This window comes from Pongo abelii, chromosome 8 (assembly GCF_028885655.2).
Source record: "Pongo abelii isolate AG06213 chromosome 8, NHGRI_mPonAbe1-v2.0_pri, whole genome shotgun sequence".
Taxonomy (NCBI): Eukaryota; Metazoa; Chordata; class Mammalia; order Primates; family Hominidae; genus Pongo; species Pongo abelii.
Window position 1 is genome coordinate 140479846 of NC_071993.2, and position 257413 is coordinate 140737258.

Below are 257413 nucleotides of genomic sequence, written 5' to 3' on the forward strand. Positions count from 1 at the left end.
GCCTGTGTCCTGCAGCACCCACACACAGTGCTCAGAGAGCCTGTGGGTGCCAACGGGTGCCAGCGACTCCACAGGCCTCCAGGCTGTCTCAGATCTCTGGAGGGGCCCGAGGGCAAGGATGAACCTTCCCCCCAGGGAGGAGGACTCGGGCTGCCGACCTGCCCGTTTCCATCTCCTCCATTCTTCCGATCATCTGATCGCATCTAACTGGGGAGCAGGAAGGGCCTCCCAGAGGCTGTTCACCTCCCAAGAACTGGAAACTCCCTGGTATCCGAGAGCAGAGGGCAGGGACCCAGCACGCAATGGGCAGGGTTTCAGAGACCACCAACCCCAAGACCCTTTGCTCCCGTTAAACACAATAGTGGACGTGTCTCCATGACCACATCTCCAACCTGGAGAGGCAGCAGGGGAGCAGCCAGCCCCCATCTGCCCAGGAAACTGGCGGGAAGCAACCCGGCCTCCAGCCTGAAGCTCCTCAGCACACCCCAGCCCAAGTCCCTCCAGGAGCAGGGGTGGGATCCAGGGTCAGCAGCCCCATGTCCTCCCCCAGGCAGGAGACGGGTGCCCTCAGCCCACACCCCTGCACTCCAGGCCCCAGCTTCGCTGCCCTCCCTTCCCTCCTTGGGTAAATAGTGGGGGTGGGTAGCCCCACAGGTGAGTCCCAGGAACCCAGGGCGCCTCGCGCAGCAGGTGAAGCGTCCTGCTTGGCCTGGCCCCGACCCCACTAACAAGCTCAGAGGCGGGACTTCCCTCTCACAGTTCACCTTTGAAGGTTCCCTCCGACCTCCCCAGCCTCCCCGGCCCGGGGCTCTCCACCCAGAGACCACTGTGCACCTGACGGCCCGCTCCCAGGGACCAGCCCGAAGCCGGGCCAGGGTGCGGGGCGCGGGCAGGCCAGGGGCTCGGGGCCCGCGTCACGCCCTGCAGGGAGAGCCACCCTGCCCCGCGCCGCGCCCGGGACGGTTCCCTGGAACCACTCACCAGGCAGCATCATCGTGCCCAGCAGCCAGAGTCCGAGGCCGCGCATGGCCGGGTCGGGGCGCGGAGGCGGAGGTGACAGCCCCGCGGGACACGGTCTAGTTACTGCGCTCCTGGCCGGAGGCTCTTTTCCGCTCGCCCCGCCCCGGCGCCCCGGCGCCCCGCAGCCAATGGGCCCCTCGGCCGGTGGGAGGGGCGGGGCGCGCGGCACCTGGGGCGGGGTCCGTTTCCCCTCCCCCCACAATCCAGCCTCCTCCCTTGCACAGGTGAGGAAACTGAGCCACAGCCTGTCCCAAGTCCGGCCAGCGCCCTGAGAGGGGGCCTCTCGGCGGACCGGGCGGCTGGAAGGAGGTGGCGCCAGGCAGGTCCTGGAGGGGAAGGGACTTGTGAGGGCCGCCTGGCGGTTTCAGGAGACGGGGGCTCTGACTTCCTGGGGAACAGAAAGCCCCAGGCAGGGGCAAGTCATGGCTTTATGGGCATAGGTTCAGCCCTGTGGGAAGCTCTGCCACCCGCCCCCCCAAGCCTGCGCCCTGTCCACCAGGCTGAGGCCTCACTGGAGTGGGAGAGGCATGGGCCCGCAGGTGTCCAAGTCGGGAGGGGGAGCCCTAGGTGGGGGGCCCAGCCCAGGTGATGGCAGGTGCAGGGGCCATCCCCAGCCTAAGATCCCCAGACAGCAGCTGACGCTGGCTGACGTGGACCAAAGCCTGCAGCAGCCCACCGTGGCTTGGCTCCGGCTTCTCCAGGCCTGCGGCCAAGCGTGCTTGCCCTTGGTAGCCACATTCCCCGTGGTGGGCTCAGCCTCGAGGGTGCAGGTTCAGGCTGACCCCACAGCTCCACAGACGGTCCACCCAGGACCCCTCCCTGGGGCTTTCACAGCCAGGCTTCCCTCCTGGGGTGGGAACAGTGGTGGTGGCAGGAATGGCAGCTCAGATGACCACACGAGGCGCTGCTCGACAGATCACATGGTGGTGGGGCCCTCAGGGCCTCCCTGGGGAGAGGCAGGGCAGGGCCAGCAAGGGGCTGGAGGGAGTCCTGCCTGGAGAGAGGGCACCGGGGCAGGGCAAGTCAGGCACCTGCACAGGCCTAAGGGCAGAGGACAGAGGTCAAGGGGCAGTGGCAAGAAGAGGCCGGGGCCTCAGAGGTTATCCTGGGAGGACAGGGAACCCTGAGGATCTAAGCTGGCCTGAGTGATGCTGTCACATTTTGTCTCAAAGCCATTCTTACCCTAATGTGAATGGCATGAAACGCAAGAAAGCAGGGGCTGGCACTGGGCCACAGGTGACTTCTGCTACCTGGGGGTGTGTCCGCTTGCCTGTGTGGTACAGGACGAGGCCCCCCAGGCTGCTGAGAGGCTCCCAGGTAGGGCTGGGGATGCTGGCCTGTGCCTGAGCTCATGCAGGTGACCCCGTTATTATAGAACAATGGCCAGCCAGCAATCACCCTTCCGTTCCTTGACCTTGTGGTACAAGTTACTCAACAGCAAAGTGCAAAGGCGGCATGCCGGTCACATCAGAGGCACAGCAAGGCCCCTGCCGATGCTGAGCTACCAGGGATTTATTCCTAAAAAGACAGGACCAGCTCGGGCCAGAACAGACTCCTCCCACGCTGAGGAAGTTCCACCCAGTCCCACAGAACACAGCTCTCGTCTCCAGCAGGCGCCGGGGGGGTCTGGGAGCCTGAACCCCACAGCCCTGGAGGCTTCCCTCCCCTCCTCCTGTCACCACCTGCAAACCCCACTTCTCAAGGCCCAGGGCTTCCCAGAGCCCAGGACACAAGACCAGAGGTTTCTGGGCCTCAGGGCCAGGCAGGAAAGCTAGCAGGCTCCTCTGCTCACGGGTCTGGCATTTGCACAACACTGAGACTATGACAATTTGGGTTGCTGATAAATGTGTTTACTCACAGGCCAAACCTGCACAGGCTGCAGACAAGGAGGAAGCAGTTTGTGGCTGGAGAGTTGGACACCCCCACACCCCCGCTCTGCGGTGCTCTCAGCGAGGCAGCCCCGGGCGAGAGCAGCCCACACCCTTGTTCCCGACAGGATCCTGTTCTAGCTATCCTTCCTCCCAACCTCGCCTCCAGGGCCCTTCCTCACTGCCCAAAGGGGCCGAAGTGCTGAGAGCTGAAGGTGACAATACACATGCAGGTCGGCAGGAAGGGGCAGCTTGGCCAGAATGTAGTCAGAGCAGACCAACCTGGCCGGGGCAGCCCTGAGGCTCCCAGGGCCCTGTCACACTGGGGATGGCTGTGCTGCCCACTGTAGCCCTGGAGGTGGGAAGACAGAGGGCAGACGATCGCCCGAGGGGGACTGGGTAGGGTGTCAGTCTGCTGAGTAACTTCTACGTAACAAGGCGGTACCGGATAGGGCGGGGTGGGGGTTAGCCAGCAGCAGAGCCTGCCCCTCAACCACTCTTCAGTGGGTGCGTCCCACGGAGTGGGAGGTGTGGGCTCCCAGGGAGCCTGAGGGCTCTGTCTGTGGCCTCCTGCCCCGGACCAGTTGGAGCAGCAGCAGGAGGAGGGGTGTGGAGGCGGGTGAGTCCTCAGGAGAAGGAACGGGGCTGCCTCTGGGGCCGAAGCAAACCTGACACCCGATGCCCGGTGGGTTTCTGCAACTCCCTGACCGTTTCCAGAGGCTTGTCCCGGTTCCAACAGACCTCAGGGAGCCCGGCCCCAGCTCACCTGGAAGGATGTGGACACCAGGCCTGGATCTTACCCCGCATGCATCTTTGCTTGCTCCTGGCTTAAACACCATGTATTTCTACTTTGAGGCCAAAAACACCCAAAAAGGTGATAGTGTAATTTCAAAAAGAAAACAGATTAGCAAATCCAGGGAGACATCCACCCTGCCTGGGCAGCTTCTATAAAACAAAACCCAGCGCCTTGAGAAACAAAATGAGCTGAGGCGGTCATTCCTGCTTTATATTTAAACTGCAAAGACAGAACACAGAGCATTCGATTTGAAAATTCTGGACCCATTTGCACCAGTCCCTGCTGACCCCACACCCTTACTTCCTGTCGCAGCCAGGGCTCACTGTGCGGTGACTGCGACCCTGGGTGCAGGAGCCGGGGGCCCCCGCAGGACAGGCACTTGGGGGGCGGCCTTCTGGCTCCTCTCTGCAGACAGGCGCTCCAGGCGCTCCGTGTAGAAACCATTGAAGTCAAGCCTGTGAGGAAAGACAGTGGAGCTGTGCTGGGCAGCAGGGGTGTGGAAGGACGGTGCAGCTGGGGTGTACACCCCTTCTGCGGGTGCATCCTGAGCAGCCCTGCTCCTACCATGGGGAAGTGTTCAGCTACAAAGACCATAAGAGGCCCTGCAGGGGTGAGGGTGAGGCACGCTCCTAACTAATGTTTCCACAGGAAGGTTTTCAGTCCTGTTCCGTCCTGCTCAAAGGCACAAACACAGGTTTCTTCTCTCCTGGCCCCAGAAAGTTGGGGCTCCCGTCACCCCAGCAGGGCCTGGCAATGGGGTCTGAGGTGTCAGGGGCTTGGAGAACCAAGCAGTGGTTCTCAATGCAGGGTGGCCTCAGAAACCCCTGCTCAGAAAATCAGAACATTTGTGGGGGGCACAGGGCACAGGGTGGTCCAAAAGCACAAATAGGCACCTTCCCAAGGACAGCACCCCTCAGACAGCACCCCCAAGGGCACCACCCCTTCCAGGATGGCAGCTTGGCCACCTGGCCCTTTCCCCCAGGCTAGGTGTTAGTGCAGCATGAGGGAAGCTGACCCAGGCCTGACCAGCCCCACAGGACACACACAGCCGCAGGGTTGCCAATGGGGCAGCCCAGTTGCACAGAATGTCACACCCCAGGGAGAGCCGCGCTAGCCTGACTTCAGGGAGTGGCACATGACCAGCACTAGCACCAGGACACAGACCTGCCCCACCTTCCGAAGGAGGCTACACCAGGTGGACCAGGGGAGGGTGCAGGGCAGATGAGGCCTGGATGCAGGGGCAGGTGCTGAGCTGGGGTGGCGCTGGGCTGGGGCAGGTGCTGGGTTGGGGCAGGTGCTCGGCTGAGCTGGGGGAAGGCTGAGCCGGGGCAGGCGCTGGGCCGGGGTGGTGCCCACCCACCTGGAGATGACGCTGGCCATGCCGTGCTCACAGTCACTGGTGCTATAGATGCTCAGCCGCGCCAGGAGGTCCAGCAGGTGGGCTGAGAAGTTCTTGTCAAACTTGTTGATGGTGGCCTCGAAGCCAGACACCAGCTGCGCAGCGTCCGCGTGCTCAGCCAGGTGCTGGAAAGCAAGCCGGGGCGCGTGAGCCATGCCCATCCCCACCGCGGGCCTTCCTGGCTCCACACCGTTCCCAGCAGGCCGGTGTCCTTTCCCTTCCTCTTTTCTTAAATAGAGAACATGGGTTCCATGATGTTTTCAGGGGACTCAAGGTAAAAAAGACATCAAAAAACATTCCTGAGAACCCAGCACTCAGAGAAAACACTCCAGGTCTCGTGGGATGAGGTGGTCAAGGCTCAGACCCCACAGGGCTGTGCCTCGAGCTCTCCTTTGGGGTCAGATCTACAAGCAAAGCACAAGCTTTCCCAGCCGCTTCTCAGCAAGGAGGTCGGGGCACCTCTCAGTGTCCCTCACCTGCAGCCCCCACATGCTTCCAAACCCAACTCCTCTCTGCCAGCTCCAGCTCCAGCGTGTGAACACGGGACTGCCCACCCCACCACGCCACCCCGGAGCCGGTGCCGCAGGGCCATGCCTCCGAGGACATGCGGCCTGTCCGTGCCTGCTGAGAGCCTGACGGTTCTAACTCAGGACCGCACTCAGCAGGGACAGTGGGTGTGGTCCCTGCCCTCACCCGGGGGTCCCTGCACAGCACTCTCTCTGAAGATCTGTGGGGGTTCCCTCGAGCCCGACTGGCTGAAGTGGGGACCAGAGAGCTGAGAAGGTTGTGAGAGGCTCTTGTGCTTGTGCTTGGAAGCTAATTTTAAGTCTTCTTCAATCCGAGGGGAGATGTAAATAAAAGGGGGGAGGTTTGTTCTCCCTGCATCAGGACGCTCAGGCTGCCGCCCCAGCCGGGAGGAAGCATCTCTCTCTGGCCAACTCTGGAGGCCACGCACCTTCCTGGCGAGCTCCTTCCGGGCCCGGTCCTCGGCCCCTGCGGGCAGCCCCGGGACGGTGCCATGCTCCAGCGTCTGCCCGCCCAGCTCACCGTCTAATTTCATGCTCTGTGTAAATTTCTAGGGGGTGGAGAGTCGCAAGGAAATGCTTCCGTTAGTTACAACCACAACGCTTTGCAGAAAAAACAAGTCCTGCAGGTACGTCACCCTCTGCACCTCTGTTGTAGCCTGCGGCTGGAGGAACACACAAGCATTTCTGAGGCTGCAGGGGAAATGACTTATCTGTGCCGACAGAATTCCTGGGTCTGCCTTCCACGGTAACCAACTGATTTTCCTGAGAACAGTTATTTTGGTGTTTCCCTATTTGGGACCCCGAAGTGGCTCTTACGTGTCAGCAATGGCTTGCAATAGCTCGCAGTGCCCGTGCCCTCCTCCACCTCCCCACTCGCCCTCCTCCGGACCCTCCCCATGGCACTGCCTGGAAAGCCTGATTCTCAGACCCCTGCTTCTGCCACTAGACGCTCAGGTTCTGCACCATCGCCAGTCGGCAGCTGCTTGTGACTAGTGCCTGCAGGTCCTTAAGGGAATCAAATTACTCAAGTGCTGACGAAAAGAGCGTGCAAGGGCCACGAGCAAAGGCCCCGGACAGAGACCAGCACCACAGAGGCTGAGGGATGGTTCGGGAGGAACACAGCCCTACCCACGCTGCCAGGGCAGGGGCTCCAGGAGAGAACCACCCGGCCAGGAAGACCAGGAGTTCTGGAAACACTCATCCCAGCGGCTCCTCCACGAACATGAGGGCAGGAAAAGGCGAGCAGGCTGCGTGCGGCCACGGTCGGGACACGGTCTGCCCACCCACGCCTGCCCACTCGATGGTGCTACCCACACCGCGCACCTGCATGCAGTTGGTGAACATGACGCACACGGACATGAGCTTGGAGAAGACCTTCAGCAGCTCGGGGTTGGTGAGCATGCAGTCCTTCAGGCAGGTGTCCAGGAAGCCCGTGTGGTAGCCAAGGACGTCGTCAATGTTGGAGGCCTGCGGGGAACAGGCCGAGCCCCTTCTCAGAAAGACGTGGCCGACAGACGGGCCCTGCGTGTGCACGTGCTCAGTCTGGCTTTGCGCATTCCTGTTTACACACTTCCACCTCTTAAACGGGCCTTGGGCTTTTAGGGGAAAACTTCCAAATATCACTAAAAAAATGATGGGCACACCCCGAAGGGGTTTCAGTTTTTAAGGCACGAGACAGGAAGGGAGGCTGCGGCTGCTTCTGGAATTTGGTACTAACAGATTCTGCCTTCAGGCCCCTCAGCCTCAGATGCGCAATGTGGGAGGGACAACCTGGGGGGAAAGATGGCTCAGAGTCTCCAGAGGACGGCAGGCAGCAGGGCGTCCCGTGTGTGGCCAGCAATGTGGGTGCAGCCCCGCCCTGGGGGGATCCCTGCCTCTCCCCTCGCCCTGCCTCTCCCGCACCTCCCGCCTCTCCCCTCGCCCTGCCTCTCCCACACTCCCCGCCTCCCACACTCCCCGCCTCCCTGTGAAAGGAAAGTGGCTTTCAAACGTTATGATCTGTGGAGCTAAAACTCACGGATTTCAGGTTTTTCTCCAGGATGTGCCAGGTCGGTTCCATCACTTCGAACATCATGTAGTATTGAATATTCTGGACGAAGTTGAGCATTCGCTGCCGCAGAGTGAAAGCCCCAGCAAACCTGAGTGACACAGAGGACGGAGGACAGCCATGGAGGACGCAGCCCCGATGGCACCGAGTGACACAGAGGACGGAGGACAGCCATGGAGGACGCGGCCCCGACGGCACCGAGTGACACAGAGGACAGAGGACAGCCATGGAGGGCATTCTCTGGACGTGGCTATTTCCTCTGCAGAGCAGGCGCCCCTCCCAGCACACCAGACACTCACGGCTGCTGCTCCTGCATCTGCCCAGCACAAGCTGTCACCGTCTACCAACCTATGCCCTGCAGGGACACCCCCAGCCAGGTGGACGGTGGAGACTGGGACGTGGGCTCCTTGGTGGATGGACCCCTCGGAGCCCCAGGAGCCCACGCCAGGAAGGTGCCACACAACAGACGCATATTTGTGCTTCATCATCGAGATGAGTTCTTTTTCTTCTAATTTCTTTTTTTTTTTCGAGAGACAGGGTCTTGCCGTCGCTCAGGCTGTAGTGCAGTGGCACGATCTTGGCTCACTGCAGCCTTGATCTCCTGGGCTCAAGCAACCCTCCCACCTCAGCCTCCTGAGTTGCTGGAACTACAGGCATTCCCGGCTAATTAAAATAATTTTCTTTTTTTTTTTTTAAGAGATGAGCTCTTGTTACATTGTCCAGGCGGGTCTCGAACTTGTGGGCTCAAGCAGTCCTCCCACCTCGGCTTCCCAAAGTGCTGAGATTACAGGCATGAGCCACCGCACCCGACTGGACAAATTCTTAAGAAGCTCTGCCATCGACCCCTTTTTTCAACACCCTAGAGCCACAGACCGGCTGCAAAGCACCTCTGGTTCCAGCAAGATGTGGCTGCCTGCTCTCGGGAGGAGCTCGTGTCCTGCACACTGACCTGGGCAGTCTCCATGCCCGTGCAGTCACCACAAGGCTCCAGAGAGGGCTGAGGGACAGAGCCAGCATCCCCTGTGGGGTGGACGGCAGCGCCGCGCAGCTCCAAGACAGGAAAATGAAGCATTATAGATCTAAAGCTACCAACATGCACTTCTAGATGACACTTCCAGAAGCCTAGAAAGCTATCTACCAGGAGGGCACACGGGGGGGCGCTGCACCACTGGGCGGAGTGCAGCCAGTGCTGCTTCAGGAGGGCACACGGGGGGCGCTGCACCACTGGGCGGAGTGCAGCCAGTGCTGCTTCAGGAGGGCACACGGGGATGGGGGGGCGCTGCACCACTGGGCGGAGTGCAGCGAGTGCTGCTTCAGGAGGGCACACGGGGGGCGCTGCACCACTGGGCGGAGTGCAGCGAGTGCTGCTTCAGGAGGGCACACGGGGGGGCGCTGCACCACTGGGCGGAGTGCAGCCAGTGCTGCTTCAGGAGGGCACACGGGGGGGCGCTGCACCACTGGGCGGAGTGCAGCCAGTGCTGCTTCAGGAGGGCACACGGGGGGCGCTGCACCACTGGGCGGAGTGCAGCGAGTGCTGCTTCAGGAGAGCACACGGGGGGGCACTGCACCACTGGGCGGAGTGCAGCGAGTGCTGCTTCAGGAGGGCACACGGGGGCAGGGGAAGAACGCACCACTGGGCGGAGGGCAGCGAGTGCTGCTTGGCGGTTTTGTTGCTGATCCAGACGCTGCAGAGCTGCCGCTCCACATGCTTGCAGTAGAACATGTGCCTGAAGAGCATCTGGTAACGAGTGAGGGCTTTCCTGCAAGAGAGGTGGCGGCACCTCAGGCGGGCCTCCGTGACCAGCGGCGTCGTGGACGTGGCGTCCGTACTCCACAGTCTGCACGGTGGCCCCCGGACAGCCCGTGAATCCCCCGGACACTGAAGGCCGGGGAGAGCCGCCTTGGGTCCTCTGTGGGACAAGATGGCCACTGCATGGCACAGTTCTCGCTTCTGCCAAACCTGAGTGAAGATCTAGCAAGTGCCCGAGCAGCCGACCCGCACCTGTTGATGATAAGCGAAAGGGGCCACTTGACGATGTAGTCGAAAGAGAAGGCCTCCAGGCCGCTCAGCGTCAGCTCCGTGGGGTCGGCGTGGGCCATCGCCTTCTCCTGCTTGGTCTCGATGGCCAGAACGCGCAAGAGCTGAGTGATGAGGTCATGGGGCATCAGGTCGATCTTAGAGGGAAGGAAATGAAACAAAGCATCCAGTTTTAAGGAAAAGACCCGAAGTCCCGTCCTGATCGCCATCCTCGCTCACATACCCAGCACTGACGTTAAGGTTCCCTACATTCCGATTATAAATATCAGAGGCTTTTCGAAAACCCAAACATCTACTGATAAATTCAAAACTGAACCACTTCCCATCAGAACAAAACAAGAAAAATTCAGATGAATTACTTTGTAAATACCCACTGCTGTGGGTGGTATAAGGGAAAAACCACTAGGGACGGTGAAAGAAACGTGATTCCTTAGGACGAAAACCTTTGTACCATGATAAGCACCAGGCCCAGGTTGAAAAATAAAGCGTATTTGATGAGGGACATAACAGTTATTATAAGCAAGTAATACTGTCCTCACATTAATCATTCAAGTATTTGCTAAGTTCCAACCACTCGCGACAGAGTTCCTATAAAACCATCGCACAACGACAGGACAGAAAATGAAGGGCAGAGGATAAAGCAAGAAGAAACAAGCAGCGGACAGACGAAATAGTGACAGTCACGAACGCAGAAATGAGCCCCTGACATCACTTCTCCATCGAGTAGCCAAGATGGGAGCTTTCGCAGGTGTGCAGACAGCAGCGTCCTGAGACTGGACTCCACCAACTCCAGCAAGGTCAGCCTAGTCATACAAGGGCCATGTATTGTGACCCAACAATTTCACTACCAGGAATTTTTCCTACGAAAATATTCCTGCTCCTAACAAGAGACCCCAAAATATCTGAATCAAGAATAGACAGAATGACAAGGAGAAAAGCAGTTCTTCAGTGACAGGGAGACTCGGTGCCCTACTTCTAACCACGGAGAGAACCGCCGGACAGATCAGTGAGGAAAGACAGGGCCTCAGGACCTACCTGCAGAACACCACCCCAACAGCACTGAGGGCGCGTCCTCCTCCCGCGCGCACGGAACCGAGGGCGCGTCCTCCTCCCGCGCGCACGGAACCGAGGGCGCGTCCTCCTCCCGCGCGCACGGAACCGAGGGCGCGTCCTCCTCCCGTGCGCACGGAACACTCTCCAGGATGGATGTGGGGCCACTACACAAATCAATACATTTCACAAAACTGAAATCACAAAAAGTCTGTTCTCTAAGAAGGAGATAAAGTTAGAAACAAGCAACAGAAGGAAAACCAGAAACTTCACAAACATGTGGAAGTTAAACATAAACCACCCACGGCTCCAACAAGAAATCAGAGGGAATCAGAAACACCTCCAGACAAACAGAAATGACGACGCTGGGGGATCAGCAAAGGCTGCGCTCGGAGGGATGTTTACAGCTATAAACTAACTTTGCAAATTAAGAAACTAGAAAAAAGAAGACCACACTGAACCCCTAAGCAGCAGACAGGAGTAACAAAGATGACAGAAGAGAGAAACAAAACAGACAAATACAGTCAACAAACCCAACAGTTGGTTCTTTGAAAAGATCAATGAAATCAACAAATTTCTAGCTACATCAGCTAAGAAAAGATGAAAGAAGATTCAAATTACTAAAATCAGAAAAAGAAGGGCTATAACTACTAATCTTACAGAAATAAAAAGCAGATACTAGAAACCCATGAACTGTGCACTAGACAAGATGCAAGAAGGACGGCCGACCAAGAGGAAAGGGACTGAGCAGACCTGTGGCCAGCAAGGGGCCAAGTCCCCCTCAAAAGTCTCCAACAAAGACAAGCTCAGGGCCCAAGAGCTCCCGGGCAAACCCTGCCAAACATCTGAAGAATCAACACCCTCCTGGGGATGCGCAGGCGAAGGCTCACTTGAGCCCAGGGGTTCAACCAGCCTGGGCAACATAGTGAGACCCCCATCTCTATTAAAAATAACAAGTAAAAAACAGACAAAATATATATATATTTTAAAAAACGGCTGGGCACGGTGGCTCATGCCTGTAATCCCACCCAGCACTTTGGGAGGCCAAGGGGGGGTGGATCACCTGAGGTCAGGAGTTCAAGACCAGCCTGGGAAACATGGTGAAACTCCATCTCTACTAAAAATACAAAAATTAGCTGGGCATGGTGGTGCACACCTGTAATCCCAGCTACTCGGGAGGCTGAGGCAGGAGCATCACTTGAACCCAGGAGGCGGAGGCTGCAGTGAGCCGAGATCATGCCACTGCACTCCAACCTGGGCGACAAGAGTGAAACTCCGTCTCAAAAAAATAAACAACAACAACAACAAAACAACAACAACAAAAAGGCAAAAACAAGAAGAATTAACACCACTCCTGAAACCCTTTCAAAAGACCTGAAACCCTTTCAAAAGACAGGTGGAGAGACACGTAAAAACAATTCCACGAGGCCAGCATGACCTGAAAGCCAGGCCGGACGAGGGCACTGTGGGTCTCGGACGAGGGACCCGAGACCCGCGCCCCTCCTGAGCACAGGCGCAAAGACCCCCGATCCCGGCAAGCCGGCCCCCATAGCTGAGAGTGAAGGAAACAGACCCTGCGGTCGCCTCACCGGGGCGGGGAGTGGGGGACAGGGCTGGCCTCTGCTGTGCTCTCCTCCCAGCCCCTCCGAGGCCCCTGGCACCCCCGCCCACCTTGAGGTCGTCCTTGAAGGGGTCAGTGTTGGCCGTGCTCATGCGCAGCGCCAGCTCCAGGAGCGCCTCCAGGCGGGGGGGCGTGATGTCCTCCACCGGCTTCCGGAGCTCCTCCTCCGCGAGGTCCATGAAGTGCACGAAGAAGTCGCCCTGGTCCATGAGGAAGTAGCGCTTGATAGACCTGCGCCAGGGAGCGGGCATGAGCAGGTGCCCACCCGCAGGTGCTCGCCACAGCCAGGGAGCAGGCGTGAGCACGTGCCCACCCACAGATGCTCGCCATAGCCATCACCCTAAAACACACTACAACAGGCTAAGCGCTTGGCTCTCAGGCAGGGGCTGCGCGACCACCACGCAGGCTGTGGCAGGAGGAGCCAAGAAGGGGCTGGTGGGCCCTGGGCAAGAAGGGGAGCTGGGGCCCCTGGGCAAGGTGACCCGGGGCCTACACCACCCACTGTGAGTGCCAGGTCCTTGAGCTAGAGACCATCCGGCAGTGCCCACTTTCAAAAAGACAAGGCGGAGCTGCCAGAAGAAACCCAGCGATCTCAGCCCCACGTCCCACAACCTCCGGTTACAGAGGGAGGCGAGCGCCCGCACAGGGACAGGGCACGGAATCACCTGCTGCGGTTTCAGAGGGAGGCGAGCGCCCGCACAGGGACAGGGCACGGAATCACCTGCTGCGGTTTCAGAGGGAGGTGAGCGCCCGCACAGGGACAGGGCACGGAATCACCTGCTGCGGTTTCAGAGGGAGACGAGTGCCTGCACAGGGACAGGGCACGGAATCACCTGAGGTGAGCCACCAGCTCCTTTTCCTCCATCAGGAAGTCCAGCAGCACCTTGCTGGCATAGTTAAACGCCTTCTCGATCTGCTCCACATACGCCCGCTCTTTTAACGTGTAGATGATCTCTTTAGCCACCGGGCAGGTGACGTCATGGCCACACTCTCTGACCACATTTAGATATTTTCCTGAAAACAGATATTCAAAATTTTATTCTCCACATGGTCGATCTCAGGCCCCAGCTGTCTTTGTCTACACAGGAGGCAGTGGAATGGAAACTGGGCTGCATGAGGCGGCTCCACACCCTTGCTCCTTCCCGGTAAATCACTGTCAGCGGCTACAGACTGAGCTGGTGGTGGCAGGGCTTTGCCGTGGCTCTGCACATCTGGAATTTTCTAACCAAGGGCACAGACGTAATTTCGAACAGGCATTATGAGAACCGGATGGCTAATCGCTTCCCAACCCTTTCGTGACGGCCCCGATGTGCCGAGTCCAAGTCCCCGCACCACTGCCCCGGGTCCAGGTCAGGCCCTAATCTCTGTGGTCAGAGATTGGAAACACTGCCGGCCGGCAGGCGTGTGTCTTTGCTGGTTTTTCCTGTCATGCTAGCGGAGTTTTAGAAATCAGAAACAGAAATAGAGAAGGCACCTGTGAGAGAGCCTCGCAGGGTCAGAGACAAAGTCCTGGCGATGGAAGCCTGATGGAACCTGGCAACAGAGACCATCTCAAGGCCTAACTCAGCGCCACAGCCCAGCCCATGGACCAGTCCTGACCTCGGCCCCGCATTCACGGACACCCGGGCTCAGGGCGCCCACAGGGTGAGGCGCAGGCTCCCGGCGGGAGGGCCTGGGCTGCAGGAGACTCTCCAGGCAGAGCTGCGCTGCGGTCCCCACTTCCCCACCGTGTGCGCCGCACCTGTGCTGAGGATCTTGTCCGCCATTTTCTGCAGGAAGGACGGGATCTGCTGCTGGACGATGGTGTACCGCTGGTCCCAGTACTTGTCGTTGTAATCCTCCTGGATCCTCTCCTTCCGCAGCTCGTGCTCCTCGACCATAAACTCACTACAACCACAGGGAGCGCTTCGGTCACAAGCAAAGCAAGGGCCCCTGTGAGGCAGGCGACACACTTCTCCAGGCCGGCAGCGCGGAGGGACATTGACAGAGGCCAGCACACTGCCAAGTAACGTTCCCCAAGGGCCTAATCTACCAGTTACTTCCAGTTACTTCTCAACTGTGGGCTAAAACGAACCTAGGGGCCGGGCGCGGTGGCTCACGCCTGTAACCGCAGCACTTTGGGAGGCGGAGGTGGGCAGATCACGAAGTCAAGAGATCAAGACCATCCTAGCCAACATAGTGAAACCCCGTCTCTACTAAAATACAAAAAATCAGCTGGCGTGGTGGTATGCACCTGTAGTCCCAGCTACTTGGGAGGTTGAGGCAGGGGAATCTCTTGAACCTGGGAGGTGGAGGTTGCAACGAGCCGAGATCATGCCATTGCACTCCAGCCTGGCAACGGAGCGAGACTCCGCCTCAAAAAAAAAGAAAACCAACAAACCTACAAACCTCACTCTGGAACAGAGTATTTAACCTGAGCTCAGGGAGAATGTACGGTCCGCAGAGCTATAGGTGGGAAACTGATTTGTCTTTATCTGCACCCGCCTCTTTTTGGAATTTAGCATTTCCTTCCATGATGAGCTCAGGCGACAAAATGATGCTCATGTGGGATGCGTGGGGCCCTGACACCCAAAATGATGCTCGTGTGGGGTAGGCGGGGCCAACATTGACAGAAACCAGACATCTCCATGTCATCTGAACAACCTCAAACATCATTTACACACTTCAAGTGTGAAGGTGCTTTCTTTAAAGGTGCCCATTATACCAGATTTTATTTGGTCCATTAGTAAAGAAATAATATTTCCACATCACAAATGTATTTTTTGAAAATATTTCAACAACGGTATCTTGACATAATAGAAATAATACAATTCTTTGAGAACTAACATATTTTTATGCATTTAAATATATCTCACTGAAGAGAAGCCAACAGACCCTACCAGATCAGGAAATCCAAGCACCAAAGAGGCTGAAGGACCTAATTGGAGGCAATTTAATGTCCTGGACACAAAAGAATAAGGCCATAAGCAGCTGGGCCATTCCTGCCCTGGGCCGCATGGGCAGCAGGCGGACATCTGCCCGGTGTGTGCTTTCCTGAGACCACAAGCAAAGGAAGGCCAGAGCCCCCAGAGAGGGCAGCACGCACCCTCCATGTCCCTGTGTCCCGGGGAGCCCTACCTGTATGGGAGAGGGCAGCACGCGCCCTCCGTGTCCCCGTGTCCCGGGGAGCCCTACCTATATGGGAGAGAGCAGCATGCACCCTCCGTGTCCCCCGTGTCCCGGGGAGCCCTACCTGTACGGGTCGTGGATGATGCCCCTGTAGATCCACTTCTCCAGAACCTCGAAGTAGGGAGCGCTGGCCGCCTTGGTCAGATACAGGCATAGTTCCTGCGCCTGGCTGTCCCCTGTGTAGCTGAAGCTCCTGTCGTGGAGCAGGCTCAGCGTGGACCCCCCAAGACACTCGCCTTTGTCCACCGAGGTGGCTGCAGGGAGAAAGGAGGGCTCACTGCCGAGAAGAAAGCGCACGCCCAGCCTGCCAACAACACCGCTGGGGCCCCTCATGCTTCTCCAACCTTCTTCCTGGGACGGTGCTGCTTCTTTGGGATACGTATGAACTGTAAGGTTGTAGTTGCTGATTTAAGCTGACCAGTAAGAGCTTCCAGGGCTTTCCTCTTGCAAGTTAATAGCACATGGAGCAACATGGGCTTTGGCTGCACGCCCCTGCCCTGGGCAGCTGCTCCACGGCCCCTGCAGAGTCTCTCCTCACACTGGGGCTATGTTCAACACCTGCCACCCAGTGCCCCATGCCCCCCAGGCGGGCACGCACCGAGGGAGGCCAGGATGTCCATGGTGCGCATGGCCGGTTGGATGTAGAACCAGAGCTTCTGCAGCGAAAGGAGGCCCTGCCTGTGCAGCTGCTCCAGCTGTGACACCAGAATCAGGTGCTCCTTCACCAGGGTACGCATGGCAGCCGCCAGGGCGTGGTTCACCTGCCCGTACTCGAAAGAAGACTTCTCTTCAATAAACCTATGAGAAAAGCTGTCAGACTTCCTCAAAAAGACAAGCTGCAGGCACATACAACGTCCAATATTCTGAGTCTCATCCCAAACAGGAAGCAAATGACTCACTCGAACCCCACATCCCAGAGGGGAACTTTTGCCCCAGGAGATGAGTCAGGACCCTGGACGGTGACTCACAGACCCTCCAAAACTGAGTCGGGCACGGAGTTGTCACCAAGGCGGGCGCTCTCTTTAGAAGCGATGCAGATGTCCCCATGGTCATCAGGATGGGACCTAACCCCTCCCCACAACAGTGCAGGCCCCCAGGGACCGTGCCCGGTACCCACCTGGTCACAGTGGAGTAGCTGGCAGCCACCGGGAGGATCCTGTTCACCAGCTCCCTGATGGACAGGTCCAGGTTGGGGTCCACGAGGAAGGTCCGGCTCTGCCTCCCAGCCAGGGGCTGAGCAGTGACGTACCTCCCGTCCACGCCCACCAGCACGTACAGCAGGTCCTCCACCACGGCCGACTCCTGCGAGGCCAGGGGCAGCGTGCCTGCGGGCACAGACAGCGCTGTGGCTCTGCCGCCCCCATTCCCACGCCCCCACAGCCACGTGCCCTCATTCGAGGGTGAGTCTCACTCTTGCTCATCTTTGTTTATGGGTATAAAAGGTCAGCCACTGCACTTGGCTTTGACCGACCCCACTGGGGAGCCACAGGCTGAGTTCCGACCGCTGCAGGACGGGGCCGGCCTGGGAGGCGCAGTGGCTCGTGTCAAGATCTCACCACACTGGGCTCCGCAATGCTCAGATACATGGCTGACATTTGAAAAGATGAAGTTAGAAGTTGAAAAGGCGACTCCAGCAGAAGCTGCACTTTCAACATTGGTAAGTACAACTTGGTAAGTCTGGGTTACTCTGGGACAAAAAACCTTGTCTTTAAAAAGCTATCACTTAAACGTTAAGAAACTCTGATAATTTCTATCCAGAGAGTATGAGACAGCTGCAGGACACACAGCTAAGATTCCTCAAGAGGACGGCCACAGGCCATCACCTACCAAACCCCTCACATCCCAGGACCAAGTTCTGTCCACAGCCTCAGGCGGGCCATGCCCGGGGGAACAGGAGGAGCACCAGAGGAAAGCAGGATGTTGAAACTGTCCCCACGAGGGCCTGACAGAGCCCCATGCCAGCCAGACCACACCCAAACCAGGCCCTGGCAGCTCAGGAAGGCTCCGTACAATACGCTTGCGGTTTACAAAGTCACTCTTTGTCAGCCTCACACATCTGCTGGGAAGTGTCCTGTGACTGCAGGCCTCAAGACTCTGAGTGCAGCTGCAATCCGTCACCAACGCAAGCCCTTCAGCAAAAGCCTCAATCCTGATGCAGATCCACACTGTCCTTGTTTTTTTTTTCCTTTTTTTATTTTTGAGACAAATCTCGCTCTGTCACCCAGTCTGGAGTGCAGTGGTGCGATCTCAGCTCACTGCAGCCTTGAGCACCCAGGCTCAAACGATCCTGCACTCTTAGCCTCCCTCGGAGCTGGGAGCACAGGCATGTGCCACCATTCCTGGCTAATTTTTAAATTTTTTGTAAAGGTGGGGACTTGCCGTGTTGCCCAGGCTGGCAGATCTACACTTTTCAACTTCAAGTTCCATTTCTTTCTATTACTCCAGTGGCCTTCTCAGGATGACCAATAAAACCGACACCCCGATGTCTGGCATTCCTAAAGCAGTGGGTGTGGCTTGGCGTTTCGAGAACAGCAAGTGCATCTTCCAGGAACTGCCTCTGACTGTGCATCACTTACTTTCCACCATGTTGGCCTCATTCATCCACAGCCACGAAGCCTCGGCCAATGTCCTTGTGGGGAGAAGCCTCATGGTGGGGTGGGGGTGCCGTGGGGTGGGGGTTAGTGTGGATCCAGCCACCTGACTGTGGAGGGACCTCAAGGGTTGCTTCAGGCCGGGCACGGTGGCTCACACCTGTAATCCCATCACTTCAGGAGGCCAAGGTGGACAGATCACTTGACTCCAGGAGTTCAAGACCAGCCCGGGCAACACGGCGAATCCCCATCTCTACTAAAAATACAGAAATCAGCTGCGTGTGATGGTGCACGCCTGCAGTCCCAGCTACTCGGAAGGCTGAGGTGGGAGAATCACCTGAGCTTGGGAGGTTGAGGCTGCAGTGAGCTGAGATTGTGCGACTGTATTCCAGCCTAGGCAATGAAATGAGACCCTGTCTCAAGAAAAAAAAAAGTCAGTTGCTTCACCTCCCCAATATTCAACAACCTCAGTGTCATCTCAACACCTGCAACGTCGCCTGCAAATCACCACGTCTGAACGACCACCGACCAAGTGGCTCCTCCGTGCCGGTGTGGGGAAAAGGCAGGACGCGGGCAGGGAAACACCTTCGCATGCTGCACAGAAGCGGCGAGAGGGAGGGGCACTGCTGAGGCGGCGCTGGCCAGGTGGATGCCCACACGGTGTGGAGAGGCATGGCGGGAACATGGAGTGCTGGCAGCCGTCTCATGCTCACAAGATCCCGATGCTTTCCAAGGCACCTATCCTCATCACACCACTCCAGGGGTGTTTTCCAGAGGACGCTGGCCTGAGGTCACACAAGGTCCCGTGGTGCGGCACTGGTCAAATCGTGGGGTGAGGGGCTAGACAGGCCCCGGCACGAACACCACAGTGAGCTCCATTCTCGAGTCTGCACAGGCGGCACGAGGGGACAGGGACAGTGCGGACAAAGGGAGGCGAGGCAGCCTCGATGCCGGAGGCACCCCTGGGACCTGTGGCATGTGGCCGTGGGAGGGAGGTGGGGTGAGGCCGCCCCTTTCCTGGGATGCTGAGTGTGCTGAGGGCACTTGCACCCTGACCTGAGAGCCGGCTGCAGGGTTCACAGCCGAGTCTCACATACTTGCTGCCAATCACCGCCACGCTCAGAGCTGCCCACGGTGCCGCAGCGTTATTGGACAGTGTGTTCCTCTTTTGTACAACCCCTTCCCTGAATGGGGAAACATGGGGGAAAAACGTGAACACCCCCTCAGTGCTTCCTGCTCCAAAAAGCCGGCTCCACTGCTGGGATCCCAAGCACCAGGGCCCCGCGCTTCCTTCTCTGAAGCCTGCCTGGGCATCATCAGGAGCTCTCAGATGCCCACCGCCGCCCCGGCCGCCCGCTGAATACCTGCTAAGGGAGCGGCTCTCTCTCCCTAAGTCTTCACAGTTGGGTTTTCACAGTTGGATTATTACTGAAAACACACTGCACAAAGCAGTTTTGTTTGTTTGTTTTTGAAACAGGGTTTCGCTCAGTTGCCCAGGCTGGAGTGCAGTGGCACGATCACAGCTCATTGCGGCCCCGACCTCTGAGGCTCAAGTGATCCTCCCACCTCAGCCTCCTGAGTAGCTGGGATTACCGGTGCACGCTACCACACTCGGCTGATTTTTATATTTTTTGTAGAGGCTAGTCTCATCCTGTTGCTCAGGCTGGTCTCAAATTCCTGGGCTCAAGTGATCTACCCACCTCACCCTCCCTAAGTGCTGGGATTACAGGTGTGAGCCACCATGCCTGGCCAAAGTAGACTGTTTTCTATACTTTTCATTAACTTACAGCAGGGTTCTGTTTGCTTGGGGATGAGGAAAACAGGTGGATTTCACGTCACCGTTCTCCAGGGTTTCTGGCAAAGGCAAGGGTTGGCCTCTTGGTGCCCACTGCCTCTTGAGTTTGGACTAACGGGGATGGGGCAAGATAAGCAGGTATGCTCTGTCCTTAGTTTGTGAAATCTCATTTTTCAATCTAAAAATGTACTTGACTAGGCGTGGCAGCTCACGCCTGTAATCCCAGCACTTTGGGAGGCCAAGGCGGGCAGATCACCAGAGGTCAGGAGTTTGAGACCAGTCTGGCCAACATGGCAAAACCCCGTCTCTACTAAAAATATAAAAATTAGCCGGGCGTGGTGGTGCCTGCAGTCCCAGCTACTTGGGAGGCTGAGGCAGGAGAATCGCTTGAACCTGGGAGGTGGAGGTTGCAGTGTGCTGAGATCGCACCACTGCACTCCAGCCTGGGCGACAGAGCGAGATTCCATCTCAAAAGAATTGAAAATAAAAATAAAAATGTACCCATGAACTGTGACAGATGAACACATCCCAGGTCCCCAATAACAACGTCTTGAAATGACTGTGTGGTCTCACCCGCATCTCGTTTACACGGACACTACTTAAGAGGCCTCTGAGAACACTGCTGTAACAGAATCTGTGGGAGTTATGAATCGTTGTTCAGAAATAAGTGCTGCACACAATTCTGGTGCCTGCAGGTCTGCACCAGGGCACCAGGATGCCAGCTGGGGAGGGGCCTGCTGCAGGCTGGCAGAAGGGACAGGAGAAGAACCCTCAAGGACCCGGGTGAGCCGCTCTCTGCTGCCACCCTGGGATGGGAATATGGAGGCGGCAGCCAGTCAGCATTGAGCCTCACAACCTGAGGAAGGACAGGCCCAGGGAAGGGCTGGGCCTGCAAAGTGTCCTGCCCAGAGGCCAGAAATAAACACATGACATACCTATCAGCAGAGCCCGGAAATCAACGCATCACGTTCCTAGCGGCAGAGCCCGGAAATCAACGCATCACGTACCTATCGGCAAAGCGGTGTCTGTGCTGATGCCAGCACCAATCAGGAAATCCCCGATCAGGGCAGGTCTCTCATACACCCACGCTGGGAAGATGGGGAGGTGCTGGCCTGAATTTTTTTTGTTCTGCTTGTCTCGAAGCATCTTTCTTTTAAGTTCCAGAGACTAGCAAGGACATTTTAAAAAACAAAACCAGAAAAATACACTTTAGCACAAACATTCAAGACACGCATAGGACCTAGCATCTACAGCAAAGATATTAGTCAATTCAACACCCACAAAGAGTCAACCACATAGAAATGAAATATGCCTCGACATCCCTGCCTGCCACAATGTGAGGGGCTGGGGAGAACAGGGCAGATGGGGAGCCCTAGCCCCTCTTCTCAGGAGTCCAGGTCCAGCAAGGGCCCCCCGGGAAAACATGAGCACCAGCAGTGGGGACCACGGGAGAGGGTGCACCTAGGCACAGAGTCGCTGTTTCAAAGGAGGGCACCCCGTGAACAAGCTGAATTGCTTCTTCCTGGCAGTGACTAGGTCTGAACACCACTTGCTGGGTGAAGACAGGCTTCAGCAACAGATATGCATCCTCACCCTGCCGGAAAAGGGCCCCAGCACGACAGGATGGCTCCCGACGTGGTCAAGAGAGCCTGCCATCCTGCACCAGTGGCCGCCAGAGGCTGATGGGGTTGACCTGGGCTGGCCCAGCTTTCGGAAGCACTGACTCCCACTCAGGGCTGGGCAGGGACAGGGGCAGGTGCAAACTGTCTCTGCACATGGCAGTAAGACCCAGTCTCCTGCCAGGGCCGAGGGAGACGTGGACAGAGGCCTAGCACCATGTCCAGCACAGAATGTGCCCAGCAAGAACCGGCCAAGTCCTTGGGAGCCGCTGCACTCAACACGCACCCACGAGGCTAGGACGCCTCAGGGACACAACTCCAAAGGGAGTTTAAAGGGCACAGAGGCAGGAACGTGGCAGCTCTAATGAGAGAGACTGGGAGATGACTTACATCAAAAGACCAGGGTAGGACATAAAATCAAAACCAACAGCAAGTAGCAAATACAGAAGGAATAATAAAAATTACTGTATTTTCAAGAATCTTGAAAATATAATAATCTGAAAGCATTCCCTCAAAATTGTCAAAAATTAGAGGAGGGAAATGGGGAGTCAGGATTGGGTAGGCTCAGAGTCACATGGCCACCTGGCAGCACAACTCCCACGTGGGTCAGAATCTTGTTGCTATTAATTCTTGTGATCCAGAATTCTTGGTTAAAAAAAAAAAAACTAAACATATAGAGCTAGGTCATGATCAAGCGTTAAGCTTTGGCCTCTCTAAGGGATTCATTTTCAATAAATGACAGAGACATGTCCTTCCAGCAGGGGCCCGGCACAGCACTGAGTGTGGGTGCCTGTGGACAGCCACAGACACGGTACCTGCTGCAGCGTGGAGCCCGTGGACAGCCACGGACGCAGTACCTGCTGCAGCGTGGATCCTGTGGATAGCCATGCACATAGTACCTGCTGCAGAGTGGAGCCTGTGGCCACGCTGCCAAGCTGCTTCCTCAGCTCCTCAAGCTCCTGCATGGAGATCTTGGAGGCCGCAGCAGGGACGTTGACGCTGGTGGTACTACTGCCCACAGCAGCAGCTGCAAGCTCAGCTCTTTCTTTTGCATTCTGTTGTAAGTACTGCAGAGTCTGAAGACATGTAAAACTGTGTGTTCACACTGGGCCAGCACCTCTTTGGCCATGGGGGAGGGTAGGGACAACACCACCAGTATGGCTCCTCCACCCTGACAGGCACCCTGTTAACAGCAAAGCGACGTGTGCAACAGGCAGGAACTGATCGTGACACATGCGGGAAGCTCAAAGTGCCCCAGAGGCTGCTTCTCACGTTTACATCCATCATAGGGGAAGCTCAAAGTGCCCCCAGCCCCGGAGGCTGCTTCTCATGTTTACACCCAACATGGGTTATCTTTCATTCTGATTCACCAAAAATGTCCTACATGGCCTAGAAGCGTTACTGGTGTGAGGGAGGAAGAGCTGACGGGAAGGTGGCGTGGAGTGAGCAGGAGACGTGACCCCACTCCCAACACGGGCCGTACGGGCACGGTGTGGCACGCGGCATGGGCACCTACCTCTTTGTCTTCCGTGAGCTTTGACAACAGGTATACCAGCGGGTCAAGGTTCCTTGTATTTTTAGATTTCAGTTCATCATATTTCTTTAGAAAGTCTTCCGGAGTACGAGAAAACTCTGCAATTTTAACCTCAAAAGCACAAACATGAGTGATTTAATGACAGTAATTAATAAAGCACTGTAAAAAAAAACCTTTAAGAAAATAAACATAATAAGCCAATAGAGTTATATTGGGTAGGTTAAATAATCATCCCTCTGAAATAAACTAAGAAAACTCATCTCCATATTGTGCTAAACTTATCCATATTTTGAGCTAGGCAGTGGCTCACGCCTGTAATCCCAGCACTTTGGGAGGCCGAGGCAGGTAGATTGCTTGAGTCCAGGAGTTCAAGACCAACCTGGCCAAAATAACAAAACCCCATTTCTACAAAAAGATTCAAAAATTAGCGAGGCGTGGTGGCACTCGCCTGCGGTCACTACTCGGGAAGCTGAGATGGGAGGATCACATCAGCCTGGGAGGTTGAGACTGCAATAAGACAAGATCGTGCCATATGCATTCCAGCCTGGGTGACAGAGTGAGACTCTGTCTCAAAACAAAACAAAACAAACCTTATCCGTATTTCCCATTATGGTTCCTTTCCTTTTGTGCTTCTTCGTATTATTTTAATTTTTTGTAGAGACAGGATTTCACCATGTTGCCCAGACAGCTCTCAAACTCCCGGGCTCAAGCCATCCATCTGCCTCGGCCTCCCAAAGTGCTGGCATTACAGGTGTGAGCCCCTGCGCCCGGCCCTTTTATGCTTTTTCAGGTTTGTACTGGAGAGTGGTGACTTACATTTCCTCCCAGTAGTTTATGCGTTCGTTGTATACATTTCACTGTATTCCCTCTGGAATTTATTATTATGCGCAAGCCTAGGGGTTGTGCTTTTTCTTTTGGACGGAGTTTCGCTCTCGTTCCCCAGGCTGGAGTGCAATGGCGCGACCTAGGCTCACCGCAACCTCCACCTCCCTGGTTCAAGTGATTCTCCTGCCTCAGCCTCCCGAGTAGCTGCATTACTGGCACGCACCACCATGCCCTGATAATTTTTGTATTTTTAGTAGCGATGGGGTTTCTCCATGTTGGCCAGGCTGGTCTCGAACTCCCAACCTCAGGTGATCCACCCGCCTTGGCCTCCCAAAGGGCTGGGATTACAGGTGTCAGCCACCGCGCCCGGCAGGGGTTATGTTTTACTCAGTGATTTACAATGCTTCCCTCAGAATGAACTAAACATGGGTATCCCTAAGCTCTCTATTCCACTTGGCTAATTTGCCTAATTATCCTTGTGCCATTGTTAACCTGTTTAAATAACTGAAGCTTCATAATGTATTTTAAAAAATAGACTTCAAATTCAAAATCATTTTTTACTGAAAATCTATAATTCTGAATTACATATTATTTGAATAAAGAAATAATACTTTAAAGGGATTTCAACATGGTTAATACCAGTCCCTCCCTTTTTTCTTTTCTTTTTTTTGTTTTTGAGATGGAGTCTCACTCCGTCGCCCAGGCTGGAGTGCAGTGGCGCGATCTCGGCTCACTGCAAGCTCTGCCTCCCGGGTTCACGCCATTCTCCTGCCTCAGCCTCCTGAGTAGCTGTGACTACAGGTGCCCGCCACCACACCCGGCTAATTTTTTGTATTTTTTAGTAGAGACGGGGTTTCACTGTGTTAGCCAGGATGGTCTCGATCTCCTGACCTCGTGATCCACCTGCCTCAGCCTCCCAAAGTGCTGGGATTACAGGTGTGAGCCACCGTGCCTGGCCCAGTCCCTCCCTTTCTGTCCACAGGAATGCACATGTCAGGACTCTCCTGCCTCATGGCTGCAGGGGACAGAGTGGGGAAGAGGTAAGGTTCTAGGCCCAGCTTTCTCCACAGGCCTCCATTTACTCATCTGCAGAGTGGGGTGAATCACAGGAGCTGCTGGGAGGAGTCAGCAGAATCAGAGCTGAACACACACACAGACCAAGTGCTCTCTGCCACCATTGCCAGTACCATTGACGCCACCCAGGAATGGGCACTCACCCTGCATCTTGCACAGCACACAGCCCTGCACAGGGGTGGCGCTCACCCTGCACCATCCTGACCCCAGGGTGGCGCTCACCCTCCACCCTGCACAGCCCTGGACCAGAGGCGCTCACCCTGCACCATCCTGACCCTGGGGCGGCACTCACCCTGCACCCTGCACCAGGGGTGGCGCTCACCCTGCACCCTGCACAGCCCTGTGCCAGAGGTGGTGCTCACCCTGCACCCTGCAGCAGAGGCGGCGCTCACCCTGCACCCTGACCCAGGGGCGGTGCTCATCATGTACCCTGACCCAGGGGTGGGCTCACCCTACACCCTGACCCAGGGACGGGGCTCACCCTGCACCTGGACCGAGGGGTGGGTTCACCCCGCACCATCCTGACCCAGGAACAGTGTTCATCCTGCACCCTGACCCAGGAACAGTGTTCATCCTGCACCCTGACCCAGGAATGGCACTCACCCTGCACCACCCTGACCCAGGAACGGCGCTCATCCTGCACCCTGACCCAGGGGTGCGCTCACCCTGCACCACCCTGACCCAGGAACGGCGCTCATCCTGCACCCTGACCCAGGAACGGCGCTCATCCTGCACCCTGACCCAGGAACGGCGCTCACCCTGCACAGCGCTACACCCAGGGCAGTGCTCACCTTGGCACTGTGAGCAGAGACAGTGGTAGTGACGTACGGGGTCCTGTTCTTTTGAAGCAGGTCAATGTAGACCTCAGCCCCATCTCCTCCGTGGACACGCAGCAGGCTAAGCAGTTCATTGACGTCATGGTGAATCCGAAATTCACTCATAGTTTTAGCTCTGAGGCACCAACATCACAATATGTTCTCCTATAGGTAAGAGGGCAGCTATTCATAAAATTTAAACTGTAGAAATAAACAAAAAAATTTAAACACTCAAGACTGGCCAATGTCAGGCCTTTGACAAACCAAGTTATCACCCGGCCTGCCTGGCCTAGGGCCCCTCCCCCGACACCCCAGCAGCCTCTTAGAGGGTCCTCTGGACAGGACTGGGATTAGGGCCCCTCCCCAACACCCCAGCAGCCTCTCAGAGGGTCCTCTGGATGGGACTGGGATTAGGGCCCCTCCCCAACACCCCAGCAGCCTCTCAGAGGGTACTCTGGACGGGACTGGGATTAGGGCCCCTCCCCAACACCCCAGCAACCTCTCAGAGGGTACTCTGGACGGGACTGGGATTAGGGCCCCTCCCCAACACCCCAGCAGCCTCTCAGAGGGTCCTCTGCATGGGTCTGGGATTAGGGCCCCTCCCCGACACTCCAGCAGCCTCTCAGAGGGTCCTTTGGATGGGACTGGGATTAGGGCCCCTCCCTGACACTCCAGCAGCCACTCAGAGGGTCCCCTGCATGGGTCTGGGATTAGGGCCCCTCCTCGACACTCCAGCAGCCTCTCAGAGGGTCCTCTGCATGAGCCTGGGATTCACCTGCCTCCAGCTTCCAGGCAGCCTCCACAGCTCCGGGAGCCAGCCCTGTGGGCAGCATGAATGGGGCCTGAGACCCGGGTTCTCTTTCCCCTGCACCTCCCTCCACACATGGGTTTGGGCCCGCAGGGAATGCTCTGCTGCTCGCCTCGGCTGGTGGGCAGAGCTTTCTGGTCCCAGGTGTGCAGACGTGAGGCCGTGCCTGTGGAGCTACACAGGTAAGGCCATGCCTGCAGTCTACACAGGTGAGGCCGTGCCTGTGGAGTCTACACAGGGACCTCTGCACAGGTCTGAGCCACTGACATTGTGCCAGCTCCCGGCACACACAGTAACATCCCAGCTTCCACCCGAGAGGCCCACACTGGTTCTCAGACCCCTCGGTGCTCAGCCGCAGCTCCATTCACTTGGCCGGCTCTGCGTTCCTTCTTCACCCTGGTACCCGTGACATCTCCTTTTCTTGCCCAAGCATGGCTACCGACAGAGATGCTTCTGGTAGGATTTCTACACGTTCCCTACATGTTTGAGCTAGGTGAGGTTCCGCTGCAGCTCCAGCTGCCCCAGGGGCTCACCAGGAGACACACAACACATACGAGATCGAAGCCATCACAGACACACCCAAGCGGGCAGTAGAACACTGCGTGGGGTCAGGGTGCAGGGTGAGTGCCGCCCCTACTCTCCCACCAGTGGCTGGCCGTTAGCCTCTGTCATCGAGAGTTCTGATACAAAGCCATTAAGACAAACACATGGCTGTGTGCAGTGGCTCTCGCCTGGAATCCCAGCATTTTGGGAAGCTGAGTCAGGTGAGTCGCTCAAGGCCAAGAGTCAAGACAGCCTGGGCAACATAGTGAGACTCTGTCTCTACAAAAAATACAAAAATTAACTGGGCATGGTAGCATATGCCTGTAGTCTCAGCTACTCGGGAGGCTGAGGTGGGAGGATCGCTTGAGCCACTCCAGCCTGGGCGACAGAGGGAGACCCTGTCTCAACAAAAAACAAAACAAAACAAAAAACACACACAGGCAAGGCAACTGGCTATAGATTACAAAACAAATACAAGCAAACTTTACACACTTCACAAACATTTCAATTCATCTACACAAGGGTTCTTAAGCTGGTATCCATGAGTAATCAATAACAGATGAGCCCTTGAAAGTTATGGGCAAAATAATTTGTGAATTTTCTGAGGAGATGGTCATTCAACAAATTCTCAAAGGCTCTATGACCCAAAAAGATAAACAACCACTCTGCTGACAGCTTCAGGGAGACAAGGATGAGTTCAACAAAACATCGAGTGTGGGCAGCAAGCCACCCAGGTGCCGAGACAAGAGACGGAGGGCACGAGCTGTTCCATTGTAATAAAATATATAAAACAACAAGAGTTATGCTGGATCTAGATCATAGATATGATCATATATGAATATCATTAATCATTAGTTTGTAGCAATTACTCTTTATTCCAATATTATAATAATCCTTGCTCTACAATTACAACCTAGGAAAAACCAGGCCATACAGAGATGGGAGCTGAAGGGACACAGTGAGAAGTGACCAGAAGACAAGAGTGTGAGCTTTCTGTTATGCCTCGACAGGGCCACTAGAGGGCTCCTTGGTCCAGCTGTAACACCAGCGTCTGGGAAGACGCCCGTTGCCAAGCGGACCGTGGTCTAGCGGTAGTGTCAGTGTCAAGGAAAAACACCCGCTACTTAGCAGACCGGGAAAGGGGGTCTCCCTTTCCCTGGGGGAGTTCAAAGAAGACTCTACTCCTCCACCTTTTGTGGAGGGCCTGACATCAGTCAGGGCTGCCCACAGTTACCCGGAGGCCTAACTGTCTCTCTGTGATGCTGTGCTTCAGTGGTCACACTCCTGGTCTGCTCTCAAGTTCCACTCCGTACACCTGGCTCCGCCCTCTAGAGAGCAGTAGCAAATTAGTGAAAGTATTAAAGTCTTTGATATTTCTGAAAAGAGCATAAAAGAAATAATGACATAAGCTGTCTCTCTCTCCGCCTCGGCTACCTAACAGGGAAGGGCCCCCTGTCCGGTGGACACGTGACTCATGTGACCTTATCAATCACTGGAGACGACTCACTCTTTACCCTGCCCCTTTTACTTTGTATTCAATAAATAACAGCACAGCCAGGCATTCGGGGCCACTACCGGTCTCTGCGTCTTGGTGGTAGCGGTCCCCCGGGCCCAGCTGTCTTTTATCTCTTTGACTTGCGTCTTTATTTTTACAATCTCTCGTCTCTGCACACAAGGAGAAAAACCCACTGACCCTGTGGGGCTGGTCCCTACAATAGAGTACAGAAGACTCGGCACACACTCCCACAATATGCTAATTCACTAATGACTATTAGCACGGGACATGACACCGAGATTCTAATCCTGTGTGATGGAAGACAGTTTATCTGTAGATGAACATCAAATACTGGTCACAGACAGAGGGTATCTCCAAAAATTGAGGGAGAGCGATAATGAGTCATGGTGCTGAGTTGCTCACACACATGCTTTTGACTCAGGAGGCGCTCACAGTAACTACAGTTCAAGCACAAGGCCAGTAGGGCATGCGCCATGGAGCCTCATGCAGTCTGGACACTGACGTGGCTACTTCTAGGCCGTGGGACCCTGAACAAGGACACGTCCTCTCCACGCTTCTTCTGAAAAGGGGAAGCCCTAGGTCCTGCCTAGAGCTGTGATGGAGAGAAGTGAAATCATCCTGAGAAAGCACAGAAGGGCCTATACGTGGTAAGTTCTTACACTGTTGTTACCAGGAAAGCAGAAACAAACACACGGCACCGTTACTACCTGGAGGTGTTAACTCTGTTATCTGGGAAATGGTTAGGTTTACAAAGGAAAATTGGGTCCCAATCACTGACAACATCTTAAACTACCAGATGCTTTTTTAACAGTCATGGGAGCCCTGGATGAGGCCCTGCAAACTACTTGCCAGGCAGAAAAGACAGCCCAAAACTTCCCGGCCAGTGGCCCCTTCGAATCCAAGGGCAGCCTGTTTCACCCACATTCTACTCGGCTCCCCGAGGACTGCAGGTTGTCTTGTAACTGCTGGACTGAGAAACACTTTGGTCATGCTAGGTGGCAAGAAAACCATTTGCCACCAAAACAAAGCACTCCCCCACCAGACACAAGTCAGGAGACAAAGCTACCTCTAAAGAAAAATCATCTGGGTATTTATTTAAAAACTACATGCCGGGTGCGGTGGCTCACGCCTGTAATCCCAGCACTTTGGGAGGCCGAGGCAGGCGGATCACGAGGTCAGGAGACCGAGACCATCCTGGCTAACATGGTGAAACCCCATCTCTACTAAAAATACAAAAAATTAGCCAGGTGTGGTGGCGGGCGCCTGTAGTCCCAGCTCCTCCGGAGGCTGGGGAAAGAGAATGGCATGAACCCGAGAGGCGGAGCTTGCAGTGAGCCAAGATCACGCCACTGCATTCCAGCCTGGGCAACAGAGCGAGACTCTGTCTCAAAAAATAATAATAATAAAAACAAAAACTACCTTCAGGAAACTTCATATCTCTTCTAGAAATAGAAGCACAGATGCCCGCACGTCATGAGTGTTCATCCTGTGAGGAGCCTGCTGCTCTCCCTGAATGTGGGGACCAGGCCTCCAAAACGGCAGCCTGCATCCGCACAGAGTCCCTCCCCCCAGGAGACCTTTGGAAAAGTCCTAGGGCAACTCTGGGGTGTCACGGTCACAGAAGGGTGCTCTTGGTACTTAAAGAGCAAAGGGCCAGGGACGCTAATCATCAACAGAGCTGTCCCGCCAGGAACGTGCAGTGTCCCACTGAAAGCATAGCTCTGAGGAACATTTAGCCGTGGCAGCTTACTTGGTCTTCTTGATGCTCCTGAATTCTTAATATTAATCACACAAACTGACAGGCCCAGCGTCTGTGACTGGGCGGGACTGAAGTCCTCCTCACAGAGGCTGTGAGCTACTGCAGGCACGCATGCTGAGAAAGCAAGGCACGCATATCACACTCCACCACGGACAAGCGGGGCACACACTCCTAGTGAGCAAGTGATTAAAGCACAGAGGGACGTGAAAAAGAGCCTCTGTTGAGAGCTCAAAGCTAACTGTACAAATTGGTTTGAAAAATGTTATTTTACAACTTGTGGAAAATGTCAAGAGCCCAAAGGCTTTTACAGAAACAGAAAGTACAGTCATGCATCACTCAACATTCTGAGAAATGCCTGGCCAACATGGTGAAAACCAGTCTCTACCAAAAATACAAAAATTGGCCAAGCCTGGTGGCGCACGCTTGTAATCGCAGCTACCTGGGAAGCTGAGGCACGAGAATTGCTTGAACCCAGGAGGCAGAGGTTGCAGTAAGCCCAGATCGCGCCACTGCACTCCAGTCTGGGCGACAGAGAGAGACACTATCTCCAAAAGAAAAAAAGAGAAACGTATGGTTACATGATTTCTTTCTGTGCGATCATCACAGTCACTCGCAGACCTAGATGGTGTACGGCCTGCGATGCACCTAAACCACCTAGTGGAGTCTCTTGCTCGTGGGCTACAAACCCGCCCAGCAGGTGGCTGTGCTGAACACTAGACAACTGTAGCACAGAGGTATTTGTGTATCTAAACATGGAAAAAGTACGGGGCAGGCATGGTGGCTCACGCCTGCAGTTCCAGCTCTTTGGAAGGTTGAGGCAGGAGGACCACTTGAGCCCAAGAGTTTGAGGCCGCGGCGATCTATGAGCTATGATCGCACCATTGCACTCCAGCCTGGGTGACAGACGAGAAAGCTAAAGCCTCTATCCGCCACCGGGCCCATTCTCTGCAGTAGATCTGAAGCGTCCACTGCTTCCCGCGTGTGTTGTCAATCACCATTTTAATCAGGTGACTCTACTCTGACGTCTATCTCTCCTACTAGGCTGCCGCGCTCTCCTGTGATGCCTTGCCCCACACGCCCTGAGCACCTAGCACAGGTCCTGTGTTTCACCGGAGCTGCGGGGACTGGAGAGGTCGACAAGACCCCGACAAACCAGGAAAGGGCCTTTGAACTAAAGTAACGGGAAATCACCCAAGGGCTTTAAGTTAAAAACGGTTACAATAAAACCGGAGCCACTTTGGCTCCAGTTCGCGACTGGTTTAAAGGGAACAAGATCCAGGGGCTGCAGCGGTCCGACAGGCGAGAGACTACAGCCGGGACAAGACGGACGGGAGAGGGCGTGCGAGAGGGGGACCTGCGACCCGGCTTCCCAGGGCTGGGACACCAGGGACGACCGGGAGGCCCGCTCCGCCCCGCCCGAGAGTCGGGCCGCGGGGCAAGACGCTGGCCTGGCCGGTGCAGGCCCGAAGGGCTTCGGCCCAGAGTTCGGGGACCGCGGCACAGCCAGAGGGAGCGCGCGGGAAGAGCCGCGTCCTGCCAGCCCCGTCGCCTCGTGGGCCCCCGGGCCCGGCAGTCCCCTAACCCCTTCATCACGCCAGCGCCCGCGCTCGGCCGGGACTCACCGCAGTCCCGGAGCCACAGCGCCCGCGCAGCCCCCGACGACGGCGGAAGTGCGTGTGACGTCACGTCCGGCTCGGATCGCGGACGGTGGCCGACAGGCTGCGCCCGCCCGCGCCCGGGGTGATGCAGCTACCCCCCACGCTGTGCGCCCGCCTCGCTGCGGGGCCTGGGGCGGCGGAGCCACTGCCTGTAGAGCGGGACCCCGCGGCTGGGGCCGCGCCGTTTCGCTTCGTTGCGCGCCCCGTGCGCTTCCCGCGGGAGCACGAGTTCTTCGAGGTGCGTGAGCAAAAGAGGGAAAAAGTAGTTGTAGGATCCAGCGAGGCCTACAGCTGCGGGGCGGGGCCAGAGCCTGGAGTGGGCGGAGCCTGAGGCTGCAGGGCGGTGCCGGAAGCTGGGGCAGGCGGGGCCGGAGCCTGGAGTGGGCGGGGCCGGAACGGGGAGTGGGTGGGGCTTGAGGCTGCCGGGCGGAGCCAAAGCCTGGGACAGGCGGGGCCTATGATTGTGGGGCGGGGCCGAGCCGGGAGGGTGGAGCCTACGGCTGTGGGGCTGGACCGGAGCTCGGGATGACTGGGGCCACGGGTGTGGGCGAGGCCTGACACGGTGGGCGTGCCGCGAGTCACCTGGCCCCGCTCACGGCGCACTTTTCCTGCAGGATGGGGACGTGCAGCGCCACCTCTACCTCCAGGACGTGCTCATGCAGGTGGCCGACGCGCCTGAGAAGCCCAGGTAAGCGGATGGGCAGTGCCTAGCCAGTGCTACTCCTGCGCCGCCTCCCTGACCGGTGCCTGGTCCCTGGGGCTGTGCTGCCGCCCCTTCCTGTGCGGCCGCCCCACCAAGGCACTGTGCCTGTCCAGCTTTGGCGTGGCCAACTTTTCCACCACCTAGCCTGTTTGTGAAACTTAATTCGTAAAAAGAGGGTTTGGGATTGCAAAAGATGCATGGGGGCTTTATTGGAGGTCTCAAAGGGAAACTGTGCAGAAAGTCCAGCTTGGTTCCTCGCACTGGAGGAAGGGCCCCTGAAGCAGGTCTCCTTGGCAGGGTGCCTGCGTTTGCCTGCCAAGTGGCCGGCTGCTGCCAGGTGTTCGATGTCCTGGACGACTACGAGCACCACTACCACACGCTGCACGGAAATGTTTGCTCCTTTTGCAAGCGGGCCTTCCCTTCCGGACACCTGCTGGATGCCCACATCCTGGAGTGGCACGATTCGCTCTTCCAGATCCTGTCTGAGAGGCAGGACATGGTGGGTGACGTCTGCACAGCCACCGAGGCCACCCCCCAGTGGTGATGGGCTCAGAGTGCTGCCCCCAGCTCTCGGGTGCACAGGCAAGGCCGGGGACACCTTTCTGTCCTTGGCAGCCCTGCTAGGGGGGCATGGCGGTGGGGGAGGGCCAGGGGTCAGAGGGAGGTGACTCGGTCTCCATTTCAGTATCAGTGCTTGGTAGAAGGCTGCACAGAGAAGTTCAAGACCAGCAGAGACCGGAAGGATCACATGGTGAGGATGCACCTGTACCCCGCGGACTTCCGGTTTGATAAGCCAAAGAAAAGCAGAAGGTAGGGAGCCGCCACGCTCAGCACGTGTCTGCTTTTGATTTTAAGAAAAGGCTTCCAACTAGCCAGAATGCATAGATGGTCAGACTTATTAAGCACTTGTGTGTCACCTAATGGGGTGTTCACCTGCAGGTACCTGAAGCCCTGGCAGCACAGCTACAGGTGGTTGTGCCAGCGGCCACCCTGCCGAAGGGAGGCTGGAGGGGAGCCCCTGGCTGCCCAGCTCTGTGCCGGTGGAGGCAGCAGAGGGGGTGTGGGAATGAGCAGACACAGCGCCTCCGCACTCACACCCCTCGGGGCCATGCCTGTACCTCCTGCAACAGTCGGCCGTGTGCTCACACATCATGCAGCCCTGGCTTTCCCTTTGTCCTGGTTGGTTGTGCGCATATGAACTTGATGACAACGCCATTGATTAACATGTTCCTGCCTAGAGTGCACTCTGGGAAATACTTCTAGGAACAATCTTTTTTTTTTGAGACAGGGTCTTGCTCTGACACCCAGGCTGGAGTGGAGTGGTGTGATCTAGGTTCACTGCAACCTCCACTTCTCAGGCTCAAGCGATTCTCCCACTTCAGCCTCCTAAAGTGCTAGGACTACCAACACGCATCACGACACTCGGCAAAATTTTCTATTTTTTTTTAGAGACAGGATCTTGCTATGTTGCCCAGTCTGGTCGTGAACTCCTGGGCTCAAGCAATCCACCTGCCTCAGCCTCCCAAAGTGCTGAGATTACAGGTATGAGCTACCACGTCCAGCCGGAACAATTTTTAAATTGTGTTGTATTTCTTCTTTTTTTAACTGATTATTTTAGGTGAACCTTCATAATCATCTAAAATTTTATTGATCAAAGTTTTTCAGACTACATTTTCTCAAGTAGTAATTTGCTCTTTAAAATAAAATAATTGGGACAACCCACTGCAACATGGGAGGCTTTACAAAGACTTACGTGTAAAGTAATTGTCTCCTTTCCGAGGGATCATTTTAAGGAGAAAAACCGTGCAATGCTGGATTGAGACATTCGTATTATGGAAGAGACTAGTTTATAGTCTCTGGTTAACTTTAGCAAATTTCTCACACTCATAAAAAGACCCGTGGCACCGTTGGCACCATAAAAATACTGTTTTCAAAAAAAAAGTATGATTGTTACCGTTAAGTTTATGAGATGCAGGCTCTATTATATAAACAGTGACCTTGCTGTAATCATTCTCCTTTTCTCAGTATCCTGAAAACCATGCTATAAAATTAGACTATGCCAAAATAGTAAGAAAATATGCTACTTGCAAGGAAATCCATAGTTTCTTTCTTGCACATTCATTTCTGGGGAACACGGGGGCTGTAGGAGCCATGCAGGGCTGCTGCTCACTGCTCTGTCCCGGCAGCCCAGCCTCAGCGGAAGCCCCAGGGGACAGTGGAGAGCGGTCAGAAGGGGAGGCCATGGAAATCTGCTCCGAGCCTGTGGCAGCCTCCCCTGCACCGGCGGGTGAGAGGCGGATCTACAGTCATAGGTCAGTGTCTGAGCTCTTTCTGAAACCCGTTCTCAACGTGTGTTCAGTGCTGAGGATTCTGGGCTGCACCTGGGCCCAGTATTTCTCATACTGAATTCAGAAAGGTAATGCTGGGTAAGAAAATCGGCTTCCGCCGGAGAAGAAAGTCCATATATTTCAGGTCCTGTGAATAACTTAGTTTCTCTCGCATACTCTGTTTTTGAGCCGCTGAAGCGCAGGAATGCCAAGCACCACTCACTTTTCCTCATTGTCTGAGTGGGATGGAAAGAGTCTCACTTGTAGTTGCTTCAGTCACAACCCAGGTGTCTGCCTTTCTAGCATCACCTGTGCCGTCTGCGCCATCTGCCTTTCTAGTGTCGCCTGTGCCGTCTGCTTTTCTAGCATCACCTGTACCGTCTGCCTTTCTAGCATCACCTGTGCCGTCTGCCTTTCTAGCATCACCTGTACCGTCTGCCTTTCTAGCATCACCTGTGCCGTCTGCCTTTGTAGCATCACCTGTACCGTCTGCCTTTGTAGCATCACCTGTACCGTCTGCCTTTCTAGCATCACCTGTACCGTCTGCCTTTCTAGCATCACCTGTACCGTCTGCCTTTCTAGCATCACCTGTGCCGTCTGCCTTTCTAGCATCACCTGTACCGTCTGCCTTTGTAGCATCACCTGTGCCGTCTGCACCATCTGCCTTTCTAGTGTCGCCTGTGCCGTCTGCCTTTGTAGCATCACCTGTGCCGTCTGCCTTTGTAGCATCACCTGTGCCGTCTGCCTTTGTAGCGTCACCTGTGCCGTCTGCCTTTGTAGCGTCACCTGTGCCGTCTGCCTTTGTAGCGTCACCTGTGCCGTCTGCCTTTGTAGCGTCACCTGTGCCGTCTGCCTTTGTAGCGTCACCTGTGCCGTCTGCCTTTGTAGCGTCACCTGTGCCGTCTGCCTTTGTAGCGTCACCTGTGCCGTCTGCCTTTCTAGCGTCACCTGTGCCGTCTGCCTTTCTAGCGTCACCTGTGCCGTCTGCCTTTCTAGCGTCACCTGTGCCGTCTGCCTTTCTAGCGTCACCTGTGCCGTCTGCCTTTCTAGCGTCACCTGTGCCGTCTGCTTTTGTAGCGTCACCTGTGCCGTCTGCCTTTCTAGCGTCACCTGTGCCGTCTGCCTTTCTAGTTAAAGTTGATTTTAAATTAATTTGGGGAAAACAGTGAACAATTGGGGAAAAACATCACCAAAGACTCCAAACAGGTGGAACGATGAACTTAACGTTCCCTGTACCCTCCTTACAGATGCCTGGACTTTGGCCTGTGAATGAGCCCCGGGGGGCTGGGACAGTAGGGGTTTTCATGGGACGGACATGGGGTAGCAGGAAGTCTCAGCCCCAGAGGGCTTGGCAGGAGCCACCCTCTCCACTGAGTTCTTCCCAGCGGGTGTGCGTTGGTGGCTGGCGGGGATCTCCCACAGGAAGTAGGTCTCAGGCTGTGGAAAGGGAGCCGCCCCAGGGCCCAGGAGGGCCGGCTCTGCATCCCACATGTTCCCAGAGTGAAAGAGAATGAGAAGGAGACACACGACTGCTGTTATGACTTGGGTTGTTGGTTGGCAAATACAGCGTCTAATAGAAACTTTCTTCCATCCCAGAATACCCTCTACCATCTGCTTTGGTCAGGGTGCCGCTCGAGGATTTAAAAGCAACAAGAAGAAAACCAAACAGTGCTGATAGACTCAGAAAAGGAGTGGGGGGCAGTCGCCACTGCTGGGAGTGGCATCCGCTGTGGGCCTTTCTCTGACCTTCTGGTGTGGCCGCCCTGGGGCCAGGCCCTCGCCATCCTCCCAATCCTTGTCCCTCAGCAGATGGCATCAGCAGCTGTCATCAGAAGCTGTGAGGGACCCACAGATTTTGGAAACGACCTGGACACACTATTGGGAAGGAGATGTGGACAGCATGTCTCCTCCTGCAGGGCCCACCCTAAGAATGTATTTTTAAATACATGAAATAAGTATTTTTCACTGATGGTCTTGAGTCTTCATTTCTGTGTTGAGTCAGGTGCAGAGTGGTTATTGTTACCCATGGGTATTCTGTTTTCCACCCTTGGTTTTCAGGAAGATTTATAAAGTCCTGGCACCCCTCAGAGGTGGGTGATGGGGTAGGATACAGCACTCCACCTCATCCCAGACCTCCGGGCTTTGGGAGCCACACCCAGTTTTCCCTGCCACACCACTCAGGGAGTAGACCTGGTGGGGGTAGGATCTGATGCCCACAGGGAGGGGCACAGTGGCTGTGGGGGTGTGGGGTGCTGGGGGTGTGTGGGGTGCTGGGGGTGTGTGGGGTGCTGGGGGAGTGTGGGGTGCTGCCCCAGAGGGTGCAGGATCCATCACTAGTGCCAGCCGGGACCACAGAGCCTGCATCAGGAAATGCAGGCCAGGAGATTGGGGCTGGCATTGGATTGCAGAGATACACTGGGGGCAGTGTGTCCTGGAGAAATCACTCTGTTTTGATAAAATTAGGGCTCTCAGGGACTCCCGACCACGTCTTCCTCCAGCGGCCCTGTTCCCACAGCATGTGATATGGACAGCAAGCCACCCAGGTGCCAAGGCAAGAGAACGAGGGCACGAGCTGTTCCAGTATAATAAAATATATAAAATAACGAGTTCTACTAGATATACATCATAGATATGATTATATATGTATCACTAATCATTAGTTTGTAGTAATTACTCTTTATTCCAATATTATAATAATTCTCGCTCTACAATCATAACCTAGGAAAAACCAGGCCATACAGAGATAGGAACTGAAGGGACATGGTGAGAAGTGACCAGAAGACGAGTGTGAGCCTTCTGTCATGCCCGGACAGGCCACCAGGGGGCTCCTTGGTCTAGCGGTAACGCCAGCGTCTGGGAAGACGCTCGTTGCCAAGCGGACAGTGGTCTAGTGGTAGCGTCAGTGCCAAGGAAAAGCACCTGCTACATAGCAGACCCGGAAAGGGAGTCTCCCTTTCCCTGGGGGAGTTTAGAGAAGACTCTACTCCTCCACCTCTTGTGGAGGGCCTGACTGATGGAGGGCCTGACGTTAGTCAGGCTTGCCCGCAGCCATCTGGAGGCCTAACGGTCTCCCTGTGATGCTGTGCTTCAGTGGTCACACTCCTAGTCTGCTTTCATGTTCCATCCTGTACACCTGGCTCTGCCTTCTAGATAGCAGTAGCAAATTAGTGAAAGTACTAAAAGTCTCTGACATGCAGAAATAATGGCGTAAGCTGTCTCCTCTCTCTCCTTGCCTTGGCTGCCAAATGGGGAAGGGCCCCCTGTCCAGTGGACACATGACCCACGTGACCTTACCTATCACTGGAGATGGCCCACACTCCTTACCCTGCCCCCTTGTCTTGTATCCAATAAACATCAGCGCAGCCAGGCATTTGGGGCTGCTACCGGTCTCCACGTCTTGGTGGTAGTGGTCCCTCGGGCCCAGCTGTCTTTTCTTTTATCTCTTTGTCTTGCGTCTTTATTTCTACGATCTCTTGTCTCTGCACACAGGGAGAAAAACCCACAGACCCTGGGGGGCTGGTCCCTTCATGTGACTGGGGTGCTCCTGGCCCCCCGCCCCTGGCATTGCCTCACAGCCCACTCCTTTTGGGGCTCTGGGTCTGGCTGGAGGCAGTGGGTGGTCATCTGCAGCTGCTGCCCGGCTCCACAGGGTGATGCTGAGAGCTCTCCAGCGACCTGGAGTCAGGGAATCTCAAGGGCCTCAGGTTCAGAGCTGACATCGCACAGTGCTTCCTGCTCTGAAAACTAAAGGCAGGTTCCCAAGTACTCAAGGGAAGACACTAAAGCCTGAAGCCCAGGCCTGGATGCATCGGTGAAGAGAGGTTTAACACGCACATGTGTGGGGTGGGAGATGCACACTGGCCGAGGGTAGCTTTGGTGGGGCTGCCCAGGGCCTGTCTGCTGCTTGAGAAAGCACAACACAAGAAAAATGCAAACACGCACATTTACTGCTGGTTCTCCATCTCCCTGAGGAGATCCTGCTCCAGCCCGTTGAGTCCTCTGGCTCCTGCGTGAGCTTGCTGCACAAGGCCGGCAGCACAGCCCTGGCGGCAGCGCTCCACGGGATGTATTAGCCCTTTCCACAACAGCAGATTCTGCTAAAACTCTTTTGTTCACAGCAGGACTGTTTTATACTCTTTGGGGACTGTTGGTCCTGGGTTCCAATCCTGGCTTCATCTCTGCCTGGAAGCTATTTGTTTGTTCTGTCTCAGTTTTTCTTCTGACAAGTGAGGAGTGTAAAACTTCAGTATGAAGAATGTTACTGATTTTTTTTGAAAGCCAGCATCATAACTGTACGTGGGCTGCATCCATTTCTAAGAAGGTGCTCATGTTTCTTTTCTTTCTTTTTTTTCTTTTTTTTTGAGACAGGCTCGCTCTTCTTGCCCAGGCTGGAGTGCAGTGGCATCATCCTGGCTCACTACAACCTCTTCCCCCCGAGTTCAAGGGATTCTCCTGCCTCAGCCTCCTGAGTAGCTGGAATTACAGATGCACACCACTGTACCCGGCTACTTTTTGTATTTTTTGTAGATACAGGGTTTCACTATGTTGGCCAGGCTGGTCTCGAACTCCTGACCTAAGGTGATCCAACTGCCTCGGCCTCCCAAAGTGCTGGGATTACAGTCATGAGCCACCATGCCCGGCAGAGATGCTCATCTTTCTGCTGCAAGACCTGTGAGAGCTGAAGCCAGCTGGACTTCCTGGGTCTAGTGGGGACTTGGAGAACTTTTGTGTAGCTAGCTAGAGGTTTGTAAAATGCACCAATCAGGGCTCTGTTAAAATGCACCAATCAATGCTCTGTAGCTAGCTAGAAGTTTTTAAAATGGGCCAATCAGCACCCTGTAAAATGGACCAATCAACACCCTGTAAAATGGACCAATCAGCAGGACATGGGAGGGGACAAATAAGGGAATAAAAGCTGCCCCCCCTCAACACACACACACACAACCCCCTCCCCCGCCCAGCCAGCAGTGGCAACCCTCTGCTGTTCACAATAACTCTTGCTGCTGCTCACTCTTTGGGTCCATGCCATCTTTAAAAGCTGTAACACTCTCCATGAAGATCCACAGCTCCATTCTTGAAGAGACTACAAACCCCCTGGAAGGAACCAACTCCAGACACACCTGGACGTGGCTTCCAGATTGCAGCTGTCAAGGGAAGACTCAGACAAGACACAGGATGGAACAACCACACCCCCTGGACACAGATGGAAAGGCTGCACCCCCATTCAAGACACAGAGATGGAGGGGCTGCACCCCCCAGACACAGAGATGGAAAGGCCACACACCCCCAAGACATAGAGATGGAAAGGTCGCACCCCCCTCCCTGGACACAGAGATGGAAAGGTCGCACCCTCCTACCAAACACAGAGATAGAAAGGCCACACCCCCGCTTAGGACACAGAGATAGGAAGGCCGCAGCCCCCCTAACACAGAGATGGAAAGACCGCACCCCTCCCCGAGACACAGAGATTGAAAAACCACACCCCACCCAGGACACAGAGATGGAAAGACCGCACCCCCGGGAACACGCACAGGTGGAGAGGCCAGGGCCCAACTGTGCATGGACCACTCCGGGCTGAAGTGCAGCCGTGGGTGCCAGTGCGGGTCTCCGTCCTCCCTCACAGGAAACAGGGAGGCTGGGGCCGCCAACCCCGGTCCCTTCATCCTCTGGCCCCTGCGCCCGCTCCTCACACGGACAGGCTGTGCCTGTGTCTGCTCCACTGGCAGCCGGTCGATAGCCCCGGGCGTGCGGAGACGAAGACCTCAGGCGACCGACCGCCGTCCTCCCCTTTCCCCGCGGCCCGGGTCGGCGTGTCTGGCTGCAGCGCCACCTCCTGGAGGCGTCCGCACCCCTCCCCGCTGGGTGTCAGTTCGGACACTGTGGAGGGGCGCGCTTGGAGGATGTGGGCGGCCCCGCGGGGAGCGGCGCAGAATCGGCGGTTGCGGTGGTCCTGGCCCAGCATCCAGGCCTCCCATTGCCAGGCGCAGGCAGCTGGGAGCCTGTGAGAGGAGGTGTGGGAGCAGGCAGGGGTCCCCAGAGATCCTCCCGGTTCCAGCCACCCTGCGCGAAGGTAAGGCCTCTGCTGCGGGCCTCAGTTTACCCGTCTGTAGATGAGCAGGTGACGGGTGAGCTCCAAGAATTAGCCAGATTTGAAGCCCAGTGCTGGGAACACGGTGGACACATTCCTTGACTCCTACTGTCCCCCTTGCCCCTCTCTGCCTCTCACGCTCATACACGTGCACACTCAGACGATCCACTCCCCCTCTTTGTATGTGCGTCCCTGCTCACACACACACGCTCACACTCATACAATCCACGCCCCTCCTCTCTGTATGTGCGTCCGTGCTCACACTCGCACTCACATGCTCACACTAGCACTCTCACACACACACTCCACACCCCTCTTCTCTGTGTGTGCGTCCGTGCTCACACACACACGCTCACACTCACACAATCCACTCCCCTTCTGTCTGTATGTGCATCTGTGCTCACACTCACACACTTATACGCTCACACACACACAATCCATGCACCACCTCTATGTGCGTCGGTACTCACGCTCACACTAACACAATCCACACCCCTTCTCTTTGTGTATGCATCTGTGCTCACACCCTCACACTAACACACACACACACAATCCACACCCTCTCCTCTCTGTGCGTCTGTGCTCACACACTCACATGCTCACACTAACACACGCTAACACACAATGCACACCCCCTCCTGTCTGTGTGTCCGTGCTCACACGCTCACACACATAATCCACACTCCCTCCTCTCTGTACGTCTGTGCTCATACACTCACACGCTCACACTAACACACGCACTCTCACACACACAATCCATGCCTCCTCCTCTCTGTACGTGCGTCCGTGCTCGCACACAGGGAAGCCAGAGGCCCCTCCACCCGCATCCTGTTGGCTCTCATGTGGGCTGTGTGGATCTGCAAACCTAAATTCCTGATTTTGATCATTGCATGAAGGTTGCGTAAGAAGACGCCCTTGTTTGCGGGGAATCCACACTCAAGTATTTACGGATAAAGAGGTCACTTCCTCTGAATCCAAGGAGTTGCCAGGCCAGGTGGGGAGGGTGGGACTTACGGCAGCTCCAGGAGCCCCTGGGCACTTCTCATCTCCCATCTGGCTCCAGGGAAATGGGAGATGCCCGTCCCCGGGGCAGAGCTCACCCCTCCTCAGGCCCCACTCCCCACTCAGATGCCCCATTCACTCATTGGCTCAGAAAAAAAGGTAGGTAGGTAGCAGCTAAAGAGATGACAGATTATTGATAGATGATAGATAATAGACGATAGGTGATAGATGATCGATAATAGATAATAGACTATAGACAGTGGGTGATAGATAATAGACGATAGGTGATAGATGATAGATAATAGACAATAGATAGTAGGTGATAGATAGTGGACGACAGGTGATAGATGATAGATGATAGATAATAGACAATAGACAGTAGGTGATAGATAGTAGACCATAGGTGATAGATGATAGATAATAGATAATAGACAATAGATAGTAGGTGATCGATAGTAGACGATAGGTGAAAGATGATAGATAATAGACAATAGACAGTTGGTGATAGATAATAGACAATAGGTGATAGGTGAAAGATAATAGATAATAGACAATAGACAGTAGGTGATAGATAATATTCGATAGGTGATAGGTGATAGATAATAGATAATAGACAATAGACAGTAGGTGATAGATAGTGGACGATAGGTGATAGATGATAGATAATAGGTAATAGACAATAGATAGTAGGTGATTGATAGTAGACGATAGGTGAAAGATGATAGATAATAGACAATAGACAGTTGGTGATAGATAATAGACAATAGGTGATAGGTGAAAGATGATAGATAATAGACAATAGACAGTTGGTGATAGATAATAGACAATAGGTGATAGGTGAAAGATAATAGATAATAGACAATAGACAGTGGGTGATAGATAGTGGACGATAGGTGATAGATGATAGATAATAGATAATAGACAATAGATAGTAGGTGATAGATAATAGACGATAGGTGATAGATGATAGAGGATAATAGGTGATAGACAATAGATGATAGATTATAGACAATAGGTGATCAATGATAGATAATAGGCCATAGACAGTAGGTGACAGATGATTGATAGGCTGGTAGGTGCATAGACGAGGTGGTGGAATGTGATAGAGCGGATGGGATGGAATGCCAACTGCTGGAGTTGGGATGTTAACATTTGATCCCCAGGGTTCGAGGTGGGGCCTGATGGGAGGTGGTTGGGTCATGGGGCAGATCATGAATGGCTTGGTGCCACCCTCAAGGTAATGAGTGAGTTCTTGCTTGATTACTTCCTGTGAGGAATTTTTTTTTTTTTTTTGAGTCTCACTCTGTCGCCCAGGCAGGAGTGCAGTGGCACAATCTTGGCTCACTGCAAGCTTTGCCTCCCGGGTTCACGCTGTTCTCCTGCCTCAGCCTCCTGAGTAGCTGGGACTACAGGCACCCACCACCACACCTGGCTAATTTTTGTATTTTTAGTAGAGACGGTGTGTAGTGTGTCTGGAGTTGGTTCCTTCTGGTGGGTTCATGGTCTCGCTGACTTCAAGAATGAAGCTGCGAAACTTTGCGGCGAGTGTTACAGCTCTTAAATGTGGCATGGACCCAAAGTGTGTGTAGCTGCAAGATTTATTGTGAAGTGTGAAAGAACAAAGCTTCCACACTGTGGAAGGGGACCCAAGCGGGTTGCCGCTGCTGGCTGGGGGTATGGGGGGCGGGTGGCCAGCTTTTATTCCCTTGTTTGTCCCTGCCCATGTCCTGCTGATTGGTCCATTTTACAGAGCACTGATTGGTGTATTTTACAAACCTCTAGCTAGTGACACAGTGCTGATTGGTGCATTTTTACAGAGCACTGATTGGTGCATTTTACAAACCTCTAGCTAGCTACAGAGCGCTGATTGGTGCATTTTTACAGAGCACTGATTGGTGCATTTTACAAATCTCTAGCTAGCTACAGAGCACTGATCTATGTGTTTTTACAGAGCACTGATTGGTGCATTTTACAAACCTCTAGCTAGCTACAGAGTGCTGATTGGTGCATTTTACAATCCTCTTGTAAGACAGAAAAGTTCTCCAAGTCCCCACTCAACCCAGGAAGTCCAACTGGCTTCATCTCTCAAAGGGGTTTCACCATATTAGCCAGGATGATCTTCTTTGCCTGACCGCGTGATCCGCCCATCTTGGCCTCCCAAAGTGCTGGGATTACAGACGTGAGACACCGCACCTGGCCCGAGAATTGATTTTTTTTTTGACAAGAGTCTTGCTCTGTCGCCCAGGCTGGAGTATAGCCACGCGATCTCGGCTCACTGCAAGCTCTGCCTCCCGGGTTCATGCCATTCTCCTGCCTCAGCCTCCTGAGTAGCTGGGACTATAGGCGCCCACTAATTTTTTGTATTTTTTTTTAGTAGAGACAGGGTTTCACTGTGTTAGCCAGGATGGTCTCGATCTCCTGACCTTCTGATCTGTGGGCAAAGGATTACCCAGGTGCCGAGGCAAGAGACTGAAGGCACAAACTGTAGCAGTATAATAAAGAAAATAGTTAGAATAAAGAATAGTTATAATACAAATTAGATATAGAGATGATCATGGACATTATCAATCATTAGTATAAACATTATTAATCATTAGCTTTTAATATTACTCTTTGTTGTATTACTAATATAACCAAGAAATAACTGGCGAGTATAGGGTCAGGTGCTGAAGGGACATTGTGAGAAGTGAATAGAAGGCAAGATGTGAGCCCTCTGTCATGCCCACATAAGGGCTGCTTGAGGGCTCCTTGGTCAAGCGGTAACGCCAGTGTCTGGGAAGGTACCCGTTACTTAGCAGACCGCGAAAGGAAGTCTCCTTTCCTTGGAGGAGTCAGGGAACGCTCTGCTCCAGCAGCTTCTTGTGGGAAGCGGGATGTTATCCAGGCCTGCCCGCAGTCATCCGGAGGCCTAACCCCCTCCCTGTGGTGCTTCAATGATCACGCTCCTTGTCCACTTTCATGCTCCTCCCGTACTCCTGGTTCCTCTTTGAAGTTCGTAGCAGATAGCGGAAGAAGAAATAGTGAAAGTCTTAAAGTCTTTGATCTTTCTTGTAAGTTCATAGAAGAAAATGCTGACGTATGCTGCCTTCTCTCTCTGCTTCCGCTACCTAAGAGGGAAGGGCCCCATCCCATGATCACGTGACTTGCTTCACCTTGTCAATCACTTGGATGACTCGCTCTCCTTACCCTGCCCGCTTTGTCTTGTATGCAATAAATATCAGCGCGCCCAGCCATTCGGGGCCACTACCAGTCTCCGCCTCTTGATGGTAGTGGTCCCCCGGGCCCAGCTGTTTTCTCTTTCTTTGTCTTCTGTCTTTATTTCTTACAATCTCTCATCTCCGCACATTGGGAGAACACCCGCTAAGGCCCGTAGGACTGGACCCTACAGTGACCTGCCCACCTTGGCCTCCCAAAGTGCTGGGATGACAGGCGTGAGCCATCGCGCCCAGCTGAGAATTGATTGTTAAAAAGAGTCTGGTATGGCCAGGTGCAATGGCTCACACCTGTCATCCCAGCACTTTGGGAGGCCAAGGCAGGTGGATCACTTGAGTTCAAGACCAGCCTGGGCAACATTTCAAAACCCTGTCTCTACAAAAGAGATGATATGATGAATGTCTGTAACCCCAGCTACTCAGGAGGCTGAGGTGGGAGGATCACTTGAGCCCAAGAGGTGGAGGCTACAGCAAGCTGTGATTATGCCACTGCACTCCAGCCTGGGCAACAGAGCATACCCTGTCTCAAAAAAATAAAAAGAACCTAGCACCTCCCTCCATCCTTTTCCTGCTTCCTCTCTGGCCCTGTGGTCTCCACACACCAGGCCCACTTCCCCATCCAGCATATGTGGATGCAGCCTGAGGCCCCACCAAAAGCAGATGCTGATGCCATGCTTCTTGTACAGCCTCCAGAACTGTGAGCCAAATAAACCTCCTTTTTTTACAGCAACACTAAAGGGATTAGGGCATCAGCCACTGGGGAATCTCAGTAAAGGATGCGTGAGAGTTCTTTACATTATCACAGTTGTTCTCCAAATCTGAAATTATCTCAAAATGAAATGTTAAAAAATAAAATACAGGCCAGGCACGGTGGCTCACGCCTGTAATCCCAGTACTTTGGGAGGCCGACGCGGGCGGATCACGAGGTCAGGAGATCGAGACCATCCTGGCTATCATGGTGAAACCCCATCTCTACTAAAAATACAAAAAATTAGCCGGTCGCGATGGCGGGTGCCTGTAGTCCCAGCTACGCAGGAGGCTGAGGCAGGAGAATGGTGTGAACTCGGGAGGCAGAGCTTGCAGTGAGCCGAGACCGTGCCACTGCACTCCAGCCTGGGCGACAGAGTGAGACTCCGTCTCAAAATAATAATAATAATAATAAGGCTGGGCGCGGTGGCTCACATCTGTAATCCCAGCACTTTGGGAGGCCGACGCGGGTGGATCACGAGGTCAAGAGATGGAGACCATCCTGGCTAACATGGTGAAACCCCGTCTCTACTAAAAACACAAAAAATTAGCTGGGCGTAGTGGTGGGCGCCTGTAAGTCCCAGATACTCGGGAAGCTGAGGCAGGAGAAGGGCGGGAACCCGGGAGGCAGAGCTTGCAGTGAGCCGAGACCGCGTCACTGCGCTCCAGTCTGGGCAACAGAGCTAGACTCCATCTCAAAATAATAATAATAATAATAATAATATACAGGGGGAAAGCTGTATTTTAATTCAAACAGCCATGTAGAGACTCCCTGCCCCCATATATCCCAGCTGACGCCCCAGGCCCCGGGCCCCCCGCCCTTGCAGGCCATCAGTGCCAATTCAGTTCTGTGTGTGCCTGTTTATCTGGCCAATGCCCTTAGAAGCCCAGCAGTGAAGTGTGTGGTGTGCATGGCCCTGCCTTCCCTGACCCCACCAGTTCACAGGCTTCCTCGGCACTGCCTGCTGTTCCAAAGCAGGCCAGTCCCACTGAGCTGGGAAGCTGCCTAGACCCGCACCTTGCCAGCAGGCCTGGGAGCCAATGGTGGGGGGCTTCCGTCCACCCTTGGTCTGAGCATCTAGCCCTGTGTTCACAACCAGGACCCCAGTGACCATCCAGTCCCCTAGCCCAGTGTCCAGGAACAGGTTAGATCCACTGACGCTGGCATTGGCAGCTCCCTGGATGCTGCAGAGGCTGCCCTGGGCTGTTCTCCAAGTCACTGGGCTCCATGCTGGGATCAAGGGAGGGCTTCCCAAGGGGATCCCACCTGTGTGTGAGGCCCCCACCCTCCACCACGCAGTGCAGGAAATGCCGGCCCCTCCTGCCTGAAGCTGCTTCCAGTGGCTCGCAGGGCCACCTAGGCTCTGTTGCTGTCCCTCACCCCCAAGCCCTTAGTCCCAAGGCCCGAACTCCCCTCCCACCAGATGGGGCGTCTGGGCCCCAGGCGAAAGGGATCCGAGGAGGACAGGTGCTGGGGTGGGCAGGGCTGCAGAGCTGCAACTGGCTGGGGTCGGGGGGGCTGCAGAGCTGCTGCTGGCTGGGGTGGGGGGGGTGCTTCAGAGCTGCAGCTGGCTGGGATGGGTGGGGCTGCAGAGCTGCAACTGGCTGGGGTGGGGGGAGCTGCAGAGCTGCAGCTGGCTGAGGTGGGCGGGGCTGCAGAGCTGCTGCTGGCTGGAGTGGGCGGGGCTGCAGAGCTGCAGCTGGCTGGGGTGGGCGGGGCTGCAGAGCTGCAGCTGGCTGGGGTGGGCGGGGCTGCAGAGCTGCAGCTGGCTGGGGTGGGCGGGGCTGCAGAGCTGCATCTGGCTGGGGTGGGGGGAGCTGCAGAGCTGCAGCTGGCTGGAGTGGGTGGGGCTGCAGAGCTGCAGCTGGCTGGGGTGGTGCAGGTGGTGGGTGAGATCTGCCGAAGTCCATTCCCTGTAGTGTTCAGTGCTGGGAGTTGGCTCGGGCTGTGGTGGGGATGCTGGGGTTGGGGTAGGGATGCTGGGGCTGGGGTTGGGATGCTGGAGTTGGGGTGGGGATGCTGGGGTTGGGGTAGGGATGCTGGGGCTGGGGTTGGGATGCTGGGGGAGACTCATGGCAGCTCCAGGCTCCCCTGGCCTTTCAGCCTTACCATCTTTCATCTGGCTCCAGGGACACGGGAGACCCCAGCCCCCAAGTAGCCAGAGCTCACCCCTCCTCAGGCCCCACTCCCCACTCAGACGCCCCCATTCGCTCTTTTCTTCACTTGGTCATTTATGCCTGTGGGCCACACATCTAGGAGGCAGGAGCTGCTCATGGGTGCCGCCCAGAACCAGGGGTCACCGGGGAGGGAGACACTCCTGTCAGAGGGGGGACGCCCGGGGCCCAGCCCCAGCACCAGGTAGATGGGGGCGGGGGGGCGGGGAACCAGCAGGACAAGGGGCTGGGCAGCGGTTAGGGATGGACCCGAGGCTCCCCTGGGTGGGGACCGGAGCCCCGCCATTAAGGCACATCACGGTGGGGCTTGGACAAGGCCCGGACCACTCAGCGCGAGGATGCGCGTGCTCCGCCTGGGCGCGCCGCGGCTTCCTGGGAGCTGCCCCCTACGGAGTCTCTCCTGGGTCCTTCGGGGGTCCCTGGGGGGAGCACAATGCCGGCGTGACTCACAACTGGCGGGGTGGGGGGCGGGAGAAAGGCCAGCCGGGCAGAGGACGCGCAGGAGAGATGGAAGACTCCGGTGGACGTGAAATCTTTACTTAGAGAAAAGCGACAGAGTCAGAGACCCACGCGGGCGGGGCTGCAGCGAGGGCGCCTGGGGACACGAACAAGGCGGAGAGCATCGGGCGACGCGCTGGTCACAGGAGCTGGCGGGGGACGCTGCGGAGACAGAGCCCGAGGGTTGAGAGCGGCGACGCGGCCAGGGGCTCCCCGCGGACCCCGCGACCCCGGCGGGCTCGGATTCGCACCCCCCACCCCTGAGGTTCTGGCGGGCCGGGTCGGAGGGAAGAGAAAGGGAGGGGTGGCGGGGGTCTCTGGCTCAGAAGCGGTGGCGGGAGGCCAGAAAGAGACCTGGGCAGAGTCGGCTGGAGCCCCGCGGCGCGCACCTACCCCGGGCCGGGCTGCGGGGCCGGAGACCGTCACTGCGCGAGCGGGGGCGCCGCGCTCCCGGCTGCCTTCCGCGCCGCCTCCTTCTCCGCCTTGGCCGACGGCTTCCCGGGGGGTTCGGTGGCCGTCGCCGCCCCAGCCTGGGTGGGCCCCTTGCGTTCTTCCTTGGCTGCGCGGTAGCCGTCCCCCCAGACCGCCGGCGTCTCCGTGCCGTGCTTGCGGCTCAGCGGGTAGGCCCCGATGGCCGCCAGGATGCTGCGGTGGCGCTCGGGGTCCATCTCCGTGTAGTACATCTCCAGGGTCAGCGGCGTGCAGATCTTGTGCTGCGGGAGGGGCCGGGTCAGGGTCGGCGGGGCTGAGCCCTCCTGTGCGCCCCGGGCCAGGGCCCTCCCGCTTCTGCGGTTGGGGACACTGCGGACAGTTTGTAATGGAGCCATGGTTTCAGGACACCGAAGATCAGCCTCCGGTTCAGAACTCAGGGCCCTGGAGGGGCACGGAGCCAGGAGGTCGTGGGTTGTAAAGGCAGGGACCACCCAGGGAGAGGGGCGTAGGTAGACACCAGTGGACCTGCCCAGCGCAGCAAGGCCTCTGCGGAGTGCGCTCCAGAGCATAAACCATGGAGTTAAGGAGAAAAGGAGCAGATTTTACTTCTGATAAATAAAAGGCCTTCTAAAAACACACTAAAAGCTATAACCATTATTGGCAAAGAGATTTTAAAAAAAAAGATGGAAGAAAATATTTGCCAAATAGGTAGGGAACATTAATATCATGTTATATAAAAATAAAACCTCACACATGTCACGCAGGAGGGCAGATGACCCCTAGAAAGGCGGCTGGAGGGCGACATTTTCTACCTCATCTTTTACTTATTTTTTAAATTACAAGAAGAGAAACCCATCACTAACACATCTTTTCTTTTAAATTTTCAAAAGATAAGATCTCATGTTCTAAAGAAGTAACAGGAACATGGCTTTGGAGACCACGTTCCCCCAGCAGCAGGAGACACACCTGCCACCCCCTCCCCGGAGGCTATGGGAGGAGGGGCGGCTCTACGCCCCCCACCAGACCCCTGGCCCCCTTACCCGCAGCAGGAAGCCGTCGGGGCAGGTGAACTGGTCGTACCAGATGGCCTTGTACATGATCAGCACGCAGCCCAGCAGCGCCATGGCGAAGGCGATCATCCGCGCGGTGGGCAGCTGGCAAGAGGGCAGAGAGGGGCTCAGCCACACCAGGCAGGGGCGGTCTTTGTGGGGAGCTCCTCAAGGGCTGGGCTGGCACAGGACCATCTCCACCCTCCAGTCCTGATGCCCCACCCCCACCCTGGGCAGCCAGTGGCTTTTCCGACTTTTCCGAGGGTCAAGTGTGCAGGCGTCACTGCACACTTGCTGCCTGCCTTGCTGGCAGCCCCTCCACTGGGGTTCTGGAAACATCTGCCACCAGGTAAAGTGATGTGGCCTTTGACCCAGGTGGGTCTTGCAGGAATTTGCAGTTTCCCTGCGGTGTGGGCTCCCCAGGGGATGGGGGCCACAGCCTCAGGTGAGTCGGAGGCTGCACTCACCAGGCCTCCAAGGTGACTGCCCACGGTGGGTGCATGTGCGGTGACAAGAGCTGCAGACTGGAACATGAGGCCGGGGTGGGGAGCCCTAGCAGATCTGACTATTGGAGAATGGAAGGCTTTGGAAACAGTCCACTAAAAATGACTAAAGCTATCATTAGTAACATTGACAGATTTAAACAAGAGGATGAGAGAAGATATTTGCCAGATATACTGCAGAAAGGAAGTATTACATAGAAAGCCCGTAAGTCACTGAAGATGAGACAATGACCCACTGGGCAAACAAGCAAGCAGCACTCCTGGGCACTTCCCAGAAACAGAAACATCTCAGGAGCGCCACTGTTTGGCCAGTCTGCACCTGCAGCCTCGGGAGGGGGCCTGGTGGGTGCAGGGCAGCCGGTGGGGCCAGCTCTGGGCAGGATGACTCACTGCCATCCTCTCCTCCCTGAGAGCGAGGGGACCCCAGACTGGCCTGGACGGAGCCCAGGCACCCCCAGCTGCCTTCCACCTTCTCCCCCTGTCCTGAGTCCCCCCAGTGGGTTGGGTGGGTGTGGTTACCCTGCGCCCTTCCTCTGGGTGGCTGCAGTTCAGCCTCTGGCCCTCCAGGTCAGGGAACTTCTTCTGCTGGTCTGGGGAGGACAGCTGGTATTCTGTCTGCGTTTTGATGACCACCTGTGAAAAGAGATGGCCATGGCCTCAGTGGGCAGCTGGCAGGGACCCAAGAGAGCCCTGAACTGAGAGGGGAGGGAGCCAGGGTCAGCTTCGTGGCATTGGTGTTGACGCTGACCCATCTCCCAGGACTGTCTGGTGGATGGCAGGGCTCCAGCAGCCACAAAGTGAGGCCAAAGGGAGGTGAATGCTGAAAGTCTGCTGGGCGCATGGCAGCTCTGGGCCTGGCCGGGCTGCTGACAGAGCCTCTCACTCTGCCTGCTGCCTTCAACTCAGGGTGCTGGAGAATTGCCGTTGGCCAGCAGGGGTGGTCCTCCTGCCCCGGGTCCCCAGCATAGATGCTGCCCCCACCTCCAGCAGGGACAACTCGGGGTGCCCTTCATGCTGCATGACTCCCTGGGAGGTCAAACTGGGCTGGGCTCAAGCTGAGCTCTTTGCTTCTCCCCATTTTCTGCTATAAGCAACCCCAGTGGTCACTTGCCCAAGGACCCCCAGATCTCAGGCTCAACCCAGGACAGGGCCATGCCCCGAGGGGAAGGGTGGGAAGCGTTGCCTGCTGAGTGCCCTATGGACAGCACGTGGACGGGGTGCTGTCTAGGAGTCAGTGCGTGAATTCTCGGTTACCCACTGGCCAGTTTGCCCAGCTCTGGCATATGGGGGAACTGACCAGGAGGTCACACAGAGTGCCCATGGCCAGCTGGGGCTTTGGCCCCCATGGCCCTTCGTCTGCTTGCTCTACTGCACCTGGGAAGAGGCCACATCTAGATGAATCCCACCCCACACCCCTTTGTTCCCAAGGGAGCCTGAGAAGGGCCCCCACGCTGACCCAGGCCCTCACCTGGTCCGGGAGTGGCGGCTGGAGCTGGCTGACGTCCAAGGGGCTGATCAGAGGCACACTGTCCATGGCAGCCCCATCCTGGTCCCCAGGGTCTTTACCTGGCTTCCCAGAGAAGCTGCAGCCCAGCTTCACCATGGTGGATGGCAGTCCTTGTCCTGTCCAAAGACAGACAGGGTCACTGCCCACAGGCTGCCCCCTGGATGCCCATGCCAGCTGGCTCTGAAGCCAGAGGACCCTGAGCTGGTCCTAATGCTCCTCACACCAGAGCCGGGGACAGGCTGTAAGTGGTCAGGCCAGCCTCCTTGGACAAACCGGTCAAATCCAGCCAGATGCTCGGTGCTGTACCTTTTTGACCCCCACAGCCCCTCTGGACCCCACAGCACTGCAGAGTACAGCGCCCCAACCAGTGACTGTCCATGAAGCCAGGGGAGACGTCCAACGGCAGCTGCTCTAGACAACCTCCTCTTTCTTCTTCTTCTTCTTCTTTTGAGACAGGATCTTGTTTTGTGGCCCAGGTGAGAGTGCAGTGGTGTGATCTTGGCTTACTGCAGCCTTTGCCTCCTGAGCTTCAGCAGTCCTACCATCTCAGCCTCCTGAGTACCTGGGACCACAGGTGCACCCCACCACGCCTGGCTAATTTTTAAAATTTTTGTAGAGACGGGGTTTCGCCAGATTGCCTAGGCTGGTCTCAAGCGATCTGCTTGCCTAGGCCTCCTACAGTGCTGGAATTACAGGAATGAACCACCGCGCCTGACTCTAGACAACCTCCTAAAGCCGACAATCCCGGACATCCAGTATGGAGAGTTGGGTGCCAGACTCAGCAAATAAAAATGCTGGAGACCCAGCTAAATTTGAATTTCAAATAAGCAACGAGCTCATTTTTAATATAAGAGCATCCCACGCAATACGCGGTATGGGACGTGCTTATCCTGAAGTCAGTTCTCATTCTGTCTGGCGACTCTGCCGGAGACGCACGAAGTGAGAAAGAGCGGCCACAAGAGGGCACCCGCGAGTCAGCCCAGCTGCGAGTCCGGCGCTAAAGGCCGCGGAGAGCGGGTCTCCTGCGGAGCTGAAAGCCACAGCAGGGCCCCGCGGGGCTGGGAGAGGGCGGGCCCCACTAACCGGGAGAAGCCAAGGGTGCCCGGCTTCGCCTCCAGGCGGACCTCCTAGAGAAAAGGAATGCAGCGGATGACCTCCGAGCTGATGGATGGAAAAAGCAGAAAAAGAAAATGTATTCAATCAAAGGAAGAAAGAAAGGTCCTGTGTGCAGTAGACACGGAACCTGTGGCCCAATGCGATGGCGGCGCCTGTGGTCCCAGCTACTCGGGAGGCTGAGGCGGGAGAATCGCTTGAACCCGGGAGGCGGAGGTTGCAATGAGCCGAGATCACGCCACTGCACTCCAGCCTGAGTGACAGAACGAAACTCCGCCAAAAAAAAAAAAAAAAAAAAGGCCGGGCGCGGTGGCTCACGCCTGTAATCCCAGCAGTTTGGGAGGCCGAGGCGGGCGGGTCAGGAGGTCAGGAGATCAACACCATTCTGGCTAACACGGTGAAACCCCGTCTCTACTAAAAAACACAAAAAATTAGCCCGGCGTGGTGGTGGGCGCCTGTAGTCCCAGCTACTTGGGAGGCTGAGGCAGGAGAATGGCGTGAACCCGGGAGGCGGAGCTTGCAGTGAGCCGAGATCGCGCCACTGCATTCCAGCCTGGGCGATGGAGCGAAACTCCGTCTTAAAAAAAGAAACAAAATAAAAAACGGAATCTGTCATTACAACCTTCTCACAAGAACTCCAAGTGCAGACAGCATCACCACAGCATTGTACCAACCATTTACAGGGAAAATAACGCACGTCCACAAAACTCTTCCAGAAAGACAAGGGAGCACTCACCAGCTCCTGAGGCCAACGTAGCTTCAGTCCCCTAACCCAGCAAGGACAGCAGCGGAGAGGAGCTCACAGGCCAGCCCTCCCCCCCCAACACGCACATACCACTGCGAGGCCCCAAAGCTCAAGCAGCGTGAATCCAGCGAATACAAGGTAACATGTCATGACAGGTTGGGTGTATTCTGGAAATGAAGTTTGGCTTAACATTTGACAAGCAATCGTATTTTTCACCATATTAACAGAATAATGAAAAAGCGTTACCTGATCAATTGCTAGAGGAGCTGAAGTAACTCTGGGTAAGACTCAGGGCTCATTTACTATTCGGACCCATTAGTGCACTAAGGCAGGAGGCGAGTGCTGTAACCCGGTAACAGTGAGCCACTAAATCCCCACAGCAAACCTCACTGAATGTGAATCCTGAAAGTGCCTTGATCTGCGGTTCTACAAGTTATGGTGGTGGTCTCAGCCAATGCTGCAGGGCAGGACAAAGAAATGAGCTCTAGTGCCAGATAAGAATAAGTGAAACTCTGATTATTCACCCATGAAACAGTGTCTGTGTTTAGAAACCCCAAAAGAATCTATAGACAAATCATAAGGATCAAAAAGTGAGTTTGGCAAGGTTGTTGGATTTAAGGTATTCAGAAATCAGTTACTTTCCTATATGTCAGTGGCAAAAATAAATAAATAAATAATTTATTGAAGTACTCAATTTAAATAATATCAAAACTATCAAATCCTTAGGAATAGGTGTAAAAAGAGCTGAGGAGCAGGGACAGGGCAGGGCCTCCACATGGAATCCAGGAAACACTGTGGACACAGACCAAGAAAAGCTAAATTCCCCAAGTAAAGGGAAGGCTGTGGCTATGGATTTTGGGAGTTTCTATGTTTAAACAAATTACCCACCCCCCAATCTGTAGATGCAGTAAATCTTAAGCAAAATCCCAACAGAGTTTTAAAAGTGAACTTGACAAGCACTGTCATTTTATATGGAAAGCAGAGGGGCAGGAACACATCAAGTATCTTGGAAAAGAACATGGATTGTCAGGCGCAGTGGCTCACGCCTGTAATCCCAGCACTTTGGGAGGCAGAGGTGGGTGGATCGCAAGATCAGGAGTTTGAGACCAGCCTGGCCAACATGGTGAAACCCTGTCTCGACTAAAAATACAAAAACTAGCCAGGCATGGTGGCACATGCCTATAATCCCAGAAACTCAGGAGGCTGAGGCAGGAGAATCGCTTGAACCCGGGAAGCAGAGGTTGCAGTGAGCCAAGATTACACTACCACACTCCAGCCTGGGCAACAAGAGCAAAACTCCGTCTGGAAAAAAAAAAAAAAAAAAAAAAAAGAACATGGAGGAGGTCTCATCTGCCAGGGTCTGGCTTGTTGCACAGCATTGGAAATGGAGAGATGTGGGGCTACTGCGTGGTGGAAAAAAAGTCCCACGTGACACACTTTGCACACACAGGCCCTGATTTGCAGCATGGCTTCCTCTCAGTAAAACGCTGTCCACATCAAGAGCAGTGAGCCTGATCCCTACCTCACATTACACAGAGAAGTCTACTCCAGGTGGATAAACCTAAACTGGAAAAGCAAAACAATAAAGCATCTCAAAGATAATACAGGAGAAGATTTTTCTGGTCTCAGGGACGGAAAGGTTTCTTCATTAGGACAATAGGTACTAACCATAAAAGGAAATATTGATAAAATGACTTCATTAAAACTATGAACTTCTGCTTATCAAACAGCCTTCAAAAAATGGAAGCAGAAACCAAGACTGGGAGAAGACAGTTGCAACCCACAAATGATGAGGGTGCATTGTGGGTTGAATGATGTTCCCTCAAAAATACGTCCAAGTCCTAGGATCTGCATGAGGGGTGCCTTTGAATGGGACCTTATTTGAAAATAGGGTCTTCGCAGATGTAATCAAGCTAAAATAAACTCGTCCTGAATCAGGGTGGGCCTTGACCCAAAACTGGTATCGTTATTAAAACAGGGAAATTAGACATAGGAGAGTGTTATGTGTAGACGGAGCAGAGATCGGAACGATGCAGCTGAAACCCAAGGATTGCTTGGGCCACCAGAAGCTGGAGGAAGCAAGGAAGAAGCTCCCCTAGAGGCTTTGGAGGGAGCATGGCCCCGCGAACACCTTCATTTTGGACTTCTTGACTCTAGAACTGTGAAAGAATTTGTTATTTTAAGTCACCTGCTTGTAATTTGTGACAGCAGTGCTAGGATGTCCAATTAACTGCCTGAGCCAGCAGTGACCACTCTTTCTCGCCCTGCAGTGGCCAGGCTCCGCTGTGGGTTCCAGGTGTGGGTAAGCACCACAGGAACAGGAGCAAGGGACCCGCGGTCACAGAGCTTCTGCCCAGCTGCTGCCACTCAAGTACAGATAATGTGGAGGCATCTGCGTGGAGAAGAATCTAAGGGTGGAAGGAGCTGAGGATGGAATGATTGCAAGGTGGAAGGATCCGAGGAGAAAGGATTGAGGGGGTGGGTGGGGAAGGATCCGAGGGGTGAGGGATCCAACGGGGAAGGATTGCGCGGGTGGGGCTGGGGTGGAGGGGAGGGATCCTAGCTGAGGGGTCCGAGGGTGGAACGATCTGAAGGGGAGGGACCCCAACGGGGTACGGGGAGGGATCCTAGGGGGTAAGGATCCGACGCGGGGGGAGGGATCCGACGCAGGGAGAGGGATCCGAGGGTGGAAGGATCTGAGGGGGAAGACTCCGACTTGGGGAAGAATCCAAGTGGGGTAGGATCCCAGGTGGGAAGGGTCGGGGGGCAGAGGTATCTGAGAGGGAAGGCTCTGAGGGAGAAAGATCTGAGAGTGGAAGGCTCTGAGGAGAAATAGGATCTGTGGGCGAAGGATCTGAGGGTGAAAGGATCTGAAAGGGGAAGGATCTGAGGGGAAAGCGTCTAAGGAAGGACGGACCTGAGGGGGAAAAATCTGAGGGCGGAATGATCTGAGAGTGGAAAGCTCTGAGCGGGGAAGGATCTGAAGGGGAAGGACCTGAAGAGGAAGGATCAGAAGGGTAAGGATCTGATGGTGGAAGGATCTGAGGGGGAAGGACCTGAAGAGGAATGATTGAGGGGGAAGGACCTGAGGGCAGAAAGATAAGAGGGTGGCAGCTTTTGCCTGAGGAAGAATCTGAAGGTGGAAGGATCTGATGGGGAAGGGACCTGAGAGCAGAATGATCTGAGTGGAAGGCTCTGAGGCGGGAAGGATGTGAAGGGGAAGGGCCTGAGGGGGAAAGAATCTGAGAGTGGGGGAAGGACCTGAGGGGGAAGGATCTGAGAGCGGAATGATCTGAGAGGGGAAGGCTCTGAGAGAGGAAGGCTCTGAAAGGGAAAGATCTGAGGGAGGAAGGATCTGAAGGGGAGGCTCTGAGGGGGAAGGATCTGAGGGGGAAGGATCTGAGGGCGGAATGATCTGAGAGGGGAAGGCTCTGAGAGGGGAAGGCTCTGAAGGGGAACGATCTGAGGGAGGAAGGATCTGAAGGGGAGGCTCTGAGGGGGGAAGGATCTGAAGGGGAAAGAGGGGAAGGCTCTGAGAGAGGAAGGCTCTGAAGGGGAAAGATCTGAGGGAGGAAGGATCTGAAGGGGAGGTTCTGAGGCGGAAGGACATGAGGGGGAAGAATCTGAGGGGCGAAGGATCTGAGGGGGAAGGATCTGACGGGCGAAGGATCTGAGAGGAGAAGGACCTGAGGGGGGGAAAGACCTGAAGGGGAATGACTTGAGGGGGAAGGACCTGAGGGGGGAAGGACCTGAGGGGGGGAAGGACCTGAAGGGGAATGACTTCAGGGGGAAGGACCTGAGGGGGGAAGGACCTGAGGGGGGAAGGACCTGAGGGGGGGAAGGACCTGAAGGGGAATGACTTCAGGGGGAAGGATCTGAGGGGGGAAGGATCTGAGGGGGAAGGATCAGAGAAGGAAGGATTTGGAGGTGGCAGCTTCTGCGTGGGGAAAGAACTGAGGGGAAAGGATCTGCGTGAGAGAGAGTGAGGCTGGTGCACGAGGGCGGGGTAGCGGATGGGGGAGGCCACTCTGAGCCGGAAGGAGCTGGGCGAGGGGAGACAGGGCCCCTAGTCCTGGACCTGGCCACGCGCTTTGGGGCCCTAACCCGTGCCCCTCGTTGTGTGTTCATCGCAGGCGACCCTGTGCCTGCCGGGCCTTTCCGGAAGAGGCCGTGCAGTGTCCCCCCGACCACCCACCCCGGGCTGGAGACTCTTCCTGAGGTGGGTCCCCACGTGGCCCGGGCAGGGGCAATGGGCACTCGGCGGGCGAGGTTTCACGGTGCAGCCAGCGTCCATGTGTGTGCAGGCGGAGACGGACGAGGCGCTACGGGGCTCAAATACAAGAGCGATCCGTGGAAGCGATGTCCGAGCAGCGGAGGGCCGAGAAGCCGGGGAATGACGTGGTTGTGGGGCGAGGGCAGCCAGCGCTGGGGCTTGAGGTGGAGCTTGGCCCGCGGGGGTGGGGGTGCCAGCGAGGAGGAGTCGGGGGTCTCCCCGGAGCGGATGCCCAGAGCAAGCCCAGCCTCTCTACAGACGGGAGAGGGGGAGGCGGAGAGGGGGGCGCAGTCCCGCCCCAGGGCCCGCGGCGCCATAGGGTAGGGCCACGCCCCGGAGGGCCCGCGCCAGGGGTCTCCGCCCGAACCCCCGCTCGGGCAGGACCCCCGCCAGGAGGAGCTGCGCTTGAGGGGTCCCCTTCGAGCCAAACTTCAACTCCAAGTCCTCGGGCGGCCAAGTTACGTCATCGCGGGTTTCCATTGCAACGGAGACAGGCCCGAGACGCCTCTTCAGGAAGAAAAAGCCATTGGGGGCCCACTGGAGCCTCGCTTCTGGTTCCAGGCCCAGCGCCCCGGGCGGAATGCGAGGCTGGAAAGGGGGGGCTGGCCTGTGTGTGGGGTCCAATCCCCCCACCCCGCACCCCAGACCGTCCCTTTGCACTGCTGCGTCATGGGGGCCTCCTCCCACGGAAGACACGCGGCTCGTGGAACTGGGGGCCGCCTCTGCTCCTCCTCCCGGCCCCTCCCTGCACCTGCGCTATCGCGGCATCTTCTGCGGGTCCCCTGCGCCCCACCCGCCGCGCTCTGGCAGGGAGGCAGTGCCCGGCTCCTGTCTCTGGGGCGGGGGAGGTGTGGGATGCTGATGGCAGATGGGTGGGGGCGCGGGTGAGTGAGGCCGTGCAGATGGACAGATGGATGGCGGGGGCGGGGGTGCAGGCTCTCAGTCGAAAGTCCACGGAAGCTCGGCTGGAGGTCACGTCACAGACTCGCTTTCGCATGTGCCCCCCCCAACCCTGGAATGCTGCGTCACGCTGGGGGGTGCGCGCAGGTGGGCTTGTGCGGGCCGGGCACAAGCGCGTGTGACTGCGGATCTCTGAGGGTCCCGCCCAGCCCCCACGGGCGCCACCGCAGCCTCCCGCCCCAGGCGCTGCAGGGGGCTGTGGCTGCCCCGCTTATTAAAAGGCAGCTGCACTGCGGGGTCGGCGCAGCCCCGCGGAGGGGAGTGGGCGCGCAGCTGCTCCCGCTTTCAGCGCAGCCACCTGTGGCCCCGCACCCGAGCCTGCTGCAGGTGGTTCCGGAGCCGCGCCCCTCCCGGCCTCCTGGCCGCCTCTTGCCTGTCACGCAGACGCCCCCATCAAGCCCACCCCCGACCCCCAACCCCCGTGCGGGCAGCGGCTCCTCGGTGCTCTGGTCCGACGCCCCTTCTGTCGCCCGCCCCACCCCGCCTCCGGCAGACAGAGCTGGGCAAGAGCTGGGACTGGTACCCCCCTCCCCACCTCGGAGACACCCTGAACTCCAGGCTGCGATCCTCGTGCCGGGGCCCCGCCGTCACGGGAAGCCTGGAGACCATCGCCCTCGGGTCCGCGGGGTCGGACTGGCCTGCCTGGGGCAGCCAGAGGAGGCCCGAGGGAGGAGGCCGGCCGTGCAGCGCGCCCTGCACACTGGCACCCGGACACGCACCTCGCACACACGCACACTCACACCCTCATCCGCACGCGCGCCACGCACAAGCGCACTCGCGAGCACACGCACCTCGCACATACACCCGCACACGCGCCTCGCACCCCCGCACCCCTTCGGGCCCCCCGCCCCCATTCTGCAAGAAATGTGGAAATAGCTCACAGGCGGCTCCACTGGCAGCTGCTGCAGGACGCGGTCGGGGAGGATGACGATGCGGATGTGGATGCGGAGGATGCGGTTCCAGACGCTTCGCAGCCGGGCGGGGCGGGGGCTGCAGCTGCGAGACCGAGGCTGTGGTCGCCATGGAAACGCGGCTGGAGGCGGGGCCTCGACTCTGGTCCCGCACCCTCTACCCCCACCCACCGCCCCGCTGGGGAGCCGCGCATGCGCCCCTCAGACCCTGCTCGGGCCTCACCACACACCTCACACACACCTGATGCACACACACCTGACACATCCCCAGAAACCACACCTCGAACACCAGACACATTCAAACACACACCACACACACATCCCAGACACACACCTCAAACACCCCACACACACACCTCACAAACACCCCACAAACACCCCAAACACCTGACACACACACACCCCAGAATCACACATCTCGAACACCAGACACATCCAAACACACACCCCAGACACACACCCCACACACACCCCACACACACCCACCTCACACACACCCCAAACACGTGACACACACCCCCCAGAATCACACATCTCGAACACTAGACACATCCAAACACACACCCCAGACACACACACCCCAGACACACACCTGACACACACCCGACACACACACACCTCACACACACCACAGACACACACACCTGACACACCCCCAGAATCACACACCTCAAACACCCCATTCAAACACACACCTCACACACACCTGACACACACACCTGACACGCCCCCAGAAACATACACCTGATACACAGGTGTATGTAAACATACACCTGATACACATGCACCTGATACACACCTCACACACACCTGACACGCCCCCAGAAACATACACCTGATACACAGGTGTATGTAAACATACACCTGATACACATGCACCTGATACACACCTCACACACACCCAACAACACATACACCTGATACACACCCCAGGCACACATTTGACACACACACCCCACACACCTGACACACATACCCCAGAAACACCTCAAACAACAGATACATCCAAACACACACCTCACACACACCTGACACATACACACCTGACATACACACCCTAGTAATACACACGTCAAATACCAGACATCCAAACACACATCTCTCACACACCTCAGACACACGCACAGCTGACACACACCTGAGAACCTCTAGAAACACACATTTCAAACACCAGACACATCCAGACACACACCTCACACACACCCCAGACACACACCTCACACACACCCCAGACACACACACCTGAGCCGCACCCCACACACCTGACCCACACCCCAGAAACACACACCTGACGAACACACCCCAGACACACACACACCTGACACCCTCCCCAGAAACACCTCAAACACCAAATACATCTAAACACTCAACTCACACACACCCCAGACACACCTCACACACACACCTGACATATACCCCAGAAACACACCTCACACACCAGACACACCCCTGACACCCACCCCGGAAACACACACCTCACACACCAGACACCCAAACACACCTCACACACCCCTGACACACCCCACACCTGACACACACCTGATCCACACCCCAGAAACACACCTTAAACAGCAGACACACCCAAACATACCCCACACACACCTAACACACCTGATACCCACCTGACACATACCCCAGAAACACACACCACACACCCAAACACACTCACCTCAAACACATCCCTGGCACACACACACCACACACCTGATATACACACACCTGACCCACACCCCAGACACACACCTGACACACATCCCAGAAATACACACCTCACACACCAGACACACCCAAACACGCACCTCACACACACGCCACACACCCCTCAGACACACGCCTCACACACCAGCCATACACACATCACACACACATCTCTCACACACACCCCAACACACACCTCACACACACCTCACACACGCTCTTGACCCATACAGTTCACACACACCAGACACACCCAAACACACACACCTCACACACCCCAGACACACCCACACACGCCCCAACACACACCTGACACCAGTCACCCAGGAAACACATACGCTTCACACACACCACACATCCAAACACACACCACACACACCCCAAACACCAGACACACAACCACACATACACCCAAACACCCTAGACACACAAACACCCCAGACACACATACCTCACATCAGACACCCAGACACCACATACCCAACACACCTCACATATACCCTAGACACACCAGAAACACACACCTACCACACACACACCAGACACACCCCCCGCAGACCTGACACACCACACCTGACACAAACCCCAGACACACCTCACACACCAAAACACCCTAGACACACATCCCAAACACTGGACACACACCTCACACACAGACACTAGACACACCCCCATACACACCTCACAGACACCCCAGACACAGGCCACACATACCTCACACCACATACCTGACACATACATGATACACACCCAACACACATAGACACACCCTAGACTCACACCCCGGATGCACACCACAAACACCCCCCAGACACTCACACCTCACAAATGCACCCCACATACCCCTTACACACCAGACACACCTCCCACACACCTGACATGCACACCCCAAACACCTCACACATCCCAGACACACACACACCTCACACACATGCCTGAAACACACACCAGATACACACCCCAGACACACACACCCCATGCACACCTCACACATGCATCAGACACACACACCCCAGATACACACCTCACAAACGCACCAGACACACACCCCCAGACCTACACACCTGAAACAACCCTCACACACCTAACACACACCCTCACACACCTAACACACACACCCCTCACACATCCCAGACACACACACCTCACACAAACACTCCACATACCTCAGGCAAACACACCCCAGACACACGCATGCTGGACACATGCATCTCACATGCACATACACCCTCACACACCTCACACACACACCAGCCACACATGCCTGACATATACTCGACACACACATCCCTTACACGCTCCAGACACACACACCTGATGTACAACTCACACACACTTCACACATGCACACCTGACACATGTATCCCTGACCTGCGCACACACCCTTCACACATACACCCTAGACACACCCTGGATCCACACACTCTTGACACACACCCTAGACACTGACACTCCCACACACAAACCCCTGACACACAACCCAGACACCTCCAAACACTCCCCTCACACATATATCCCAGATGCACACACACTCCTGACACATGCACCTGATGCACCCTCCCACACAGGTGGCACACATTCCTCACACACACCTGACACACACCTGACAGACATACCTGTCACCCCAGCAGACACCTGACACACTCAAAACACCTCTCACACCTGACACACATCACACAAACATTTCACATACCTCACACACCTGACACACAGCCCTCACGCACACCTCACACATACCTCACACATATATACACACCACAAAACATTTCATACTTCACACACACCTGACACACCTCATAACACACACCTGACATGCACACCTCACAACTCACATATCTGACACACACGTGACACATACATCACACACACCTGACATGCACTCACAAACACATCACACACCCACACACTTTACACACATCTCACACACCTGACATACACATGTGACACACACATCTCACACATACACATCCTCACGCACACGCACACACGCTCGCCGCCTCACTGTGCAGGGGGAGGTGCCCTGGCCAGCTCAACCCTGTCTGCTCCTTGGTCTGGGGACCCCCAGGGTCTCCAGGTGGATCTTGGGTGGGTGCTTAGACTCCCCCGTCCCCTCCGCCTTTGTGCTGGGTCAGACCCAGCTGGGTTTGGCTCCCACTCACCCTGAGGATGGCCCTGGCGCCTGTATGGTGCCCAGCACACAGAAGGCGCTCCATAGGCGTTTGCCTGAGTGCGGCTCCCAGCTGTGGGTGGTCAGCAGTAACAGGAGCATGCTTTGGTGGTGCCTTCGTTTTCATTGCTAAACCGTAACCCATCGTTCCCGCTGTTAACTCATGGACACACCGCGTTTCCTCCACGCTGAACGGTAACACATTGCTACCTCTGTTACCGCGTTTCATCCACGCTGAACGGTAACATGTTGCTACCTCTGTTACCACGTTTCATCCACGCTGAACGGTAACCCGTTGTTACTGCTGTCTTTTTGTTTTGTTGTGTTTTGTTTTGTTTTTTTGAGACGGAGCCTCAGTCTGTCGCCCAGGCTGGAGGGCAGTGGCGCAATCTTGGCTCACTGCAAGCTCCGCCTCCTGGGTTCATGCCTTTCTCCTGCCTCAGCCTCCCGAGTAGCTGGGACTACAGGCACCCGCCACCAAGCCCGGCTAAACTTTTTTTTGTATTTTTAGTAGAGAGGGGTTTCACCATGTTAGCCAGGATGGTCTCGATCTCCTGACCTCGTGATCCGCCTGCCTCGGCCTCCCAAAGTGCTGAGATTATAGGCGTGAGCCACCGTGCCTGGCCTGTTTTGTTTTGTTTTTTTTAACAGGAGTTTTGCTCTTGTTGCCCAGGCTGGAGTGCAATGGCACGTTCTCGGCTCACCGCAACCTCTGCCTCCGGGGTTCAAGCGATTCTCCTGCCTGAGCCTCCTGAGTAGCTGAGATTATGGGCGTGTGCCATCACACCTGGCTAATTTTTGTATCTTTAGTAGAGACAGGGTTTCACCATGTTGGCCAGGCTGGTCTCAGACTCCTGACCTCAGGTGATCCGCCTGCCTTGGCCTCCCAAAGTGCTGTGATTACAGACGTGAGCCACCATGCCCGGCCATTATTGCTGTTAACCCATGGATTCTCCAGGTTTCATCCATTCATCCGTATGAACTGTCTCCAGTTTGTCAGCTGCTTATAATGTTGTGATGAACGTTCTTATTCCAATCTTGGTGGACGCGTGCTTTCATTTCTCTTGGGTAGATACTGAAGAGTGGAATTGCCAAATTTGATGGAAAGTTGACATTTAACTTTTAAAGAAAATGCTAAAATGTGTTTTTCCAAAGTGGCCACACCATGTGACATTCCCACCAGCAGTATAAGAGGGTTCCAGTTTTTCCACATCCTCACCAACTCTTGATTTTTTTTTTTTTTTTTTTTTGAGACAGTCTCCCTCTGTCGCCAGGCTGGAGTGCAGTGGCGCGATCTTGGCTCACTGCAACCTCCACCTCCCGGGTTCAAACAATTCTCCTGCCTCAGGCACCCAAGTGGCTGGGACTATAGGCTCGTGCCACCATGCCTGGCTAATTTTTGTATTTTTGGTAAAGATGGGGTTTCACCATGTTGGCCGGGATGGTCTCAACCCACCTCGGCCTCCTAAAGTGCTGGGATGACAGGCGTGAGCCACCATGCCCAGCAACCAACTCTTGATCCTTGATTTTGTCTTTTTTGTGCTAGCCATCTGTCTTAGCTGAGGCTGCCATAACAAATTGCCCGAGACTGGGCAGCTTCAACAATGGAAATTCATGTTCTCACAGCAATGGTGGCTGAAGTCTGAGATGGAGCTGTCGGCAGGGTTGGAGGTGTCGGCAGGGATGGAGCTGTCAGCAGGGATGGAGCTGTCGGCAGGGTTGGCTCCTCCTGAGGCTGCTCCCTTGGTTTGTGGGTGGCCACACCTCCCCATGTCCTTACATGGTCTTCCCTTTGGCGTATCTGTGTGTCCTCATCTCTCCTTATAAGGACACCAGTCCTGTTGAATTAGGGTCCACCCTAATAACCTTGCTTTACCTTACTTACATCTTTAAAAACCCATCTCCAAATATCGTCACATTCTGAGGGGTTAGGACATCAAAGTATGAATTTAGGGGGCACACAGCCCATAACACCGTCCTATAGGAGTGTAGCTGTGGCTTGAGTCCACGTCACCCTAATGATGTCAATGTATGAATTTAGAGGGGACACATAATGCCGTCCTATGGGACTGTAGCTGTGGCTTGAGTCCACATCACGCTAATGATGTCAACGTATGAATTTAGAGGGGACACAGCCCGTAACACCGTCCTATAGGAGTGTAGCTGTGGCTTGAGTCCACGTCACCCTAGTGACAAGTGGTGCTGAACATCTTCTCAGGGTGGAGTCACCATTTGTAAATCATCTATAGTGAAATGTCTGTGCAAATGTTTTGAATATTTTTCAGTTGGGTTGTTTGTCTTTTTATTGCTGAGTTGTAAGGGTTCTTTTTATATTCTGGGTATAAGTCCTTTTCTTTCTTTCTTTTTTTTTTAGTTTTATTATTATTTTTTTGAGATGGAGTCTCGCTCTGTCAACCAGGCTGGAGTGCAGTGGTGTAGTCTCATCTCATTGCAACCTCTGCCTCCCGGGTTCAAGCGATTCTCCTGCCTCAGCCTCCCTAGTAGCTGGGGCTATAGGCACCTGCCACCACACCCAGCTAATTTTTGTATTTTTAGTAGAGATGGGGTTTCACTATTTTGGCCAGGCTGGTCTCGAACTCCTGACCTCGAGTGATCCGCCCACCTCGGCTTCCCAAAGTGCTGGAATTACAGGCGTGAGCCACTGCACCGGCCCTTTATTTTTAATTTTTAAAAAGTTTTAATTATTATGGGTACATAATAGGTATATATATCTATGGTGTACATGAATGCCACGTGTAATGATCAAACCAGGATAATTGGGGTATCCATAACCCCAAGAATGCATCATTTCTTTGTGCTAACATTCGAATTCCACTCTTTTTGTTAATTTAAAACATACAACAGGCTAGTCACAGCGGCTCACACCTGTGGTCCCAGCACTTTGGGAGGCCTGAGTGGGAGAATTGCTTGAGCCCAGGAGTTCGAGACCAGCCTGGGGACCTCGTCTCATTTTACTAAAGACTAGATGTTTTAGATAATATATTGCAAGCATTTTGAGTTCTGATATTTTCTCCCAAGAGTTGTTGTTGCTGTTTTGTTGAAATCTGTGGACTTTGTTTCCCTTGTAGCACGTGGCCTGGTATCTCTGCCCAGTTTTTTTAAGCCTATCTTCCTTGAGTCACACTGGACTGTGTAGTTGGAGGCTGTGATCACAGACCTCAGGCTGCGGGACCCACTCTGCTGGTATCTCAAGGGTGGGCCGGGGACCACGCTCTGTGTGGATGCAGTTTTTAAGGCGCCCGGCCCTTACTTCCCACCGGGTGTCTCCCGTCTCCTGAGTGTGAATGCACAGACTTGTGTTGGGCCTGAGGGATGGGGAGGTCAGCTGGGACCGTGTGGGAACCTGAGGAGGTTTCCTATGCCTTTCTCAATCCAGACCTGATCTCCCCATTCAATTTGGGCTGGCCTGCCAATCACTGCTCATAATTTCCTTGGGGACCCCAGTTCCCTGAGCCACTGGCCTTCTGCTGCCTCCCCTGTGGAGCCACTTGGCCACTGAGGGGTGGGTGGGGGTGTAACTGCCCAACAGGCTCATTCTGCTTTTGCTGCCCAGAGAGAGCCGATTTATCAAGACAGAGAGAAATTGCAACAGAGAGAGTTTAATTCACGCAGAGCCGGCTGAATGGGAGGCTGGAGTTTTATTACTACTCAAATTTTAAAGGATAATTTGGTGGGTAGGGGTTGGGAAGCAGGGAGTGCTGATCGGTTGGGTTGCAGATGAAATCACAGGGAGTCGAATCTGTCCTCTTGCGCTGAGTTGCTTCCTGAGTGGGGGCCACAAGAACAGGTGAGCCAGTTCATGGATCTGGGTGGCACCAGCTGTTCCACCAAGTTCAGAGTCCGAAGAATGTCTCGAGCACCAATCTTAGGATTTACAATAGTGATGTTTTCCCTAAGAATAATTGGGGAGGCTTAGAATCTTGTGGCCTCCAGCTGCCTGACTCCTAAACCATAATTTCTTTTTTATTTTTATTTTTCATGAAAGCCGCTGACTTTCTTGATCTAAAAAACTTTACAAGGACAGTGACTGTTCTGCCAAAAAAGGAGCCAAATAGTATCAAATGGACTGAAAGTGAGGGTAGGGGTGAGGGACGGGCCAGAAATCCATTCAGGAAAGCTGGAAGTGAGGGTGGGGGTGAGGGACGGGCCAGGAATCCATTCAGGAAAGCTGGAAGTGAGGGTGGGGGTGAGGGACGGGCCAGGAATCCATTCAGGAAAGCTGGTAACCGTCACCAGGGAACTGGCAAGTGAAAAAGGAAGGGGGAGGCATACGAGTGAGAGTCCAAAAAAGCGGAAATGGTTAGGGGAGAAAACTCCCAAAAGACCCGGAGTGCGTCAGAGGCGAGTACGACGATAGCAATCTTCTCCTTTGTAGAGGACCGGGGAGGAGTCCCGACTCGGCTGCAAATTCTGGATGAGGGCTGGGGATTGAGAACTTCCCGGACAGCATCACAAGAAGGCATCTCATGCTCTCGAAGGCATCCAAAGTCCCGGGACTGCTTAGCGTTGGCACCACGAGTCCTTTGGCCATTGCTGGAACAGGTCTTCATCTTTCCTCAGCACCAGAAACTGGCCAAGGACAGCATAGGCCTTGTCAAAGCCCCTTTCCTCCAGTTTCTTGCCCAGGACTTCACCAATCTTGGCCAGACTCCCCCCGGCTTTTCCCCGATGGGCTCTGCCCTGAAGTCTCGGTGCTTTTGGGAGGTTGGCATCTTGATCAGGCTTAATCGGCAACTTCAGTTCCCGTAACGGTTCCTTCCACCACCAGGCCGCTCCTGCCGATACCTCAAGCCACTAGAAGTTTCCTAAACCATAATTTCTAATTTTGTGGCTAATTTGTTAGTTTTGCAAAGGGAGTCTGGTCCCTAGGCAAGAAGGGGGTTTGTTCAGGAAGGGGCTGTTTTCATGTTTGTCTCAACATTAAACTATAAACTCAGATCCTCCCAAAGTTGGTGCGACCTACACCCAGGAATGAACAAGGACAGGTTGGAGGTTAGAAGCAAGGTGGAGTCGGTCAGGTCAGATTCACTATCATAGTTTTCGCAAAGGTGGTTTCAGGAGCAGCCCCAGGCAAGAAGGCCACAGGAACATCTGTTCTCATCCAAGCCCAGCGGCTTCTTCAGGTGACTGACTACTCCTCAATAGCTCAGACGCTGTGGGTCACGTTGGAAATTGCTGAGTTGGCCTTTCTTGAGGGCCCTCACTCCACCCCCTTGGAAGCACTGCCTCCACTTGTGTCTGAGCATGCAGCTCCGAGAGGAACCATACCCTGCAGGCCAGCGGGCTCAGAGCCCCCAACAGTAGTTGCCCACTGGGGGTTGTTGAGGAAAAGAGTAAAACCCTGTAAAATACTTGGAGAGTGATTCTGAGCCAAATATGAGTGACGGAAGGCCCAAGATGCCATCCCAGGAGATCCTGAGAACATGTGTGGCCCGAGGGGGTTGGGGTGCAGCTGGTTTGATACATGCTTGGGACACAAGACATCACTCAGTACATGGGAGATGTATGTGGGTTTGGTCCAGAAAGGCAGCGGGTGTCCAGGTCATTGGCGGATTCAGTAGTTTTCCAACTGACAATTGGTCAAAAGAGTTAAGTTATTGTCTAAAGACCTAGAATCAATAGAAGGGAAAGTCAGGGTTAAGGTAAGGCGTTGTGGAGACCAAGTTCATGCAGATAAAATCAATAAAAGGGATTATTTCTTGTCAGACTTAAAGAGTCTGTTCTATCAGTCTTAAGGTCTCTGTTTTAATGTTAAAGCTGGTCAGTTTTGCCTGATTTCCAAAAGAAGGTGGGTACAATGAGGCCTGTCTGACCCCCACTTCCCACTATGGCCTGAACTAGTTTTCAGGTTAACGGTGGAATGCCCTGGGCCTAGAGAGGGTCCATTAGTCGGGTGGGGTCAGGTGGAGATTGGAATTGTGTTTTTGTTTTACAGGGTGTGCCAGGGACGGCTAAAGAAGGTGGTCAGGGCCGGGCGCGGTGGCTCGTGCCTGTAATTCCAGCACTTTGGGAGCCCGAGGCAGGCGGATCACTTAGGTCAGGAGTTCGAGACCAGCCTGGGCAACATGGCGAAACTCGTCTCTATTAAAAATACAAAAATTAGCTGGGCGTGGTGGTGCACACCTGTAGTCCCAGCTACTCAGGAGGCTGAGGCAGGAGAATCACTTGAACCTGGGAGGCGGAGCTTGCAGTGAGCCGAGATCGCACCACTGCACTCCAGCCTGGGTGACAGAGTGAGACTCTGTCTCAAAAAAAATTAAAAAATAAAAAAGGCAATCAGGGCACTGGGCCCTGTGGAGCAGGCCCTGGCCACACAGCGTGCAAGACTCCTCAGGCTGGTGTGCCCAGTAAGGAAGGACCGGAGGGAGCGCCTGGCAGGGGTGGGGAAGGTGGTGGGATTGGGGGTGAGGGTTCCACAGTGGTGGAGCTGAGCTGGCCCGGAGGCGCCACTGCAGGTGGTGGGCAGGGGCAGGTGTGACAGGCAGGTGGGGTGGGGCTGGATGAGGGATTTGTCACGCCCACCTGAGGAAGGAGGTGCTTCAGCTGAGCTGGGGACAGCCGCCCAAGCTGCCTTGGCTGTGAGCGCGGTTCTGCCCTCCTTACAAGCAGGTTTTTTGTTGTTGTTTTGTTTTGTTTTTTGATAGAGTTTCTCTCTTTGTTGCCCAGGCTGGACTGCAGTGGCGCAGTCTTGGCTCACTGCAACCTCTGCCTCCCAGGTTCAAGTGATTCTCCTGCCTCAGCCTCCTGAGTAGCTGGAATTACAGGAGCCCACCACCACGCCTAGTGAATTTTTTTTATTTTTAGTAGAGACGGAGTTTCACTATGTTGGCCAGGCTGGTCTCAATCTCCTGACTTCAGGTGATTCACCTGCCTCAGCCTCCCAAAGTGCTGGGATTACAGGTGTGAGCCACCCCGCCCGGCCAACAAGCAGGTTTTTAAAGGCAAATTTCTTCTTCAGTCAGGTGTGGCAGGCCCTGAGCGGGCAGCTGGGTGTCCCCACTCAGATCCAGGCCCGAGTGGGCTGGGCGGCTGCAGAGCCAGTCACCTGAGCTACCCAGGGTGGGATCCCTGGCCCTGACCTCTGTCCTGACACACCCCAGGCGGCAGCAATAAAGCCCCAAGCAGCCTGGGCCTGGGCATGAGGAGCTGGGCCAGGTGCCAGATACTGGGATCAGCCACTGCAGCTCCCTGAGCACTCTCTACACAGAGACGCGGACCCCAGACATGAGGAGGTAATGCCACCATCCCTGAGCCCCAATCCCCACCCCACCCAAACCTGGAGGCCTGGCCCTTAGCCAGAGGGGGCCCAGCTCTGCTGCGCTCCAGGGGGCCTGGTTCAGGGGAGTGTGAGGGTGGGAGGGAGAAGGAGGGGCCCTCCGAGGGTCTGGGGTCTCCAGCAGGCTCCACCTCCTCTGTGGCCCCGCGTGCACGAGACCGTGCCTTGCCCCTTGGTTCCCCTGGCCTGGTGGAGAATCACCCAGGGACCCCCACCCGGAACAAGGAAGGGGGAGGTGCCAGGCTGAAACCAGCAGGCCTGTGACTGCCCAAAAGGAAGGGGGCTGGGGGCAGGGAGGGGCTGGGGCGCAAGAGCCAGGGGCTGCCCTGACGTGGTGTCACCCTGGGAGCTGTGATTTGGAGCTCAGGGAAACACCCGGGCTCCCGCTGGACCCTGGAATCAGAGGCTGCCTTCCTTCTGTGGGGGTGTCCGTCTTCCCCCTCCTTGTGTGGGGGACCCCTCTCCCCCCTTCTATGGAGGTGTCCTCCTCCTCTTCTCCCTCCTCTAAGCCAGGGCCCTCCCTGCCCCCCTCTCCTGGTGTTTCTCCCTTGTAAAGAGGTGGCCTCTGGGTGGCTTGGGGACCCTTTGGTGCCCAGAGCTGTTTGCCTGGAGAGGGGACCCACAGGGATCCCACAGCCAGGCTGCTTGGCAGTCACCACCGACCACCTTTCTAGGAGCTACCGTGGCCCGAATCCCGGGCCCCAGGCTGTGTGTCATGGGGGGTGGGCTCCAGGGGTGGCCCAGGCAGCACGGCAGCGAGAGTGGGGTCCAATACCCGGACAAGAGCCCCTGCCCAGCATCAGAACCAGCTGGGGGTCCTGAGGACAAGCAGGGCCCCCAAACCAGACCAGGCCAGGCCCCGGCCCCCGGCTGTCCGGGGCACCCCCCTGCCCTTTGACCTCCCACTGTGGCTGAGTCACCCAGAGAAGGGGCAAAGGTCCCTGTGGAGCTGCAATCCAGGCCTGCAGGGCATCCCAGACACTGATTCTTCTACCTCAGCAGGAGTAGCTGCAATTACAGGTGTGTGACACCACCCCCAGCTAAGTTTTTTTGTTTTTTTGTTTTTTTTTTTTTGAGACAGAGTGTCTCGCTCTGTCGCCCAGCCTGGAGTGCAATGGCGCCATCTTGGCTCACTGCAACCTCCACCTCCCAAGTAGCTGGGATTACAGGCACCTGCCACCATGCCCGGCTAATTTTTTTTTTTTTTTGTATTTTTAGTAGAAACAAGGTTTCACCATATTGGCCGGGCTGGTTTCGAATGCCTAACCTCAAGTGATTCGTTGCCTCAGCCTCCCAAAGTGCTGGGATTACAGGTGTGAGTCACCGCGCCCAGGCAGTTTCATATTTTTAGTAGAGACGGAGTTTTGCCATGTTGGCCAGGCTGGTCTCAAACTCCTGACCTCAGGTGATCTGCCCACCTTGGCCTCCCAAAGTGCTGGGATTATGGGTGTGAACCACCGCACCCAGCCCCAGACACCCTTGACCGTAGCCCTGCTGAGCCCTGTGCAGACCCAGAGCCCCGCCCCACCCCAAGACCACCCCACCCTGACAGATGGAAGCCTCCCCTGCAGGGCCCTGAAGAGACAAATCTGCACCACACCACACATGCATGCACACACACACTCCCAAACCCTTACACTCTACACCACACACACACCCGCAAACCCTTATGCTCCACCCCACACACAACATACATACACATCCAACACATACACACATGCACACACACACATGCACACAGCACACACCCACCCCCAAACCCTCACACTCCACACCAGACAACGTATGCATCCAACACACATGCACACACCCACAGGCATGCACACAGCACACACCCACCCCCAAACCCTCACATTCCACACAACACAAAACATACACACGTATCCAACACAAACACATGCACACGCACGCACACACACACACGCACAAAGCACACACCCACCCCCAAACCCTCATGCTCCACCCCACACACAACATACATATGCATCCAACACACACACGCACACACACAAACACATGCACATAGCTCACACCCACCCCCAAACCCTCACACTCCACCCCACCCACAACATACCCATCCAACACACACACACATGCACACACACACGCACACGTACACATGCACACACATATACGCATGCACACAGCACACACCCATCCCCAAACCCTCACATTCTACACAACACCAAACATACACACGCGTCCAACACAAACACCTGCACACACATGCACACACACACGCATGCACACAGCACACACCCACCCCCAAACCCTCACACTCCACACAACACACAACATACACACACATCCAACACACACACATGCACACACACGAACACGCATGCGCACAGCAAACACACACCCCTAAACCCTCACACTCCATGCCACACAACATACGCATCCAACACACACACAAGCACAAGCACGCACACACATGCACACACATACACGCATGCACACAGCACACACATCCCCAAACCCTCACACTCCACACCACACAAAACATACACCTTCATCCACTACACACACACACCACACACTCCCCAAACACAGAGAAGATACATGTGTATCTACCATGCACACTAATGCACACAGCACACACACACCCAAGCCTACACAATCCACACCACACACAGCATATGCATCCACCACACACACTCACAAACAACACACATAACATACACACACACACCCCCAAGCCCACACACTCCACACTCCACACAACATACACATCCGCTGCACACAAACACACATAACATACACACGCAGCACACACACACACTCAAGCCCACACACTCCACACCACACACAACGTACACACACATCCACCACACACACAAACACACATAACATACACAGCACATGCACCCCCAAACCCACACACTCCACACCACGCACAACATACACATCCACCACATACACTCAAGCACACAGTGCACACACACCCGAACACGACACCACCCACAGCATACATGCACACCCACCGTGCACATGGTCCACACCCACAAAACACACGTGCACAGACAACATATGCACACCCCCACCACATACACAAACACACACGTCCCGTGTCCAAACTGACCTGACACCCTGCCTGCCTGCCTAATGGTGCTGCCATTCACCCCTGAGCCCTCCAGCCGTGGCCCCGCAGCTCTGGGACACAGCAGGTGCCCTGCCTGCAGCAGTGTGCAACCTCGGGGCTCTGTGGGTGTGGGGCTGTGGGCCCCCGCTGCTCCATACCCACCCGTACCCACACCTGTGTGCAAGTATGTTCATGTGTGTCCCCACGTGGAGGGCGGCACAAAGGTGTGGCAGAACCTCTGGAGTTTCTGAGCCAACCACCAGTGCCTGCCACAGTGGGGTCTGCCCAGACTGTGGGGAGCAGAGTCTGGGGCTGGGGCTGTGGGCTCTGGCCTGAGGGGGGCTGGAGGCAGGTGGGCCTGGGGCTTCTCCCCGCTTTGTGCCTGCGTGTCTTGGCCCACGTGAGCAGAGTCCAGTAAAACTACCTGCGATCCCAAAGGAGGAACCCAGCCCGGGCCTCCCAGCTGCCCATCGGGGTGCTGCCTGGCGTTCAGGGGAGGCAGGACTGATGGCCGGGGTTGGCCCCTTCCCCTACCTCACACTTCCCTCTCTGGCCCCCCTCAGGCTCCTCATGGTCACCAGCCTGGTGGCTGTGCTGCTGTGGGAGGCAGGTGCGGCCCCAGCACCCAAGGTAGGTGTGAGATCCTCCCATCTGGCCAGCAACTCCAGTTGTCACCTTCTGCCCCTACAGCAGGGGATGTGGACAAAGGGCCCCTCTTCTGGCTTCAAATCCCAAGCTGGCCTAGGAGAGAGGCATGGGTACGCTCAGGACTCTTGATGCCTGTGCAGGCATGAGGAGGGGGCAGGCTTCCCTTCACTGGGGTCAGATGGACAGGCCTCAAGACACCCAGGTGGTCCGAGGTGGAGAAGATGCGGCCAGATGACACCCACGTGGTCCCAGGTGGAGAAGATGGGGCCAGATGACACCCACGTGGTCCCAGGTGGAGGAGGTGGGTCCAGATGAACCCACGTGACCCAGGCGGGTTGGATAATACCCGGATGATACCCCTTGATACTCACCTAGGCCTTGAAGGCCAGGTGTGCTAGTATCTCAGCTGCACCGTCTGTGCCGACATTGGTGTCCTCAGCCGGGACTATGCCTGGGGACGTGGCCTGTTCCCTGGCCCATGTCAAGGCCACACAGTCTTGCACACCTGGGATGGATCAGAGGAAGGAGGCCCACGCCTTCCTTGACCGGAGAGGCAGGAGCATGGGTACAGCCCCCAACGGTGCTGGTCCTCCCCTGGGGCCACCTGCTTTGCTCTCCTGTCTGTCCTTTGCCCTACTGAGGATGGCTGGGCTCAGAGCAGCTGACAACTAAGGTTAGCTGGGCTCAGAGTGGCTGACTGCCTTCTCTCGGCACCAGCCAGGAAGGGGTGGTGCAGACACAGCCCCAGCCAGTCACCGCGGAAACCAGCCAGTGCGCTGACGGCCGGAGTGGGGAGTGCTAGGTCAGGGATATGGTGCCAGGTTACATCCCAGTCCTGTGCCGCCCCAGACCTGGCCAGAATTCCAGGCCAGCTGGTCATCTGGGCACAGGCTGGCAGCCTGTCTCCTGGCTTGCGATCCCGACACCCGAGAGCGGCTCGCCCACTAGAGATGCTGGAGCTGCGCTGAGCTGGCCCTGCCCCCACTCCCTGCAGCCCCAGGTGGGCCTCGGAGCAACCTCTCCCCAGGTGTCCACCCGCATGGACTGTGGCCGAGCCCACACCTGTGATTCTCCCCCAGGTCCCTATCAAGATGCAAGTCAAACACCGGCTCTCAGAGCAGGACACAGAGAAGTAAGTTCCCCCAACCCCACCTCCCCACCACCCCCATTCCCTGAAGCTACAGCCCGTTCTGCTGGGCCCTTCCTGAACCTGGAGGGCACGGGGCGGATGCAGAGGGGAGCCCTGTCCAGCAGCTTTCGGAAGGAGGCGGCACTCCAGCCTCATGGGGATCTGTCGACAGTGCCCCATGCAGGGAGAAGAGAGCACAGCCTGAGGGCTTGGGGCTCCAGCGCGTCCCCCTACTCAGCCTCCCCACAGCCTCCAGGGCAGCTTGTGCTCCACAGCTGGTGGCTGCAGCTGGGGTGGCTCAGTCTTGGATCCTGAGGTTTCCCCACATCCTTGCCCTTGGGACGCTGCTCAACCAAGGCTCTGACCACTGCCCCCCACGCAGCAGCCCAGGGACATGGTGTGGAAGCCTGGCTGGGAGCACTGGGGGCCACTCATCACTGTGGCTCTTGAGAGAGAAGCTTGTCCTGGGGCTGCTGGTGGTGGGGGCTGGAGTGGCTGCCCTGGGATGGTGGGCACCCTCCTGCGGGGGTTCTGTCCACCTCCCCCACCTGCATGTGGACCTGACCAAACTGTGCCAGCAGGGCCTGGGGCGCCCGTGTGGTGGAGCCTCCGGAGAAGGACGCCCAGCTGGTGGTGCTGTTCCCCGTCCAGAAGCCGAAACTCTTGACCACTGAGAAGAAGCCACCAGTTCAGGGCAGGGGTCCCATCCTTCCAGGTGGGCACAAGGTCACAGCAGCAGAGTCCGCTCGTGGGGTTGACTTGGACAGACCAAGGGTCTTGGGAGAGAAACTGAGGCTATACTTTCATCTGCTTGTCCCTAGGCACCAAGGCCTGGGTGAAGACCGAGGACACCCTGGGCCGTGTCCTGAGTCCTGAGCCCGACCATGACAGCCTGCACCACCCTCCGCCTGAGGACCAGGGCGAGGAGAAGCCCCGGTTGTGGGTGATGCCAAATCGCCAGGTGCTGCTGGGACCGGAGGAAGACCAAGACCACATCTACCACCCCCAGTAGGGCTCCAGGGGCCATCACTGCCCCCACCCTGTCCCAAGGCCCAGGCTGTTGGGACTGGGACCCTCCCCACCCTGCCCCAGCTAGACAAATAAACCCCAGCAGGCCAGGCTCGGTGGCTCACGTCTGTAATCCCAGCACTTTTGGAGGCCGAGGCAGGTGGATCACCTGAAATCAGGAGTTCCAGACCAGCCTGGGCAACATGGTGAAACCCCGTCTCTACTAAGAATACAAAAATTAGCCGGGTATGGTGCCAGGTGCCTGTAATCCCAGCTACTTGGGAGGCTGAGGCAGGAGAATCGCTTGAGTCTGGGAGGTGGAGGTTGCATTGAGCTGAGATTGCGCCATTGCACTCCAGGCTGGGTGACAGAGCAAGACTCCGTCTCAATCAATCAATAAACCCCTGCAAACAGGTGGGAGGCCACATGCCCTGGAAGACTGGTGACCAGGGCCCAGCCTGCCCTGCCTAGGAGAATCAAGGGCTGCACAAGGCCCAGGTGACCCTTGGCTCCCAGAAGGTTGCCCTACCCCCAGGCCCTCCTCCTTGTATACCGGGATGGTGAGGGGTGTGGCAGCAGTTAGGGGATGGGACCAGAGGGCACCCTGGGCTCCCTACAGCAGGGGCCTGAGACAGGGCCAGGGAGGAGGGAGGCCGAGTGCCTGGGGCTCAGGGCCCAGCTGGATGGATGTGCGTGTGCTCAGGTGGAAAGTGCACAGGTCTCAGGTGAGCGGGGGTAGACCCAGGCCCAGGACATGGCCTTTCTGCCGTCCTGACGTTCTGTGCAGCTCCCACTCTGGGTGCCCATTGCTGCAGCGCAGATCCAGGCTGCTAGAGTCACTCACACACCGCATGTGTCCTGGGCACATGCAAATGTGGGCGGGGTTCCTGTGTGGCAGTCTCATCCCTATGGTGAGAGAGAAGCACCTGGTGCCAAGCCTGGGGCTGAGCCACACACATTTGCCAGCTCCAGCAGCTAAGACAGAATGGAGCAAGGGAGAGAGACCACCGATCCCTCCATCCTGCCGTGTTCAGCCCCTGTGTGGCCACTCAGGGGGCCGAGGGTTTGCCCAGGTGTGGAAGAGCTCCCTGCACCGCCGGCAAGTCTCTGCTCTCCCAGGACACCAACGGCTGAGAGTAACTGCCCGAGGGTGCCCATGGCGTCACACAATGTAAGAGCTGCTACCCTAGCTTACGGATGAGCTGGAGAGGCCAGTGACCTTTGAGGTTCTGTCCTAAAAAGGCCAGAGCTGGGCTCCCAGTTTCCCCCTTAGCAGCCTCCCCTGGAGAGGCCAGTGACTTTTGAGGTTCTGTCCTAAAAGGGCCAGAGATGGGCTGTCAGTTTCCCCCTTGGCAGCCTCCCCTGTCATCCTGATAAGAACATGGGGTGGGAGGGCATTGAGGGATCAACACGCTCAGGGCTGAGATTTGGGCAACTCCTTCCCCGCTCCCTGGGCCCCAGGCAGGTAGAAGACCCTGGATCTCTGGGGTTGCAGGAGGGTCTGGCCCTAGGCAGCCCAAGCTGGTGTTTGTGGCTTTTTTTTTTTTTTTTAAGCTATCTTGATTTTATTTTGTTTTGCCCATTACTTTGTTTTTTCTCATGATTTTACTTACTTTGCTCATATATGGCTTCATTTATACAAAATGCTAGAGGGGGCACACTAACCCCAGAGGCTCATCTGTGGGGCTGAGCCTGGGGATGGGCGAGGGTTGTGTGCAATCAGCTCGTACACTGCCGATGTCAGGCCACAACGTGGCCATCGGGTCTAGAGACGAGCAGTGATTGGCCAGGCAAGTGCGAGGCCCCTGGGGCCAAGGCTGACCACTAGTGAGCATGGAGAAGGCCTTGGCTGCCATCTGGGAGCAGCAGGTGGACAGGACCCCAAAGTCTGCACCAAGCCCAGACAGGGTCCCTTCCCCAGACTTGGAGCCAGATCTCAGCCGGGGTGGGCTTGCCTGTGCCCCCAAGGTTCTCCTGTGGTCCGGAGCGTGGGTCTGGGACCCTGGGACTTGCCCCCTGGGGACACCAGCCCCAGGCCCTGGGGAACCCCTGTCATCCCCACTCCTGCCCTTGGTCCCTCAAACTCCAGCCCTGCCCCATCTTCTTCCTGTACCTGTGTCACTGCAGCAAGTTCTGGGGAGCAGGGGGAGGGTCCTGGGGAGAGGCCCAGGGTCTGAACAGTGGCTGGTGGTTATTCTTCCCCATCCTTGGGGACCAGTCCAAGCATCCCAGGGCAAGCCTCCCAGGCACCCCCTTTCAGGAACTCCCTGCATCCCACCTCTGCCTGGCACTGGGCTCCAAATGACCTCGTGTCCTTTACCTCCCCTGCCTGCCAGGGCAAGAGAGGCTTTCAGTGGGAGGCCACCTACTGCCACAGGCACAAGGCATGGCCCACACCCAGGCCTCTCCAGCCGGCACCTCCCTCAACACAGCTCCCACAGTTCCTCCCGAAGCGTCCAGGCTAGCCCCTGCCACCTGCCCTCCTGCTGGGTGGAAGGAATGGACCCCGGTGAAGAACCCCCTTTATGTCCACAGCCCGGGGACTATGGCAGAAGTCCCCACCCCTCTCAAGGCCTCCAGGACAGCCACTGCTCCCACTCCAGCCCTTGGTGTCCCCAGGGCCCCAGGCACCCCGCCCAGCCCCCAGGGCCCCAGGCCTGATTTCCCACTCAAGGTTTCGTCAAGGGTACGTGGGGGCCGCTCTGGAGCCGGCAGCCTCCCTTGAGCTCAGCACCAAACAAGGCTGAGTGAGAACAGAGCTGGGATTGGAACCTTGAGACTGAACGTTGATTGGCGACTACGTTTTTCCATCATTTTCACAAATCAGGGACACTCATCCCAATTGGTAGGGCCCACCCCAAGACTGCCGGCCCCCTAGAGCCCTGGCCAGGGCCCAGGTCTGGGAGCTGTCACTGGGAGGCCTGTTGTGAGTGGTGGTACTGGAGCTCAGGGTGCCCCCAATTCCTCTTCCGGCCCAGGTGGTCTTCACCAGGCCTACAGCAGGGGGTTGAGGGCAAGCACCCCCTTCTTGAGGATGAGGTTTCCGTAGAGGGCCGTCTCCCTGCAGAGGAGCCAAGCCCAGCACTGAGCTGGGCTGCAGGGCCAGGGTGCCCAGACCCTGCTCCAGCATCTGAGGGACAGAGCAGACCCCGTCCACCTTCACCCACTTGATGCTCAGGCAAATGGGGGCCCTGCCCCCCTGAAATTCCTCCCTGTCTCTCCACTCTGTGGGACATCTAGCCTCAGCCAGGCAGAAGCTGAGAAGAGGGTAGGGGCAGCTTCTGAGGTCCCGGTGGGGATGGGGGCAGCTCCTGAGGCCCCGGTGGGGATGGGGGCAGGTCTGAGCCAACTGGAACTCACCCTGTTGCCACAACAGCAAAAGCCTTCTTAGCCCGCTCATAAAACTCAAACCTCTCTATCTTTGCCAGGGCTCTCTGGAAGACAAAATGGCAGGGTTGGAGGGAACCCTGCCCAGAAACCCTCATGGGCCAGCCCTGGACTCCCCAGGGCCCTAAGCAGGGAGGGCACCAGGAAGTGGGGTTCCATTTCTTGGACTCTCCCCCTGCAAGGGCCCCACGGTCACTCAGCCTCTGGCTCCCAAGGCCTAGGACAGAGAGTCCCAGGACATGGTGGACGAGGAACCTGCCATGCTTGGGTCTCTGCCTGGCCTGGGGCCACCCAGACAGCTCAGTAGACTGTCGAGCCCCTGCCAGCTGTCCTGGGGGGGTCCCCTACCCAGGACGAGAGCCCCTGGCCTCCCCTTATGGAGGCCCTGCTCAAGACCTGCCAGTGGGTTGCCCAGGAAAATGGGCCTGTCCCCTTGCAGGGCAAGGTGTGGAGGGGGCTGAGTGAGACACAGCACCCAGCTAAGCCTCTGACCAACCATAGCCAGGATGGGGCGAGAGACCTGGGACCAGGGGGCACCCTTGCAGGGGAGATTGAGGTATGGAGGCCAGGCATCCTGAGTCCCCAGGCTCCACTCACAGGCTGTGGTGGGTGACGACCCCCCTGGCAGGTCAGGATCCTGGGCGGGGCAGGGCAGATGGAAAGCTCAGGGGCAGAGGAGGAGGGGCCACACTGCCCAGGTGCACCTCTTCCACCCGGCTGGTGAGGGAGTGCCAGTGGTCTGGGGTTCTCAGGGTGATGGGTGGGAGACTGCTTGAGGACAGAGCTTGGGACCCTCTGTCTTTGGCTCCTCCTGAGCCTCCAGGAGACAGAGGGTCCCTGGCCCTTTCCCCACAATTGGGGCTGCAGGCTTACCGTGCAGCCGGCCCCACGTAGGATGGACTCGTACTCCGTCCACACCGGGGTCTGCAGGCCCCTCTCCTTGTCGCTGGGCACCAGCTCCATGACTGCAGCCTAGAGGGAGGGGTCAGTTCTGGGGCCCTGGGCACTGCCAGCCTTCCTGGTCGGGTGACCATTCCGGACTCCCCTGGTGAGGGTCAGGGCCCCTTTGGGGACACATGGCTTCCCCCCCACTCCAAGGCAGGTGGGCCCTATGAAGCCTGCAAAAGGGGAAACCGAGGCACGGAGCAGCAGGGTGCAGGGGCGACTCAGTCCTCACCGGATTCTCCACATAGGTGTCCAGGGGCAGCAGTTTCAGCACCGCCTCCAGGAGCTGCGGAATGCCCAGGCCTGGAGGGCAGAGAAGGCCGGCACTCAGTCTCCAGCCCGCCCGCCTTCCTGTCTGCACCCTTCACACTGCAAGCATGGACTTGGGGCCACGACAGGCCACAGAGGAGCCTCAGAGCCAGGAGCACTGCTCACCCGCCCGCCCTGCCCCGGGGGACCTGGGGCTCGCTCACCGTCTGCACGGATCTCCATGGGCCCACACTGGCAGATGGAGGAGGCCGGGAAGTTCAAGTCCGCAAGAACTAAAGAGCCGGGAGGACAGCCCGTGGTCAGCACCTATCCCTGCCCTCGGGGTCGGCGCCGCCCACCCTCCCACCCAGTCATGGCGGCAGATCATGGGTCACAAGGGGTCTCAGGTCAGCCGGTTGGGCGCTCCCACCGCCGACCGGCCGCAGTCAGATCTGCAGGGCTGGAAGCCAGGCGGGGAAGTTGGGAGGGCAAGGTCCCTGTCTGGGAGGCGGAGAGGCGTCAACAGCTGCCCGCGAGGCTGTCGGGTGCTGACCAGGCCAGGGGGCCGACCCGGACCCAGCCGCCTCCCCAGGGGCCAGAGGACGCGCGGCTGCCCGCGATGCCCGGACCAAGCCCCCGGCCACCCAACCCCTGCCCCGGGACCCCAGGCCCCAGGAGAAGAAAAAGCGCCGAACCCTCGGGGTCAGCCCAGACGCGAGGGCTCTCGGGCCGTCTGGGGAGGGACTCCGGGAGAAGCTCGGGCCGGCCCCGCCCAGAGCCCCACGAGGTCTCAGTTCCCTAAAGAATGAGGGGGAGGGGGCTTCCTCCCCGGAAGCCAGGGAGGCCCGAGCAACGCCCCCACCCCAGGACCCGGCCCTTCCCGGCCCGGGGGTCCCCGCGCAAGCCTCGCCCTCCTGCCTGCCCCGGGGTGCTCCCCGAGGCCCCGGCCCGCTGCGCTCACCGATCTCGTCCCCGTGCCCCATCCGCGCCAGCGCGTAGAGCAGCTCGGGGGACAGCAGTGCGGGGACACCCTTCAGCGCCACCATGGCCCGGCAGACGGGGCAGGCGGGGCCTGGGGGCGGGGCTTGGGGGCCGGGGTGGGGCCTTACGGGGAGGGCGGGGCTTAGGGGCCGAGGCGGGGCTTTACGGGGAGGGCGGGGCTTTACGGGGGGCGGGGCTTTAGGGTCCCGGGCTTGGGGCTTGGGGACCGGCAGGGCCTAGGGTTCAGCGGGCTGGGGTCCGCTTGCGGCTCAAGGAAGGACGGGGAGCCCCAGGAACTGGGGACGCGCGGGCTGAGTCGTGCGTGAGGGCAACACCCAGCCAGCCCACGGACCCCTCGCCAGGTCCGAGACTCGGGTGCCCTTGCGTTGTGGCCGGGGGCTCCCCAGTGTCCCTACCCTAGCCTCACATCCCGAGCTCCCTCAGGCCTAAGGGGTTCAACCGCCGCGGCCTCCCCTCATGAGGGTCTCTGCCCTCTGACCACGTCGTGCTGCCCTTAGGCCTGGCAGAATGCCCTGAGTGCACCGGGTCCCTGGGATCACCATGGTGGGTAGCTGGACCCAGGCCTTCAGCCCACGCTCCTGAGGGGCCGGGAGCAAGGGACACGGGAGCCGGGACTTCGGACCCCCTGGGGGGGGGGGTGTCCAGGAGGGCAGCCAGGCCCAGGTTCCAGGCTCAGCTGCGAAGTGCCAGGACACCTAAGGATCCTCCGTCATCCCCCGGTGTCAGCGGCCTGCAACCCCCTGCCCAGGATGGCGGCGTCCTGACCTTTGGCTGGGCTCAGGCTGGCCAGGCCCTCCTTCTGCGGAGCCACCTTCTTCTACATGATTCCCAGCGGGACACCAGCTGTGGGGCCAGCACTGCGGCCCTGGCCCTAAGCCTTGAGGTGACACAAATGCTCCGAGGCCTGGTGGCTCCTAAAAAGTTCTGAAAATCAATCTGTATGTGAAAAATGACAAAGCCGTGTCAGAAAACCCGGAGGAAACAGACATCTCCATGTTGAACTGCTTGGCCCTAGGAGCCCGTCCCCATGGGAAGTGGCCTGGGCTGTGTCGGAAAAGCCTGGTGGGGCCACCCAGACTGACACCCAGCAGCACCTGAACAGCTGGCCCTGGGCTGGCCACTCGGGCAGAGAGAAGACCGGGGCTGCCCAGGGCCTGCCAATGAGGGGTGGCTTTGCACTGAGGCCACCGGATTTTGGAGCTGTACCTGGGCAGTTTCTACTCCAACCTGTAAGTGGAGAGTCACCGTTTACCCAAATATACAAGGGCAAACCGACTTTACAGAGATGGGCAAGAAAGTTTTCAGCTTCAAAACCAAATCAGGCTGGGCGCGGTGGCTCACACCTATAATCCCAGCACTTTGGGAGGCTGAGGCGAGCGGATCACTTGAGGTCAGGGGTTGGAGACCAGCGTGGCCAACATGGTGAAAACCTGTCTCTTCAAAATATACAAAAATTAGCCGGGCATGGTGACTGGCGCCTGTAATCCTAGCTACTTGGGAGGCTGAGGCATGAGAATCGCTTGAACCCGGGAGGCAGAGGCTGCAGTGAGCCGAGATCACTCCACTGCTGTCCAGCCTGGGTGACAGAGAGTGACTCCGTCTCAAAGAAAAACAAAACCAACAAACAAAAAACACCTAATCAAACCCCAAACAATAATGGGGCCAGAGGTCAACTAGCTCAGGAGTGAGTGGAAGCCTCACTCTGAGTCTGGGGTTCCCCTGCCCCGGACAGTGGCATCCCTCCCTCCAGGCTCCCTGAGGCCAGCATGAAGAGAAAGTCCATTCCCCAGCCTAAGGATTGGGTGTCTGTCCCTGCCAAGCTCTGGAACCAGATAACTAGATGCAACCCTCTGAGATGCGGCTTCCATGCTGGGCCCTTTCTTGGCTTCCAGCCAAGTGTGGCTGACACAGGTATGAACACGAAGCTGCAGCCGGCCCTACGGATCTCTGGGGTTCCATTGCTTGAACTCAAATTATGGAGGTTGACTCCAGTGCACATGAAAAATTAAACGGAGTGGATTTTCTCAATGTTCAGGCTTCCTCCCTTGCATACTTGAAGATTTGGTGCCTATCTATCTCTGCATGTTTACTCCAGGCTCCAGGGCCAGTGGTTCATGACCCACACGGACCTCCCATGTGCTCCACTCCAGTAAGTGAGCAGGTTCCAGGTTCCCTACCCCAAGGGAAGAGCCTGTTACGCCCTGTTGGACCCGAATCAAACTCCCTTTGTACCTGTTTCAGTATTTGTCAAACAGTCCCAGATCCCAAGGCTTATCTGAGGCTTATCTGAAAAGGACATGAGAACTCCCACGTGGCCTGGCAGAGGTGAGATAAACCTGCTCCACCCTGAAGCCGGCTCTGAACTAGTGGACTCCAATCACGGCACACAGGAGGACAGACGGGGTGGGTGGGAGTACAGAGCCAATGCCTGCAAGGCGAGCGGTCGCAGAGCACGCGTGTGCCCACTTTGCATATACATGTAACCAGACACATGGGCGTGGCACCTGCAGCGTTCAGGGAGCCAGAGCTCAGCAAAGGTCACTGTTTTTCTTTCTTGATGCAGGTGAACCTGTCGTTGGTATTCAGCCCAAGTCCTCAGGGGTGGGGGCTCACACACTCTGCCCACCCAACCCAAGGCCATGACCACAGTCTAGACCACCTACCCACACCGAGCTGCGGGGCCAAGTGGAGGAGACACCTGCAAACGCTCTCTGGCGTCTGCACGGAGCTAGGGCGCAGGTGGGCTTCCCTGGGGGAAATATCTAGAACCACGGGCATGATGACATGTCCATAGTATGAAACGTCAGGGCCACTAAAAAGAATGTCATAGGACCGTCATTTAGTGAAAAAATCAAATGGTGAAACATGCCACAACAGGCACAAACCTTCTGGACAGTATGTGCCTTAGCTTGGGCTGCTATGATGCAGTGGCATGGTCTGGGTGGCTGATAAACACTGACTTTCCACAGTTCTGGAGGCCACGGCTCCAGGCAGGTTTGGTGTGTGATGAGGCCCACCCTGGTTCACAGACAGCATCTTCCCACAGAGCACTCACATGGTGGGAGGGGCAAAAGAGTGCCCTCAGGGCTCTCCTAAGGGCAGTCATCCCACTCGAGGAGCTCCGCCCCCTCACAGGGCACTAATCCCACTGGAAGCGCTCTGCCCCCTCACAGGGCACTAATCCCACTGGAGGAGCTCCGCCCTCTCATAGAGCACTAATCCCACTCGAAGAGCTCCATCCTCTCATAGAGCACTAATCCCACTGGAGGAGCTCCGCCCTCTCACAGGGCACTAATCCCACTGGAGGAGCTCCGCCCTCTCATAGGGCACTAATCCCACTCGAAGAGCTCCGCCCCCTCATAGGGCACTAATCCCACTGGAGGAGCTCCGCCCCCTCATAGGGCACTAATCCCACTGGAGGAGCTCCGCCCCCTCATAGGGCACTAATCCCACTGGAGGAGCTCCGCCCCCTCATAGGGCACTAATCCCGCTGGAGGAGCTCCGCCCCCTCATAGGGCACTAATCCCACTGGAGGAGCTCCGCCCCCTCATAGGGCACTAATCCCACTGGAGGAGCTCCGCCCCCTCATAGGGCACTAATCCCACTGGAGGAGCTCCGCCCCCTCATAGGGCACTAATCCCACTGGAGGAGCTCCGCCCCCTCATAGGGCACTAATCCCACTGGAGGAGCTCCGCCCCCTCATAGGGCACTAATCCCACTGGAGGAGCTCCGCCCCCTCATAGGGCACTAATCCCACTGGAGGAGCTCCGCCCCCTCATAGGGCACTAATCCCACTGGAGGAGCTCCGCCCCCTCATAGGGCACTAATCCCACTGGAGGAGCTCCGCCCTCTCATAGGGCACTAATCCCACTGGAGGAGCTCCGCCCTCTCATAGGGCACTAATCCCACTGGAGGAGCTCCGCCCTCTCATAGGGCACTAATCCCACTGGAGGAGCTCTGCCCTCTCATAGGGCACTAATCCCACTGGAGGAGCTCTGCCCTCTCATAGGGCACTAATCCCACTCAAAGAGCTCCGCCCTCTCATAGGGCACTAATCCCACTCGAAGAGCTCTGCCCTCATAGGGTACTAATCCCACTGGAAGAGCTCCACCCTCTCTCTCATAGGACACTAATCCCACTCGAAGAGCTCCGCCCTTGTGACTAGTCACTGCCCAAAGTCCCCCCTCCTGATGCAGTCACGGTAGGGGTTAGGATTTCAACCTAGGGATTTGGGGTGGGGCTGAGTGAAATGAGCCTGACCCAAAGGGACAAATGGAGGTCCCTCCATAGAGACAGGAAGTAGAAGCGTGGGTGCCAGGAGCTGGAGGGAAGCAGAAAAGGGGTTATTGTTTAGTGGGGACAGTTTCCGTTTGGGAAAATGAAAGCTTTCTTGGATAGTAATGGCTGCACAACGAGAACGTACTTAATGCCACTGAAATGTGCACTTAAAATGATTCAGACCAGCCTGGGCAACACAGGGAGACCCCGTCTCTACAAAAGATAAATTTAAAAAGTTAGCTGGGTGTGGTAGTGCACCCCTGTGGTCCCAGCTACTTGGGAGGGGGGAGGATCACTTGAACCCAGGAGATTCAGGCTGCAGTAAGCTGTGATTGAGCCACGGCACTCCAGCCCCGTCTCTAAAAAACAATGGTTAAGATGATCAAGTTTACATTGTGTGCTACCACAATAGAGAAGAATGCAGTAAACTGAACAGACAGCTCCTTATGAAAGAAGTACAAAGAAAATAGGGTGGGCTCTCGTGAGGAAAGGGCTCTACGTAAGTGGGCGTGGAAGAAAACCACAGACCATGCCTGTGCACGTGTGCAGGGGTGTGTGCGTGTGTGCACAGAAGTCTCTAGGAAGCCACAAGCCCAGCTGTTCACAGTGGCTACCCTGAAGTATGATGTGAGGCAACTTACTATACAAACTTGTTTTGTTTGAATGTTGTTCCTTACAGTGAAAAAACAAAAAAGTTTAAAAAAAACAACTAACATGACAGAATACTCATTCTAGACATGACTACAAGGCATGGTGTAATCTGAATCGCTATCACTTTAATCAGCAGAGCATCTGTGTGAAGGCAGCAGACAGCGTTTCCCTCAGAGCAGCCCCATTCTTCAGCAGCAGGGACACAAGGACCTGCAGGCCCTGCTTTCCTTCTGAGCACAGCATGCCCAGAGGGACCAGTGGGGGCTCCTCAGCAGAATCTTAGATTTAGAAGAAGGTGCTCCAGTCAGGACACAAACACGGACCCTCACAGGCTGGGTGAAGAAGGCTGTCATGCCGTGAGGTCGGGCCATGACCACGCAGCAATTGGAGAGAAACTGCACACCACGGACACTGCTCTTGAAAAGAGGATGATTTACTTGCTTCTAAAACTGACAGGCTGCACTTGTCCTCTCCAAGCAGAGGTGTGAGGCAGGGGCAGCTGGTTCTCACTGGTCTTTGAAGTTGGCCTTTCTCTTTTCCACAAATGCGGTCATCCCTTCTTTCCGGTCATTCTGGTAGGAAAAGGAACAGAAACAGAGCTGGACACGCAGTCTCCTCACAGAGCCTGATGCCAATGTCCGCCCGTGTCTCCCTGGCCCTGCCTCACTCCTCATGCTCACAGGGGCCCAGGGGGCTGGGGAGGGAACTCAGCAGCAGGAACACCTGCCCAATCAGAGCTGGGCCTGGGCGAGGGGATTTTCACCGCCTCTCTCTACCAGTCTAGGTGACAGTCATTCAGGAGCCACTGTGTATGTCCAACAAGCTCACATCTAAAGAGCCTCAGATGCACCCATCTTGGTCACTCACCAAGTCATCAACTGGATGATGGGTGACCTGTATCAGGGGCTACTCTGTGTTGGAGTAGGACATAGTAGGACATGAGAACTCAACTCTGCATCTGCTTTTCTTACACTGTGTGCACGTGTGTCCCCAGGTATGCGTGCACACACACACATGCATCTGTACCCCTTCCTCAGGTGCCCAAACCACTTTTAATTTTATAGAACAATGAAAACACCGAAGTATGACTTTCTCCCAGTGAAAGACATGAATTAAAATGGTAATCTGGCCAGGTGCAGTGGCTCATGCCTATAATCCCAGCACTGTGGGAGGCCGAGGCAGGCAGATCACTTGAGGTCAGGAGTTCAAGACCAGCCTGGCCAACATGGTGAAACTCTGCCTCTACTAAAAATACAAAAATTATCCAGGTGTGGTGGCGGGCACCTGTAATCACAGCTACTTGGGAGGCTGAAGCAGGAGAATCACTTGAACCCAGGAGGCAGAGGCTGCAATGAGCTGAGATCTCACCGCTGCACTCCAGCCTGGACGACAGAGCAAGACTCTGCCTCAAAGGGAAAAAAATAAAAATTATGATGGTAATTAGAGGAATTACTTTAAGTTACTAGCAGAAATCTTATAAAATATTGCTCTAAAGCTTCAGCTTATCTTATTAGAATACATTTGAGCCTATTCCAAATAATTGGAATGATCTAAAAAAATCATGGGTAAAATGAATTACATTTTTTTTTTCAGACAGTCTCACTCTGTTGCCCAGGCTGGAGTGCAGTGGTGTGATCTCGGCTCACTGTAACCTCCGCCTCTGGGTTCAAGCGATTCTCCTGCCTCAACCTCCAGAGTAGCTGGGATTACAGGCACCTGACACCACACCTGGCTAATATTTTGGATTTTTAGTAGAGACAGGTTTCGCCATGTTGCCCAGGCTGGTTTCGAACTCCTGAGCTCAGGCAATCCACCCGCCTCAGCCTCCCAAAGTGCTGGGATTACAGGCGTGAGCCACTGCGCCCGGCCTCATTTTTTAAAAAAGTCTTTTTTTTGAGATGGGGTCTTGCTTTGCTGCCCAGTTGGACTCGAACGACCCGCCTCAGCCTCCCAGGAAGCTGGGGCTACCGATGCTCGACCCCCGCCCAGCTGAAACTGCATTTTCAATAAAGGAGCTGCTTGAGGGTGCAATTCATAGACCTCACATAACAGGAAAAACAAGAAAAACCCCTGTAAGGTTTCTGTACTTTTGACCTTCCACATGCTCTACTTTTTTCCTAACATCAAGACCCACTGATAGAACAAATCTGATCCCGTTAAAGGTGAGGCTGGCAGTTCTGACCAGAAAGAAACGATACTTAATGATAAAATTTAAAAGGAAATTCCCAGCAACTTGTGTGACTGGAATTTGCTTGATTCTCCGGTTGAACAGTTTACTCACGGTGGCAAAGGTTGAATAAAAGAGTTTCTTCTCCAACTTACTTCCTTCTGTTAATGTCATTTCAAAAGCTGAAAAACAAAGTCCCAGAGTTATGAACGGAGATATTACATGCAGAACTTTTCCTGCACGGTGACAGGAAGCCCTCCTCACTGACCCACGCACAACTGTGCTTTCGACGCGGCCCGGCCCTGCGCAGGCTTCCATGGTGCTGCCCTTCTCGAAGGCACTGCCCCAGCGGAGACCTGGCAGAACCAACAGCTCTCCTATGGCCCCCAAACGTCACGCTCAGGTGGCCCAGGGCCCCAAGAAGGGAGAGGAACTGGATGAAAGGTGAGATGGCAAACTGTGCCCTTGAGGAGAGGCTGTGAGGCAGCAATGGGGCTGCAAACAGAGAAAAATAACCAAGGATGAAAACCAGGAAGGACAGCACGGGAGCCAGAGCTGGGAGCGGCTGACACCAAGAACGCCTTTGGCTCTGCTCATTCCAGGCCCCTTCTTTGCACGAGGCCAAGCAGAGCAGATCCGGGTGCGCAGATGGAGGCAGGCGCTGTGGTTCCAGGGCTGGTGCCAGCATCCTCTCCGAGGGGAGCACGACCTTGCCAAACGCCTCTGGCGACAGCAGCCTCCTTTCTTTCAAAATGCTCTCCTCACTGTATCCTGCCTCAAACCAACGACAAGCCCGGGGGATGGCCACACCCTCGAGATAAACGCACTCAGAGAGGTTAGGGGACCTGCCTGGGGCCACCCATACCTGTCCGGACTCAACCAGCTAACAACCACCTCATTCCATATGCTGAGAATAAATTGTGACATTAAAACTCGAGCATTTCTGAGGAGGGGGAGGTTCAGATCCACTTCCCTGGCACAGGGAGAACTAAAAGGATCCAGGCCAAGAATGAACAGCGTGGCGTTGGCCTGCAAGCCTCTGCGTAGCCACCTGCCAGGCACACGTGCAGCCACCAACCCCAGGTCCCGGGAGGTGAACCGAGCCTCCCCATGGGCGAGACCATTTTACTTTTGGGACCTCTGCTCCCTTCTCAGCCTTTCCCTGCCATGGCCAGCTCTGTACTGCCCTCACCTCCCAGGCCTGGCTCAGTTCTTGGGCCCTGGTACAAAGCGGAGCTGGGAACATCTCAGCGGAGTTCCTGAGTGCGTGACCAGAAACCACAACTCTACAGACAGCAGAACTGAGACACTGAGAACCATTTCTGCTCAGGACGGCTTAAGGCGTATTCATTTGGAGCCAGGAAGCTGCTGCTCAGAAATACTGACAGCCACGGAGGCCTCTCCAGTTTCTCTTCCTGGCAGGATCCCCTACCTGCATTCACTGATTCTTTGGCCATCGCTGCTATAATTTTAGAATTGCTGGCAATTTTTTCTGCACACTGGATGGCTTCTTCCACCAGTGTCTCAACAGGACAAATCTTGCTTACAAGACCTGAAACACAAGAAAGTCGGTGAGTGATGTGCAGAAACAGCATTTGTTTATTCCTTCTCGAGTGAGTGGCCGCTGGAGAGCAGCGTGGCTGGAGCACCCCAGCCTCTGGACGCTAAGCAAGGGCAGCTTCCACACAGGAAGTGCCTCCCGTGCCCCTTCCCCAGTGCTGAGTGCTCTTGGTACTGCGGTCACTGTGCTCTCAGACATGTGGGCCAGGCTGTCCACAGCTCCAACGGCAGAGGCAGCCAGACACGGGGACCATGATCACCAACAGGGCAGTGGGGGGACCGGCCACTGAGGCCTGGAGGTGCCTGTTGCTTACACTGGATTTTGGGGACACAATTGCTGGGCTGTGATTCTGTACCAGATACTTACGTGTGGTTCCACTTCCGTACATACAGTACTTCAAAATGTATAAACAAAAGGCAGTCAGTCTTCTCCCAGGTCCTCAGGACCCAAAAGCTCATGCAACCACCGTGGGGGCACCTGGATGCCGCCCGGGGTTTCCGTGGGGCTCCCGCGAGGGGGACGCCTGGATGCTGCCCGGGGTTTCCGTGGGGCTCCCGCGAGGGGGACGCCTGGATGCCGCCCGGGGTTTCCGTGGGGCTCCCGCAAGGGGGACACCTGGATGCCGCCCCGGGTTTCTGTGGGGCTCCCGCGAGGGGGACACGTGGATGCAGCTCTGGGTTTCTGTGGGGCTCCCACGAGGGGGACACCTGGATGCTGCCCCGGGTTTCCATGTGGCTTTTGCGGGTAGCCCCAACCCATACCTGCTTGCTTGGCATCCTGGGCTGAGATCCGGTCACCGGTGAGGACCATCTCCATCGCCAGCGACTTCCCAACAGTACGGGTGAGTCTCTGGGTGCCACCCGCACCTGCGGGGAGGAGCTGGTCATGGCTGGCACTGTGATGAGTGAACCCAAGAAGACATCACAGCTGTGCAGCCAGCAAGTTCCAAGGGGCTTAAGATAGGCCCTGAGACAAGGTCCAGGGGTCAGAGGCCGGGCAGCACAAGAGCCCAGGAACATCAGGGGCAGCAGCCCCTTTTCAAGCTCAGGCCCCACATCTGGTGCTCCCCTGTGGGCAAAGGATTACCTAGGTGCTGAGGCAAGAGACTGAAGGCAAAAACTGTTTTGGTATAATAAAGAAAATAGTTAGAATAACAATAGTCATAATACAAATTAGATATAGAGATGATCATGGACAATTATCAATCATTATTATAAACATTATTAATCATTAGCTTTTATATTACTCTTTGTTCCATTACTATATAACCTGGGAATAACCGGCGGGTATAGGGTCAGGTGCTGAAGGGACACGGTGAGGAGACCTAGAAGGCAAGACGTGAGCCCTCTGTCACACCTGCATAAGGGCCGCTTGAGGGCTCCTTGGTCAAGCGGTAACGCCAGTGTCTGGGAAGGCACCCGTTACTTAGCAGACCGCGAAAGGGAGTCTTCTTTCGTTGGAGGAGTCAGGGAACGCTCTGCTCCACCAGCTTCTTGTGGGAGGCGGGATGTTATCCAGGCCTGCCCGCAGTCATCCGGAGGCCTAACCCCCTCCCTGTGGTGCTTCAATGATCACACTCCTTGTCCACTTTCATGCTCCTCCCGTACTCCTGGATCCTCTTTGAAGTTCGTAGCAGATAGCGGAAGAAATAGTGAAAGTCTTAAAGTCTTTGGTCTTTCTTATAAGTGCAGAGAAGAAAACACTGACATTTGCTGCCTTCCCTTTCTGCTTCGGCTACCTAAGAGGGAAGGACCCCCTGTCCTGTGATCACATGACTTCCTTCACCTTGTCAATCACTTAGAAGATTCACCCTCCTTACCCTGCCCCCTTGTCCTGTATGCAATAAATATCAGCGCGCCCAGCCATTCGGGGCCACTACCGGTCTCCACCTCTTGATGGTAGTGGTCCCCCGGGCCCAGCTGCTTTTTCTTTATCTCTTTGTCTTGTGTCTTTATTTCTTACAATCTCTCGTCTCCGCACACGGGGAGAACACCCGCTAAGCCCCGTAGGGCTGGACCCTACACTCCCCCAACACCCTGACACTGGATCGAGGTGGTGGATCTGTGGGGCCCTCCCCAGCCTCTGTGGTCAACATATTAGAAGCTTATAGGCCTCCCTGACCCCAGGCACTGGTCCCTTACAGTAGCAGCTGTTCTAGGGATCAGACCCTGAACAAACGCGCCAAGCTCACAGCTCAAGGCCTCAGAATCGGCCTGGTCAAATTCAGAGGGCAGCGAAGGGCGCCCTGAGTGCAGCTGCTCCCCTCAGGGTCTCAGCTCCCTCCTGGCTGTTCGGCCTGGGCCCACCCTTCCTACCAGGAGGACCCTGGGGTTAGAGGGTGTTGCTCTTTGCCAAGAGCCCAGGCCCTTCTCATGGGCCTGGGTCGGGGGTCTGACTCCCCACCCTGAACTCAGGCCATGTGACCTCCACGGCCAGTGAGATGGCAGTGGGCAGAGCTCCCAGTGCCACCCAGGGTCACCATAAGGTTCTCTCTCTGCCATGGACACGAATCACAAGCAAGAACTGTCATGGTTAGAAGCCAGTGTTACCCAGGACCAGCCTCTCCCAACACCATCAGATGTGGGACCTGGGCACAGTCACAGGAGCCACAGTCCCAGGACTCTGAGGCCCCCCCCAAGCTCTGTCACAACCACAACCACTCTAGCCTCCGTGGCTGTCCACAGAGGGACCACTGACCAGCCATGGGGCTGTCCATCCAGGGCCTCTGGTCAGATATGAGCTGTGGGCCCTGAAACACAGGCAGATTTTGAGTAATTACCTAAGGCATCTATGCCACAGACAGTGTCACTCTTTACCTGGGATGGTTCCTATTAAGATCTCCGGCTGTGCAAACTGGGCCTTCTCACCGGCATAGATGATATCACACATCATGGCAAGCTCACAGCCCCCGCCAAACTGTAAAACATTTGGCATCAGGAGAGTCTTACCAGGAGAACCCAGTCAGAAATCGCTCTGCTTGCTTATTCAAATTTTCCATTTAAAAGAAACAGTGTTGGGGGTATGACAAAGACTAACATAGTGGCACCAAACTAGATAATTGTTATGATAAGTTAACTACAGATGGTTGATGCTGTTTACCAGGGGTGGCAAACATTCTGTAAAGGGCCATGAGGGTCTTACAGGCTCTGCTGTCCGACTCAACTCTGCTGCTGTGGCTGAAATGCAGCCACAGAGGCTAGGTGCACAGGCGGGTGTGGCTGTGCCGAGAAAACTCCATCCGCAGACCCCTGGCTTACGCGGAAGGGAGCGTCATGAAATGATCACAATCCGCAGACCCCTGGCTTACGCGGAAGGGAGCGTCATGAAATGATCACAATCCGCAGACCCCTGGCTTACGCGGAAGGGAGCGTCATGAAATGATCACAATCCGCAGACCCCTGGCTTACGCGGAAGGGAGCGTCATGAAATGATCACAATCCGCAGACCCCTGGCTTACGCGGAAGGGAGCGTCATGAAATGATCACAATCCGCAGACCCCTGGCTTACGCGGAAGGGAGCGTCATGAAATGATCACAATCCGCAGACCCCTGGCTTACGCGGAAGGGAGCGTCATGAAATGATCACATTGCTTCCCTATAGGCCAAGATGAGTCTCAGCACTTCAAACAGTCCCAGGACACAGAACTTTTAAAAGGAGCAAAAGAAACTAGTTTATAGATGTAGCCAAAGCCAACAACTCTCTTCCCCTGCCCTGGAAGAGAAGCTTGCTGGGGAGAAGCTGTCAGGTGAACAGCCATGAAAAAAGCAGTTGCCAGGACGTGTCCTCTCCACACAGTTCCCGGCTCTTTAGCACCATGAGGCAGGAAAGGAGGCTGCTGGCCTGGGAACTAAAGGCCTCTTCAAAATAAAAATCTGTTACGCTGTGTATGCACAGCACAGTTCCTTCAACCACGAGAGGAGACTCTTGGCAGCAACACTCACGGCATAGCCATTGACAGCAGCGATGACTGGCTTCTTGATCTGGGTGAGGTGGTCCCAGTGCTTCAAGAACTTGCTGGAGTAACAGTCCTGGAAACTCAGGTTCTGCATTTCCTTGATATCAGCTCCAGCTAGCAGGAGTGGAAAGGAGGTTCCGGTTACCAGAGAGCAGAGAGCCCACCCGTCCTATATCCCCCAGACCAACAAGGAGCTTCAGAGCACACCAGACACAGTCACTGGGGTTGCTGGGCACGGCTGACACCAGGCCATGTGGACAGCTGTAGGGACGCTGTAATGCTGTAACAGAAGTTAGGCACAGGGGCCCTGGGGCAGGCGGCAGGTGCGAGGGAGGCGCCCACAGAGGCTGGGCATATTCGTCAGGGCATAAGCCCTCGACACACACAAAGCCTGACTGCCAAGGACCTAAACCCCTTTGAAGAAGCTATTTTGCTGGTGGAACACATGCGGCTCTCCGGCATACACAAAGCCGCTCATGCAAGCCGTTCCCAGGACCGTCTTCACTCGACATTTGAGGGAGTCCCCAGTCACCATCACCGAGGGGCAAGTCTGTCTGGAGGTTTCTCCCAAGGCCACACGTGCCTCCCACATCTGCCCAGACACAAAGGCCTCCACTGCCGCGCGTACCTGCAAAGGCCTTATCCCCGCCGGTGAGGACAATGGCCCCCACAGCTGGGTCCTCCTCGAAGATCTTCAGGGCCTGGTTGAGCTCGTCAATCAGGCCATCGCAAAGTGCATTGAGGGCCTTGGGGCGGTTCAGTTGGATCAACCCCACGGTGTTATTCTTCCCTCTTTTTTCTGCGATGATGTACTCAAAGTTAGCACCTACAGCAAGAAGGCAAAAAGGGGTATCTATTCACACAGATATCAAACTGGGGAGAGTGGGGGAAGGCATGTGGCCCCATCGGTGGATACAGTGTGACCCCAAGAGGCCCTCTGAGGGCTCCCTGCCCAGTCCTCAGTGGCTCCAGGTGTAGCTCTCGGCCACAAGGATAGATGGTAGCCTTGGTACCATTCTCTCTGCTTTCACATGTGTTTGAACATGTCCTAAAGAAAATCCCCGGGCCGGACGCGATGGCTCACGCCTGTAATCCCAGCAGTTTGGGAGGCCAAAGCAGGCGGATCACAAGGTCAGGAGATCGAGACCATCCTGGCTAACACGGTGAAACGCCGTCTCTACCTAAAATACAAAAAATTAGTTGGGTGTTGTGGCGGGTGCCTGTAGTCCCAGCTACTCGGGAGGCTGAGGCAGGAGAATGGTGTGAACCCGGGAGGTGGAGCTTGCAGTGAGCTGAGATCATGTCACTGCACTCCAGCCTGGGTGATAGAGTGAGACTCCATCTCAAAAAAAAGAAAAAAAGAAAAATCCCCAGCACAGAACACAGCCCACGGCCGCTTTCCTTCTCCTGATATGCCTTGGTCAGCTCTTCCCAGGACACCACACTGGAGACAGCCCTGGACTCTGCTGAGACAAGGCACCAGGAAACACCTTCTTTCAACAAATGCCAACAGGTGAGGGGGTGTAAGCCAGCTCCTTGCACTTGGTGCCACGCCAGTGCCAAGATCTCTGGCCGACTGGATGCAGGGTGGGGGATGTGAAAATCCTGGGTGTTCCTGCGGCATTAAGATCAGGCACAGGTCCGGTGCAGCAGGCCAGCCTGGAAATGGGAGACGCAGGCACATCTCGGGTTGGCCTGCTGCACAGGACCTGTGCTGCTGGGTGGACAGCAAGGTGGGAAGGAGACAAAGGACAATGGCGTTCCAGGGGTGAGAAGGTGAACCTGAAAAGACAAAGGTAGCCTGTGTGTTGGGTGCTTGCCTCTGTTAGTAGCAAAGCAGGGATCATAGTCCCTGTACTGTGGGTTTCTTTTATTTGTTTTTTTTTTTTTTTTTTGAGACTGAGTCTCACTCTATTGCCCAGGCTGGAGTGCAGTAGTGCAATCTCGGCTCACTGTGACCTCTGCCTACAGGGTTCAGGTGATTCTCCTGCCTCAGCCTCCCGAGTAGCTGGGACTATGGTCACACACCACCACACCCGGCTAATTTTTGTAGTTTTAGTAGACATGGGGTTTCACCATGTTGCCCAAGGTGGTCTCGATGACCTCAGGTGATCCACCTGCCTCAGCCTCCCAAAGTGCTGGGATTATAGGCATGAGCCACTGTGCCCCGCCGTATCCTGTGGGTTTCTAGGGGTAACTGGAAGATCACAGGTGACGTGTCTGGCAGCAGTGCCTGCCATGCAAGATTCCAGGAAAGGGCTGCTGTCAGGGTGGAGAAGCCGAAGGCCAAGGAGAGCCTGGGGCTGAAACCAACACAACTCAGCGGTCCACTGCTACACAGGGTGAGGGAGGAAGAGGAAGCAAGAGTTCTTCCCCAGCCCAAGGCATGGCCCAAGATTCCTCAGATATGAGAGCCGGTGATGGCCGCTGATGAGTGGGGCCCCGGGTGAGCCGCGAGGGAGGAAGACGGCAGCCCCCTGTGGCTGGGGAGGAGGTGTCAGCTTTTCCCTTGGGACCCTCTGAGGGGTGGCCCTGGACAGGAGGCACCCAGGACAAAATGTACCTGCATGTCCTGTTCTCGGGCTGGCCTGCTGCACAGGAGCTACACCTGCTCTTAGAGCCGAGGGAACACCTGGGATTTTCACAATCCCCACCCTGCGCCCAGCTGGCCAGAGGTCTTGGCATTGGGGCAGTACCAGCCAGCCGCCGGGCCTCCCGCAGGACCTGGCCTGGTGACAGTGGCCTCCTGCAGAGCCAGGCGGGGGGTGGGGATGCGGGTCAGGGTCAGGTGGGTGGTGTCGGTGCGGGGTGGCGGGTGGTGGTGGAGTGTTAAGCCTGGGTCAGGCTGTGGGTGCGGGTCAGGTGGCGGGTGCAGCACTAGGCGAGGGGGGTGTTGCAGGCCTGAGCCAGGCAGGGGCTGCGGGTCGGGGTCAGGTGGTAGGTGCCGGGTCAAGCAGGAGAGTGCGGAGTCAGGCCCTGGGGATGCGGGATCGGACGGAAGAGGGGTGCGGGGTCAGGCCGGGGGGTGCGGGGTCAGGCGGAGTGGGGTGCGGGGTCAGGCCGGGGGGTGCGCGGTCACGTCGGGGGGTGCAGGGTCAGGCGGAGTGGGGTGCGGGTAGGGGTCAGGTGAGGGTGCAGGGTCAGGCGGAAGAGGGGTGTGGGTTGGGGTCAGGTGGGGGATGCGGGCTCAGGTGGGAGGGGGGTGCGGTCTGGGATCTGGTCTGGGCGTGCAGGTCGGAGTCAGGAGGAGATTCGGGCCGCCAGCTCTCACCGCGCACTCACCCGAGGCGAAGGGACGCCAGGCGGGACAGCGAACCGGGGGCCTCAGCGGGCCGCGGACGCAGGACAGCAGGACACGCAGGGTGGCCATGGCGCTCCGGACTCCTCGCCCGGCCCCGCGGAGCCGCCCTCTCGCCTAGCCTTTCAGGACTCGCTCCGCCCACAGGCCAGTGCCGCGAGACCAGGCGGCCCTCGCGAGATCAGCCCGGGCAGAGTGGGAGGGGCGCTCTCCTCCAGGCCCCGCCCCCAGGCCCGAGCTGCCGCTCGCGGATCTAAGTCCGAGGGGCGTCCCCGGGACCCCGCCCTGGGCTGGGACCAGCGCCCTCTAGGCCCCACCACAGTCACCCGCGCCCCCGCCCCAGCCCTCGGGGTCCCAACTGGCCCCGGGGAGACCGCGCGGATGCGAAGGCGGAGGCAACGGCGGCGCCTGCCGGGCTCTGCGCCGCCTCCCCGCGCCCGCCCGCGTCTGCAGCAGCAGACACAGCGCGCCCAGGCGCAGGGCCAGGCACGGTGGCAGCGGCGTGGGCACTGAACGCCACATTGGGAACAGTTTTATTTTCATGTACACAGGACTTCAACAGATTTAAATAATAAAATTTTGATTCATTTAAGTTATTTTGTTTATAACTTTTAAATATCTAGACAAGTATTGTGGAGCATCCATTTGTGTACTTGGCCGGATTCTGCAAACGCCAGGGTGGAGATAAAACCACCCTGGATAAAATGGAATGGAAAGCGAAACGGCTATTGTGACCGGTGGAGGGTGTCCAGGTTCTTGACGTCTTGAACAAAGAACTGGACAAAACGCACAAACAAAGCAAGGAAAGAAGGAAGCAACAACAGCGAGATTTATGGAAAACAAAAGTGTGGCCGGGCGCGGTGGCTCAGGCCTGTAATCCCAGCACTTTGGGAGGCCAAGGCGGGCAGATCACCTGAGGTCAGGAGTTTGAGACCAGCCTGGCCAACATGGTGAAACCCCCCTCTCTACTAAAAACACAAAAATTAGCCGGGCATGGTGGTGCACGCCTGTGGTCTCAGCTACTCGGGAGGCTGAGGCAGGAGAATTGCTTGAATCCAGGAGGCGGAGGTTGCAGTGAGCCGAGATTGCACCACTGCCCTCCAGCCTGGGCGATAGAGCCAGACTTTGTCTCAAAAAAGAAACAAGAAAAGACAACGAAAATAACTCCACAGTGTGGGAGCGGCTGAGCATAGGGGCTCAAGAGCCCCGTTACAGATTTTTTTGGGGGTTTAAATACCCTGTAGAGGTTTCCATTGGTTACCTGGTGTAGGCCCTATGTAAATGGAGAGGACACTTCCTGTCATAGGGGAAGTGTTTCCATTTGATTTAGTTCTAGGGAGTCAGCATGAATTGGCCTCCAGACCCTGTTCTCCTGCCTCACTATGTTCAAGAAAATAATTCAATTCAAACCAAAAATGAACATGCACCAAAATTTTATTTCAAGACTGAGGGTAAAATGAAGACATCTCGTGTAAGTAGAAACAAATCAACAACAAACCTTTACTAAAAGACGCTCTATATTAGTGTAGTTAAACCTCTGGGACAGACAGGCTCAAAATGAAAAGGCTCAAACAGAAAATAGGTTTATTTCCTTCCCTCCTTCCTTCCTTCTCCTTCACCTTCTCTTCTTTCCTTTCTTTCTTGTCTTGCTGTCACCCAGGCTGGAGTGCAGTGGTGTCATCCCGGCTCATTGTAGCTTGCGCCTCCCGGGTTCAAGCAATTCTCCTGCCTCAGCCTCCTGAGTAGTTGGGACTACAGGTGCTTACCACCATGCCTGGCTAATATTTATAGTTTTTTAGTAGAGTCAGGAGTTTTGCCATGTTGGCCAGGCTGTTCTCGAACTCCTGACCTCAAGTGATCCACCGGTCTCGGCCTCCCAAAGTGCTGGGATTACAGGAGTGGGCCACCGTGCCCGCCAAGAGGTTTCCTTTCTAACGACCCAGGAGGCCGGGCAGCTCCCGTCCTCCATCAAGTAATTTAGCCACAAAAGCACAAGCAACAAAGGGAGAACATATGTAAATTGGATTTCACCAAAATTTAAAACTTTTATGTCTGAAAGGACACTACCAAGATAGTGAGAGGACTGAACAGACATTCCTCCAATGAAGATAATCAATGTCAGATAAGCTCAGCATCACGAATCATTAGGGAAATGCAAACTGACACCTCAGTGATACGACGTCACATCTACTGTGCTGGCTGCAATAAAAAGCCCAACAGTCACAGCAGGGTGTGGGGGACATGAGCGGAGAACGCTGGTACACTGCCAGCAGGAATGGAAAATGGTGCAGTCACTTTGGAAAACAGTCTGTTGTTTCCTCAAAAGGTCAAACAGCAACTCCACTCTTAGGTGTACACCCCAGAGAAATGATGACAAATGTCCACAAAAACTTAGACATGAACGTTCATAGCAACATTATTCATGATAGCCAAAAAGTGGGAAAAAGCCAATTGTCCATCAACTCATGAATGGATAAACAAAATGTCATATATCCAAACAATGGATACATTAGAATGTATTAGACTATACAATGGACTCTATTCAGGAGTAAAAAAGAAAGAAGCGCTGATACACATTACAAAATGGACAAGCCTTGAAAATGTTATGCTCAGTGAAAAAAGCCAGACACAAAGGCCGTGCATTGAATGATTCAATTTCTATGAAACGTACAGAACAGGCAAATCCACAGAGACAGAAACTAGATTAGTGGTCACCAGGTGCTGGAGGGAGGGGGTAATGGGGTGACTGCTAAGGGATATCCCCATTTGCTTTATAGGGTGATGAAAATGTTCTAAACTTGGGGCCTGGTGCAGTGGTTCATAGCCGTAATCCCAGCACTTTGGGAGGCCAAGGCAGGTGGATCACCTGAGGTCAGGTGTTCAAGACCAGCCTGGTCCAACATGGTGAAACTCTGTCTCTACTAAATGTACAAAAATTAGCTGGGCGTAGTGGCACGCACCTGTAATCCCAGCTACTTGGGAGGCTGAGGCAGGAGAATTGCTTGAACCTGGAAGGCAGAGGTTGCAGTGAGCCAAGGTAGTGTCACTGCACTCCAGCCTGGGCAACAGAGCAAGACTCCATCCCAAAAAACAAAACAAAACAAAATAAAAAAGTTCTAAACTGGATGATGGTGACAGTGGCACAACTCTGTAACTAAACTGAACACCATTGAATTGAACACTTTAAACGGGAGAAGTCTTACAGCATGATGTCTATATCAATAAAGCTATTTTAAAAAATGAACAAGCCTGATTCAGTCAAAGCCACATGGGTAGTTGCCACCTTGATCACCATAGGTGGCATCCCCCAAGGCTCTGTGGAGCTAGGAGAAGCACATACCTCGTACCAGTCAGACGGAAAAGAGGTTGTGTCTGTGTGTTCCAGCTGGTGGCTCTGGCATGGCAGGATTGTCCAGGACTGGCCGTGGTCACGTGCGCTCTCCATTTCAGAGCAAGGGGGACGGGTGACTAACCCAGCCCCAGGTCAGAGCATCAGCGGCAGGTGCTATTGGATTCAGGCTGTGGCACCACATCTAGGGGACAAAGAGCGCATCGATTGTCCCCACCCTGCAGCTCTTGGGGTCCATGTCTTCTCTCTCTGTGCCATAAAGCCGGAGTTCCCATTTCAGTCACTACAATCACCCCTCCTTGCACCAGGTCTTCCGGGTGTGGGGCATGGGCATGTTTACCTCTGGCCTGTGTGGACCGCTGTGGGGAGGCTTGGCCAGCAAGTTGCTGAGCCAAGTAGCTTTTATGGGATCCTGCCACTCCACAAGAGGATCCGGGAGGCTGAACTAGAATTAAGTTAGAATCTTTCGGTTCCCCTTCGGGCTGGGCTCCCCGCAGGAACCAGGAACGGACTGGCCAGGAGGACATGATGGACCGGGAGGAGGTGACAGAGGCAAAGCCAGACCCTTCCTGTTCCATCTTGCAGAGGCTGTCCCAATGTGAGGTGAGGCCAGGTGCCTGGGGGACATCGATGCCTGACCAGAGCCCAGCCTGGACGGCCTTCCAGCAAAGGCTGGGCCCTGGCCGACCGTAACGGCCCAGGAGAATGAGGACACAGGGGAGCCTCGGGGCTGGAGGAGCTGGCTGACCAGATGGTGTCTGACACTGTGCTGAAAACAGGGCAGCAGTCCCCAGAGGCTGAGGGGCCAAAGTAGCCTGTCCACCCAAAGTGGCGAGGCCCACACCTGTGCAGGAGGCCTGAGGCATGGGGTGGCATCCCTCACAGTTGTGCCCACCCAGCCTGTGCACAGGGTGATGTGCTCCTGTGCCTGGGCAGTGACCTGGGCCCTGCAGCCAGAGCAGCGGCAGCTCGATTTCACACAGAGCCACTAGGGAGTGGGCCGTCCCCTTGGCCATACCCGTGGGGGACCCAGTTCATCTGTGGAATTCAGGACCCCAGAGTATTTAATCTGCCATCTCAGGACCTCCGCTGGGGAGCTGGGGCAGGTGGGTGGGTGGTCCCGCTGGGCTTCCGTGGTGCATGCCAGGGACCTCAGAATGGAGCGCCCCACTGAGCCAGCGGCTCTGCTTCAGGCCCAAGAGCAGGGAGTAAGAGAGAGACCTGCTCAGGCAGAACAGGTGACACTAGTGGCGGGGGCTGCACCCCAAACACCTGCCATCTGACTATGGGGGTGGGGCAGCCCTTCTTTTCTTAGTCCTGGCATGTCGGGTGGGTCAGCTTGGTGGAGAGCTGGCCCTGCTGACCCGGGATCCGCTATGGGTTCCCCATGGCCTGGAGGCAGGAGGAGATGGCCACTGCATCCGGCGTCGCCTCCTGGCGCTGGGGGCCCCTGACGGACAGAGGACGCTCGACCCCTGCCCGCCACCGCCCAGGCACCCGCCCCTCTCCCTGCCTGGAGCTCAGCTCGCGGGGTTGGCTAGGGAGTGATGGGGAGTGGAATCCAGCGACACCAGGTCACCCTCCCGGGAGCCTTTTCTCCAGCTGGGACGAGAAGGAATCAAAGGAAAGTAAGACACGGCTCAGGAGGCCCACGCCGAGAGCGAAGGGTAAAGCTCACACTGGCAAACTGGAGCGCGCGGCCCCTCCGCAGAGGACAGGGGCTCAGGAGGCGGGGACGCGCCTGCAAACAGGGCAGGAGCGTTTTCAACCCCCGCGGATTGCGATGCAGTAGAAAACGCAGCCGCCTGCACGGGGGGGAATTCTCCAGAAATACAGGCGTGCCTGGGTGTGCGCCTAACTTCCCCAGGCGAGAGACGTTTCTGCACTTGCCCTCGGCTTCTGAACTTTGTACTTTGAGAGTGTACTTTGTACTTTGGTCCTGTGTCCCTGCAGACCTGTGACCACACACGCACACGCAGGCGCGCGCACACGCGAACTGACGGCTCGCTGGCGATGCTGGAGGCTTTCACAGCCCCTTCCGGACGCGTTAAGCTCTCCCAGGTCCCACCCCTGACACCGTGGCACCCCCAGACCCACTGCGCCCTCGCACTCGACGCGGGTCCCTGGGGGAAGCGCTCGCTGTGCCCTCGTCTCCCTTGGAGGAGACACTGGCCCGCCCGGCCGGCCGGCTTCTCCCACCGTGGGGACGCTCGCGCGCACCGCCCGGCAGCGCGAGACGCTTCCTGACGCCTGTCCTCGCGGGCTCGCGGGCCCTCCCACGCGGGGTGCTTCCCTCTGATACCCGATCCCAGTCCGGGGGCTCGCGGAGGCCGAGGCGCACTGTAGGGCCCGGCCAGGTCCGGCCCCTTCCCCGCCCTTCTCCGCTCTTCCCCGCCCCCTCGCTCCGCCTCCGGCCTCCTCTGAGAGCTCCAGACCTCCCGGCTACTCGGAAGCCCTCGGACTGCCCGGACCGCGCGATGGAGTCGACCGGCAGCGTCGGGGAGGCCCCGGGCGGACCCCGGGTGCTGGTGGTGGGCGGCGGCATCGCGGGGCTGGGCGCGGCGCAGAGGCTCTGCGGCCACTCCGCCTTCCCGCACCTGCGGGTCCTGGAGGCCACGGCCCGCGCCGGGGGCCGCATCCGCTCGGAGCGCAGCTTCGGTAACCGCCCCTCCCGGAGCCCCTCCCGGAGCCCCTCCCGGAGCCCCTCCCGGAGCCCCTCCCGGAACCCAACCGGCTGCGCCCGAACTCGCCGGCCCCCACCTGCCCTGCGCGCAGCTGACCGGCCCGGCCGCCTCACCGGGCTCGCCGAGGGAATCCCCGCTCGCTTAATCCGCCAGAGTTCACCGCCCAGAAACTCAGGGCTCAGAGTTAGTCAGGAGGGCGCCGGTCAGGGAAGGCGACCTACGGCTCCACAAGGCCGCCCTGGTTCTGCCCCACGGGGGCCCCCCCAGCCCCGGGGTACGCCCACCCTGCACCCCTCCCTCTGGTCCACACCGCCCGACAAGTGCCCTCCTGCCCAGGTGCTCCCCTTAAACTGGGTCTGACAGGGCCCTGCCCTTGGGGACCACAGGGCCCTTGGGGACAGTGTGGTTACATCCTCCTTGGGAAGGCCAGGTGGGCGTGGCCCAGGAGAAGTGCTCGGGGTGACCGTTCTGGGAAAGGGACCTCCAGGTGGCATCTGCTGTCCCCTCGCAGGTGGCGTGGTGGAGGTGGGCGCGCACTGGATCCATGGGCCCTCCCGGGGTAACCCCATCTTCCAGCTGGCTGCTGAGTACGGGCTGCTGGGGGAGAAGGAGCTGTCGGAGGAGAACCAGCTGGTGGAGACCGGGGGTCACGTGGGCCTGCCCTCCGTGAGCTACGCCAGCTCCGGGGCCCGCGTGAGCCTCCAGCTGGTGGCGGAGATGGCGACTCTGTTCTACGGCCTGATAGACCAGACCCGGGAGTTCCTGCACGCTGCAGAGACCCCGGTGCCCAGCGTTGGAGAGTACCTTAAGAAGGAGATTGGCCAGCACGTGGCCGGCTGGACAGAGGATGAGGAGACCAGGAAGCTGAAGCTGGCCATCCTGAACTCCTTCTTCAACCTGGAATGCTGTGTGAGCGGCACCCACAGCATGGACCTGGTGGCCCTTGCACCCTTTGGGGAGTACACCGTGCTGCCGGGGCTGGACTGCACCTTTTCTAAGTGCGTGCCTGAGCCCCTGCCCCGCCAGTCCTCCCACCAGGCTCCCCAGGGCCCCAGGGCTGGCCGGGCTCCGCTCTTGCTTGGGTATGGGAGGGACAGGAGACCATTTGTCCTCCCCATTCAGACAGACTGGTTGCTTCTTTCCCTAGTTTTGCTCATTTAAGCCAAAAAAATTATTTCTGAGAGAGAGTGTTTAAAAGAAGGAAAGGTAAGGCTGGGCGCGGTGGCTCACGCCTGTAATCCCAGCACTTTGGGAGGCTGAAGCAGGTGGATCATGAGGTCAGGAGTTCAAGAACACCCTGGCCAACATGGTGAAACCCCATCTCTACTAAAAATACAAAAATTAGCCGGGCGTGGTGGTGCGTGCCTGTAATCCCAGCTACTCGGGAGGCTGAGGCAGGAGAATTGCTTGAACCTGGGAGGTGGAGGTTGCAGTGAGTCAAGACTGCTCCATTGCACTCCAACCTGGGTGACAGAGTGAGACTCCATCTCAAAGGAAAAAAAAAGAAGAAGAAGGAAAGACTTCTCTTGCTCCTGTATTTATGAGGGGCTTCGACTGCAGAGAGGGCCACACAGGCCCTCTCCCTGTGGCAGGGTGGCTGCCAGGTACCAGGTGCAGGTGAGACCCTCCTCGGGCTGTCCCGTCACCCCTGGTGTTGGCTCCAAGGCTCCTGGCCAGGCAATGGACATTTGTGAGTCAGGAACTCTGTGGTGGTAAGGAGGAAGCCCTGGTTCCGGCAGATTGACTTGAGAGCTCTGTGCCCACTGAACCCTCCCTTACAGCCTGGAGGGCAGGTATGAGCATCCTTGAGGTGGAAAACCACAGAGTGGAGCTGCCCTCCATGCTGGCCCTGAGCAATGGAGAGCTCCCCGCAGCTACCTTTGATGCGGGTGGGAACTCGTACCACGTATTTCCACCAGTCCTGCCCTTCCAGGGACTGGGCCTCTACAAAACCAGCGCTTCCGTCTTCCTAGGGGCTACCAAGGGCTCACAAACTGCATGATGGCCTCCCTGCCAGAGAACACCGTAGTTTTTGAGAAGCCTGTGAAGACCATCCACTGGAACGGGTCCTTCCAGGAGGCAGCCTTTCCCGGGGAGACCTTTCCAGTGTCTGTAGAGTGTGAGGATGGAGACCGGTTCCCGGCGCACCACGTCATTGTCACCGTGCCCTTAGGTAGGTCAGGTTTTCAGCCCAAACCCCCATCCCAAGTGCCCCTGCCTCTGCCCTTATCCTGCCTCAGTTGGCTCTGGGGTGTTTGCTTGTGTACGAAGCTCACATTTTCATTCTAGTAATTTCCAGATAGGTGGAAGGAATGATTCTGTTATGTTTTGTAGCAATTGCATGCTTTGGAATTAAGGGTTTCACTGTAAGAAAAAACACGAGTAAGTATGCATCCTGCTCACTTGGAGGTAACGGTTAGGGTTGGGACGGCCTTGGAGATTAACCACGCCGCACTTTGCTGGAGACAGGAAAAGGCATGAAAAGCCTGGTCTCAAGGTCAGGCCTGGGGTGACCTGTTGAAGGAGGCATGTGTATAATTCTGTTTAATTCTAGATCTGGTGCTTTAGATCTGTCCTTGAGTAGAGGTGGTTTGAAGCTGTTTTATAAAAGGTGGAGATGGTTGAAAACAGAGTTACTAGGATAATTGCTGTCAACTGGACATTTGCTTCACACGGGTTTCACGCTGCTGTGGGTCTGTGCCTGAGTTATCTCATTGACTCAGGCAGCCTTGGGAGGTGTCTGTCACCGTCCCCCATATGACAGATTTGAACATCTAGGCAAGTAGAGAGAAGTCACTTAATTGCCCAAGTTCACAAAGCTAGTGAGTGCCAGCACTCACTTGGAAATCTAGGTGTGATTGATGGGTGTGTGATGAAAAGCAAGAGCCTCCGCAGCCCTAACTCCTGTCTCCAAGGGGTGGCTGTGCCCTCCCAGGAACAGGGATGAGCACTCAGACCCCATTGCTGTTTCCCAGAGATGCAGTCATCGTCCACACATGAACATCTGCTGCCGGCTGGGCGCGGTGGCTCACGCCTGTAATCCCAGGCCTTTGGGAAGCCGAGGCAGGTGGATCACCTGAGGTCAGGAGTTCGAGACCAGCCTGGTCAACATGGTGAAACCCTGTCTCTACTAAAAATCCAAAAATTAGCTGGGCATGGTGGCAGGCACCTGTAATCCCAGCTACTTGGGAGGCTGAGGCAGGAGAATTGCTTGAACAGGGGAGGTGGAGGTTGTAGTGAGCCGAAATGGTGCCATTGCACTCCAGCCTGTGTGACAGAGTGAGACTCTGTCTTAAAAAAAAAAACAAAACCAAAAATCTGTTGCTCAGTTTGCCTGTTTTTGTTTTTTTTCTTAATAGAACTTGTCAGTGTTTCCAAATCAGCACACATAGATCTACAGTGGTCTTTTTTGTTTCACTCCAGTGGCTTTGTTCATTCATGTTTGGAGTAAGTGCTTGCAGGGCCTGCTAAGTGCTGATCACCGGGGACATTGTCAGTAGATACATTGTTACAACTGTGAGCATTTTGTTTATAAGGAGCCAGTTCACAAAAATTAGCCGTTGGGTGCCTGTAGTCCCAGCTACTCAGGAGGCTGAGGCTGGAGAATTGTTTGAACCCAGGAGGCGGAGGTTGCAGTGAGCTGAGATTGTGCCATTGCACTCCAGCCTGGGTGACCAGAGTGAAACTCCGTCTCAAAAAAAAAAAAAAAAAAAGGAGCCAGTTAATTTGCCACGCAGTGTTTTCTTGTCATTGTTTCATAAGCATAGATGGAAATTTAGGTGGTCTTCGCTTTTTCTATTTCATGCAGTTTTACATGTGCACTTAAAAATACTTGTGTTGGCCAAGCAGGGTGGCTCATGCCTGTAATCCCAGCACTTCGGGAGGCTGAGGCGGGTGGATCACCTCTGAGGTCAGGAGTTCAAGACCAGCCTAACCAACATGGCGAGACCCCATCTCTACTAAAAATAGAAAAATTAGCTGGGCGTGGTGGTGGGTGCCTGTAATCCCAGCTACTTGGGAAGCTGAGGCAGGAGAGTCGCTAGAACCTGGGAGGTGGAGGTTGCAGTGAGCCAAGATGGCATCGTTGCATTCCAGCTTGGGTGACAGAGTGAGAATCCATCTCAAAAAAAAAAAAAAAAAAAGAAGACCCAAAAAACAAAAAACACTTATGTGAAAGGTGGGGACGGAGGCTCACAAGATATGGGAAAATTGCTTGAGCCGGGGAGGTCAAGGCTGCAGTGAGCCCTCATCAGGGTGCTGCATGCACTCTAGCCTGGGCAACAGAGCAAGACCCTACCTCAAAAACAAGGACAAAGAGGTAAAACTGCTTGTGTGAATGTGTCTGTAGGATAAACTCCAGCAGGGGAAATTGCGGGATCCAAGGTCTGGACAGACAGGACTTCCATGGAGGGCTTTATGTGATGTAAGAAGGGTCCAATTCTGAATTCCAGGTTTTCTCAAGGAACATCTGGACACCTTCTTTGACCCTCCCCTGCCGGCTGAGAAGGCAGAAGCAATCAGGAAGATAGGCTTTGGCACCAACAACAAAATCTTCCTGGAGTTTGAGGAGCCCTTCTGGGAGCCAGACTGCCAGCTGATCCAGCTGGTGTGGGAGGACACGTCGCCCCTGGAGGACGCTGCCCCCGCACTACAGGACGCCTGGTTCCAGAAGCTCATTGGTTTTGTGGTCCTGCCTGCTTTTGCGTATGTTTGCTCCCTGAGAAGTTCCGCGAGTGGCTGGCTCCTAGGCCTTCATCTGATGGAGGACGCAGCAGCGTGTCCGTTCACGGCAGGGCATTTCTAGGGGGTTTAATGGGTAGGGATCCCATGAGTGCCCCACCCCGGCCCAGGTGCTGGCTGCACCTGGGCCTGACCCCTGCGGGGACAGATGGCGGCCTGCTGTATGCGGGTTGTCAGCGTCCCTCAGGGCCCAGAATGTGTCTGTGGACTTGCAGGCAGGCTCATTCTTCAGTCAGTGGGAACGTGTTTACTGGAATGTTGCAGGGAGCTGGGGCTTGTAGATACAGAAGAACTTCGAAACACCATCTGCCCATACCTGGGGAGACAATACTTAAACGGGATGAAATAATTGAAGGAAACATTCCTAGAAGTAATGGAATGGGAGACCCACAGAGGAAAGGCTCACTTGTATGGGCTGGCCCGCTTAGAAACAGCATATCTAGACCACGTGGCCATTCAGGAGATAATCCGATGAGTGATGTGGGGATGGAGGGACTGAGTTTTCCAGCAAGATTAAAACACAAAGACAGCCTGATGTAGTCAGATGGCAGATATAATTCCACATTTCCACTGAGAGATGCCACAGGAGAGGGCACCGAGTTCTTGTTCTGAAAGACCTGGAATGGGGTGGGATGTAGGGCATGCCTGCCAGATGGTTCATAGTTGCCATCCACTGGGAGCAGGAGGCTACAGGCTGCAGACCAGCTCTGCACCTGTGACGGGGGAAGCCTGTGTGTCTCCTTCACACTGAAGAGAAAACTGGCATTTTGGCCAGGCGCGGTGGCTCACGTCTGTAATCCCTGCACTTTGGGAGGCTGAGGCAGGTGGATCACCTGAGGTCAGGAGTTTGAGACCAGCCTGGCCAACATGATGAAACCCCGTCTCTACTAAAAATACAAAAAATTAGCCGGTGTGGTGGCAGGCACCTGTAATCACAGTTACTCAGGAGGCTGAGGCAGGACAATCGCTTGAACCTGGGAGGCAGAGGTTGCAGTGAGCTGAGATTGTGCCACTGCACTCCAGCCTTGGCAACAAGAGCAAAACTCTGTCTAAAAAAAAAAAGAAAGAAAACTGGCATTCCAGGTGTTGAGATAGGCCTGGGTTGCTGGTGGGCAGTCGGGTGGGTGACTGTGTGTAGAGCCACCTGCTCCAGGCCCAGCCCCATCTCCTGTGCTCTCTTGCTTAGGACATCAGTGGGACCCTGAGTGCCTTGGTGGGACCCTGTGGCACGGGGTGGTAGCTGTCCCATCCTTTTATATATCTGCAAAGGGTTGGGGATCTCAAAGAGCTTTTGTTTATGTGAGTCACATCTGTAAATTTACCCCATGATAAATAAAATATATATATATTTTGAGATGGAGTCTCACCCTGTCCCCCAGGCTGGAGTGCAGTGGTGCGATCTCAGCTCACTGCAAGCTCCGCCTTCTGGGTTCACGCCATTCTCCTGCCTCAGCCTCCCGAGTAGCTGGAACTACAGGCACCCACCACCATGCCCAGCTAATTTTTTGTATTTTTAGTAGAGACGGGGTTTCACCGTGTTAGCCAGGATGGTCTCGATCTCCCGACCAAATGAATCGCCCGCCGGCCTCCCAAAGTGCTGGGATTACAGGCGTGAGCCACCGTGCCCAGCCATCACATGATAAATTAAATTATTTGAGATGATAGTAACAAACCTATTCTATGTTAGCATAAATAACATTTTTAAATGAATATTTTCTTAAAATTTAATGAAGGGTGGCAGCAGTTTTGTCTTTTCTGCAAAACTTTTTTTTTTTTTTTGAGACAAGGTCTCCCTGTCACCCAGGCTGGAATGCATGGAATGATCTCAGCTCACTGCAACCTCTGCCTTCTGGGTTCAAGCGATTCTCCTGCCTCAGCCTCCCGAGTAGCTGGGATTATAGGTGTGTGCCACCATGCCCAGCTAATTTTTGTAGTTTTGGCAGAGACAGGGTTTTGCCATGTTGGCCAGGCTGGTCTCGAACTCCTGGCCTCAAGTGATCCGCCCACCTCGGCCTCCCAAAGTGCTGGGATTACAGGTGTGAGCGAACACGCCCGGCCTTTTCTGCAAAACTCTTTAGTGTTACACTTAATAGAAGACATCTGGGTTCTCAGGCCTCCTCTGCATTCACTCTGTGGTGATGTTTCATTTTGGTTGAAATATAGGAAGAAAATGTGGATCTACATGGATATGTGGTTGGAAGAAGGAGTGATATTTATTTATTTATGAGACGGAGTTTCGTTTTTGTCGCCCAGGCTGGAGTGTAATAGCTTGATCTCGGCTTACTGCAAACTCCGCCTCCCGGGTTCAAGCGATTCTCCTGCTTCAGCCTCCCGAGTAGCTGGGATTACAGGTGTCCACCACCACACCTGGCTAATTTAGTATTTTTAGCAGAGACGGGGTTTCTCCATGTTGGTCAGGCTGGTCTCGAACTCCTGACCTCAAGTGATCTGCCCACCTTGGCCTCCCAAAGTACTGGGATTACAGGCATGAGCTACCGCTCCCGGCCAAAGGAGTGATATTTAAATAGCTTTTGAAATGATTGTGGGTATTCTTTGATACTACATCAAAAGTCAAGAAGTAGTAGTAGTTCCTTAAAGGTTGGCCAAATAAGAAATCGGAGAGCACACCAGTGAATTTTTTGTCTTCTGTGACACTGAAATCTATTTGTCTGTCTTGCACTTTAAATGGATCTTTTACCTATCCATGACTTTAGTCACTGGAAAATACTAGGCTGGGCTTGGTGGCTCATGACAGTAATTCCAGCACTTTGGGAGGCCAAGGTGTACAGATGGCTTGAACTCAGGAGTTTGAGACCAGCCTGGGCAACAAAGCGAGACCCAGTCTCTACCAAAAATACAAAAAGCTAGCCAGATGTGGTGGTGTGTGCCTGTGGTCCCAGCTACTGGGAGGCTGAGGTGGGAGGATTGCTTGAGCCCAGGAGGCGGAGGTTGCAGTGAGCTGTGATCAAGCCACTGAACTCCAGCCTGGGCAACAGAGCGAGGCCATGTCTTAGAAAAAATATATATATTGGTTCATGTAGTCTTCCAAATGTTGATACATTTCATTATACAATATAAAAAATCAAATTTATTAACATACCACTGATCTCAGAAAAGTCAGGATTGGGAAGCTGTTATGCTGTTGGTGGCAGAAACAAGCTTTTCTAAAATTGCAGTTTTTGCTTGAGAGCTTAAACTTTGTCATTGTCTATAAATACTATTTGTTAGTTGTTTTCCTGTGATAGAGACACTTTGCTCATTTTCAAGAAAATGTCGCCAAATACCAGCCATGGTTTGTCTGTCCGGTGCTCTCCTGAGTTCTGAGCCTGTCTGTGAAAGACGTGCCAGCCCCACCTGGAATGAGCTTGTGCAGGGCGAGTCCTCCACGGCCACTGTGCACCACACGCAGCAGGAGTGTTCTACGCGGATCCCGCTTCTCCATGCAGATTATTATTATTTTTTGAGACGGAGTCTCACTCTGTCGCCCAGGCTGGCGTGCGGTGGTGTGATCTTGGCTCACCGCAACCTCCACCTCCCGGGTTCATGCCATTCTCCTGTCTCAGCTTGCCGAGTAACTGGGACTACAGGCGCCCGCCACCACGCCTGGCTAATTTTTGTATTTTTCTTAGAGACGGGGTTTCACCCCGTCAGGTTGGTCTCGAACTCCTGACCTCGTGATCTGCGTGCCTCGGCCTCGCAAAGTGCTGGGATTACAGGCCTGAGCCACCGTGCCTGGCCCTCCACGCAGATTATTAAAAAGACATGAACTCGAGGGTCAAGATTTAATAAAATTAGTAGCTTTTACTGCCTTTGATCAAGGACATTCTCAAGTGAAAGCAGCATTTTTATTTATTTTTTAATATATATATTTTAACTTTTATATTCAGAGGCAGGGGTACACGTGCAGGTTTGTTATATAGCTAACCGTGTATCATGGGGGCTTGTTGTACAGATTAGTTCATCACCCAGGAATTAAACCTAGTACCCATTAGTTATTTTTCCTGCTCCTCTCCCTCCTCCCATCCTCCACCCTCCCATAGGCTCCAGTGTGTGTTCTCATCATTTAGCTCCCACTTGAAAGGGAAAGCATGTGCTATCTGCTTTTCTGTTCCTGTGTTAGTTTGCTAAGGATAATGGCCTCCAGCTCCATCCATGTCCCTGCAAAGGACATGATCTCGTTCTTTTACGGCTGCAAAAAGGAGCATTTTGTAACCCGCGTGTGCGGTGGTAGGAACGCCTGTAGGTGCATGTGGGTCCTGTTGCTGCCTGATTCTGCTAAGGAACGGTTTACCTGCCCTGGCTCTTGCTCAGGTGCAAATGTCGGCGTGGTGGAAACAGCAAATGCTGTCTTAGTGTCTGAAGATGGCTGTGATCTTGAGGGTCCCTGGCAGGGTCTTCGGATGCCCAGGACTTTGCCGCCCACACTCTGCGGGGATGGCTCTTTGTGCCCCTGGGGCCCCTGCTCCATCAGTGGTTCCTTGCTGAGAGACGCGGGCGGAGAGCTGGGCTGGACGCCGTCATCCCAGGGCTCTCTTTCTCCATGCAGGTCTGTCCACGTTCTCTGTGGGTTCATTGCCGGGCTTGAGTCTGAGTTCATGGAGACTCTGTCGGATGAAGAAGTACTTCTGTGTCTCACCCAGGTGCTCCGGAGAGTGACAGGTACTCACCACACATGCCGGTTCCTGCCTCTGCTCGTTACTGGTTGATCTCTAAACAGAAACTAGACTTTGCAGAACAGAGAAAAACTAAATTCGGCTGACTCTGTACATCTCTAGGGACCATCCTTCCTCACGTTAGCGGGGTCAGTAACAGTTCTTACCTCCGAGGAAGTGAAATGACTTTGCAAACACTTCCTACTTCTGCCACCAAAATAAATGCGGTTGTCCTTGATCAGATTTTTACAGAGGAGGAACCCAAGGCTCGGAAACAGTAGCTGCTGCCTTCACGGCCCCCAGGTCCTGGCCCGCTGCTCTCGGGTCAGAGGCGGCAGGAAGAACCTCTCCTGACGCACTCTGCTGCTCAGTTTTCTTCCTGCGTAGCATCTTTCACGTTAAACTGCTCAATCTTTAAAAATGACAAAAAGAGTTGCAGACCTGTGGGTGAGAGTTCTCGATTAACATGCAGTGTCTGGCTCAGGAAACCCACGGCTCCCCGCGCCCAAGAGCGTCCTGCGGTCTCGCTGGCACAGCGCCCCGTACACCAGGGGCTCCTACAGCTACGTGGCCGTGGGCAGCACTGGGGGCGACCTGGACCTGATGGCTCAGCCCCTCCCTGCAGACGGCGCCGGCGCCCAGGTATGTGGCGTGCCCCGGTCGGGGGGCGTGGGTCCCGCTGCAGAGGCCCCCGCTGAGTCTTGGCGCTGCAGAAGCACCAGCCAGTGACGGGTGGGCTGGGACCGCAGACTCGGAAGCCATGTTCTTTTTGAAACTAAGAATAATTTTTAAATGTATTGTTTTTGTGAGAATTATACACACACATAGCTTAAAAAGTCAGAGAATTCTGCAGTGCTAACAAAAGAAAATAAAACCAAAATGGCAGGTGGAGCCCCTTTTGCCCTTCCCAGACTGTGCTCCCAGCTGATTCTGATCGCTAAGATTACTGCATCTCTAAAAACATGTTTCTGCTACCACGTTTTGAGAAACGTTTCCTGTGCAAAATGTCAAACATACAAAAGTAGGGAGAACCTTTGAGTACCCACCAGGCTTCCCCTAAGCCAAGATTGCTCCCCGCCCACCTCCACCCTTTCTTATTAAGCATGTCTCACACAGGACATTGTTTCACCTGGGGATATTTTGGTGCCTGTCTCTAAAAGATAAAGACATCCTTGTAAAATACTTAACTATGATGCTGAGGGCAGTGGCTCACACCTGTAATCCTAGTGCCTTGGGAGGCCTAGGCAGGAGGTTTGCTGAGGCCAAGAGTTGGAGACCAGCCTGGGCAACATAGTGAGAGTCGGTCCCCAGACACACACACACAAGTAGCCAGGCATCGTAGCATGCACCTGCAGTCCCAGCTGCTCAGGCTTGGGCCCAGGAAGTTGAGGCTGGAGTAAGCTATGACTGCACCACTGGACTCCAGCCTGGGTGTCAGAGCAAGACTCTGTCTCAGAAAACATAAAAATAAAACCATATAACTATGATACCATTTACCCACTTAAAAATTAATAATCATTCCTCGATATGATCCAATATTTAGTCAGTGTTCAGTTTTCCACTCAGCTCATGATTTCTCTTCAGTGAGCCTGCTTGGAAATGTTGCTTCTTGAGTTTCCAGTTTCAGGTGTTACTAATTGATTTCTCATTCCATCACATAAGGCTGTAGCTTTCTTCCTCTGCCCACCCGACTCCCAGATCCCTCCCCCACCCTCCCCATATGTGATCCAGGAGTTGAGGCCAGATCACTATTCAGTGTTTACACCCCTTGTTTTCTCTAAACGCTGTTCACACCTGAGCCGCGGGGTGCAGTCGCTTCCTTTCCTGCTCATTGGTGGGTGCGTGTGAGCCGTTTTCCCACCCGTTGGTGGGTGCGTGTGAGCCGTTTTCCCGCCCGTTGGTGGGTGCGTGTGAGCCGTTTTCCCGCCCGTTGGTGGGTGCGTGTGAGCCGTTTTCCCGCCCGTTGGTGGGTGCGTGTGAGCCGTTTTCCCGCCCGTTGGTGGGTGCGTGTGAGCCGTTTTCCCGCCCGTTGGTGGGTGCGTGTGAGCTGTTTTCCCGCCCGTTGGTGGATGTGTGTGAGCTGTTTTCCTGGCTGTTGGTGGGTACACGAGCCCTTTTCTCGTCCGTTGGTGGAGGTGTGTGAACTGTTTTCCCACCTCTTGGTGGATGCTTGTGAGCCATTTCCTGTGTTTCTTTGCCCAGACCCTGCTGTCTGAATTGCATCCCCATTCTAACCCTGGTTCTTCTTTGCAGCTCCAGATCCTGTTTGCGGGGGAAGCCACACATCGCACGTTTTACTCCACGACGCATGGGGCTCTGCTGTCGGGATGGAGGGAGGCCGACCGCCTCCTCAGTCTGTGGGCCGCGCAGGTGCAACAGCCCAGGCCGAGGCTCTAGCTGGGCCCAGCCTACTCTGTTCCACCTGTGCCGGGGGAGGCTGGGACCCTCATTTCCTCTGACAGATTTCAATCTGGCTTGAGATTTGGGGATGTTAATAGGGTCCTCTGGCTTTTGGTAACTGGGGCCACCTTCTCAGTTCTTGTGTCTGTTATTGGAGTCTGGCCAGGGTTGACTTGAGCTGAGACACCGGATGCTCACGGAGACGCTGGACACATAAAGCAAGTTACAGCCGCAGTGTCCAGAGCCATCCTTCCTGCCTTGGGGCCGTCCTGTCCTTCCTGCCTTGGGGCTCCAGCATCTGCTGCTGTTGTCTTTGTCTTGCTCCAGGCCCAGGTTGCACAGGGCCCTGTGTCTCCAATCCTCACAACCACACGTGGCCCCACACTGTGGGTTCCCTGAACTCTGGGTCCTGTAGTTGCTTCTCGTCCCCCTGCATTCTTGTGGCTGCTGCCTGGGATGACAGCATAGCTGACAACCCTCCTCTTGCTCATCAACTGATGCTGCATCAGGCGTCCACTTCAGAGGTTCACAGGGCACTAGGGAAATGAGGGGTGCCCTGCCCTGAGGCCGGGGGTTTTCTGGAGGAAGTGAATACATAATAAGGCCTGAAATGAGAAACGGTGCCCAGCCCATGGGAGCTGGGGAGTGTGTGGGGCGTGGGCAGTGCTGGGGTGAGTGTGCCGGGTGCCAGGGGGTGTTGGGGTGGGGGCAGTGCTGGGGTGGTGGGGGGTGTTGGGGTGAGTGTGCTGGGTGCCAGGGGGTGGTGGGGGGTGTTGGGGTGAGTGTGCTGGGTGCCGGGGGGTGTTGGGGTGTGGGCAGTGCTGGGGTACCAGGTGGTATTGGGGTGAGTGTGCTGGGGTGCCCGGTGGTATTGGGGTGAGTGTGCTGGGGTGCCCGGTGGTATTGGGGTGAGTGTGCTGGGAGTCCAGGCCCCTCTCCGGCCTCTCCACCCCAGCCTAGATCTGCAGGGCTCCTCTCTTCTCACCCTCTGGTCTCTGTTGAAATCACCCCTCCTAGGGTGTTCCCTGACCCCCAGCCTCCCGAGCCCCAGCCTCCCTCTGTAGCCAGCAGCCCCACCTGCATTTGCTGTGTCACCAGACTGGTCTCTCCGGGGACACCTGCCTATCAGACACCTGTGAGAGAAATTCAAATTCCACAGGGTTTTATTGTGGTTTTGTGCTCCTAGGACCATGAGGGAATGCAGCTTCCTTCAAGTACAAAAATCTTTATCGTTAACATTTAGGGTTTCATCAATTCTGTATCCCAGGGACAAAGGCAGCAAGACCCAGGCTGCCCCCTCTGGGTGTGAGGGACTGGCTTGGTGAGGAGGGGGCTTGGGGGCATTGACCTAGCAGGAGGCCCTGACTGCCCCACTCAGCCCAGAAACCACCTGGGAGGCTTCTGTCTTCCACGGAGGGGCCACGTCTCTAATGCCCAAAAATGTTTACAGCTAGGCATTAGGGTATTAGGTGGTTTAAGAACATCAGAACCATGGCAATATTTTTGTACTTAGAATTTGAGCATGTTTGGTATTTCAGTAGCTTGTTTAAAAAATTCCAGTAGAGGCTGGGTACCATGGCTCATGCCTGTAATTCCAGCACTTCGGGAGGCTGAGGTGGGCAGATCACCTGAGGTCAGAGTTCGAGACCAGCCTGGCCAACACGGCGAAACCCCATCTCTACTGAAAATACAAAAAAATTAGCCGGGCGTGGTGGTGCACACCTGTAGTCCCAGCTACTCAGGAGGCTAAGGCAGGAAAATTGCTTGAACCCGGGAGGCGGAGGTTGCAGTGAGCCAAGATTGCGCCACTGCCCTCCAGCCTGGCGACAGAGTGAGACTCCCGTCTTAAAAATAAAAATTCCGGTAGAGTAATACTCTTGTAATGCAACGTGCAATTGAGCAGTTGCTGACTGCTGATTTAGAGTTGAAATCCGACTACATTTATGTCTAGTCTTGGACAGTGGAGAATATTTCAGCCTCATTGTATTAATTGGTTTAATTTAGCAGAACTGCAGTCAGTATTTGGAAACAGTTTATTTGTTATATTAAACCCTGAAGTACATGAGGCTGCGTGCGGTGGCTCATGCCTGTAATCCCAGCATTTTGGGAGGCCAAGACAGGTAGATCACTTGAGGTCAGGAGTTTGAGACCAGCCTGGCCAACATGGTGGAACCCCATCTCTACTAAAAATACAAAATCAGCCGGCGTGGTGGCAGGCGCCTGTAATCCCAGCTACTCCGGAGGCTGAGGTGGGAGAATCCCTTGAACTCGGGAGTTGGAGGTTGCAATGAGCGAGATCGTGCCACTGCACTCTTGGGCAACAAAGCCGAGACTCCATCTCAAACAAAACAAAACAAACAAAAACCCTGAAGTACTTAAAAAGAAAATGAAGAGATTACATTTACAAGGTAAATTTAAAGTATTTGAGAGATTTTAACCAAATTGTAAAAAGAGATTGCTAAATTTTTACACTTATACTCAGGATATGCTTAAGGGAGAACGATGATTTTTAATATTTAATGAATGTTAATAAATCTGCGAATTACTTAAACCCACAAAACCCAGGAACCCACCCCGTCCCCGGGGTTTCCTTGTAATCCCGCCGCGGCGCCCGGCCCACTATTCGTCCCTCCCTCTGGGCCCGGGCCCCGCCCACTCCGGGCTTCGCCGGGGGCGGAGGCAGCGTCGTGCGCACGCGCGGGCCGTGCTGCGGGCCCAGGGAGCGCCGGAAGCCCGCAGCGCCGGAACCTCAGCGGCGGGTCGCGGCGGCGCAGAGGAGGTCAGCCGCTGGAGCGTTTCCGGGGACGGCGCCGCCATGAGACTGACACCGCGCGCGCTGTGCAGCGCCGCCCAGGCCGCCTGGCGGGAGGACTTCCCATTGCGCGGTCGCGACGTGGCGCGCTGGTTCCCGGGCCACATGGCCAAGGGTGAGGCACGGCGGGGAGGGGCAAGGTCATGCCCACGGCCGCGGCGCCTCTGCTTCCCTCCCACCCCCGTTTCGGCAGTCGCCTGCCTGTCCCGGTCGTCCTGGGCTGGCCCCGCCCCTTCTCCCTCGTCTCCCCTCCTTTCCCGGTCTCACCCGCTCCCGGAGCCGCCGGAACCCCTTCCCCTGCGCAGCTGCGGGAGAGGCCGTTTCCCGCGAGTGCTCCCGCAGCGCAGCCTGGGACCCGGGGCCTGCTTGACCGACCTCTGGCCTGTCGCCCCTGTCCTCTGTTCCCAGCAAGTGCCTTCTGCCCCTTTAATCCCCCGAAGCCTCCGTTTCCACATGTTCTTGACAGGATAGACTTTTCTGAGTCTTTTGGGGACTATAGATGAAACAGTGGGTATGAAGGCACCTGTTCAGCTTTAACTGATATTTTGAGTCGTTCTCCTGTTTAAACGTCTTTGGTAATTCTTACTGTTTGTCACAGTTCGGCCCCAAGAAGACCTCTGGGGCCGGCCCAGCCCCTCTAGGTGTTGTGATGGCCACTCCTGCGTTGGCTCCGCGTGCACTGGAGGCCGAGGGGAAGAAGGGCCCGTGTGGGTGTCTGAGGCTGTGTCCTCCGTCTTCGGACAACACTGGAGGGGAAGAAAACTGGAAGCATTGTTATCTTGGTTGTGTGTGGTATTCCTGGTTAGGGGACTATCGTCATCATCCCCACGAGGTAGCAGGGCCTAATGAGCTAGTGTTACTCTGTTTTATAGCCGAGATTAAGATCCGTGGAAAGGCCCGGCGCGGTGACTCACGCCTGTAATCCCAGTACTTTGGGAGGCCAAGGCGGGCAGATCACCAGGTCGGGACATTGAGACTATCCTGGCCAGCATGGTGAAACCGCGTCTCTACTAAAAATACAAAACATTAGCCGGGCATGGTGGCGCGTGCCAGTAGTCCAGCTACTCGGGAGGCTGAGGCAGGAGAATTGCTTGAACCTGGCAGGCGGAGGTTGCAGTGAGCCGAGATCGCGCCACTGCACTCCAGCCTGGGTGACAGAGCAAGACTCCGTCTCAAAAAACAAAAAAACGACCCATGGAAGTCAAATATTCCACCCAGAGTCAGCCATGAGTCAGGTGGTGAAGACCGCATCTGGCTTTTGACACGTGGCCCACCCTCTGGCAGGGCGCCTCCCAGTCTCCCATTCTGAGGGTGTGGACCTTGGAGGAAGCGCTCAGCGGATGTTATCTGTTACCATTACTTAGTACTCTTCACTCAGATGTAGTCTTTTTAGGTTATTTATGGTGGCGTGTCATTCTGGACGGTTCAGCTTGAATCGATCACTCTAGAAAGGTTGTGAGCCCCTTTGCTGAGGCGTCCTTCTGTTTTCCAGGGCTGAAGAAGATGCAGAGCAGCCTGAAGCTGGTGGACTGTATCATCGAGGTCCACGATGCCCGGATATCCTTTCATAGAGCAGGGGAGGCCCCTCTGCCTGAAGTCATATTACACATTAGAATTACCTGGGGAGGCTTTTAAAAATACGAATTGCTAGGCCCCTTTCCAGACCAGTTAATCAGAATCTGTGGTGTGGGGTCCAGACTGCGTGTCTTTGAAACTTCATTGTTAATACATATATCTGGTTCACTCAAGCCTGACGGTATGGTGCAGCAGTGGAATTCTCTAGATAGGCTATGAAACCTCTGTTTAAATGTAAAATGTTCCTGCCAACTGGGGCTTTCCTCCTGTACTTGAGGAATGAATTGGCAAAACGTGATGATTTATTCACTGATGGCAAGAAAAAAAGTTGGTTGGCTGGTAAAGCTTTGGAGAAATTTTTACCTTAATTTTGCCACATCCCACTTTCAGGCCGCAACCCTCTGTTTCAGGAAACCCTTGGGCTTAAGCCTCACTTGCTGGTCCTCAACAAGATGGACTTGGCAGATCTTACAGAGCAGCAGGTAAAGGCCTTTCTCTCGGACGCCTTCCGCAGTGTGGCTGTGTTTTCCCTGGGTCACTTGTTCTAACGGAAGAGTTGCTGGACGCACACTTGTCGGTTTGCCCAGGCAGGCTCTGCTTTAGAAACAGCCCTTTGCTTTGTGGAAGTGTGCCAGCATTGTTTCTCATATGGCGTGCCCCCCAGTGTGTGGTTCGTGACCCGGACACCCAGGGAGTGCACGTCTCCTGTGGGAAGTGGCCAGGTTGTGCTGCCAGAACCCGAGTGGTCAGTGAGTTGTGGGCAGCAAGCCACCCAGGTGCCAAGGCAAGAGACCGAGGACACAAGATTTTCCAGTGTAATAAAATATATAAAATAAGAATAGTTATACTAGATATAGATCGTAGATATGATTGTATATGAATATCATTAATCATTAGTTGGTAACAATTACTCTATTCCAATATTATAATAATTCTCGCTCTACAATCATAACCTAGGAAAAACCAGGCCATACAGAGATAGGAGCTGAAGGGACATAGTGAGGAGTGACCAGAAGACAAGTGTGAGCTTTCTGTTATGCCCGGACAGGCCACCAGGGGGCTCCTTGGTCTAGCGGTAACGCCAGCGTCTGGGAAGACGCCTGTTGCCAAGCGGATCATGGTGTAGCGGTAGCATCAGTGTCAAGGAAAAACACCCGCTACTTATCAGACCAGGAAAGGGAGTCTCCCTTTCCCCAGGGGAGTTTAGAGAAGACTACTCCTCCACCTCTTGTGGAGGACCTGACATCAGTCGGGCCCACCCACAGCTTTCCAGAGGCCTAACCGTCTCCCTGTGATGCTGTGCTTCAGTGGTCACGCTCCTAGTCCACCTTCATGTTCCACCCTGTACACCTGGCTCTGCCTTTTAGATAGCAGTAGCAAAATCAGTGAAAGTACTGAAAGTCTCTGATAAGCAGAAATAATGGCATAAGCTGTCTCTCTCTCTCTGCCTCGGCTGCCAGGCAGGGAAGGGCCCCCTGTCCAGTGGACACGTGACCCATGTGACCTTACCTATCATTGGAGATGGCTCACTCTCTTTACCCTGCCCCTTTTGCTTTGTATCCAATAAATATTAGTACAGTCAGACATTCGGGGCCACTACCGGTCTCTGCGTCTTGGTGGTAGTGGTCCCCCAGGCACAGCTGTCTTTTATCTCTTTGTCTTATGTCTTATTTTCTTTCTTTCTTTTTTTTTTTTTTTTTTTTGAGACAGAGTCTCACTCTGTCACCCAGGCTGGAGTGCAGTGGTGCAATCTCGACTCACTGCTAGCTCCGCCTCCTGGGTTCATGCCATTCTCTTGCCTCAGCCTCCCGAGTAGCTGGGACTACAGGTGCCCGCCACCACGCCCAGCTAGTTTTTTTGTATTTTTAGTAGAGATGGGGTTTCACCGTGTTAGCCAGGATGGTCTCAATCTCCTGACCTCGTGATCCACCCTCCTTGGCCTCCCAAAGTGCTGGGATTACAAGTGTGAGCCACCACGCCCAGCCTTTGTGTCTTATTTTCTATAGTCTCTCGTCTCCGCACGTGGGGAGAAAAACCCACTGACCCTGTGGGGCTGGACCCTACAGCGCGTCTCCTGTGGGAAGTGGCCAGGCTGTGCTGCCAGAGCCCGAGTGGTGGCCGCAGTGGCACTGTGGACCTTTCCTTGCTGATGGGGTCTCTGTGTCTGCTGTGTCTCACATGGCCGCCTGTGAGCACCTGACTTGTGTCTACTGCCACGTGACTTTCACATTATGCTGAATTAGTTTTAGTAGCCACATGAGGCCAGTCTGGTCTGAGGTCTTCTGTGGTGGTTGTGGTGCCCCAGGTGTCCGGTTTGCTGCTGTGAACCAAGGGCTTGTCTGCCAGCCAGCTTGTGCACATCTTGGGATTTCAGAAGCTGAGAGCGCTGCTGGGAGGCCCAAAGGAGCTAAAGGATTTCTCGAAGGCAAAGAGCAGAGTCAGGGGTGCAGGTGACCCTGGGTGAGGTGTGTGGAGGTTAAAACAAAAAGACACAGACATGGAACTATGGAACTGGCCCGTTGTCCCACACAGCTGATGTTTATGCTTTCTTTTGAGTAAATATAGAAATGGACCCCCCCTCTGCCCCCAGTCTTTTTTTTTTTTATTTTTTGAGATGTAGTTTTGCTGCTGTCGCCTAGGCTGGAGTGCAATAGCGTGATCTCGGCTCACTGCAGCCTCCACCTCCTGGGTTCAAGCAGTTTTCCTGTCAGCCTCCCGAGTAGCTGGGATTACAGGCGTGTGCCATCACACACAGCTAATTTTTGTATTTTTGTATTTTGTATTTTTCGTAGAGACAAGGTTTCACCATGTTGGCCAGGCTGGTCTCAAACTCCTGACCTCAGGTGATCCGCCTGCCTCGGCCTCCCAAAGTGCTGGGATTACAGGCGTGAGCCACTGCGCCCGGCCGGTTTTTTTTTTTTTTTTAAATCATCGCAAGGGTTTTCACTAGTTGGTACTTTTACGTCATATCAGTGGCAACTCCTGCCTTTGAAAATGCGACTTTTTGTAGACTGGTGGGTGGCCGTCTAGTATAGGGCACAGCAGTGTCTGACCTGGTCAGAGAAAGGCCAGTGCTTCTGAAGAATCGGGAGAGAGGTAGACTTGCCTCTGGGTGGCCCTGCCTTCAGCCTCCCTGAGCAGGGACACCCAAGTACATTTACTACCCAGAGTGTGTGGCTTCAGGTGTGTGTCTTATGCTTGATCTCTCCATCCGTGCCATCTTGATGGACAACTAAATAAAACCAGCTGAATCAGTGAAGGACTTGCTGATTTAAGCATCAGTCATATTTTAGGTCAGATGATTAACAACACTGATGTTTAGAAATATGATACAGCTTTGCACTGGTTTCACTGCATGTTAAGGCCAGTGAATTCAAAAATTATCTGGTCGTGGTGGCACATGCCTGTAATCCCTGCTACTCGGGAGGCTGAGGCATGAGAATCGCTTGAACCAGGGAGGCGGAGGTTGCAGGGAGCCGAGATTGCGCTACTGCACTCCAGCCTGGGTGACAGAGCCGAGACTCCAGTAAAAAAAGTAAAATGGAAATGTTTTGTGTCTTTCAGAAAATTATGCAACACTTAGAAGGAGAAGGCTTAAAAAATGTCATTTTTACCAACTGTGTAAAGGATGAAAATGTCAAGCAGGTAGGCTTTTCGTCTGTGCTCTCTCTGATGCTTCTGCTTCAGTAGGTTTGAGGAGCATTATAAACTGTTTTATGCTTTAGTAAGAAGCAGAGCTTTGGAAAAGATCCTAGATGTTGGTTTCCAGCTGCCACACATGGATGCGATCTCCTGGGGCAAGTGCGTCTAGTCTCCCTGTACTGAGGGCACAAGGTCAGGCTGTAGACGCATTCCAGGGTTGTAGGTGGTCACAGTCTTTTGGAGACTCAGGTAGCTCATGTTTCCAGTTGTATGTGGTAGAATTTTCTGGCTTGATGTGTTTCTTCATTAAAAGGTAGTTACAGTCACAGCTGTCACTGAAGCCCCGGGTCTGCCCTGCTTGTTTTTGATGGAAGGGGACGGGCATAGGTGGTCCCCAGCCCCAGAGCTCAGTCTGACATCTGTGGCCTGGAGACAGAACTCCAGTTTCCCAACACCAGATACTTGCGTCTGCTACCTCCAGATGAAAGGTGACGCCCAGTTTGCGTATGAAATGTTGGGTAGAATTCCGGATATGAGGTCTCTGTTTTCCTAACGGATATGTGAAAGTGGAGACACTGGAACCCCTAATCCTGTTCTGAGGTGGCAGAAGGAGCAGGTCAGTGCACAGACATCCGACCTGGGGTGGCTCCATGAGTGGGTGTTTGTTGCAGATCATCCCGATGGTCACTGAACTGATTGGGAGAAGCCACCGCTACCACCGAAGAGAGGTTGGTTGGTGGGGCCCAGAGCTGGGAGTGGGAGGCGGGCGTGGGATGGGCCAGCCCCTCCTGCCTGGCCTCTCCAAGGAGAAGGTGCTGCACCCCAGGCAGGGAGGCCCCTCCTTTGTCCTCTGATTCTCTTAAGTGGAAAGGGCTGAGGCTGTCCCCGCTGGGTGGGCAGAGCCTCTGCGTTAACCTCCCTTCTTCCCTGAGCTGGCCTGGCCTGGGGTCCCCTTGCCTGGGTGGGGTTGCAGAGTCTCAGGCTCTAGCGGCCAGGGTGGGCCCTGTGACCCCTCTCTCTGCCTGCGCAGAACCTGGAGTACTGTATCATGGTCATCGGGGTCCCCAACGTGGGCAAGTCCTCCCTCATCAACTCCCTCCGGAGGCAGCACCTCAGGAAAGGTACTGGCGCGTGTGGCTGATCACCTCAGGAAAGGTACTGGTGCGTGTGGCTGATGTGCTGACGCCTCCATCTTTCCCGGAGGGGACGTGCCCGAGGAGCACCGCCAGTCTTCTGCTGACCCCGCTGTCCCACAGCACATCTTGTCTCGTTCAGTCCAGTTCACAGGAGGGCTGAACAGTGGGATCAGGTCGTTCTGCTGTGAATTTCACACTTAATTTTTCTCTCTTTTAAAATCTTTAACATGAGAATGGCTTTTCTAAACTTTGATATTTGTTCATTTATTTAAATCCCTTTGGCCGGGTGTGTGGCTCACGCCTGTAATCCCAGCACTTTGGGAGGCCAAGGTGGGCGAATCATGAGGTCAGGAGATCGAGACCATCCTTGCTAACACGGTGAAACCCCGTCTCTACTAAAAATACAAAAAATTAGGTGGGCGTGGTGGTGGGCACCTGTAGTCCCAGCTAGTCGGGAGGCTGAGGCAGGAGAATGGAGAATGGCGTGAAGCTAGGAGGCGGAGCTTGCAGTGAGCCGAGATTGTGCCACTGCACTCCAGCCTGGGCGACGCAGCGAGACTCCGTCTCAAAAAAAAAAAACAAAACAAAAAAACAGACTCCCTTTGATCCAGAGAATTCAAAGCGTGTGAAGTAGATGGGGCTGGGTTATCAGGCAGGGAGGCTGCAAGGCCATTCCTCGATGGCGTCCGCCTTGCCATTGCTGGAGGTTTCCTGGACTCCGGAGTTGCAGGCGCTCCTCTCCTTCCTCCGTGCCTGTTCTCAGACTCTGATTCACAGCAGGAGCCCCGAGCACCCTTCACTGCCCCATGGGCTCTTTTTCTTAAGTGTTTTCAAGTTTAATTCAAGTCCTTATTGGCTTCATTTTTCACATTAATAAGGTATTTATTAACAAACCCATTCATGATGTGCAAATCTGAAGGCTTTAAACTACGGTGAACTATTATTTTACAGAGAGGGTGTTTTTGGTGCTTATTGGAGAGTTGTTACAGTCATTTATTCTTTTAAGTTTATTTTTAAGCATGTTATTTTTTATCAGTGGTATTAAGTGCATTTATAGGGTTATGCAGCCAGCACCACTATTTTCAAATATTTTGGTTACCTGAAAATGAAACTCTGTAAATACAAAGAGTCACTCCCCCAGCCTCCTACACCCCTCGTTCCACTTTCTGTCTGTGAATTCGATGACTGTAACTACCTCCTCCAAGTGGACTGACTCACAGTACTTGCCTTTTGTGACTGGCTGATGTCACCGATCGTGATGTCCTCAAGGTTTGTCTGTGTTGTCCTGAGTGTCAGAATTTTATCCCTTTTTAAGGCTGATCACCCCGTTGTGTGTACAGACCACATCCTGTCTTGTCCATTCATTTGGATGGACACTTGCATTTTTTATTCTTGCGTTGTTTGTCCACAGTGGAGTGGCCTCTCCTTGGGACACACCCTGAGCTGGGTCCTAGAGCAGCTAGCCCCCTGTGGACAGTGCTGTGGGAGGCAGGCTGACCTTGGGGTGCAGGGGTGGGTCCAGGAGGGAGGTGGGGGACCGCGTGGAAGGAGCAGCTCTTGTCTGACCTCTGCAGTCTGACAGTGCCTTTCCAGTCTTGGGGAGTTAAATTCTGGTGCATTTGTTGAAGAATCTCAGTCTCTCTGTGGCTTGGAAAGTGCCCTTGCTGTGAGCTGGTTTGGGACTGAAAGTGAAACAAATTATAGCCTTGGGAAGCTCATCTGGCTTTTAGGTGTTTCCATTTTGGCCAGATGTGTTTGTTACATAGTCTCCCTGCTTGGCTGATAAGTTGCATTTGTTACATAGTCTCCCTGCTTGGCTGGCCAGATGTGTTTGTTACATACGTCTCCCTGCTTGTTCTGCAGCTTCTGTGTTTAGTATACATTTGAGCCTCCTTTTCTCCTTTTCCTACAGGAAAAGCCACCAGGGTGGGTGGCGAGCCTGGGATCACCAGAGCTGTGATGTCCAAAATTCAGGTGGAGTCCTTAGGGGCCAGGCCCAGCACTCTGTCAAGAGCTCTGTGGGCGTCTGGCACCTGCCGACCTCTGCATGGCTTCCAGCTGCTGACCACGCTTCCCTCCCCTCCACTCAGTGTCCCTGCTGAGCACCCCCGGGGCAGGCACTGCCCCTGCCCTTACTCCACAGTCCTCATAGTCTTTACACCAAACCTTTGGGGAAGGCACGCTGTTTTCCTCATTTCCAAATGAGGAGGCCACTGTCCAGGGCCATGCAGTGGTCAGGACAGACCTGAGTGTGGCGCCCCACCCCCCCGCCCCCCGCACCCTCCACTCCCTTCCTTGTGTTCTCCTTGGGAGCAGAAGACAAGCTGTTGGGACCTGACGCTTTTATTTATTCTCCAAATTAAGTGGGAATTAGATCCTCTGGGGAACCCTAGAGCTTGGTGAGAGTGACGCTGCCATGGGGTTGGGTCCCCGTGGCCTTCCTCGGAGCATTGGGTGCCAGGGGCTGCCCAGGCTTCCTGAGTGGCCCACCTGGGTGGGAGGCTGCCACTGCGGCCTGATGATGCCCTCTGTGCCCACACAGGTCTCTGAGCGGCCCCTGCTGTTCCTGTTGGACACTCCTGGCGTGCTGGCTCCTCGGATTGAAAGTGTGGAGACAGGCCTGAAGCTGGCCCTGTGTGGTGAGCCGGGGCTGGGGCTGGGGCTGGGGCTGGGGCCGGGGCCGGGGCCCCTGCCCACCCCATCTTTAGGGCTGGCTTTGGCACAGGGTCCCTAGACTGGAGTTGTTACTGCGTTTGACCTGGTTGCTGCCAGACGTTCCTCGAAGCTTAGTGTGAGAGCTGTAGTAGTGCACAGCTGACAGGCACTGGTCACCATTACACCCTGCCCCATGAGTGGCTTTCGCTTTCCCCATTTGACGGACCAGGGCAGAGAGGTTGGTCACAGGTGCCAGGCAGGAGTGGGGGCTGGGACCACAGCCGAGTTGACAGACCAGGGCAGAGAGGTTGGTCACAGGTGCCAGGCAGGAGTGGGGGCCGGGACCACAGCCGAGTGCCGTCCTCTGGGTTAGTGTCTTTGTCAGTGGGTGGCCTCTTCCTTACGACATGGTGTCTTTGGGCTAGGACTGGAAGGGATGTGTTTGAGCTTGGCAGGAGCATAGATGTGGCTGTTTCCAGTGCTCACCTCGGCTGCTGCTTCCACAGGAACGGTGCTGGACCACCTAGTCGGGGAGGAGACCATGGCTGACTACCTGCTGTACACCCTCAACAAACACCAGCGCTTTGGGTGAGTGCCGTGAATGCAGGGCAGCTGGGGCCCCTCCTCCTAGTCACCTCATTTGAAAAAAAACCAAACAAAAAAACCCCCAGCATTATAAAGGTATTATAAACACAGTAACCTGCACATCATTTAAAGTGTCCAGTTGGACAAGTTTGGGAGTATGGCTACGTCTGTGAAAGCAACACATAATCAAGAAAACGAGCATTCCCGTCACCCCCAGTCCCTGCTCCTCCTTCGTGAAATCAAGGAAACCAGCGTTCCCGTCACCCCCAGTCCCTGTGCTCTTTCGTGATCACTCCTCCCTGCCCCTCCCCGAGCCCAGGCAGCCGTCTTCTGTCCCTGTAGGTTGCTTTGGGTTTTCTAGAATTCCACGTAGATGGAATCACACAGGATGTGCACTCTTGTCGATTTGTCACTCGGCACGATTGTTGCGTGATCACCGTGTGTCGTAGTGTGTTGTCCGTCACTCATCCTTTTTGTTGCCAGGCAGTTTCAGTGTCCACGTGCGCTGCAGTTTATCCCTTCACCTGTTGATGGATATGTGAGTTGTTTGCAGGTTTTGGCTATTGCAGATAAAGCTGCTGTGAACATTCATGTACCGACAGGTCTTTGTGTAGACGCGGGCTTTCGTTTCCCTTGCTGTGAACATTCATGGACCGACGGGTCTTTGTGTAGACACGGGCTTTCGTTTCCCTTGCTGTGAACATTCATGGACCGACAGGTCTTTGTGTAGACACGGGCTTTCGTTTCCCTTGCTGTGAACATTCATGGACCGACGGGTCTTTGTGTAGACACGGGCTTTCGTTTCCCTTGGGTAAATACTTAGGAGTAGAGTAGCTGGATCATAGGGGAGGCATATGTTTGAGTTTTTAAGAAACCGCCACATTGTTTTCCAAGGTAGTTACACTGTTTTATATGCCAGCAAGCAGGGAATGAGTCCTTCAGTTTCTCTAAGATCAGTCTTTTAACTTTCGCCTGTCTGACGGGCGGGCATGTAGAGGTGTCGCATAGCATTTCAATTTGCATTTCCCTGATGACAGTGACATTGAGCATCTTCATGTGCTTATTTGTCATCCCTCTCTGGAGAAATGTCTGTTCAAATCCTTTTCCTTTTTTTTTTTTTTTTTTAACTGAATTGTTTCTTTTCTTATTGTTGAGTTTTCATCTTTTTTTTTTTTTTTTTTGAGACAGGGTCTCAGTTACCCAGGCTGAAGTGCAGTGGTACAGTCTCAGCTCACTGCAGCCTGACCTCCTGGGCTCAAGCGATCCTCCCACTTCAGCCTCCCAAGTAGCTGAGACTACAGGCATGTGCCACCACACATAGCTAATTTTTGTATTTTTTGTAGAGACAGGGTTTCCCCATGTGGCCCAGGCTGGTCTTGAACTCCTGGGCTCAAGGGATCTGCCCGCGTCAGCCTCCCAAAGCATTAGGATTATAGGCATGAGGCACCATGCCCAGCCTGTAATCTTTTTCTAATATATTCTGGATGCAAGTCCTTAATCAGAGATACGGTTTGTAAATAACTTTCTTTAAGTCTGTGCCTTGTCTTTTCAGTCCTCTTAACAGTGTCTTCCGAGGAGGAGAATTGTTAATTGTCATGCAGTCCAGTTTATCAGCTAGATCTTTTCCAGAGTACTCTTGTTGTCGTATCTAAGAAATCTTTGCCTAAACCAGGGTCACAAGGGTTTCCTCATTGAAGATAGATAGTTTTAGGTTTTACATTTAGGGCTATGATCCTTTTTGACTTTTTGGTATATGGTACAAGCTGCAGATTGAAGTTCTTTTTTTTTGCACATGGAGAACCAGTTGTTCCGGAAACATTTGTTGCAAAGACTGTCTTTTCTCCGCTGAATTGTCTTTGCATCTTTGTCGCAAATCAGTTGTCCATATATATGTGGGTCTGTTTGTGGACTCTTCCTGTGTCACTTTTCTGTGTGACCGACCGTCTTGGTAACTGCTTCTAATTTAATATGAGACTTGAAATCAGGCAGTGCTGGTACCCCCCACTCTTCTTTGTCAAAATTGCTTTGTCTTTTCCTGGTTCTTTGCATTCTCATGCATTTTTCAGTCACTTTGTCAGTTGCTACAAAAATCCCTGTTTTTCTTGAGGCTGGGTGGCAGATTCCCCTGAATTTATAGGTCAGTCTGGGGAAGAATTGACAATATTGTAACACTGAGTCTCTGACCCGTGAATACAGTGTATCTCTTCATTTATTTAGGTCTTTAGTTTTTCTTTGCAGTGTTTTGTAGTTTACAGTACTAGGTCTTTTATACCTTTTGTAAGATTTATATTTAACTCTTTTTAAACTTTTAATGCTAAGATTTATCTTTTGATACAAAATAGATGTTTTCAGGGTACCTATGATATTTTGATGCAGTCATACAATGTGTAATGATCAGATCAGGGTAATTGGGATATCCATCATCCCAAACATTTATCTTCATGCTGGAAACATTTGAATTGCTCTCTTCTGGTATTTGAAATATACTGTAGATTCCTGTTAACTGTAGTCACCCTACCGAACTATTCATTAATCAACCTCTATTCATCCCCTCTTCCCCCTCACCTCTGGTAATCACCAGTCTGCTCTCTGTCTTCGTGAAGTCCACGTTTTTAGCTCCCACATTTGAGTTAGAACATGCATTATTTGTCCTTCTGTGCCTGTTTATTTCACTTAACAGAATGACCTCCAGTTCTGTTTGTATTACTGCAAATGACAAGATTTCGTCCTTTCTTATGGCTAATATTTCATTGTGTTTTATGTACCACATTTTCTGTATCCATCACCGTTTGATGGACACTTAGGTAGATTGCATATCTTGGCTATTGTGAGTAGTGCTGCCATGAGCATGGGAGTGCAGCATTTCTTCAGTATATTGATTTCCATTCTTTGGGTCTATACCCAGTAGTGGGATTGCTGGATCATATGGCAGTTCTATTTGTAGTGTTTTGAAGAACCTCCATACTGTTTTCCATAGTAGCTCTGCTAACTTACATTCCCACCAACAGTGTACAACGGCTCCCCTTTCTCCACATCCTCAACAGCATCTGCTATTCCCTGTCTTTTTTAATAAAAGCCATTTTAACTAGGGTGAGATGAAATCTCATTGTGGTTTTGATTTGCATTTCTCTGGTGATTAGTCATGTTGAGCATTTTTTCATACACTTGTTGGCCATTTGTATGTCTTCTTTTGAGAAATTATTCAGATCTCTCCATTTTTAAATAGTTATGTGTTTTTTTGCTGTTGAGTTGAATTGCTTATATGATCTGGTTAATTCCTTGTTGGGTAGTTTGCAGATATTTTTAATAAAGTTACTTGTTTTTTTGCTGTTGAGTTGAATCTTTTATAATCTGGTTATTGATTCCTTGTTGGGTAGTTTGCAGGTATTTTCTCCTATTCTGTAGATTATCTCTTCAGTGCTTTGATAGTTTCGTTTCTTGCTTCGGGTCTTGCTGTGCTGTCCAGGCTGAGTGCAGTGGTGCGATCATAGCTCACTGCAGCCTTGAACTCTTGGGCTCAAGAGATCCTCCTGCCTCAGCCTCCCAAGTAGCTGGGATTATAGGCACATACCACCATGCCTGGCTTGCTGATTGTTTCCTTTGCTGTGCAGAGGCATTTCAGCTTGATGTAAATTTTTTTACATTTGCTTATTATTATTATTTTTTTTTGCTTTTGTTGCCTGTGCTTTTGAGGTCTTATACAAAAAAAATCTGGCCCAGACCAATTTCCAGAAGCGTTTCCCTTATGTTTTCTTCTAGTAGTTTTGAAGTTTCAGGTCTTAGATTTAAGTCTTTTTTTTTTTTTTTTTCGAGAAGGAGTCTCGCTCTGTCACCCAGGCTGGAGTGCGGTGGCACGATCTCGGCTCACTGCAACCCCTGCCTCCTGGGTTCAAGCAGTTCTCTGCCTCAGCCTCCCAAGTAGCTGAGACTACAGGTGCCCGCCACCATACCTGGCTAAGTTTTTATTTTTAGTAGAGATGGGGTTTCACCATCTTGGCCAGGCTGGTCTTGAACTCCTGACCTCGTGATCCACCTGCCTCAGCCTGTAATCCTGCTGGGATTACAGGCGTGAGCCACTGCACCCGGCCAGATTTAAGTGTTTAATCCCTTTTGATTTGGTTTTGTATATTGGGAGAGATGGGGTCTAGTTTCATTCTGCCTGTGGTTATCCAGTTTAACCAGCACTCTTTATGGGAGAGACTGTCCTTTCCCCATTGTATGTTCTTGGCACCTTTGTCGAAAGTGAGTTGGCTGTAAATGTGTGGATGTATTTCTGGGTTCTCTGGTCTGTTCCACTGTTCTGTGTATGTGTTTTATGCCAGTACCATGCTGTTTTTGGTTACTACAAATATTTTGAAGTCAGGTAGTGTGATGCCTCCAGCTTTGTTCTTTTTGCTTCAGGTTTGCTTTGGCTATTTGGGGCCTTTAGTGGTGCCATACAAATCTTAGGATTGTTTTTCTATTTCTTTGCAGAGTGTCATTGCTATTTTGATAACGATTGCATTAAATCTGTAAATTGCTTTGGGTGGTGACATTTTAACAGTACTCTTCTGACTGATAAGCATGGAATATCTTTCTATTTTTTATGTGTCCTCTTCAATTTCTTTTATCAGAGTTTTATAGTTTTCCTTGTAGAGATCTTTCACTTCTTTGGTCAGATTTATTCCTAGGTATTTTATATTTTTGTAACTATTATAAATGGGATTTTCTTGATTTCTTTCTTTTTTTTTTTTTTTTTTTTTGAGATGGAGTTTCGGTCTTGTTGCCCAGTCTGGAGTGCAATGGCGTGATCTTGGCTCACCGCAACCTCTGCTTCCTGGGTTCAAGCAATTCTCCTGCCTCAGCCTCCCGAGTAGCTGGGATTACAGGTGTGTGCCACCACACCCAGCTCATTTTTTGTAATTTTAGTAGAGATGGGGTTTCTCTATGTTGGTCAGGCTGGTCTCAAACTCTTGATCTCAGGTAATCCGCCTGCCTTGACCTCCCAAAGTGCTGGGATTACAGGCGTGAGCCACCGTGCCTGGCCTGATTTCTTTTTCCGATTACCTGCTGCTGATTTTTTTATGTTGGTTTTGAATTCTGCAACTTTACTGAAACCTTTTTATCAGTTCTAATAGTTTTTTGGTGGAATCTTTTCAGTTTTTCCCAATATAAGATTATGTCATCTGTGAATAAGGATAATTTTGACTTCTTTCTCTCCAATTTGGGTGACTTTTATTTGTATCTCTTGCCTAATTGTTCTGGGTAGGACTTCCAGTATTCTGTTGAATAAAAGTGGTAGAAATGGGCATCTGTGTGTTGTTCCAGATCTTGGGGAAAAGCTGTTTTTCCTTGTTCAATGTACTGTTGCCTGTGGGTTTGTCATGCGTGGCCTTTATTGTTTTGAGGTGTGTTCCTTCTATACTCAGTTTGCTGAGAGCTTTTATCATGAAGCGATGCTGAATTTTATTGAATGCTTTTTCAGCATTTGTTGAAATGATTGTTTTTTTTCCTTGGTTCTGTTTAATGTTATATGTTTATTGATATGCATATGTTAAACCATCCTTGCAACCTTGAGACACATCCCACTTGATCGTGGTGAATGATCTTTGTAACATGTTGTTGAATTTGGGTTGCTAGTCATTTGTTGAGGATTTTTGCATCTGTGTTCATCAGGGATATTGGCCTGTCGTTTTATTTTTCTGCCGTATCCCTGTCTGGTTTTTGTAGCAGGATAATGCTATGTACAGTGACTTTGGAAGTGTTCCCCGCTTCAGTTTTTTTGAATAGTTTGAGTACAGTTGATAGTAGTTCTTCCTTAACTGTTTGATAGTTCAGCAGTGAAGCCATCAGGACCTGGGATTTTCTTTGATGAAAGACGTTTTATTACTGCTTTGATCTTGTTACTTATTATTGGTCTGTTCAGGTTTTTCATTTCTTCGTGGCTCAGTCTTGCAGGGTGTTTGCATCCAGGAATTTATCCATGTCTTCTGGGGTTTCCAGTTTGTTGCTGTGTAGTTGTTTGTAGTAGTCCCTAATGAGCCCTTGTATTTCTGTGGTATTGGTTGTAATGTCTCCTTTTTCGTTTTCTGATTTTATTTATTTTGATCTTCTCTTTTTTAAATTCTAGCTAAATGTTTGTGGATTTTGTTTATGTTTTTGAAATAATTTTTTGTTTCATTGATCTTTGGTATTTTTTTTTCATCTCAATTTCATTTATTTCTGCTCTGGTCTCCTGATGTCTGTTATTTCTTTTCTTCTACTAGTTTTGGATTTGGTTTGCTCTCACTTTTCTGGTATCTTGAGGTTCATGGTTAGGTTATTTGAAGTCTGCTTTTTTTAGTGTAGGTGTTTGTTGCTATAAACTTCTGTCTTAGCAACACTTTTGCTGAATCCCATAGACTTTGATATATTGTGTTTCCGTTTCCGTTTGTTTGAAGAAATTTAAAAATTTTCTTATTAATTTCTTTATTAACCCATTGATCATTCAGGAGTGTGTTGTTTAATTTCCATGTGTTTGTGTAGTTTTTGAGGTTCCTCTTGTTACTGCTTTCTCGTTTTATTTCATCGAGTCAGAAAAGATAAGATTTCCATTTGTTTGGATTTGTTGAAACTTGTTCTGTGGCCTAACATATGGTATATTCTGTAGAATGTTCCATGTGCTGATGAGAAGAATGTGTGTTCTGCAGCAGTTGGGTGAAATGTTCCGTAAATGTCAGTTAGACCTATTTGATCTAGCATGTAGTTTCACTCCAGTGTTTCTGTTGATTTCTGGCTGGAAACACCCTACAGAGAGGGGGTGTTGAAGCCTCCTACTATTATTGTATTGCAGTCTGCCTCTCGCTTTCAATCTATCAATGTTTGCTTTATATATCTGGGTGCTCTGGTGTTGGGTGCATAGATATTTATAATTGTTATATCTTCTTGCTGAATTGACCCCTTTATCAATCGTATAGTGACTTTCTCTGTGTCTTTTTACAGTCTGACCTGTAGTCTATTTTGTGTAAGTATAGCTGCTCCTGCTCTTTTTGCAGTCTTTGACTTTTAGTCTGTTCTGTCATCTGTAAGTATAGCTATTCCTGCTCTTTTTTTTTTTGGTTTCTGTTTACATGGAATATGTTTTTCCACCCTTTGACTTTCAGTCTGTGTATGTCTTTATAGGTAAAGTCGGTTTCTTATAGGTAGCATATAGTTTGATCTTTTTTTAATCCATTTAGCCACTCTGTGTTTTTTGCTTGTTTTTGAGACAGGGTCTCACTCTGTTGCCCAGGCTGGTGTGCAGTGGTGTGATCATAGCTCACTGTAGCCTTGAACTGCTGGGCTCAAGCAGTCTTCCCACCGCAGCCTCTTGATAGTTAGGACTACAGGCGTGTGCCACCACACCTGGCTGTTTTATTTATTTATTTATTTTTTGTGGAGGTGAGGTCTTGCTATGTTGCCGAGGCTGGTCTTAAACTCTTGGCCTCAGATGATCCTTCCACATTGGCCTCCCAAAGCGCTGGGATTGCAGACGTGAGCCGCTGTGCCTGGCCTACTCGATGTCTTTTAGTTGGAGAATATAGTACATTTGCTTTCAATATTATTATGGATAAAGGCTTAATATTGCCATTGTGTTGCTTGTTTTCTGATTGTAACTCCTCTCTTCCTTTTTTACTGTCTTCCTTCGCATGTGGTGGTTAAGAGATTTTCTCCGTTTTAATTTGTTGCTTTGTATTTTTAGTCTATATATTATATGTAGTGTACCATCAGGCTTACAAAAAGCATTTTATATTTATAACAAGTTATTTAGTTATTTTAGCTGGGCGTGGTGCTCTGTGACTGTACCCTAGGTACTCAGGAGGCTGAGATAGGAGGATTGCTGGAGCCCAGAAGTTTGAGGCTGCAGTGAGCTATGATTGTGCCATCACACTTCAGCCTGGGTGACAGAGTGAGACCCCTCTCTTAAAAAACAATCATTTTAAACACATGACACCTTATCTGTGATCACAGAGGAAAGAATAGAAACAAAGGAGAAACTAAAGAATTCTGTACTTTAACTCCATCTTTCCCCCAAATTTTCACGTTTTGTTATTTCAGTTTATTTATTTTATATTGGCTCTCTCTTTCCAGGTTGCTCTAGTTGTTATTTTTGATACATTTTTCTTTTAGTCTTCACACTAGAGATGTGAATGAATGCACACCACATTCACAGTATTATTCTGAATCTGTGTGTTTACTTTTCCCAGTGGGTTTTATACTTCACATGTTTCTTTTTGTACATTAGTGTCTTTTTCTTTCAGATTGAAGAACTTTTTTTTAGCATTTCTTGTAAGTTGGGTCTGATGCATTCCCTCAGCTTTACTCTTTCATGTTTGAAGGTGTGTCCTCAGTTGACAGTTGCATTTTTTTTTTTTTCCTTCAGCACTTTGAATATATCATCCCACTGCCTCCTGGCCTATATAGATTTCCTAGAGAAGTCTGTTGCCAGATTCATTGGAGCTCTTTTATAAATATATTTGCTGCTTTTCTCTTACTACTTGTACTACTTAGTACTTGTAGGATTCTTTCTTTGTCCTTTACTTTTGAGAGTTTGATTAGTATATTCTGTAGGGTAGTTTTATTTGGATTAAATCTGTTTGGTGATCTCTGACCTCCCTGTACCTGGACATTTATGTCTTTCTGAAGGTTTGAAAATTTTTCAGTAATTATTTCTTTGAATAAACTTTCTGCCCCTTCCTCTTGCTCGGTTCCTTCTTGAACCCCAGTAATTCCTGGGTTTGCTCTTCTGAGGCAGTTTTCTGTATCTTGCATGTGTTCTTCATTCCTTTTCATTCTTTTTTCTTTTTTCTCTTCCCTCTTCTATATATTTTCAAATAGCCAGTCTTCAGGCTCACTGATTTTTTCATCTGCTTGGTCCATTCTGCTGTTGAGAGCCTCTAATACATTTTTCAGATCAGCAAATGTATTTTTTAGTTCCAGGATTTGTTTTTTTTAAAAATTTCAATCTCTGTTAAATTTGTCTGACAAATTTGTGAATTGTTTTTCTGTGTTTTATTGGAGTTTGCTGAGTTTTTTTTTAACTGTTATCTTGAATTCTTGATTTGAGCGCTTACACGTTGCCATCTCATTAGGGTTGGTCACTGACTCTTTGCTTTGTCTGTTTGAGAAGGTCACGGTTTTCCATTAGCTGTTATTTCTTGTGCACATATGTCTGTGGTTTTGCATTGAAGGATTTGTTATCCAGGCTTTCCTGTCTGGCTTTTTTTTTTTTTCTTGGATGTTTGCTTAGAGGTTTTTTGCAGCTTACTTTCTGCCTGGAGTTTTTTTCACTTCTCTGGTCTCATCCTCAGATTTGAGTTCTGGAATATTGCTGGTGATATTCTTGGTGCTGGATGTTTGGTTTTGGTTTTCTTTGAGAGGGTGAGTGAAGCCAGATTGCTTCTACTTCTCTATTTGGTGATGTCATTCCCTCTATTAACTCTTTAATATTTTTGATGCTATTGTAAATGGTATTGTTTTTATGTTCACTTTTGATTTTTCATTGCTAGTATATAGAAGTAGAATTGATTTTTGTATATTGATCTCGTATCTTGTAACGCTGCTAAACTCATTTATTCATTCTATTAGCTCTTTGTAGATTCCAGTTAGATTTTTTATCTAGACAATTATGTCATTTGCAAATAAAGATCATCTTACTTTTTCCAGTCCAGATGCCATATTTTGTTTTCTTGCTTTATTGCACTGGCTACAGTCTTCAATACAATTGACAGGTTTTTTTAGTACTTGAGATGTGGTGAGAACAGACATCTTTTTTTGTTCCTGATCTAAGGTAGGAAGCTTTTAGTCTCTTACCATTGAGTGCAGTATTAGGTATGGGTGTTTCTTACATGCCCTTTATCAGGTTGAAGAGAACAGTCTGGCTAGAGGCTTATTAATTTTATTGATTTTTTCCCAAAGAATCAGCTTCTGGTTTCATTGACTTTCTGTTGTCTTTGTTTTTTATGTCATTGATTTCCATTTGATATTTATTTTTTTATTTCTACTTTGCTAACTTTCTATTTGTACTACCAATTATTGTGAGAGGGGTATTGAAATTTCCCACTGTAACTGAATTTCTGTTTCTTCTTGCTGTTCAGTTTTGGCTTCGTGTATTTTGAAGCTCTGCTGTTAGATACAGAAACGCTCAGGAGACTGTTATGTCCTCTTGATAATTTGATGCCTTTATCATTATGAAATGATCTTTTTTTATCCTTCAGAATATTCTCTGCTTGAAATCTGTCTTGTCTGATATTAATATAGCCACCACTTTTGTTTTTTTGAGACAGAGTCTCACTCTGTTTCTCAGGCTGGAGTGCAGAGGTACAATCTTGGCTCACTGCAACCTCCGCCTCCTGGGTTCAAGTGATTTTCACGCCTCAGCCTCCCTAGTAGCTGGGATGACAGGCATGCGCCGTCATGCCTGGCTAATTTTTGTATTTGTAGTAGAGAGGGGGTTTCACCATGTTGGCCAGGCTGGTCTCGAACTCCTGGCCTCAAGTGATCTGCCCGCCTCGGCCTCCCAAAGTGCAGGGATTATAGGCGTGAGCCTCTGCGTCCGGCCCATTCCAGCTTATTTTGATGAACAGTAACATGGCGTATCTTTCTGTCCTTTTATTTTTAGCATATTTATGTCTTTATATTTAAAATGTGTTTCTTACAGTCTCTACTGCTTTTTATTGTTGGATCTTGCTGCTTATCCAGTCTGACAGTCTCTGTCTTTTAGGTATTTAGGCTATTTACATTTAATCACTTAATGTGATTATTTATAAATTTAAATTTATTATCTTGCAAATTTGTTTTCCATTTGTCTCAATTTTTTTTTTTTTTTTTTTTGAGACAGAGTTTTGCTCTCGTCACCCAGGCTGCAGTGCAGTTGTGTGATCTCGGCTCACTGCAACCTCTACCTCCCGGGTTCAAGTGATTCTCCTGCCTCAGTCTCTTGAGTAGCTGGGATTACAGGTGCCTGCCACCACGCCCAGCTAATTGTTTTTGTATTTTTAGTAGAGATGGGGTTTCACCATGTTGGCCAGGCTGGTCTTGAACTCCTAATCTCAGGTGATCCACCCACCTTGGCCTCCCAAAGTGCTGGGATTACAGGTATGAGCCACCACGCCTGGCTAATTTTTTTTTGTATTTTTAGTAGAGATGGGAGTTTCACCATGTTGGCCAGGCTGGTCTTGAACTCCTGACCTCAGGTGATCCACCCGCCTCCCAAAGTGCTGGGATTTCAGGTGTGAGCCACTGTGCCCGGCCCATTTGTCTCAATTTTTGTTCTCTTTTTTCCTCTCTCTTGCCTCTTTAGGATTGAATATTTTTAAATGATTCTACTGTATCTTTGTTAGCTTATTGTCTACAACTTTTGGGAGAGGTTGCTTTAGGGTGTCTAGTATGTCTTTAAGTGATGACCTTACAATAATGCATTTCTGTTTTTCTATCCTGATCCTTGTGCCATCATCATCGTGATATATTTTACCTTTACGTATTTTATAACCTCCAGATGTACTTTCTTTCCTTCATACAGTTATCTTTTAAAGAAATATAAAATACCAGAAAAAAAGTTGTATATATTTCCCCATCAGTTTACCATCCACACCTTCTCATTTCTTTGTGTAGGTCCAGGTTTCCTTCTGGTGTGATTTTACTTCTGTCTGAAGGATTTCCTTTAACATGTATTGTAAGGCAGGTTTGCTGGTGATGAATTCTTTCAGCTTTTGGTTGTCCGAAGATGTCTTTATTTCACCTTTGTTTTGAAAGATATTTTCTCTACATGTAGAATTCCAGATTGACGGGGTTTTTTAGTGCTTGAGAGGGGTTGGTCTCCCTTTCTCACTTGCGTGGGGTCTGATGAATTGTCTGCGGTCATGTTTGTTTTAGTGCTTGAGAGGGGTTGGTCTCCCTTTGTCACCTGCGTGGTGTCTGATGAGCCGTCTGTGGTTGTCTTTGTTTGTTCCTCTGCTGCTTCCAGGATTTTCTGTCTCTCGGTGCTTTTGAGCAACTTGATTACGATGGACCTTGGTATGGTTTTCTGTGTGTTCCTTGTGCTTGTAGTTCATTGAGATTTTTGGATCTGGGACTTTGTAGTTTTCATGAAATTTGCATCATTTTGAAACTTCATATCTGCAGGTGTTTTTTCTGTCCCTCTACTCCTCAGGACCTCAGGCAGGCGGGTATCAGGCACGCAGTTATCAGGCAGGCGGGTGTCAGGCAGGCGGGTGTCAGGCACGTGGGTGTCAGGCAGGCGGGTGTCAGGCACGCAGTTATCAGGCACGCGGGTGTCAGGCACGTGGGTGTCAGGCACGTGGGTGTCAGGCATGCGGGTTTCAGGCTGCTTGGCTTTGCCCCACCGCAGCTCAGTAAAACTTTGTGCCTGTTTTGCGGTTTCTGTTGCTGTGTCTTCAGGTTCACTCATCTTTACTTCTGCAATGTGTAATCTGCTGTTCATCCCACTCAGTAGTTTTCATAGTTTTCACTTCTGCAAGTTGAGTTTGGATCGTTTTAAAAAATATCTTTCGTGTTTCAGCTTAGATTTAATGTCTTGTGTAATTGTAACATTGCGTCAGTTTGAGTTGACTGATTTTTCTTCTCATTAGGGCGTCTGTTTTTTTGCTTTGTAGGCCTGGCAATTTTTGGATCACACACACACACACACACACACACACACACACACACACACACACACACACACACACACACACACACACACACACACACACACACACACACACACACACACACACACACACACACACACACATTTTTCTTCTTTTTAGGCTACAGTGCAGTGGCACAATCTCAGCCCTGCAGCCTCCGCCTCCCGGGTTCAAGCAATTCTCCTGCCTCAGCCTCCCAAGCAGCTGGGATTACAAGCATGTGCCACCACACCTGGCTAGTTTTTGTATTTTTAGTAGAGACAGGGTTTCACCATATTGGTGAACAGGCTGGTGTCGAACTCCTGACCTCAAGTGATCCGTCCACCTTGGCCTCCCAAAGTGCTGGGATTACAGGCGTGAGCCACCGTGCCTGGCTGGATGCCATGTATTTTGAGTTTCACCTTGTTAGGTGATGGCTATCTACATTCCTGTAAAAATTCTTGAGCTTTGTTGTGGGACAGTTAGGTTGTTGGAAACAGTCCGGTCCTTTCAGGAGTTCTTACCATTGGCAGGTCTCGGGGGGTGGTCCGGGGCGCCTCCTCCAGGCTTGCTCCTCTCTCCTGGGACAGCTTTTTTGGAGCACCAGGGGGCCCTTGAGGCTGCTGATTCAGAGTTCATGCTTGGTGCCTCCCAGAAGTTAGATTTAGAACCTGTGTTACTCAGGGTTCTGGTGCTCCCATGGCCTCTGAGCTCATGTCTTGCTATACTGGGCCTTGGGGTGAGTTCTGTGTTACCGGCTCATGCTGTGACCGGGTCCGAGGGCACCAGCCTCCTCAAGGTTGAGCCTGTCCTCGTGGGAGCCACGAGACAGGTTCCCCTCACCCCTGGCTGTCAGGAAGGTTGGGAGAGTGTTGGGTCTGGGTTAGTCGGGCTCCCAAGGCTTAGGGCGGTGTTTGTCCCTGTGAGTGGCTGCTCTGTGCTGGCCTTTCCCTCCAGGCCTCTCTGCCCAGAGCCTGCACTGTGAGGAGTCAGAGTGCCCGTGACAATCACTGGGTAACGCTTAGCAGCGGTGGGTGCCTAGTCAGCCCATGCTGGTCCCTGTGCTAGGAAAACACCGCTCAAACACCCAGCTGGGTGGAGAGGATGCAGGTGTACTGGCTGCCTGGAAGTCACGGAGTGCCATCCTTAGCAGCAAACAGTGTGTGTTTGCAGATGGTCGGCTGTGCTACTCTTTTAGTTTCCAGGACCTGGGCCTGCACAGATGCCTGCCTGTCCCGCCCTGGATAGGGTGAATGAAGCCTGTGTATGTGAACAGCTGTTACTCCTCTTGCTGCAGCAAGGGCTCCAGTGGTGGGAGCCGCCCCCCATGCTGCTGGCCGTGGCCACACAGGACAAAGCTCAGGCATGATTCTTATACAGTGGCTCTCTCCCGGGGCCCAGCACCAGTCACCTGCAGTCTCATCTTGGTCATCCACAGTGCCGCAGTCACTGTCACCCACAGGAGGTGCCTGGCCATGGCTTTTGTGGCATTCAGGAGGAAGGGCCCGGCCTGGCTGTCTGCGCAGTGTCAGTGCTGGGCCCCCTGGCGCTGACCTGTAGCCTATGCACAGGTATGTGCAGCACTACGGCCTGGGCAGTGCCTGTGACAACATAGAGCGTGTGCTGAAGAGTGTGGCTGTGAAGCTGGGGAAGACGCAGAAGGTGAAGGTGCTCACGGGCACGGGTGAGTGAGGTCGCTGAAGTGGGCACCGGAGCCTCACCCCATCACCCCGGGGGACCCCGGCCATCCCTGGAGGAGGCAGTGAGGAGAGGAACGTCTCAAGGAGCATGTGGGTGGGTCTTCTGGGCATGGGTTTCAGGGCAGGGGAGCTACAGAAAGTTCTGGCGAGGAAGGGCTCGTAGTCCAGGCTTCCGAGGGTGAGACCAGCCCTGCCGCGTGTTGGGCAGTGCTAGGTGGACACCTGCAGGCCTCACATGCCTGGCCTTGGAGGCTCCGGGCAGCACAGCTCAAGCTGTTTTCTTTCTGAGTGTGACCCCGTTCCCTGGGCTTCCCTGATGCCATCCTGGAGCCTCTTAGGGCTGGTCCCTCAGGTGGGTAAGGGCTGGGCTCATCCTGCTGTGAAGGCTCCTTCCTCACTGAACCCTCCCGTGCCCCAGGTAACGTGAACGTTATTCAGCCTAACTATCCCGCGGCAGCCCGTGACTTCCTCCAGACCTTCCGCCGCGGGCTGCTGGGTTCCGTGATGCTGGACCTCGACATCCTGCGGGGCCACCCCCCGGCTGAGACTGTGCCCTGAACTTGTCCGGGTGGGGAGGGCTGGAGGCAGGTGGCCTCCCAGACCTCCTGACCTGGGTGGTTGAGGCTCAAGACAGCTCACCCGGTCCAGAAGCTCCATGCTGGCCACTAGGGTGCTGTGCTCTCTGGCGCCCCACGGCCTGGCCAGCTCCGGGGGCCCCAGTTCCAGGGGCCAAGCAGGTGGGAGTGGACACCAGGCTTCCCAGTGGACGTCCCTGAGCAGTTCCGCATGCTTGGTTCTCCTGGAGCTTCCTGCTCAGGCCTCTTGAGAAACGGATGCTGTCTCAGAAGGAGTTAAAGCTATAACTTGTAACCTTTAAAATCTCCAATTAAAGGGCCTGTTTCTTACTGGCCTGTGAGGTGCACCATAGTGCCTTGGGTCTGTGTGTTAAAGCTGCTCTCACCAGTGGAACCTAAGAAATGAGCAGGTTGGCAACTAGGGTTTGTGTTGGAGGCTTTCGGTCCAGTGTCCTGCAGTCCTACAACAAGTGAGAGGCTCGCTGCCATCAGAGAGGTTTATTTCACACTTACAGGCGCACACAGACACAGACAAGAGACTCCAGCAGCAGAGCCCAAGCACTGGCTTCGCCCCTCAGTGCCCTGGGGCATGTTCCAGGCAGGGTTGAGGGGGACGCCCTGCACATGGCTTTGCTATGCAATGACTGGAAGGCCGCCCGGCATGGGCAGTAGAGACCCCTGGCCTCTGAGCACCTTCTAGCTCACGGGTAGTGGGATTCTGCATTAGTGGGGCTGAGAGATGTGGGGGGCCCCTCCAGCCCCATTATAGTGCACCTGAAGGGGTCCACAGCCTGTATCCTAGAAGAGGGAAGATGAAGGAAGGCAGGTGGGGCTGGGAGTATGGACTAAGGTGCTGCGGGACCTGGGGCCAGGGACATCCTGTGCAGAAGCTCCGGCCGCCTCTTTCCGGTGGTGGCCTGACCGTCCCACAGCAGCCTCCACCACGGCCCTGGTGCTCAGCGGCCCCTCCTTGCTGGCTGACTGCCTCTGCTGCCCCATACCCCCACACAATCATCAGCCTGAAGTTAGCCCCTGAGTGCCACCTGCTTCCTGCCATAACCCTGACCGCCCGGGGCAGAAAGTATTCAGATTGGCTGTGTCAGATGCTAATGTGCTGAATAAACAGTCATTGCAGATCACGATGTGTCCATCACATCTGGAACATTCCATCAGCTTGCAGTGCTGTGGTGTGTGAGGGTCTGGTGCAGCTCAGCCCATTTTCCAGGTGGGCTTCTGCAAAGTTGAGGGGGCTCTGGTGGATCTCCCTGCTTTGAGGAGACTCAGACCACCCGCTGCCTCCTGGGGGAAATGTCAGAAGGGCTCCTCTGCCTGTGAGGATCTGGGGCAGGGCTTGGCCTTGGCCTGCTGGTCTTGGAGGCATTGAGCTTGGTCTGGAAGGGGTGGAGGAGTGTCTGGGCTCACTGGGTCAGGGGCATTGCTGGCAGTGTGGACGGGAGGCTGCAGGGCGCTGCCTCCTGTGGCTTAGTGCCCCGGAGCTAGAGAACAGTGCTTGGTTGAGTCCTGCCAACAGCTTCCAGATCCTCACCCAGGCCAGAACCCAGGCCAGCTGGGGAAGGCAGAGGCTGGCAGGGCCCGTGATGGGTGCTGGTCTTGACTTTGGTGTCCACTGAGTCCAGAGGCTCAGGCCCAGGAGGGATGCATTCTGGCTGAGGGCGAGGCTCTCACCAGGACATGGAGAGGGTGAGATCCCAAGCCCACGGGGGGGCGGGGGCAGGGAGAACCCCTTCTACCTTGGATGAGTCGGGTGACTGGAGAGCTAGAGAACGTGGCAGACCCAAGACCTCTCAGTGCTGAGCCCATGGAGGATGCCCCAGGCTGGTGGGACTGGGAAGCAGAGGGCTGGTCTTACACAGGTGTGTCCAGTGCTGGAGGCAAGTCCTTGTCGTGACTGCCTGGCGCCACTCCGTGTCTCTTCTGTCCTTGGATGTTGGGGGCTCATCCTGTTGCATGGGTGTCCTGCTGGGCGCTGGGCCCCGCCACTGGCCCCCTGCTTGCTCCGGGGTCTGAGTTAGCTCCTGGCTCCACTGAGCAGCCCACCATGCCCATACCCAGGCCCTGTTCCGAGGCCTGGAACAGCTGCTTCCGAAGAAGGGGCTGCCTTCAGGTAAATCGGCGCACCGTGCAGCCTGAGCTGTGCCCAGGGAGGCCTCTTCAGCGGGATTGGCAGTTGCCATGCCCTGAGAACAGGCAGAACTGTGTGATCCCTGAATGTGAACCTGAAGTTCAAAGGATTTGGAAAGCTCTGGAATGTGTTGTTTTTTTCCCCCAAAATGGGTCCTAAGGAGGGTAAAGTGACTTGTTTCGAGTTGTTGGAGCAAAGTGGGTCTCTCACGGATCTCGGCCTGAGGGTGTGGGGGACAAGGCCTGGGCAGCCCCTCCAGGACAGGGTGTGTTTTCCCAGCAGCCGCAGAGCCAGGATGGACGTTCCTTGGATGGGCGGTTTTCCTGCTTGGGAATGTTACTGGGCTGTGAGATCCACTCTTCTGGGCAGGTGGTTAGCACCTAACGTTTTCCCCTCACTTCCCCCCAAATCCTTAAGTCCTTTGGTCCATTTCACTGCTTCTTTTGGGGCGGGCCTGATTCCTCAGGGCCTCAGTGGCAGAACCAGCCTGAGGTTGCTTCCCTGCCCATGGGTCACCACGGCCCCTGGGCAGGTGAGGGGAGCCGGGGTGGCTTGGGTTCCTGGCCTTGGCACCTCCCTTTGGGCGGCTCTGGAGCGTGGCTGGGCGGTTGGTACAGGAGCCACAGGCCGCTGCCTTTCTGGCTGGGCGGACCCTAACATCCTGGAGCATGTGGGGCAGGGCCCATGGTCCCCTCTACGTGGGAGATGGGAGGCTGAGGTGGTGTGGGCAGGACGGTGGATGGTGGGTCCACAGGGACAGCCAGCAGCTCCTGCACCCACTGGGGCTCCAAGACCGTGGGCAAGGGAGGAAGGGGAAGCCCAGGCCGGAGGATCCTGGGGGATGGCGCGGGCCGGGGGCCAGATGTGGTCCCCGAGCCCAGCCAGGCCTAGGGCCGCAGCAGCCCCAGGGCGCCGAGGGCGCCACCCAGCACGAGACAGAGACGCGGGCCGCGCGTGGGTCCAGCGCCCGAAGTCCACGCGCGGTAGCTGTAGATGCCAGGGCCGGTCCCGTTGCCTCCGGGCACCCCGTCCTCGTCGTCCTCCAGGCCGCGTTCGCCGGGTCCCGCGGCCCTTCTCCAGCCCGAGCCCGCCGCCAGGCCCGCGGCTGCTCCCGCCGCCGCCCCGGCCGCCGCCCCGGCGGCAGCCACGCGCAGGGAGGAGCCCGGGGCACCGTAGCGCGGCGCCGGCCTCACGCGCACCCTCGAGGCCCCGCGCGCTCCCCCGCGGACCCCTCCCCGGGCACTGCCCCGCGCCCCTCCGCGGCCGCCCTTGGCTGCGCCGCTGTCGCAGAGGAAGGCGGCCGCCAGTAGCAGAGCCCAGCATGTTGCGGGTGCCCAGTTCATCTTCGCGGGGCCAAACCTGTGGGAAGAGAGGGAAAGGGACCTCAGTTTCCATGGAGATCGGGTGCCCAGGGGCGGAGGGCTCAGGGCTGGAGAGCAGAGGGATCCTCGGCTTTTGTGGGATCAGGGTGCCCCAGCATCTTGGAGGCCCACTGAGGCCTGGGGGTTTAATCTCTAGCATCAGGGACTTAGGCTTGGGGGAGGCCCTGGGAAGTGGCGGGTGGGGCAGGAGGGTTCTGCACCTGAAGGTTGTGCATTTGGAGCGGGGCGTAGAAGCGGAGCAGGAGCGCCACGGTGGGAGCGTCCAGGCCTCTGGGGGCGGCCAGGCCTGGGCGGGGGGCAGGCCTGGGGGAGGGGCGCCAGGCTCATGGGCTCTGCACGCGTTGCTGGGATGTGGGGGCGGGGAAACAGCATGGGGGGAGGGGCGTTGTGTTTGGAGGACGCGGTAGCGGGGACCAAGAGCTGGCTCAGATCAGGGTCTGGAGCGGGGACGGACCGTGCCTGGGCCTGGAGCCCATCTTTGGGGCCAAAGCCTGGGTGCGGGCCTTGCGGGTGCTGCCGAGGACAAGCGGCTGCTGACACCGTGCGGACCCCGCCCCAGCAGGCCCGTATCCCAGGGTTGGTCCCTCCTGCGCGCGCCTCGCGCTCCATGCCGTCCCCGGCCGCCTAGTTCAGCAGCTGGCGGGGGACGGGACGGGGTCGAGTCGCGGGGCCGCCTCCGGACGCGGCTGTGCGGGCGACGGCTGCATCCCCTCCCCGCGCCGCCCCTCGCTCCCGGCCCCATACCCGCCCCAGCCTCCTGGTCTTACCCGCCACGGGCCTCGGTTGGAACCGCGCGCTGGAGTATCCGCCCCTGGGGCCGCGGCCGAGCGGGAAGGAGCGGGCGGGCGGCGGCGCAGACCCTCAGCCGGAGCGCGGAGCCGCGGCGCCTGGGTTTTGCGCGAGGCCTCCGCCCTGGGATTGGGGCGGGCAGTCGCGGAGGCGCATCCCCGGTGAGCCGGTGGGAGGGGAAAAGGACGTCGCGTCCCCCATCCTTGAGGCCTCCCGTCCTCCCTCACCAGCCCCCTCCGTCTCCTGCATCACAAGGCCCGGTCCCCGCGGTCCCCCGTGACCCCCGCACCCGGCCCCGCTCCACCCGCCGTGCTTCCTGCCCCTCCACACCCTCATCCCCACCCAGGCCCATCCCCCTGTGAGCCCTGGTGCCCTAGGATGAGGGCCGAGGTCCTGAGCGGAGAGGGTGCATGTACCAGCCCCATGGTGGCTCGAGCCCACCCCGTGGCCCCTCCCGTGGCCCCTCCCGTGGCCCCTCCCGTGGCAGGTGCGGCTTCTCCACCGGTTGTCATCTGCGGGGCTGGGCGGAGACCTCCTCAACCTCCGGCCTTGTTTCAGGGAGGATGGGGTCGACCCTTGCGATCCCCAGAGGCCCCCCATGGCCCCTCCTGGGCCGGCTGTCTTCCTCCTGTGGGTTCTGATGCCACCTGGGCCGACCGCGTCTTCCCAGCCCAGGGCGGCCGCGCCTCCGGTGAGTTTCAGCTGAGGGCGCGAGGCCAGCTCCGAGCCTGGCTCCAGGTGCAGCGCCGGCCTGGGACCTCTGCTGTCCCGTGTAGGGGTGCCTTGCAAATATGTGATGAATAAGTGAAGAAATACGTTCTATCTTCTAACTTGCCGGATGTTAGAAGGAAACCAAGCTTATGCTTCTCATTTATAGCTACCGTTAAGGATTGGACAGAAGCTTAGCTTTTTGGGTGAGACGGACAACAGTGCTTTTAGAACCTTTGGCAAGGAAGGGCTGGAAAGAACATGTATTTGAAAGTGACTGACAGGTCTTCTGGCCCTAGGGGGCCGCCTGAGCAGGTCCACCCAGCTTCCCTCCAAGACAGAAAATAAATTAACAAGGAGAGCAGGAAGGGCCCCGGGAGACTCCAGACGGGACGGGGGTGCTGCCCACCAGGCAGAAGGAGCTTGGAAGGGAGGGGCCGTGGCCATGGGACGTGGAGGTGGAAGCGGGGGTCGTCATAGGTCTGCCCACTCTGGTTGAGTCCGCCTTCCCGGTCACACACAGAACAGCCAGCAGTGAGCTGCTTACCCCAAGGAGCCAAGGGGGTTCTTGGGCAACCCCTGGTGCTGGAGCCGGCAGTGGACAGCACCACAGCCAGACCTCGCTTATTTTTGGCTCATGAGGAACGTCTGTGACCCTTCCCTCCCCTGAACCTGGGAGGTGATGTGTGACCTCCACTCAAGACAGCCATGCAGCACCTCCGGCTGCAGGCGGGGAGGGGATGTTTCCCAGCAGAGGCCCAGGACTGCCAGCTGAGAGGCTGGGAGGGGCCCCTCACTCCTGGACTCTGCGTGTGAAGCCAAGTGTGGAGCCTCACAGGGAATCTGAGATGGGAGCCAGTGAGATGGGGGCAGGACCCAGAGGGGAGAAGAGGTCCTGGGGATGCTGTGGATCTGGATCCAGCGTGCGGGAGCTGAGGTTCTGGAGTGAAACACTGCCTTTCATGGAAGCACTTCTTCCTGTCACCCATTGGCTTCATTTTAAAGGATGAAAATGTATCAGACATTCAAGGAGAGCTGCATCACATAAAAGAAAGACCAGGCAAAGAAACAGAAAATAAATGGATTGAGAAATTTGAATGACTCAGGAAAATTAAAAAGAAACAAAACAGAACTCCAATCCATAGACTCCGATTAGGGAGATATATTTATATAATAAGAACAGGAAACTGTGAAGATGAAATAAGACAAAAAAGACACTTTTGAGATTAAAAAATTATTGCAAAAAAGCCAACAGAAGGATGGAATTGTATATTTAAGGAAATGTTTCTGGCAAAAAGGCAGCAAATATGAAAGAAAAGGGGATAGACCCAGGGGATCCGTTTTGGGCTCTAACATCTAACAGTTGTTCCAAGGCCGAGAACACAGAACGGGAAAAGGAAGGGGGAGGCGGTGCTCCAGCTGATTTTATGATTCCAGAAGCCTTCTATCTTAAGATGTATAGGATGTATCTTAGGGTGTATAAGAGAAGCACAAGAGAAACATTTAGGCTGTTTTATGTTTGATTAGAGACGTGAAAGTTTTAAATAAAGCAGTAGCACAATGAGTCCAGTGGCGCATCAGAAAGCAAATCACCATGATCAGGTCAGGTTCAGGGTGGTTTTACATCATACATATGTCAGTGTGCTTTACCTATTAGTGGACCAAAGGCGAAAAATACGGTTTTCTACAGAGGAAGACAAAGCATTTGATTTCAATCAACATTGGTTTGTAGTGAAACATGTTGAGAAAACTCGTCATAGAAGTGAAATGTTTTCTTTGATAAAGGCTAATCTCAGAAGACATATGTAGTGGAGAGCTTTTAAATGTATTTTTAAAAATACGAACCAATGAAAAGATTGCCTACTTTCACCACTTCTGTTTAATACAGCATTGGCAGAGCTGCCATCAAGAAGAACACAGCACGTTGAAGGCACGGTGGCTCCCGAAGCTGCAGCCCTGAGACCTGATTCTACCATAGAAGGTGGGGTGGCTCCTGCAGCTGTAGCCCTGAGACCTGATTCCACCACAAGTGCTGCAACCGGCAGAGGCCACAGGACATAGGCATAGCTGGTGAAACCTGCAACTGAGGGTGCCGGGGGCTCCTGGGAGAGCCTCTGTCCCCCCTGAGGAGTGGGGCTGCGCAGAACCTGTGTGCTCTTGTCCTTTCCCCCTTTTTCCTGCTGGGAGTGGGACTTGGTGCTGAGGGTGGCTCCTGCCATTGGAAGACCCCAGGATTCTGGGTCAGCGGCTATGTGGGTGGAGGGTGGGGTCATCCCCGGCACACAGCGGTGCTGCTCTGCTGCTCGGAAGACCCCAGGATGCTGGGTCAGCGGCTAGGCGGGTGGAGGGCGGGTTCGTCCCCGGCACATGGCGGTGCTGCTCTGCTGCTCTGCACTGCTGGGTGTCTCATGTCTCATCCCTGTATTAAGCAGGTACTCCCTAGACTTGCAGCCAGATGTGTACCTTAGATTTAAAAGATGGTAGAATTTCTCTACCAGAACAAAAAATAGCTTTAAAAAATATAAGATAAAAAGCCATTCATAGCCTGGCATGATGGCTCATGCCTGTAATCCTAGCACATTGGGAGGCCAAGTCGGGCAGATCACCTGAGGCCAGGAGTTCGAGACTAGACTGGTCAAAATGGTGAAACCCTGTCTCTACTAAAATTACAAAAATTAGCTAGTCGTGGTGGTACGTGCCTGTAGTCCCAGCTACACAGGAGGCTGAGGCACGAGAATCACTTGAACCCAGGAGGTGGAGGTTGCAGTGAGCTGAGATTGTGCCACTGCACTCTAGCCTGGGTGACAGAGCAAGACTCCTTCTCCAAAAAAAAAAAAAAAAAAGCCATTCACCATAGTCCACAATGTAAAAGACCTCTATGGAGAACATAAAAAAGTTATTAAAGAATATAAAAGAAAATCTGCATAAATGGAGGATGCACAGGTTATTGTAAGGGTGATGGTTCACCACAAATTGATCCATAAATTTAATGAAATTACAATAAAAATCTTTGCATAATTTTTAAAAGACTGTTATGAGCTGAACCGTGTCTCACTCGGATTCATGCATTGAAGTCCCAAACCCTGGTACCTATGGCGGTGGGTTCATTTGGAAATAGGACCTTAAAGAGGTGACTAAGGTTAAATGAGGTGAGGTGAGCTTGATGTCCTTAACAAGAGGAGCTTAGGACCCAGACACCCACTGTGGGATGGCCCTGTGAAAACATAGGGAGAAGATGGTGTCTACAAGCCAAGAAGAGAGGCTGCAGAAGAAACCAACCCTGCCAAACTGTGAGAAAACAAATTTTTGTTGTTTAAGCCACCCTGTCTTTGGCACTTTGTTATGGTAGTAACAAAATAGCACAGAACCCAAAAGTTTCTGAAGTCTATATGGAAAAATAAAGGCCTAAAATAACTATTAATAAAATAATTTTGAAAAAGAAGATCAAAGAAGAGTAACTCACCATGTCATATTAAGACGTTGTAGAAAGCCATAGTAATAAAACAACCCAGTCTAGGCAAGGATTAGACAGAGACCAACACAAGAGAAGAAGGATACCACTAAGAAACTCCTGTAGGAACCTGTCCATGTCTACAGGAATAAAACAAGATTGAGAATTTTGGTAGAGAATGGGAAACTAAAAGGACAAAAAGGAAAGTCTAGAATCAAAAAATACATTTTAAAACACAGAAGATTAGACATGGCTAGAGAGAGAATTAGTAACCTGGAAGATCAGAAAATAATCCAGAAAAAAAAAAGAGCATGCAGAATAGGATGTTAGGAGGCAAGGGTACACTGTAGAAAGGCCTGACATGCCATGTAATATTAGAACCAATGGAAGAAGAGGGAGGATGAGGTAGATGTAATATTCAAGGAAGTAATCACCAATAATTTCCAAAAACTGATGAAATAAATTAAATCATGAATTCTAGAAGCATTACAAACTCCAAGTGCAATAAATACAAAAAGAAGCATACCTAGGTAAGACAGCTGTAAACCAAACAACTTCCAGAAGCAGGGGAAACTCAAGTTACCTGCAAAAGAGTAAAAGTAAGACTGGCAGCTGACTTCTCAACAGAAAGAGGGAGTGGGTGACAAAGCAGAAATGCAGTTTGTCAAGTCCCTGTTCCAGCGTCACAGAGCTGACTGTGAAGGGTGGTTAGAAGCTAAGAGGCAGCAGATTAATAATTGGCATGGATAAAAAATAGATACCACGCAAATACTAACTAAAAGGAAGCCAGTGTAGCTATATTAATGCCGGACAAAGCAGACTTTATGACTTAAAGGTTGAGGTAAAAGCACTACTAGGGACAAAGAGTAATGCCTCTCAGTGATGAAAGGTTAAATTTACCAAGATGATAAAATATTTCTAAATCTGTATGCACTTCATGACATAACCTCAAAATATACAAAACAAAAATAGGAGATTTACAGTGAAAAATCATTGACATAAATTTAAAACTCACACACAACACCATGGATCTGTTGAGTACCTCTCTCTCCAAGGACACATGCTGAATGCATCACACTGGGTGTCTGTGATGAGGGAGGTGGGATTGGGGCATGGAAAAACCATGAAATCAAGCAAGGGATACCTCCCCACAACCAGGTGCTGCAGCCCCATAGGAAGAGACATGTTCGGTCAACTTAGTTTCTGCCCTCAAGCACCAGAGAGAAAAGGCAGAGAAACCAGGTAAGGGCACGTCGTCTATTCATTAGACCCATGGAGCTTTCAATAAAAGAACACAAAATGACGTTCCTGTTTCTGAGGAAAGGGGGCACCTGTGTGTTTGGTGGTGCTGCCTGGATGTGCCGGAGCCCTTCGCTCACCTGGCCTCAGGCTCTGCTCTGAGGAGCTGGGACCTCATGGCAAGGAGACCATCCCTCTGGGCCTGGAGGACTGGGCAGAGTGGCTGGCCTCCATAGCAGCTGTTCATCCGAGAGCGTCAGGGGAGAGGCCCTGAGAGGGGGCTTCTTGTGAGCTCCAGGCCCAGCTTCTTCTGGGCTGGAGGCTCCCAGCTGCCGTGGCGAGGAGCTGTCCTGGCAGTGCTGAGGCCCAGGTCTGGCATCTCTGTCCCTCCCCTGCTCATGGAGATGCTTGCCTACAGCCACCACTCTGTGCTCTTGGCAGCTCTGACTCTGGGTGATATGGGCGAGGGCAGGACTTGCTGAGTGCCCTGTTGGGAGAGGGCTGTGGCTGCCTTGGGTTGTCACCAGTGTCTGTGAGCACAGGGAAGGAAGAAGAGGGATTGGGCAGCTCTCCCTCCTGCAGCTCTAAAGGGGAAGGGCCTGGAGGAGTTTGACCAGGGCCACCCTGATGTTGCCGTTTCCCAGGCAGTAGATGATGGGTTTGAGCAGAGGGATCGCAACCAAGTAGACCCCTGACACCAGCTTGATGAGGTTAGAGAAGCCGCTACCCCAGGTGGGAGGCATGGGTGGGGAAGGCCTTAGGCTGCTGGGCCTTGTTGGAATCCTTGCAACCTGGCCAGGATGTGGGTGTAGGAGACCATGGTTGTCTGCAGGGAAGCCGCGAGGATCACCTGGGCTGCCTGAGTCCAGTATTTCTATGGCAGTGGTGCTGGAGCAAGAGAGCCATAGCAGGGGTGGGATATCACAGAAGTGGTTGAGGACATCGGGGCTGCAGAGCCTCAGGCTGGAGTTGAGAGCCATGGACAAAAAGGAGGCCGGGAAGCCGCTGAGCCGGGCACTGAGGGCCAGGTGCACGCAGAGCCTGAACTCCATAATGGACTGGGTAGTGCAGCAGGCGGCAGATGACCGGGGGCCTGTCACAGTCCATGGTGGCCAGGAGGCCGCACTCAGAGGAGCTGAGTGAGAGGAAGAGGAGCAGCCAGGTGAGGTGCCCCGAGAAGGAGATAGATGGTCCTCGCTTGTGCTGGGAGTCCGGCCAGCAGCTTCGGGATGGTGACCGAGGTGTACAGGGTCTCCAGCACCGAGACGTTGGCCAGGAAGAGGTGCGTGGATGTGTGCAGGTGGTGGCTGGCTCTGATGGTCCCCACGACAGCCAGGTCCTCTAGGATGGTCACCACATAGATGACGAGGAGTGACCAAACAGCAGCCCTTGAAGATGGCGCAGCTCTGGGAAGCCCAGAAAGACAAACTCTGTCACCACAGTATTGCTGGAATTGTACATGGCCCTCCTGGTCAGGCAAGTCACTTCTGAGCACTCTAGAACAGTGGGGAGACTTGGGTGTGGTGTGTGATGGGGTCAGAGCCCTGCTCCACTGGTGAGAGCTAGGTAAGAGCAGTGTAAGCCGTCCTGGGATCTTAGGGCAGGGGCTCAGGCTCACAGACTGTCCCACCATGCACCTTTGGGACCTGCTGCAATACTTATCTGTCATCCCCACCTCTCAGCCCAACATGCACGCTTACCCAGAGCTAACGCCTGGCCAAGGGGCCTTGGGACCTGTACACACTCATATGATCAGGTATACCTCCTCTTAAACCTGTACGCGCGGAGATGCGTAATCTTCCCTGCTCCAACACACAGGTACATGGCCAGGTGCACACATACACACTCAGTGCACGTCCCTCCCCAGGTGCACACACGCCCTGGTGCACACCCGCAGATGTACACACAGTGCAAGGGAAGACCCATTCTGCCTGGCTGCCTTCTTGGGGTTGTGTGCCTTGGGGCCCTTCCTGGACCTCGACCCTGCTGGCCCCCAGGGGCCAGGGGCACCCTGTAGGGGTGAACAAAGCTTCCAGGGGTTTTGCAGAGGGGAGGGAGGCTCCTCCCCACCTCTTAGGTCCTGATATCTTTATCTTGTACTTTCTGAGCCAGCAAAGGGGCAGAGGAGGGAAGGGCTGGAGCTGTCCACTCAGAGCCTCCAACAGGTCTGTGTGGCGTCGGGTTTTGGTTCCTGGACTTGCCTGCCAGTTGGGTGTCTGAGGGCAGGATGGGGGTTGGAGGGTGAGCTGGGTCAGTGGTGGGAGAAGGAGCTCCGCAGGCCCGCGCAGCAGCTCCTCTGGGAGGTCCCCGCCCCTCTCGGGGGATGTAAGCCCCAGACCCCTACCTGGCACTCTGCCTCCGGGTCTGTCTGCGCTTGGGCAGCGGCGGGGTCCCCGTGGACGAGTGAAATTCCCGGGTGACCCTTGACCCAGCCTTCTACCACCCCGTCCTCACCGGCGCTCGGGGTTCGGGGCTGGCGGGCTGCTCCAGGCCCACCTGGTGAGGCGACTTCAGAGACCCCCCACCCATGGCGGCGGCGAGGACGGAGCGCTGGGGGGCGCCACTGGGCAGCCCCAGGAGACGCATGGGCCCCGCCCTGGGTGCAGCGTGGGCGGCTGCCGGGAGGGGCTGGGCCGACGAAGGCTCAGCGGTGAGGACCCTCCGCAGCGCCCCCCACCCCGCAGCGCCCCCCACCCCGCAGCGCCCCCCACCCCGCAGCGCCCCCCACCCCGCAGCGCCCCGGGCGACGTGGAACAGCCAGCGAGGCAGCTTGGGGCTCAGGGCCGGGGCCCGGGGTGCAGTCCGCGCAGCCTCCCCCAGGTCTTTGCGTGGAGACCAAGGTCACGGCGGGCCCCGCCTCCCTCGCAGGTGGGTCTCCCCGGGCTCCGCCTCTATCTGCACCTGCTGGTGTTTCTTATTCGGTTCCTTTGTGACCTTGCGCTCCCCACCCCCTATCTGCTCCCCATCCTGGAAGTCTCTCGTTGCAATTTTTCACTCCAATGGGACTCTCAGAGCGATCTGTAAGGTGCTCTGCAGGCCCATGGAGGGACCCGCTGAGCTGGGAGGCCTCCCCACGCTCTGCTCAGCGGCAAACAGAGCTTTCCATGCACCCTTCCCTCCCGGTGCCCTGACCCCGGGGACGCCAACGTGGGACAGGTCCCAGACTCGAGGCCCTTCCCTTGAGGGTGGGGGCTGCTCAATGCTGCCCAGTAGACTGCCTTCGGAACACCCATTTCATTTTATTTATTTTTCGATGCATGGCATTTATTCATCTATTTATAAAATAATACAAAGAGCACATAAACCTCCGCTCAGCACAGGACGTAGACAATTACTAACCCATGAGCGTAGCTCCTCCCTTCTCCCAGCCTCAGAGACCATTCGTTGGGATTCTCTGGCTGCTTTCTTGGAAGCACGTTGATGACACGAAACACAGGTGGAGCTTTGCTGGATTGAAGCTTCATAACCCAGAGCCCCGGGCTGTGCGCTGTCCTCTAGGTCTCGCTCTTTCATGTCGAGACTCTCCCTCTTCTCAGCAGCTGCACTCCACTCAGTTGGACACCTGTGTAATATTCCGTGGTGTGACTACACCGCAAGTCGTAACACATTCTTTGTTCACGGACACTTGGAACGATCCCCAGTCCTCTGTTACTGCGAATGGCACTGGGTGACATTCCTGTGCCTGGTTCCTGGTTGTTGTGTGTAAATATTTCTCTTGTAATCCAACCATAAGAATGGGAATGCTGAGGTCAAACTTTACTCAAAACTTCCTAAGAAAATACCAAAGCCTTTTCCCAATGTGGCTGTACTGCTCCACAGCTCCTATGGCTCTGCCACCCTCTCCAGCAGGTGGTATCGTGGAATTCTCAGTCTTGGCCACTTTAGTGGGTGAGAAGCAGCGTCTCATTGTGTTGGTGACTCGTATTTTCCTGCTTGTCCCACAGGTTTGGTATCAATGTGTGTTTCTGCTTCTGTGTGTCTTTTGTACATTTCTCCCAATGGTGTCATCTTTTAGTTATTGATTTGTAGGAATTATTTAGCCCTTTCTAAATTTCTCTGTGGAGGCACAGTTTACACAGTAATGTGCTTAGTGTTGAGGTGATGGGTTTTGATAAATGTGTGTGTGCCTGGAACCCAGACGCATGAGGATACCAACTTCCGTCACCCCACAGACATCCTGCATACCCTTTCCCAGTTAATCCCTGACTCTCAACCTTGAGGCAACCACTGCTGAGATTCTTTCCTTCATAGGTTTTGTTCATTCTAGAATGTAATATAAGTGGAACACACAACGTCCTCTCTTTCATCTCCAGTTTCTGCTCAGCACAATGTTTTTGAGGCATATCCAGAGTTTGAATGTTTGTTCCATTATTAGATAGTTTCCAGATTATCTGGAAATGTGTTAGTTTCCAAATGTTCGGAGATTTTCTGGAGACATTTCACTGTTGTTCACTTCTATTTTAATTCCTTTGAGATTAGAGAACATACTTTGTTTTAAATTTGAGATTTATTTTATGGCCTAGAATATGGGTCTATATTGGTAATTGATCTGTGTTCTCCGAAAAGAATGTGCATTTTCTGTTGCAGGATGGCACATCTTGTCGATGTCAATCAGGTAAGCTGGTTAATAGTGATGTTCAATCTTTATTGAAATCTGTGGTTCTAATTGTGGATTTGTCTATTTCTCCTTGATGTTATATTGTTTTTGCTTCATGTATTTTTAGGTTGTTATTAGGTGCATACTTACTTAGGATGATTTTGTCCCTCTAAAGAATTAACCCCTTAATAGTTATGAAATGATTTCCTTTATTCCTGGTAATATTTGTCATTTTAAAATCTACTTTGTCTGATATTAACTCCAGCTTTCTTTAAATAGTGCATGATATACCTTTTACCATTATTTTACTTTAAACCTACTTGTGTCTTTCTTTTTAAATTGTGTTTCTTGTAGGCAGCATATAGTTGGGTCTTGCATTTTTATTCAGTCTGATAATCTCTGGCTTTTATTTGTGGTATTTAACCATTTACATTTAATGTGATTATTAATATGATTACACTTACATCTACCACATTACTATTTGTTTACTGTTTATCCTGTCTGATTTTTGTCCCCTTTGTCATCTTTTTCTTCCCTTTTTATGATTACATTTTGTCTCCTTTGCTGACTATGACCTGTAACTCCTTCTTTTGGTACTTTAGTGGTTGTTTTAGGGTTAGTGTATTCCTTTAACTTATCATCGTCTACCTTCAAGTGATATATTATTTCTTCACGTATAGTATACAAGCTATACAATAGTGTACTTCCATTTCTCTCCTACTGGCCTTTGTGCTACTGTGGTCATGCATTTTATGTTCATGTATTATAAATTCCACAATAAATTGTTATTATTTTTGTTTATACAGATACTTATCTTTTAAATAATAAAGAAAAGTGTTGTATATTTATTCATATTGGCATTCATTGTGCTCTTTATTTCTTTTTATAGATCCTTATTTCCACTTGGCATCATTTGCCTTTTACCTGGAGGATTTCTCTAAATATTTTTTGTAATGCTCATGATATATTCTTTCATCTTTTGGTCTGCTCATGATATATTCCTTCATCTTTTGTATGTATGAACAATTCTTTATTTAACTTTTGTTTTTGAAAGATATTTTTGGCCTGGCATGGTAGCTCATGGCAGTAATCCCAGCACTTTGGGAGAATGACGTGGGTGGATCATCTGAGGTCAGGAATTCTAGACCAGCCTGGCCAACATGGCCAGAAACCCTGTCTGTACTAAAAATACAAAAAATTAGCCAGGCATGGTGGTGTGTGCCTGGAATCCCAGCTACTCAGGAGGCTGAGGCAGGAGAATATCTTGAACCCAGGAAGCAGAGGTTGCAGTGAGCCGAGATCTTGCCACTGCACTCCAGCGTTGGTAACAGGGCGAGTCTCCATCTCAAAAAAAAAAAAAAAAAGATATTTTTCCTGTGTACAGAATTCTAGATTGACAGTTTTTCTTTTTCTTACAGTCTTTAAAACTTGTGGCTCCACTGTTCTCTTGCTTGCATCTGTGGTCATATTTATTTTTGTTACTCTGGCTGCTTTTAAGATTTTCCCTTGATCACTGGTACTGAGCAATTTAATTATGATGTGCCTTGGTGTAGTTTTCTTTGTGTTTCTTATCTTGAGATTCATTGAGCAACTTGGACTTAGGAGTTTGTAGTTTCCATCAAAGTTAGAAAAATTTTGGCCATTAGTTTTTCAAATATCTTTGCTCTCTCTTCTTTGTTGATTCAGTTACATGTATATTAATCTGCTTGGAGTTGTCCAACAGTTGTCACTGATACTGTTTCACTTAAAACATTATTCTCTTCTCTCTTTTTCATTTTTTGGTAGTTTCTATTGCTGTGCCTTTAATTTATCTTTGCTTCTGCAATTTCTAATCAGATGGTTTGTTGTTGTTGTTGTTGTTTTGTCATGGAGTCTTGCCCTGTATTCCAGGCTGGAGTGCAGTGGTACAATTTCGGCTCAGTGACAGCTCACCTCCCGGGTTCAAGCAATTCTCCTGGCTCAGCCTCCCAAGTAGCTGGGATTACAGGTGCCCGCCACCACACCCAGCTCATTTTTGTATTTTTAGTAGAGACAGGGTTTCACCATGTTGGCCAGGCTGGTCTCGAACTCCTAATCTTAGGTAATCTGCCCACCTTGGCCTCCCAATGTGCTGGGATTACAGGTGTGAGCCACCACACCTGGCCCCAATTTCATTGATATTTTCAAAGAACTAGCTTTTGGTTTTGTTGATTTTCTCTATTGCCATTTTTGTTCTCTATTTTATTGATTTCTGCTCTGATCTTTATTATTTATTTTGATCACTTTCTGCTTAATTTGTTATTATATTTCTGGTTTCTTAGGGTGGAAACTGAGGTAACTGATTTAAGACCTTTCTTTTCTTACAGGTGTTTGGTGCTATACATTTTCCTCTAAGTACTGCATTAGTAAAATCCAGTAATTTTTTGATATGTCGTGTTTATTTTCATTTCAAAACATTTACTAACTTCTGTTTTGATTTCTTCTTTGACTGTGGGTTATTTAGAACTGTATTTTTCCCAAATATCAAAATATTTCCCATAAATCATTTTCTTCTGTTGATTGCTTTTTTTAATTACTGTGGGCGAGAAGCCACCCAGGTGCTGAGGCAAGAGACTGAGGGCACGAGCTGTTCCAGTGTAATGAAGAAAATATATAGAATAAGAATGGTTATACTAGAAATAGATTATATATATGATGATATATGAATATTATTAATCATTAGTTTGTAGCAATTACTCTTTATTCCAATATTATAATAATCCTTGTTCTACAATTATAACCTGGGGAAAACCAGGCCATACAGAGATAGGAGCTGAAGGGACACAGTGAGAAGTGACCAGAAGACAAGAGTGTGAGCTTTCTGTTATGCCTCGACAGGGCCACCAGAGGGCTCCTTGGTCCAGCTGTAACACCAGCGTCTGGGAAGACGACTGTTACTTAGCTGACCTCGGTCTAGTGGTAGCGTCAGTGCCTAGGGAAGGCATCCGTTACTTAGCAGACCAGGAAAGGGAGTCTCCTTTTCCACGGAGGAGTTGGAGAAGACTCTACTCCATCACCTCTTGTGGAGGGCCTGACATCAGTCAAACCCGCCTGCAGCCATCCGGAGGCCTGACCGTCTCCCTGCGATACTGGGCTTCAGCGGTCATGCTCCTGGTCCGCTTTCATGTTCCACCGTGTACACCTGGCTCTGCCTTCTAGATAGCAGTAGCAGAATTAATGAAAATACTAAAAGTCTTTGAAATGCATAGAAGAAATAATGGCATAAGCTGTCCTCTGTCTCTCTCCGCCTTGGCCACCTGTCCAGTGGACGTGTGACTCATGTGACCTTATCAATCATTGGAGATGACTCACACTCCTTACCCTGCTCCTTTGTCTTGTATCTGATAATAACAGCACAGCCAGGCATTCGGGGCCACTACTGGTCTCCACGTCTTACTGGTAGTGGTTCCCCGGGCCCAGCTGTTTTTTCGTCTAGCTCTTTGTCTTGTGTCTTTATCTCTATGATGTCTCGTCTCTGCACATGAGGAGAAAAACCCACAGACCCTGTAGGGCTGGTCCCTGCAAATTACTATGTATTACTTTCAATTCTTTTAAGTTTGAGACACATTTCTTGGCCTAGAATATGGGTCTATCGGGGTAAATGTTGCACGTGCACTTGAAAAGAATGCGTACCCTGCTGTTTTTGGATGGAGTGTTCTGTAAACATCAGTTAGGCGAAGGTGGCGGTGCCATTCCTGCCTTCCATACCCTTCTGACTTGTTGCTTGTTCTGCCTCCTTGGATCTTGTAAGTGCAGCGGTTTTGAGTCTGTCTGTTGGTGTCTGATGCCTGCTCTTCCCACCGTCTCTAAGCCTGTGTATCTTCCGCTGTGTGCTGAGCACTGTGCTTAGAGACTTACTTGAGGGACTGATTAGAGCTTGCTTTGATGCACCCTTCCTTGAGTATTTTTGCTTGTTTTTACTTCTTCCGGACACGTGGTGGTGGTAGTTGTCTAGAACCACGTGACTCAATTCAGTCTACACTTGATGTTCCAACTGAAGGTTCAGGATTGTCCTGGACACAGGGGCTGGGGCTTGTCGGGTTTATCCTCGTTCCTCGGGGGCATAGTTGTGGGTTTCCAGGGCCACTGTGTTGGGAGGACTTGGGCTGGAGGAGCTGGCACGGGGCCCGAGTGCTGGGCTTGCCTCCCTGGTGCCCATTGGCTCCTGCCCCCAGCCCAGCAGCTCCTCACTCACATCTACCCCCCGGCTGCTTTTAAGAAGATTAGACTCATCCTGTTGTCCTCCAGGAAAGGGAGGCTCTGAATTAGTAAGTTGTTTTCTCTGGACGTGTGGAACTCTCTCCTGCTTAGATATTGGATCTACTGGGCTAATTGTAAAACATACTTAGTCTCCATTTTCCATATCACATTTTGGTTTAACTTTCTGAGTGATTTCTTCCAGTCCTTCTTGAGTTTATTTCTGGCATCCTATTTCCAATTTGTGGGTTATCTGTCTTTCTTTCTCTGACTCTGTCTTTCCTTTCTTTTCTCGTAGTGTTCTATTGTTTCAAGGGTGCAAACTACATGTTCTGATGTCCGTGAGGATATTCATGGATTTCACTGCCCTCTGTCTCCATGTCTTCCAGCCTCTTCTCATTCTCTCAGCCTCTGTCTATCTCCCCTGTTAGGGGCTCTCGTCTGATGTCTGGTGACCGTTGGCTGTCAGTCCACACTGGAGAGATCCAAAATGCTGACCAGGCCGTGGCAGAGTCATCTGGCTGGCGGAAGCCCCGCCTCGTCTGCCAGCATCACGCAGATTCCTGAGAGGAATGTCTTCCGGGGTCCTGCCTGGAGGTGTAAGTGGCTGCCGTCCACTGTCTAGGGACCTGGTGGGGCCGGGGTCTCTCTGTTCAGTACGGGGGCCTTCGGGCAATTCCCTGATGTCTGTCCCTCTGCTCTCAGAGGTCTGGGTGTGTCCAAGTCCGGCCCCCCTGGCTTTCCCTGGCTTACAGAGGAGGTCTGGGTGTGTCCAAGTCTGGCCCCCCTGGCTTTCCCTGGCTCACTGTCTTCAGAGTTCTACTGGGGTCAGGGCTGGCTTTGCCACCTTCTGAAAATCCCTACCTTCAGCCCCACCGGCATCTTGCTTTCAGAGCACCTGGCTGTTTCCTCCCTCTGTTCCTGCCCTATCTCTGCTGCAGACAAAGGCATCCCAGAGAGACCCCCAGGCCATGCACCATCCCGGGGCAGCCGGGCCACCCTGGGCTTGGACGGCCCTGGCATCTGTCCTTGTGCCTGTGTGTCTGTGCCTGTGAGCTCTGCGTGCAGGGGCCCCACGGCCTGCAGGCTTTCGGTCAGCACGAGGCCCACGCCACATGGCCGGGCCAATACCTGAGTGTGGAAAGAGGCCTCATGCCTCAGCCTCTGTGTGTTTCTACTTTGGTCCCGAGAGTGAAGCTCAGGACTCCCATCCTGTCACTGCACAGGATGAACATCCTAGATTTTTACAACCTTGCCAGCAGGATTGAGAGTCATTACTGAAACAGTTGTTGCAGATACATGTGATTCTGACCTACAGGCAGGCTGCGTCAGCGGCTCCCAGCTGTGGGTCCCCGTGACACTTGAAGGCCACCGTAGAAGACACGTGACGTCACGCAGCTCCGCCAGCCCGGAGCCACTGCGTTTAAAGGGGAACTGGAGGCTCCTGCATCTGGTCTACTGCCCTCCCTCTCCTCACAGCCTCTTAGGAGGAGCAGAGGACAGATTCCTCCGGGAGGCCCTGCAAGCTGGGCTGTGTTCAGCATGGGCAGCCTCGTCCAGTCTCCGAACCTGGCCTTCTGCAGATGCCCGCCCTGCAGTGGGATTGAAGGATATTTGCCTGGAAGAGTGGCTCAGCCTCTCCAGGGGCTCCTTGTGTTATGGTCTGGGGGACGGTTAGGGAGGGATGCAGGGAGGGGCCTAAGGATGGGGCACCGGGTGTGAATCCCTGTGGGGAACCCCAGTGCCCGGGACAGGGTCCATGAGTGCCTGGGTCAGTGTCTGTTGTGCTCTGGGTCAGCGTCCGTCAGGGTCTAGGTCAGGGTCCATCAGGATCTAGGTTGGGGTCCATTGGGGTCTGGCTCAGCATCCATCGAGGTCTGGGTCGGGGTCCATCGGTGTCATCTGGGTCAGGGTCCGATGGGGCTGTGAGCTCAGGTTGCAGCCTCCCTTACCCACTGGCTCCCAACAGAGCCGGGGGCCAGCCGTCCATGGAGACTGGGTCATGGGTGGGGAGTGGGTGACCCAGCAGCTTGGTTTTTGTTTGGTAACGTTCTTGGCCACCCGAGTCCTTTGTCCTATTTTCTTATTTCTCCTCCTCCCCACCCTGTTTTAAAGTAAATCTACTCGTGTGCAGTGTGGTTGGGCTTTTCCTGCTTATCTGCACCCTAAGTGCCTCTGGTGAGCCCTCCATGCATCCTCCACTTAACCTCAAGGTGAAGTTCAGCCAGTTTGGTAAACAAGCTGGGTAATTTTGTGAACGCATTTGGGCCAGGAACAGCTGACAATGAACCACTGCAGAGCTGAGCTTGGGGCATGGCAGGCGGTGTGTGGGGGGCCCCTCCAGCCCTGGGCCATGGGGGCCTCGGAGTCTGGCCAGCTAGTAGATGCCACGAGGGGCGGCTGCTCTGCCCACCCTGCCACACCCCAAGGAGGTCCCTGGACCAAGAACTCTGCAGGATGGACTTGGGAGGGCAGCCCCCAGCCTCGGCCCCCACCCTCACCCTGCGCTGCTCGTCCACCGCCTCCCCTGCCTCTGCGCCTGGGCTGCCCAGACCCTCTGTGCCTTTTCCTCCCCAGCCGGCTCACTGCCTATGTAAGGCCAGCAGAAATGTGCAGTTTTGTTCTGAAAAGACTGTGGGGGCAGCAGAGCTCCTCAGAGTGTGGGCTCTGGGACAGGGGCTGGAATTCAAATCCCGGACCCGCCCTTGGTGTGTGACCTTGGACCGATGGATTGGGAGGGGTCAGGAGTCTCTGCAGTGCCGGCCCCTGTGCTGGTCCCCCATGGATGAGCTCGCTCTGGGGCTTCGGGCGTCCGTTGGGGGTGGCATGAAGCTGTGCACCAGGAGGTTTCGGGTCAGATCTTAGCGAGGTCAGACCCAGTGTGGCCAAAGCCCTCACCTTTGCACATCCCCCATCTCTGATGCTGCCATCTCCCAGGTGAGCTGGGCCCTTCACTGCCCACGGCTTCTGTGACTTGTGACCACCGGCTTCCTCTCAGAGCTGCCACTCAGCAGCTGTGGGGCTTGAGGTGCCCATCTGCCTCTTCCGGTCCCAGGTTCCCTCTCTGAAAGATGCAGCCAGCGTTGCCTTATCTGATAGAATTTGAGGCAGGATCTGCAGCGGAGACCTTGAGTCCTTGTCACATAGGTATGTGGAGCACGCTGTGCTCTGCTGCTGTGGGGCTGTGGGGTGTGGGGGACCCCAGCTGCTGCCAAGTATGGAGCAGGAGAGCTTCATGCCCTTTACACAGAGGTGCCCACGGACAGCCTGGCATGCAGGCCCTGCAGAGATGCTCTCACACAGCCCATATGCTCCCCCACACCTACCGTAAGTGCAGAATCACATGCCCCGACCCCACACTTGGCTTCACTCACAGGGCACCCAGGCACTTGCATCAGAACTACACCCATCCACACTCAGACACATGTGCCCCCAGCACAGGCCCCCACGCAGACAGCAGGCTCCCAGCAGGCAGACAAAAACACGCACACAGCAGATCCAGACCTGGCACACAGACATCCATGCCGACATGCTGCCCCTGCCCAGGAGACAGGCAGGCACCACTTACCCCGGCCTCTGGGGCCCGGTGCTTCCCACAGAAACAAGTGGACAGACAAGGCCATGAAAGTCACAAATGTGAAACCACAGACATGCTGCCCTTCCACATGGCCACCTGCTTCAGGGAAGCTTGTTGACCAGCACACCCCAGACAGCTTGCTGCCCCATGTAGTTATAGGCGCAGGCATGTGCAGATGTGCTGTGCTGTACACAGTTATACACAGGTGCTCACACAGGTACTCCCAGACACACACAGGTGCTCACTCAGACAGGGACACACAAGCACACATAGGTGCGCATGCAGACACACGGGAGCACCCAGGCACACACAGGTATCTACAGGTGCACACTGGCACACACAGGTATCCACGGGAGCACACAGGCACACACAGGTATCCACAGGTATCCACAGGTGCACACAGACACACACAGGTATCCACAGGTGCACACAGGTATCCACAGGTATACATAGACACACACAGGTACACATGCAGTTGCAAAGACACTCAGATATGCCCAGGTACACATGCAGGTGAGCACAGATATGCCCAGGTACACATGCAGGTGCACACAGGCACACACAGGCATACACAGGCACATACACAGGTGGGTGCACAGATATACACAGGTGCACCCAGGCACACTCATGAACACAAGCACTCACATGTCACCTGTGCAGAGGATGACGTGGTTTCTAGGTGGTGGATCTGGGTCTGAGTCCCAGCCCGGCCCCACACGCTCTGCTCTGACCTGGTGGCCCATTTCCTTACCTGTGAGGTGCTGAGGTGGGGAGTTTGGAGTTTGCTCTTGGACAAAGCAGGGGCTCCTGTGACCACTCAGGCCAACAAGATCAGGGCTTGGAAGATGCAAAATCAGAGAAGCCTGGTTGCAAAGATGAGCTCCCCAGTAAAAGGACCCCCCACAACATAAGAGACAAGAAGCGACCGCCAGGGCCGAGCAGGCCCTCCTCCCTGTTCTTCAGAGGGTAGGGTTAGGGAGTGGGGAGAAGCTTACCTGCCTGGGCAAGTCCACACAGGTCCTGTCCTCTCGGTGCAGGGAGTGTGGCCATGTATTGGGCAGCCTGGGAGCTGATGCCCATCTGGACGAGGCCAGAGTCAACTGTCCTCCACCCTCACTGACACCCATCTCAAAAGAACTCACAGAAGAGAGAAGCTGTTCAGATGGGGCTTCTCTCAGAGGCCTGGGGATGGGGGAGGGAGCAGAGGCTCTTCCCACCTGTCCTGGGGGTGGCGCGTGCAGGTCCCTCTCACCTGCCCAAGGGACCTGCCTCCCCTGTGACCAGGCCCATCAGCCAGACTGGCTGGAATCGGAATTGGAGGCCAAAGGGAAACCTGCACACCGGCCCCGCCCCAGCTGTCTCTGTGGGACAGGGTAGGTGTGATCTGGCCTGAGCAGGATGTGGAGCACTGATGAACATACCTGCACACCCCAGCAGCATCTGGAGAAACAGAGGGGAACAGGAAGAGCCCCCCTGGGGATCCCTGTATGCCCCCCAGCCCTACATCCCAGAGCAGAGGGTGCCGGTCTCCCAGGGCCTCCCACAGGTGGGCTCCGCCTGCCTGCTCAGAGCAGTCGGGTCTGAGACTGGAGTTTGACTCATTGTCTGTCCTCCACCTCCTGATCTCTGGCCAGGCCACTGTGAGGGGCACAGGGTTGATTGAGGAAACCTTTTCATGGGCTGTGAAAGGGGCAAAGGCACCTGAACCCTCTGCCCTCCTCACCTAGACCCGTGAGGACCACGGCCCTGGGGCAGAGCCCTCTCCCTGGACACCAGGGTCCTCTGACTGCTCCCCACGTGGTTGGCTGAGCCTGGCTGATGCTCCACAGAGGGGTGGTCCAGGCTGGACAGCTCAAGGTGGCAGAGGGCAGTGGGAGGTAAGGAGAAGGTGCTCAGGACCCACAGAGGGGTCTTTGGCCCCCACCTTCTGTGTGTGCTTGGAGAAGGGACTTCACTGGCCCCAGACACAGCTGATCAGTCCATCCAGCCTGGCCTGGGGTCCTGGTCCACACAGGGCACAGACCTCCAGGGCTGCTGGGGGCAGATGTATGGCTCTGTGTTCCCGCGTCCCAAAGCCACATTCATAAATGTCACATCTATTCACATTCAGCCATGTCTGAGGGTCCTTAGCACTGGCTCCCGGCCCAGCAGTGGATGGATGAGTTTTTGCCTGGGGTGTTGGAGGGAGACAGACAACAGCTAATGGTGGGCAACTCTGCAGCATGTGGGGGTGGAGCGTGGCATGGAGAGGCAGGCACAAAAAGGAGTGGGATCAGGGCCACTGCTTGGACAGAACACCCAAGGCCAGGGTCGACCCTGGAGGTGTCAGGAAAGAGAGTGCCAGGGAAGGGGACAGCGGCTGCAGAGGCGAAGGTGGGCATGGGCCCTGCGTGGTGGGGGAACGAGCAGTGGGCAGGGAGGGCTGAGCTCAGCAGTGGGTGGCGGCACACAGGCCTGTGGTGAGTCCTTGGCTGTCACCGACTGAGTGGCTGTGGGGTGGTGAGCAGAGTGGGGACTGATGTGACTTTGCTTTCTAGGAGCCCCCTCGACCTCTGGACGCTGGTGGAGCATAGGCAGGGCAGGGCCCAGTTGCGGGCGGCCCTTGTAGCTGAAATCGGGCAGACCCTGCCGGGGTGCAGCCCGATGGATTCGCTGATGGATTGGATGTGGGTGTGAAACAGAGATAAGCCGAAGGCTCTGAGGTCAGCGTGGTTTTGGGGGCTGGGGGAAGTCGGAAGTAAGGTTTTGGGGTGCAGGTTCACAGATGGGGGAGCGGTTGGGCAAAGGCATGGACACAGGCGTGTGGAGCAGGGGCCTGGGCTGGAGGTGGGCATTGGGGTGCGTTGGGACCGTCGCTGAAGGCGCCATTCTCATTTCCTCCAGTTTTGTGCCTGGGGCACCCCGGAGCTTTTCTGGGCCCGTGTCCGTGGCCGCAGCCCAGCTCCGCCCTGCGGTGCCCACCAGGAGGCTTTGCCGGGGCGGCCAGGACCCCCGAGGGCACGAACACCGCGGACTCGCGGCTCTGGCCCTGCCCGGTCCCGGCCAGCCCTGCCCTGGCGCGGCCCCCTCTCCCGGGGCACGGCCGCCCACCCCCAGGCAGAGCCCCCACCTGGAGTCCCCCGGGCTGCGGCCTCTGCACACGCGGGAGGCTCTTCCTGGACCAGCCCCACGCCCCGCCGCGCCCCCCGCCTCGGGGGGTGCAGACTCCAGGTCCTGCCGGTTTCTCACGGTCTCTCCACGGCCCCGGGGCCGCCACCCCTCAGCGACCCGCCCCGGGGACCCCGCCCCGCACAGCGCCCGCAGCCGCACGTCCTGGGCCCGGGGGCCCCGTGCAGCCTCCTGGCTGTGTCTGTGCGCGTCTGGGTCCCGTCCACGCGGGTCCCCTCGCCCCACGCCGCGCTGGCAGGGAGGACCCGCGGCCGCCTGGTTGTGAAACCCCACAGCCTTGTCCGCCCCGCGCTGCGGGCTGGATTTCCATGTGAATCTTAAGTCAGTTCTCAAGTCCTGTCTCCCTCCTAGAGTTTACTTCGGGGGAAATTTCACATCTTTGCAACAGGAAAGCTTCCAACCCGGAAACGTGGTGCGTTTCCGCATTTACTCAGGTCTTCCTTCAACGCCTCTCAGCTTTCTGCTTTCTGCATTAACGTCTTGCACGTCTTTCACCAGATTAATTCCTAGAAAGTTGGTATTTTTGTTGCTTTTGTAAGTGGTAGGTATTTTTAAAAAGTCATTTTCTGTTCATTGCTTATATGTAGAAAAACAAGTGACTTTTGTCTGTTTTCAGTAAACTCACTAAACTTTCCCATGTCGCTAACTGATCTGTGGTTCCTGTGGGTCTTGGCATTCCCAGCAGCGTGTCTGTGAGTCATGCTGGTCTTGACTGCCATTCTCCAAGCATCGTGCCTTTTCTTTTTTATCTTTCTGCACTGGGTTTGGCCGCCAGGGCAAAGTGGGCGGCAGGTGGTGAGAGCAGGAACGGGGACGCTTCTGTGAGCTGCGTTTCTATGTTCTTGTTTTCAGATTAAGGAAGTTCCCTCCTAGTTCTAGTTTGCAAACACTTTATTATCAGAAATGGATACTGAATTCTATATTAAAAATTTTACATCTTTGAAAATGACAATATGATTGTTCTCCCTTAGCCTTTCAGTGTGGCAAATTACAGTGATTGATTTTCTAGTGTTAGCTTTTTTCCTAAATGCAACTTTGCAGGCCTGGAGAAAACCAGCTTTGGCATCAGTGATGTGCTTTGCGTGCATTGCTGATTCTGTGGGTCCTGTGTCTGGATTCAAGACAGGCAAACATTGAGGGAATTAATCATCACTAGATCAGCCCTACAAGAAATGCTTAAGGGAGTCCTACATCTAGAAGTGATAGGATGTTAACCACCATGATAACAACTCACAAAGGAATAAAAATCACTAGGAAATCAGATGAGAACGAGAAAGAAATAAAATCTTATCATTACAAAAACCCACCAAACTGCAAAGATAGACAATAAGAGAGGAAGAAAGGAAAAAAGGATATACAAAATGACAACAAAATAAAAATCATATCAAGTATCTTCTCAGACCACAGTGAAACTAGAAATCAACACCAAGAATAACTTTGGAAACTATACAAACTCCTGGACGCATATAACTTACCAAGACTGAACCAAGAAGAAATACAAAACATGAACAGACCATTAATGAGTAATGAGATTGAATCAGTAATAAAAAGTCCCCCAACAAAGAAAAGACCAGGACTGCATGGCTTCACAGCTGAATTCTACCAATCTTTAAAAAGGAAAAATACTAACTCTTCTCAAACTATTCCAGAAACTTGAAGGTGGGGGGTGTGGGGGTGGAATTTGTCCAAACTCATTCTATGAGGCCAGAATTACCCTGACACCAAAACCAGACAAGGACACAACTAAAAGAGAAAACTATAGGCCAATATCCCTGGTGAAAATAGATGTAAAAATTCTCAACAAAATACTAACAAACCAAATCCAACAGCATATCAAAAAGATTATACACCATGATCAAGTGGGATTTATTTCAGGAATGCAAGGATGGTTCAATATATGAAAATCAATAAATGTGGTACATCACAACAGCAGAATGGACAAAAACCATATGATCATCTTAGGAGATGCAGAAAAAGCATTTAATCAAATCAACATCCCTTCATGATAAAAATTCTTAACAAATTAGGTATAGAAGGACTGTACCTCAATACAAAAAAAGGCCATATATGACAAATCCACAGCCAAAATCATACTGATTGGAGGAAAAGTAGAAAGCTTTTTCTTTAAGAACTGGAACAAGACAAGGATGTCTACTTTTAACACGCTTATTCAACATAGTACTGAAGGTTCTAGCCAGAACAGTTAGACAAAAGAAATAAAGGGCATCCAAATTGGAAATGAGGAAGTCGAGTTGTCCCTGTTTGCAGATGACATAATTTTATATATAGAAAAACCTTAAGACTGCACCCAAAACTTTTAGTACTGATAAATATGTTCAGTAAAGTTGCAGAATATAAAATCAACCAACACAAATCCATAGCATTTCTATGCAACAATAACAAACTACCTAAAAAAGAAATTAAGAAAGCATTCCCATTCAAAATAGCTACAAACCCCCACCCCCAGGAATACATTTAACCAAGGAGGTAAAAGATCTCTACAATAAAAACTACAAAACACTGATGTAAGAAATTGAACATGACACAAAAGAAAGAAAAGACATCCTATGTTCATGAATTGGAAGAATTAATATTGTCCAAATAACCATTTTATCCACACAATCTGCAGATTCAATGCAATTCCTATCAAAATATAAATTACATTCTTCACTGAAATAGAAAAAAGATTCCTAAAATTCCTATGAAACCACAAAGATCCTGAATAGCTAAAGCAATCCTGACCAAAAAGAGCAAAGTTGGAGGAATCACACTACCTGGGTTCAAAACATACTACAAAGCTATAGTAACCAAAACAGCATGGTACTGGTATGAAAACAGACACACAGGGCAGTTGAACAAAATGCAGAACCCATAAACAAATCCACATTAGCCCTGACTTTTGACAAAACTGCCAAGAACACACTTGGGGAAAGTACACCCTCTTCAATAAATGGTGCTGGGAAAACTAGATATTCATATGCAGAAAATAAAAGTAGGCCTCTATCTTTCACGGTATAAAAATCAACTCAAAATGGATTAAAGACTTAAATGTAAGATCCAAACTATAATAGTACCAGAAGAAAATATAGGGGAAATGAGTCAGGACATTGGTTTGGGCAAAGATTTTATGAACAAAACTTCAGAAGCACTGGTAATGAAAACAAAAATGGACAAATGGGCATATATCAATCTAAAATCGCTCTGCACAGCACAGGAAACAAATGACAAGGTGACAACCAACAGAATGGGAGAAAATATTCACAAATTATCCATCTGAGCAGGAGTGAATAATCAGAATATATAAGGAATTCAAACAATTGAATAGCAAAAAAAAAAAAGAAAAAAAAAAGGGTGAAAGTTTCTGAATAGGCATTTCTCAATAGAAAACATATAAAGAGTCAAAATATATGGAAAAAAGCTCAACATCACTAATTACCAGAGAAATGCATATTGAAACCACAATAAAATATCATCTCACCCAAGTTTGAAGGGCTTTTATCTAAAAGACAAACAGTAACAAATGCTGGTGAGAATGCAGAGAAATGGTAAAACTTACACACTGTTGGTGGGCATGTAAATTAGTACAGCCATTATGGAAAACAGTATGGGGTTTCCTCAAAAAAAATAAACATAGAACGACCATATAATCCAGCAATCCCACTACTGGGTATTTATCCAAAGGAAGGGAAATCAGTGAATTGAAGAGATATCTGCACCCCCATGTTCACTGCAGCACTATTCACAAATAGACAAGACATGGAATCAACCTAAGTGTTCATGAATAGATAACTATACAAAGGAAATGTAATATATATACACAATGGAATACTATTAAGCCATAAAAAAGAATGAAATAGGCTGGGCATAGTGGCTAACACCTGTAATCCCAGCACTTTGGGAGGCCAAGACTGGTGGATCGCTTGAGTCCTGGAGTTTGAGACCAGCCTGGGCAACATGGTGAAACCCCATCTCTACAAAAAAAAACAAACAAATTAGCTGGGTGTGGTGGCATGCACCTGTGGTCCCAGCTACTAGGGAGGCTGAGGTGGGGGGATTGCTTGAGTCCAGGAGGCAGAGATTGCAGTAAGCCAAGGTCATGCCACTGCACTTCAACCTGGGCCACAGAATGAGACCCTGGAAGGGTCTCAAGAAAAAAAATAAGTAAATTAAAGAAACCTGTTATCTCAGCACTTTGGGAGGCCAAGGCAGGTGGATCACCTGAGGTCAGGATTTCAAGACCAGCCTGGCCAACATGGCGAAACCCTGTCTCTACTAAAAATACAAAAATTAGCTGGGCGTGGTGCCATATGCCTGTAATCTCAGCTACTCGGGAGGCTGAGGCAGAAGAATCGCTTGAACCTGGGAGGCGGAAGTTGCAGTGAGCCGAGACTGTGCCATTGCACTCCAGCCTGGGCAAAAAGAGCGAAATGAAACTCCATCTCAAAAAAAAAAAAAAAGAAATCTTACCATTTATGGCAGTGTGTGCATGTAGGACATTCTATTAAGTGCAATAAATCAGGTACAAAAATATCAATACTGCAATACTGCTAGTTGTCACTCACATGTAGGGACTAAGAAATTGACCTCATATTAGTAGAGTAGAATTAGAGTTACTAGAGACTGGGAAGGGTTAGGGGAGAAGCAGATAGGGAGAAGTTGTTTAATAAATACAAAGTGACAGAAGAATAAGTTCCAGTGTTCTATAGCTCTGTAGGGTGACTATAATTCAAAATAACTTGTTGTGTATTTTCAAATAGCTAGAAGAGAGGGTTTTGAGTGTTCCCAACAGATGAATGATAAATGTTTGATGGGTTTGGTAATTACCCTGATTTGATCATTATGCATTGCATACATGTATCAAAGTATCACTCTGTATCCCATAAATATGTACAATTCTTACATGTCAATTAAAAATAAGGCACTTTCTACTTGCTTCCATTTCAGACGAGAAATTAGCTGTAATTCACATTACCATTTTTTATAGTCAGTGCATCCTTTTTGTCTGGCTGTTTTTAGGATTTCTTTTCCTTTAGTTTCCAAAAGTTTAATTATGATGTGTCTTGGTGTGAATGTCTTTGAATTCATCTTATTTTGGATTTCTCAGCTTCTTGAATCTGTAGTTTTGTGCCTTTCACCGTATTTGGAGAATTTTTAGTAGTTGTTACTTTAAATACATTTTCAGCCCCACACTCTCTCTTATCTTTCCTGAATTTCCCAGATACAAAGATTAAGTCTTGTTATTATTGTCCCACAGATCCCCGAGGCTCTATAAATTTTTTTATTTTCTCTCTGTTATTTGCACTGAGTAAATTCTATTGATGTATCATCAAGTTCACTGGTGCCATCCTCTGTCTTTTCCATTCTACTAGTCCGTTCATTGAGTTTTTAACATTTCAGTTATTATATTTTCAGTTCTATAATCATTTATTTTAAAAACAATTTAATTGAGGTTCATATATCATAAATGCACTCTTTTAAAGTGTGTGGTACAGAGGATTTTAGTATATTCAGGATTATGCAACTAGCACCACTAATTTCAGAACATTTTCATCACCCGAAAAAGAAATCCTGTAGCTGGCTGCGGTGGCTCACACCCGTAATCTCAGCACTTTGGGAGGCCAAGGTGGAAGGATCAGATGAGGCCAGGAGTTTGAGACCAGCCTGGGTACATGGCAAGACTTTCCATCTCTACAAAAAATTTAAAAAATTAGCCAGACATGGTGGCATGCACCTATAGTCCCAGCTACTCAGGAGGCTGAGGTAGGAAGATCACTTGAGGCCAGGAAGTTGAGGCTGCAGTGAGCTATGATCATGCCACTGCACTCCAGCCTGGACGAGAAAGTGAGACTCTGTCTCCCAATAAATAAATGAATATATAAATACATAAATAAATAAAAATAAAAAAAGAAAAACACTATATTATTTTCAGTCATTTTCTCTTTCCTCCTCCTCTAGCCCCTGGAAACCATGAATCTAATTTCCTTGTCTATTGATTTGCCTATTCTGGAAATCTCATATGAATGGAATCGTACCCAGTATGTGGTCTTTTACATCTGGCTTCTCTCACTGAGCATGTTTTCAAGGTTGATGCACATCCAGCCTGTGTGGGTGCCTCGTTCCCTTTCTACGGCTGAGTGACATTCCGCAATGTGGACATACTGCATTTTGTTTATCCATTTATCAGTTGATGCACACGTGAGCTGTTTTCATCTTTATTATGAATAATGCTACATGAACATTCATGTAGAGATTTTTGTGTGGACATAAGTTCACATTTCTCTTAGATATGTACCCAAGAGTGGAATTGCCCCTCCTGGGCTCAAGTGGTATCTTCCAGGAGTATCTCTACTTAACATTTTGACAAACTGCCAAACTTTCTCAAAGCAGTTGCACCATTTTTGAATCTACCAGCAAAATCTGAGAGTTCCCATTTCTCCACATCCTTACCACTGTTTCATTTATTTTTTTTTTAAGACAAAGTCTTGCTCTGTCACTCAGGCTGGAGTGCAGTGGTGCGATCTCAGCTCACTGCAACCGCTGCCTCCTTGGTTCAAGCAATTCTCCTGTCTCAGCCTCCCGAGTAGCTGGGACTACAGGTGCATGTCACCATGCCCAGCTAATTTTTGTATTTTTAGTAGAGACAGGGTTTCACCACGTTGGCCAGAGTGGTCTCGAACTCCTGACCTCAGGTGATCTGCCCGCCTCAGCCTCCCAAAGTGCTAGGATTACAGGCATGAGCCACTGTGCCTAGCCTGTTCCATTTTTATAACTTCTGTTTCTTTGCTGAGATTTCAATTTTTCCACTTATTTCAAGAGCATTTGCAATTTGCCGTGGAAACATTTTTATGATGCCTGTTTTAAAATCCTTGTCAGATAATTCTGACACCCGAGTCTTCCTGGTGCTGGCCTCAGTTTATTGTCTCTTAATGAAATGGTCATGTCCCTGGGTCTTCATATGATGAGTGATTCTTACCTGTATTTTCTCTCAAGGGTTTTGGTTCCAATGACAGTTCAGTTCTCAGAGTTCTTGCAAAGCTCTTCTGTGTCATTCTTCTGGTGCTGCTGGGACTCCCACTCAAACCCTAACCCTACCCCTACCCCTAACTCTGCTAGTGCCATTTGCCGGCACAGAGGACGCCTCCCTGGCTGTCTGGCATCACTGCCTTCTGTGGTGGTAGCACGGCTGAAGCCGACGGGCCCGGGTGGAGGGCAGAGATGCAGGGCTTCGCTGATGCTGTGCTGTGGGCAGGTTGGACCACCTGCCTGACGGTTGGGTCTAGTCGCATCAGCAGCTATCAGTGTGGGAGGAAACCCACAGCCTGCGCCCTCCCCATGTCTGGTGATGCTCAGGCCAGCAAGGCATTGGCTGCTCTGCTCACGGCTGAGAGGCAGAGCTGCTGATTTGCTCTGGAAAGGCTGTGGCTGTCCCCATTGGCCCCAGGAGGTCCTTGGCAGCTCCCACCTCTGTATATGTGACTCTGGGCTGTGACCTCCGCCATTGCCCCAGCTAAGCAGCGAGAGCTTGCTGAAGCCCAGAGGGCTGTAGGACCATGAAAGCAGCTCTCTGGACCCTGGGACTCGGGCCCCTTCTCAATCTCTGGGCAGTCCCCATTGGTAAGTTTCTGCTTCCTTCATCCATGGAACTTTCTGGAGGCAGCAGCTCTGTCCATGCCCAGGCCCCAGGGCATGAGGGTCCCTGCAGTGACCTGCCGTCTGCCTGGGTCTCACTCAGCCCAGAGTGGCTGGGACATGCTGGGGCAGGAGGGAGGTGGCTCCACATGGCTGGATCCCTGTGGCCTCAGGGCCCCCAGCCCCTAGCCCCACTACTCGGAACCCAGGGCTCAGGGCTGGGTCAGGCCCTGGACAAAATAAGGGACACGGCCCAGTGTCTGATCCCAATGACCCCGATCAACAGCGTCCTGAGGGGTCCTGTGGGGGCTGCTCCATCCATGTGCCCTGGAGCAGGGCTGAGGTCCTGGGAAGGAGGTGGGAGGTTGGCTGCATCTGGCAGTGAGGTTGAACATGGGGTCCCACGGAGATGCTGCACCCAGGTGGGGACACGGGTGTGAAGCCATGTGGAAGGGCTGCTGGGTCAGGGGCAGGGAGGTGTGAGAGGGGGGTCCAGCCAGAAGGAACAGCAGGAGAGGCTGGAGGTGAAAGGGAGCCCCGGGGACCTGCGTCCTTGGGCATGGAGCCGTGATGAGTGTGGGGCTGGGCTGGAGGCAGGGGAGGGTCCCCTTCAGGCCGAGGAACACTTCACTGTCAGGGCTGGTCCAGGTGCCCAGCAGGGCGGTGACCTGGTGCTGGATGGAGCCGCAACCCCAGCGGTGGGGTGCGAGTCTGTGGGCAGCTGCAGAAAGGGCAGAGGAGGTTTGGATTTGAAGGAAAGGCAGCAATGTGGCCACAGATGGATGGAATCCTGGGGTTGAAGATATTTGCTTTTGTGTTAAAGATCGCAAGCACAAGGGCTGGAATTCTCTACTACAACAAGAAATAGCCTTAGAAAATATAAAATAAAAAGCCATTCATAGCGGGCGTGGTGGCTCATGCCTATAATCCCAGCACTTTGGGAGGCTGAGGCGGGCGGATCACCTGAGGTCAGGAGTTCGAGATCAGCCTGGCCAACATGGTGAAACCCCATCTCTACTAAAAATACAAAAATTAGCCAGTCGTGGTGGTGGGCGCCTATAATCCCCGCTACACGGGAGGCTGAGGCACGAGAATCAGTTCAACCCTGGAGGTGGACGTTGCAGTGAGCTGAGATCGTGCCATTGCACTCCAGCCTGAGTGACAGAGCGAGACTTTTGTCTAAAAAAGAAAAAGTTGCAGACACCAGCACACATCCATGTCCTGAGGAGAACCAGGTGGGGAGGGTGCTGAGGAGGCTGGGGGGTGTGGAGGAATGGATGAAGACTGAGAGGGAGGAGATTCAAGGCTCCCCAGGAGGTGGGAGGGAAAGGTCTTCATCTTGGACCAGGCAGGGTCCCCCCTCTGCTCCTGACTGCCATCTGGGAGGCTGTCTCCTGGGTGTAGAGAGTCCTCCAGGGGCCCTGGAGGCTGCTCTGGGACCACAGAGCACCACCCACATGGACTTCCTCCTACTGGTTGCTTCATTTTCCTCGGGGTGGCTGTGTTGATGTGGGGATGCAGAGGCCTGGCGAGGGTGGTTAGGGGTGCCTCCGTGGGGCACCACTCCGTGGGGGGTGGGAGAGAAGGTGCTGGGGTAGCTGAGATGCTCGGAGACCATGGAGGGTGAGATCCTGGCCGGAAGCTGGTATGGGTGGGGTAGTGGGGCTGGGTTTGGCATAGCGGGAGGGCAGGGAGGGGTTGTTTTCCTGGGTGCTCAGGGTTGCAGAGGACAGGAGTGAGGGGTGAGCGGGGCACTCCAAGGGGTGTGGACAGTCACGCGGGTGGGGCAGGTGTGACAGTGGTGGGCTGGAGACCACAGGGCCTCCAGTGGAAGTGGGGGAATGATGCTTGGGAGGCAGAGAGTGGGTGGGAGAACCCACCCAGCTGCAGACCCAGGAGGACAGGGGACTTCCTTGCCTGAGGGGTGGGGTCCTCCACGATGTTGGGGCTCCAGAGGGCCGGGGAGGGGAGCAGCCCCGGGGGAGACACATGGGGTGAGGGTTTCTGTGTGAGCCGCGCCCATCACCTCTCTGGGACTGCTTGGTGGGGTGAGAGGAACCCGACTTGCTGCTGAGGCCTCGCAGGCCGTTCCCTGCTGCCGCCAGAGCTGCTGTGGCTGCTATCTTCCTCCTGCACCTCTGGTTGGTTCTGGCCCCTCTAACTGGACCTGTCTGTCTGAAGGTGGACCAGGTGCTCTGAGGCTGGCGTACAGACACAGCATGTGCGACGGAGTGGTGCTGGTCCGACACCACGGGGCGTGGGGATACGTGTGCAACCAGGAGTGGACGCTGGCAGAGGCCTCTCTGGTGTGCAGGCAGCTGGGCTGCGGCCCCGCCGTGGGCGCCCCCAAGTATGTCCCGCTGCCTGGAGAGATGGCCCAGCCCTGGCTCCACAACATGTCCTGCCGGGGCAACGAGTCCTCCCTCTGGGAGTGCAGCCTTGGCTCATGGAGCCAGAGCCCGTGGCCCCACACCTGGGTGGTGGTCGCGCTGTGCTCCAGTAAGTAGGGAGGAGTGAAGCGGGCGGGGCTGGGGAGGAGGAGGAGTGGGAGGACGGAGAGGAGGACTGGGAGGACGGGGGGAGTCTCGGAGACGGGCGGGGAGGCTGTGGGTCTGGAGCTCTCTCTGGGAGGGGCTCCTCTCTGGGCACCGGAATCATCCTGACTGTAAGATTCAGCTGTTGAAAAACCGACTACAGGGAGAGTCAGAGACTGGAGGAAAGAAGCAGAGTGTGGCCCAGGCGTGGGGAGGCAGCAGCCGAGCGGGGGCGGGGTCTGTGGACGCCTGAGGCCCACACAGGTAGCTGATCATGGTTTCTTAGACAAATGACAGAAAGGTACACGCTTTCCCTTTGAGGTCTGGCTCGAGGGTCCTCAGCTGTCCCTCACACTTCATGTGGCTGTGAGAACCCCCTCATAGCGTCCTGCCTCTGAAGCTGAACCACCTGGCCAGGACCTCCTACCATTTTGGGGCCCAGTGTGGACGGACCCTGCGGGGACCCTTGTTTCAGGAGACCAGCAGCAGAGCATGAAGCTGGGCACAGGCGCCTCTCTGAGCCTAGGGCCCTGTGTGACTGCCCGGTCACCTGCCCCTGAAGCTGGCCCTGGCTCAGCCCAGCACTGTCCTCCCTGAAAAAGGAGCTGCCGAGTGACCATGCGGCCAGCTGGGTGCATACCTTACGGAGGACCGGCCTGTGCTCCACAGACGGCACTTTCCGGGAGCTCCGGCTGGTGAAGGGCCGCAGTCCCTGCGCGGGACTCCCCGAGATCAGAAACGTGAATGGGGTGGACCGCCTCTGTGGCCTGCATGTGGAGGAGGCCATGGTGTTCTGCCGGGAGCTGGGGTGCGGCCCTGTGCTCCAGGCCCCCCGCCGGGACGTGGGCGTCGTCAGGAAGTACCTGGCCTGCAGGGGTACCGAGCCCACCATCCGCAGCTGCAGACTGAACAACAACTTCCGCAGCGGCTGCGACCTGCGGCTGGACGCAGAGGTGGTCTGCTCAGGTGAGGCTGCCACCTGATGTTCCCAGTGACCCTTGGGGTGATGCTGGGCCTGGACCTGGGGAGAGCAGGGAGAAGGGGGGTGGGCGTTCCCACGGATGACGCTGAGGGAAAGGGCCTCAGCTCTCATGCTGGTTCTCAGCAGAGCGGAGCTGAGTTTCTGGTGGCCCCACAGAGGTGTCCTGGCTCAGAACCCACAGGCCATCTAGGGGTCCTGGCTGCCGCTGCAAGTCTGAGCTGCCTCAGCTGTGATCTCTGCATGTCTAACATGGATCGGGGTTGGGTAGAGGTCACTTCTTCCCTGCCCTGCCTCAAGTGTGTGTGAGCTGCACTGGCCTCACAGCTCCTGGCCTTGTGCATATGAGCAGCAGCTGAAATGAGGTGGATAGTCTGTGTGCTGCAGTACCCCAGAGAGGGTGGTGCTCAGCGGACCAAGGGGTGCCCTGACTTCGCCTCTGGGATTGCAGAGGGTGTTGCTGTCGTGGCCCCAGACAGGCAGAGGCTGTGAAATACGTGGGCACCTGCAGCAGGTGACTCTGACCCTGACCTTGGTGATGCGGCCAAGGGCGTCTGCTCTGCTCCGGATGCAGGGTGGAAGGGCCTCTGGCTGCAAGTTCCTGCCTGTGCTTGGCAGACCCTCTGCCTAGATGCAGATGATGGTTCCTGGCTGAAGCCTTCTGCAGTCTGAGGCTCAGGGCCAGGCTGTTGACCTGAGAACACCTGTCTCCTGCCTGAGAGGATGTCTGCCCCCAGGACACACCGAGGCCCGGCTGGTGGGCGGCGAGCACCCCTGCGCCGGGCGCCTGGAGGTGAGGCGGGGCCTGACCTGGGGCACCGTCTGCGATGCGGACCTGGACCTGGCCACGGCCCACGTGGTGTGCCGGGAGCTGCAGTGCGGGGCGGTGGTGTCCACACCCAAGGGCGCCTGCTTCGGCCGGGGCTCGGGGCCTGTGTGGACGGAGGCCTTCCGCTGTGCGGGCAACGAGTCGCTGCTGTTCCACTGTCCGCGGGGGCGCGGGAGCCAGTGTGGGCCCGGCCACGACGCAGGGCTCAGGTGCTCAGGTGAGGTCCAGTGTGTGGGCTCTGAAGGCTCAGCCCTGCCTTGTTCTCTGCCAAATCCCTTCCTGCCCTAAAGGTGCCTTTGGCCAGTAGGTGTGGGTGCTTTTGATGTTTGCTTCAGTTGGTTGAAAGAAGCCTAGGGAAGAGACTGGGTGTAGAGTGATGTGCCCCAAGGCTGCAGCTAAGATGAAATTCTTCTAGAAAGCTGTGTGAGCTGGATGCCGATACAGAGGAGGGTGGGGGAGCTGGTGAGACCAAGGCTGGGCTCTGTGCCCATCCCACTGGGTGTGAAGGAAGGAAATGACCACAGACAGCCATGTTCTGGGTCTGCCGTCTGCAAGCCAGGCTGACTCCTCCTCTCCCCCAGAGTTCAGGCTGGTCAATGGCAGCAGCAGCTGTGAGGGCCGCGTGGAGCTCCAGGTGCAGGGGTCCTGGGTGCCTCTCTGTGCCACCCACTGGGACATAGCAGACGCCACCGTCCTCTGCCATCAGCTCAACTGTGGCAACGCGGTGGCCGCACCTCGAGGAGGCCATTTTGGGGACGGGGACGCTGCCGTCTGGCCTGACGCGTTTCACTGTGAGGGGACAGAGCCCCACTTGTGGAATTGCCCAGTAAGCACCCTGGGGGCCCCGGCCTGTGCCCCGGGAAACTCAGCCTCCGCGGTCTGCTCAGGTGGGTGCAGCCAGGACGGTGGACCAGGAGGGTGAGTGAGAGACATGAACGAAGGGGTGCAAGGAAGGACAGAGCGGGTGGAGAGGGACGGGCCCTGCTGGGAGGCGGTCCTGGGTCCCTCCCGCTGACATCCTGGGCCCCTGTGCGTCCCCATCCCCAGGTCTGCCCCACGCCCTGCGACTGAGGGAAGGACAGAGCCGCTGTGACGGCCGCGTGGAGGTCTCCCTGGACGGCGTGTGGGGCCGCGTCCTGGACGATGCCTGGGACCTGCGCGGCGCGGGCGTGGTGTGCCGGCAGCTCGGGTGCGGACGGGCCCAGCAAGCCTATGACGCACCTGCTCCCAGCCGCGGGTCGGTCCAGGTGGCGCTGAGCCGCGTGCGCTGTCTGGGCACCGAAACGCGCCTGACTCAGTGCAACGTGTCCGCGACCCTGCAGGAGCCCGCGGGGACCTCGCGGGACGCCGGCGTGGTGTGCTCCGGTGAGGGCGGAACCGCGTCCCCCGTGGCCCGTCGCCGCGGGGTCCCGGGCGCCCTGACTCTGTCTCTCCACAGGGAGCCTCAGGGTGCGGCTGGCCGCGGGGCCGGGGCGCTGTGCGGGGCGCGTGGAGGTGCTGCACGGGGGCGCGTGGGGCACCGTGTGTGACGACGCCTGGGACCTGCGGGACGCGCACGTGGTCTGCAGGCAGCTGGGCTGTGGCTGCGCCCTGAGCGCCTTGGGGGCCGCCCACTTCGGAGCCGGGGCAGGGCGCATCTGGCTGGACGAGCTGGGCTGCCAGGGCCACGAGTCTGCGCTGTGGCGGTGCCCATCGGCGGGCTGGGGCCAGCACGACTGCAGGCACAAGGAGGACGCCGGCGTCTTCTGCTCAGGTGAGCGGCTGTTGGGAATCAAATGGTCATGCTGTTTTATTACATACAATCATGCGTACTTGCTTTCCAGAACTGCATCAAAATATCAGGAGCTGTTCTCTTTCTTGAATGCAGAACTTCCACAATGTATTGCGTGAGGTTTCTCTTGGTATCCTAAGTGTTACCGGACAAAGCACTTTGGTTCCGTGCACCTGGGGAGCTGGTCAGCTTCCTGTCGCAGGTTGGCCCTGGGGCAGCCCCACCTGGGCTCATTTTCCGCCGTCACCAGCTCAAGTGCGCTTGAAGTTTCCATCCGGAATTCATATATATATATATATTTAATTTATATATAAATATATATTTATTTAAATATATATTTATATATTTAATTTATATATAAATATATATTTATTTAAATATATATTTATATATTTAATTTATATATAAATATATATTTATTTAAATATATATTTATATATTTAATTTATATATAAATATATATTTATTTAAATATATATTTATATATTTAATTTATATATAAATATATATTTATTTAAATATATATTTATATATTTAATTTATATATAAATATATATTTATTTAAATATATATTTATATATTGAATTTATATATAAATATATATTTAAATAAATATATATTTATATATTTAATTTATATATAAATATATATTTATTTAAATATATATTTATATATTTAATTTATATATAAATATATATTTAAATATATATTTATATATTTAATTTATATATAAATATATATTTAAATATATATTTATATTTTAATTTATATACAAATATATATTTATTTAAATATATATTTATAGATATTTAATTTATATATAAATATATATTTATATAAATATATATTTATAGATATTTAATTTATATATATTTATTTAAATATATATTTATAGATATTTAATTTATATATATTTATTTAAATATATATTTATATATATATTTAAATATATATATTTATATATTTAAATATATATATTTATATATTTATTTAAATATATATATTTATATATATTTATTTAAATATATATATTTATATATTTATTTAAATATATATATTTATTTATTTATTTAGAGACGGTCTCACTGTGTTGCCCAGGCTGGAGTGCAGTGGCCCAATCACCGGTCGCTGCAGTCTTGACCTCCTGTAGTCCAGGGATCCTTCAGCCTCAGCCTCCCAAGCTGCTGGGACTACAGAAGTGAGGCACTGCCACTGGCTTCAGATTCTTAATTTTGATCCATATTTTGGTGTACTGGAGAACTTTTTGCAGATTTTTTTTTTTTTTTGACAAGATCTTGCTCAGGCTAGAGTGCAATGGAGCAATCTTGACTCAGTGCAACCTCTGCTTCCTGGGCTCAAATGATCCTCCTGCCTCAGCCTCCCGAGTAGCTGGGACTACAGGCGTGTGCCACCATGTTTGGCTAATGTTTATTTTTGTAGAGATGGAGTTTCATTCACCATGTTGCCCAGGCTGGTCTCAAACTTCTGGGCTCAAGCAATCCACCTGCCTCAGTCTCCCAAAATGTTGGGATTACAGGTGTGAGCCACCACACCTGACCATTTTGCAGACTATTTTTGAGGTGGTGGATGAGCTTTTTTATTATTATTATTATTGTTATTCACACATACCCGAGAGTCTTTCTGTTCTGATCTTGTCCAGGTGTGGTCATTCTTGGGTGATGGAATTTTGTCATTTTGGGGGATGGATTCTCCAGAGAAGCCTGTGAGTGGGTCATGGGCTGCCCACCTGACCTGCAGTCTCCTGAGCGGGTCACGGGCTGCCCACCTGGCCTGCGGTCTCCTGAGCGGGTCACGGGCTCCCCACCTGGCCTGCGGTCTCCTGAGCGGGTCACGGGCTCCCCACCTGGCCTGCGGTCTCCTGAGCGGGTCACGGGCTCCCCACCTGGCCTGCGGTCTCCTGAGCGGGTCACGGGCTGCCCACCTGGCCTGCGGTCTCCTGAGCGGGTCACGGGCTCCCCACCTGGCCTGCGGTCTCCTGAGCGGGTCACGGGCTCCCCACCTGGCCTGCGGTCTTCTGAGCGGGTCACGGGCTCCCCACCTGACCTGCGGTCTCCCAGGGTATTTCCAGGCAACCCGGGGGGAGAGGCTGGATGGTGGCAGAGTCTCTTGCAGCTCATCCAAGTGTGGGCTCTTCTCATTGATTTTGGTTTATATTTTACTTTAGGAACGCTTTCTTCAAAGATATCTTGGTTATTACATTTATTTTAGTTACTGCGCTCTTTGTATGCAATGCTGGAGTCTCATGAGTTTGAGTCTTCCCTATGCTTCTGAGATTAGTTTTGGCATGGCTCTTTCCCCAGGCATTCTTGGGGTGTTTCTCCAGGTGGCACCCACGTCACAATCTGCGTTTCTGTCAATTCTGCTTTTTGGTCCTTTGGTGTATTATTTCGCTCTCCTCACCTTGTCCGTCATCTCATTTTTGTGTCTTTATTCTCAGCAGCTTGTTTTCTCCTAATGACATTATTCTGTGCTCTCATAAAAGGTCCATCTTTTTCTGGCATCTCAGTGAGAATGGCAGGTCATTTTCTAGAACATTCTGCTGGTTTCCATGGAAAGCAGCTGATGTTAGCCCTTCCTCTGCATCTTCCATGTGGTCCTTGCTCTCTGGTTTGCAGCATTTTCCTCCGGTGGCTGCTTTATCTGTTTGTCTGTGAAGCTTCATCCTGGGGACCCCATCTGAGCTGGCGTCTGCAGGCACCTGGCCGTCAGACCATCTGCTGGAGCACATTGGGCATGGCCACTTCAATTCCTGGGGCTGCCTCTTTTTCACCTGGGTCTCAGCTATGCCTCAGTCACTTCTGGCCCTCCAGGCTCCTCAGGGTCCCTGCCTGATAGGGCTGCATCCCCAGGGTAGGGCGGGGCACTCGTGGCTCCTGCTGTCCCACGTGTGGGCAGGTGGACAGGCAGGCCGTGGAGCCCTGCTCAGCTCTGGGCCACCCACATGGCCTGCGTTTTGTGCCTATGCTGCTGCTTTGCCCAAGGTCCTGTGCATACATCCAGGGTACAAACTTTGATTGTTTGGGAAACCAGATGGGGCCGTTCATATCTGAGGGGCAGAAGCCATTTTAAAGAAGAATTAGAACAGTAATTTCTGGACATAGGTAGAGGATTTCTTTTGATAGACTTACAAAAATACTATATTGCTAATATCTTTGAGAGAATGAGATATAAAGTATGTTACATGGTGTTAAAATTTGAGTCCAAAAAATTTGAAAGAAAAAACCATCTGTAATCCCAACACCCAGAGACAAAGCCATTGAGAATGTGTAACATACGTGAAATTAATGCTGAGTAACCAGCCCCGCCACAGGCAGCAGCGATGTGTGTGGCTCCGACTTCTGTGGTCACTGCCTTTGGCTGTGCTCAGCCTGGTGGTTCTCTGTCCCAGCCGGGCTCCCTTAGTGCCTTCGGTCACTTGATGGTTAGGTGGAGCCCTGCTTCTGGGCCCTGGCTGAAGGCAGGAGTGGTGGAGGCTCTGTTTCTGTCATGATCCAGCCTTGGTTCCAAAAATGATAGCAGTGTCAGCCTAGGAACAGGCACAGAGTCTCAGACCCTATTCCTTGACCTAAGTCCCAAGCCAGCCGGGATTCAAGGATTGGGGCACAGACTCAGTGAGAGGGTGTGGAAATAGGCAGGGGATACTTGTGGACACTTTCGTATTCTATTACAGTGTATTTCTTTCCAGTATTTTTTCTAAGCTTATTTTAATTAGATATGATCCTATCAGATGCAATTCATACCCAATGTTCTCCAAGTTTCCTGGTATAGATATTTTAAAAATGTTATTACAGTGCTTTATGGCATAGCTTTAAAGGATTGTCTAACATGCCATTAGGTGACCATATTAGTCTATTGGACTTTACACTGCTCCAAGGGTAACATTGAACATATTTGGGCACTGACCACTCAGGACCAAAGCTATCTCTGAACATGGGGCTGAGGTACACACACACACACACACAGACACACACACACTTGAATAATTACTGCAGTCAAGCTAATGAACATCCCACCATCTCACAAAGTTACGTTTGGTTTTGTGGTAAGAGCACCTAAAATCTACTTTCCTAGCAAATTTCCAGTGTACAATGCAATATTATTAACTACATTCCTCCTGCTGTATGTTGGGTTTCTAGATTTATTCATCCTGCACAGTTGTGTACTCTTTGACCTACATCTCCCCATTCCCCCGCCACCTGCCCCGGTAACTGCATTCTATCGTTTTTATGTATTTGACTTTTTTTTTTTTGCTCCCATATGTAAGTGGGATCATGCAGAATTTGTCTTTCCATTTCTGGTTTATTTCATTTAACATAATGTCCTCCAGGTTCATCCATGTTGTCACGGATCACAGAATTTCCTTCTTATTTGAGACTGAACAGTATTCCATAGTATCTATGTACCACATTTCTGTTTTCTTTTTTTAAATCGACAATCTTTGTACATCTGTATGGGGTTCATAGTGGTGTTTCAATCCATATAATGTGTAGTGATAAGATCAGGGTAATTGGCAAAGCCATCATCTCAGACATGTATCATTTCTTCATGTTGGGAACATTCAGTATCCTCCTTCCAGTGATTTGAAACCATATAATATACTGTTAATTACAGTCATCCTACAGTGCTATAGAATGCTAGAATTTATTCCTCTTATCCAGCTGTAATTTTGTATTTTTACAGATCTCCTCTTATCCCTCCCTCCCCCAACCCTTCCCAACCTCTAGTATCCTCTGTTCTGCTTTTCACTTCTAGGAGATCAACATTTTTTAAGCTTCCATTTATGAGTGAGAACATGTGCTATTTAGCTTTCTAGCTTGTTTCACTTAACACAATGTCCTCCAGTTCCATCCGTATTGCTGCAAATGATGGGATTTTATTGTTTTTTTTTTTTTATGGCTGAGTAACTCCATTGTGTATATGCTATATTTTCTCTATCCATGTATCTGTTGTTGGACATTACACTCATTCCACATCTTGGCTATTGTCAATAGTGCTGCAGTGAACCTGGGTGCTGCGGTGAACCTGGGTGCTGCTGGGCATGCAGATGTTTCTGCTGGGCTGATTTCATTTCCTCTGAGTGTATACCCATCAGTGGGATTGCTGGATTGTGTAGTAGCTCTAGTTTAAAATTTCTGAAGAAGCTCCATACTGTTTCTATAACTGATCTCAGTGCTGGGACCCCCTGAGCTTAGCCCCCTCCTTCTGAGACTGCCCATGGTGTGGTCCCTTGTGGGTGCTCCTGGCCAGTCCTGTCAGCTCAGGCTGAGTGGGCTGGGGGCTGCTGCGGCGGTCTGGGTGAGGGTCGGTGCAGCTCAGGGCTGTAGCTGCCTCCCCATCCTGGCCCTCACCTGCCACCGTTTACTGCAGGTGCCCCGGGGACCGCTGTGCTGCCGCGGCCGCTGGGTAAGTGGCTCTTTCTCAAGCTCCCGCCTGTCCTGTATGTCTGAGCCCCGCAGGGACCTGCACTGGGGCTCAGGACTGACCATCGTGACCAGGACACCCCCTTCTCTGATGGAAAGTGCTGTCCTTCCCTGTGCCCACCTGAGTGAATATATGGAGATCTGGGGGTGTCGAGGACAGAGACCCCAGGCCCCACACAGCCACTTCTCTGGGGTCATTGCCTTGGTGGCTGGGGGGCTTGGCCCTTGAAAGCTGTGGCCTCTTGGACACTAGGTCTGTGTCCAAGGCAGAGCTGAGGGCAGTGGGCAGTCAGGATGATAAGCGCATTCCACAGGCCTTACCCCCTCCCCGGATCATCGCTCTGATGCTCCTATCTGGGCCCACATACCTGGATTTTCCCACCTGCATTTTCCTGCCTGAGCCCTACACCTGTGCGTTCCACCTCGGCCCTGCACTCATGCCTCCCCACCTGTGCCTTCCCAGCTGTACCCACTATCTGGGCCTACACAGCTGAATTTGTCCACCTGTGCCCTCCCACCTGGGCCTTTCCACCTGTACTCACTACCAGGGCCCACACCCCTGGATTCTCCCACCTGGGCCCTCCACCTGGGCCTCTCGTGTGGTGGCCTCAACCTGCCTCTCCAAGGGAGGGGTGCCTGTTCAGGCAGCACAAAGGCCCACCTCTCCTGGGGTGCCCCCCATTGCTGTGAGGCTGAGGCCCTCCAGGGCCAGGGTCACAATGGCCCAGGCAGCCCAGGTGAACAGCAGGCCCCGCCTCTCACTGTACCCCACAGCCCCTCCCTTGGCCCCTCTACCTGCCCACAAGGCCTGGGCCCTGCCTGAGATCACCTGCCTGGTCCTTGGCTCCTTCCTGGGCATCATCTCCCTGTTCCTGGGGACGCAGTGGTGCCGCTGCAGAGCAGCCTGCAGGGGTAGGTGGGTGTGCCCGGGTGTGGTGAGCAGGGGCCTGGGATGGGGAGGCTGGGGGGCATGCTATGTGGGCCCCGGTCATTGCAGACCCTGCATGCTAAGTGGCCTTCCCCATGGTGACTGCTCAGTGACTGTCCGTGGACCTATGAGTTGTTGGGGCCTCAGGGACCCTGCGTCTGAGTCTTGCTTTGCCCCCGCGATGTGCTGGATCAAGAAAATCCACACTCCCAGGGCGGCCTGGAGTGAGAACCGGCTTCAGGATTCGGCTGACCCCTTATGACTTGTGTGCAGTGGGGGGCTTTCCTGGGTGTGTTCAGAGGCTGAGACCACCAGTCCCACCCTAGGACAGCTGTCCCGGGTGCCCTGAGTAGAAAGTGGCCTCTGGTTGGGGATCTTTGCTGTCTGTGGGGGCTGCTGACAGAGGAGCCAGGGGTGTTGGTGTGCATGAGAGACTGCAGGGGCCAGGCAGGGGGAGCTTAGACTGCAGTAGCATTTCTTCTAGAACATTCTGGTGTGGCCTTTGCAGGTTGGGAGATGTCAGGCCATCTGTCCTCAGAGGGTGTCTATGAGGACATCGGAGCTTTCCCCATGGGGGAGAAAGATGAGGGACCTGCAGCATCTGTGGACCTGGGCCTGGAGGAGGACTATGACGATGCGGGAGAGCCTGAGGATGGCACTGGGGAGGAGGCAGAAGAGGCCAGCGTGCTGCTGAGCCCCGCAGGTGTGCACCTCTGTGCCCTGGCATCCATGGTGCTCTTCCTGCTGTACTGCTCCGATGCAGAGGGCACTGCTCTGGCCAGTGCCTACATTTAAAGAACCTGAGAGCTGCTTCTCATGTATCTGTGACTTTCTCTCCTGTCTCAGGCCTGAGGCATTAGGACTTTTGGCTGTCCTTTTGAAGCTGCGTCTCCTAGTGGGTAGATGTGGACTTAGGGAGGTCATAGGTCCATATTTGGATTACTTTTGCAGCTGTGCAGTGTCCTTCCAGCACCTTTTCCCAGTTGGCTGCAGGAGGGGCCCTGGGCAGCCCAGGTCACTGTGAGAAGCCATATCACTGTCTCCTGGTCCACGGTGTCCCGTCCTCATCCCATCCTCGTCTCTTTGTGGCTTTGCTTCCCAGCCAGAAACCAGGACATGAGAACTCCTGGGGCTTTGAGAAATCGCTCAGCACCCCAATGGACCCTGTGTCTGTCTCCCTAAACACAGGTGGGGCTCCTTTCAGCCTGGGTCCCGAAGCTGAAGCTGGGATGGAAGACCATGGTGGCCTCTGCCCCAGGACGTGATGACCTGGAGCTGACAGTGGGGATGTCAGTGTGTTGAGAGAGTGGGATAAATCAGGGAAGGCTGGGGTCTTCATTGTCCTCACTCTCAAAACAGATGTTATTAAACTCCCTTTGAACTCACTCATCCGTCATTAATTCAACCCAGAAACATTCAACAGACACCACCATGGTCCAGGTTCTGTTCTGGCCTCAGCCTGGTCCTTTGTCTTCTCATCTGAGGGCAACTTTGTGTGTTTCCAATCCCACATTGTTTTCACTGTTTTATTGAGTTGGAATGTGGGCTAACCCTCCTGGAACTCAGGCAATGGTCTGCCAATCAGGCAACCTCTTGGATCATTTCTCGTCTGTGCTCCCACCTGACTTCCAAGGTTAGGGGCCCATCCTTCAGTGTGGCTCCCTGATGAACCACCCCTGGGTTCCCACCTTTCATCTGCACACACAGTGCTGCAGGGGATAGTGAGGGTTCTGCTGGGCGCTTGGGGCCAGAATCTCCATTTCTTACAGCTGCGTTGCTCTGATAGGCCCTGAAGCTTTCCCTGACCATCCTCATTGCTGACCACACCCTCCCTGGACCTGACCCACCAACGATCCCACCCACCCAGGATTCCACCACTCAGGTCCCCATCAGGCATGTCTAGATCTTTTCTGACTTCTTCATCTCAGGTTTCAGCATACTGGTAACACCCAGGTCTAAACATCCAGTGAGTCCGTCACCTGTAGGGTCTTTCAGCCATGTGGGCCTCTGTCTGGCCTCTGTGTTTGCCCTGGCGTGTGGGCAGCGTGCTGTTGGCCTCACTGATACCGGCTCCTTGAGCAAGGAGGACCGCAGCTGCACCCTTGGGGTCTCTCTGCATGCTGTCTCCCCTCCCCCAAACCCCTCCTCTGTCCCAACTTCCTGGGATTGTGAGGGGGACCCCTGCTTGGGTCCAAGGACCACGTCGGGTGGAGAAGATAAACCAGAAGCCCCCTTCCTCAGACAGGAAGCCCAATGAGGGTGCTGAGGGGACATCCAGAGAGCACTGACAGGGCCTCCGGGCAGAAGTGTGGTGCTAGGATGTGTGGCCAGCTTCCTAGGGTGCAGCTGGAGCAGCTCCTGATACAGCTGGGGGGCGGAGGGCTTACCTAACGTCTAAGCACACCCTACCCTCCCAGAACCAGCAGGGCCTGCTCTCAGGGAACAACCCCTGATGAAGGGTCGGCCAGCCTGGCTTGACTCTGTGCGAGGCGTGTCCTTGGGGCCAAGGTCGGCGGTAGGGGATGTGGGTTGTCCCTGGGGTGGGTGAGGGCAGGGAGGCGTGAGGTATGTGGAGGGGCCGTAGGGGTGAGATCAGCAAGGTGGCAGGAAATGGGATGAGGTGTGAGCATGAGACACGGACCTGGAGGACACCTGGGGAGCAGAGCGAGGCTGTCAGTGCTGCGGGGAGGACCCTGGCGTCACTGCCCGCTTCAGCCTTGCCCTTTGTGCCGGCCTTGCCCCTCCCATTTATTCCCCTAGGTCTCCCAGCAGCAGTGTTTTCATGAGTTTTTTTTTGCAGTGATTGGCACAGACATGGGGACCTAGAGCTGCATGCCCCCCACCCCCGCCAAGGCCTCCCGAGGGCTTTCACCATCCTGACTCCACGTGCAGGGCACTAAAGAGGCCCTTTGCAAGTTAGAGTGCAGGGAAGCACCTGAGGCAGCTGCAGGTCCCAGGTGCTGGGCTCCGGCACCAACAGCCTGGTAGATGGGTCTGTGGCCTTCTCTGGAAATCTGTTTCCCTCTCACTCTCCTGGTCTCCCACATAGAGGTCTAAAAACCTGAGTCACCCTGTCCTGAACTGGTTCTCTGGCAAATCTACTGGAAATTAACCTTTATTGATATTATGCTGCTTATAAAATAACACATGCTTAATTATTGTAAATTTAAAAACAGGCCAGATGGGGTGGCTGATGCCTGTAATCCCAGCACTTTAGGAGGCCAAGGCAGGCGGGTCACTTGAGTCCAAAAGTTCGAGACCAGCCTGAGCAACATGGTGAAACCCCATCTCTGAAAACATGTAGGTGGCATATTGACGTGCCCAAATGCAAGTGTTTATCCAGCTGAGCATAAGGGCTGCCCCTTTCCGGCCTTGCCTCAGATGCCGCATCATTGATTTAATCCTCTGTTGGATTTGGCGGCTTCCCAAGGACACAACCTCACAGGGAGGCCATACATCCCTTACGAATTCGGGTCGCAGGGCACACACGTGTTTCAGGATTTTGCTCCCATTGCTAGGTCTGTGTGTTCACAGCACATGAGCTTGGCACGACCCTAGGTCTTCAGCCGCACCTTTTGTGTGAGGCAGAGAAGGTCCATCCCTCCCCTGCCAGACCTTGGTCTCAGCACCTGTGGCCACCAGGGCCTTGCTGAGAATGGGCACTCACTGGTCCATCTCACACCTGAGGCTGCATCGGGCACCAGCTGCAGGAAGCCCAGCCTGGCCTCACCACATGCTGCTGGCACCGTCTGGGCTGAGGCACAGGTGACAGATGACAGCTCTGATATAGGGGGAGGAGGCAAGGGTGTGCACGGGCTTCCTTCTCAGAAAGGTGTCACACTGAGCCGGCGTCCACCTTCCGTCCGGGGGCAGAGCACACGTCCCTGCCGCGAGAGCATCAGCCTGGGGAGTGGCAGCAGCAGATTGGCCAGGCATGGCATTGTTCCCTTTGGGGCTGTGGCCCCTGCTCCTGGCCTGCTGGACCCTCCCTCCCGGTGAGTGTGCCGTTGCCTGCAGGGTGCTGGGGGTCGGAGCCCCGGTGTGCAGGACGTTCCATGGGGGAGGGGGCCACGACACAACAGTGGTCCCATCTGCTCCTTGGTGTGAATCCTGGGAGCCTCAGCTGGGGACCGCAGAGGGCTGGGGTGTCCTCTGCAGGGCTCATGAGTGGGCAGTGACCAGAGGCTTGTTTTCCGTGGGCCTTCCACATGCATGTGAATGGCTGGGACCTTAACTTCATTGAATTTCCTCAGAAAATGGTCCATAAGCCATTTTTGTTAACATTTTGTTCATTTTGGTTGACATGTAAGTTTGTGAATGTCATTGGTGACATCCAAATAATGCGCAAGAAAACTTGGGAGAATCAAGAGTAAGGTGCAAACTGGGCTGGAAGGTGAAAGTTAGATTTCTAACTTTGAAAGTTCCGGGCATAAAGTACTCAAGAGCACCTTTGCCATGACGCCTTTCCTATGTTCTTGTCCCCAAAGCTCCCGCTGCAGAGTCCCTGGCCCTGGTGAGGGGTGGAAACCGCTGCGAGGGCCTCCTGCAGGTGCAGTCCCTGGGGCAGCAGGGCCTGGTGTGTGGGGACCGCTGGGGCCTGCGGGAGGCATCTGTGATTTGCAGGCAGCCGGGCTGCGGTCGTGCCCTCTATGTCCCCACATACGTGGTGTGGCCCCAGGAGGCTCAGCAGTCCTTGCTGCAGGGCGTGCAGTGCCAGGGTGTGGAGGCCTCGCTCTGGGACTGCTCCCTGGGGAAGTGGGGGTCGCTGCACGGCTGTGAGTGTGAGTGCATTGGTGCAGCCCACTGCTCAGGTAGGACGGGTGCCCCGGGAGCCACTTCTGCCAGTCTGTGGCCCTGTCCCCACCCACGATCTTCACTTTGGGGAGGAGGGTTGTTGCCTGAGTCCCCCAGGGTGGAAGACAAGACCCTTCTTCCTGGGGTGACTGTGACTCCAGTGCTGTGACCCTCAGACCCACATGTGTCCCCTCCAAAGGCCCAGACAGCACAGCACAACTGAGGAACACATTACACACCCAGGCCAGCCCTGGCCGGGACTCCAGCCCGAGTTCAGTCCTTTTGGGTTCAATTGACTCCTGGAGACCATCAAGCGCTGGGGGCCAGTGGTGACCACAGGACCTTCTGAGGCGAAGGGTCCCTCTCTTCCTCCCCTGAGTGGCTGGCATGAGTAGAAGCACCAGCCTGGGGGCTCAGGCAGGTGTGGAGGCTGGTGCTGAGTGAGGTGCTCCCTCCTGGCCCTCATCTTGGCTTTCTGCTCCTGTGCTCTCCCTTGTCAGGGCCCACTCAGAAGGCTCTGAGCTCCTGGATCTGCCCCAGATTTCGGCACCCCTGTCCCACTCAGGCTCTGGCTGGGACCCTGCCCTTTCCCCTCTGCTGGATTGTTGGTGGGAGGCAGAGGCTCAAAGTGGCATATTTGAGGAGAGAGAGATGAGGGGCATTGACACAGGCAGGGAGAGGCCACTGGCACCAGAGGGCCTTGGCCTGCAAAATCCAAGGCATGAGCTCCAGAACCAGAGACAGCTGGCCCTGTGTGGAGACCACTGTGGGGGTATGACCAGGGGCCTGGGGTACTGGCCTGCAGGGCCCCTCAGAGAGGAGCAGATGGGCCCATCTCCTATCTACTGTCCTCTCCACCTGAGGGGCCCTCCCTGTGGGCAAGGCCCCAGAAGCCAGAGGGCGTGGAGCTTGTCCTGTCGTCTATGCAGGTGGCCTCTTGGGCACAGGGCGGTAGGGAGAGGGGACCTAAAGCAGGCAGGTACAGCCTCTGGCTGCCTCCTCTGGGGTCCTGGGCCCAAAAGAAAGGCCTCTGCTGCAGACCCCCACACACCTCATCCTTCAACAAAGACCACTGCCTCAGTCCACATGCAGTCCACGTGTTAGGGGTGGGAGGACCATGCGCCAGCAGAACTGAAGTGGAACCAGAGTGGGCTCCTGTGTGTGCAGGAGGAAAGCTGGCCTCCTTGGGGCTGAGTGGCGGAGGCAGCCCCTGCGCGGGAACCCCCATGATCCGGATAACAGAAGGCTCTGTGATAAGGTGCAGCTTGCACCAGGAGGCCAGCATCTTCTGCAGAAGGCTGGGGTGCGGCCCGGCGCTCCAGCATCCAGGCCCCACCTCACAGGGCACCCAGGCTGGCTGGGCTCGAAAATCATTTCCTGCCAGGGAACAGAGTCCAGCATCTTCAACTGCAGGTTCAACCTGAACTTCCTGGACCTCTGTGACCTCCCAACAGACTCTGAGGTGGTGTGTGCAGGTAGGGACGCCCTTTCCTGAGAATCTCTGAGACGGGAGGTGTCCACTCAGACACCTGAGTGGCCCTGGCCTAGGGGGCGTGGGGGTCTTGTCTCCTGGGGTTTCAGCGCCTGCCCGGCAAGGCCTCTATGCTGCTGCCCTCAGACTGCACTGCACCCCTGTCCTAGGGAGGGTGAGGGGCTGGTGGCCCAGGGGTCACCTGGGGAGATGGCTGACACTGATGGCAGCTCCTTCCTCGGGCCTCTGGCCAGGGTGTGGCTGGGCTCTGCGCTTAAAACTGACCAGGTGGTTGGAGTGACCTGCCAGGGACCAGGTCCAAGCTTGGGAGTGAGTGGGCTCCATGACACAGATGTGGGGGCCCCAGGCCCTGGGGGTAGAGATCCTTGTTTGGGGGTGGGGACTGTTGTTGCTGTCCGAATTCTGTGGGAGCCAGGACCCCAGGGAGACTGGAGGGTGGGAGAGACCTCGGCCTGCACACCCCAGGACCTCTCCTGCCGCTTCAGAGCTCCAGGGGACGGGACAGCCCAGGTGGTCCTGGGTCCTCCTGCATCGGTCCTTCCCATGGGACCCGAGGGCCAAGGTCAGGTCGCTTCACCCCAGAGGCCTGCACGGAGCCGGTCCTGCCCTGTGCTCCAGTCCAGCGTCTGCCCCCAGGACACACCGAGGCCCGGCTGGTGGGCGGCGAGCACCCCTGCGCCGGGCGCCTGGAGGTGAGGCGGGGCCTGACCTGGGGCACCGTCTGCGATGCGGACCTGGACCTGGCCACGGCCCACGTGGTGTGCCGGGAGCTGCAGTGCGGGGCGGTGGTGTCCACGCCCGAGGGCGCCCGCTTCGGCCGGGGCTCGGGGCCGGTGTGGACGGAGACCTTCCGCTGTGCGGGCAACGAGTCGCTGCTGTTCCTCCACCCGCGGGGGCGCGGGAGCCAGTGTGGGCCCGGCCGCGACGCGGGGCTCAGGTGCACGGGGGAAAGTGAGTCACCGGCGCGGGGCTCCGGGGCTGGGAGCTGGGGTATGGCGCGGGGACAGAGCTCAGGGCCCTGTGGGGTGCGGGCGCTGCCACTCCCTGGACGCCGAACCTGGCGCGCGCGCCCCGGGCCTGGGGCTGCGGGGCCCCCCGAGCTTCCTTCCTCCCGCTCTCGCAGGTGTTTGTTGACCTGAAGTTGATCGTCTTTGGAGGAATGTTTGTTCAGGACCCTTTTCCATGCGGACCCTCCATCCCTGTCAATATGTCACCGGCAAATATTTCCCCCCATTCTGTGGGAGTGTTTTTACTTCTGATAATTTGCCCCTTCTGCACAAGCTTTTAATTTTGATGAAGTCCTGTTTACCTGTTTATTCCCCTTTTGTTTCTTGAACTTTTGGTGTCATATCTAAGAATCCACTCTCTAATCCAAGGTCGTGAAGATTATTTCTGTGGTTTTCTTCTCAGTTTTATAGTTTCAGCTCTTATTTGGTCTTTGATTGATTTGACTTACATTTTGTATATGGTATAAGGAAAGGGTTCTATTCATTCCTTTGCATGCGGCTATCCAGTTGTCCATTTGTGGAAGACACTATTCTTTCCTTATTTTTTGAACGTACTTATTTATTGTTCTAAAATGACACATAATAATTGTACAGTGTGATGTCTCAATACATATACACCTTTTGTAATGATTAGCTAATCTTTCCTTATTGAATTTTCTTCACACCATGTGAAAATCCATTGCCCCCCATGGATAGACTTATTTTGGGACATTCAATCTATTCTGTTGACTTCTGTGTGTATTTTTATGCCAATAGCATACTGTGTTGATTACTGTAGTTCTGCAGTAGTTTTGACATAGGGAAATGAGTCCTGTAACTTTTTCTCTTTCAGTATTGTTTTGGTTATTTAAGGTCCCTTGAAATTCCATCTGAATTTTAGGATCAGTTCTTCTATCTCTGAACAAAAATTGGCCGTTGGGATTTTGATAGGGATTTCATAGAACCTGTGGATTGGTTTGGGAGTATTGCTATCTTAACAATCTTTCAATCTATGAACATAGGATGTCTTTGCATTTGTTTAGATTTTCACTGATTGTTTTCAAAAATGTTTTGTATTTTTTAGTGTACAAGTCTGTCTTGGACTTCCTTGGTAAACATTATTATTATTATTTCATTCTTTTTTAAATGGACACATTTTGGACACATACTAATTGTACATATTTATGGGGTGCAGTGCAGGGTTCCAGCACATGTATATATTGTGTAATAATCAAATCGGGCAATTCAGCGTATCCATCACCTCAACATGATTATGTCTTTGTGGTGAGGACATTCAAAATCCTTTCTTTTAGCTATTTTGAAATATATAGTACAATACTGTTAATTGTATACACCCGCCTGTGCTATAGAACACTGAAACTTTTCTGTTCTGTCTCTACTGTTGTACCAGTTGACCACTCACCACCCCCCATACCTCCTCCTCACTACCCCCCCTAGCTCTGGTAGCCCCCCTTCTACTCTCTACTTCTATGAGATCAACTATTCAAGATTCCATATACAAATGGGATCATCTGGTGTTTGTCTTTCTCTGACTTATTTCACCTAACATAATGTCCGTCAGGCCATCCACATTGCTGCAAATGACAGGATTCCATTCTGTTTTTAAGACTGAATAAGATTTCATTTTGTGTAATATATAGACCACATTTTCTCTGTTTACCCATTGATGAACACAGGTTGAGTCCATAGTTTGGCTGTTGTGATTAGTGCTGCTGTAAACACGGGGGTACAGATACCTGTTCAACTTACTGATTTTGTCTGATTTTGTCGATTGTTTCCTGTGCTGTATGGAAGGTTGTGAGTTTTCTGTAAGTCCATTTGTCTATTTTTGCTTTTGTTCCCTGCGCTTTTCAGGTATTATCGGAAAAATCCTTGCTAGACCAATGTCCTGAGCATTTCCCCTGTTCTCTTCTAGTTGTTTTTATCGTTGTGGGTCTTTCATTTAAGTCTGTAATCAAGCTTGAATTGATTTTTGTATATAGTGAGAGGTAGGGGTCTAGTTTCATTCTGCGTGTGGATATCCAGTGTTCTCAGCACCATTTATTGATGAGACTGTCCTTTTCCCAATGTGTATTCTTGGCACCTTCGTTCAAAATCAGTTGACTATAAGTACGTGGATTTATTTGTCTTCTCTCTCTGTTCCACTGGCCTATGTGTCTATTTTCATATCAAGTACCATGTTGTTTTGGTTACTATAGTTTTGTAGTACACTTTGAAATCCAGTAATGTGATGCCTTCAGCTTTGGTCTTTTGCTCGGGATTGCTTTGAGTATTCTTGGGTTCTTCTTTTATTATTATTCATAGTTAGAATGTAGAAATGCAACTAATTTTTTGCACCCTCATTTTTCCTGAAATTGCTTATGGCTTTAATGGTTTCTTTGGTGGAGTCTGTAGGATTTTCTACATGTAAGATCATGTATCTGTGAATACAGATAGTTTTACCTCTTCCTTTCCAATACAGGTGCTTTTTATTTCTTTTTTCTTGACTAATTTCTCTGGCTAGAACTTCCAGTAGAATGTTGAGTAGAAATGGTGAAAAAGTGTATATTTGTCTTGTTCCTTATCTCAAGGGAAAAGCTTTCAGTTTTTCTCCATTGAGTATGATGCTAGTTGTGGGTTTTTAATAAATGTTCTTCAGCACATTGAGGAAGTTCCCTTCTGTTCTAGTTTGTTGAATGTTTTATCATGACAGTCTTTTGGATTTTGTCAAATGCTTGTTCTGCATCAATTGAAATTACCATGTTTTATTTTGTTTTTTCCTTCATTCTAGTAGTGAAGTGAAGATACCTGGTGCTGGGCTTTTCTTTGTTCAGAGGTTTTTGTTTACTGATTTATTTCCTTTACTTTTTATAGCTCTGTTCAGATTTTTTGCTCATTATTGGGTCAGGTTTGGTAATTTGTGTATTTCTAGGAATCTGTTCATTTAACCTAAATTATCTAATTCGGGGGGTGGTGAATACTATGAAATTAGTTCATGGCATTCATTTACACTTCTCTTTATTTCTGTAGATTTCATACCAAGTACCCCCCACATTCATTTCTGATTTTGGTAATTTGGGTGTTCTCTTTTTTTGTTGGTCATTCTAGCTAAATGTTATCTCTTTTGTTGATCTCTTCACAGACTTAGCTGTTATTTTTGTTATTCTCTCTATTGTTTTTCATTCGATATTTCATTTGGTATCTCCTTCCTTCTGCTAGCTTCAGGTTTAGTTTATTCTTCCTTTTCTAGTTTTTTAAGGTGTAAATGCCATTATTGATTTAAGATATTTGTTTGCTCCTAATATAGATGTTTGTTACTATAACATTTTCTCTAAGCATTGCTTTCATTTCAATCCATAAATTTTGTTACGTTGTGTTTTCATTTTCATTCATCCAAAAGTATTTTCTAATTTTCCTTGTGATTTCTTCCTTGACTTATTGCTTGCTTATGAGTGTGTTCTATTTGTTAATTTCCCAGTTTCCCCTTTTTAATTTATTCCTAGCTTCATTCCTTTATGGTCAGAGAAGTTGCTTTTTATGATTTCAGTTCTTTAAAATTTATTGGGACTTATTTTTATTTATTGGGATTTATGCCTCAACACAGTGTCTACTCTGATGAACATTTCATGTACACTAGAGAAGAATGTGTGTTTTGCTGTTTTTGAGCACAGTGTTTCACATGCGTCTGTGAGGTCCAGTTGATTTACAGTGTTCTTCCAGTTATTTCTTTCCTTATTAGCCATATGCATAGATGCTCTATCCATTATTAAAAGTGAGATGTTTTTGGTTCTAGTTATTATTTACAATTGTCTATTTCTGCCTTCAATTTGGTCAATTTTTTTTATTACTTTTGGCTCTGTTATTAGCTGCACTTATGCTTATATTTGTTGTATTTTTTTGATGGATTGACCCTTTAATAAATATATAATCCTTTTCTTATCTCTCCTCACAATTTTTAACTTAAAGTCTGTCTTAGTCCGTCTAGGCTGCTATAGAAAACACTGTAGACTGGGTAATTTGTAAATGACAGAAATTTATGTCTCAGAGTTCTGGAGGCTGAGAAATCCAGGGTCAGGGAACCAGCAGATTCAGTGTCTGGAGGGGCCTGTTCCTCATAGATGGAGCCTTCTTTGTGTCCTCACATAATAGAGGAGCAAAAGCGGAAAAGGGATGAAATCGCTCCCTCGAGCCCTTTATAAGGGCTAATGTCCTTCATGAGGATAGAGCCCTCATGGCTTAACTACCTCCAAAATCTTCACCTCTTAATACTGTTGCTTTTCGGATTCTGTCTCATCATGAATTTTGGAGGAACACAGACATTCAAACCGTGACTAGGTCTACTTTGTCTGATATTTGTATAGCCGCTTCAGCTCTCTATTCTGTCTGATATTTGTATGGCCGCTTCAGCTCTCTATTCTGTCTGATATTTGTATAGCCGCTTCAGCTCTCTATTCTGTCTGATATTTGTATGGCCGCTTCAGCTCTCTATTCTGTCTGATATTTGTATGGCCGCTTCAGCTCTCTATTCTGTCTGATGTTTGTATGGCCGCTTCAGCTCTCTATTCTGTCTGATATTTGTATGGCCGCTTCAGCTCTCTATTCTGTCTGATATTTGTATGGCCGCTTCAGCTCTCTATTCTGTCTGATATTTGTATGGCCGCTTCAGCTCTCTATTCTGTCTGATATTTGTATGGCCGCTTCAGCTCTCTATTCTGTCTGATATTTGTATGGCCGCTTCAGCTCTCTATTCTGTCTGATATTTGTATGGCCGCTTCAGCTCTCTATTCTGTCTGATATTTGTATGGCCGCTTCAGCTCTCTATTCTGTCTGATATTTGTATGGCAGCTTCAGCTCTCTATTCTGTCTGATATTTGTATGGCCGCTTCAGCTCTCTATTCTGTCTGATATTTGTATGGCCGCTTCAGCTCTCTATTCTGTCTGATATTTGTATGGCCGCTTCAGCTCTCTATTCTGTCTGATATTTGTATAGCCGCTTCAGCTCTCTATTCTGTCTGATATTTGTATGGCAGCTTCAGCTCTCTATTCTGTCTGATATTTGTATAGCCGCTTCAGCTCTCTATTCTGTCTGATATTTGTATGGCCGCTTCAGCTCTCTATTCTGTCTGATATTTGTATGGCAGCTTCAGCTCTCTATTCTGTCTGATATTTGTATGGCCGCTTCAGCTCTCTATTCTGTCTGATATTTGTATGGCCGCTTCAGCTCTCTATTCTGTCTGATATTTGTATGGCAGCTTCAGCTCTCTATTCTGTCTGATATTTGTATGGCCACTTCAGCTCTCTATTCTGTCTGATATTTGTATGGCAGCTTCAGCTCTCTATTCTGTCTGATATTTGTATGGCCGCTTCAGCTCTCTATTCTGTCTGATATTTGTATGGCCGCTTCAGCTCTCTATTCTGTCTGATATTTGTATAGCCGCTTCAGCTCTCTATTCTGTCTGATATTTGTATGGCCACTTCAGCTCTCTATTCTGTCTGATATTTGTATGGCCGCTTCAGCTCTCTATTCTGTCTGATATTTGTATGGCCGCTTCAGCTCTCTATTCTGTCTGATATTTGTATAGCCGCTTCAGCTCTCTATTCTGTCTGATATTTGTATGGCCGCTTCAGCTCTCTATTCTGTCTGATATTTGTATGGCCGCTTCAGCTCTCTATTCTGTCTGATATTTGTATGGCCCCTTCAGCTCTCTATTCTGTCTGATATTTGTATAGCCGCTTCAGCTCTCTATTCTGTCTGATATTTGTATAGCCGCTTCAGCTCTCTATTCTGTCTGATATTTGTATGGCCGCTTCAGCTCTCTATTCTGTCTGATATTTGTATGGCCGCTTCAGCTCTCTATTCTGTCTGATATTTGTATGGCAGCTTCAGCTCTCTATTCTGTCTGATATTTGTATAGCCGCTTCAGCTCTCTATTCTGTCTGATATTTGTATAGCCGCTTCAGCTCTCTATTCTGTCTGATATTTGTATGGCCGCTTCAGCTCTCTATTCTGTCTGATATTTGTATGGCCGCTTCAGCTCTCTATTCTGTCTGATATTTGTATAGCCGCTTCAGCTCTCTATTCTGTCTGATATTTGTATGGCCACTTCAGCTCTCTATTCTGTCTGATATTTGTATAGCCGCTTCAGCTCTCTATTCTGTCTGATATTTGTATGGCCGCTTCAGCTCTCTATTCTGTCTGATATTTGTATGGCCGCTTCAGCTCTCTATTCTGTCTGATATTTGTATGGCCGCTTCAGCTCTCTATTCTGTCTGATATTTGTATAGCCGCTTCAGCTCTCTATTCTGTCTGATATTTGTATGGCAGCTTCAGCTCTCTATTCTGTCTGATATTTGTATGGCCGCTTCAGCTCTCTATTCTGTCTGATATTTGTATAGCCGCTTCAGCTCTCTATTCTGTCTGATATTTGTATAGCCGCTTCAGCTCTCTATTCTGTCTGATATTTGTATAGCCGCTTCAGCTCTCTATTCTGTCTGATATTTGTATAGCCGCTTCAGCTCTCTATTCTGTCTGATATTTGTATAGCCGCTTCAGCTCTCTATTCTGTCTGATATTTGTATAGCCGCTTCAGCTCTCTATTCTGTCTGATATTTGTATGGCCGCTTCAGCTCTCTATTCTGTCTGATATTTGTATGGCCGCTTCAGCTCTCTATTCTGTCTGATATTTGTATGGCCGCTTCAGCTCTCTATTCTGTCTGATATTTGTATGGCCGCTTCAGCTCTCTATTCAGTCTGATATTTGTATGGCCGCTTCAGCTCTCTATTCTGTCTGATACTTGTATGGCCGCTTCAGCTCTCTATTCTGTCTGATACTTGTATGGCCGCTTCAGCTCTCTATTCTGTCTGATACTTGTATGGCCGCTTCAGCTCTCTATTCTGTCTGATACTTGTATGGCCGCTTCAGCTCTCTATTCTGTCTGATATTTGTATGGCCGCTTCAGCTCTCTATTCTGTCTGATATTTGTATAGCCGCTTCAGCTCTCTATTCTGTCTGATATTTGTATGGCCGCTTCAGCTCTCTATTCTGTCTGATATTTGTATGGCCGCTTCAGCTCTCTATTCTGTCTGATATTTGTATGGCCGCTTCAGCTCTCTATTCTGTCTGATATTTGTATGGCCACTTCAGCTCTCTATTCTGTCTGATATTTGTATGGCCGCTTCAGCTCTCTATTCTGTCTGATATTTGTATGGCCGCTTCAGCTCTCTATTCTGTCTGATATTTGTATAGCCACTTCAGCTCTCTATTCTGTCTGATATTTGTGTGGCCACTTCAGCTCTCTTTTGGTCACTATATGCATATATATCTTTTCCAAGCTTTCACTTTTAACCTAATTGTCTTTTGATCTAAAGTGAATTTATGAAGAGAGCACATTTTAAAACCATTTTTAAAAAATCCATTTTGTCCCTCTCTGCCTTTTATTTAGATGGTGATTACCAGCTAAATTTTATTTAGATAGTAATTACCAATAAGGAGTATTCACTTCTGCTATTTGTCTATTTGTTTCCCACATGTCATGTTTTTGTTCCTCAATTCCTCCATTACTGCCTTCTTTTGTGTATAATGGACATTTATAGTGTACCATTTTCATTCCATTCCCATTCTTTTTTTTCTTGGTGTATTTCTTAGTTTTTTCTCTAGTGGTTCCCCTAGAGAGCATAAGAAATATTTTAAATTTACAAACCTCTGGTTTGCACTAAAACCAACTTACTTTCAATAGTATAGAAAATCTCTGCTTTTATGTTGTTATTGTCACTAATTCATCTTTAGACATTGTTTGTCCACTAACATAAATGTATGTTTGTTTCATGCCTATCTTTTTAAAGCATGTAGGGACAAACAAAGGAATAACAAGCCCCCAAAATGACACTGTTGGCCTTTATATTTTCCTCTGTAATTATCCTTATCAGTGTTATTAAATTAATTATCAGGCTTTGATTTACTGTTTAGTGCCTTTATTTCAGCCTGAATTAAACCCTTTAGCATTCCTTGTAGGACAAGTCTACTAGCAATGAATTTCCTCAGCTTTTGTTTAAAGTTCTCCTTCATTTTTAAGGATAGTTTTGCTAGATATAGAATTTTGGAGTGACCAGGTTTTCCTTTCAGCACTTTAAATATGCTACTCCACTGCTTTCTGGCTTCCATAGCTTCTGTTGAGAAATCAACTGTTGGTCTTATTGAGGATCCCTTGTACATGGTGAGTGATTTCTCTCTTACTGCTTTCAAGATTCTTCTCTTTATATGTGGCTTTTGGGAGTTTGATTATAATGTGTCTCAGTGCAGATATTTTTAAGTATAACCTACTTGAAGTTTGTTGAGCTTCTTGGATGCAGACTTATATCTTTCATCAAACTTGGAATTTTTTTACCATTATTTCTTCAAATATGTTTTCTATCACTATTCAAGTTCATAGATTCTATCTTTTGCTTGCTCGAGGGGCCTGTTGTTGAACCTTGTAGTGAATTTTTCATTTGCTATTTAACTTTTTTAAGCTACAGAAAATCTACTCGATTCCTTTTTATAATTTATACATCTTTATTAATATTCCTTATTTGGTGAGATATCATTGTCCTGGTTTCCTATAGCTCTTTGAGCATATTTAAGTGTATTTAAAGTATTTGTCTAGTAAGTCTAATGACTTAGCATCCTCAAGGACAATTTCTGTTTCCCTTTTCCCCCATAAATGTGTCATAATTTATGGTTACTTTGCATGTATCATCTGTTTTGTTGGAAACTGGACATTTTGAATTATTATACTGTGGCAACTCTAGAAATCACATTTTTCTCTATCACCAGGGTTTGTTGTTGCTGATTGTTGCTTGTTTAATGACTTTTCTAAACTCGTTTTGTAAAGACTCTTTGTTGCACGTGACCACTGTGGTCTCTTTTCTGTTGGTTAGTGGGGTTAGTGATTAGACATGTTCCCTTAAATGCCCATAGTAAAAAACAGACAAACCAGCGCTCCCGACTCTTCCAGTCTTTGCATGTTAACTCTTTGTTGGGGCACACCTTCAATACCAAGGCATTATTCTTCACTCCTTCCTTATGCAGAACCAAATTTGCCACTTCTTTCTTCATTAAGTGTATTCAAGTTGTTCCCAGATACTAGAATTTCAAAAAAGTTGGTTATGAGTTTTATCACCTAATCATTACATTAGAGAGAGGTGGAGCTTTGGGGTTCCTTACTCTGCCACGTATACTGTTGTTGCTTCTTACCCTCAGGCATTTCCTCCGAAGTGCAGGGTGTGGGGTATGTTTAACTAGGCTCACATCAAGAACTAGGTGCAGCAGCACGTGTGGGGCCTGGGGAGTGGGGCTGGAGATGCTGCCCCATTTCCCAGAGCTCTGGCTGGCGGAGAAGCAGGAGCTGAGAAGGGTGTGTGGAGCTCTGTCTTGGTGCTCACTTCCTGCTTCTTGGAGACAACATTCAGCAGCTTCATCTTTTTTAGCGTTCCTCTGTGTTGGATGCATTCCAGCACACTGACAAAGGATATTTCCATAGTTTTCCCAACTTAATCACTGCCTTTTGGATTTCCCAGGCAATTTGTGGTGAGCTCACTCACCAAAGCTGTTTTTGTGCCCTCAGTCTGTTCCCCCAAGTCTGGGAGTGGACTGTGTAACCAGGCTCAGGCTCACATGAAGGAAAGTGCAGCCAGTGTCTGCCGTCTGCGAGCCAGGCTGACTCCTCCTCTCCCCCAGAGTTCAGGATGGTCAATGGCAGCAGCAGCTGTGAGGGCCGCGTGGAGCTCCAGGTGCAGGGGTCCTGGGCGCCCCTCTGTGCCACCCACTGGGACATAGCAGATGCCACCGTCCTCTGCCACCAGCTCAACTGTGGCAACGCGGTGGCCGCACCTCGAGGAGGCCATTTTGGGGACGGGGACGCTGCCGTCTGGCCTGATGCGTTTCACTGTGAGGGGACAGAGCCCCACTTGTGGAATTGCCCAGTAAGCACCCTGGGGGCCCCGGCCTGTGCCCCGGGAAACTCAGCCTCCGCGGTCTGCTCAGGTGGGTGCAGCCAGGACGGTGGACCAGGAGGGTAAGTGAGAGACATGAACGAAGGGGTGCAAGGAAGGACAGAGCGGGTGGAGAGGGACGGGCCCTGCTGGGAGGCGGTCCTGGGTCCCTCCCGCTGACATCCTGGGCCCCTGTGCGTCCCCATCCCCAGGTCTGCCCCACGCCCTGCGACTGAGGGAAGGACAGAGCCGCTGTGACGGCCGCGTGGAGGTCTCCCTGGACGGCGTGTGGGGCCGCGTCCTGGACGATGCCTGGGACCTGCGCGGCGCGGGCGTGGTGTGCCGGCAGCTCGGGTGCGGACGGGCCCAGCAAGCCTATGACGCACCTGCTCCCAGCCGCGGGTCGGTCCAGGTGGCGCTGAGCCGCGTGCGCTGTCTGGGCACCGAAACGCGCCTGACTCAGTGCAACGTGTCCGCGACCCTGCAGGAGCCCGCGGGGACCTCGCGGGACGCCGGCGTGGTGTGCTCCGGTGAGGGCGGAACCGCGTCCCCCGTGGCCCGTCGCCGCAGGGTCCCGGGCGCCCTGACTCTGTCTCTCCACAGGGAGCCTCAGGGTGCGGCTGGCCGCGGGGCCGGGGCGCTGTGCGGGGCGCGTGGAGGTGCTGCACGGGGGCGCGTGGGGCACCGTGTGTGACGACGCCTGGGACCTGCGGGACGCGCACGTGGTCTGCAGGCAGCTGGGCTGTGGCCGCGCCCTGAGCGCCTTGGGGGCCGCCCACTTCGGAGCCGGGGCAGGGCGCATCTGGCTGGACGAGCCGGGGTGCCAGGGCCAAGAGTCTGCGCTGTGGCGGTGCCCATCGGCGGGCTGGGGCCAGCACGACTGCAGGCACAAGGAGGACGCCGGCGTCTTCTGCTCAGGTCCTGCAGCCCGTCCACCTTGTCGTCCCCACCCAGACTCTGAGCTGGGCCTTGCTGACTGGCCTCTCTCTCTGCAGAGTTCACGGATCTGAGGCTGCAGGACCGCAGGCAGCCATGCACAGGGCGGCTGGAAGTTTTCTACAATGGGACCTGGGGTGGTGTCTGCCGGACCCTGAGTGCGGCCTCCCTGGGGGTCCTGTGTGGGCAGCTGGGCTGTGGATCCCACGGGCAGCTGCAGGCCGGGGCAGGAAGCCGGTCTGCCCCTGAGTTTCTCTGGGTGGGCTCCATCCAGTGCAGGGACAGGCATGACCGGTCCCTGTGGCAGTGCCCGTCAGCCCCCTGGGACCAGCGTTCATGCTCCAGCAGAGAGGAAGCGTGGGTCCTGTGCACAGGTGAGTGGGTGGGCCTGTGTGTGGGGGGAGTGGTGGTGGAGAAGGGTCTCTGAGGGGCCCCCCACTGTGTCTGCATGGGCCCTTTCCTGGGAGATGAAATGTCAGTTTCCCTTTTCCTTATTCTGGATGAGTCTGACCTGTGCTGGTCCGGTCAAAGCGGGAGGTCCCTGCTCTGAGGCTCTGGGCTGGGTAGGGAACATCTGGAGTCTTCCCAGAACCCGTGATCTCCCCCAGTGAGGGAAGCAGGACCCCTGCACTTCCCGGTATCGTCTGAGGACATCCCACAGGCAGACGTCCCCCTTGGAGAAGTCTCGGGCACGGTTTGTCGAATCTGTAATCCCATGTGGAGATCCCTTGCTTAAACAGAGTTCTCTCTTTAGCCAGCAGAAATTGGTGTGTTGGGGAGACAGAGGGAAAAAAGAAATGAAAAATATTTTACACAATTTAAGCTGCCGAGCTTGCAAATTTAGAAACGGGTCCCAATTTCCTATGCAGAAAAGGCAGGAGAAGTTCCTGAGGACCCTGGGGAGCCCCTCAACTGCTCCTCCTCGCTCGGCTGCCCAGGTACCCCTCTGTCCTTGTCCGTGTCCTCCTCCCCATCCCGGTCCAGCCCCCGCAGTGACCGCAGCCCCCGTTCCGGAGGAGGGCGCACTGCTTGTGCGCGGGGGCGAGGGCCGCTGCTCCGGGCGCGTGGAGCTCTGGCCACGCGGGCTCCTGGGGCACCGTGTGCGACGATGGCTGGGACCTGGCAGACGCGGAGGTCGTGTGCCGCCAGCTGGGCTGTGGTCGGGCCGTCGCCGCCCTGGGGGCCGCCGCCTTTGGCCCTGGCTCCGGGCCCGTGTGGCTGGACGAGGTGGGGTGCCGGGGCAGCGAGGCGTCCCTGTGGGGCTGCCCTTCGGAGCGGTGGGGACGCGGAGGCTGCGCGCACAAGGAGGACGCACGCGTTGCTGGGGTGAGTGGGGGGTGGTGGGAAATGGGTCATGAGGCTAGCAGCGGGTGCTGGGATGGAGTCAGTCTTGAGTGTTGCTTCTGTCGCTTCGGTGGGCAGGAGAGCTCGCCCAGGTTTTAGTGGATTGGTTTCCACCCTGGGATTTTTCTGGGATAAGCTGATTTGCTGTGGAGGCCTGTTTGGGACATGCATCCCCTGGGGTTTCCCCCTAATCTTTTTTGGGAATTCCCTTTTGTTTATTCCAATCCTTGTTCATTTCGGGTATGTGTCACCTGGGTGTTGGCAGGTTCAGTTGTTCCCAAAGCCTGCACCTCATTCTCTTTGCAGAAAACAGTTAACCACAGTGATGACCTTAGCAAAAATAGCAGCAGTGGGTAACTTTCCCCGAGCCGCTCCCATTCTCTGTGCTCTGGTCACCTCTTGTGACTTGCCCTGGCATCTGCCTGGGGGCCATGTTTTACCAAGGAAGGGGGCTGTCCCTTGAAAGCAGACACCTCCAGTGGACACTAGCCATTTTGGGGTGCTCTGCGCAGCTGAAACCAGCAGATGCCCCCCCCAAGCACTTCCGACTCGCAGGTCCTCCATGAGGGAGAGGGTGTGGCTCGGCCCTTGGAGCCACCCTGTCCTGCTGAGGGCGTGCAGGTTCCGCCTGGCCACCCTGCTGGCTCAAGACCTCTCCTTTCTCAGAGCCTGGCCCAGGCCCCCCGCTGCCTGCAGCTCCCATCCGGACATTGTGGGCGGTCAGTGTCGTCCTGCAGCTCCCATCCGGACATTGTGGGCGGTCAGTGTCGTCCTGCAGCTCCCATCCGGACATTCTGGGCGGTCAGTGTCGTCCTGGGAGCCCTTCTTGGTCTTCTCCTTCTGGGCCTTATGGCCTTTCTGATTCTGCCTCGAGTCACACAAGCCATGCAGAGGGGTAAGTGCGAGCCCACCCTGATCCCATCAGCTGGTGTGCAGGAGCAAGAGCAGCTCACAGCTCCAACCTGGTGTTGGGGTCTGGGCAGGCGGGGTGCTCCACAGCAGTCAGGCCTATGCAGACCTACCCCCAAAGTCCAAGGAACTGAGAAGCTGAAGAAAGAGGCAGACAAATCCAGTTCCTTAGAAAGAAACACTTAAAAGAGACTTATGAAGACAAGCCATGTCCATGCCTTGGATGGCCTCTAGCTGAGACGGTGGATGCCCATATTATCATCCCTCACAACTAGAACTTACATACCCCAGGGGAAGGGGACATGTAGGATAATTGCTTAAGGGCAGGATTTACAGTGAATGCATGCTCTTATGCAAGGAACAGTAGATAAAATAGACATCTTAGAGGCCTTCCTGGAACTGGAGTTGGTCAGAAGTCAATATGGTGGATCAGCATCCAAGGCAGAGTTGCTTCAGACTGCAGCTGGTCTCACTTAGGGCTCCTTTTATTGGCCAGAGAGAGTGGCAGACATCTGCATCAGCCTGCAGCCCTCAAGACTGAGCTGAACCCTAGAAGGTTCCCCCAGGCAGCACACTGGGGCCCACTGGGAAGCATCATGTGGTTTACTGGCAAGGGACGGTGGCCAGGGATGGGAGGGCACTGGGGGTCTGGCTATGTTGCCGTGGTCCCTCCATCACAGCCCACAGCATCCTGCCTCTTTGCTGCCTGGGTGGGGTTCCTATCTGGAGTTGCTGCCCTCCCTTGCCTGTGGCCATGTCCACACTGAGGGCCTGTGTGTGACCATGCTCACCTTGCCGCAGGTCTAGGAAGATCCGAGGCATCTCTTGGAGAAGCCATCTATGATGTCATTGGGGAAATGCCGCTAGCAGGACTGTACGAGGAAATCATGGAGGCCGAGGCCGAGGCCATGCTCCAAGATGAGGAGGACGAGGGTGTGGTGAAGGTGGACACAGAAGCCGCAGGTGGGTTTGTGCTCCAGCTCAGGGGTGAGCTCTGGGGTTAGCTCTGGGGTTGGCTATGGATGCTGACCACAAGATGCAGTGGAAAGGGACTCTGACCACAGGAGCCTGGCTTCAGAAGGCTGCTGACCACAGGGCTCATGGATGCAAAGGGACCCGTGGGCAGGGGAGAGCAGGGCCACACCCATGAGGGCAGAGTCAGTGGCTGCAGTCCCCATCGGAGAGGCCTGCCCTGTGGTGGGAGAAGAGGGCTGGTAGGGTGTGCTGGGAGCCATGGGTCTGGCAGGGGCATATGCTGCAGCTCACTCAGCCTCAGTTTCCTCACCTGTGGGAGCTGTGCTGCTGTCACAGTCCGCTTGGGGTGCTTCAATGTCAAGATGCCTTGAACATTGCCAGGTGCTTTCTGGTTGACATGTTTATTCGTCCCTGTCTTACGGGCTTTGCCAAATGTGCTCTGGGGACAACTTGCACGTGTGCCGATTTGGTCACGCGGTGTCTCTTGCGCCAGTTTCAGGGGAGGCGTCTAACCTCCTGGAGGGACAGTCTATACGTATGGAGGGAGGACACAGCAGACCTGTTTCTCAGGGATATGATGAGGCTGCGTTTCCTCTGGAGGAGATGATGTTGTAAAGCACCCTGAGGATGAGATACACCAGCTGGCTGTCGAAATCACAGCTCTTCATTTTCTTGTACAATTGTAGTGGATTTCGTGAGAACACCTTGGATGCCTTTCTCTTGCAATGTCCTCCACGTCCATATAAAATCCAGTCCTTCCAGGCCCTGCCTGGTTCTAACCCTCATCCCCTTCGAGGGCCATCTGCTGTGGACAGTTGTGCTGTGTAACCTTCAGATTTCCCACACATTACAGCAATGCAAATACACATAGAAATCAGTGGTTCTGTTTGTGGTTTAGAGACACATGGTGCCATCTTCATCTTCCGCTCCACAGCTCGCTTCTGGCACCCAGCAGTGCGTTGCAGAGATCCCCGTGCCAGAACCTTCCTCTTTTTTCTTAAAAACTCTTCTTAATTGAATCCAAAGTATCTTTTAGATGTTCTACTTGTGTAATCATGTCATCTGTGAATATTCAGATTTATCTTCTCCTTCCAATCCGTGTACATTTAATCTCTTTTTCTGTGCCTTATTTCGGGGGCTGGGACCCTTCAGTCCAGTGTTGAAGAGAGGCAGCCAGTGGAGGTCTTGTCTCATTCATGGACTCCGAGCAAATGTGTTCCACATTTAATTTCACTATGAAATATAATATTTGATGTTCGGTTTTGTAGATGCCATTTATCAGATCAAGGAAAGCCCAGTCTATCCCTAATTTGTTAAGGGTTTTGCTTTTTATCATAAGTGTTGACTTTTATCAAATTGTTTTTTGTATCTATTAAGATGATAGATGATTGATTTTCATATGTTAAATTAACCATGGGTTAAACAAACTTACCTTTATCATGATATATTATTCTTTTTGTATTTCACAGGAATTAGTTTGGTAATATGTTGGGTCAATGTTTAAAAAAGAAAATGATGTGTAATTTTTTTCTTTTATTGTAGTATTTCTGTTTAATTTTTGGTATGAGGATTATTCAGGTCTCATAAGAGTTAGGAGTATATTCTCTTTTAAAAAATATTTGCTAATTTACACTCCCACCAACAGTGTAAAAGTGTTCCTATTTCTCCACATCCTCTCCAGCATCTGTTGTTCCCTGATTGTTTAATAATCACCATTCTAACTGGCATGAGATGGTATCTCATTGTGGTTTTGATTTGCATTTCTCTAATGACCAGTGATGATGAACTTTTTTTCATATGTTTGTTGGCTGCATAAATGTCTTCTTTTGAGAAGTGTCTGTTCATATCCTTCACCCACTTTTTGATGGGGTTGTTTGCTTTTATCTTGTAAATTTGTTTAAGTTCCTTGTAGATTCTGGACATTAGCCCTTTGTCAGATGGAGAGATTGCAAAAATTTTCTCCCATTCTGTAGGTTGCTTGTTCACTCTGATGACTCATCAATGATAGACTGGATAAAGAAAATGTGGCACATATACACCATGGAATATTATGCAGCCAGAAAAAAGGATGAGTTCATGTCCTTAGCAGGGACATGGATGAAGCTGGAAAACATCATTTTCAGCAAACTAACACTGGAACAGAAAACCAAACACTGCATGTTCTCACTCATAAGTGGGAGTTGAACAATGAGAACACATGGACACAGGGAGGGGAACATCACACACTGGGGCCTGTCAGGGGGTGGGGGGCTAGGGAAGGGATAGCATGAGGAGAAATACCTAATGTAGATGACGGGTTGATGGGTGCAGCAAACCACCACAACACGTGTATACCTATGTAACAAACCTGCACATTCTGCACAGGTACCCCAGAACTTAAAGAATAATTGTAAAAAATTTGCAAGAGTTTATGTAGCATTGGTTTTATTTCTTCTTAAATGTTTGGAAGAATTCACTAGTAAAGCTCTCTATCTAGGCTTGGAGTTTCCTCTTTAGGAAGGTTTTTTTTTTTCCAGATTTAATTTTTTAAAATAAATAGTTGAAGTATTCAGATTCTCTATTTCCTATTAGATCTGCTTTGTTCAGTCCTTTTTAAAAATGAATTGGTACATTTAATCTAAATTTTCAAGTTTGCCCATATAAATTTGTTAATAGTATCTTTCTACTAGCCTTAATGTCTACAAAATCTGTAGTCATGTGCATTTTTCAATCCTGATAGTGGCAATTTGTGTCATCTCTCCTTTTTTTTTTTTTTTTTTTTGAGACCAAGGTCTCACTGTGTTGCCCAGACCAGACTCAAACTCCTGGGCTCTAGCGATCCTCCCTCACAGCCCCCTGCACAGCTGGGACTCTGGGCACTCTGCTCTTCTTGACTGGTGCTGCTGGCAGTTTATTCATCTCATTAGTCTTTCCAAGGCACGTGGAGCTTGTGCCTTTGGTTTTCTTGATTTTCGTAGTGAACATCTGCCTTCTAATTCATTTATTTCTGTTCTCATCTTTGTGATTTCCTTCTACTTATTCTAGCTCTTTTATATGGACATTCAGATTGTTGATATTCAGCATTTTTTCTTTTTTAATGCATATATTTTAGGTTATAACTTTCCCTTTTAGCATGGCTTTGGCTGCATTCCAAGAGTTTTGATATGTTGTGATTTTGTTTTAATAGGTTTATGGGGGTATAATTAGCATACAGTAAACTTCACATATTTAAAGAATACATTGCAATAAGTTTTGACATGCACATACACCCCTGAAAGGATCACAGTGTCTATGAGAATGGACGGATCCATCACCCCCAACGTTTTTCATGTATGTTTGAACATCTGTCCTGTCCCTTCTGTGTCCTGCCCCTCAGGTGATATAAAGTTCAGCTTTCTGACACTGTAGACTAGTTTGCACTATTTGAATTTTATGTAAGTGGATTATATACCATGTACTCTTTTTTTGGGGATGAGAGTCTGGCTTTTTTCGCTCAGCACAATTACTTGCGATTCATCCATGTGGTGAGAAACCATAGTTCATTTCTTCCTCTTGGCAAATAGCGCTCCATTGTGCTGTTTACCTGTTCACTTGCTGATGGATATTTGCATTGCTTGAAGTTTTCAGCTATTGCAAAAAAAGCTGCTACAAATATTCATGTGTGAGTCATCATATGGACACGTACTTTCATTTCTCTTGGCTACCTAGGAATGGAACGACTGTATGGTAGGTGCAAGTTTAACATTCTACCAACCTTTCTGGAGAGGCTACATCATGTTACATCCCCCCAGTAATCTCTGAGTGTTCTGCTTCCTCCACAAGGTTCCAACACTGAGTCGATAATGTCTGACATTCTAACAGGTATACAGTGCTGTGTCCTTGTGGTTTTAATTTGCATTTACCTAAGGACTAATGATATTGAACACCTTTTCATGTGTTTATTTGCCATCTGTATATGTACTCTGTTGAAGTGTCTGTTCAAAATTTTTGCTCATGCTTTATTGGGTTGTTTGAGTTTTGAGCGTTCTCATGAGTTCCTCTGGGGTGGTCGTTTCCCAGCTGTGGCCCTGGTACCGAGGGGTCCTCCCCACTGCAGGAACACAGGAAGAAAGTGTTCAGTCAAGTCCTGCAGGGTGGCCTCAGCCAGGTCCAGATGTGGGCTTGGGGGCCAGGCCACACTAAGCACCTTCCTCCCTCTGGGCTGTCTCCCTACAGGACTCACAGAGCCCAGCCAGGTGTCCCATTGGGCACACAGGGGACCCCACCCTGATAGCGGCCCCCATTGTACTTTGGGCCGTTGCTGATCTTTGCTCTTGGTGGGCTGGCAGCTCAAATGTTGCCCAAGAGGCTGTGGGGCAGGAGCAAAGTTTGGGATATTGGGAGGCTCTGGCTCTTAGGAAGTATCAAAGGACACCCAGGCCTGTGGGAAGAGGTGTCCTGGAGAGGAAAATGGTGGAGGGAGGTGTGTCTGCCCCAGCCATGTGGGGCTGGAGAGTTGGGGAGAGAATGGATCTGCTATGGTAATTCAGTGTTAGAGTCCACGTGCCGGCAGAGCAGCCCCTCAACCTTGGCGCTACTGACCTTGGGGCTGGGTTGTTCTCGCGTGGGGCCATCCTGTGCATCATAGGTGCTGAGCAGCATCCCTGGCCTCCACCCACCAAGTGCCAGTGGCAGCCCCCTTCCAGTTGTGACAATAAAATAATGTCTCCAGATGTCACCAAATGTGCCCTGGGGGCAAAATCAGCACAGTTGGAACTTCTGGGTTAGCAGCAGATTGGACAGGATGATGGTGAATGACTGCCTAAACCATCACCAGCCTGTGTGAGCTGGCAAAGGAGGGCTCCTTACTTATGAGTTTATTTGTGTAAAGTCTTAAAAATTTAAAGATATTAGCTTAGTAATTATACATGTAATGAATTAACTTTACTGAAAAGAATAGTATGTAGAAAAAATAAGAATTTTAGCAAAATTATTAGACGGCGATGAATGTGGTGTCTCCCTCTGAGATCTGGTCTTTGAGTGTGGCATCTCCCTCCTGAGATCTGGTCAGTGGAAAGTGTGGCGTCTCCCTCCTGAGATCTGGTCGTTGAGTGTGGCATCTCCCTCCTGAGATCTGGTCAGTTGAGTGTGGCGTCTCCCTCCTGAGATCTGGTCTTTGAGTGTGGCATCTCCCTCCTGAGATCTGGTCAGTTGAGTGTGGCATCTCCCTCCTGAGATCTGGTCTTTGAATGTGGCGTCTCCCTCCTAAGATCTGGTCAGTTGAGTGTGGCGTCTCCCTCCTGAGATCTGGTCGTTGAGTGTGGCATCTCCCTCCTGAGATCTGGTTGTTGAGTGTGGCATCTCCCTCCTGAGATCTGGTCAGTGGAAAGTGTGGCATCTCCCTCCTGAGATCTGGTCAGTGGAAAGTGTGGCATCTCCCTCCTGAGATCTGGTCAGTTGAAAGTGTGGCGTCTCCCTTCTGAGATCTGGTCGTTGAATGTGGCATCTCCCTCCTGAGATCTGGTCAGTGGAAAGTGTGGTGTCTCCCTCCTGAAATCTGGTCAGTTGAGTGTGGTGTCTCCCTCCTGAGATCTGGTCAGTTGAGTGTGGTGTCTCCCTCCTGAGATCTGGTCATTGAGTGTGGCGTCTCCCTCCTGAGATCTGGTCATTGAGTGTGGCGTCTCCCTCCTGAGATCTGGTCATTGAGTGTGGCGTCTCCCTCCTGAGATCTGGTCAGTGGAAAGTGTGGCATCTCCCTCCTGAGACCTGGTCATTGAGTGTGGCGTCTCCCTCCTGAGATCTGGTCGTTGAGTGTGGCGCCTCCCTCCTGAGATCTGGTCAGTGGAAAGTGTGGCGTCTCCCTCCTGAGATCTGGTCAGTGGAAAGTGTGGCATCTCCCTCCTGAGATCTGGTCAGTGGAAAGTGTGGCGTCTCCCTCCTGAGATCTGGTCGTTGAGTGTGGCATCTCCCTCCTGAGATCTGGTCGTTGAGTGTGGCGCCTCCCTCCTGAGATCTGGTCAGTGGAAAGTGTGGCGTCTCCCTCCTGAGATCTGGTCGTTGAGTGTGGCGTCTCCCTCCTGAGATCTGGTCGTTGAGTGTGGCATCTCCCTCCTGAGATCTGGTCGTTGAGTGTGGCGTCTCCCTCCTGAGATCTGGTTGTTGAGTGTGGCATCTCCCTCCTGAGATCTGGTCAGTGGAAAGTGTGGCGTCTCCCTCCTGAGATGTAAGTTGTTGAGTGTGGCATCTCCGTCCTGAGATGTGTTCAGTTGAGTGTGGCATTTCCCTCCTGAGATCTGGTCATTGAGTGTGGTGTCTCCCCCTCTTTCTTCTTCCTCTTTTGCCATGTGAGGCACCTGCTCCCCCTTCACCTTCCACCATCACTGGAAGCTTCCTGAGGCCTCCCCAGAAGCAGATACCACTCTCCTTCCTGTACAGCCTGCAGAACCATGAGCCAATTAAACCTTTTTGTCTTATAAATTACAGAGTCTCGGGTATTTTTTTATAGCAGTGCGAGAACAGATGAATACAGAGACCCCTCCCAAGGGAACATCCTGTGTCTAATTGTGGGTAGGTGTCTCACTGACCCCAGAGTTGAAGAAGCCCCTTTGCTTAGCTTGTTTCCCATAGGGCTGAGCACAGGGTCCCCCAGGGAGTGCCCGGTTGACAGTGGTCAGGTGACTCGGACCTACTGAGCCTTGCTGGGGATGGCCCTGCTGCCTGAGGATCCCAAAACGTTGGAAGATGAGGGACTCTCATCGGGCTTTGAGGATCCCCATAGCCCTAGGACAATTCCAGGTATGTAGCAGTTACTCCCCACATCTTACCACTTCGCTTGGATTTTGAGGTTTAAATGCTACAAATATGGTCACTTATTGTGGGCCATGAAATGACCTTAAATCAGTGCTGCAGTGACCTTTGATACTGAATGTTTTTATAAATCAACATTATTTTTTAAGAAAAGTGGTGTGTTTGATTAGGAAAATCCGGCATAGCTGAAGGTTATATCACATTTGAATAAATTAGAGGAAGTGTTCAAATCTTGGGTTGCTGAAATGCTATTACATATACTGTCATGGAAAATAGATAATCATTGGCCAGAGATTAAAAATATGTGCTGATTGGTTGAGTTGAAGGATGTTAAGAGGTTTGGAAAATTAAAGGGGCCAGTTGTCTTCCTTTGATGAAATTAAGAACCACTTTAAATCAGCCATGGCCACGTCTCTGGTTCTTTTGCAATGACTGTTTTCTGCACTTGGTCACTAAGATAAATTGATAGGTTTCTCCTGAGCACAATTATCATCTCAGTTCTACCTACGGGCACTTTCTGTGACCACCTACACATGCTTTACCAATCAGTTGTGGGCCTTTGGCCCAAACAAGGAAGTGAGTCAACCCCCATGGGCTCACAATACCTCATCTACATGGCCAGGCCTGCTGGGTGCAGAGTGGGGGTCTGGGCTCCAGCCTGCCAGACGACTCTTAGTCTCCTCAGACCTTTTGGATGCTCCATCCTTGAAAGCAGGACAGTGTCTCCCTGGACACTGCAGGCCACCTCAGCGTCTGGATGGGTACATAAGAATTGCGATGAAAATATTTACCCTCTCAAGTTCACATCAACAGCAAGACATGCTGACAGTGTGCCTCCCGGTGTGTTGTGATGAGAATGTCACATGCCTCTGTGTCCTTCCGCCCCAAAACCCATAACTTTAATCATGAGTAAAAAAATAATCAGGCAAATCCCAGTCAAGGGAATACCTGGCAAATACAAAATACCTGGCCAATATTCTCCAAAAGTACCAAGTTCATCAAAAGCAAGGAAAGTCTGAGAAAATGTCGCAGTCAAGAGAAGCCTAAGGAAACTCCTAACTGTGATGTGGACAGAAGGACATTAGGGGAACACGGAGGAACTGGGAATCAGCCATGGATTGCAGTTGATAGTACAGGATGGATACTGGCACATTAATGTAACACACGCTAATGGGAGATGTCAGTAACAGGGGAAACTGGGTGGGGGCAAATTTAAAACTATTCTAAAAGATTAAGTCTATTTAAATAAAATTCCATCCTCCTGCAGGGAGGGTTGCACATGGCCCTTGTGTGCCCAGGGCAGAGGTGCTGGGGAGAAGCCGCCAGCTCTGGTTTGTTTTCCCCAGAAGCCCTGCAGGTGCCCTGGCCTGTCTCTGCTCGAGCCTGGGGGTGGTTCCCACAGGGACCCCTTTCTACCTCCGAGTGGGGTAATTGCTCCCTGAGAGCCGCTCCTGGGGGGCACATGGGCCTCTGTAGCAACCTCAGCGTCCACCCCGAGGGGACAGATTTCACTCAAAGGTCAGCATCAAGCACAGGAGACACTGACTGGGAAGAGATGGGCGTCAGCCTTGAGGCACCATCATGTCCGTCATTTGGACAGGAGCTGGCCCAGCCACACTCCTCACTCAGTGAGTGGCTGCAACCCTCCACGCCTTCCTTCCACATGGATGACCCACCTAATTTTCCTTTCAATGTTTTTGAAAAGTCAGATCTGACTCTACCCTGCCCTGACCTACTTTAATGTGGAAAAAATGTTGCTGAAATTGCTTTGCTGTTGTGTTGAGGGTTTCCATTTGAAACTGTAAGTGCCTGGGAACCTCTGTGGGCCTGCTCTGTGCCCTCGATCAGGTGAGCAAGAAGCCGGAGCCCTGTTATTTGGCCTTTAAGGCAGATCAGGATCTGTAAGAGGGGCCTGGAAGCTTCCTGTGAATCTGGTGCAAGGCTCAGCCCTGCCCTTGGTTTCGCGGGTGATGGAGGGTGGATTTCGGACCTCAGACTGGGCAGCCAGGGGGTCTTTGGGACTGCCTGAGCTGAGGGCTGCCTGAGCTGAGGGCTGCCTGGGCTGAGGGCTGCCTGAGCTGAGGGCTGCCTGGGTGGGGGGGACTGCCTGGGCTGGGGGGACTGCCTGAGCTGCGGGGACTGCCTGGGCTGGGGGCTGCCTGGGCTGAGGGCTGCCTGGGCTGGGGGGACTGCCTGGGCTGGGGGGACTGCCTGAGCTGGGGGGACTGCCTGGGCTGAGGGCTGCCTGGGTGGGGGGGACTGCCTGGGCTGGGGGGACTGCCTGAGCTGCGGGGACTGCCTGGGCTGGGGGCTGCCTGGGCTGGGGGGACTGCCTGGGCTGGGGGCGCTGCCTGAGCTGGGGGGACTGCCTGGGCTGATGGCTGCCTGGGCTGGGGGCTGCAGCTGAAGGCTGCCTGGGCTGAAGACTACCTGGGCTGGGTGCCTCCTGGGCTGGGAAGGAAGTGGGCTGGGCCTTGTTTCCTTTGATGTTGACTAAGCCGCCTCTCCTTGCCCTGGGCTGGGCCTGTCCTGCCCGAGGAGGCTAGGTGGTCAGAGATGGGTGCTGGGAGAGGTACGTGAGGTTGGTTGAGTGGAGGCACTGGATTAGGAGCTGCGCCGAGGCTGGGTCTGTGCTTTTCTTTGATGTATCCAGTCTCAGACACAGCCTGACACCCCCTGAGGGAACAAACCTCCCACCCAGACCAGGAACAGGGATGACCAGTCCGTGCCCGCTTCTGCATGGAGTCTGCCCTCCTGAGGGAGCGGCCTGGGGTGGCCGAGGTAGGGCCGCAGTCGTGGTTTCTACTAAGGAGCTGTGGCCAGGTCAACCCACAGCCGACATCTGACAGCTGAGATCACCTAGCCAAAAGAGCTGGAGTGGTAGTTGGAGCCACTCAGTGCCCTGATGTCCCCACATGCCTCCCTTTGGAGAGTGTCCCTCACAGCCTCTGCAGGTGAAACCTGTGCTGTCCTGAGGCTAACTCTCCATAAAGCCCACGCCTGCTGGGTGGTTTTCCTTCACTGGGACCCAGAGTCTTGTGCCCAGGTCAGTGACGTGGTCTCCGCCTGCCTCGGGGGCCAAACACACTTGCACACCACGAGCTTCTGTGTGCTGGAATAATGGAGGAAATGTTTAAAATCAAAGCAGAGAGGCTCTTGCTGCACTTTTGTTATTTACTGTGATGCTGGCCCTGCTGCAGGCCAGCAGGGAGCACTGTCCTCGGGGGTGAGTGACGCTGGGCTTGTTGACTCCCCCACAGAGTGGAGGGTTAATGCTCTGATTCTCCCTGGGCGCAGGGACCCATGTTAACATCTTAATTATGTGCTTTCTGCAGCAAAGTTGCCAACAGCAAACTTTCCCAGAGAGTCTCAGCAGGACAGCGAGCAAGGGGACAGGTCGCCTAGCCACCCTGTTCCTGTGCTGGTGGTACTAGCTGTGCCCAGTGACCCCTGAGGGCCTCGCACTCCTAATGGCAGCAAACAACCACACAGCGTAAAGGCGTTTGTCCTGCAGGGTTTCTCTGAAGACCCTCTGGTCCAGGGCTGCTGCTTTGCTTTTTTCCTCCTCTTTTACCTGATAGCACTTGTAGGAAACATCCTCATGGTCGTGGCCATCAGCCTGAATCTAGGCCTCCACACGCCAATGTACTTCTTTCTCACCAACCTGGCCCTTTTAGACATCGTCTGCACATCCATTGTTCTCCCCAAATTGCCGGAGGGGCTGGTGGCCACGGCCAGCTCTTCTTCCTGATGTGGTTTCTGGGGGCTGAGCTGCTGCTGCTCACCGCCACGGCTATGACTACTACGTGGCCATCAGCTTAGGCACGTTGGTGAGTGGTCAGTGTAGTCAGCATGTCAGTGCACACAGGCCTGATGGCTCAGCTTCTGTGGCTCCAGTCAGAATCATCACTTTTTCTGTAGGTCCCCACCCTGCTACTGCTGTCCTGCAGCCCAATGGCCCTGAACAACATCATGATTGTAGTCACAGACGTTTATTTTGCGTGGTCAACTTCCTGCTAACCACGGTGTCCCATGGCTGCATCATCGCCAGCACCCCCAGCATCCCGAGCATCCGCACTGCGGGAGGCGAAGCCGCAGGCCTTCTCCATGTGCTCCTCCCACCTTCTGGTGGTCTGCATGTACTACTCCACCGTCCTCTACACCTACATCCTCACTGGCTCTGGCTCCTCCATGGACAACAGCAGAGTGGTGGTTGTGCTGTACACAGTGGTCAGCCCCACCCTGAACCCCTTACCTACTCCCTGCGGAACAAGGACGTATCAGTGGCACTGAGGAGAGTGTTTTCTAGCATCAGGTAAAAGGAAGGGAAGTTTCCAGTGTGAAATGTTCCAGGTGTTAACAAACTAATTTCAACATATGACTTTGAGAATCTCATGCAAGCAGCAAGGAACAAGAAAGTAATTAATGCCATAGATTTATAAATAATGTGCTCCCCCATGGGGCTGCCATCATTCAACGTGGAACTCCCAACATCCCAAGGCCTTATGGGTAGGTGCAGTCAGGGCTACAAGGCAGCAGGGAGCTAAGGGAGGGCCAGTGGCTATCTGAGCAGGAGCCCAAAAGGGCCACTTAACAGCCTCCGACACCCCATGCACCTGCTTGACTCCCTTTCACTGGCAACTGGGCCCCGGGAGCAATGCAGGACCGTTTACCTTGGGGGTGCCACTGGCCATGTCTTCTTTTAGTCAGGGGTTCTTGCCCGGGGATGAGTCGAGAGTTAGATATGCCCACTGTGCACACTGCCTGGTCTATGTTGACAGGGTGGGGGCATTTCTTGATATCCTGCTTTGGAGAAAATCACCCAAACCTCGACTCTCCAACCCAACTCCTCTTGGTGTGAAGTCAAGGAAAACAGGAGAAATGCTCTCCTCCCTGTGTGAGGTTTCGTGGTCCTGGCACCATAAAGGGTGAGAGATGGGGTTATCCAGCCTTTCTTTTTAATGACCTGCAGGAAATACATGGGGCTTTATTGATTTACTTCCTTTCAGAGAAGGGCATTTTCATTCTTTAATTTATGCACCAATCACCTACATTCTGTCATTAACTTATCTTTGTTTAATTGATTATCTATCCTTGTGTCCATCACCAACCCATCTTATTTTATGCATTTCAAAGCCAGTTGCAAACATCAGTTCACTTCTTAAATACTTCTGCGTGCATATCATTAAACATTTGTTTATAGTTATTTTTCCTTTTAAGGTAACATTTTCAAACAACAAAATGCATAAATAAGGGTGTACGTTTGCTGAGTAATATAATTATCAAATCAGGTGCCCGTGTGTGATGATCAAATCAGTTACTTGTGTGTGATGATCAGACCAGGTACCCATGTGTGATGATCAAATCCGGTACCCGTGTGTGATGATCAGATCCTTCTGTCTAATTGTATGCTTGTACCTCTTAACAACCTCTCTTCATCCCCTTCCCCGACACCCTTCCCAGCCTCTGGTAACTATCATTTTACTCTCCACCTCCATGAGATCAACTTTTTAAGCTCCCACATGTGAATGAGAAAATGCAATATTTGTCTTTCTATGGCCGGCTTATTTCACTTGTCATAATAACCTCCAGTTCCATCCATGTTGCTGCACATGATAAGATTTCAGTCTTTTTTATGGCTGAGTAGTATTCCACTGTGTATATATACCACATTTTCCTTATCCCTTCATTCACTGATGGACACTTAGGTTGATTCCATTTCTCGGCTATTGTGAATAGTGCTGCAATAAACATGGGGGTACAGGTATCCCTTTGATATACTGATTTCTTTTCCTTTGGATAAATACCCAGTGGGATTGCTGGATCATATGGTAGTTCTATTTTTGGTTTTTGAGAAACCTCCATACTGTTTGCCATGATGGCTGTACTAATTTACATATCCACTAACAGTGCACGAGAGTTCCCTTTTATCTGCGCTCTTGCTGCCATTTGTTATTTTTCGTCTTTTTGATAATAACCATCCTAACTAGGATGAGATGACATCTCATTGTGGTTTTGGTTTGTGTCTCCCTGATGATTCGTGATGTTGAGCATTTTTTCACATACCTGTTGTCTATTTGCATGTCTTCTTTTGGGAAATGTCTATTCAGATCATTTGCCCATTTTTAAATCTTTTTTTTTTCTGTTGAGATGTTGCAGCTTCTTTTATATTCTGGATATTAATCACTTCTTGGATGATTGGTTTGCAGATATTTTCTCCCATTCTATAGGTTGTCTCACCACTCTTTTGATTGTTTCCTTCACCGTGTAAAAATCTTTTAGTTTGATATAACACTATTTGTTAATTTTTGTTTTTGTTGCTTGTGATTTCAAGGTCTTATTCATAAAATCTTTTTTTTCAGACCAATGTTCTGAAGCATTTACCCTATGTTTTCTTCTAGCAGTTTTATAGTTTTCAGTCTTACATTTAGATCTTTGATTCATTTTGAGTTGATTTTTGTATAGAGTAGAAAGGGGTCTAGTTTCATTCTTCTGCGTGTGAATATCTAGTTTTCCCAGTACCATTTGTTAAAGAAGCTGTCCTTAGTGAATATTCTTGGCACCTTTGTCAAAAATCAGTTGGCTGTAGATACATGGATTAATTTCTGGGTTCTCCATTCTGTTCCATTGGTCTATGTGTCTGTTTTTATGCCAGTACCATGCCATTGCTGTTTTGGTTACTGCAGCTTTGTAGTATATTTTGAGGTCTGCTAATGTGATGATAGCTCCAGCTTTGTTCCTTTTGCTCAGGATTGCTTTGGCTGTTTGGGATCTTTTGTGATTCCATACAAATTTTATGATTTTTTTTTCAATTTCTGTAGAAATGTCATTGGTATTTCGATAGAGATAGCACTGAATCTGTAGATTGCCTTGGGTAGTATTGTCATTCTCCTATCCATAAGCATGAGATAGCTCTCTATTTGTATCCTCTTCAATTTTGTTATCAATATTTTGTAGTTTTCCCTGTAGAGATCTTTTACTTCCTTGGCTTAATTTGTTCCTAAGCACTGTTTTTTTGTATCTATTGTAAATGGGATTGCCTTCTTGATTTCTTTTTCAGCTAGTTCATTGTTCATGTGCCTTAACCCATTTGTGTTGCTATAAAGGAATACCTGAGGCTGGGTAATTTATGAAGAAATTAGGTTTATTTGGCTCACAGTTCTGCAGGCTGTAACAGAAGCATGGCACTAGCATATGCTGCTGGTGAGGGCCTCAAAGCTTCCACTCATGGAAGAAGGCAAGAGGGAGCTGCCTCACATGGTGAGGCAAAGGGAGAGAGAAAGATGGAAGGAAGGTGCCAGGCTTTTAAAATATAATCAGTTCTTGCTCATTACCATGAAGATGGCACCAAGACATTCATTAGGGATCTGCTTCCATGCTCCAAATACCTGCCATTAGGCCCCACCTCCAACATTGGGGAACAAATTTCAACATGAGATTTGGAGGGGACAAATATCTAAACTGTATCGTCATGTATAGAAATGCTACTGATTTTTGTATGTTAGAATCCTGCAACTTTACTAAATTTATCAATACTAAGAGAACTTTCTTTTCTTCTAAGCACTGAAACAAGGATGCCCCCCAACCTTTCTTCATTCAGTAAGATGTTAACTGTGGGTTTGTCATATATATTTATTATGTTGAGTTACTTTGATTATATATTTAATTTATTAAGAGTTTTTATCATGAAGGAGATGTTGAATTTTATCAAAACTTTTTCTGCATCTATTGAGATGATCATGTTTTTTTCCCTTCATTCTACTGATGTATGTATAATGTTTGTTGATTTGTGTATGTTGAACTATCCTTGCATTCCTGGGATAAAGCCCACTTGAGCATGGTTATTATTTTTTGATATGTTGTTTAATTCAGTTTGCTAGTATTTTGTTGAGGATTTTTGCATCTATGTACACGAGAGATATTGGCCTGTAGTTTTCTTTTTGCTGTTGGTGTTGTGTCCTTGTCTGGTTTTGGTATCAAAGTTATTCTGGTCTTGAAGAATGAGTTAGGAAGAATTTCCTCTGCTTTAATTTTTTGGAATAGTTTAAGAGGAAGCAGTATTAATTATCCTTTAAAAATTCTATAGAATTCAGCAGTGAAGCCATCCAGTACTGGACTTTTCTTTGTTGAAGGACTTTTTATTACTGGTTCAATCTTGTTACTTGTCTTGGTCTGTTCAGGTTTTCTATTTCTCCTTGGTTTAATCTTGGTAAGTTGTATGTGTCCAGAAATTTATCAGTCTCTACAGCTGTTCATAGCAGTCTCTAATGATCCTTGATAGTTCTGTGATATCCATTGTGATTTCTTCTTTTTCGTTGCTGCTGTTATTTATTTGAGTCTTCTCATTTCTTAAAGTTAGTCTAGGTAACGGTTTATCAACTTTTTCTTTTCAAAAAACCAATTTTTCATTTTTTGTTATTTTGTATTGTGTTTTTGTTTAATTTTATTTCTGCTCTGATCTTTACTATTTCTTTTCTTCTACTAATTTTGGGTTTGGTTTGTTCTTGCTTTTCTAGTTCCTTGAGGTGCATTATTAAGTCATTTATTTTCTTTCTAGTTTTTTTTAATGTAGGCATTTATTGCTGTAAACTTGCCTCTTAATACTGCTTTTCCATTGTGTTTCTATTTTCATTTGTTTCAAGAAGTATTAAAATTTCATTCTTAATTTCTTCCTTCACCCATTGTTTGTTCAGGATTATGCTGCTTAATTTCCATGTATTTTCATAGTTTCGAATGTTTTTCTTGTTATTGATTTCTAGTTTTATTCCATTGTGATCAGATAAGATATTTGATATAATTTTGATTTAAAACATTTGTTGAGACCTGTTTTGTATCCTAGTATATGACCAGTCCTGGAGAATGCTCCATGTAGTGATGAAAAGAATGTGTTTTATGTAGCTGTTGGGTGAACTGTTCTGTAAAGGTTTATTAGACCCATTTGTTCTATGGTGCAATTTAGAACCAATGTTTCTTTGTTGATTTTCTGTCTAAATGATCTGTCCAGTGCAGAGAGTGGGGTGCTGAAGTCCCCAACTATTATTGTAGTGGGGTCTACCTCTCCCTTTAGATCCAATGATATTTGCTATATATATCTGGGTGCTCTAGTGTTGGGTGCATATATATTTAAAATTGTTATGTTCTCTTGCTGAGCTGATCCCTTTATTATTAAATAATGTCCTTCTTTGTCTCTTTTTACAGTTTTTAGCTTGAAGTCTGTACTTTCTGATATAAATACAGGTACTCCTGCTTTTTTTGTTGTTGTTTGTTTGTTTGTTTTTTGTTTTGACAGAGCCTCATTCTGTTGCCCAGGCTGGAGTGCAGTGGCACTATCTTGGCTCACTGCAACCTCTGCCTCCCAGGTTCAACTGATTCTTCTGCCTCAGCCTCCTGAGTAGCTGGGATTACAGGTGTGTGCCACCATGCCCAGCTAATATTTATTTTTGTATTTTCAGTAGAGATGGGGTTTCACCATATTGGCCAGGCTGGTCTGGAACTCCTGACCTCGTGATCTGCCTGCCTCAGCCTCCCAGAGTGCTGGATATATGGATGTGAGCCACCGTCTCTGGCACTTTTGGTTTTCATTTGCATGAAATATCTTTTTCCATTCCTTCCTTCACTTTCAGTCTTTATGTGTCTTTATAGGTAAGGCAGCGCATATAGTTGGGTATTATTTGTTTGTTTGTTTGTTTTTTTTTTGTCCTTCAGCCAGTCTCTAGCTTTTAAATGGGCAATTTAATCTATTTACATTCAAAGTTATTACTGATAGGTGGCAACTTACTCCTGTTATTTTATTGATTGCTTTCTGGTTGCTTTGTATATTCTTTGGTCCTTGCTTCATCTGTTATTATTTATTTTTGCAGTGGGGTGGTTTTCTGTAGTGATAAGACTTGATTCCTTTATCTTTCCCCTTTGTTATATCAGTTAGTTTTATAGTTTCGCATGTTTTCATGATGGGTTATTGTCTTTTCACTTCCAAATGTAAGGCTCCCTTGAACATTTCCTGTAAGACTTGTCTAGTGGTGATGAATTCCCTCAGTTTTTCCTTCTCAAGAAAAATTATTTCTCCTCCATTCTTGAAGGATAGATTTGCTGGGTATAATATTCTTGGTTGACAGGTTTTTTAAAAATTTATTTCAGTACTTTGAATGTATCATCTGATTCTCTTCTGACCTGTAAGGTTTCTGCTGAGAAATCTGCTGTTAATCAAACTGGGATTCCCTTATATCTGAATTGATGCTTTTCTCCTGCTACTTTAAAAACTCTTTATGTTTGACTTTTGACAGTTTGACTATAACGTGACTTGGAGAGGACCTACTTGGGTTGAATCTATTTGGGGTTCTTGGAGCTTCCTGGTCTTGGACATTCATCCCTCTCCCAAGATTTGGGATTTTTCTGCTGTTATTTCATTAAATGTGTTTTCCATTTCCCTTCTTTTCTCCTCCTGGAATGCCCATAATATTTGTGTGCTTAATGGTGTCCCATAAATCCTGCAGGCTTTCTTTATTTCTTTAAATTATTTTTTGTCTGCCTGTATTATTTCAAAAGACCTATCTTCAAGTCCAGAAGTTCTTTCTTCTCCTTTGTTTAATCTGTTGTTGAAGTGTTTGATTGTATATTTTAATTTCATTCATTGAATTCATCAGCTGAGGATTTCCGTTTGGCTCTTTTTAATGTTATCTACCATTTGGTTAAATTTCTTATTCAAATCATAAATTATTTTCTAATTTCATTGAATGTTGTATCTGTATTCTCTTGTAACTCACTGAGTTTCCTTAAGATTATTATTTTGAATTCTTTTTCTGGCATTTTATATATTTCCTTATGATTGAGATCTGTTGTAGGAGAATTATTATTTTTCTTTGGAGGTGACATGTTTCCTTGCATTTTCATGGTTAATGTGTTGAGGTGTCTCTATGTTGATTTCTATACATCTGATGGGAAAAAAAATCACCTCTTTTGCTTGTATGGAGTAAGTTTTGAAGGGAAAGACTCATTCATATGAACGGGCCTCAGGGCATCAGTTCAGTGGGGTGCATTGCCCTGGGCTCTAGATGGATGCAGTAATGTCGTCTCTGTGTAGTTTTTTCAGCTGTAATCTACATTAGTGGTGTTTCAAGTTTCTCAGTGGCTTAGTCTGAGAGAGTCTGTGGCACTGGTGGTGCAGCTTTCCCTCTCCTTTTTAAAGAGCTTGTGCACTTAGGTCAGGCTTACCAGGCTGTTTCTCAGGTTGGGGTGTGTGTGCATATGCACAATGGGCTGGTCAACTTGAGGTCTTGCTCCCTGGGGTTGGGGCCACTGGGCTGTTACTCTGGCCAGGAGCATGAGCATAGATATTTGGCTGGCTTATGGGCATGCTCACCATGGGTGGCTGACAGGGCTGTTTCTCAGGCCTGGTATGCAGGCACAGGGCTGCTTGGCTGGCCTGGGGGTGTGTCTGCTGCAGGCAGCCCATGGGACTATTTCTCAGACCCAGGACACAGCTGCATGACTGATCAGCTGGCCTGAGTGTGTGTCTGCTGGGGGTGGGCCACCAGGCTGTTTCTTGGACCTGGGATATGGGTGTGCATCTGCTCAGCTGGACTGGAGATTCGCCTACCAGGATTGGCCAGCTGAGCTGCTTCTCAGTCCCAGGGCACACAACTGCTTGGTTGTTCTGGGGGTGTTTTGCAAATGGCAGCCCCTAGAGCAGTTTCTCAGCCACTGATTGTGAACATAGGGCCATTGGGCAAGTCAGGGCCTTGTCTGCAGGGAATAGGGCACCTCAAAACTGTTACTCAGGCCCTGAATATAGGCACATAGCCACTCCACTGGCCTGGAAGTGTGTCAGCTACTCAGAGTCTTGAGGGTCTCTCCCACTTGGAGGAGGGCATGCGGCAGTGTGGCTGGCTCAAGGGCAGTTTTGCCCTGGGTGGGACTGCCAGACTTTTCCTCTGTCTGGAAGTGAGAGTGGTAGGAGTTGGTTTTTCTGCTCTCCAGGGTCACAGCCAATCCTGGGCCCAGGCTTCATGCTGCCAGCATTGTGGTGCTCAGCCACCAGTGTGGGCTTGGTGGAATAAAGACAGAGCTCCAGTGCTGGAAAGGTGCAGTGGATACTGGCCTCCAGAATAGGGTGCACTCCAGACATGACTCTGGTCTCAAGATGGTGCCCTGCTGCAGCAGACTGGCTTACAGGGGACAGTTGGGGGATGGGGAGTGCACACTTTGTGCTCCTAATCTAGGGCAATGGAGCTGTGTGAATGCCCTGCAGCTCTCCAAACTGGGTGACGGTGGGATTCTCCTGTTGTAAGGACTTTAGGTGTTTGCGGTGGCAATCAGGGATGGTGGGGATCTTTTGTTTATCCACAATAAGTGACTCCTGACATTAGGCAGTTCTGATGTGGATGAGGGACAAGGGGTTGCAGAGGCCAAGTGCTTCCACACTGCCCTCCTGGACTTCTAATCACCACAGGTGCATTTCCACTCCTCTTTTGCATACCAGCACTCTTCCTTCAACACTCTAGTCAACACTGAGCTGTTTATTTTTTGCTTTGGTTCCTTCTTGTCTGGGGTGAGGGATGGGGAGGAGATGAATACCAGGCATCTCTAGTCAGCTATCTTGTTCCCAAGCTTAGAGGCTCTCTAATGCTAGGTCACATAGGCCTCCTTTATGGCTCTAGGTGGTACCTTAAAAACAAGCTCCCCTTGGCTCTAGTAAATGGTTAGAGCACTGCTCTTCTTGAGTTAGAGGTGGGGAAGTCCCAAAGGGATATCCCAGTAGTGTGGGAAGGCTGGCTAGGGGTTTGTACCCAGGGGACCTGTGGGATGAACCTCCTACAGCATGGTGCTGCTGAACATCCACTGTAATTCCCATCTCCTGTGGCTGAGTTTCAGAGCAGAGTTTCCAGGGCTGGAGATGGTAGTCCCACCTCCCCACTTTGTCTCTGCCTGTCTTCAGGGATACTTCTTGATGCTTCCCATGGGCTAAGGTAGGGACAGTTCTCCTGCCAGGGAACCCAAGATGGTGGGGAAGCTGTTTGTCTCCTCCATTTTGCTCTTCTCAGTGTAGAAAGAATCAATTGGGGAAATTTTTCAACACATGTGGTGCCAGGCAGAATGGGGGAGGGGGCATTGCAAATGTGGGTGTCTAGTTCTCTTACAACTACTCAGAGTGTTTTCACTTCTCTGTGGGCCTGGAAGTGGTCTCATCTTTTTATTTGAGTTCTGGGATATTTCTGGTGATAATCTTGGTGCTGTATATTTGTTTTTGGTTTTCTGTGGGAGAGAGTGAAACCAGCTTGCTTCTATTCTACATTGCCTTTTGAAACCAGGAAAAAAACCTGTCCTTTTTAAAGAGCTTGTGTGCTTAGGTCAGGCTTACCAGGAAAATCTCACTGTCTTAAGGTTAACTATGCCATGTAATGGAACATAATCATATGTATGTTAAAAATGCTACTTGAATTAATAAGTGAGTTTATCAAGGTCACATAAAGTAAAACATACAAAAATAAATAGTGTTTTATGTGCTAATAACAAGGATTGGAAATTGCAATCAAATAAACAACACCATTTGCAATTGCATCAAAGGCATGAAGTAAAGATAAATTTAGCAAAATGTGTTTAAGACTTAAGTACTAAGATCACAGCATGGTTGATAAAACTCAAGGAAGATAAAAATAAGTGGAGATACACGCTATGATTGCAGAGTCAACATTGATAATATTTCAGTTCTTCCAAAATTGAACTAGTACCTAGAAATTGACATTTGATTTTAAATTTTATATGGTTATTCAAATGTCATATAGTATTTTACACAATTTTGAAGAACAAGAAAGAACAGAATTAGGGAAATAAAATCACTTGATTTGAACATTTACTTTAAAGTTATTTTGGTAAAGACAGTCTGCTATTGATGTAAGGATAAATATGTAAGGATAAATATTCAGAAATGAATAAACCTATACCTAAATGGTCAATTGATCTTTAACGAAGGATCAATACAGTTTAATCTAATCAGGGAAAAGATAGTCTTTTTTTTTTTTTAATGGAGTCTTGCTCTGTCACTTAGGCTGAAGTACAGTGGTGTGATCTTGGCTCACTGCAACCTCTGTCTCCCAGGTTCAAGCAATTCTCATGCCTCAGCCTCCAGAGTAGCTGGGATTACAGGTATGTATCACCATGCCCAGCTAATTTTTGTATTTTTAGTAGAGACAGGGTTTCACCATGTTGGCCAGGCTGGTCTTGAACTCCTGACCTCACGTGATCTGCCCACCTCGGCCTCCCAAAGTGCTGGGTTTACAGGCATGAGCCACCATGCCCAGCCAAAAGATAATCTTTTCAAAAATGGTGTTGAAACAACTGGTTACTTATATGTAGAAAAGAAATAACTGGTTATGTATATAGAAAAGAATGAACCATAATCCCTACCTCAAACCACATATGAACATTAAACAGATCATATACCAAAACAGTAAAGCTAAACTAAAAGCTACTAGAAAAAATATGCAACTTTTGGGTATACAAAAATTTTGTAGGTAGTACATACACAAAAAGCACAAACCACCAAAGAAAATAATTTACAAAGTAGGCTTTATAAAAATTAGAAAACTTTGCTTTTTGAAAGACATAGATAAGAAAATGAAAAGGCAAACCACAAACTGGGAGAAAATATTCATAACATATATATTAGACAAAAGTTGTATTTCCATATTATATAAATAATTCTAAAAATTCAATAACAGGGAGACAATCAACCTAATTGTTTTTTAAAATGGTCAACTGATACAAACAGACCCTACACAAAAGAACTTTTATGCATAGCCAATCAGCATGTGAAAAGATGTTCAACGTCATTAGTCATCAAGGAACTAGAAATTATAAGCAAAATGGGATACCACTAGAGACCCACTAACATTAAAGAAACTGACAATTTCAAGTGTTGGAAACAATGTAGAACAACTGGAACAACCATAAATTTCTGGTGGAAATGTAAAATGGCAAAACTACTTTGGGGAAAAAATGACTTTTTTTAGAAAGTTGAAAGTATACTCCTAGGGATTTATGTAAGAGCTTGAAAAACATATATCAACACAAAGGCCTATGTATTTATGCTTACCTCAACTTTATCCAAATTAATCTAAAGCTAAAATTAAGACAAATATCCATCAATAGATGATGGACAAAACAATTGTGATATATCTATGTAATGGAATAGGATTTAGCAATCTATATAATGGAATATAATTATAAAGATGTGATACATCTATATAATGGATTAGGACTTAGCATGCATTCATCCATGCACCAACATGGATGAATCTGAAAAGCGTTTAGATTAGCAAAAGAAGACAGATACAAAATGAGTTCATATTGTATAATTCCATTTATATAAAACTGCACAATAAGAGAACTAATGTAAAGTGAGAGAAAGAATAGTGATTGCTTGGGGCTGAGATGAAGGATTTGTATCAAAAGGGCAGAGAAGAGCTTGTTAGGGTAATTGAAATGTTCTGTATCATGACATGGAGGTGTTTACATGGGTGTATAAATTTTTGAGAACTTATCAAATTATACAGAAATATGTACATTTTATTATATGGAAATTATACCTCATTAAAGTTGATACAAAACAAGAATCCAGAACTCTATTTTGACATCTGGTGGACATCACTCCAATCATGATTCCATGTCTCTCTGCATATACAGAAAGAAAGCTAAATCGTGTGTAGCTAGAGAACTGCTTAGATTAGGTTGAAAGATAAAATTTTATGAGAATATCATATATGTTTTAAAAGCAAGTATTAGCTATATTTACTAATAAAAAGAAAGGAAACTGATGAAGCTAAAGAAGTTCAGGAAAATATTTCTTATAAAGATTAGTTTCCAAGAAACTACGTTACTACATATCCTTACCCTGTGAGGGCACAAAACATCCTGACAAACCTCATTTCAGTTTTTCCTTCTTGGAGATTAGTCTGTTATTCTTAAATCAGGGGCTTATCAGGGTCTCTGTGTTTCTTCCCAGGGAAAGAGTGGGCATCTAGCATGTGGGAGGTAATACACAATACCTCCAAATCTCCAGGGCATATTTATTTCTTCAGACATCATGCTTACTGCCCCCCACTTTTTTTTTTTTTTTTAGAAAGAAAGAAAGAACAAAAAGAAGAGAAGGAGAGTAAATTCTTGTTTACAAGTTAGACAAGAGAGTTATGATTAAATGCCACCTTAGGTCCACAAGTCTTCCATAAGAAAAACAATGAAAGGATTTCTGGATGATTCTATTATGACATCACAACTTGCAGCAGAGGCAGATGTAATGAGGCAATACTTGACATTGTTTTCCCATTGGTAGGTTCAATGGGAAACAAAACTCTTAAAACCCATATCTGCTGGCTGGTGCTTAAAGTTTCTATCTCAATTGTCTTAGTCCATTTAGTGTTGCTATAAAGGAATAGCTGGGGCTGGGTAATTTGTAAAGAAAAGAGGTTTATTTGGCTCATGGTTCTGCAGGCTGTACAGGAATCATGGTGACAGCATTTGCATCCAATGTTGGCACAGGCTGCTTTCATGCATGGTGGAGGGTGAAGTGGAGCTGGCATGCAGGGATCACGTGGCAAGGCAAGAGGGGAAGTGAGTGAGTGAGTGAGCGAGAGAGAGAGAGGGGAAGTGTATTAGTCCATTTTCACGCTGCTGATAAAGACATACCCGAGACTAGGCAATTTACAAAAGAAAGAGGTTTAACTGGACTTACAGTTCCACGTGGCTGGGGAAGGTCTCAGAATCATGGTGGAGGGTGAAAGGCACTTCTTACATGGCAGTGGCAAGAGAGAATGAGGAGGGAGCAAAAGCAGAAACCCCTGATAAACCCATCAGATCTCGTGAGACTTTTTCACCATCACGAGAATAGCACAGGAAAGACCAGCCCCCATGATTCAATTACCTCCTACTGGGTCCCTCCCACAACACATGGGAATTCTGGGAGATATAATTCAAGTTGAGATTTGGGTGGGGGCACAGGCAAACCACATCATTCCACTCCTGGCTCCTCCCAAATCTCATGTTGTCACATTTCATAATCAGTCATGCCTTCCCAACAGTCCCCCAAAGCCTTAACTCATTTCAGCATTAACTCAAAAGTCCACAGTCCAATGTCTAATCTGAGACAAGACAACTCCCTTCTGCTTATGACCCTGTAAAATCAAAAGCAAGTTAGTTACTTCCTAGATACAATGTGGGTACAGGCATTGGGCAAAAACAGCCATTCCAAATGGGAGAAATCGGCCAAAACAAAGGGGCTACAGGCCCCAGGCAAGTCCAAAATCCAGCAGGGCAGTCAAATCCTAAAGTTCCAAAATTATTTCCTTTGACTCCATGTCTTGCGTCCAGGTCATACTGATGCAAGAAGTGGGTTCCTATGGTCTTGGGCAGCTCCACCCCTTGGCTTTGCAGGATACAACCTCCCTCTCGGCTGTTTTTATGGGCTGGTGTTGAGTGTCTGTGGCTTTTCCAGGCACACAGTGCAAGCTATCAGTGGATCTATCATCCTCGGGTCTGGAGGATGGTGGCCCTCTTCTCACAGCTCCAATAAGTGGTTACCCCATTAGGGATTCTGTTTGGGGGCTCTGACCCCACATTTCCCTTCTGCACTGCTGTAGCAGAGGTTCTCCATGAGGGCCTTGCCCTCGCAGCAAACTTTTGCCTGGGCATCCAGGCATTTCCATACATCTTCTGAAATCTAGGCAGAAGTGCCCAAACCTCAATTCTTGACTTCTGTGTACCCACAGGCTCAACACCATGTGGAAGCTGCCAAGGCTTAGGGCTTGCACCCTCTGAAGCCATGGCTGGAGCTTTACCTTGGTCCCTTTTAGTCATGGCTAGGGGCAGCTGGGACACAGGACACCAAGTCCCTTGGCTGTACACAGCATGGGGACCCTGGGCCTAGCCCAGGAAACCATTTTTATCGTGTACACCTCCAGGCCTGTGATGAGAAGGGCTGCTGTGAAGACCTCTGACATGCCCTGGAGAGGCATGTCTTTTCCCCATTGTCTTGTGAGTTAACATTCTGCTCCTCGTTACTTATGCAAATTTCTGCAGCTGGCTTAAATTTCTCCCCAGAAAATGGGATTTTCTTTTCTATTACATTGTCAGGCTGCAAATTTTCCAAACTTCTATGCTCTGCTTTCCTTATAAAATGGGATGCCTTTAACAGCACCTGAATCACCTCTTGAATGTTTGCTGCTTAGAAATTTCTTCCACCTGTCCGTCCGTCCTTCCTTCCTTCTTTCCTTCCTTGCTTCCTTCCTTCCCTTTTTCTTTCTTTCTTCTCCCTCTGTTGCTGAGGCTGGACTGTACTGCCGTGATCTCTGCTCGCTGCAACCTCCCTGCCTCGGAGTGCCTGCCAAGTGATTCTCCTGCCTCAGCCTGCCGAGTGCCTGGGATTGCAGGCTGGAGTGCAGTGGCGTGATCTCGGCTCGCTACAACCTCCACCTCCCAGCCGCCTGCCTTGGCCTCCCAAAGTGCTAAGATTACAGCCTCTGCCAGGCTGCCACCCTGTCTGGGAGGTGAGGAGCATCTCTGCCTGGCTGCCCATGGTCTGGGATGTGAGGAGCCCCTCTGCCCGGCCACCCCATCTGCGAAGTGAGGAGCGCCTATGCCCGGCTGCCACCCCGTCTGGGAGGTGAGGAGCGTCTCTGCCCGGCTGCCCGTCGTCTGGGATGTGAGGAGCTCCTCTGCCCGGCTGCCCATCGTCTGGGAGGTGAGGAGCGTCTCTGCCCGGCTGCCACCCCGTCTGGGAGGTGAGGAGCATCTCTGCCTGGCTGCCCATCGTCTGGGATGTGAGGAGCCCCTCTGCCCGGCCACCCCATCTGCGAAGTGAGGAGCGTCTCTGCCTGGCTGCCACCCCGTCTGGGAGGTGAGGAGCTCCTCTGCCCGGCTGCCCATCGTCTGGGATGTGAGGAGCGCCTCTGCCCGGCTACCCTGTCTGGGAACTGAGGAGCACCTCTGCCCAGCAGCCGCCCCGTCTGGGAACTGAGGAGCGCCTCTGCCCAGCAGCCACCCCATCTGGGAAGTGAGGAGCACCTCTGCCCAGCCGCCGCCCCCTCTGGGAAGTGAGGCGCACCTCTGCTCGGCCACCCCGTCTGGGAGGTGAGGAGCGCCTCTGCCCGGCCGCCCCATCTGGGAAGTGAGGAGCGCCTCTGCCGGGCCACCCCGTCTGGGATGTGAGGAGCGCCTCTGCCAGGCCGCCCCATCTGGGAACTGAGGAGCACCTCTGCCCGGCTGCCCCGTCTGGGAAGTGAGGAGCGCCTCTGCCCAGCAGCTGCCCCATCTGGGAAGTGAGGAGCATCTCTGCCAGCCGCCCCATCTGGGAAGTGGGGAGTGCCTCTGCCCGGCTGCCCCGTCTGGGAGGTGGGGAGCACCTCTGCCCGGCCGCCCCGTCTGGGATGTGAGGAGCACCTCTGCCTGGCCGCCACCCCGTCTGGGAAGTGAGGAGCGCCTCTGCCGGGCTGCCCCGTCTGGGAACTGAGGAGCGCCTCTGCCCAGCAGCCGCCCCAAGTGAGGAGCGTGTCTGCTGGCCGCCCCGTCTGGGAAGTGAGGAGTGCCTCTGCCCGGCCGCCCCATCTGGGAGGTGAGGAGTGCCTCTGCCTGGCCGCCACCCCGTCTGGGAGGTGAGGAGTGCCTCTGCCCAGCCGCCACCCCATCTGGGAGGTGTACCCAACAGCTCCGAAGAGACAGCGACCATTGAGAACGGGCCATGATGACGATGGCGGTTTTGTCGAAAAGAAAAGGGGGAAATGTGGGGAAAAGAAAGAGAGATCAGATTGTTACTGTGTCTGTGTAGAAAGAAGTAGACATAGGAGACTCCATTTTGGTCTGTACTAAGAAAAAATTCTGCCTCAGGATGCTGTTAATCTATAACCTTACCCCCAACCCCTTGCTCTCTGAAACATGTGCTGTGTCAACTCAGGGTTAAATGGATTAAGGGTGGTGCAAGATGTGCTTTGTTAAACAGATGCTTGAAGGCAGCATGCTCGCTAAGAGTCATCACCACTCCCTAATCTCAAGTACCCAGGGACACAAACACTGCAGAAGGCCGCAGGGACCTCTGCCTAGGAAAACCAGAGACCTTTGTTCACGTGTTTATCTGCTGACCTTCTCTCCACTATTATCCTATGACCCTGCCACATCCCCCTCTCCGAGAAACACCCAAGAATGATCAATAAATACAATTAAAAAAAAAAAGAAATTTCTTCCACCTGATACCTACATCATCTCTCTCCGGTTCAAAGTTCCACAGGTCTCTAGGGCAGGGGCAAAATGCTTCCAGTCCCTTTGCTAAAACATAACAAGAGTCACCTTTGCTCCACTTCCCAACAAGTTCCTCATTTCCATTTGAGACCACCTCAGCCTGGACTTTATAGTCCATATTGCTATCAGCATTTTGGGCAAAGTCTCTAGGAAGTTCCAAACTTTCCCACATTTTCTTATCTTCTTCTGAGCCCTCCAAACTGTTCAAACCTCTGCCTGTTACCCAATTCCAAAGTCAATTCCACATTTTTGGGTATCTTTTCAGCAACACAACACCCCACTCCTGGTACCAAAATCTGTATTAGTCAGCATTCTCTAGAGGGACAGAACTAATAGGATAAATATTATATATGTGTGTATATATATATATGTATATATGTAAGTGGGAGTTTATTAAATATTAACTAACATGATCACAAGGTCCCCACAATAGGCTGTCTGTAAGCTGAGGAGCAAGAAGAGCCAGTCCAAGTCCCAAAACTGAAGAACTTGGAGTCTGATGTTCGAGGGCAGGAAGCATCCAGCATGGGAGAAAAATATAGGCTGGAAGGCTAAGCCAGTCTTGCCTTTTCATGTTTTTCTGCCTGCTTTATATTTGCTGGAAGCTCATTAGATGGTGCCCACCTGATTAAGGGTGGGTCTGCCTTCCCCAGTCCACTGACTCAAATGTGAATCTCCTTTGGCAACACCTGCACAGACACAACTAGGATTAATACTTTTTACAGTCCTCATTTCTGCAGCTGGTCATGTGGTTGTAGCTGGTATTGATGACTACCTTCTTCTACTGCCCATTGTGTATTCCCTTTGCCTTCGGCAAGCACCTCATCAGGTCAAGGTTTTTTTCCTGGTGGAGTGACTTAAACCTTCATTCCTGAAGGGTCTGGACCATTTGTAGTCCTCCCTGGATTGGGCTGTTGTAGTTTCTCATTGACCTTAATCACAGGGCATGGTAATACTAAGTGATGTCCTAATGGATCTCCTGTATTCCATGCATGCTCTTCCTTACCTCCGTTATGGAGTAGTAGACTGATTTGATCTTGATAGTCTGGGTCAATCAACCTAGCCAACACTGTAACTCCCTTCTTAACCTGTTTACTTAAAGGTAGGAGGAGCCCGAAGTGTCCAGGTGACAATCTTAACTTTCAGTTTAATGGAATTGTTGTTGTGTCTCCTGGTGGCAGTGTTACTCCCTCCGGAACTAAGATCTCTAGGCTAGCAGAACATAATGTTGCAGGAACAGGAAGCAAAAATTTTGCTAGTGGATCATTAGGGGTGATGGTGAGTGGTGCCACTTCCACTTCCACACCTTGATTCCTGGACCTGTGAATCCTGGCTATGGGAGAAACGGTACCATAAATCAGATGCTGATTCAGCACATACACAGCCTTCTAGAGCGCTTTGCCCCAGCCCTGCAAAGTATTGTCACCTAATTGACATGGTAATTGTAGGGTCCAGCCCCACAGGGTTGGTGCGTTTTCTTCTCATGTGCAGAGATGAGAGAGCATAGAAATAAAGACACAAGACAAAGAGATAAAAGAAAAGACAGCTGGGCCCGGGGGACCACTACCACCAAGATGCGGAGATCAGTAGTGGCCTCGAATGCCAGGCTGCACTGATATTTATTGGATACAAGACAAAGAGGTGGGATAAGGAGTGTGAGCCATCTCCAATCATAGGTAAGGTCATGTGGGTCACGTGTCCACTGGACAGGGGGCCCTTTCTTGCCTGGCAGCCGAGGCAGAGAGAGGAGAAAGAGAAACAGCTTACACCATTATTTCTGCTTATCAGAGACTTTTAGTACTTTCACTAATTTGCTACTGCTAACTAAACGGCAGAGCCAGGTGTACAAGATGGAACATGAAGGTGGACTAGGAGCGTGACCACTGAAGCACAGCATCACAGGGAGACGGTTAGGCCTCTGAATAACTGCGGGCGGGCCTGACTAATGTCAGGCCTTCCACAAGAGGTGGAGGAGTAGAGTCTTCTCTAAACTCCCCCGGGGAAAGGGAGACTCTCTTTCCCGGTCTGCTAAGTAGCGGGTGTTTTTCCTTGACACTAACGCTACTGCTAGACTACGGTCTGCTTGGCAATGGGTGCCTTCCCAGACGCTGGCATTACCACTAGACCAAGGAGCCCTCTGGTGGCCCTGTCTGGGCATAACAGAAAGCTCACACTCTTGTCTTCTGGTCACTTCTCACTGTGTCCCTTCAGCTCCTATCTCTGTATGGCCTGGTTTTTCCTAGTTTATGATTATAGAGCGAGGATTATTTTAATATTGGAATAAAGAGTAATTGCTACTAATGATTAATGATATTCATATATAATCATATCTAAGATCTATCTCTGGTATAACTATTCTTATTTTATATTTTATTATACTGGAACAGCTCGTGTCCTCGGTCTCTTGCCTCGGCACCTGGGTGGCTTGCCGCCCACAGCAATTGTGACTTTGAAAGGCCATTCCACCGTTCTATCAATCCAGCTGCTTCAGGATAATGGGCAACATGGTAAGACCAGTGAATTCCATGAGCATGAGCCCACTGCTGCGCTTCTTTAGCCGTAAAGTGAGTACCTTGGTCAGAGGCAATGCTGTGTGGAACACCATGATGGTGGATAAGGCATTCCATGAGTCCACAGATGGTAGTCTTGGTAGAAGCATCGTGTGCAGGATAGGAAAACTGATATCCAGAGTAAGTATCTATTCCAGTGAGGACAAATCTCTGCCCTTTCCATGATGGAAGAGGTTCAATATAATCAACCTGCCACCAGGTAGCTGGCTGACCACCCTGAGAAATGGTGCCATATCGAGGACTCAGTGTTGGTCTCTGCTGCTGGCAAATTGGGCACTCAGCAGTGGCCATAGCCAGATCAGCCTTGGTGAATGGAAGCTCATGTTGCTGAGCCCATTCATAACCTCCATCCCTGCCACCATGGCCACTTTGTTCACGGGCCCATTGGACAATGACAGAGGTCCTTGGGAAAGAGGCTGAATGGTGTCCACAGAAGGGGTCATCCTATCCACTTGATTACTAAAATCCTCCTCTGCTGAGGTCACCCACTGGTGAGCATGCACATGGGATACAAATATCTTCACAGATTTTGACCACTCAGAGAGGTCCATCCACATACCTCTTCCCCACATTTCTTTGTCACAATTTCCAATCATTCTTCTTTCAAGTCCCTATCCAACCAAACCATTAACTACAACCCATGAATCAATATATAATCACACATCTGGCCATTTCTCCTTACATGCAAAGTGCACAACCAGGTGCACTGCTCTTAGTTCTGCCCACTGGGAAGATTTTCCTTCCCTACTGTCCTTCAGGGATGTCCTAGAAAGGGGCTGCAGTGTTGCAGCTGTCCACTTTTGGGTGGTGCCTGCATATCGTGCAGAACCATCCATGAACCAGGCCCAACTAATTATAGGGAACTTCCCATGAGGCCATCAGGGCAGGCTCGGGGAGAGAAGGCAGGGTTGCAGGACTGGAGACCATGGGCATTTGAGCCACTTCCTCATATAATTTATTTGTGCCTTCAGGACCTGCTGGAACCTGATCACGTATATACCACTTCCATCCTGTGGTCATTTCCCTAGTGCCACTTCCATTTGAAGACAGAATACTGCTGTGCACAACCCACTTAATGGCTAGATGGGTCAGAAATCACCCAGTTTATGATAGGCAGTTCAGGTCGCATGGTGACTTCGTGATGTTCAGTTTCCACCAAAGCCCAGTAACAGGCTAAGTGCTATCTCTCAAAAGGAGAGTAGTTATCTGCAGAAGATGGCAGGGCCTCGCTCTAAAATCCTAGAGGCCTCCACTGTGATTCACCTATGGGGGCCTGCCAAAGGCTCCAAACAGCATGCCTATCTGCCACTGACACCTCAAGCACCATTGGATATGCTGGGCCATATGGCCCAAGTGGCAGAGCAGCTTGCACAGCAACCTGGACCTGCTGCAGAGCCTTCTCTTGTTCTGGACTCCACTCAAAACTGACAGCTTTTCGGGTCACTCAATAAATGGGCTGGAGTAACACACCCAAATGAGGAATGTGTTGCCTCCAAAATCCAAATGGGCCCACTAGGCATTGTGCCTCTTTCTTGGTTGTAGGAGGGGCCAAATGCAGCAACTTATCCTTCACCTTAGGAGGAATATCTCTACAGGCCCCATACCACTGGACCCGTAGAAATTTTACTGAGGTAGAAGGTCCCTGAATTTTAGGCAGATGTACTTCCCATCCTCTGGCATGCAAATGTTTCACCAATAAGTCCAGTGTTTGCTACTTCTTGCTCACTGGATCCAATCTGCATAATGTCATCAATGTAATGGACCAGTGTGATATCTTTTGGAAGCAAAAAGTGATCAAGTTCTCTCTGAATAAGATTATGACACAAAGCCAGATAATTCATATACCCCTGAGGTAGGACAGTAAAAGCATATTGCTGGCCTTGCCAGCTGAAGGCAAATTGTTTCTGGTGGGCCTTATGGACAGGAATGGAGAAAAAGGCATCTGCCAAGTCAATGGTTGCACACAAAGTACCAGGAGATGTGTTAACTTGCTCAAATAATGAAACCACATCTGGTACAGCAGCTGCAATTGGAATCATCACTTGGTTAAGCTTATGGTAATCCACTGTCATTCTCCAAGATCCATCTGTCTTCTGCACAGGCCAGATGGGAGAATTGAATGGGAATGTGGTGGGAATCTCCACCCCTGAGTCTTTCAAGTCCTTGATGGCGGCACTAATCTCTGCAGTCCCTCCAGGGACACAATATTGTTTTTGATTTACTATTTTTCTAGGTAGAGGCAGCTCTAATGGCTTTCATTTGGCCTTTCTCACCACAATAGCCCTCACCCTACCAGTCAGGGAGCCAATGTGAAGGTTCTGCCAGCTGCTTAAGTATGTCTATGCCAATTATGCATTCTGGCACTAGGGAAATGACCACAGGATGAGTGCAGAGACCCACTGGACCTACTGTAAGTCAGACCTGAGCTAAAACTTCATTAATTACCTGACTCCCATAAGCCCCTACTTTAACTGGAGGACCACAATGACGTTTTGGGTCCCCTGGAATCAGTGTCAGCTCAGAGCCAGTGTCCAGTAGTCCCTGAAATGTCTGATCATTTCCCTTTCCCCAGCACACAGTTGTCCTGGTAAAAGGCCAGAGGTCTCCTTGGGGAAGGATGGGAGAAAGATTCACTGCATAAGTTGCTGGTAATGTAGTAGGGTCCTTCCTCATGGGAACTTGGCTTCCCCTTCATTCAAGTGGTTCTGGATCTGTAAACTGGCTCAAGTCTGGAAATTGATTAAGGGGCCATGATTCTATGTTTTTATAATTCAAATTAGTCTTTTATCCATTCGACCTAGAAGTTTTCTGCTTGTATAAATTAAGTAGGAATGCAGTAGGCTTTCTATCAATTTCACTTCTAGGAACACCATGATTAATTAGCCAATGCCAGAGCTCTACATGAGTCAGACTATTCTGATTGCTGTTTTGCCTCTGCTGTCCATTATGATAGCTATGCCCACCTTGCTTTTGATAGCTGAGTGCCACCACTTGGCCCCTGCCACCTTGGGATCCAATTGTTACCATTGTTTTTAAGTTTTGTAGTTGAGTGACTGTGGCTCCCACCATTAGATCTGACATATGGAGAAAAGCAATTGCAAGGCTCTTCAAAGATTCAGGTGCTGCCCTCACAAATCTATTTTGCAAGGCGTTGGTCAAGGGTGTATCTTCTGGACCCTCCCAGCTGGGATGAGTAGGTCTAAAGTGACTAATCCACTCCACCATCCCAATCTCCCTAAGCCTTTGGATCCCTTCCTCTACATTAAACCAAGGGAGATCAGGTATTTCCACCTCGCTCACAATGAGCCATCTTTTAATCCATATTTCAGCTAACCAATCAAACAAACTATTAGAACCTTTTTTAATTCTCCAAGCTGCAACATTAAAAGCAGAGTTCCTACTTAGTGGGCCCAAATCAATAAATTCAGCCTGATCCAACTCTATATTCCTTCCCCGTTATCCTATACCCTTAATATCCATTCCCATGCCTGTTCTCCAGGTTGCTGTTTATATAAATTAGAGAACTGAAGCAGATCTTTTTGAGTGTAGTGCACCTCCTCATGGGTCACACTCTTAACCTCACCTCTAGGGGCCCACTGGGACTTTAGTCTAGTTACAGGTCTAGAAGCAAACAGAGGTGTTGGAGGGTAGCTCCTGAGGAGAATCAACATTATCTTGCCTGGCATCTGCCTCAGGGGAGGACATTACTGTTGTCTCAGGCAGCACAGGGTTTATCTCTTCAGACAAAGGTGGAAAGGCTGATGGCAGCATGGGTCGAGGAGGGGATGTTGCCGCTACTGGGGATGGTGAAGCTGTTTCTTCTGGCCAAAAAAGTTCATCAGCATTTATGAACTCAAGTGTCTCCAGCTTCATCAGGGTCCTTCCACATGTCCCCATTCCAAGTTTCAGGGTCCCATTTTTTTCCAGTCAATGCACTCATTTTAACAGTAGACACCTGGTGAGGCTGTGCATGCATCTTTCATTGCAGGTCAGCCACTCAAATGATAAGAGCTTGTGTCTGTTTTTCCACAATTTCAGCTCTTTCTCTGAAAGAGATGAGACTCTCATTCAGGGCAACCTTAGCAGATTTGAGGCTCAGTATCTGCCTCTGAAGCCAGGAGACAGAATCCCTGGGTTCATCATTTGCTTTCATCACTTTGTCCACTGAACTTAGGAGCAACCAACCAGTTTCATTATGTTTCTTGGTCCTCCACATATGGCCAAAGGTATTATGTACAGAGTCACTGAACTCCTTGCCTCTCACAAGCGGTGAATCAGGAGTGTCAAATGCAATTATTTTGCATAACTTACTAAACAGTTTATGCCAAGGACTATCAGTGTTTTACATACTATTAGAAGTACAGACCTTAGCATTTTTGCATCTAATCATATTAAGCAGCCAAATCCAGAAACCCCAAAACCAATGAAAGAACTCCATCCTTAATATCCTGTTCCTCTAGAACCACTTCTGGTACCAAAATCTGTATTAATCAGGGTTCTCTAGAGTATATATACTCACTATATATACATATAAAGGGGAGTTTATTAAGATTAATTTACATGATCACAAAGTCCCACAATGGGCTATCTGCAAGCTAAGGAGCAAGGAGAGCCAGTCTGAGTCCCACAACTGGAGAACTTGGAGTCTGATGTTCGAGGGCAGGAAGCATCCAGCATGGGAGAAAGATATAGACTGGGAGGCTAGAAAACCTTTTCACGGTTTTCTGCCTGCTTTATATTCGCTGGAAGCTCATTAGATGGTACCCACCAGATTAAGGGTGGGTCTGCCTTCCCGGCCCACTGACTCAAATGTGAATCTCCTTTAGCAACACCCTCACAGACACACCCAGGATTAATGCTTTGAATCCTTCAATCCAATCAAATTGACACTCAGTATTAACCATCATGGGCAGGCTCTTTTCAACAGTCATCTCTTGGGCGAACTAATAAAGTGAGAAGTCACTATACCAGGGCATTAATGTATTCATGAGGGATCCACCTCCATGACCCAAACACCTCCCATTAAGCTCCACTTCCAACATAGGGGATCACATTTCAACATGAGGTCTGGAAGGTCTAATATCTAAACTATAGCATAAATATATCTCAAAAGAAATAAAATATGGCCATTCACTTAGGCAAGGAGCTCCCTGATTGTTGCTGTGTCCTAGAACATACACTGAAGTTTATAAAAACATTGAAGAGTAGTTGTATCTAAACAGATTTTAATTTTAGACAATATGAACGCATTCCTTGCCACGAAAAATGAGGAGGTGGCTGCCTATGTTATCTTGTCAGAATTCATATCATTTACAGTCTATGCCAAAATTGTTTACTCTCATATTTTATAAATATAGTGGCTACCAGTATATATGATCAGAAACCTCTGATCATAGCTTCTTTATTTCTAAGTTTTATTTTGATTCACTTCTTGTTGTTCTGGGCTTTATGGTCAAGTAATTTGTTTTAGAAAACTTTACTGGGAGGTGAAATCAGCAACATGGTGGCACAGGAGACTTCCACCTCTCCCTCCACCCACGGACACGTGGAATAAACACCTACACATGGATGAATTTTCTTTGAGAGAAAGTCAGAAAAAGTTGACAGTCTCTTACACAGCAGACAACTGAGAAAATATTCACATCAAGCAGGTAGGAAAAGCTGAGGCAGGCACAAATATCACCCTGGGTCCTGCACCATAAACCAGGAAAAACTCCCAACATATAACTTCTCCCTGAGGAGAGAAGGGTATGGACCACATGTATATGACCCTAACTCCAAGGTTCCCGTGGTTTGACTTTTAATTCACCTAGCTCTGTTAGTGGAAGGGACTAGGCATACACAAGTCTCCCTAGACCACTGAACAAAGTGGCAAAACCCTAAAAGGAGTTTGCTGGTATACTCCTCCAACTTCTGCTAACAGCAGAGCTTCTAACTAGCCTGAATTAGGGAGTTAACCAGGCTGACAAACTGCAGTATTCCTCTGTTATTGATGGTTTTTCTTTCCAAAGTTTCAGTTAACTATGGCCAACTGCAGTCTGAAAATATTAAATGGAAAATTCCAGAAATAGACAGTTTATAAGTTTTAAATAACTGTTATCACCATATGTTGTTATAATTGTTCTATTTTATAATTAGTTATTATGTTTCCTTCATTATTGTGCCTAATTTATAAATTAAACTTCATCATAGGCATGTATAGGAAACAAAGCATAGTATATACAGGGTTTGGTGCCATACACAGCTGCAGGAATCTGCAGAACGTCTTGGACTGTATCACCCACAGATGAGGGGGACTAGTGTATAGCCCTCCGGGAGGCTAAGCAGTAGCTCAGCACGTCTTAAGCCCTCTCCTCTCCTGTGGTTCACCTGTGATATATCCAGATCTACCCATTCTTTCTGGAAGAGGTTTGTCCACACACTGACTGCCCCAACTTTTACAGCTCCCACCCAAAAGACTGCATCCTCAACTGTCGAACTCTGGGAATGAAAGCGTCTTGGCATTTGCTAGTCTCCCTAGATCGCGGTACAAAGAGGTAGTTTTAAATGGGCATGCAAGGCCTGGTGCGGTGGCTCACGCCTGTAATCCCAACATTTTGGGAGGCCAAGGCAGGTGGATCACCTGAGGTCAGGAATTCGAGACCAGCTTTGCCAACATGGTGAAACCCTGTCTCTACTAAATATACAAAAATTAGCTGGGTGTGGTGGCAGATGCCTATAATTCCAGCTACTCGGGAGGCTGAGGCAAGAGAATCACTTGAACCCAGGAGGCGGAGGTTGCAGTGACCCGAGATCGCACCACTGCACTCCAGCCTAGGCAGCAGAGTGAGACTCCATCTCAAAAAAAAAAAAAAAAAAAAAAAAGAAAGAAAAAAAATGGGCATGCAAGCACTTATAGGAGTTACACCCACAAGGACCAATGCAGACAAGAGGTTAAAATACACACCTTCCAATTTCTCCCTGGAAGGGGTTAGTCTGCACAATTTTTCAGTTACTGCTTAAGGATCAGGCTCCTATCTAGCCTGCATCTGGGAGCCAACAGGGCCAACAAAGGATAGACCTCCAGGATTCTGAATGAGAGTTCAGGCACTTCCCAAGCCTTTCCCTCCACCTCACCCCAGTGATAAAACCAGCTCTGTAGATTCCTTTTAGAAGTAGTTTGTGCACCAAGTGCCACAACTTCTACAGCTCCCACCCAGAGGAGTGCCTCCTTAACCACCTAACTTTGGGAATTGGTGGGTCTCTGCATTTCTGAGTCTCCCTGGACCACAGAAAAAAAAGAAGTGTACATTCAACAATCCAACTTCTAGTGACTATCAGAGGGTGCATTCTGAATGAAAATGCAGACACTTGTCACAGATCCTTCTTCTGACATAGTGCATAGAGAGTGGGAGAGAAACTCTTGCTCTCAGTTTCACCCTGAGCAAAGAAGAAACTGGAACATATATTTAACACTCCAATCTTTCCAACTGCATCTAGTTTCTATCTTACCTAGCTCAAGGCACTGACAGGACTTAGCACATTGTAATATTCTATGGTGGGCAGTTGGGGGGCACTAAAATCAGAGACAGTGGTTTGGACAAACCAGGATTTAAGAGGCACCTCAGAATCTCTGGACCGATTGGTGAGGGTCTTCTCCTACACTGACAGAATGGGGAGAGGCTGTTGTCTTATCTAATGCACGGACACTAACACAGAGAATCAAAGGAAATAGAAAAACAGGTAAATGGGTTCCAAATAAAAGATCAAGATAAATCTGCAGAAACCAACCCTAGTGAAGTGGAGATGTATGATCTACCCAATGAGGAATTCAAAATAATGGTCATAAAGATGTTCACTAAGGTCAGGAGAAAAATGCATAAACAAATAATTTCAACAAAGAGAAAGTATTTCAAAAGCAGCCAATAGAAATTATAAAACTGAAGAATATAATAACTGAACTGAAAAATTCAATAGAGGTGTTCAACAGCAGACCAGATTAAGTGAAAGACAGAACCAGTGAGATTCAAGACATGTCATTGGAAATAATCCAATCCTAGAAGCAAAAAGAATGAAAAAGATAGCTTGCAGGACTTCATCAAGCAGAACAATATATTCAGAATTGGTAGATCAGGAGGAAGAGAGGGAGAAAGGGACACAAAACATATTCAAAGAAATGATGGGAAAAAAACCTCCCAAGCTTAGGGAAATAAATTGAAATCAAGGTTCAGGAAGCTCAGATGACACCAAATAGGAAAAATCCAGAGACACACATTTGAGACACATTATAATCAAATTGTTAAAAATTTAGACAAAGAGAGAATTTTGAAAGCAACAAGGGACAGCAACTAGTTACACAAAAGGGATGTCCACTGTGTTAGATATCCATGGATTTTCTTTTTCCAGAAACTTTATAGGCCAGGAAGGAACTGGATGATGTATTCAAAATCCTAAAAGAAAAAAAATTACTGCCCAAGAATACCATACCTAGTAATACTATCTTTCAAAAATGAGGCAAGAATAAGACTTTCTCAAACAAACAAAAGTCGAGGAAGGGTATCACCATTAGATGTGCCTTACAAGAAATTCTAGGAGTCCTTCAAGCTGGATAAAAAGGATACTAACTGATAAGATAAAAATACAAAAATAAAAAACTTACTGGTAAAAGTAAGTACATTGTCAGATTCAAACTACTAATCAGGCAATGGTTCTGTGTAAAACAATTCTATCTCTAGTACGAAGGTTAAAAGATAAAACGATTAAAAACAACGATAGCCACAATAATCTGTTGAGGAATACAAATGATGAAATGATATAAATTGTGACATCAAAAGCATAAAATATGAGGTGGGGGAGTAGAAATGTAGAGTTTATTTATGCAATCAAAATTAAGCTTTTATCAGCTTAAAAATAGCTGGTTATAAACATAAGATGTTTTCTGCAAGCCTCAAGTAACCACAAAGCAAAAATCTGTAGTAGACACACAAAAGATAAGAAGAAAATAGTCAAAGCATATCACTATAGACAAGCGTCAAACCATCTAAGATCAAGAACAAGACAAGGATGCCCACTCTCACCACTTCCATTCAACGTAGTACTACTGTCAGTCTTAGCTAGAGTAATTAGGCAAGAGCAAGAAATAAAAGGCATCCAGACTGGAAAGGAGGAAATAAAATGGTCCCTGTTTGCAGATGACATGATATTACATACAGAAAACCATAAAGACTACATCAAAACTACTAGAACTGATAAATAATTACATTGGGGGGAGGAGCCAAGATGGCTGAATAGGAACAGCTCCGGTCTACAGCTCCCAGCGCGAGAGACGCAGAAGACGGGTGATTTCTGCATTTCCATCTGAGGTACCGTGTTCATCTCACTAGGGAGTGCCAGACAGTGGGCGCAGGTCAGTGGGTGAGTGCACCGTGCGCCAGCCGAAGCAGGGGCGAGGCATTGCCTCACTCGGGAAGCGCAAGGGGTCAGGGAGTTCCATTTCCAGGGGTGACAGACGGCACCTGGAAAATCGGGACACTCCCACCCGAATACTGTGCCTTTCCGACGGGCTTAGGAAACCATGCCCCGGGAGAGTATAGCCCACACCTGGCTCAGAGGGTCCTATGCCCACGGAGTCTCGCTGATTGCTAGCACAGCAGTCTGAGATCAAACAGCAAGTCGGCAGCGAGGCTGGGGGAGGGGTGCCCGCCATTGCCCAGGCTCGCTTAGGTAAACAAAGCAGCCGGGAAGCTTGAACTGGGCGGAGCCCACCACAGCTCAAGGAGGCCTGCCTGCCTCTGTAGGCTCCACCTCTGGGGGCAGGACACAGACAAACAAAAAGACAGCAGTAACCTCTGCAGACTTAAATGTCCCTGTCTGACAGCTTTGAGGAGAGCAGTGGTTCTCCCAGCACGCAGCTGGAGATCTGAGAACAGGCTGACTGCCTCCTCAAGTGGGTCCCTGACCCCTGACCCCCGAGCAGCCTAACTGGGAGGCACCCCCTAGCAGGGGCAGACTGACACCTCACACGGCCGGCCAGGTACTCCAACAGACCTGCAGCTGAGGGTCCTTTCTGTTAGAAGGAAAACTAACAGAAAGGACATCCACACCAAAAACCCATCTGTACATCACCATCATCAAGACCAAAAGTAGATAAAACCACAAAGATGGGGAAAAAACAGAGCAGAAAAACTGGAAACTCTAAAAAGCAGAGTACCTCTCCTCCTCCAAAGGAACGCAGTTCCTCACCAGCAACGGAACAAAGCTGGACGGAGAATGACTTTGACGAGCTGAGAGAAGAAGGCTTCAGACGATCAAATTACTCCGAGCTACGGGAGGATATTCAAACCAAAGGCAAAGAAGTTGAAAACTTTGAAAAAAATTTAGAAGAATGTATAACTAGAATAACCAATACAGAGAAGTGCTTAAAGGAGCTGATGGAGCTGAAAACCAAGGCTCGAGAACTACGTGAAGAATGCAGAAGCCTCAGGAGCCGATGCGATCAAATGGAAGAAAGGGTATCAGCCCTGGAAGATGAAATGAATGAAATGAAGCGAGAAGGGAAGTTTAGAGAAAAAAGAATAAAAAGAAACGAGCAAAGCCTCCAAGAACTGTGGGACTATGTGAAAAGACCAAATCTACGTCTGATTGGTGTACCTGAAAGTGACGGGGAGAATGGAAACAAGTTGGAAAACACTCTGCAGGATATTATCCAGGAGAACTTCCCCAATCTAGCAAGGCAGGCCAACATTCAGATTCAGGAAATACAGAGAACGCCACAAAGATACTCCTCGAGAAGAGCAACTCCAAGACACATAATTGTCAGATTCGCCAAAGTTGAAATGAAGGAAAAAATGTTAAGGGCAGCCAGAGAGAAAGGTCGGGTTACCATCAAAGGGAAGCCCATCAGACTAACAGCGGATCTCTCGGCAGAAACCCTACAAGCCAGAAGAGAGTGGGGGCCAATATTCAACATTCTTAAAGAAAAGAATTTTCAACCCAGAATTTCATATCCAGCCAAACTAAGCTTCATAAGTGAAGGAGAAATAAAATACTTTATAGACAAGCAAATGCTGAGAGATTTTGTCACCACCAGGCCTGCCCTAAAAGAGCTCCTGAAGGAAGCACTAAACATGGAAAGGCACAACCGGTACCAGCCACTGCAAAATCATACCGCAATGTAAAGACCATCGAGACTAGGAAGAGACTGCATCAACTAATGAGCAAAATAACCAGCTAACATCATAATGACAGGATCAGATTCACACATAACAATATTAACTTTAAATGTAAATGGACTAAATGCTCCAATTAAAAGACACAGACTGGCAAATTGGATAAAGACTCAAGACCCATCAGTGTGCTGTATTCAGGAAACCCATCTCACATGCAGAGACACACATAGGCTCAAAATAAAAGGATGGAGGAAGATCTACCAAGCAAATGGAAAACAAAAAAAGGCAGGGGTTGCAATCCTAGTCTCTGATAAAACAGACTTTAAACCAACAAAGATCAAAAGAGACAAAGAAGGCCATTACATAATGGTAAAGGGATTAATTCAACAAGAAGAGCTAACTATCCTAAATATATATGCACCCAATACAGGAGCACCCAGATTCATAAAGCAAGTCCTGAGTGACCTACAAAGAGACTTAGACTCCCACACATTAATAATGGGAGACTTTAACACCCCACTGTCAACATTAGACAGATCAACAAGACAGAAAGTCAACAAGGATACCCAGGAATTGAACTCAGCTCTGCACCAAGCGGACCTAATAGACATCTACAGAACTCTCCACCCCAAATCAACAGAATATACATTTTTTTCAGCACCACACCACACCTATTCCAAAATTGACCATATACTTGCAAATAAAGCTCTCCTCAATAAATGTAAAAGAACAGAAATTATAACAAACTCTCTCTCAGATCACAGTGCAATCAAGCTAGAACTCAGGATTAAGAATATCACTCAAAACCGCTCAACTACATGGAAACTGAATAACCTGCTCCTGAATGACTACTGGGTACATAACGAAATGAAGGCAGAAATAAAGATGTTCTTTGAAACCAACGAGAACCAAGACACAACATACCAGAATCTCTGGGATGCATTCAAAGCAGTGTGTAGAGGGAAATTGATAGCACTAAATGCCCACAAGAGAAAGCAGGAAAGATCCAAAATTGACACCCTAACATCACAATTAAAAGAACTAGAAAAGCAAGAGCAAACACATTCAAAAGCTAGCAGAAGGCAAGAAATAACTAAAATCAGAGCAGAACTGAAGGAAATAGAGACACATAAAACCCTTCAAAAAATTAATGAATCCAGGAGCTGGTTTTTTGAAAGGATCAACAAAATTGATAGACCGCTAGCAAGACTAATAAAGAAAAAAAGAGAGAAGAATCAAATAGATGCAATAAAAAATGATAAAGGGGATATCACCACCAATCCCACAGAAATACAAACTACCATCAGAGAATATTACAAGCACCTCTATGCAAATAAACTAGAAAATCTAGAAGAAATGGATAAATTCCTGGACACATACACCCTCCCAAGACTAAACCAGGAAGAAGTTGAATCTCTGAATAGACCAATAATAGGAGCTGAAATTGTGGCAATAATCAATAGCTTACCAACCAAAAAAAGTCCAGGACCAGATGGGTTCACAGCCGAATTCTACCAGAGGTACAAGGAGGAGCTGGTACCATTCCTTCTGAAACTATTCCAATCAATAGAAAAAGAGGGAATCCTCCCTAACTCATTTTATGAGGCCAACATCATCCTGATACCAAAGCCTGGCAGAGACACAACAAAAAAAGAGAATTTTAGACCAATATCCTTGATGAACATTGATGCAAAATCCTCAATAAAATACTGGCAAACAGAATCCAGCAGCACATCAAAAAGCTTATCCACCATGATCAAGTGGGCTTCATCCCTGGGATGCAAGGCTGGTTCAATATACGCAAATCAATAAATGTAATCCAGCATATAAACAGAACCAAAGACAAAAACCACATGATTATCTCAATAGATGCAGAAAAGGCCTTTGACAAAATTCAACAACCCTTCATGCTAAAAACTCTCAATAAATTAGGTATTGATGGGACGTATCTCAAAATAATAAGAGCTATTTATGACAAACCCACAGCCAATATCATACTGAATGGGCAAAAACTGGAAGCATTCCCTTTGAAAACTGGCACAAGACAGGGATGCCCTCTCTCACCACTTCTATTCAACATAGTGTTGGAAGTTCTGGCCAGGGCAATTAGGCAGGAGAAGGAAATCAAGGGTATTCAAGTAGGAAAAGAGGAAGTCAAATTGTCCCTGTTTGCAGATGACATGATAGTATATCTAGAAAACCCCATTGTCTCAGCCCAAAATCTCTTTAAGCTGATAAGCAACTTCAGCAAAGTCTCAGGATACAAAATCAATGTGCAAAAATCACAAGCATTCTTATACATCAATAACAGACAAACAGAGAGCCAAATCATGAGTGAACTCCCATTCACAATTGCTTCAAAGAGAATAAAATACCTAGGAATCCAACTTACAAGGGATGTGAAGGACCTCTTCAAGGAGAACTACAAACCACTGCTCAAGGAAATAAAAGAGGATACAAACAAATGGAAGAACATTCCATGCTCATGGGTAGGAAGAATCAATATCATGAAAATGGCCATCCTTCCCAAGGTAATTTACAGATTCAATGCCATCCCCATCAAGTTACCAATGACTTTCTTCACAGAATTGGAAAAAACTACTTTAAAGTTCATATGGAACCAAAAAAGAACCCGCATCGCCAAGTCAATCCTAAGCCAAAAGAACAAAGCTGGAGGCATCACACTACCTGACTTCAAACTATACTACAAGGCTACAGTAACCAAAACAGCATGGTACTGGTACCAAAACAGAGATATAGATCAATGGAACAGAACAGAGCCGTCAGAAATAATGCCACATATCTATAACTATCTGATCTTTGACAAACCTGACAAAAACAAGAAATGGGGAAAGGATTCCCTATTTAATAAATGGTGCTGGGAAAACTGGCTAGCCATATGTAGAAAGCTGAAACTGGATCCCTTCCTTACACCTTATACAAAAATCAATTCAAGATGGATTAAAGACTTAAATGTTAGACCTAAAACCATAAAAACCCTAGAAGAAAACCTAGGCATTACCATTCAGGACATAGGCATGGGCAAGGACTTCATGTCTAAAACACCAAAAGCAATGGCAACAAAAGCCAAAATTGACAAATGGGATCTAATTAAACTCAAGAGCTTCTGCACAGCAAAGGAAACTACCATCAGAGTGAACAGGCAACCTACAAAATGGGAGAAAATTTTCGAAACCTACTCGTCTGACAAAGGGCTAATATCCAGAATCTACAATGAACTCCAACAAATTTACAAGAAAAAAACAAACAACCCCATCAAAAAGTGGGCGAAGGACATGAACAGACACTTCTCAAAAGAAGACATTTATGCAGCCAAAAAACACATGAAAAAATGCTCACCATCACTGGCCATCAGAGAAATGCAAATCAAAACCACAATGAGATACCATCTCACACCAGTTAGAATGGCAATCATTAAAAAGTCAGGAAACAACAGGTGCTGGAGAGGATGTGGAGAAATAGGAACACTTTTACACTGTTGGTGGGACTGTAAACTAGTTCAACCCTTGTGGAAGTCAGTGTGGCGATTCCTCAGGGATCTAGAACTAGAAATTCCATTTGACCCAGCCATCCCATTACTGGGTATATACCCAAAGGACGATAAATCATGCTGCTATAAAGACACATGCACATGTATGTGTATTGCAGCATTATTCACAATAGCAAAGACTTGGAACCAACCCAAATGTCCAACAATGATAGAGTGGATTAAGAAAATGTGGCACATATACACCATGGAATACTATGCAGCCATAAAAAATGATGAGTTCATGTCCTTTGTAGGGACATGGATGAAATTGGAAATCATCATTCTCAGTAAACTATCGCAAGAACAAAAAACCAAACACCGCATATTCTCACTCATAGGTGGGAACTGAACAATGAAAACACATGGACACAGGAAGGGGAACATCAGACTTCAGGGACTGTTGTGGGGTGGGGGGAGGGGGGAGGGATAGCACTGGGAGATATACCTAATGCTAGATGACGAGTTAGTGGGTGCAGTGCACCAGCATGGCACATGTATACATATGTAACTTACCTGCACGTTGCGCACATGTACCATAGAGCCTAAAGTATAATAATAATAATAGTAATAATAATAAAAAAAAAGAAAAAAAAATTTCAGGATATTTTGGTGACTTTTGCATTTTTAAAAAATGGTTCCCAAACTTTTTTCTTCATATGGGCTTCTTTCCCAGAAAAAAACAGCCTCTGTAATTTAATAAAGTTTCAAAAATGTAAAATCATTAAACATTATAGAAAATTAAAAAAAAAAAAAATTACATTGAGGGAATTGTTTTGTACCCGTTTATGGTGGGAGTTACATAAAATATATACTATAATAAATATAATAAACATACTCTATATTATAATAAATATAATATATATAATACATATAATAGCATTATATTTCATAGATCTGTACACCAAAGGAAAAGAAGTCTATTTTACATGATGATTTTGAAAAATAAAAGAACAGAAAGTAGTATGGAGACTTCTGTTTAATGATGGTAGATGCGTGTCATTTTTACTATATTCTCCTCTTTTGAAACTAGCCAAGAATAACAATGGAACAAAAAAGAAAGAAAATTCCAAAATTAGTGCAGCAGGGAAATTGCCATGAGCACCATCACATCCTGAATCTTAGCTTTGAACACCTTGTCTGCAACAAATAAAGAGAATGCAGAGACCCCAGACATACCTTTTGAGGCCTTTGGTAGGTCACAGATTTCTCCAAATTCATGTCAGACCCAACAGTGCATGATTAAAACAGTGAGCAACTAATGCAAGGAGGTGTCTGAGAAGGTGCTACTGCCACGGTTATGAGGACACATGTGTCAGCTCCTCAACTGTTCCAAAAAGCATGAGATGTGAAGCAGAGCCACACAAGACCTGCAGGAAGGCAGGACCACTCCACCCACCCCACCTGCAACAGGCCACTCATCCCAGCCCAGCCTGGATCAGGAGAGGGTTCCCGGAGTTTCCTTGCACAGAAATAACTGATATCGTGTTTATGAATCAGAGTAGTCAATGTTGCAACATATCCGTTCTCCACAAATTGATCTATAGATTCAGTGCGATTCCAGACATTTCAGCAATTTTTGGTAGAAATGGACAAGATGACTTTAAAATGTAGGTAGAAATGCAAAGGGCCAAGAATATCCCCTAGGAGAGGAACAAAGTTGGAAGAGTTACACTATCAGATATCAAGAGTAATTTTTAAAATGTTCTAAATAAGACAGTGTGGGATTGGTGCAAGGAGGGACAAATAAACCAATGGAGCCACACAAAGTGCAGACTCACACATGCATAGAACCTTAACTTATGACTTGTGCTTACCTTACGTTATAGCAATTTCACTTTTATATATATAAAAGTAAGCAATGCATGTGCATTAAAAGGCAGGCACTGAAATTTTCACGATAGCATTATGTGCAATAGCGAAAAAGTAGAAAAAACAAGTATCGTTTGGGGTATAATTGATGCATCATGCTATACTCATGAAGTGGAATAATATATAGCAGTGAAAAAGAATGAACTACTTCTACAAATAACAACATGAATGAATCACGCAAACATGAAGTTAAGTAAAAGAATTAAGACACAAAGAATGCATACTGTGTGATTCAGTGAATGTTACATCAAGTCTAAAAGCGGCCAGGACTATTCTGTGGTATTAAAAGTTAGGATAAATTCCCCTAGGACTAGAGGAGGAGTTGGTGACAGAAAGTGATGTTTTTCTGAGGGCGGGTGATGTTTCTACTCTGAAAGCCCTTCAGCATGGCCACACTCATGTTGTGATAACCCATCGGGGTATACACTTAGCATACTTTTCCTTATGCATTTGACAGTATTGAGATCACAACAGCTG

At 51.7% G+C, this 257413-nt stretch overlaps 12 protein-coding genes and 1 pseudogene across 36 annotated transcripts in view; 6 read left to right on the forward strand and 7 right to left on the reverse strand.

Moving 5' to 3' along the window:
• ADAM8 (ADAM metallopeptidase domain 8) overlaps positions 1 to 1138 on the reverse strand; it is a 14763-nt gene extending 13625 nt beyond the window's left edge. For 2 of the 3 annotated variants that reach the window (XM_054523096.2, XM_054523099.2), the window contains exon 1: positions 982 to 1138. In XM_054523096.2, the coding sequence (XP_054379071.1) occupies positions 982 to 1027 (46 nt within the window). In that variant the 5' untranslated portion in view covers positions 1028 to 1138. The remainder of the gene's footprint in view (positions 1 to 981) is intronic. The other variant, XM_024253720.3, reaches the window with a different exon arrangement.
• Positions 1139 to 3880: 2742 nt separating this feature from the next.
• Positions 3881 to 32169, reverse strand: TUBGCP2 (tubulin gamma complex component 2). 6 transcript variants are annotated; one of them, XM_009245959.4, is made up of 19 exons: positions 32036 to 32091; positions 26563 to 26607; positions 25764 to 25952; positions 23056 to 23184; positions 22439 to 22615; positions 20928 to 21087; positions 16652 to 16859; positions 16133 to 16332; positions 15599 to 15788; positions 14108 to 14253; positions 13200 to 13380; positions 12417 to 12597; positions 9660 to 9832; positions 9289 to 9417; positions 7628 to 7748; positions 6934 to 7077; positions 6039 to 6158; positions 5045 to 5208; positions 3881 to 4139 (listed from the first exon to the last, which is right to left on the reverse strand). In XM_009245959.4, the coding sequence occupies exons 3-19, from the start codon at positions 25911 to 25913 to the stop codon at positions 4004 to 4006; spliced, it is 2709 nt and encodes a 902-aa protein (XP_009244234.2). In that variant the 5' UTR covers positions 25914 to 25952; positions 26563 to 26607; positions 32036 to 32091; the 3' UTR covers positions 3881 to 4003.
• Positions 32094 to 37066, forward strand: ZNF511 (zinc finger protein 511). 3 transcript variants are annotated; one of them, XM_024253427.3, is made up of 6 exons: positions 32094 to 32309; positions 32686 to 32759; positions 33072 to 33273; positions 33460 to 33584; positions 34961 to 35086; positions 36698 to 37066. In XM_024253427.3, the coding sequence occupies exons 1-6, from the start codon at positions 32157 to 32159 to the stop codon at positions 36774 to 36776; spliced, it is 759 nt and encodes a 252-aa protein (XP_024109195.2). In that variant the 5' UTR covers positions 32094 to 32156; the 3' UTR covers positions 36777 to 37066. The 3 variants fall into 3 exon arrangements, with proteins under 3 accessions (XP_024109195.2, XP_002821347.4, XP_054379077.1); XM_002821301.6 differs by lacking the exon at positions 36698 to 37066 and having other exon boundaries at positions 32157 to 32309; positions 34961 to 35192; XM_054523102.2 differs by lacking the exon at positions 36698 to 37066 and having other exon boundaries at positions 32157 to 32309; positions 34966 to 35085.
• Positions 37067 to 48846: 11780 nt separating this feature from the next.
• On the reverse strand, positions 48847 to 60425 carry CALY (calcyon neuron specific vesicular protein). 3 transcript variants are annotated; one of them, XM_054523101.2, is made up of 7 exons: positions 60287 to 60425; positions 52276 to 52430; positions 51327 to 51440; positions 50772 to 50828; positions 50296 to 50409; positions 49217 to 49536; positions 48847 to 48985 (listed from the first exon to the last, which is right to left on the reverse strand). In XM_054523101.2, exons 2-6 carry the CDS (start codon positions 52408 to 52410, stop codon positions 49246 to 49248), a joined length of 711 nt encoding a protein of 236 aa, XP_054379076.1. In that variant the 5' UTR covers positions 52411 to 52430; positions 60287 to 60425; the 3' UTR covers positions 48847 to 48985; positions 49217 to 49245. The 3 variants fall into 3 exon arrangements, with proteins under 3 accessions (XP_054379076.1, XP_054379075.1, XP_024109308.2); XM_054523100.2 differs by having other exon boundaries at positions 50772 to 50903; XM_024253540.3 differs by lacking the exon at positions 50772 to 50828.
• Positions 60426 to 67785: 7360 nt separating this feature from the next.
• LOC112135149 (barrier-to-autointegration factor-like) lies at positions 67786 to 76343 on the reverse strand (annotated as a pseudogene).
• Positions 75064 to 77592, forward strand: PRAP1 (proline rich acidic protein 1). The gene is made up of 4 exons (XM_024253542.2): positions 75064 to 75190; positions 76288 to 76340; positions 76919 to 77052; positions 77159 to 77592. The coding sequence occupies exons 1-4, from the start codon at positions 75068 to 75070 to the stop codon at positions 77347 to 77349; spliced, it is 501 nt and encodes a 166-aa protein (XP_024109310.2). The 5' UTR covers positions 75064 to 75067; the 3' UTR covers positions 77350 to 77592.
• A 2543-nt stretch (positions 77593 to 80135) lies between these two features.
• FUOM (fucose mutarotase) lies at positions 80136 to 82994 on the reverse strand. Of its 6 annotated transcripts, none has more exons than XM_024253545.3 (6): positions 82888 to 82994; positions 82151 to 82219; positions 81910 to 81980; positions 81606 to 81704; positions 80706 to 80779; positions 80136 to 80406 (listed from the first exon to the last, which is right to left on the reverse strand). In XM_024253545.3, exons 1-6 carry the CDS (start codon positions 82970 to 82972, stop codon positions 80340 to 80342), a joined length of 465 nt encoding a protein of 154 aa, XP_024109313.1. In that variant the 5' UTR covers positions 82973 to 82994; the 3' UTR covers positions 80136 to 80339. The 6 variants fall into 6 exon arrangements, with proteins under 6 accessions (XP_024109313.1, XP_054379078.1, XP_024109312.1 ...); XM_054523103.2 differs by having other exon boundaries at positions 80136 to 80475; positions 80706 to 80812; XM_024253544.3 differs by having other exon boundaries at positions 80136 to 80475; positions 82888 to 82986.
• A 4968-nt stretch (positions 82995 to 87962) lies between these two features.
• On the reverse strand, positions 87963 to 99422 carry ECHS1 (enoyl-CoA hydratase, short chain 1). 2 transcript variants are annotated; one of them, NM_001133143.1, is given in 8 exon segments: positions 87963 to 88429; positions 90139 to 90206; positions 91457 to 91576; positions 92347 to 92451; positions 94402 to 94501; positions 95527 to 95654; positions 96169 to 96366; positions 98823 to 98942. In NM_001133143.1, coding segments are annotated over 8 exon segments (873 nt in total). In that variant the 5' UTR covers positions 98911 to 98942; the 3' UTR covers positions 87963 to 88363.
• PAOX (polyamine oxidase) lies at positions 96362 to 116897 on the forward strand. 6 transcript variants are annotated; one of them, XM_054523109.2, is made up of 8 exons: positions 96362 to 96671; positions 96858 to 97053; positions 105383 to 105869; positions 106845 to 107044; positions 109323 to 109575; positions 114158 to 114270; positions 114736 to 114905; positions 116517 to 116897. In XM_054523109.2, the coding sequence occupies exons 2-8, from the start codon at positions 97044 to 97046 to the stop codon at positions 116658 to 116660; spliced, it is 1377 nt and encodes a 458-aa protein (XP_054379084.1). In that variant the 5' UTR covers positions 96362 to 96671; positions 96858 to 97043; the 3' UTR covers positions 116661 to 116897. The 6 variants fall into 6 exon arrangements, with proteins under 6 accessions (XP_054379084.1, XP_002821348.3, XP_024110088.2 ...); XM_024254320.2 differs by lacking the exons at positions 96362 to 96671; positions 96858 to 97053 and adding an exon at positions 104471 to 104845 and having other exon boundaries at positions 114748 to 114905; XM_054523107.2 differs by lacking the exons at positions 96362 to 96671; positions 96858 to 97053 and adding an exon at positions 104472 to 105145 and having other exon boundaries at positions 114748 to 114905.
• A 2442-nt stretch (positions 116898 to 119339) lies between these two features.
• On the forward strand, positions 119340 to 144316 carry MTG1 (mitochondrial ribosome associated GTPase 1). 3 transcript variants are annotated; one of them, XM_024253874.3, is made up of 11 exons: positions 119340 to 119590; positions 120968 to 121032; positions 121428 to 121532; positions 124615 to 124695; positions 125364 to 125420; positions 125723 to 125813; positions 127741 to 127802; positions 128371 to 128467; positions 128990 to 129071; positions 143266 to 143378; positions 143813 to 144316. In XM_024253874.3, the coding sequence occupies exons 1-11, from the start codon at positions 119479 to 119481 to the stop codon at positions 143950 to 143952; spliced, it is 1005 nt and encodes a 334-aa protein (XP_024109642.1). In that variant the 5' UTR covers positions 119340 to 119478; the 3' UTR covers positions 143953 to 144316. The 3 variants fall into 3 exon arrangements, with proteins under 3 accessions (XP_024109642.1, XP_054379086.1, XP_054379087.1); XM_054523111.2 differs by lacking the exon at positions 119340 to 119590 and adding an exon at positions 119619 to 119986; XM_054523112.2 differs by lacking the exon at positions 119340 to 119590 and adding an exon at positions 120070 to 120307.
• A 2633-nt stretch (positions 144317 to 146949) lies between these two features.
• SPRN (shadow of prion protein) lies at positions 146950 to 147712 on the reverse strand. The gene has a single exon (XM_054523113.1). The coding sequence runs from the start codon at positions 147453 to 147455 to the stop codon at positions 147000 to 147002; it is 456 nt and encodes a 151-aa protein (XP_054379088.1). The 5' UTR covers positions 147456 to 147712; the 3' UTR covers positions 146950 to 146999.
• A 29076-nt stretch (positions 147713 to 176788) lies between these two features.
• On the forward strand, positions 176789 to 184660 carry SCART1 (scavenger receptor family member expressed on T cells 1). Its single transcript, XM_054523505.1, is given in 8 exon segments — positions 176789 to 176852; positions 179049 to 179366; positions 180071 to 180367; positions 181118 to 181426; positions 181791 to 182096; positions 182257 to 182684; positions 182686 to 182962; positions 184641 to 184660. Coding segments are annotated over 8 exon segments (2019 nt in total).
• A 54-nt stretch (positions 184661 to 184714) lies between these two features.
• LOC100450633 (scavenger receptor cysteine-rich domain-containing protein SCART1-like) lies at positions 184715 to 211583 on the forward strand. The gene is given in 25 exon segments (XM_054523507.1): positions 184715 to 185049; positions 188369 to 188404; positions 188675 to 188832; positions 189196 to 189333; positions 189858 to 190095; positions 190196 to 190244; positions 190538 to 190638; positions 193367 to 193494; positions 193837 to 194160; positions 194644 to 194751; positions 195311 to 195511; positions 195514 to 195618; positions 196272 to 196586; positions 206338 to 206643; positions 206804 to 207231; positions 207233 to 207570; positions 207802 to 207901; positions 208372 to 208465; positions 208530 to 208603; positions 208605 to 208839; positions 208842 to 208853; positions 209538 to 209580; positions 209663 to 209766; positions 210582 to 210743; positions 211249 to 211583. Coding segments are annotated over 25 exon segments (4254 nt in total). The 3' UTR covers positions 211371 to 211583.
• Positions 211584 to 257413: the final 45830 nt, after the last annotated feature.

Bases quoted from the DNA above. Each gene is read 5' to 3' on its own strand.
- TUBGCP2 (XM_009245956.4), bottom strand. From the start codon at position 25,913: ATGAGTGAATTTCGGATTCACCATGACGTCAATGAACTGCTTAGCCTG. The intron at 14,254-15,598 runs GTAGGGCTCCCC...CTGTGGTTGTAG, and splicing joins ATCATCCACGACCCGTACAG to TGAGTTTATGGTCGAGGAGC. The intron at 7,078-7,627 runs GTGAGTTTTAGC...TGTTCCCCGCAG, and splicing joins TGGAGAAAAACCTGAAATCC to GCCTCCAACATTGACGACGT.
- ZNF511 (XM_002821301.6), top strand. From the start codon at position 32,157: ATGCAGCTACCCCCCACGCTGTGCGCCCGCCTCGCTGCGGGGCCTGGG. The intron at 32,310-32,685 runs GTGCGTGAGCAA...CTTTTCCTGCAG, and splicing joins GGGAGCACGAGTTCTTCGAG to GATGGGGACGTGCAGCGCCA. The intron at 33,274-33,459 runs GTGGGTGACGTC...TCTCCATTTCAG, and splicing joins TGTCTGAGAGGCAGGACATG to TATCAGTGCTTGGTAGAAGG.
- CALY (XM_054523100.2), bottom strand. From the start codon at position 52,410: ATGGTGAAGCTGGGCTGCAGCTTCTCTGGGAAGCCAGGTAAAGACCCT. The intron at 50,904-51,326 runs GTAACCACACCC...AGTCATTTTTAG, and splicing joins ACCCAGAGGAAGGGCGCAGG to TGGACTGTTTCCAAAGCCTT. The intron at 49,537-50,295 runs GTAAGGGGGCCA...CCCCTCCCGCAG, and splicing joins CCGACGGCTTCCTGCTGCGG to CACAAGATCTGCACGCCGCT.
- PRAP1 (XM_024253542.2), top strand. From the start codon at position 75,068: ATGGCCGGGGTTGGCCCCTTCCCCTACCTCACACTTCCCTCTCTGGCC. The intron at 75,191-76,287 runs GTAGGTGTGAGA...ATTCTCCCCCAG, and splicing joins GTGCGGCCCCAGCACCCAAG to GTCCCTATCAAGATGCAAGT. The intron at 76,341-76,918 runs GTAAGTTCCCCC...CTGTGCCAGCAG, and splicing joins TCAGAGCAGGACACAGAGAA to GGCCTGGGGCGCCCGTGTGG.
- FUOM (XM_054523103.2), bottom strand. From the start codon at position 82,972: ATGGTGGCGCTGAAGGGTGTCCCCGCACTGCTGTCCCCCGAGCTGCTC. The intron at 80,813-81,605 runs GTAAGCCTGCAG...GTTTCTGGGCAG, and splicing joins TACGTGGGGCCGGCTGCACG to GGTTCCCTCCAACCCTGCCA. The intron at 80,476-80,705 runs GTGAGTTCCAGT...TCTGTCCCTCAG, and splicing joins TTTGCTGTTGTGGCAACAGG to ATGCTGGAGCAGGGTCTGGG.
- ECHS1 (XM_063727140.1), bottom strand. From the start codon at position 98,910: ATGGCCACCCTGCGTGTCCTGCTGTCCTGCGTCCGCGGCCCGCTGAGG. The intron at 94,502-95,526 runs GTGAGTGTTGCT...AATGTTTTACAG, and splicing joins CTGCTGTCAATGGCTATGCC to TTTGGCGGGGGCTGTGAGCT. The intron at 91,577-92,346 runs GTATGGGTTGGG...CTTGTGTTTCAG, and splicing joins CCAGGATGCCAAGCAAGCAG to GTCTTGTAAGCAAGATTTGT.
- PAOX (XM_054523107.2), top strand. From the start codon at position 104,665: ATGGAGTCGACCGGCAGCGTCGGGGAGGCCCCGGGCGGACCCCGGGTG. The intron at 107,045-109,322 runs GTAGGTCAGGTT...TCTGAATTCCAG, and splicing joins CATTGTCACCGTGCCCTTAG to GTTTTCTCAAGGAACATCTG. The intron at 114,906-116,516 runs GTATGTGGCGTG...TCTTCTTTGCAG, and splicing joins CAGACGGCGCCGGCGCCCAG to CTCCAGATCCTGTTTGCGGG.
- MTG1 (XM_024253874.3), top strand. From the start codon at position 119,479: ATGAGACTGACACCGCGCGCGCTGTGCAGCGCCGCCCAGGCCGCCTGG. The intron at 125,814-127,740 runs GTACTGGCGCGT...CTTTTCCTACAG, and splicing joins GAGGCAGCACCTCAGGAAAG to GAAAAGCCACCAGGGTGGGT. The intron at 143,379-143,812 runs GTGAGTGAGGTC...CCCGTGCCCCAG, and splicing joins GAAGGTGCTCACGGGCACGG to GTAACGTGAACGTTATTCAG.
- SPRN (XM_054523113.1), bottom strand. From the start codon at position 147,455: ATGAACTGGGCACCCGCAACATGCTGGGCTCTGCTACTGGCGGCCGCC.